Below are 288,358 nucleotides of genomic sequence, written 5' to 3' on the forward strand. Positions count from 1 at the left end.
CATCTCTATTAAAAATATCTTTAATTCCTACTGTAAAGGCCCATTTAGACACAATGATTATCACACAAAAGATGTCTTTTAAGCGACTTTTGAGCAATAATCGTTGTGTCATTTACAGCGCAAGATGATCGCTCAAGATGAGCAATTACCTTGCGCTGCGAGGGGAGGATGCAGAAGACAAGCAGGGTGGCCCCGCTTGTCTTCTGCATCCAGCTGTTCCCTGCTCCGAGTGCCCGTCTGTTATACAGCCGAGCGCTTGGAGCGGAGGATGCAGAAGACAAGTGGCGTATCCCCGCTTGTCTTCTGCATCCAGCTGTTCCTCGCCCTGAGCGCCGGCTATTATACAGCCAAAAGCTCAAAGCGGAGGATGCAGAAGACAAGCGGGGTGTCTCCTGCTGTTCCCCACTGCGAGCGCCCGGCTTTTATACAGCTAAGTACTCGAAGAGGAGGATGCAGAAGACAAACTGGGAGTCCCCGCTTGTCTTCTGCATCCAGCTGTTATCCACTTGGAGCGCCCGGCTGTTATATAGCTGAGTGCTCCGTGCGGGGTATGGAGAACAGAGCTGGACCGCATGCTGAAAGACAACAATGAACGACGGCTTAACGAAAATTGCACGATGTCAGTGCAGTTACACGCAACGATTATTGCTCAAAAGACAGCTTTTGAGTGAATTTTGAGCGATAATCGTTGCGTCTAAATGGTCCTTTAGTGGTTCATACCTTATAGGAATAAAGGAATTAGGAATAGGAGTAAACTAATGTGGCTCCATAAAGATGCAAAGGAGCAATGAACCGCAAAAAGAAAATGTTTAAACAATAAGGCAGTGAAGAAGCACTAAAAACTCATAAGGAAAAAAATAAATAATGTAAAAGGCAGATAAAAGGAGCAAAGATGGACTCAGAGAGACCTGTTACCAAAAATAGTGAAACTAAGCCTAAACTGTTCTTCAATTATATAAATGGTAAAAAGATTAAAACCAAAAGTGTTGGCCCTTTAATAAGTAATGCAGGAAAAAATGTAAAGAGTGATGAGGAGAAAAAAATCAATCAAATACTTTTTTTCTCCAGTATATTCAGAGAGGAAAATAAAATGTCAGATGAGATGCACAGTAATACAGGACTTCACCAGAGCAGCACCCATCCTCTGGAATGCTCTACCCCAAGGCATCCGGACAATTCCCCATGCACAAAATTTCAGACATGCCTTAAAAACGCACCTCTTCAGGGAGGCATACCAAATCCCCTGACCTAGTGCCACGCCCCTTCCTATGTCTCCCCACACCTTCCACCCTGCCTATCACATAGGATCTCTGCCCCTGCCCCTCCTTACCGCCCCACCCCGTTTGCTCTCTAATAACCGATTTCCACATGAAATCTTCTACTGCCTGTATTCCCCATGCCTCATCCCCCCCTCTTGTACCTCTTGTACCACCCCTACCCCATTTGTTTCAAACGAATTGTATCCCACATTGCAATAATTGTACTGTTTGCATTTCTCCCATGCTTGAAAGTGCTGCGGAATAGGTTGGTGCTATACAAATAAAGATTATTATTATAATAAAGTTAACTTTCCACTAAATGTCACCAGTTTAACCCAGAGAGAAGTGCAGAACCAGTTTAAAAAGATTAAAATAGATAAATCGCTAGGTCCCGATGGCATACAACCCCAGGGTCTAAGGGAATGAAGCAATGTGCTAAACAGACAATTGTTTCTTTTATTTAAGGACTCTACAGTTCAGGGTCTATTCCACTGTATTGGCGCATAAAAAATGTGGTGCCAATTTTCAAATAAGGGGTCAAAAAGTGAACCTGTAAACTGTAGGCTAGTAACTTACTTCAATTATGGGTAAAATATTTGAAGGGTTTCTAAGAGATGCTATCCTGGATTACCTCAAGGAAAATAGCTGTATAACTCCATATCAGCACAGGTTTATGAGGGTTACTCTTGTTAAACTAATCTGATCAGCTTCTTTGAAGCTATAAGTTCTAGACTTGATCGTGTGTATCTGGACTTTTCCAAAGTATTTTATACTATACCTCTAGAGATGAGCGAGCGTACTTGTTAAGGACAGATACTCGAGCGAGTATCGTCCTTTTCAGGTACCTGCCTGCTCGCCCGCAAGGATTAGGGTGCCGGCGGGGGTGAGCGCTGTGTTGCGGGAGTGAGCAGGGGGAAGCGGGCACCCGAATCTTTTCTCACGAGCGGGCAGGTACTCGAAAAGGACAATACTGGCTCGAGTATCTGTCCTTAACGAGTACGCTGGCTCAACTCTATATACCTCATAAAAGGTTAGTATATAAAATAAGTGTGCAAGTGGGTAAATAAGTTACTCAATTATAGTAAGCAAAGGACGGTTATTAATGGTACATACTCTGATTGGGTCAGCATTACTAGTGGGGTACCACAGGGGTCAGTATTGGGCCCTATTCTTTTTAATATATTTACTAATGACCTAGTAGAAGGATTGCACTGTAAAATATTTTTTTCAAATGATACAATACTATGTAAAGTAATTAACAAAAGAGGACATAATGCAGTTGTAAATGGATCTGGATAAGTTGGTGGAATGGGCAGAAGAGTGGCAAATGAGTTTATGACTAACCAATTTACATTTCTGTACATAGGCAGGAGAAATACATGTGACTATTACACACTAAATGGGAAACCACTGAGCAAAACTGACATGGAAAAGAACTTTAATACCCAGAGAGGTTATCAAAATTGTGGTTATTTACTTTAGAAAAAAGACGCCTGAGTGGTGACCTAATAAATATATATAGAAATATCAGGGGTTAATACAGAGCTTTCTTCCATGATCTATTTATACCCAGTACTGTGACTGTAACAAGGGGGCATCCTTTACATCTAGATGAAAGAAGGTTTCTTCACCAACATAGAAGGCTGTTCTTCCCTGTAAGAGCAGTGAGACTATGGAACTCTCTGTCTGAGGACGTGGGGATGACAAATTTGATAAGAATTTAAGAGGGGTCTGGACAGTCTTCTAGAGTGTTACAATAATACATGTTATACTCACTAATTACTTCAGAAGGGTTGTTGATCCAGGGATTATTCCGATTGCCAGGTTTGAAGTCAGAAAGGAATATTTTTCCCTTAAGTGAGGAAAATTGGCATTTACCTTATTGGGGTTTTTTGACTTCCTCTGGATCAACATTGGTGTGTGTGGTGAGGAAGGGGATTGGTTAAATTAAATGTACATATGTCTTTTTTTTAGCCTAACATACTATGTTTCTGAAGTTCAGCAATAATGAAATGAATGCATTAAACATACTGTATCTGGTCACTGGCATCAAAGACATTACCCAATTATAGGACAAAATAGTATTTAGGAATCATGTCAACAGCAGCAGGCAAAACTGGATTAAAATTTTGTGATGGAGGATAGGTCTGAAATCCAGACAGAAGTCATTAGGGAACACAGGGATGGGATTTAAATAATTAATAGGTTTCCTACTTTAAGGATGTAATGCTTGTGTGTAACACACCATGGAAATATATTCTACTCTAATAATCAAATAAACCACTGCATATTGAGGTTAAGGAGTACTACAGAAATTTGTTCTATGTGAAACTGCAGCTCCCAGTATGGCCTGAAGAATTGTAAGGATATACTAGTTATTTCACAAACTAGAAATGTGCCAGACATAATCTCGCTGCAGACCTTACATATGACTATAGGACTCATCAGATGCAGTCAAAGGCACAATAAACATTTACATTCAGCGACTCACAAGTAATGTCTTCTCTGATGGTTGGTCCAAACCAACATGATGACCTCTACGGTATGTCTCCATTCTGCAGAATTTGATACCCATACCTGGATGTTTCTGATTCCTGACTTTTGCAGAAGATCCTTACCATTTGAATACTACCACATACTGTACCCTCTGAATATAATACTGTAATGCACTGTACCTTGAAAAACAAAGGCTCCACATACTGTGCCCTCTGATTATAATATCACAAGCTGTGCTCACCTGAAAACAGCACTACTCACTTTGCCCCTAAACATGGTCCCACACACTGTGCCCTTAAAATGATTAATAATGTCCACTGTACTCCCATAAATAAATAAAATTGCCACTGTGCTCCCTGAAATAAACAATCATGGCCACTGTACCCACTGACGATACTTCTTGTCTCAGTTACCACAATGTCATCTCAGGATGGCAATACATTAAATCTAAGGGGAATGGAGTGGGGATACCTTATATCCCCAAGTCTTTGAATCAATTCTTAATTTAATGAATGCTTCTGGAGAACTATAGAGAACTTGTCAGATCCCAGCCCTAAGCAAACAAGGTTCCTGGAACAACACAGCAACATGATCATTAAAAACAAAAGCTAGGTTACAAATTAAAAGGTCAATGAGCTGTAGATGTAGATAAAAAACACAGAGGGACAGTAGAAATAAGGTCAATTCCCTACTGCTGAAACCAGACGAGTGTCGTAAAGTCATTTAACAAGGAAGTGGAATTTTTTGATAGGCTGTATTGCTTACTGAACATCCCCAAACCAATGTTCCTGACAGTCTCATGATAGAGAAGCAAAAAAACATTTTTAAATCTTTTAATATTTTTCCCCAATTTTTCACACTCATATCTTTTACATCAATCTGTGACAATCAGGGAAAACACTAGCACACACGGTTATTACAATACAATACAGTGAATCTGGCTGAAAAATGCGAGTATAGCAATGTCACCCTAATTTCATGTTATCATGGTTGTAACCCAACAGTCGCAAGAAATTCAGTAGTTAGTAGTTACAGCAACTTGTCAGTTGCAACATGATCACATTCGCATTAATTAAATATGATGTATGCAAGGCAACAGTATAATCTCTGACTGTATAACACATGTCAAAGCTACAGTCATCATGTAGCCCTAGTCTTAAATGCACGCATTGTCAACTTACTATGTAAAGTAGAAGGAACAGAGACTTATGCAGGGTTTTGTGATTGGGAACTTGAATATGCAGGAAATACTTGGATAATAATAAGCACTAAAAGCACTTTACTATATACATACTGTATGGTGCAATACATTTCCATATCATAATCTAAAAAGTACTAGCATGAAACACTTAAAACCAACATACATTTCCAAAATGATAGGGACAAACAGTAGTAAAAAAATACCACCACATGGAGCCCATTTGTAATGTCTTACTTATTTCTTAGCTTTATTCACACACGGCTCACACAGAGGACGAATGACATATATAACCATACACAGACACCCATGCAAGCACTAGCATGTACACAGACAGCAGACTCCTAAATCAGGTCACAGCTCAGATCAGATCTCAAAGCTATTTTCTGACTTCTAAGCAAATTCAAATCCCAGCCTAGACTCCAAAATGAATCCAGACCCCAGACTAGACCTGACCCCACAATAAATCCAGACCATAAACCATACACTTAAATAAACAACATTTTATATAAGATAGATAAATTATTCTAGACCCTAAATTAATCCAGACCTCAAATTAATCCAGTCCCCAGACCAGACCATTAAATGAATCAGAATCCAGACCAGACCCCTAAATTAATTCATACCTTTGACCAGGTCTTAAATAAATTCAGCCCCCTAAATTGAGATCTCCGACTTGGAGAAAATTATTCAGATACTAGATAAGATGCTTCCTTAAACTTACTGCTCCTTGATCACAGAATTGTAGTGACAATGAATTATAGTTCCACTGCCAAGTACATCCTGATGCTGGAGGGTATCAGGACACTAGCCACAATGCTCAGAACAGAAGAGGATTGCTTAGCAAAAAGCAGTGTGTTAAGTTGCTCAATAATCCTACTGTATTGATGAGGCAGTATTTACATGTAACCAACCTGGGAAGGAATACTGTATGCTTTCCATAGATGTAGTATTTTGAAACAATAATAAAATTGTAGTATTCAATTTAAAGTATAGTTTGTACTTAATAAAATATTGGCAAGGAGACTAGAGGTAATTCTATCTTTTCTGAAATATTTCTGGTTTTGACCATTTCAGCTGACCATTATTTGAAAATTATATTTTCATTCATGAAGGTCGACAGTAGACGATTGTCTGCCAAAAATTTTATCTGTCAGGTTTAATTTTTTTAGGCCATTTTCATGTCAAATTACACGTGTATCACATGAGTGGAAAATATTGTTGATAATTTGTTACTTTGTGCAAGTCCATTCATTTATCTTTTTTAAATTATTCTCCTTGATCAGCTAGTTTCGTCTGACATGTTGATGGTTAGATCATTCATATGAACAATCCAACCTAAAATTGATCATTTGCATTTTGGTTGTGAAAACTAATTTTATTAGTTTGATCAGCCTTAGTTTAAAAGAGGTACTGAAGATAGTAATCTATCAAATCCAGCTAATTATTTTTCATTATCTTAGTTTATCCTCCAGTATAATTTATAATAGAAATTAACTACTACAAATTTAATTGAAATATTAATGATTCCTTTCTATGATAAATTTAACATTTAGCCTGATAAAATATTTTAACCAGAAAGTAAAACTGATGGTAAAACTAGAGAGCTGGAAGAGACAAGATCTCACTTTGGAGCTACTGCAATTACTTTTATGGGATTGAAAAAAGCGTAGAGACTTCAACACCATGCATGTGCATTTAGATTTATTTTCTCAAAGGGATATTGTATGTGATGAAAGCATAATGTGTGAAGAAACACAAATCATTGCACTGCAGGAGACATTGAAGCTTTTATTCCTAATTTACAGAAAAAGCCCATGTGAACATATATCACTGTAGTTTCTGATACAATTGCTCATCCACCAATAGGTGTAGGAAACATGACAGATTAGAAAAACATCAGGCTGTTAAATATGTTAAATAAGAATATCCTTTGAATTTTATTCTTTCAGATATGTTCAATTTGGTGAAAATAATGGCTACAATATGATCCATTATTCTTTATAATCATATTTAATATTTGCACTGTGCAGGGTCACAGCTATTTATATTTTGAGCATTGTGGGACTATACGATTTCTATGCATTTAATGCATTTTTATGACATAAAGGGTACTAAGAAAATAATAGATGCTATAAAGTAAAAGCCAACAATTGTATATAATAAATACAATTTCAAATTGTGGCTGATATACAGTAACATGAAAGTTATAGTATTTGTATTTCACTCTTAGTATAAAGTGTGGGGAAAAGAGAACACGTAAGTACAAAGCAATTTTATACCTCAAAAGCACTCCATGTTCATAGTTGTCTTAGGTAATGTCCAGGTTTAACAGAGTGCACAAGGGTATTATATATACCATAATATGGTAATTTCTTGTTTTCTTTCTCTTCCAGAACATTTAGCTAAAAATGCATCACTAAGGGCTTAGTCACACAGGCATTTTTTCGCACAATTTGCAGGTGCGTTTGCGATCCGCATCTATATAGACCCAATGCTTTGCAATGGGAGTGGTCACATGTCTATTTTTCAACCGAAAGCGGCGAAAAATATAGGATACAATGATTCGCAGTAAGCATGTAACTGCGTTCTGTACAAATCGGTGTTCCTGTGTATGTGCTCTCAATTGAGCCGGCGGCAGCAGCGCAGACCCCATTGGGAACAAATACTAAAGATTGTTCTCCTCTGCCACAGCTGTAACACAGCTGTGGCAGAGGATATCGGGCAGCGTTCTTTTTGAGCATACAAACGCCGTGTGACTGAGCTCTTTGGGCAAATAAACGCTGCTAGTAGCCTTTTTTTCCGCCGTGACGCTGGCTTCAGTCACGCGATTTTTTGAGCGCATCAGTTATAAAATAGTCTATGGTGACACATACTCATTTTATTTAAATAATGACTCCCAGCAAATCCTATTTCCATACACTATATTCCTTGCATACCCTACTGTCCATTGAAACATTGTTTGTATAGAAATGTGTCTATCGAGTTATCCATTATAATCAAAGCAATACTTAATGTCTACTTTTTTTGTTTAGCCTATAAAATCATATAAGCAAAAAGGGATGACGTACTAAGTAAAAGCATTTAAAATATAAACTAGACAAATATCAGTAAGCACATAAGATTGTGTCTCTTTCCTGAATCTATAGCACTTTTAATGGAAGAAACTACGTTTCTGACATTACATGCTGTTATTTTGTCTATAATGTACAAGGACACCTCTTCATAACAGATGGAGTTTAAGTAAATGTGTACCTTTGGATATCAATTAAGTCACTGACTTGTAAAGTGAAACTGGCCTCATTGACCTCTCTATAGTAGTCAATCAATATCCAATCATTATTGGATATTTTTCAGGTTCCTTTGCAAGAGTTCTGTATAAAGGACGATAATAGCTTCCAATGGCAAAATAGGTTTAACACAATAACCAAATGTGAAATACAGTATTTGAATAGCCTACTTGTTAATGAACATGGGACAAATTTTGCAGGCCTATTCCTTGCAAAGTGAATTTTCATTATTTTTAAATATATTTTTATTTTATATACAAATTGAAAGATCCATTCTACAATTTTATACACTGTATTTGTCTAACACTGAATCATTTGCAAGGTAACCATTATAAATTCTCAGAATCTCTCAAAAATTCTTTGACATGGTAATGAACTCCTAATGCAATGATGTCTCAAAGACCAAGCAGAAAACAATTTAACTATCGAGCAGTTTTCTTGAAACTAGGGCTTATTTATTATGAGTACTCGAGTAACGAACCCCATTGACTACAATGGGAGACTTGAGCTTTGTTGTGTGTGGGACGCAGGGTGCCGAGCTTTTTCTTTTTTTTTCTAGGTTCGTCTCTCTCTCTCTCCCTCCGTTGTCTGCCAGACAAAAAATTTGCCACTGACGCGCACAACGTCGCGGCGGGGAGGGGCCAAAACAGGCATGTCACAGTGGGTAGGAGCCAAAAACTGGGCCGGGGTCGAATACGGCTTGATGTTCGTTCGAGTAACGAGCACCATCGAGTATGCTAATACTCGAACGAGCATCAAGCAGAGTATGTTCGCTCAACTCTAATGGTGATGTGTTACCTAATTTATATTAAAAATACATTGTTAGTTAAAGAATAATGCTCAATTAAAGAATATTGATTTAAAAAAAATAATTGATGCTTATGTTATAATACAGAAGCATTTAGTTTATTATTATTGGCTTAGCCTTAGGGCGCCCACCCACTGGCGTTTGCGATTTCCGTGCGTGAAAAACGCAGCGTTTTCGGCACGTTTTTGGCGCGTTTTCCACGCGTTTTTCGCGGCGTTTTTTGTGGCTTTTTCGCACCTTTTCCGTTCATTTCCATTGACATTTATGGGTGCATTAAGAGAAAAATAAGGACACATATGCAACTGACAGTTCCTATGTTAAAAATTGCAACGGACCGAAAAAAAAAACGCCAGTGGACAGGAACACATTCAAAACTAATTGCTCTTGAGAAAAAACGCAAAACGCAAAGGAAAAAAAATCGCCAGTGGGTGGGCGCCCTTAGACTGCGTTCAGACAAGTGGTGTTTGACTCCATGTTAGGAGATGAGCAAATAAACACTGGAAGCACCACATGCAACACATACTGGATAGTGTTGAGCGAATCAAAACAATTAAACTTTATTTCAGGTTGAACTTTACTTAAAGAAAAGAGGAGGAAGGATCACATGATCTTAGAGTTGCCCATAATGCCTTGTTTACAACTCTCTTAGCTTCACAGTCTCTGCCAGCGTGGCCACTATAACACATAGCTGCAGCAGCTATTAATTCAGTTTGGAGGACATAACATTTTTGCAACCAATATGCTGACATGACACACATCATCATCAGCAGCACAAGAACGTTTACCACCTCAACAGCCATCTGAACGCAGCCCTTTTTCCAGCAGATATTATGAGCCCAGACCCCATGCATTTCAGGGTGAGCAAATTGGAACATTGGCAAGAGCTTGCCCAGTTTGCCATGTGTATGCTATCTTGTCCACCCTCCATTGTAGCATCAAAGAGGGTATTCAGCGTGGCAGGTGGCATTGTCACCTCTAATCAAATAAACATTACATTTGTGAAAATGTATCAGGCATGGATCAGTGAGGATTTTAACTGTGACTGATGCCACTGATTGGATCTGCCATTGCTGCTATCAATTCACCAATAATACCGTCCACCACCACTGTGATTTTGTAGACCTGGTAGTATTCTGCAGCCATCCATTACAACCAGGTCTACAAAATCACAGATGCCATGTCCATTGCCTAGTACTGTGCCCCTGTTAATGCAGTCACTACTACCACCAACCCTGCCGCTCCTACTACCAGGCCTACACAACCACAGATTAACCAGATGATCCTAAAAAAAAAGATAATTGTTGTTGCCTTTTCAATAGTATGTCTTCTTCAGGATGCCAATCCTTTTGCTCGCCCCAAAATGGGATAATGTTTTTAACAGCCATTGTGTCATTATCACATTGCAAGTGCAATACATGTCACAACTCCAAAAAAGAGCTAATTTTTAGCTTGCTTAAAAAAGCCACTGCTTCTTCCATTACTACTGTGTATGTATAAACATCAACATACATCTGCCACAAAAAAATGTTAGTTTTTGGACCTTTTTTACTTTTACTTATGAGACAGGGAAAAGTGTGTAGTGATGGACAAATTAAGAGGTCTGGCAGATGATAAAAAGCTAAGGAATTTAGCTAAGCTACTTTCCACCCAAGACTATTTTGGCCTATGTGTTCAAGCCTGATTTTTCAAATCAGACAAGATTCTCTTTAAATGGTAATAATTTTGGAATGCTACTACTTATCCAAATATTAATTGACATTTCTTGCATTTATTTATAAAAAATATCCATAATTTGTAGAACATTTAGAAAAATTAGCATTTTTCAACATTTTAATTTTTTGCTTGCAAGACCGCTAGTCATATAGCACAAAACAGGTAATAATATCATATGTCCACATTACGTCAGCCCTATTTTTAACTGTCTTTTTATTTCTCCAGGATGTTACAAAACTTGGCAACAATTTTTCAAGTTTTGAAGAACATTCCAAACTCAATTATTTTTACGTACCAGTTTTTAGGTTCAGTTTTGAAGTGGTTTTGAGGGGCCTGTGTATAGAAGGGAAGTAAAAGGCCAGGCAAAAATGTTCAAATAATGAATACAATTGAAAACCTTGCTATTAGAAGTGGAAAGAAAGAACAAAAACAAAAAATTCATAAGGAAAGTAGAGGAGCAAGATAAACTGATAACAAACTAAAAAGTTTCTACACAAATGCACAGAGCATGGGAAAAAACATGGAGAATTGGAACTCCTAATGCAGGAAGATAAATATGATACCACATGCATCACTGAAACTTGGTGGGATGATGCACATGATTGAAATACAAGGCTTGAAGGATACAACTTGTTTATAAGAAATAGTCCTAATAAGAGAGGAGGAGGTGTTGAATTGTATATTGGGAAAGCAAATATCTGCAAAGATTCAAGCTATATAGCAACTGTTGATGAGGATTTTTAAGGATCCAAAAAGAGGGTAGGAAGGATCCAATGCTGGATGTTCTTGAGAATAGAAATGTCCAAGAAAGATGGGAAATTTTGAGAAATTTGATTCTTAAAGCACAATCATTAACAATCCTTAAAAGAAGAAAGAATGAAAAGACAAAGATAAATGAATACAGAACTTAATCACATGCTAAAAGGCAAAAATGAAATGTTGATGCAATCTGCAGAAACTGTAAGACAAGTGTCAGAAAAGTTAAAGCTAATAATGAATTGAGGCTTGCAAGAGAGGACAAAAGCAATAAAAAAGCATTTGAAGGGAAGGGGTGGAGATGGCAAAAGAAAAGTCAAAGATGCTTTATGATTTTTACAGGATGAAAATGGTGAATTGGTAAAAAATGATGTTGGGAAGGCCAAACTATTGAAGGAATACATTAATCCAGGCTATCTAGAAACAGAGAGATGGTGAGAAAACAGCTAATGTAAATGAATTCAAGTCTCTAGGTCCAGATAGATTGCATCGCAGGGTACTAAAGATGATAGCATGAGTAATTGCTGAACCACTAGCCTTAATCTTTGAAAATTCCTGGAGAACAGAAGTTTCAGATTATTGGAGAAGGGCAAATGTTGTCCCTATCTTCAAAAAAGAGAAGAAGGTGGACCTAGGAACCTACAGACCTGTGAGTCCAACTTCTATACTGGAAAAAACATTTTTGAAAAATTATTAAACAGCATGCATGCAAGTACTTGGATGAGAATGCAGTAATTAATCAAAACCAGCATGCCGGACTAATCTAATTTGACTTGATCAACTAAATGTGGTAGATATAGTGTATCTTGACTTCAGCAAAGCATTTGACAAAGAATCTCATATCTTCCTTATTGGAGAAATGACCATATATTGGATTGACAAGGCAACTGTTAATGCCTTAGTGATCATACTCAGGTTTATTATAAATGGCTACTCATCCAATTGGAAGAGCGTTCTTTCTTGGACCCAGTATTGTTCAAGATTTTTATACATGAGCTAGATAAGGGAATTGAAGGGAAACTGATGAAATTTGACAATGATACAAAGCTAGGAGAAAGGATTGAAAAAGATCTAGACAAGCTTGAACAGTAGGCTACAACTAACAGAATGGTATTTAACAGGACAAAATGCAAAGTTCTACACCTGGGCAATTAAAATTTAAAAAGCACATACAGAATGGGAGAAATTAGGCTAAGCAGCACATGTGAAAGAAAACTTCTGTATACTAATAGAACATAGACTGAGTCAACAGTGTGATGCAATATCAAAAAAGGCAAACACAATTCGAGGATGTATTAGGAGAAGCATGGGGTCTAGGTCACGGGAAGTAATTATTCGCCTATATTCTTCCTTGGTCATACCTCATCTGGAATACAGTATATGGGTGAATGGTCTCCAGGTAAAGTTCTGAGATCTCAGCTATCATTAGATGCTGAGATCACACTGTATGATCTCAGCATCTAAGCATCTCGAGATCTCAGCATCTTGGTAGGAGGGGCTCTAGAGGCGTTCTCGGCACGGACCTTCTAAAATGTCCCTGTAGAGATAAGAGAGAGCCACCTATAGGTTGTCCGTAAGTAATTAATCCCTATTGAGTGTTAAGAAAGTGAGAAGAGAAGCAGGATATAGCTGATAGACACTCTGGGATCATGAATAGCAGAGATACAGCATCTGCTGTATGTCAGACAGGTAAATTTGAGTGTCATCAACATAAAGATGGTACTGAAAGCCAGAACCCAATACTTTAGTCATATGAGGTAGGCAAAATAAATTTGTTTTATATTTAAAATGTTACATTTTAATTTTTCTTTTTACTAAATATCTAAAGTTCTGAAAATGCATGTAAAAGTCATATTGTATTTAATGAATCATGCTTGTAAAACATGACTGTCATCTGAATCTAAAGCTTTACAGTGACTTGTAATATTGGAACACAGAAGCATTGAATTATTGCACATCAAATCCATCTACTAGGTGGAACTATGAAATGTAATCTGACAAGGCAACAGACAGGATGCAGATATTGCATGCGGCAGATGTATTCTTCATCCCCGTGGAGGACACGGCAGCGGCAGAGAGGTAAGTTTATTTATTTATTTTTTACACTAAAATGATTGTTTTTCAGGGAAGGGCTTATGTTTAAAACTCTTCCATGAAAAACAATTCAAGGGTGCCGGCAGACCATTGTTTTCAACAGAGCCGCCGGCAGCAGCTGCAGCTTCATTGATATCATGTGGGGAGGAGAGGGTAACATTTTTTCGAGCACCTGAGCCGCTCGTGGTCCTCTGGTTGCGTAACGAGTACATCGAGCAGGCTAATGCTCAAATGAGCATGCTGGCTCATCTCTATCAGGAACTCTTCTTTGATTGTCCTGCTGCTGTTTACATCCAGGACCAGTGATGCTTCATATTTTTGCTGCCATATTTCTCTTCTCTCTTTATGGCCACAAAATACAAAACTTCACTGATACTGTATTTTATTCACTGTCCTTGAATGAATCATCACAGATCATGTGACCAGCGACTGTCACAGTCCTGAAGCTTGCATCCTTAGTAGAGATGAGCAAGCACCAAAATGCTCGAGTGCTCGTTACTCGAGACGAACTTTCAGTGATGCTCGAGCGTACGTTTCGAGTAACGAACCCCATTGAAGTCAGTGGGCGACTCAAGCATTTTTGTATATGACTGGTGCTCCGCTAAGGTTTTCATTTGTGAAAATCTTAGCAAATCACCAAAGTCATGTAAAAAAACACAGAAATGGATAGGGCAGGCGACGAGCAACATGCAGGGCTGCATTTCGGGCTCCGAGGTCTCACTATTAAGCCACAATAGTGGCAAGAGTGAGACCCCCCCCCCCCCCGCACTGTCAGCATAAAGATCGTTCTCCTCTGCCACAGCTGTAACAGCTGTGGCAGAGAAGAACGATGTTAGCCCATTGAATTCAATGGAGCCAGCCATACAGCCGGCTCCATTGAAAGCAATGGGCTGCCGGCGAGTGCGGGCTGAATTTTCGGAAAGGGCTTAAAAATATAAGCCCTTACCTGAAAATCATCCTAAAATGTGTAAAAAGAAAAAAAAAATGTATACTCACCTTTCCGCTGCAGCCGGAGTTCAGCCGCGTCTGGCCGGCAGTTCTCCTGAACTGCTTTCTGTAGTATTCAGCAGTTGGGGATTTAAAATCCCCGCCTGCTGAATAAGCTGCCTCTGATTGGTCACAGCCTCACCAATCAGAGGCAGCTCTCACTCACCCAATTAATCGTTAATCCTTAGGCAACTTATATAGCTGTTATATTCCCAAGGCCCTGTACTGCTCTAAAGTACCCATTGGGATGCCGCTGAAATGTTCACAGAAGATGCTCATTGTTCCCCCTGATGTCTGCACTGGGAGAGGAGTGCAGATCTTCTGTAAGTGCTGCAGCGGCATCCTGACGGGACCTACATTGAGTTATAGAGCTTGCTGTTGTGGTTGCTGCTTGGCTGGAGATGCTCACACCAGGTAATTATTTTTTACTAGCCCATAATAGGGCTGTAAAAAACTAAATATTGGCACCAACCTCTAAAGTTACAGGCCCTGAAGGTGGTTTGCTAGCCAGGTGGCAACTCTATCCTTCCTATAATCATTTATTTGTGCTGTTTCCCACGCCTAGAATATTTTTCTGGTCTTGGTTTACATGTTGCCCACTCCCAGGGGTTTTGTTCTGTGCTATGCACTTAGCTTGATCACCCCCTTCCTTTCCTGCAATATAGGTATACATAGCACAGATCAGTATGTTGCTGAGGCTTGTGATTTAATGTAGCAGAGCTCTTACTTGCTGATTCTGCACTGAATCGTGTGAATTTGCCACCTGTTAAAAAGCTCTTGGTCTCTGCAAATATACACTACAGTTGTTGCAGATTAACTATGAGAACAGGGTGTAGCAGGGAGTCATGGGAAATGTAGTTTCCCTGGTTCCTTAAGACCACACATCATCTGACAGCAGTGCATGTAAACAATGGCGCTGATGCTGACAATTAAAACACAGGTACAGAAGAAAAACTGCCAGAAAATCAAACAGGGTCTTTCAGTAAGTGAATTCATTGAATTTGCTGGCTTTAATTTCTTTACAAGTTGAATGACCCCTTTAAGTGGAGTTAATACTAAATCAATGTATCTTTAGGAGTACCAGTGGTAGAACCTGTGCTGTTCAATCACTAATGTCATATCCCAGTTGTATGCCTTCAACATTTATTATCAGTAAATCTCTTTAAGTGAGCACTGCACTTTGAACAAACTTTTGCTTATGTTAGAGCCAATGTGATAATTAGCGAAAGTGCAAATCACTGTCTTTATCTAATATGATATTTTAGTGCTGAAAGATCACTCTAAGGTGGGGTTCACTCCACACAGAGATTCCACAGCATTTACAGTAACAGCAATGTGGATTTTGAAACTCTCGCCCATAAGCTGTGGAAATAACCCGCACAAAACCTGTGTGGAAATTGACTTGCGATGCAGAATTCAAATCTGCAACATGTCAATTTTATCATCAGCAACTCCACTACGGAATTCAGTTCCCAAACTACACAAAGCTGGTAACCCAGGGAGGCCAATTATCTCTGATGTGGAAATCCTCACTGAAAAAGTCTTAGGATGGGTAGAAGGTGTCTGCAAACCACTGGTGAGTAATACAACCAGCTACTTGCAGGACAATAGGAACCTACTGAACAAACTGTCAACCGTAGGTCCTCTCCCTGATAGCACCATCCTGGCCACCATGGATGTGGAATCTTTATATTCCAACATCCCACGTAAAGATGGACTGACCGCCTGCCAGGTACACCTTGAGGCCAGTGGGTTTGGCTCTAAATCAGGGTTACAACTCACAAGATTCATCCACACACAATTATTTCTCCTTTAACAAAGAGATATACCTGCAAGTCTTCGGAACCGCCATGGGCAGTAAAATGGCACCACAATATGCAAAGCTTTTCATGGCAAAACTGGAGAGTGACTTTCTGGCATCCTGCTCTAGCAAACCATTGGCCTACTTCCGCCACATTGATGACATCATAATCATCTGGACCAACTTTAAACAAGAACTAATAAAATTCCATGAGAGATTCAATGCATTTCCCCAACCATAAACCTGACACTAAGCTACTCGTATACTCAAATCAACTTTTTGGACACCATCATAAAAATTTCAAACACCTCAATACAGACATCCCTGTACCAAAAACTTATTGATCTCAGATGGCACAGTTTCCATCCTAAACACGTCAAAAAGGCCATAGTCTACAGCCAGACCATCAGATACAACCGGATCTGCTCCAACTCAATAGGCAGAGATGAACATGTATACCATCTTAAAATGACATTTTTAAATCAGGGCTACCAACCCACCTTAATTGATGTACAAATCACCAGAGCCACCATTTTTGAGGAGGCTTGAAATATAAGCCCTATCCTGAAAATAAGCCCTAGCTGCATTACATTAAAAAAAGGAATACATTACCTATCAGGCTTGGTCCAGGTCCCTCCCGCTGCTCTCTGGAGTTCTGACGTGCTTCATTGAGTCCTCTTGCATTGATTGGTTTTTCGACTGCTGCTCAGCCAATCAATGCAGCACTCAATGAACCAATACGATGGCTGTGATTGGTTGATAAAGCACTGCATTGATTTTCCAATTCATAAATCCCGCCTCCACAATGCAATGGCTGTGATTGGTTCTTTGACTACTACTCAGCCAATCAATGCAGTGTTCAATGAACCAATCACAGCCATCGCATTGGTTAATCAAGCGCTGCATTGATTGGCTAAGCAATGCTTGAGAACCAATCTCTAAATCCTATAACCAGGAATTGATCTTCTCTGGGCAGGTGAGGACTACAAAAAGTGCATCGGAGCTCCGGAGAGCAGTAGGAGGGACCCGCACAGAGCCTACTAGGTAGATATAATAAGACAGCCCCCGAAAATAAGACCCAGTGCCTCTTTTGGGACAAAAAAATATATAAGACAGCCTTATTTTCGGGGAAACATGGTATCTACAAGATAACTTGTTTTTTTTTGCTGAGAACAATCACATTTTGCTCTACTGGCTAACACGGTACAAAGCACTTTTCTTTATTTTATCCAAATAAATCTATGGAGAGTGGGGGGAGAGCATGAATGAGCTGCTGGAGGGAGACAGAGTTAGAGAAACTCACATATGTGGGTACCACTTTTAGTGAGTGATTTACTCTCTCACAGCTACTAAAAACATATTTACACTGTTCAGTATTGTCATATAATGTCCCCTTCTAATGTTACCTATCAGAAGGCTGTGCTAGAAATATAGAGAAGATATCCTTCTGTCCTATATGTGCAGCATATGGAGCTACCAGCTCAGGAAAAACTGAGAATTAGAAATGGAGATTTCAGGGAGTAAACTGGTGCTAAACACAGGATACAAGTTATATAATAATCAGAAATTGTGTTGTTATTCCTTATGTACATACAGGACAACTTATCCTGAAAAGTCACCTGAAAATGTAGTTTTACTTTAAGGAAACACATTTTAATATGTAGTTTGACTTTGCAAATATAAATAACAATACATAAAAGCCTTCATATATGTTGCATCTATATTAATAATGTAATAACGGTAAAACTGAAGTAATGAAATACATGTCACTGTATCTCTGGATAGTACGAGGACAGAATCATTTGTGTCATAAAGTCTCAACATCTCATTCTTAAAATAGGGACACACATTTATGTAAGACGTATAATTCAGATTATGGGCTTTACATTCTTGTTGGTCAGCACCTACTCAATTGGCTGGACAAACTACATCACGGTACCAATGTTAAGATGTCATCTTCCGTGAGAGGAACTGCTGAGTAGGCTAATTTGTTAACTTGAAGTGACTAAAGGGATTCAGTGCACTGACTGCAAGCTTCAGGAAGCGAATGAGGGCTGTGGATGTTGCCATGGCTGGACTCTGTTTTTAACAAGGCATAGATGCCTTTTTGCAATTGCTAGGTTGTATTTTTCTACATCATTGCTCCCACTTAGGATATGTATATCACTGACATTATAAATAACATTCAAAAGGAAACAAGAAAGTCATATAAACTATGGATACAATACTTGTGGATTTTTATATTAATACATGTCATTTAAAATATGCGTAATAAAAATGTGGACCCTACTGAAGATCGTAATCTGATACTATTTCCATGCAAACAGTTTTGAATTCATATGTTACTTTTAATTTGATTGATCATTGTTCCTACATAGATCCAGTGCATATGGGCTACCATATTTTTTTCTATTGCCCCACCCCTTTCAAATAAAGGACAGCATTCAAACTGTGAAGGATATATTGTTAGGCACTCATAAATCTTATCAAAGAACATAAAGTCCAAAGCAATCAGTGGGATATTAGTTATGTATTCGAGAGTGATTAAATCAGATTTCTGACATATAGCGGTTTCATTTTTTAGATCCTGTGGTGAACTAGTTTTCCCAGTTGTAGATTAAAGCCCAGGTACATCAAATGATAGACATTGCATCTGGAGACAAACAAGTTTTAATGGAATTGTTAAAAAAAATTATCTGTAATATATGCATTTCTGAGCTGCAGAAAACAGCATACATGATTTTGTGCACCTTTCTATGACATTATATGTTATGTCAAAATGTGAAAGTAAAATATACAGTAATTATATAATTGTATTGTGATGGCTATGATTTTTTCCTATTTTTATCTACAAAAAAGCAGAAAAATTCCTTTAAACCAAGATTTAGAAGAGATATTCTGATAGTTCACAACATTTCTCTCTGGCAAAGGAAGTTTGAACTTCTGTAGTCAACTGTAACTCTCCCCTTATTCACGTTAAAGCTACTTGAAGGCAAGTGTATTTTTAGCCAGTGTATTCTTCATGTTTTGTAGACCATAACAGGCTAGCTTACATACAGACCCAGAGGCCTTGACCAGGCTTCTATTTGCCATGGCAACCTATTTACACCCCAAAATCATAAAGCAGGGTGCCAATGAGTGAGATGGGAAACCCTTCCTCTCTGTCAAACACTTATATATCCCAATGATTGTGTCATGTAAGGTGTTAAACAACTGGGATCATTGGTATCTCCTGTTCCAACCGATAGAGTAAGAGACCAGCTGAACACAGCCTTAGAATAGGTTACTGTCTTTTTTACGGTGGGCTAGGCTAAGGCTACTTACTGAGCACTTTGAAATATGTATCTTTGGTACTAAGGGGTTAAATACAAATCCTTTTTTAAAATGATTTGCTGTACTATACTTATAAGAATTTATTAACAGTAGATTAATGAACTTTTACTGTTAAACCCTTTTTAAGCACATGACTGATGTTAGACCCATGAGGAGGAGAAAGTCTGGTACAGAAAAGCTGTCCCTTCATAATAAACCAAAACGTGGACCAACTGAGTCACTTTTGAATTTGATTTAGTGCAAGACATACGTGCAGAGTCTAAAGGATTATTTGTAATTCAATGCTCACTCCCTTTTAAAGAGATGGATTTTAAAATAGGGAATCACTAGGCCACAGTTTCCTAAATATGGGGCTAGGGTAGGATATGGGGCTACAAGGGTGGTAACTAACATACTGTTGTCATGGTCCCTTCCAAAAAAGAACCTACTTTTACCTGTTACCTTTCCTCTGCTGCCCAGTGGTCATCTAGTACAACCTACAAAATTCCTTTTAGATTAAACTGACGAATTCTAGTAGGCAACAATGTGTTAAAATGACACAAATTTAGTTTATTTAGTGAATTCTGTAAGATGCAATGTGTGTTACAACTGCAGTGTCTAAGCAACTTCCTGTCGAGCTTGATGCTCGTTCGAGTATTAGCATATTCAATGGTGCTCGTTACTCGAACGAGTACCACGCCGTGTTCGACCCCTCCCCGCATTACCACTTCCTGTTGGGACGTGCCAGCGTCCGCACGTCCACAGCAGTATGTGGCTGGGGGGAAAGGAGAGAGAGAGAGAGAGTGAGAGAAAAAAAAAAAAAGCTCGGCACCTGGCGGGTCCAATACAAAAATGCTCGCGTCTCCCATTGACTTCAATGGGGTTCATTACTCAAATAGAGCTCCCGAATATTACGAAAAGCTTGACTCGAATAACAAGCACCCGAGCATTTTGGTACTCGCTCATCTCTAATAATAAAATATATTAGAGTAGCAATGAATTAAAAAGATTAGAGTCTCAAAGTAGTGTGAATGAGTGTAATATATTGGACAAAGCCAGTCTAAGTGAAACAATATCCTGCCTTGCTGATAATGCAAAAATATCAGGTTAATGACTAACACTTGCTGCAAATGGTGTGCTCTACCATGCAGCAGTACACTGCTATGTGCTAAAGATATGGAAAGTTATAAGATCCCTGCATGAACTGCCAGCATGTGTGATAAATGCTGCTAGATAAACTAAATCTGAGACGTGCTTTTGCAGGATAGACTACATGAGGCTCTGTGCTGAAAGACAAGCTCCGCCAACATGTTTCACCAGAACTCTGGCGGCATCAGGGTTATAGGAGCTATAGTTGAAGCCGGGCTCACTCACACTAGATTGAGACTTTGATCTTTTTAATTCATTGCTATTCTAATATATTTTAATACATATCAATAAAAGTTACTTTTTAAAAGGATGCAACTGAGGGTTTCAGCTTAGGGCGAAGGCTGTGGTGGGATTCACTACAGTTTACCCATAGTGGGCCCTTGAGCCCCCCAAAATTTTCGTTTGAAGTAACATAGTAACATAGTTCGTAAGGCTGAATGAAGACAATGTCCATCTAGTCCAGCCTGTCTATCCTGTGTTGTTGATCCAGAGGAAGGCAAAAAAAAATCAAGAGCAGAAGCCAATTAGCCCTTTTGGGGAAAAAATTTCTTCCCGACTCCCTAATGGCAATCAGACTGTTCCCTGGATCAACCCCTAATAGTTCCTACCTGCCTGTATACCCGGATTAACAAATAATCTTAGATTTATAGCCTATAATATCCTTCCTCTCCAGAAAGACATCAAGTCCCCTTTTAAACTCCTCTAAGGTTTTTGCCATCACTACATCCTCAGGCAGAGAGTTCCACAGTCTAGCTGCTCTAACAGTAAAGAATCTCCTTCTATGTTGGTGATGAAACCTGCTTTCCTCTAAACGTAGCGGATGCCCTCTTGTTACTGTTGCAGTCCTGGGTATAAACAGATCCTGGGAGATCCTTGTATTGTCCCCTCATGTACTTATACATAGTTATTTGGTCGCCTCTTAACCTTCTTTTTTCTAGAGTAAATAGTCCCAATTTGGATAGCCTGTTTGGAGGAACTGTTTGGTTGCCTAGCAACTAGATGAGGTCAGAAACCACATCACATGCTGCTGGAACTTGGCAAAGTCAATAGCAATGCAGCTGAAGCTGGACAATTCCTTTACAGTTTTTCCTTTTTCTACAATAACCAATTAAAATATATGCCAAACAGATTATCATTCATTAGCCACTGTATGTAGGGAAATAGTTCTATGCTGTAAAAACAGTTTAATAGCACCCCTGCTGTTCACCTAAAGAGTAAAATTAGATCAGAAATGGAGCATGGGAGATGCTGAATGGAGCTGAATGGGCCCTGATCATTTGACTATATATGGCCTAGATAATTCTGATGACAGCCCTGTTAGAATAGGGCAACGGCAATGCAGATGCATAGTACAAGATTGACAGGCAGGAGATCTGAGCAGTTAAAGATAAATACACAGGTAACTAAATTCAGGTTGAGGAAGGTGGAAAACCAAAATAATGTCAAGACAATTCAGGCCAATTGAGAGGATATGAAGTAAGCACACCTTTGCAGAAAACAGGGACTGAGAGAGCCTATCGCTTAGGCATCAGTTTCTTCGTATGTATTATAAGCTTTCTGTGTAATGTTCCTTTATGCTACATGCTTTCCCATAGAGAACCACAGGGCAGCAGTGAGCGACACCAGGAAGTGCTGAGCATACCTTGCAAAGGAGAAGACAAAGATGACTACAGTACTGAGGTAGGGGGAGCCAAAAACTAATGAGGAGGACAATTGGTTGTTACACTCTGATTATGTAACATCATAGCAGTTACATAAATGCACTTGCTACATATAGCCGTTTGTATAAAAATGTATGTAGTTCATCACTTTCTAATTTTTATTTTTATTTTTTGGTAATTGCCTTTCAAGAGTCAAAACTTGCATTGGCATAGCCATACAAAGGCTTGGTTTTGTGGGACGAGTGGTATGTTTCAATGGTACCATTTAATGTATCATAAAATGTATGGACAAAACTGGTAAAAAAAATTTCAATGAGAAATGAAAAAAAACTAATGCAATTTTGCCATTTTAGTTGGCTTTAGTGTTAACAGCATTCACAGTGCAATAAAAATTACATATACATTTTGTTCTATGGGTCAATATGAATAGGGCGATGCCAAATTTATATAGTTTTTTTATGTTTTAATATTTTTAAAAAGTAAATGAAATTTTTATGTTGCCTATCAAGCAGTGTCCTTCAGTAGGCTGCTACGCTAGCCCATCAGTGCCCACTGATCATGCCATGGTAGATGCCAATGGGTAATTGGATTTGACTGTTTAGACGCACGGTGAGCTTTGACTAAAAAGTTAACTGCCACGATGAGAGTCAACTCCATTGCAGCAGTTACCAGCAATTGTCAGCTATCAGTAACAGCAGATATAGGCAGGGTTTGGTGCAGACTTGACTTCCAAGCCCAGCCCATACACAGGTCAGGACTGTAGGATGTTTATATGTGTTTGGCAGTCCTGAAGGAAGACCCCTGAGAGGTTATAAAGCCCGCTATTATTACATCATGTATTTTTGTTAGCCATTAAAAAGTATCATATCTACAGGGTTACTTGGTCTCTCTTGCTGGGAACAATCACATAGTAACATTACTGTTATCTTGTGGTTAGTGGACAACTTAAACTGGGATTTATCACTACTTCATACAAGGACTGCATTGTTTGGCCTGATATAGAGCTGTCAGCAGAGAAGGAATACTTGTGTTTATTGTATCCATACATACATCTTAACAAGACAGGATGTTTAACACTTACTTTGCTTATCATTGTCTTGATTGCATGGCTACAGAAACACAAGTCTGCAATAAGGTGAAACTAGCAATAGTGAAGGCTGAAGGATTCTACTGGTTTCCAACATTTGTGCTGGAAGGAATTACATAATGGATCATGTTAGGACACACTCACACCTATGCCTGCGTTTCTAGTCTATTTCCATTGTTTGGCTCCATCTTGAAAGCCAAACAACAGAAACTGAAACCGACAGATCTGCCACATGTGGGACCTCAATGACACTGAACGGACCCAATTGACTATAAAGGGGTCTAGCTGGCTTCTGACAGTCATATTTACATTTTCCTTGATGAAATGGTAGTGCATGCTATGCTATTTCACCTAAAACTTTATTTCAGGCTCCGCACAGAATCTTTTGTGCAGATTTGAACCCTACCTTTTTTTCAGCACAAATTCTAGAAACATACAAAAACCTGCTCAAATGGAGACTTTATTGCTCTTTATGTAATTAAAACCTATGTCCTCATCTAGGTTTCCATCTGGATGCTATTTTGGATGATCCAGACAGAATCAAGCAGAGTAGTCTAAAACGATATGTGAACACAGCCCTAGAATTACTCTGTAATTTTATGTCTCAGGTACGATAAATGTATGGACATTGGATATTTATCTATACATCTCTACAGCAGGATCAATGAATGTGCTGCTATAGAAGCTTTCAGCGTTACATACCAGGGCCATTTATGCCGCAATATGGATGCGTGTGAGATGAATACCCGCTGCTCATACATTTGTAGTATTTGAGCTGTTTTTTTTAAAGCCCAACAGCTTAAAAAATTTATTTTTTCATCCAGGCCCATGAGCCTTTACATACACCACTAGCTATGTATCTGGAGCCTTAAGTACTCTGCTGGGACAGTCAGAGTACTTTGTGAACTTGTGTAAACATAATGAAACTCTTACTATGGATGAATTAAATCAAATGGCTTGATTTCCTCTTTTATGTGTACCATATTTTTTGCTTCATAAGACGCACTTTTCTTCCTTCCAAAGTGGGGGGAAAAAAATCTGTGCATCCTATAAAGCGAACATGATGAAATACAAGCTGGCCGTTGCGATCGGGCATTTGTTTGTGCGATCGCGAGTGTAAGGTGCGATCAGCAAGCTACATTGTGGTCACTCAAAACAAGCTCACGTCTCGCAAACAAATGTGCAATCAGTTAGGAGTTCTCTCTCCTCTGCACTGCTGCCCGTACATACTGCTGATTGGTGGTGAGCGCCGGCGAGAACTGCTTCTGCTCCCTCGCCTCCACCAATTGGCTTCTTCCCTTCCTGCCACCTTACAAAAGTGCCGCTGTTATGGAGCTTCTCTGCTTCAGTAAAGGCATAGAAATGGCCCTCTGTTGCCGGGTACTATCACCTGCACTGTCAACTAAAATCCCCAAGTGAGTTCAAAATATTTTTCCCTATTTTCCTCCGGGTGCGTCTTTTAAGCCGAAAAATAAAGTATGTCCCTAAGTAGCATCTCTCTTAATAACTTGTAACACAGATATCATAATAGTGTTCTTATTGAATAATAAGATCCTTAAATTATTCTATGTAACAGAAATTCAAATAACTTCTACTAAAGTAGATAAAGCCTTTGTAGTCATCAATAGTTTCACACTATAGTCAGCAATTCTTGTTTCTGCAAAGGAGAACATACAGTAAGTGACCTACAGTATGATACTTAACAATGCAATAGCCTTATTCAGCATATTCTAGGTTTATATCACCCTTGCCTCAGTCAAATGAGTTTAGTGAAATAATAACGCTTCAGCCCTGCAACAAAGAATATAAAAACAACAATCAAGGAAATCGACTCTATATGCACAGAAGTAAATATCCTGAAAACTTCTGTGACATAAACTATCAATTTTACTTTACAATTGTGGGATCAGATCAGTAGTACTCAGTATAAAATGATTTTAAACTTAAAAGGCCCCTAAGAAATTGGATATCCCACTGTAAAATTAATTAATCACTTTGAGGATTTAGTGGAAAGAAATGGCCGTAAACATCTTATTTGCCCAGCTGGTTGCAAAAAAAAGTAGGCAGAAGTAAAGCTTTGAGTGCAGGGATGAAAAGGGTAGACTGGGATTGAAAGTGAAAAGATATATTTGGGACAACTGGATATAGTTTAACATATTTATGCATGATTTATATACTGGAAGGTGAAACATTAATGTTTTTTTTTTATTTCTATCATCTATTTGAATTATTACCTATATGCATGATATTTCCTAAAAGAAAAACTGTGATTAATAAATAAGCAGCTCTAGAAATCTTCAATAGGGTGCTTTACCTTGCAGGGAATATTATCATTGGCTTTTGATACAATTTCTGCTGCAGGGAAAGATTTTCAAAGCTCAGAAAGCTGAAGTACTGCCAAGCGCTCAAAGACCCCCTACTGTGCGCGTCAAACTAAGAAATCTCTCTGAACTTGTCGAATTAAAAATCATCTCCCTCACTCGGCATCCCCCTGCATGAGCTGAGAAGGAAGCTCTGTCCTCATTTTTAAGGCCCTCTATGATAAACAAATGGAGCCTAGAGCGTCTTTATTCTTTGCTGCAGATAATTAAAAATCCTTAAAAAATGCAATTGTAGGCAATGGATTTCGAATCTTGCTCCTAGTTAACAATACAACTTAAACAGTTTGCACGGGCCAAATTACTTTACCATTCAATCGACTTTCAAAGGTAACAGAAAAAACAGCTTGCTAAGATCCTGGATAAGTGTCTTTTTATTTTTTGATTTTACATCAAGAGGATGCTCCAAACTGAAACATCTCAGCAGGATTTACACTTTCTTGAATGTCATAAGACTTAATTACTGAAACTACTCGGAAAATGTGTGAGGTAATAACAAAGCTAAAAGTCACTCAGTCACAACATCCTCATATTTATTTCTGTATCTAAAATGCAGATAAAAGCACTTGAAATTGAATTTGTGTTTTATTGACAAGGTACTAAGTTCTTTTCGTTTTGTGCATTTTCGTGGTAGTTTAGTTATTGGTGTCATTTTGCACAAAAGAAAAGAACTTGCTTTTTTATTAGAATGATTAAACAGCTTTATTGATATCATATATTTGGGGTTCCTTTCATATTTTTTGAGAATGTCTCAGCGTGATGCATTACATATTTTGCATTTCGGTATACTATACACAGCTGTATTAGAATTAACGTGAAATGGCACTGCTAAACAAAGTCATTAGAATTTTGCGCATGTAATTTTTTTCTGTGCTGCTATCAAAGTCCTTGAAGATTATTGTGACTATTAAAGAAGCTGCTCAAGGGTAAGGCCATATGCTGCAGATTTTCCTCAGCAGAAAACTAAAGCAAATCTATAGAAAATCTACAGTGGCAGAAACCACACCAAATAACTGATTTTGATGTGGAATTGTTTGCAGATTTTCTCTGCAGCGTGTAGATAAGTTTTTTAACAAATTTCAACCACATTGTTTGCACTGTAAAACACTGTAGAATTTCCAAGGCCCATTTCACAGCTGAATATCCACAATATTTACACCATGTGTGCAGATTTAGGCGCAATGTCCACGGGCAAATTTGAATTGAGGGGAACCCGCTAATAGGTAGACATGGGCATCCGCAGCTGAATTAAAGCATTCAGATTTGTTTTGCGGACCTTTTGGTCTGAAAAACAAATCGCAGCATGCTCCATTTTGTTGCACTTCCCGCTTGGACAGCCTCAATTGAAGTCAATGGAAGCCATCCAAACGGCGGCCCGTCCGCAACTGAATTGTGAATGGGCCGCGGATTCTACAGGAAAGCAGGGGATTTTATTTTTAAATTTCTACTACGCATGTGCGCCAGCACGCCGGCCTGCACTTCCGCACACATCCGCAGTGAAGACCTGGACAGGTAAGCACTATCCACGGCCGCAGGAAGAGTTGGATTCTGCTTCGTGCTCCCGCATGCAGAATCCGAGCTACCCATGGACATGAGGCCTTATAATCCACAGCATTTTTAAATACGCTCAGGATTTGTTGCAGAAATTTTCAACACCATGTGAAGAAGATTTTTAGAGATCTGAGATCTCTTCTACAAGGCTAGTAATGTAAATGTTGTGGAATTTCCACAGCAATTATGCTAGCAGATTTTCTGCAGCACTTACTGCAGAATTAGGGCGTAATTGCTGCAGGTTTTCTGTTGCAGAATGCCTGCAGCGTTTACTCTGTGTGTGAAGGCAGACTTTGTGTGATGAGTTGCTTGTGAAGAAACTGGCCTTATACCAAGTTTCTTTCTTGTTGTAGAGTCATACATAGTGAGCTTATAGAAGCTAGAGAAGTCTGCAATTCTTTGGTTGTTTTTCTTAGATGTTTTTAAGTTATAGTATACTTTTGGCAAGGCAGCTATACATGGGAAGATTCATTACTGTTTTAAGACTTCTGCATCAATAGTTTAGTGTGATGATTATCTGACAATTGAAAGATAGTTGTTATCCTTTGGATGATTTCATTCTTATAACAATGGGATATTAAACACATGCAAATATTTTTTGTTGACTAGTTTTCATTAAATATTACATTCCAAAAGCAAAAGAAGAGCAATATATGGTTCACATGAGTATAGAAATAGTTTGTAAAAAGCAGAATATGAGGCACACATGATTTGACAATAATATTCAAATTAGGGTTGACATGGATGACTAGAAGCACAGAACACCCCCCCCCCCCCCCCCCGTTAAAGTGGGCCAGTTATGGTCTAGGCTTTGCCACAATGAAAGACACCAAGCATAAGGCCTCCTGCACACGGATGGATTTGCATTGAGAAATCCGGAGCGGGATTCCGCCTCCGGATTGTGCAGCAGATCCATGCCCATAGGATGCAATGACAATCCGCGATTTTCCGCTCACGGGTGAGAGATCGCAGCATGCTGAGATTCTGTTTGGGCTACGCATGGCTGGCTTCTATTAAGGTCAATGGAAACCGTCCGTCCCGCGGCACTTCCGCAGTGAGCACTGAGGAAGTATTGCGGGGTCCGTGTCATCGCAGACTGCCAGCTGCTAGGTACACAGGGGTCACCGGCCGTGCACCGGGTCGAACTCCGCTGCGGGAATCCTGATTGCGGGTCTGACCTGCCCGTGTGCAGGAGGCCTAAACCTGCTTCATTTATTGCTAAAATTGAAGCCAGTTATTCTATTTATTATATAGATTCAGAAATAATCTATTTCTGGTACTATGCATGTGCAATTATAACAGAAGAGCAAATAGTACCACTGCTACAGTACAACTCACCTGCTTCCTCTAATTCATGATGCATCACAGTGCCTGCTGATGGGTACTTAGCATGGATAAGTAAAATGTTCTGGTCTAGGAATATGAGGCAATGAAAAAATTGTCACCTTTTATATATATTTAGTGAATTCTTAAATCTGACAAAGCTATTTTGAATTGTCACATTAATTATGCATGGTGATTATTCTCTTATATAGTCGATTCTATGCTATTTTAATTTTGTGATTAAAACTAATATAGAAAATATACAGCAAGCTATGTTTTTATCTTCTGCATATCTGAAGAATAGGTTGTGAGGACTGAATGTTTATCTGTGGAAAACTTTCACTGATTAAATGCCCATTTACACGGAGTGATGATCGCTCAAAAATTGCTAAAAAGCGATCGTTTGAGCGATCATCGTTGCATCTAAATGCGCGGTCATCGTGCACTTTACGTGCACTGCTAGCTGATCGTTAATTTCAGGCCAACCTAAAAATCGTCATTAAGCCTAATCAGCAGTTCTCTACAGGTAGTGCTGATAGCATTGTTTCCCGCTGGAGAACTAAGGAGCTGAATGCAGATAAGAGCCCTCGGCTATTAATTGCTTTCACACTTAATTGCTCTTAAGTAGCTGAGTAGCTACTTAATAGTTTATGCAAAATGTTCGCTCTAAGCTGTCACTCAAACTGTCATTTGAGCGATCATCGCTCCATGTAAATGGGCCTTAAATGTTGAACAAATTTAAAATGTTAATGATGGACTAACATGGTCGATATTGTACTGGTTTACTGATCTGAAACAAACTTTAAAACATATCAGAAGTTCAGGATTTTTAATATTTTCAGTATCCTAGTAGGGAAAAACATACTAATTTCAAAAGCAACACATTAGACTTTTTTGTGCTATCTTCAGTCATTCCATATCATCCATTTGTCAAATATATATTTTTCTAAATTTTGAACTTCTCTTTTTTATTATGGATTTTTCCGATTTATTATAAATGATTGTTTCTGCTGACATTCATCAAATGTGTCAACTCAAGATTTTTTAGTGTGGTGTGTCCGAATCTATCTAAATATAGCCAGTCCTCCGTGTGTAAAGAAGATTCAGTTGCTTTATGGAATGCATATTGAATTGCATTTTGTGAAATATGGGCTTCCCTTTTGGAGCTACTTTAATTTTGTCTTTTCCAACACATCTTTATGGAGGCAGGTGTATATTACAGCACGGTTTTTATTTCTTATAGCGCTCTTAGAAAATCAAAGTAGCACTGTGATAGGTTGCTAAGAACAACAATGACAGTTTCTCTTTTAAACAGTGTCATAAAAGTGCCCCAATGTAATTAGATTCTGTAATACTTGTGTGCATAAATATCGATTTAAATAAAGTAAATCTTAAAATAAACAAAAGAATTGTGAGAGGAGAGCGCCAAGCTGTATAGCGAACACAAACAGACAAACCAACGTGGTGAGAAGGATAATGTTACTCACCGGGTGCTCAGGTGAGACTAGGTGATCAACTTAGATCTCACCGGCACCGAAATCCTGGAAGGCATATAAAGCTTTTTCCTTTATCCGTAGAGAGCCGCACAGCATGGGTTACGGGTCATCGTAAAAATTATTCAGAGCCCGTTACGATTCGTTCAAGGGAGGAAAAAAGAAAAACAAGTCTTGCGCTCACGGGAAAAAGCAGGAACGAAAGTAAATTGATTATTTTAGCTTAATCAATTTTATTACAAAACAATCTGAGCTACGCGTTTCTGCGACTTATAAGTCGCCTTTTTCAAGCTCAATGATACAATAACACTCAGTCAATTTATATAAAAGTTTAAAGGGCTGGCTTACCAGAACCTGTGCAATTATCAGTGCATGCTGATCAATTACTAAAAGTGGGCGGGGTTACCGCTGCCTAGGGATAATTAGTTGGACGTGATTACGTCCTTTTTGACTCATTAGTATGCGTGTCAAGTTTTTTTTAATACAATAAACTTTATCAATGTATTTGTACTCTCCAGCATTCGTTCATTTATTTGGTCCATCTACTAAAGGGATAGTACTCCGTTTAGTAGTTTATAAATATCATATATAACTATAATTTAAATAACAACAACGATATAGAAAAGGAAACTTATTAGATATAAAATTCATGACATCTAATATATTATTTAGCATTTTATAAACACCTTAATATAAGAACAATCATTAATATAAATACTGGTACTGGAATAACCATACAATACCATAATAGGAAAATACATTGTATCCCGACAATTCTTTCATGAATACACCTAAAAAATTATTTTACTATTAAAAAGATTTTTTTGTTATTATAAAAAAAATTTTATATAAAAAAATTTTTTAAAAAAATTATTTTCAAATTTTTTCCAACATTTCATTGAGTCCTGCAGGAACTAGTGTGTTTAGTCTATAGATCCAATACATTTCTTTTTTCCTTAATGCTGAGATGGATTTTGAATCTATACTTTCTAGTGGGGTAACGAGCATTTTGGATGCATCTCCATCATGGAAGTCATGGAAATGTCGGGAAAGACTATGGTTCCGAAAATTTTTTAAAATATTTTGTCGATGATTCCCAACTCTCATTTTTAACTTGTTTATAGTTCTCCCTATATAACTTAACTTGCAGGGGCATTCTATGAGGTAGATTACTTTAGAACTATTACAATTTAATTTTTGGGAGATTTTAAAACTCACATTTTTACTGTTTAAAACCTCTTTTCTACTGTGTGAGATTAATGGACAACATTTACAATTTTTTTTTGAAAGCATTTAAAAACACCAGTTTTTAATGGATCATCACATCTATTTTTATTTTCCTTTTTATTTTTAATGGGATTGGAGGGGGCGATCATATTCTGTAGGGTCTTATTACGTTTAAAAATTAAAGTAGGTTTATTCTCTAGAAATTTAGACAAAAAGGGGTCACTCTGTAAAATTGGCTACTTATAAGTCGCAGAAACGCATAGCTCAGATTGTTTTGTAATAAAATTGATTAAGCTAAAATAATCAATTTACTTTCGTTCCTGCTTTTTCCCGTGAGCGCAAGACTTGTTTTTCTTTTTTCCTCCCTTGAATAAATCTTAAAATGTAGTGTTTAAATCACTTAAAAACTTTGATTAGAGAAAACATTTAATCAAAAATACAGATTTTGGGCCACTTTTGCACAGTAATTATTGTTTTTACTTTGGAAGTATCAAACAGCTAACCGATCATGTAGCTATATGATAAAGAAAACTGCATGGAAATCAGATTGTAGCTTCTCTAGTTATAAGCAAGAGCTCAGTCCTGCCTTTTAAGTCATGGTTATACGTCTGTTTACGCCAAATGTCTTAAACCAATTTATTGTTTGAATGAGCAAACTCTGACATAATTTGCTAATTCACTCCAGCAGCCTGTTTATACAGACATATACATTGTTGGCTCATTCAAACGAAAAATCGTTCACATTCACTGTACAAGTATTTAAATCGAGCAGTTAGTGGATGAAACAACAATGATTTTTATGCCTACATAAATTGAACAATGAACGAAAAGCAAACACTTTATCATTCATCGTTCCATCATTGGTTGTCTTCACACTGAACGAATCATTTATTACTGCTCATTTGAATGATTTTTTGAACGATAATCATTCTTTGTAAAAGGGCCCTAATGGTGACCATTGTTATGAAGCGTTATGTCTCTAGATTTCCCTATACTGATATCTTGTTTGATACAGGGCGTGACATAATTATGTTTGTATCCTGTCCTCTCCAAGCCAGGTTCATTAGTATTTAGTGGCTTCATGCTCACCTGAAGTAGCATTCCATCTTCCCTTTTGTTACTGGCCAAGAAATGCCATTAATGTTACTGTTGTCTTTGTTTCTCACAGGAGATGCTATTGAGTGAAATCCTCCTCATTATTTTCCCCATACCCGCAGATACACAGCAACCAGACTGAGTGTCTCTGAGAGGAAACACTGGCTTAGATCAAAGGAGGAATTCATAATGGAAATTATGGTTTATCTGAAGGGTTTAGCACAAAACTAATCATATCTCCAGAATGGGGAGATGACACTGAATTAAGTGCATTCACTCCTATCATTGTGTGATTCCAGGGACATGCCAGATCATGAATCTGATGAACTAACAATCTTCTGTATATTATGTTTGGTACTATGAGTAGATAAATTAATGTTATAAAATATAGCTACCATAGTTCTCTTCCTGGAGTGGTTCCTGGGAAAATACGGACAAAATATTGAATTGCATTTCTATCTTGGGGTTCTGCGTATGCACTCAGTTGGCCCCTCCATGATGTCACAGATGGGAGGGCAGAAGTGGCGCTTGGGGAACCTTTAAGAATCTAGGGGCCCAAGATGAAATCTTGTCAAATTCTAGAGGACAAGAAATGCAAGGAGCTATTCATCTCACAGCCTGTACTCTGACAAACCAGATCCATACAGATCTACTTCATAAGAACTGGTATTTCTATTTTAGTCCTTTTTTTGCTATAACTGTCTTTTATGTATATTGTAGGTACCTTTTCCTTTATATATTAACCTTTTCTATTAGCACTACTAACTTTTCGGAATAAAGTCTAATAAATGTATTAGTCCATCATTGAAGTTCTATAAACAACCTATAGACCCTGCTAAGAGTGGCAATTTGGGCTGCTGGAGAGCCAGAAGGGTCTGTATCCAGCCAGTGAGCAGAACCTAGGTGGCTGACCTGCCTTGCAGTAAAACAATTAGTGGTGGCAGTGAAGTGTTTTGGTCCATGCCAGACCTTGTCTGAATTTGACTTAGACTCCATCGTACAGTGAGTGGAGGATCTGAAGGGTTAAAAATAAACTCTGTGGTCTACCCTTGCATAACGTGCCATGAGCTTTGGGTCTCTGTCACAATCATGGCATCTAATATTTGACAAATGAAGGGAGTTACCTCCGTTAGCCCACTGATGCCCCACAATGGGACCATCAGACACAGATGGTTTACCTCAGCAACTAGGACCTAAAAAATGTTCCCAAGTCTGCAGTAGCCATGTCCCTATTAAACCATGCCATAAACACATATTCAATCAATTCTGCTATACAGACTGTCAGTCTGATTATACACAAGGAGCAAGTCTGATAATAAAATTTACACCAGGACCTTGGTGCCTGAGTGGACCCAGAGCCCTCTCTGCCATGAAAGAACACCACAGTAATATTATAAATTGCACATAGTAGGTAGGGGCCCTGTTAAATATTTTACATTGGGCTCAAGTGTTTCAAGTTACTTTGCATGGGTATACTAATATTTTAAACTTTAATGCTATGATAGAAAACATTAAAACTACCAGCACTGTCTAAACGGTAACGAGTCAGTTAATTGCAGTCTTTATTTTTACTTATTTTTTTAGGGACTAGAAAACTCATGGACAGATATAAAGATCTCAAAATCAAAAGCCAGTTGAACAGAAAATTAGACGTATACCTTTGCAAAGAGGTGCGCAGTTGTTCTTTTGACTGAAACATTTTAAACTGTTTCTCACATGGCTTGAAGACATAGATTGTCTTTACAAAACCTTTGAAGCTATTTTCTTTTACTGCTACAAAAATCTCTCCAGTGTAATAATAGATCAGCTAGAAAATGTGGTCTATGATAAAACTTCAAGAGTCATGGCAAGAACCTGAGAGGGTTTTGATCTAATCCCTGTGGGGGATACATATTTATGTCAGCGTTCAGAGCAGGTCTTTCATATAATTTTAATATCCTTTTTTATATCATTACTTTCGAAGGAAAATTAAACAGTAGACACAATGCAATAAATTTAAACATTGGTCTAACATGAACTTGGATTTTATACAGTGACAAAGTGATTTTCTAGCTAAAGATAATACATTTGTCATGCACTTTATAACCCAGATATATTTTATGAAGCATGGTGTTGCCTGTTTTAAAATAAAGAATGTCTCTGGGTGCATATACTGTATATTAAACAGTTTTCTATGAAAACAGAATGATTATTAATGGCAATAACAGTAAAAATTGCAAAAATGGCCAAATGTGAAGACTTTAAGGTCAAAATACCGCATCTCTAGCAAAACCCTACAGTTGTGGTCCCAGTGGTAATTGGTACATTGAGGAGACCTGCATAAAGACCTTGACTGGCACTTGAAAGCCGGCTGCACATGGGCATATTTGCATTGCGGAATCCGGAGCAGGCATCCAACTCCAAATTCTGCAGCAAATACTGCCCATAGCATGCTATGGTAAAATGCTTTTTCCTGCACAACGAGCAGAAATCAATTGCAATTTTCTGCTCGTGGAGGAAAAATTGCAACATGCTCTATTTTTAAGTGGATTCCACATGGTTTGCGTCCATTGAACTTAACGAAAGCCGTCCGACCCGCGGCGCTTCTGCAATGACATAGCGATGGTACGGGAAAAGCAGGGATTAAGAAAAAAAAAAGTGTACTGCACATGTCCGATGGCTCGACATGCAGACCATCTGCAGTACAGAAAAGTAGAAGAAAAGATAGGTACACGTGGATGGCGGCTGGGCACACAGTTGGATTCCGCTCTGGGCTCCTGCATGTGGAATCAGACCCGGTAGTGTGCAGCCAGCCAAAGCAACTCAATATTGACCAAACTAACATTTGTTAGTTACAAAAGGCTAATACATAATGTGTTAGGGCTTAGTCACTCGGGCACCGATGCGCCCGTGTGACTGAGCCCTTACTGCAGGAAGAAGACGGCAGTACTTCAAGACGGTCAACTCCCTGCAGCGCTGAAGAAAGAACACATGACCGGCAATGAAGCTGGTCACATGTTCTTTCTTCCGGCGCTGCAGAGAGATGTCCGTCCTGAAGTGCGTCCGTCTTCTACCTGCAGTAACACGGACGCCGATGCGCCCGTGTGACTAAGCCCTTACCAGGTTCCTGGGTGGATTCCAATGCAATATGATGACAAACTTCCAAGCTGTGATATTGTGCTTGTGTTGTACTGATTTTTGTGCATAATAGTAATACAATATTTTAAATATAATTCTTAACATGATTTTAAAAAACAAAACATTAAATAAGAGGTTTTGAATACAAATGATAATAGGTTGCTATAAGAATATTTACCTACAACCTTAAATCTGGAAATTCTAAGATCTACTTACTCTTTGTAATAAAAAAAGACTGTTTTAGCTATTAAAGAGGATGGCCATATGATACATTTACCAAGAAATACTTTTCAACTGGGAGTTTGATCTCTGTATTCGAATATCTCAGTCCCAAAGACAATGAATAGAGTGCTAGTGTGCATGCATGAAGACTGCTCCAATTCAAACAGCAGACTATTCATCCCCATTCTTATGATCAATAAGAGTCTTAGCAATCAAACCACCAGAAATGACATTTTTATCCCTGACCTGTGGATAGGTTCTAAATACTGTTCACTGACAAATCCCTTATAGGATCATAGGTCATTGTGTAGTTCTGCATGTCATTAACATAGGCTATAAAGACAGCAATTCAAGAAACATATTAATTTATCTAGAAACTGACAAAAAGTTTCTGTTAAAGGGGTTGTCCCGCGAAAGCAGGTGGGTCTATACACTTCTGTATGGCCATATTAATGCACTTTGTAATGTACATTGTGCATTAATTATGAGCCATACAGAAGTTATCAAAAGTTATTCACTTACCTGTTCCGTTGCTGGCGTCCTCGTCTCCATGGTTGCCGTCTAATTTTCGCCGTCTAATGGCCAAATTAGACGCGCTTGCACAGTCCGGGTCTTCTTATCTTCTCAATGGGGCTCCGTGTAGCTCCGTGCAGCTCCGCCCCGTCATGTGCCGATTCCAGCCAATCAGGAGGCTGGAATCGGCAATGGACCGCACAGAAGAGCTGCGGCCCATGGAGGGAGAAGATCCCAGCGGCCATCTTCAACCGGTAAGTAAGAAGTCACCGGAGCGCGGGGATTCAGTTAAGCGCTGTGCGGTGTTCTTTTTTAACCCCTGCATCGGGGTTGTCTCGCGCCAAACGGGGGGGGGGGGGGGGGTTGAAAAAAAAAAACAACCCGTTTCGGCGCGGGACAACCCCTTTAACTAATCCAAAATACTTATGAGGAATCACTTTTTTTTAAGAATAGAAATGTGTGAATAGTTTTTTCATGTTAGAGATTAACAAAATCACAACACTGACCATTTGTTTTTCTTTCTGGATGAGAGAAATTGCTTCACTACAAATCCATATCCTTTCAAGTTAGGAGAGTAACTCTACTTCTGGGGACATTTCTGAGAGTCACTAGGGTGATAAGAACTCTCCATAATTCTTTGAGAATGTAGGATGCACTCAAGTGCACCAATCTGTACAGAAATTAGTCCTGGAGGGCCAAATAACTTTTCTCATTTAACACATTATTTCCTTTGAGTTGTTTATATTACTGACCTTTTAATTTCAGGAAGGCAAATTAATTCTTTGTCATGGATTTGATTTGTCTATTCTAATATGTTATCCATTTAATATGTACAAAATATAGTTGATTAAAGCTCAGAATTAAAATTTGCAAATAGAATTAAAAGACTTGTCACATGTGATGTGTAGTCTCCCTAGAAAAACATCACTAGTAGTCTTAGGGAGCTCAATGACTTTAAACATGCTAATGAATGGTATACCAACTTTGCCACAAATTATTTTTTAGAATTTCTGATCTGCTAAATATGCCCTCATAAACTTTAGGTGGTATGATTGTTAAATTAGTTTTCTGAGGTTTTTTTTTGATAATTCCTACTTTCCTTTACTAAAAATAATGAGGGATCATATATGCACCTCTCCTGAGACCCCACAATTCCAACACTGGTCTCTCCTATGATGTTATGATTACATACTTCAGTCAGCCTATGTATGGCATGCCACAGGCTGCTGCAGCCAATCACAGACCTCAGCATGTAAGCACTGAGGTCTGTGACTGACGAAGAACTGAACCACGGTGATGGAGCTGTGGGGAGCTGGAAGAAATTAGTATATAATCTTTTATTATTTGTACATGCAAGAAGCAGTAATTTACAAAACATATTAATCCAGACAAGCTCTTTAAGTGCAAGTGCCTAGAAGTAACAACAGTTTAGCTATGAAGTGGTAGATTATGCAAACTCACAAACTAGAGCTGCCAAAGACTGAATTGTGTGGCATATCAAAATTGCCTATACTCTATTGCAATATTAACTATATTATAAAGTGCCAAATTGCTTTTGTAAGTATCAGCACAATAACTGTGCATCAGGAAATTATTGAAAGGGGTTTCCAGGGTCAAGCATCTGCACATAAGTCAAAGATCACTATCTGCAATACCAATATTGACTGAAAGTAAAAGCAATATATTTAGATCAATTTTTAAAGTCGAACATAATAAATAGAGTTGAGCGAGCACTAAAATGCTTGGGTGCTCGTTGCTCGAGTCAAACTTTTCATAATACTCAAGAGCTCATTTTGAGTGACAAACCCCATTGAAGTCAATGGGGGACTCGAGCATTTTTGCATGGGACCGATGCTCCGCATAGGTGATGACTTGTGAAACACCAGAAAACATCAGAAAGTCATAGAAACACCACAGAAACGGATAGGGAAGGGCAAGGACAGCATGCATGGCTGCATCTGAGGCTCCCAGGTCCCACTATTAAGCCAAAATGGGGGCAAGAGACTGGCGGTCACCCCTCTAACAATTTACTTGGGACAAACTCTCATGAGCAAGGCACACGCGCTGGCACATCTTAGCCAAGCACCACACTACCTGCAACCAAGGACAATCACTGCCTGCAGGTGACACCGCTGCCTCTTCTCCTGGGTTACATGCTGGCATTGCAGCCCAACCCCGCACATGAACCTGCATCCACAGCGCACACAAAAGTTTCCCTGTGCAGCGTTCAGCTGCCCTCATGCCACATGCTTACTTTATAGCCACACCACCCTCATGTCTATTTATAAGTGCGTACTGGATGAGGAGGAACTGGAGGCACACAATGCAGAGGGTTGGCAGGGCCAGGCAGCGACCTTCCTTGAAAGTGTGGGCAATAGCCCACAATGCTGTTGAGAATTGATGATAAATTGACGTACGATCATTCCAATCCCGTACTACCTCCGTCGCAAAATTGTGAGGAGCCGCAAACGTGGGCATAAAGGGGACTCAGGTGCCAACACTTCTACACATCTCCACAATGCAGCAATACTCTGTGTGGGAAGCACATGAGCGGGCCCAGGGTCAGGCTCGGGCCAAGCCTCCACCTTCCGTGACACAAGGTGCCACAAGTTACATAGCAATGGGAAATCCATGTGTCCCCACACAATTCATTCTGTGTAGGTGTCAGATAGCTCAACACCGCAATGGGAAGTCTTTGAGTTCCTTGGGCTCGCCTATGCTGTGGGTGCACAAAGATGGTATTACACAAAGAAATCAGAGCACCCACACATGGCAGCTTCACCCTGCAAAGGATCTCGGCCTCGGCTCACACCCTCATTAATTGTGGGCATAAAGCGGACTCGGATGCTAGTGCAGCTGTGAACATCTCATTAATGCGGTAACGCTCCTTTTGTTTGGCCCAAACCAGTGTCTCAGATAACTGTGGTAAAATGAGAGAAAATACATGTTGCCCTGCACTGATCCCCAGACCCCAAGGAGGATGAGGTGGCATAATAAGGCTGAGAAACCATGACCGAGGTAGGACCCGCAATACTCTGTGTGGGAAGTACTTGAGCGGGCCCTGTGTCAGACTCGGTCCCAGCCTCCACCTTGTGTGACCCAAGGTGCCGTGAGTTAAATAGCTATGGAAAATCCATGGGTCCTCACACACTTCATTCTGTGTAGGTGTCAGATGGCTCAACACCGCAATGGGAAGTCTTTGAGTTCCTTGGGCTTGCCTATGCTGTGGGTGCGCAAAGATGGTATTACGCAGGAAGAAATCAAAGTGCGCAAACACGGCAGTTTCACCACGCCAAGGACCTTGGCCTTGGCCCACACTTCTGCCCAAGTCAGTCAGTGTATTTGTGCCAGATAGGTAAAACACCGCAATGGGAAGTCTTTGTGCACCCACAGCATAGGAAGACCCCAGTAACATTTCTGTAGCAAGAGTATAGGCAGACCCCAGTAACATTTCTGTAGCAAAAGTATAGGCGAACCCCTCAAACCATTCAGTAGAAACTGCATAGGTGGACCCCAGTAACATTTCTGTAGCAAAAGTAGAGGGAGACCCCAATAACATTTCTGTAGCAAGAGTTAAGGTGAACCCCAGTAACATTTCTGTAGCAAAAGTATAGATTGAAAAATTGTAAAAAAAAACCCTTTTAAACAGAGCATTTCGGGCCGCAGAAAAATTGGTACTTTAGAATGATGACATGCTGTTTTAGGAGGAGGAGTAGGAGGAGTAATAATATCCGAGAGTGATTGACAAAGCTAATTCCCCCTTTTTTGATGGTGATAGAGGATGCATTTTTCTCCTTTTGCAGCAAAAAGTATCATTACGTTCCGCTGCTTTCCGCCGGTGGGGAAGAAAAGTCTGGAGAAATCCAGCCTTTGTTCATCTTGATGAGTGTAAGCATGTCGGCACTGGCAGTTGGCAGACGGGTGCGCTTATCCGTGATGATTCCCCCAGCTGCACTAAACACCCTCTATGACAAGACGCTAGCAGCAGGGCAGGCCAGCACCTCCAGGGCATACAGTGCAAGTTCCTGCCACGTGTCCAGCTTTGACACTCAATAGTTGTATGGAGCAGAGGCATCACGGAGGACAGTGGTACGATAGGCTACGTACTCCCTCACCATCTTTTTACAGTGCTCTCTCCGACTCAGCCTTGACTGGGGAATGGTGAAACAGTCTTGCTGGGGAGCCATAAAGCTGGCAAAGGCCTTGGAGAGTGTTCCCCTGCTTGCACTGGACATGCTGCCTGATCACCGCTCCTTCCCTGCTACGTGGCCCTCTGTACTGCGTCTTCTGTCACTTGCGCTGTCAGATGGGAACTTTAGCATCACTTTTTTCACCAGGTCCCTGTGGTATTGCATCACTCTCGTACCCCTTTCCTCTTTGGGAATGAGAGTGGAAAAGTTCTCCTCATACTGTGGTTTGAGAAGGGTGTACACCCAGTATCAATGTTGGCCAGAATGCGTCTAACGCGAGGGTCACGAGAAAGGCAGCCTAACATGAAGTCAGCCATGTGTGCCAGGGTCTCAGTACGCAACACATCGCTGTCCTCACTAGGAAGATGACTTTCAGGATCCTTCTTGTCCTCCTCCTCCAAAACGCGCTGAGATATAGACATGAGGGTGGTCTGGCTATTAAGAGATGTACTGTCATTCCCCGTCTCCTGTTCCAAGCACAAAGCGTCGGCCTTTATGCTTAGCAGTGAACTTCTCAGCAGGCAAAGCAGCGGGATGGTAATACTAATGATTGCCGCATCGCCGCTCACCATCTGGGTAGACTCCTCAAAGTTTCTGAGGACCTGGCAGATATCTGCCATCCATGCCCACTCCTCAGTAAAGAATTGCGGAGGCTGACTACCACTCCGCCGTCCACGTTGCAGCTGGTATTCCACTATTGCTCTACGCTACTCGTACAGCCTGGCCAACTTGTGCAGTGTAGAATTCCAGCATGTGGGCACGTCGCACAGCAGTCGGTGCTCTGGCAGCTGAAACTGACGTTGCAGGGCCCACGGGGTGGCAGCGTCCGTTGTGGACTTGCGGAAATGTGCGCAGATGCGGTGCAGCTTGCCGCGCAGGTTAGACAAGTGGGGGTAGGTTTTCAGAAACCGATGAACCCCCAGATTGAAGACATGGGCCAGGCATGGCACATGTGTGAGGCTGCTGAGCTGCAGAGCCGCCACCAGGTTATGGCCATTGTCACACACGACCATGCCCTGTTGGAGGCTCAGTGGCGAAAGCCAGAGGTCGGTCTGCTCTGTCAGACCCTGCAGTAGCTCGGGGGCCATGTGCCTCTTGTCACCTAAGCTGATTAGTTTCAGCACGGCTTGCTGATGCTTGGCCACCGCTGTACTGCAGCGCCGCACGATACCGACTGCTGGCGACGTGCTCACACTTCTTAATTGAGAGGTAGAGGTGGCAGAGGAGGAGGAGGGGGAGGGTTTGGAGGATGTGGCATAAAATGACGCAGATACCAGCACCGAGGTAGGACCCACTATTCTGGGTGTGGGTAGGATGTGAGTGGTCCCATGCTCTGACTCGGTCCCATTCTCCACCAAATTCACACAATGTGCCGTCAGGGAGATATAGTGGCCCTGCCCGCCAGTACTTGTCCACGTGTCTGTGGTTAAGTGGACCTTCCCAGTAACCGATTTATGTTGCGGGAGACGTGCTGGTGTAGGGCTGGGACTTCACGCTGGGAAAAAAAGTGGCGACTGGGGACCGAGTAGCGCAGGACTGCCGCCGCCATCATGTTTTTGAAAGCCTCCGCTTTCACAAGCCTGTATGGAAGCATCTCGAGGCTGATTAATTTGGCAATGTGCACGTTTAAAGCTTGTGCATGCGGGTGGTTGGCGGTGTATTTGCACTTTCGCTCCAACGTTTGTGTTAGCGACAGCTGAATGCTGCGCTGAGAGACATTGCTGGATGGAGTGGAGGATGGTGGAGGTGAGGGTGTGGGTGCAGGCCGGGAGGCACTCGTGCCTGTGTCCTGGGAGGGGGATTGGATCTGTGTGGCAGGTTGGGGCACAGGAGAAGAGGCAGTGGTGTGACCCGGAGGCAGTGAATGGCCTTTGTCCCACCTTGTGGGGTGCTTGACCATCATGTGCCTGTGCATGCTATTAGTGGGGGCTCCCCGGCTGATCTTGGTACGACACAGGTTGCACACCACTGTTCGTCGGTCGTCCGCACTCTCACTAAAAAACATCCACACCTTTGAACACCTAGCCCTCTGCACGGTGGCTTGCCACTAGGGGGTGCTTTGGGAAACATTTGGGGGTGTCCTAGCTCTGGCCCTGCCTCTAACCCTGGCCACTCCACTGCCTCTTCCAACCTGTCCTGCTGCTGCACTTGCCTTCCCCTCTGAAGACCTGTCCTCAGTTGGCTTAGCAAACCAGGTGGGGTCAGTCACCTCATCGTCCAGCTGCTCTTCCTCCGAATCCTCTGTGCGCTCCTCCCTCGGACTTACTGCCCTTACTACTACCTCACTGACTGACAACTGTATCTCATCATCCTCATCCACCAAAAGCTGTTGAGACAGTTGCTGGAAGTCCCCAGCCTCATCACTCGGACTGCGGGAACTTTCCAAAGGTTGGGCATCGGTCACGACAAACTCCTCAGGTGTGAAAGGAACCATTTTTTCCCACTCATGGCAGGGACCCGAGAACTGTTCCTGGGAGACTGCCTGCTCACAATATGTCATTTTCATGGAGTGAGGAGGCTGGGAGGAAGGAGGAAGGAGAAGCAGCCAGAGGATTCAGAGTTGCAGTCCCTTGGCCGGGCGTAGTGGATTGCATAGAAGACTGGGTGGTCAATACATTGCCGGACACCTTCTGCCATCCACAACAGGACCTGCTCGCACTGCTCTGTTTGTAATAATGGTCTACCACGCGTACCCGTAAATTGTGATATGAAGCGGGGGAGCCCAGAAACTTGCCTCTCTCCTAATCCCGTAGCAGCCGGCTGTGATTCACCACGCCCTGGAACTCGGCCTGTGCCCCCACCCGCATCCGCGTCTCCGACCCTTACCCCTACTCCTCATCATGGCGGATTAAGAATAGAGCAGGGCCCAAATTAATTACCCCACTGCACTGACAACTGTGGCTTAATTCACTGCTCACAGAGACTTGTAGATAGTGAAGGCTCTATGCTGGGACTTGAAATAATTAACCCACTGTCTTGCGCTGATACCAGGGGTAATTTACCGCTTGCAGAGACTTGTTGATAAGATAGGCTGTATGGAGTGGGAGAAGACTCTAAAGCCTGTGAATAATGCTGGTAACTGCGGCTATCTCAACCCCATCAAGGAAAGGGTATTGTGAGATGCTCTGCACAGCAGCAGAGATGAAATACTTTGCAGTGGCCAAGGAAATATAACAGTACTGTTTAGCGGTGAGATCTCTGTCTAATGCACTGCAGGCACAGAACTGTATAACTGAAGTTGTTTGCAGTAGGCTAGGAAATGTTAGAGTGCAGTTTCACAGTGAGAGCTGGTTTACGGCACTGCAGGCTGAGAACGCTATTACTGAAAGGCTGGGAACAGGCCTAGATGCACAATACAAAAATTGATGCGCTACTGATCCCAGCCAGCCACAATTGTTAAGCACACGGTCAGATGTAGCCCTAAGAAGGACCGTTGGGGTTCTTGCACAGAGGATCAGGACTGTATAACTTTCCCTATAGAAGCAGCTTTGTCCCTTAACTCTGTGTTATGCACTGCAGACTGAGAATGCTATAGTTAAAATGGCCTGCACAGCCCGAGATGCTTAAAAAAATGGTGCACTACTGCTCCCAGCCAGCCACAATAGTAATGCACACTATGAAGAGTAGCCCTAAGAAGGACCGTTGGGGTTCTTGACAACAGGATCCTACTCTAACACTGTTCCTATATCAGCAGCAGCACTATCCCTAACCTCTGCCAGCATGCATCTGAGGCGAGCCGCAGGCGGGACCACTTTAAGTACTCGGCGGTCACCGGATCGGCCCAGCCACTCACTACTGTGGGGGGGGGGGGGTGGAGAGCGCTGGCACATCACAGCAGGAAGTGGTAATGCCTTCCCTGCTTGTCTATTGGCTAGAAAATGGTGCTAAACACGCGGGGAAGGAAATGCAGTTGACTCGAGTACCGCGTGGTGTTCGACTCGAGTTACGAGCATCTCGAGTACCCTAATACTCGAACGAGCATCATGCTCGGACGAGTGTGCTCGCTCATCTCTAATAATAACCGTTGGATCGTTCATCAGGCAGGGTGATATTCCATGGTGGAGTTACATACAGATGTAGCAAACATAAACTTGGCATTTAATGCACTATCATAACTGAACTACTACAATTTTCTACAATGATGTATATTGAGTTAGCATCATGCACCTGTCATTTTAATGATCGCTACATCTGTACTCTTTGGAAGCAGAAGGATCAGAATAATTACTCAGATTGTAGTCATTAATAAAAAGCTTTTGAATGTTTTTTCTAGTTGTATTTGCATCAGCATTTGTACAACTGTGAGAGTTCAGAGCACTGTTCCAATCCATTGACCCATAAAGAACTGGGATTCAAGTTTTGGGCTTCTACATGGGCCAAGATACAACTTCTTTGGCAGAAACTTTGGAAGTGTGGCATTTTCACATAAAAAGTGAGTTTAAGTGCCAAGAGAAGACTGTTGGTGTGATATTGTTTACAGGCCAACAACCACACTTCTAGATATATATGGTAAGTAGAGATGATCGAACGTGTCCGTTACGGACACTTACGCACCCGGACACCGGCTTTCCCGAACACTTCAGTGTTCGGGCGTAAATGTTCGGGGGCCGCCGGGGGGCGGGGGTCGCCGTGGCAGCGCGGGCGGCAGCAGCGGGGAACAGGGGGGAGCCCTCTCTCTCTCCCTCTCCCCCCCACTCCCCGCCGCACCCCCCCCGCGCTGCCACGGCGACCGCCGAACATTTTTCGCCCGAACACGGAAGTACTCGCAAAGTTCGGTGTTCGGGCGAAAAGGGGCGGGGCCGAACATGTTCGATCATCTCTAATGGTAAGTAAGTTGGAAGGAGAAATGAGAATATTGCTCTTTTAACTGTAACTATGATTTATCAATGTAGCTAAATTCTTTAGTGCCCTGTAATAGTACTACCAGTTATTGCTCCAACTGTAGTGGCAGCATCACTAGCATGCAAAGATTAAGTGTTATTGCACAATAACTCAAAATCATCAACTCTTAAGGCTCGGTCAGACAAGCTCTTTTTGAACGCATCTAGAGTGAAAAAAAAAACGCAAAATGCATGCGGCAAAAATTTGTGTGACTAAAGCATCCAGCGTATTTTAAATTCGCACTTGTTGTGTAGTCACACAATGACAAAATTCACATAAAGTGCGGTGCCATCGCTGTCCCCTGCTGCGGCTGTGACAGCTGCAGCAGGGAATTTCTTGGATGGGAAACCCCTGGATGCTGTCACATCCAGGGGTTTCACCTTGTGGTCAATGGGACCGATGGCAGAGAAGATCGCAAACCTCTGCCATAGTTGAGACAGCTGTGGCCGAGGATTTCTTCATCTCCGCGGGGAGTCACCTCATCACTGAACACTGTGACAGCACTGTCACAGTGTTCAGTGACATGGAGGACTCCCTGCGGGGATAAAGAATTCCCCTGCCACAGCTGTCACATCTGTGGCACAGGAGCGCAGGGTGCTTCTGCTGCCCCATTGAAAGCAATGGGATGGTGGCAAGCCATGCAGGGATTTTCAGAGAAGGCCTTCAAATATAAACACTTTCCTGAAAATCATCCTTAGCTGTAGAAAAATTTTAAAAAAGCTTACTCACCTTGAAGCGCTGTCTGGCTCTTCTCTCCTTTTCCGGCAGTGTTCTTCTGTCTTCTGGTGGCTGGGGACTGAAAATCCCCACCTCCAGAAAGTGCTGCCTCTGATTGGCTGAGTGCAGGGACCAATCACAGGCAGCGTTTAGCTGTCATTCAATGGCATCAACATTTTTGTCAATCCTTAATGTCTATCCTCAATTACAATATTATAGAATATGCTATAGTTTAATAGGAAGGCCATAATCTAAAATGATTGTGGTGTAAACTTTAGAACAAACCTATCGTTGCTACTTGGAAAAAAGATGTTTTTAATAAATCTGTTTATCTAATTTGTTGTCTCTATTTTTTTTTAAATTTGTAATCACAATGTGAGGTGTTATTAATATGGATTATATTTTTATTAGATTATTAATTCCTTAAATTTGTTATATAAGATGAGAAATAAATTATTTTTTCTTTCTCTGGAAAGAGTACAACTCTTGTCACTGGGCAGTGAGTGGCATTGCAAGTCAATCTCTTTCATTTGGATGGAGTTGTGCTTCAATACTAGACACAACCTACTTGCACTTTTTTTTATCTCATACAACGTTTTAACACATCTTGCAGCCATGCTCAATAATATGTGAGTACCCAAACCCTTTTAAAACTAAGCTGATTGGCACTGGCTTACCTTTCTAACCCTGGCACCTAGCTGTAATGCCTGGCGAATTAGGGGGAAGCCACATTTGATAACTTTATTTCCCCGCACCAGAAATGTAGCATTACACGCTTCCATTCAACACCTGATTGTGATGGCTGATTGTATAATATAAGCGAGGCACAGCTCTCTGACTCACAGACTGAGGGACACTCTTTGATGTCTATAAGTCTCACCAGGGCAGATAGAGAAGTTGCCCTTGTAAGACAACCTTTCTAAACATTGATAGGTGGAGCTCTAACTGTTGGGAGCCTCCCCAATCCTAGCAACTAGCTGAGTTTGCTCAAGGCCACACATACACGTTTGCCCTCCAATGTAACGAATGTAATAATATAAATTAATGTGCTCTCCCCTTTAATGATTTCAACCATATGGTTTGCCGATATGGACTTTTAAATGAAATTAAAGGCAGTAATCCTATTTGTAGAGAGTATAAAATCTATGTATACCTGAATTTGCTGATATTGTTTAAACTGCAAAATATGATTTTTTTACACTACACTGAATAAGGCCTCATGTCCACAAGCCACACAGAGTGTGGAATCCCACAGCAGATTCCTGCCGTGCCCGCAGACATGTGGCATAAAATACATTTTCTCACCTGTCCGGATGCAGGTCTCCTCCGTCCTTTTTTCTGCACGGTGGATGCGTTTGGCACGCTGGCTGGCATGCCGTGCGCATGCACAGTGTCTTTTTTCTGTTGTTAAATCTCCCGCTTTCCTGTGGATCCACAGCACATCCACAGTGTCAGCTGCGGGTGTGCCACGGACTGGATGGCTTCCATTGACTTCAGTGTAAGCCGTCCCTGTGGGATCTGCAGAAAAATTAAGAACGCTGCGTTTTTTCCCACGTGCGAACCGCATGCAGGGAAAAAAAATCACATCCACAGATATTTCAATACCTGCGGATGCCCAATGATAGTCTATGGGCAAATTGAACTGCAGATCATCTGCGCGGGTGACCCACGTGGATTCCACAATTTAAATTATGCCGGTGAACATGGGGTCTAAGGGCTCAGTCACACGGGCGCATTGGCGCCCGTGTTACTGCGCAAAGAGGACGGCCGCACTGCAGATGTGGATGACTCTCCGCACCGGCAATGGAGCCGGTCATGTCTACACCTGCAGTGCGGCTGTCTTATCGTGCAGGAACACTGTATTTTGTATTTAATAGAAAATGCAACACCCCATTTTCAATGTTTTGTGGAACTTTCTCAGAAGTTTTCCAGTGAGATTCTCATTGCATGACCATGATGTGCTTTTTTTAAAATGTCTGTTCTTGTCCTTTAGATGTTGTTCTGCATCATGATCACAATAGTATCCTAAATTTTACTATAATGAGAACATTAATAATATTGATTACAAACAGTCTAAATAAAAGAATAATAGAAAAGATAAAATATCTAAAAGTTTTGTTTTAGTATTTAAAACTCTGGAAACTTGAAAGTGATATTTTATGGTCAAATACTGCAGAACTTTCATTTGAATACTTTTTTTTTCAGGAAACACATTTAAATTAGATTATTTTGGGCTTAAAAAGTTATCAGTTTTATATCGAGGAGATGGTATGATAGTGACCTTAGGCACTTTTGTAGTTGAAGCAGATTATAAATATTTTAGAACTCATATGGAGAGTTTTATATTATCATCAGTATTCAGTGCCATCAAGCAAAGCAATGATGTTTTGTCACTAATAACAGCTTATCTCAAGCAGTGCTGACTCATTACAAAAGAGACTGCTTTTCCAACAAGTGCTGTAATGATGCTATAAAAATACACAAGATAAATCATTCTTGGTTATTGAACAGGAGACAGTCAGCAACACACATTGCCCATGAATTTTCATGAAAAAGAGTCTGACACATATTAAAAGGGATTAGTGTTTTGCAACTTTTAAGGGAAATCTTTTCTTGTAGTAAATTGAACATGTCTACTGTTTTATACTGGAAGGTCAAATACTAGAACTGGAAAGTATAGAATACGACAACAATATTTAGCCCTGTATTTATTCTTTATATCCATAAATATTTTTGTAGAAATAAATCTCTTCTTTATTTACTATTGTTAGGCCTGTTTCTCATGAGCAATGCATTTTCATTAAGGTCACATTGCATAAATAAAAATTGTGGCAACGCTGCATAGCCAAAATCTAATTCCAAAAGGAATTAGCGTTTTCTCGTTCTTTCACATTGCCGCATTGCGTGAAAAAAACCCAGCTGCAGTGGCAGTTGACAGAATAGCTCTATTTATCTTAATTAAGTAAGTAGAGCCATTCTTCTTAAATAGCTAAATAGAGCTGCCTTCTTCAACGAGGACCGGACCCAGGTAAACTCCCTCCCCCTCCCTTTTTTTCAGCTCTCATAGGAATCTATGAGAGCTCCCTGAGATCTTAGTCAAAAGATAGAAAATAGGTCATGCCGAGGAAAGATCGTGGCTGAAAATCATCGGCAATTTGGCGATTTTCGGTTGTAATTTTTTCTCACAACTAAAATCACCAGTGTAAATAAATGCATTGCAATCCAATACTTTACATGGTTGCGATTTTTCAGTGATGTTTTCTCGTGGCTAATAGCTGCGAGAAAACGCTTGTCTGAATGAGGCCTTAAAGAGGACCTGTCAGTGTTTTGGCCTGTCTATTTTGTAAATACTTGTATTGCCTATTCTGAGTAACAATTATTCTAAAGATCCTTTAAACAGCAATTAAAGGGTGGCCAAAAAACTCAACTTTCAACTAAAAGCAAGACACCCTCTATTTTATTTCCTTTTAACAAACCTTTATTTGGGGCAGAGGTTTAGGTTCTTATGTCTATGACAAATTTGTGCTCGAAGACCATGAATTTTCAGACTTTTTTACTAATGACGAAGAAGAAAAACAACTGTTGCTTCAAGTCATGGAAGCAAATCGCAAGGCTGTTCCAACACAGATTACCAAAAAGTCTGTTGTCCAGTCCTTAAGCGTTGACTGACAAGTATTTGTGTCGTAATTTTGACTATTTTCATATATTTGGAAGTATTTTTATAGGAATAGTACAATGTGTAGATTATCAGGACAAATGCTATTGTCAATACTTAATGTTTTAAAGTATGGCGGTTCTCTCACAAAAGCAAATTGTTAATAATGCTGTAGCTTCTGTAATTGGAAATCTTGTGCATAAGCGCCATTTCTCATAATATGCATCCGTTTTGAGTACTATCTTTCAGTTGGAATTTAAAGTTAAAAATTTACTCTAACATTACCATTAGCAGATGTAACAAATTGGGAAGGTGTCTTGTTGTACAGCTGGCATTTATTTTTCCCATATGTCCATGGGCCACCCTAAGCAATTCTGGAGAACCTTTGATTAGAACTCTTGTTGCAGTGTCCCTCTGTTGTTCCTTCTAAAAATGTATTAATAAATTGCTAACTGAGTGTTGACATTCCTCTTGTCAATATGACATGTCCCTGCATACTTTAATGCTGTTCAATTAATGCTGACTGTGTAATGATACACTCCACTGACCGTGGAAATAGTAAGGCTCATGAGTTTATTTATTCATAATTAAATTAAGGTATTTGCTAAAACAGACATATCAGGAGAGCTGAAGAGAAGATTGATTGGAATCGCAGTAGTACATGCATGGTGCCCCTACATTCATGTTCAAAGGGACAACAGGAAATAGGCAATCCAGTCATTCAGTTTTAGGGCTCAGTCAGACAAGCTTTTTTTGCGCGCACCTATGTGCGCAAAAAAACTGTGTAACTGTGTCTATTAGAACAATTTGTTCTCTATGGCATCGGTCAGATGTCCGTCTTTTATAGGTGCAAAATATGCGCAACTGCAAAAGATAAGACATCCGTGCCCCTCATGCGCCACACGGACCTAGCCGGCGTGCACAAATTATCCCCACAGGGAGTCCCCTCATCACTGAACACTGACAGCACTGTGAAGCCAGCACAGTACTAAAGCATTTTCTTCTGGCAGGGGATTTAAAAATCCCCGCCAGAAGAAAACTCTGTCTCTGATTGGTTGAGCGCTGTGACCAATTAGAGGCAGCATTCAGCTGTCATTCAATGGCTGTGTGTAATGAACTGCATTATCAGGAAGAGATAGGGGCCTTTTTCTAGAAGTTTTTTTAACAACCCACTGTCGTAATAAACACTGCTCTTGTGCATTTATAAAAGATCTCACAGATGTACATTGATTGAAAGCTGAATAATGGATTCCATCACCCAAGGGTGCTAAGGGAACTAAGTGACGTGATGAATAGACCACTATTTCTTATACTTAGGGACCCTAACAATACGAGGGTTGTACCATTGGATTGGTGAATTCATGTGGTTCCAATATACAAAAAGGGGTCAAGAAAAGAGCCTGGTAACTACAGGCCAGTATGTCTCACTTCAATAATTGAAAAAATATTCAAGGGTATTCTGAGGGATACCATCATGGATAACCTATAGGAAAACAATGGTATAACTCCTCTTCAGCATGGGTTCATGAGGGGATGATCATGTCAAACCAACTTGACTAGCGTCTACAACAAAGTAAGTTCTAGGCTGGATTTAGGAGAGGCTATTGATCTAGATTTTTCTAAAGCATTTGATACCTTGTTGCATAATGGGTAAATATATTAAATGAGACAGCTCGGTCTAAGCGAGAACATGTGAAGCTCGGTAAAAAACTGTCTCAGAGAAAGAAAAAAGAGGGTGGCACTTAATGGTCCGTACTCTGATTGGACTACCATTGCTAGTGGAGTGCAACAGGGTTCAATGTTAGGCCCCAGGCTCAATACATACACACACACACACACACACACACACACACACACATATATATATATATATATATATAAAATCTATATCTCAATGACCTAAAAGAAAGTCTGCATGGTAAAATATCGATATTTGGTGATGATACAAAATTATACAAGATAATTAATACAAAGGAGGACAATTCACAGCTGCAAATAGACCTAGACAAGCTGGGGGCTTGGGTAGAAAAATAGCAAATGAAGTTCAATATTGATAAATGTAAGGTTATACACATGGTCAGGAGAAACAGATGTCACCAATATACACTAAATGGGGTACTGCTGGTGAAAAGTAATATGGAAAAAGACCTGGGGGTACTAGTTGACTGTAGACTTGGCATTTTTGTGACCTGTATATGGAGGAATAAAAGTTATTTTTATCCTTGACTTGCTGCTGGACATCTTCTACTTTTGGGACTTTTGTGGTGCAGATTTTGCATCCATCTGCCAGTCCAGCGTGCAGTTTTATTAGCTCCAGCTATTTGAATTTGGCTTTCATTTGAGTGCTGCTGACACCCTCTTCTTGACTGTCTATAGGAACCAATGGTTTCCTATAGAAGTGTTCACATGAAAGAATGTTAAACGCGCTAAATTTGCGCACCTAATAAAGATGGGACATGCAACTGCAAGGTCCCATCTGAGCTACCTGGTGCACGCAAAGATAGGACCTGACCTATCTTTGGTGAGTGATTCCCATAGACTCCTATAGGAGCTGGAAAGCACACAACACACATCTCGGATCATGTGAATGGGGTAATTCAAGTAGCTGGAATTAACCCTTTGATATGATATTTTGTGCAGTATAGCCGCAATCTTTGCACACGGCTATACTGCACACCCACAATGCTCATGTGAACAAGCCCTGAGGATGTGGTGATGGCAAAATCAATAGAGGAGTTTAAGAGGGGAATAGATGTCTTCTTAGAGCACTATGACATTACAAGATATCAACATTAAATAGTAAGAATGGGTTATTGATAATGGGATCTTTTGACTGCTGGACTTAGGTCTGGAGGGAACCTTCTCTGAAGAGTGTTGATTCAGGGATTATTCTGACTGCCATTATGGAGTTGGGAAGGAATATTTTCCCCCAGGGTGGGGTTTGCCTTCCTCTGGATCAACATGGGGAGGTGGAAACAGGCTGAACTGGATGGATATTTGTCTTTTTTCAGCCTAGCATACTATGTTACTATGTATGCCTGAATATTCATGTATATGTGCCATAACATAAGACTATCTGATACGTTCTGTCTCTATTTTATAGACTAGATAGAACCGCAGCCAGTCTAATAACATAGAGGGACCCCATCTACATACCATATCTCTGCCATGCCAACGTGCTTTAATAATAATAGGTCCTGTTTAAACATTATGAGATGTAGATGCGAAAACGTGATAGATATATTGTTGAAAATTGGACTTGATAACAATTTGCAGATGAAATATTATGTATTAAGTGTCATTATAAGAATGAGATCTGCAATATACTCATGCCACCTATCAAGGACAGACAAGTATAGTGAATATATTACGTTATGTTAATACTGGGTGCATAGCGGCTCCAATCCACAGTATTTATGAAATTTTACAGAAGATATCGGAACCTACATCAAAAGTGCTCCCCTCATATGCTGCACAATATAGACAGTCAATGTTGACTGAGGGCTTGCCATCAGACATGCCCAATCTCCAAATTTGGAATATTTATAATCACGTCAGAGATAGTAATGACATATAAAGTCCCCTAAGAAGAATGTATTTGTTCACGTAATCGGGCATTCCATTATGCTTATAGTACTTGGTAGTATATAAGGTTTCCTAGAAATGCTCTGAATAAGAATCCTTCATTAAGAGCAAATGGTACCGTATTTTAAGGTGAAAAATCCATCTGGCCTCCTCCTGAAGCAATTTAACATCCAGATTACCCTTCCTGGGTCAGAAACTAACCTGGCAGATGCTATAGAACTTCAATTCCTCAATTCTACCCCCATGGATGTCATTTATATGTCTTGACATGGGTGTGTCTGTCGTAGCCCTGCTATAGCTTTGGTGTTTGGAGATTCTCTGTCTAAACTCCTGAGTACTTTTACCTACATAAAGTTTTGGACATGGACAGCCAGCTATGTAGACTATTGCTCTACTTCTGCAGTTAATAAAATTCCTAATTGTATAAATTTTGCCATCTTTTGAATTTTTTTAGGTTTTTGTATACAATATAACTGAACATAAGGAACATTTGCCACATTTATGGCAGCCCATCATTTGTCTACTCCCAGAAACATTCAGTGTTTGAGGAGAGGCTGAGAAGTGGCTATGTACCAACATATCCCTAAGGTTCCATTCTCTACAGAATATGATGCTTGGATGGGTTCCAAAAGCATCAGCGAGATCGGGGTCTGCTGAAAGTATTAGTCAGTGTTTATGGAAGATTTTATAAATTTCATCTGTATAGCCATCGAATGTCCAGATACATCTGATATTACTTTTATTGTTTTTATTTATTTTGTTAATATCAGGATTTAGAACACTCGCACAATCTTGTGTTGTAGCCCATTTGTGGGCCTTCTGTAGACACGACAAGGGGTAACCTCTATTTCTAAATTTCATGTACAGTGTGTCACATTCTGTTCTAAATGATGAATTGTCTGAGCAATTCCTCCTGCCTCTTAGGTACTGGACTGTAGGAATGTCCTTTTTCAATGTAGGTGGATGCCAACTTTGCTAATGTAGCAGGTTGTTAGTAGCTGTTTCCTTACAAAATATCTTAATTTGTATTTTGCCCTATGATCAAGCCAAATTATGAGATCCAAAAAAGGAGTTCTAACAATGGCTTGCAAATTGCATACCAATATTGTTATTGTTTAGAGGGTCACAAAATTTTCAAAGGATTCACTGTTGCCATCCCAAAGGATGACTATTAGAGATGAGCGAACGTACTCGTCCGAGCTTGATACTCGTTCAAGTATTAGCGTGTTCGAGATGCTCGTTACTCGTAACGAGTACCACGCGTTGTTCGGGTTACTTTCACTTTCATCTCTGAGACGTTAGCGCGCTTTTCTGGCCAATAGAAAGACAGGGAAGGCATTACAACTTCCCCCTGCGACGTTCAAGCCCTATACCACCCCCCTGCAGTGAGTGGCTGGCGAGATCAGGTGTCAGCCGTGTATAAAAATCGGCCCCTCCCGCGGCTCGCCACAGATGCGTTCTGACATAGAGGAGGGAAAGTGGTATCTTGGTGGAGCTGCTATAGGGAGAGTGTTAGGAGTATTTTAGGCTTCAAGAACCCCAACGGTCCTTCTTAGGGCCACATCTAACCGTGTGCAGTACTGTGGAGGCTGCTTTTTGCAGTGTTGCACATTTTTTTTTTTGGTATATCGGCCGTGCAGAGCATTGCGCCCTGCAGTAATACTCCAGGGCCAGAAGCGCTTAGGCAGGGACAGAAGACATATTGATTGAATATAGGCAGTGGGCCTTTGCAAAAAAATTTGGGGAAAAAAATCTATTTGGGCTGCCTGTGACTGTCCTCAGTGTTCTGGGTCTGTGCTGGGTGTAGTAGTTCTCCAAATTCATACGCAGCCAGCTAAGTGTTACAGCAGGCTTGCACAAAATTATTTCCTGGCTCTGTCTGGGCTGTGAAATCACCACTGTATTGCAGTTCACAGTGCAACACTCTGCAGTTCTTTGACATACTCCAGGGCCAGAAGTGCTTAGGCAGGGACAGAAGACATATTGATTGAATATAGGCAGTGGGCCTTTGCAAAAAAATTTGGGGAAAAAAATCTATTTGGGCTGCCTGTCACTGTCCTCAGTGTTCTGGGTCTCTGCTGGGTGTAGTAGTTCTCCAAATTCATACGCAGCCAGCTAAGTGTTACAGCAGGCTTGCGCAAAATTATTTCCTGGCGTTCCGTAAGCGAAGTGAGCCTCCAACCACAGGCCAATAAGCGGCACATTTAATTACAGTGTTCTGTTTCTGCATTACTGGTAATACAGCATGCTAAGGGGTAGGGGTAGGCCTAGAGGACGTGGACGCGGCCGAGGACGCGGAGGCCCAAGTCAGGGTGTGGGCACAGGCCGAGCTCCTGATCCAGGTGTATCGCAGCCGACTGCTGCGAGATTAGGAGAGAGGCACGTTTCTGGCGTCCCCACATTCATCGCACAATTAATGGGTCCACGCGGTAGACCTTTATTAGAAAATGAACAGTGTGAGCAGGTCCTGTCGTGGATGACAGAAAGTACATCCAGCAATCTATCGTCCACCCACAGTTCTGCGCCGTCCACTGCTGCAACTCAGAATCCTCTGGCTGCTGCTCCTCCTTCCTCCCAGCCTCCTCACTCCATTACAATAAAACATTCTGAAGAGCGGGCAGACTCCCAGGAACTGTTCTCGGGCCCCTGCTCAGATTGGGCAGCAGTGGTTCCTCTCCCACCAGAGGAGTTTATCGTGACTGATGCCCAACCATTGGAAAGTTCCCGGGATCCGGGGGATGAGGCTGGGGACTTCCGGCAACTGTCTCAAGACCTTTCTGTGGGTGAGGAGGATGATGACGTTGAGACACAGTTGTCTATCAGTGAGGTAGTAGTAAGGGCAGTAAGTCCGAGGGAGGAGCGCACAGAGGATTCGGAGGAAGAGCAGCAGGACAATGAGGTGACTGACCCCACCTGGTTTGCTACACCTACTGAGGACAGGTCTTCAGAGGGGGAGGCAAGGGCAGCAGCAGGGCAGGTTGCAAGTGGCAGTGCAGTGTCCAGGGGTAGAGGCAGGGCCAGACCGAATAATCCACCAACTGTTTCCCAAAGCGCCCCCTCGCGCCATGCCACCCTGCAGAGGCCGAGGTGCTCAAAGGTCTGGCAGTTTTTCACTGAGAGTGCAGACGACCGACGAACAGTGGTGTGCAACCTTTGTCGCGCCAAGATCAGCCGGGGAGCCACCACCACCAGCCTCACCACCACCAGCATGCGCAGACATATGATGGCCAAGCACCCCACAAGGTGGGACGAAGGCCGTTCACCGCCTCCGGTTTGCACCGCTGCCTCTCCCCCTGTGCCCCAACCTGCCACTGAGATCCAACCCCCCTCTCAGGGCACAGGCACTACCGTCTCCTGGCCTGCACCCACACCCTCACCTCCGCTGTCCTCGGCCCCATCCAGCAATGTCTCCCAGCGCACCGTCCAGCCGTCGCTAGCGCAAGTGTTTGAGCGCAAGCGCAAGTACGCCGCCACGCATCCGCACGCTCAAGCGTTAAACGTGCACATAGCCAAATTTATCAGCCCAGAGATGCTGCCGTATAGGGTTGTGGAAACGGAGTCCTTCAAAAGTATGATGGCGGCGGCGGCCCCGCGCTACTCAGTTCCCAGTCGCCACTACTTTTCCCGATGTGCTGTCCCAGCCCTGCACGACCACGTCTCCCGCAACATTGTACGCGCCCTCACCAACGCGGTTACTGCCAAGGTCCACTTAACAACGGACAAGTGGACAAGCACAGGCGGGCAGGGCCACTATATCTCCCTGACGGCACATTGGGTGAATTTAGTGGAGGCTGGGATCGAGTCAGAGCCTGGGACCGCTCACGTCCTACCCACCTCCAGAATTGCGGGCCCCAGTTCGGTGGTGGTATCTGCGGCGGTGTATGCTTCCTCCACTAAAGCACCCTCCTCCTCCTCCTCCTCCTCCAACGCAACCTCTGTCTCGCAATCAAGATGTGTCAGCAGCAGCACGTCGCCAGCAGTCGGTGTCGCGCGGCGTGGCAGCACAGCGGTGGGCAAGCGTCAGCAGGCCGTGCTGAAACTATTCAGCTTAGGAGATAAGAGGCACACGGCCCACGAACTGCTGCAGGGTCTGACAGAGCAGACCAACCGCTTACTTGCGCCGCTGTGCCTCCAACCGGGCATGGTCGTGTGTGACAACGGCCGTAACCTGGTGGCGGCTCTGCAGCTTGGCAGCCTCACGCACGTGCCATGCCTGGCCCACGTCTTTAATTTGGTGGTTCAGCGCTTTCTGAAAAGCTACCCACGCTTGTCAGACCTGCTCGGAAAGGTGCGCCGGCTCTGCGCACATTTCCGCAAGTCCCACACGGACGCTGCCACCCTACGCACCCTGCAACATCGGTTTAATCTGCCAGTGCACCGACTGCTGTGCGACGTGCCCACACGGTGGAACTCTACGCTCCACATGTTGGCCAGGCTCTATGAGCAGCGTAGAGCTATAGTGGAATACCAACTCCAACATGGGCGGCGCAGTGGGAGTCAGCCTCCTCAATTCTTTTCAGAAGAGTGAGCCTGGTTGGCAGACATCTGCCAGGTCCTTGGAAAGTTTGAGGAGTCTACCCAGGTGGTGAGCGGCGATGCTGCAATCATTAGCGTCACCATTCCTCTGCTATGCCTCTTGAGAAGTTCCCTGCAAAGCATAAAGGCAGACGCTTTGCGCTCGGAAACAGAGCCGGGGGAAGACAGTATGTCGCCGGAAAGTCAGAGCACCCTCCTGTCTATATCTCAGCGCGTTGAGGAGGAGGAGGAGCATGAGGAGGATGAGGAGGAGGGGGAAGAGACAGCTTGGCCCACTGCTGAGGGTACACATGCTGCTTGCCTGTCATCCTTTCAGCGTGTATGGCCTGAGGAGGAGGAGGAGGATCCTGAAAGTGATCTTCCTAGTGAGGACAGCCATGTGTTGCGTACAGGTACCCTGACACACATGGCTGACTTCATGTTAGGATGCCTTTCTCGTGACCCTCGCGTTACACGCATTCTGGCCACTACGGATTACTGGGTGTACACACTGCTCGACCCACGGTATAAGGAGAACCTTTCCACTCTCATACCCGAAGAGGAAAGGGGTTCGAGAGTGATGCTATACCACAGGACCCTGGCGGACAAACTGATGGTAAAATTCCCATCCGACAGCGCTAGTGGCCGAAGGCGCAGTTCCGAGGGCCAGGTAGCAGGGGAGGCGCAGAGATCAGGCAGCATGTACAGCACAGGCAGGGGAACACTCTCTAAGGCCCTTGACAGCTTTATGGCTCCCCAGCAAGACTGTGTCACCGCTCCCCAGTCAAGGCTGAGTCGGCGGGAGCACTGTAAAAGGATGGTGAGGGAGTATGTAGCCGATCGCACGACCGTCCTTGGTGACGCCTCTGCCCCCTACAACTACTGGGTGTCGAAGCTGGACACGTGGCCTGAACTCGCTCTGCATGCCCTGGAGGTGCTTGTTTGTCCTGCGGCTAGCGTCTTGTCAGAGAGGGTGTTTAGTGCGGCTGGGGGAATCATCACAGATAAGCGTACCCGCCTGTCAACCGACAGTGCCGACAGGCTTACACTCATCAAGATGAACAAAGCCTGGATTTCCCCAGACTTCTCTTCTCCACCAGCGGACAGCAGCGATACCTAAACAATATGTACGCTGCACCCGCGGATGGAAGCATTGTTCTCTATCACCATCAAAAACGTGGACCTTTTAGCTTCATCAATCTGTGTATAATATTATCCTCCTCCTCCTGCTCCTCCTCCTGAAACCTCACGTAATCACGCCGAACGGGCAATTTTTCTTAGGCCCACAAGGCTCAGTCATATAATTTTTGTAAATAATTTTTATACGTTTCAATGCTCATTAAAGCGTTATAACTTTCACCTCAACCAATTTTTATTTTAACTGGGCTGCCTCCAGGCCTAGTTACCAATTAAGCCACATTAACCAAAGCGATTAATGAATTTCACCTGCCCTCTTGGTTGGGCATGGGCAATTTTTCTCAGGTACATTAGAACTGTTGGTACACCAATTTTTGGGGGCCCTCGCCTACAGTGTAATCAAATTAATTTTTAGCCCACCTGCATTACAGCTGACGTTACATCAGCTGTGTTGGGCACTGCAATGGGATATATTTATGTACCGCCGGTGGGTTCCAGGGAGCCACCCATGCTGTGGGTCCACAGGGAGTTGTAACTGCATGTGTCCACTTCTAAAGAACCCCAGTCTGACTGGGGCATGCAGTGTTTGCCGAAGCCCACCTGCATTAAACATGACATTACCTCAGCTGTGATGGGCAATGCAATGGGATATATTTATGTACCGCCGGTGGCTTCCTGGCACCCACCCATGCGGTGGGTCCACAGGGAGTTGTAACTGCATGTGTCCACTTCTAAAGATCCCCAGTCTGACTGGGGCATGCAGTGTGGGCCGAAGCCCACCTGCATTAAACATGACATTACCTCAGCTGTGATGGGCAATGCAATGGGATATATTTATGTACCGCCGGTGGCTTCCTGGCACCTACCCATGCTGTGGGTCCACAGGGAGTTGTAACTGCATGTGTCCACTTCTAAAGAACCCCAGTCTGACTGGGGCATGCAGTGTGGGCCGAAGCCCACCTGCATTAAAGGGGTTGTCTCGCGAAAGCAAGTGGGTCTATACACTTCTGTATGGCCCTATTAATGCACTTTGTAATATACATCGTGCATTAAATATGAGCCATACAGAAGTTATTCACTTACCTGCTCCGTTGCTAGCGTCCCCGTTGCCATGGTTCCGTCTAACTTCGGTGTCTTCTTGCTTTTTTAGACGCGCTTGCGCAGATGGATCTTCTCCCTTCGGCTGGTCTTGGAAGCATCGGCGTTTTGGCTACGCCCCCTTGTACGCGTCATCGCGTAGCTCCGCCCCCATCACGTGCCGATTCCAGCCAATCAGGAGGCTGGAACCGGCACACGTCATGGGGCGGAGCTACGCGATGATGCGTACAAGGGGGCGGAGCCAAAACGCCGATGCTTCCAAGACCAGCCGAAGGGAGAAGATGCATCTGCGCAAGCGCGTCTAAAAAAGCAAGAAGACACCGAAGTTAGACGGCACCATGGCAACGGGGACGCTAGCAACGGAGCAGGTAAGTGAATAACTTCTGTATGGCTCATAATTAATGCACGATGTATATTACAAAGTGCATTAATATGGCCATACAGAAGTGCTGAACCCCACTTGCTTTCGCGAGACAACCCCTTTAAGCATGACATTACCTCAGCTGTGATGGGCAATGCAATGGGATATATTTATGTACCGCCGGTGGGTTCCAGGGAGCCACCCATGCTGTGGGTCTACAGGGAGTTGTAACTGCATGTGTCCACTTCTAAAGAACCCCAGTCTGACTGGGGCATGCAGTGTTTGCCGAAGCCCACCTGCATTAAACATGACATTACCTCAGCTGTGATGGGCAATGCAATGGGATATATTTATGTACCGCCGGTGGCTTCCTGGCACCCACCCATGCTGTCGGTCCACAGGGACTTCACAATAGGGAGTTATACCTGCCTGTGTCTATGAATTAAAAACCCCAGTCAGGTTGGGGCATGCAGTGTGGGCCGAAGCCCACCTGCATTTAATCTGACGTTAGCTCTGCTGTCCAGGGCACTGCAATGGGATACATTTATGTACAGCCGGTGGGTTCCAGGGAGCCACCCATGCTGTGGGTGCACACGGAATTCCCATTGCGGAGTTGTACCTGCCTGTGACTATTTATAAAAAAACGAGGTCTGACTGGGGCATGCAGATACCTTGACAGAATGAATAGTGTGTGGCACATAGGTTCCCCATTGCTATGCCCACGTGTGCAGCTCCAGATGGAGGTGGCACAGGATTGGATTTCTCATTGCTTCTGTACAGCATTGTGGACTATCGCCCCGCCCCTTTTAAAGAGGATCGCTGCCTAGCCGTGCCAACCCTCTGCAGTGTGTGCCTGCTTTTCCTCTGGCAGACGCGCTTATAAATAGACATGAGGGTGGCGTGGCATGAGGGCAGCTGAAGGCTGGGCAGGGACAGTTTGGTGTGCGCTGTGGACACTGGGTCGTGGGGGGGGGTTGGGCAGCATGTAACCCAGGAGAAGTGGCAGCGGAGTGTCATGCAGGCAGTGATTGTGCTTTGTTTGAGGTAGTGTGGTGCTTAGCTAAGGTATGCATTGCTAATGAGGGCTTTTCAGAAGTAAAAGTTGTGGCTTAATAGTGGGACCTGGGAACTTGAGATGCAACTCAACATGTAGCCCCTCGCCTGCCCTATCTGTTGCTGTGTCGTTCCCATCACTTTCTTGAATTGCCCAGATTTTCACAAACGAAAACCTTAGCGAGCATCGGCGATATACAAAAATGCTCGGGTCGCCCATTGACTTCAATGGGGTTCGTTACTCGAAACGAACCCTCGAGCATCGCGAAAAGTTCATCTCGAGTAACGAGCACCCGAGCATTTTGGTGCTCGCTCATCTCTAATGACTATCATATATATATATATATATATATATATATACACATATATTTATATATAGATATCATGCCAACAATAGGACACAACTGAAGGGACTTCTATGGTTATTGGAGAATATGACCTACATTTAACCCCTTAACGACGGCCCCATCGGGAAACTACGTCCTGGCCGACTGGGCTTTATTCCTAGAGGACATAGTTTTATGCATCCTCTAGGAATGGCAGCCCTGCAGGCTCAGGACGTGATAGCTCCATGCTGCCGGTTACCGGAGCTGTCATCCCGGGCCGCGGGACCCCACCCCCGGTAACGCGATCGCCGGTATCGACCGGATACCGGCGATCGCGTTAAAGTCAATGCACAGTTAAAAACAATTAAAGTTTCATTTCCCCTTTCGATTGTAAAAAATAATCGATTGTCTTAATGCCAAGATCATGGCTTATGTTATTATAAAGTGCTCTCTACATCAATAGGGGCTAGCATAGTTCCCTTTGTAGCAACCATATCTTGAGCTCTGCTAATTGTATCCCTTGTATCCTGCAAGTATGTTGGTAATGTTGTGACAAATAGTTGCAGGACTGCGTCAATATACATGCTTTTATTAGTAGTTAGGTTGTTATTGCCTGAGATCATTAGTTGGCGTAGAATTGGGGTCACTTTTTATGTATCTTTGGCAGAGCATAGAATGTTGCGATTGTTGGCATTAAAAATAAATTTAAATTCATCCGATTGACAATATCTCATTCTCCCTAGCTTCCATTAGTAGGTCCAATAGCTTATTCACAAAGTCAGTCCAATGGATAGCGCCAATTACAATAAAGTCATTAAATTTTTTTTTAAAAGTTAAAGATTCAGCTGCCCTGATGGATCGGAACCCTCAGGGCAGCTGCGATTACTCACCCAGGTCCTCTGTTATGTCCCGCAGTGAACTGGTCCTCCAGGCCCTGACACATCTCTTCTGTGCATGCGTGCCAGACGTATGATGCCACACACAGAAGGCCGGGAGCCTGGCAAATTTGAAATCTCCTGGTTCCCGGCTCCTGAAGGTAGCCGGGAGGCAGGAGATGTCACCGGGGACCACAGTGAGAGATCCCCGGGCCTGTGATCACCGGTATCCAATGGATACCGGCAATCACGGAAAAGTGAAAAAAAAATGTAAAAAAGTTAAAGTTTCAGATGCCCCCATGGATCAAATCCATAGGAGCAGCTGAAAATACTGACCCCGGTCCTCCATGATGTCCCACGGTGATCAGGACCTGCCGTGGGCTTCTGCACATGCGCCAATGCGCAGAAAGCCAGTGGGCCTGGCAAATTTAAAATCTGCCTGCACCCTGTTGTCAAAGATAGCCGAGTGCAGGAAAATGTATCTGGGACCGCTATATGCGGTTCCCAGTCATATGATCACCGTTATCCATCAGAGGCCTCCATATTTAAACCCTGACACAATCCTACTCAATGGACCTTCCTGGCTTCTGTGCATGCGACTGCTGGCAAAATGCCAGACACATTTGCAGGAGCCGGGGAGGGCCCGGGAAATTTAAAATGTCCTTGCTCCCAATGACCAACGGTGCCCAAGAGCCTGGAGCAGTGACCGGTGGCCTGGTTGAGCGATCCCTGTCACATGATAAAAAGGTAGCCATTTACAATTCAGCCAGTCTGTTACAACCGGATAGGAATTACGAATTCTGCATGTGTCTGATCCACGGTAATATCAATTACGCTCACATTAGCGGGTTGGAATTATGTAATCCACTAGCAGGAAACTGAACGCAGTAGGTTCTATTTTATCGTGGATATCTGCAATATAGAGCCCATTGTGCTTCATGGTCATGGATATAACCAGCCCATACGCAACTACATTGTGTACAGGCTGTGGGTACCTGCTTCTTTGCTAAGCGACGGCATTGGAAATCCAAACAAAAACTGTGTACTGTGCATGACCACCTGTGTAAGTACGCAGTTATGCGCAGTACATTACGCGGCCATATGCAGCGCCATGGCCGGGTTCACAACTGGGATCCGCTGCAGGCCTCCACAAGCAAATTCCACATATGGCCATGTGAGCCCGGAATTATTCAGATTGCTACCTGTAATATGTAATTTACAAGAAGCCGCGGGAATGCTCACATTCCTGCTGGTCGAAAAGCTTCTGTGTGAGACCACCACACCTCAGCAAGATTACGAAGCCTCACAGAGCACCACTTTTTGCATCCCATTCCAGCCGCTGATGTCACAAAATACCCCCCAAAAAAGCATAGGTGGAGGAGAATTTGTAGCTTTAATTGCCCCATGTGCCCATCCCAACCAGGCCCCCGTAATTATCCCTGTCTTTGGACATGCCACACAGTTTACATTATTACTTTTATCTAAGATTAAGAGAACGCCAAAAAGGGTTTGGAAGAGGGGCGGGGGGATTATTTTTAGGGAGTCATTTTTTTCCCACACAAGTGAGTGATGGGGCCTGGAATTTATTCGGTTGTGCCTGAAATCCAATGGGTTTTCTCTCCATTATAGGCCTAGCCATGTGTCCTGTAAGTAGATTAGGGCCAAAATGTGTATGTTTCTGAACACAGGACAAACAGGGGGATCCATTTTGGGGTAAGAGTCTTCATTTCTATGTATGCTGTACAAAAAAAACGTTTTTAAATTGACACAATTGCCAAAAAAATGAAAATCGTAATTTTTTCTTTCTGCTTTGCTTAGATTAATTCAAATACTGTGGGGTCAAAATATGCAGTGCATCCCTAGATTAATTCCTTAAGGGATCTAGTTTTCAAATTGGGGTCATTTGTGGGGGTTCTTAATCATTTTGGTCGCTCAAGGACTCTACAAGTGTGCAATGGGGCTTAAAACATCTCCAAGCAAAATGTTTGTTCTGAAAGCCACTGGCTGCTCCTTTCGGTTTGGGCCCCCTTGTGCATACAGACATAATATTAGGGCCACAAGGGGTATGTTTCTGAACACAGAACAAACAGGGGTATCCATTTTGGGGCTCCAGTCTTCATTCATATATGTGCTGTACGAAAAAAAACCTGTTTTTGAAAATGACACAATTTGCAAAAAAATGAAAATCGTAATTTTTTCCTTCTATTTTGCTTAGATTCATTCAAAAACTGTGGTGTAAAAATATGCAGTACACCCCTAGATGAATTGCTAAGGGGTGTAGTTTTCAAAATGGGGTCAATTGTGGGGGTTCTTTATTGTTTTAACCGCTCAAGGGCTCTACTAGTGGGCAATGGGGCCTAAAATGTCTTCAAGCAAAATTTCTGTTCTGAAAGCCACTAGCTACTCCTTTCATTTTGGGCCCTGTCGTGCATAAAGACATAATATTAGGACCACAATGGGTATGTTTCTGAACACAAGACAAACAGGGGTATCCATTTTGGGGTGTCAATCCTCATTTCATGTGCACTATAGAAAAAAAAAACTCTTTAAAATGACGTATTTGCAAAAATATCAAATTGTATTTTTTCTCCTCTAAATTGCATAACATCCTGAAAAAAAAACGGTTTTTTTTTAATGTAAATATATTAAAGGGTGACGTTTTTAAAATGGAGTCATTTGTAGGGGAATCTATCATTCTGACACCTTTGAGCCTTTGCAATATTGGCTTGGTTCAGGAAAACAAAGTGTTCCTCAAAATCTTAATAATCAATGTTAAATTTGTACATCTTCTAAATTGTTAAAAAAATTGAACATTTTTCAAATGTGTGTCCAGAATAAAGTAAACAGATGGAAATATGTATCTTATCAAAATTTTGTACATTATATTAGCACTAGAGATGAGCGAACGTACTCGGATAAGCACTACTCGTCCGAGTAATGTGCTTTATCCGAGTACCTCCCCGCTCGTGCTGAAAGATTCGGGGCGCTCCGCTGCTGACAGGTGAGTTGCGGCGGGGAGCGGGGCAGAGCGGGCGGGAGAGAAGGAGAGAAAGATCTCCCCTCCGTTCCTTCCCGCTCTCCCCTGCAGCTCCCCGCTCCGCAGCGCGTCCCGAATCTTTCAGCACGAGCGGGGAGGTACTCGGATAAAGCACATTACTCGGACGAGTAGTGCTTATCCGAGTACGTTCGCTCATCTCTAATTAGCACATATTTGAGATATTGCAATTCAAAATGTGAAAAAATTATATTTTTTTCAAAATTTACCAAATTTTGGCGGTTTTAATAAATACGCCTTAATTCTGTCAGTCTATTTTTATCACTTAAATGAAGTACAATATGTGTCGAGAAATCAATGTCAGAATCACTTGGATATGCAAAACCTTTACGGACGTATTGTATGTCAAAGTGACATGTCAGATTTCCAAAATGTGTCTCCGTCACTAAGGCGCAAACAGGCTTCGTCACTAAGGGGTAATTTGTGTAATGTAATTCATTATCATCTTTGGGAATGCTTTAACGCTACTGAACTGAAATAGACTTGGTGTAATCTTGGATTTGGGTTTCAATTCTGTAAATGGTGTTTTCATATTAGGCATGCCAGTTTCATTCTCATTCAAGAGACCTATCAGTATTTCAAGAGCCTCATGGTCTAATGCAGATTCAGAATCAATACATGTAGTCCTGTTTTTCACTTTGTCAAGTTTGTGAAGAGTTAATTTTCTAAAAAATAGGTGTAAATCCTTAACCCACTCAAAATGGGAAAAAGGTGGTGTAGGGGTGAAAGAAAGTACTTTTTGAAGGACAGTTTTTTGTGCGTCTCTTAGGGTCACAAGGATAGGTTGAAAATCTGTACGCTACCCTCTAGCAATTAAAAGATGCGTAAAGAAATGACAAACCCAGAAAGATAAAGCTTAAACTGTTGGACTAACTGGAAAAATAAGACCAGTCCCTTTACATGACAAGGCCACTGCACCATGACCCAGTCACAGTCCAAGGAACGGGACAATGTCTTTCTATAGACTTTACTATGTGGTCAACACAGCTAGTGACATTTAGCTTAGACTAACTACCGTGTTTTCCCGATAATGAGACCTAACCCGATAATAAGCCCTACCCAGATTTCCAGGGTGAGGGGGGTGGGACTTGAAATATAAGCCATCCCCTGTAAATAATCCCTAACTACACTACATGTCAAAAAAAAAAAAACAATACTCACCTAGCAGCCGGTGTTCAGGTTCCTCTCGCTGGGCTACAGCGCTGCTGCAGGCTTCCATGACCTCCTGCGCACCAACAGAGCAGTTCTTCCTGGTAGAAGGGCTTGAATACCTCACTTCCTGTAAGCTTCATTGAATGGCTGTGATTGGTTAATTAAGTGCCGGCTTTCATTGGCTGGCGCAACGCTCGATTAACCAATCAAAGCATTAGCTTGCTGGAGGTGGGGTATTCAAGCCCCGCTACCAGGAAGAACTGCTCTATCGGCATGCAGGAGGACACAAAAGCCCACAGCAGCAACAGAGACCAGCGTGAGAGACCTGAGCGCTGGCTGCTAATTGAGAATTATAAGACACCCCCCCAAAATGAGGTAACAATAAATATAAGACAGTGTCTTATTTTTGGAGAAACATGGTATAGAATATATGATGGTAGTGATTTTATAAAGCATTTCAAAACAGCATGTTGCATAAACTAACAGAAGAAAAAACTGAAGAAATACATTTGAAGTCAGATCGTTACAACTTCATGTACCCATGAAAGCACATGCCTCTAATGCAATGTCAGCATATTTTGATAGAAAGGGGCTGGCATTTTATTGGAGCTATGTGCTATTATATTTTCTTGTATTGAATTTGATAACAACTACTGTTGCTTGTTGTGATTGGCCAGGCGATAAAGTCAAGTAGTTTTTGCATTACTGGATCGGGGCATCCTGTCCCAATTTTTAGCAAAAATAAACAGAATATTTTTTTACAAGCATGTGTGTGTCCCTTTCTTTAAATGTGAGAAAAACACAGCATGGAACAACCTCTATTGACACTGTGGAGAGTGGAATAAGTCTTCCATGTACAGGCAGGATAAGGTGCTGTCTGTCCACCAATTGCCAACTGTGTAAAACGAGGCATGATAATTAAGCTGGAGGAAAATATTGAAAATCGTTGACTTAGAGACACAACTACTATAATCAATACAGGATGTTGCAATGAATGATTAACCCGGTTCTTCTTTATTAAATGCTTAATTAAAAACAGCCAATATGAACGTGTTTCAGTAATGCAGCCCTTTTTTAAGAAATGGCTGTGAAAAGTGCAACATATAATAATTGAAATAAAAAGAAAATAGGTCAGATGTGCTTAAATAGTAAGGGGAGATGGGAGAGAAACATGCATAAAAAGCAAGTAACAGTAGACATAAAAACTAAAAAACACATATATACAGCATGGCATATATGCAAATAACATTGCAAGATGCAAAGATGTGTACATATATCTCCTTGAAAGAAAAATGGTTTTCTTTGGACTTTTGCACACAAAATATAGAAGTCACTGTGCTTGACCCTGGTGTACATAGTAAATCTGCATTAAGTTCAAGAATATTACCATATAAAATACATTAGCTAATCATCTCGAGGAAATATGCAAACCGTCAATCAGCAACTTATGAAGATAATTAAAGGGGTTGTCCCGCAGAAGCAAGTGCAGTTATGCACTTCTGTATGGCCATAATAATGCACTTTGTAATATACATCGTGCATTAAATATTGGCCATACAGAAGTTATATACTTACCCCCTCCCGGTGCTGGCGTCCCCGTGTCCATGGTGACGACCAAACTTCTCCTCTGGTCGCCGCAACAGTTGCGCTTTCGCAAAGAGGAATCCTCTTCTGGATGGTCCGGGCTCACGAGCTGCGTCCTGGCTTCTCCCCCTTCTCAGCATCATCATGTAGCTCCACCCCCGTCACATGGTGCCGATCAGCCAATGAGGTGGCTGGAATCGGCAGTGAAGCGCAGACAGCAGAAGAACATCCACGGTGCACCATGGGAGAAGACCCGCAGTGCAACGTGGGAGAAGACCAGCGGCAGCCATCTTGGAAAGAAGATTTTTTAAAGTTGCTGAACGGGGTAAGGGAATTTTTTTTTTTAATAACACCTGGCAGCAGTATTCCTTTACAGGTACTGGGGGACTGGGAAAAAAAAAAATTTCTCTTTAGGCGCGGGACAACCCCTTTAAGTGCTTTATATTGTGACCAGAATAAAACAATTAGCAAGCATCTAAAGTAAAACTTATAGAGCATGTGTATTTTTTAAATTCTGATGGAGAATAACATTCATATAAATACATATAATACATCTAAAATATAAATACATGAATAAATAATTAACATAAAGAACCAGCATAAACTATTTTGGATGCATACAAAAATAATCAATGGTGTGTTTTGAAAATATAAAATATGTGAAATGCCTCAAGGGAACATCTATAAGAGCAATTTGTAGTGCATAATTGGGTATAATCTATATATATTATATATTATATATAAACTTTGCAGAGTTTTAGAGGTGATTGTTTTCCTACTGCACTACAAAGAAGATCAGTGGGTGCTAGCAGGGGGATTCAGGTGGGAATATAATACCAGCAGTAGCTGTGGGAGTTTTGGGGGAAATGACTGCACATGCGCATGTGAATATATGTGAAATTAAATGTAATTGCAGGTTGAATGGTTTGTAGATAGATATGGTTGGCAGATGGAGATGGAGAATACAATAAAATAACTGAAATGTATATTTTTATTAGTCACTTTAGATAATTCAAAGGTTCAATTAATTTATAATAAATTATTTTAAATAATGCCCAAAGTGTGTATTAACAAAAAAGAAAAAAACAAAACAAACAAAAATGTTTACTTATATTCGTCACGTTAAATTATTTAATGGGTTAGAAAAGGTTAAAAAGTTTGCAAAGGTTAAATTAATTTGCAATGAATGACTTTAAGCGAATAAATACGATGTCTAAGTAAATAATAAAAAAACTATTAAAAATATGATTTATTTCTTGGTTAAATATTAATGAAAATTATTTTCCAGACCTTTATTTAAACCTAATGGAATTAGGGTATTTAATCCATAAATTCAACACATTTCATGCTTCTTTAAGATATCAAACCTATTTTCGATATCTGATAATAGGTGCTCTACCTCTGTAATGGAAAAGGTAGAGATGAGCGAACGTGCTCGGCCACGCCCCTTTTTCGCCCGAATACCGCGAATTCCGAGTACTTCCGTACTCGGGCGAAAAAATTCGGGGGCCGCCGTGGCGGCACGGGGGGTAGCAGTGGGGAGTGGGGGGGAGAGGGAGAGAGAGAGGGCTCCCCCCTGTTCCCCGCTGCTCCCCCCCGCACCGCCACGCCTCTCCCCGCCCCCTGGCGCCCCCCGAATCTTTTCACCCGAGTACTGAAGTACTCGAAAATGGCGGTACTCGGGTGCGTAAGTACTCGAAACGAGTACGTTCGCTCATCTCTAGAAAAAGGTGTTAAAATCACACTTGTGCACTAACGAGTCACACCTGATTTTGACCACTCCTTTACCTCCCCATATCCAATCTCTGTCCGAAACATGCCACTTGCACCTCAGGAATAATGCTAAAATCTGGCACAGAATGTTAAAGACACTTGTAGCCCTCATTCATTCCTAAGTCGACTACTGCAACTTGCTGCTCATTAGCCTTTCCCGCACCAGATTCTCCCCTCTCCAATCCACACTAATGTGGCAGCTAGACTCATCTTCCTATTCAGCCATTTCTCAAGTGCCTCTGCACTATGCCAGTTGCTGCATTGACTGCCGATACACTACAGAACTCAATTCAAACTCATCACCCTCACCCACAATGCTCTCCACGGTGCTGCGCCAACGTATTTCGCTTCCATCCTGTCCATACATCACCCATCCCGCACGCCCCACTCTGCTAACACACTCAGACTAAACACCCCTCTAATGAGAACCCCATATGCTATCCTCTAGGACTTCTCTAGAGTATCACCGATCCTCTGGAATGCTCTACCCCAAAACATCCAGACAATCCCCAGTGCATGGAACTTCAAAGAAGCATACCAAACCCACTGATATAGTCCCCCACCTACACAATATGTCCACTGCCCCCTTCTATGGCTTTCCACTTTTGCCTATCATGTACACTTCCTGCCACATACCTCCTGTATTACCCTCACCCAATTTGTGTCCTCTATATCACATTATCATCGTATTGCCATTTCCACCACCTACCCCTTTTGTTTCCAAGTAATTGAATACCTCGTGCAACTTTTGCAATTTCTGTAATTTTCCTATTGTTTGTGTTCCCCATGTGTCTCAAAAATGCTGCGGAATAAGTTGGCATTGTAGAAATATTATTAGATTATTACTATATGTGGCACTTCATCAGATTTGAACTTATGACCCCAGCACTGCAAAACAGCAGTGTTAACAACTGAGCCACCACACTTTTCTGTTCTGGTCAACAGAAAAATAAGCACAAACAGAACATAAAAACACCATCCAAATATTGCCATTGGAAAGCTTTCAACTTTGAAGGATCAAATCTTTAACTTTAGTAAGGCAAAAATGCTAATGACTGAGCCACCATGGTTTTGATTTTCTTCTTCTTGTTTTCCCTTCTTCCTATTTTTTCTTCCTTCTACTCCAGTGGACAAGGAGAGTAAAAAGAAAGTGAAGGAGAAATATGAGATAGAATATAAAGAAAAGTAGAAGTATAAGGCCTTAGTCAGACGGGCGTTTTTTTTCGCGCGATTTGCGGATCGCATGACGGATGCGCATCCGCAAATCGCATGTCCGGTGCCCGAAAATCGCCCGAAAATCTGCTCCTAGCCGCGTTTCATTAGAAACGGCCCGGAGCTGTCCAGCGCATTATTTAAGCCCTTCCCGACAATTCATCCCGCGCTCGCCGGCAGCCCATTGCTTTCAATGGAGCTGGCTGTATTGCCGGCTCCATTGAATTCAATGGGCAAACATCGTTCTTCTCTGCCACAGCTGTTACAGCTTTGGCAGAGAAGAATGATTTGTCTTCTATATGTTCTCAATGGGGTCGGCGCTGCTGCCGTCGGCCCCATTGAGCGCATAGAGAGAAGAGAACAGGAATCGCAGATCGCAGATAGGTGCGATCTGCGATTTCTGTTCTATAATTTATCGGACCAGCGCATAAAAAGCGCTCATGTGTCCGATACCATTGCAAAGCAATGGTTTTAAAAAATCGACGGACGCATGCGCATTCGCAAATCGCGCGAAAAAACGCCCGTCTGACTAAGGCCTAAGAATGAGAAGAAAGAAAAAAAAGGAAGAAAAATCAGGGAAAATAACTTCTCCTGCTCTTTCTTCTTCGCCTCTGTAGAAGTGAAAGCTGTGGAAGGTGGCTTCATAGACTGCTTGCCCGATTGCAGTATGATGTAATGCTATGGCATTACATCATACTGCAGGAGTGATTACAGTTGTCCCTTTACTACTTATTTAAAAAAGTAATAAAAGTTAAAAAAACACTCTTTTTGCCATATTTGTAATAAAATAATCTAAATAATAAAACATAAATAGATATTTGGTATCGCTGCATCAATAAAAGTCTGATCTATCAAAGTAATGCATTATTTACCTCACATGGTGAATGTTTTCAGAAAAAAAAAAAAAAAAATTGGCTTTTTTGGTCACCCTGTCTCCAAGAAAAAATGCAATGAAAAGCAATCAAAAAGTTGAATGTATTCCAACATGGTACCAACGCAAACTACAGGATATCTCACAAAAAATAAGCCCTCGCACAACTAAGTTGGTGGAAAAAAAAAAAGTTATCGCAATCGAAGTTGGTGGCAGAAAATAATTTTAAAAAATGTAATATCTTTGAAAAAAATTCAAGTAGTACAGCAAAAAAAAAATAACTATATAAGTTTGATCAAAGTATAGATTTGATCATAGAAAGTCCTGACCCTCAGGCTTAATGGATAGAGGCCAGCTGCCATAGAACTGCTCCCTGAGGAGTCAGGAAATAGTCTGCAAACTGGTCTCTACCCCGAAGCCCAGAAGATGCAGGCCTTATCCCTTGGTTCTGATCACCACCGTCAACTGTTGAAGTTGTATCATAGTAATCATACTGACCCATAGAATAAAGTTATCATGTCATTTGTGTTGCAGTTTGTGTGCCGTAGAAACAAGATGCACCAAAAGATGGCGGAATTTCATTTTTTTCCATTTCTCTCCACTTAGAATTTGTTTTAAGTTTTTCAGTGCACTATATGGTACAGTAAATAGTACCATTAAAAAATACAACTCATCCCTCAAAAAACAAGCCTTCATACAGTGACATCAATGGATAAATAAAGGAGTTGCAATTTTTTTTTAAAGGGGGGAAGCAAAAACGAAAGTGGAAAAATGGAAAAAAGCTTGGTCACTAGGGGGTTAAAATCAGAAGCAGAATTTCAGGTGTTAACAAATTTCCTTTATAATTTTTAGTATAGATATCACCATGGAATTTGGCCTGGAAAAATATTCAAGTGTTGCATAGAAAAAGGGAAAAATGATGAAAATTGATGGAATTGAAGTACGCTATGGTCAAATCATAAGATGTCAGCAACCTGAGTCCTACAACTACCTTGGTATTTTGCAGTTAGATAACATTAAGCATGGGCATATGAAAAATGTGATCAGTAAGGAATATACATGAAGCTGAATCGCAGAAATACCATCAAAGCCATAACATCTGAGCTATACCCATCATTAGATATGCTGCTGCTATCATTTATTGGACTGAAGTTTAGCTGGATGCTTTGGGTTGAAAAACAAGAAAACTGATAACTGTTCACTATAGTTTACATCTGTGTAGTGATGTTGATAGATTTTATCTGCCCAGGAAGATCGGGCCAGAAGACTATTGAAGCAAATAGTAGAAAGGGAGAGACGGGCTCTGACAGATTATACCAAAGAATGTAAAGAATGGGTACGAATTAAAGTAGACAAGTAGAATCTGCTTATAGTGCAGCAAACAAAACAAGAATATCAAAATTAAACTATGAAAACTCGGATTGGTAACTGGTAGAGCAAAGCATTACATAGCCAGTTTCTGGAAAATATCAGAGGTAGAGGGAAAAAGTAAAGACCTGGCTATGGTTTATTTCCGGAACTCTGAAAAAAGAAACAGGACTGTCTTGGGAATTTTGGAACTCAAAGTGACCCTGGAAAAAAATGACAAAGTGGCCTAATGCCATAGGTGGGCCCAAACCAGCTGCAAGAGGGGCAAATACAAGTAAGCAAGGGGCGGCAAATCGCCAGCCACAGGCATGAAGGTGATAAGTTTATGAGGTGTGCAGGGTTCGCCACCACAATTTTTTTACGAAGCACAGAACATTCTACCAGAGGGAGGTGGAAATAGGAGAAAATCTATAATGTGAGGGTTTTTAGATGATCACTTTACAAACTAGATGTCCAGTAGGTTTGAATCAAAGTTATGAATTCTGATATCAGTATTAATCTGATGGCTTGACTCTCTTGAATAACTATTGGTTTTAAATGTCTTGCTGTTCACAGGTGTAGCATAATGAATGTCATTCCCTTATTGACTGTGATTTTTATTCTCTCATTGGTTCTTTTTTTGTATCTAAAGGTCATTCTGTAAAAATATGCTATAGATAAGAACTTTGTTCAAAATATATCAGCAACATAGTCAGCAGAACTGTTATAATCATTCCCATCACTATCATGAGATAAAATGGCAAAATCATCCCAGTTATTCACCCCGTGCTCCAATATTTCTTCCTGTTAAATGTTATGCATTGCTCCCTGCTATTAACCATCTCAAAATGAGGAGAAGATAACTGTAGTGGGGTAACAAACAAAATCATATTTCCATATATATGTGTGACTGATAATACAGGGTGGCCATGGAAAAGTAGGCACCACACTCATGAAAGCTGTGTAAAAGAAAATCTGTCTTTGTTTCGCATAGCAACCAATCACAGCACAGCTTTCACTTTACCTCAACAGTATAGCATCCAATCATAGCACAACTTTCACTTTACCTTAGCAGCATAAGAAATAAAAGCTGCACTGTGATTGGTTGCTATGGGCACCACACCCTTATGAAAGCTGTCTAAAAAAATCAGTTTTTGCTGCCCATAGTAACCAATCACAGTACAGCTTTCATTTTAACTCAGCAGCATAAGAAATAAAAGCTGCACTGTGATTAGTTGTTATGGCCACCACACCCTTATGAAAGCTGTCTAAAAGAAAATCTGTCTTTGCTGCCCATAGTACCAATCACAGCTTTCATTTTACCTCAGTAGTATAGCAACCAATCACAGCACAGCCTTCATTTCTAATACTGCTGAGGTAAAATGAAAGCTATGCTGTGATTAGTTGCTATGGGCAACAAAGACAGATTTTTTTTAGACAGCTTTCATATATTTCATTTACAATGGTTGTTGAAGTATTAACATAAACAGCACAATGGTGGCTCAAATCATTGTAGCTATTATTGGTGATGGTGCTTGCCTGTTGAGAGTAACATCCTATACTTTGCACGATACTCAAGTCATGGCCAGAGAGGTGCGTTAGGAGATATCGGAGCACGTGGTGAATCGCTGGGATGATTTTGCCATTTTATCTCAGGATAGTGATGGGAATAATTCTAACTGTTCTACTGACTATTTTGCTGATATGTCGTGATCACACACTTGGACAGATAAAATAGTGGTTTGTGTAAATTATTAGCAGCCGGGAATATTTAGGTAAGTGTTTTTGACAATTGGTAAAATACATGTTTAATATTTGTTCAATAGATTTTTTTGCCAAGCTTCAAGTTCATAGGTGCATTAGATATTGTTCTCCCATGCAAACTTTGAACATCCCCCTTTTAACCCCCTTTGGTGTTGAATTTCAAAAAATCTTTTCTTAGTGGATCTCTATGTTATAATAAGAAGCTACTGTCCAAATTTCATGTTTCTAACCGCAGTAGTTTTGGTTTTGCATTGATGAATCAGTCAGTCAGAATATTTCATAGCTGGAATAGACTTGAGAGAGGACTGTTTTTCACATGGTCAGTTCTACATGCCCTGTTCGAGAGTGAGTTCCACTAGCAGTCTGGTGATCCTTGCACCTGATGGTAACACTATGAATATAGGTTACAAAGAGGTCCTTCACTAATCAGGATTAGTGAAGGACCTCTCATAATACAGGTATTATGAGAATGGTTTATATAACAAAGAAACACCAAAGATATATGATAAATAAAGATAAAGGTTTATAACTAGAGATGAGCGAACGTATTTGTCCGAGCTTGATATTCGTGCGAATATTAGGGTGTTCGGGATGTTCGTTATTCGTAACGAACACCATGCGGTGTTCTGGTTACTTTCACTTCCTTCCCTGAGACGTTTGCGCGCTTTTCTGGCCAATTGAAAGACAGGGAAGGCATTACAACTTCCCCCTGTGACGTTCAAGCCCTATACCACCCCCCTGCTGTGAGTGGCTGGGAAGATCAGATGTCACCCGAATATAAAAGTCGGCCCCTCCCGCGGCTCGCCTCAGATGCCTTGTGAGTTAGATGAGGGACAGTGCTGCTGGTACCGGAGCTGCTGTAGGGAGAGAAATAGCAGTTAGTGTAGGCTTCAAGAACCCCAAAGGTCCTTATTAGGGCCAGTAATACCTGTGTGTTGGCTGCTGTTAGCAGTGCCTTTTTTTTTTTCTCTCAAAATCGCCTCTGCAGAGCGTTGCACCCGGCATTAGGGACAGAAGTGTTGGATAGGCAGGGAGAGTGTTAGGAGTGAGTGTAGCCTTCAAGAACCTCAACGGTCCTTTCTAGGGCCATATTTAACCGTGTGCAGTACTGTGTTGGCTGCTGTTAGCAGTGCCTTTTTTTTTTTTTCTCAAAATCGCCTCTGCAGAGCGTTGCACCCGGCATTAGGGACAGAAGTGTTGGATAGGCAGGGATAGTGTTAGGAGTGAGTGTAGCCTTCAAGAACCTCAACGGTCCTTTCTAGGGCCATATTTAACCGTGTGCAGTACTGTGCTGGCTGCTGTTAGCTGTGCTGCATTTTTTTTTTTTCTCAAAATCGCCTCTGCAGAGCATTGCACCCTCCATTGATACTACAGGGAAAGAATTGTGTAGGCAGGGCCACAACACAGTTATTATTCATTGAATATACGCAGTGGGTCCTTTTGGTGTAAAAAAAGGGAAACGAAATCTATTTGTCCTGCCTCTGTCCGTCCTAAGGGCTGTGGACACGTGTGAGCTGCGTGTACAACGTTAAAAAATCAGACGCACCCAGCTACGGTTTACTGCTGGCTTCGCCATTTGCTTTCCTTAATTGGGAAAAAAATACCTGCTCTGCCAGAGTTAATAACTCTGCTACCCTCAAGTTCTGTGACACATTAGCAGGGACACAGCACAGTTATTAAACTTCTCATGTTCATTGAATATACGCAGTGGGTCCTTTTGGTGTAAAAAAAGGGAAACGAAATCTATTTGTCCTGCCTCTGTCCGTCCTAAGGGCTGTGGACACGTGTGAGCTGCGTGTACAACGTTAAAAAATCAGACGCACCCAGCTACGGTTTACTGCTGGCTTCGCCATTTGCTTTCCTTAATTGGGAAAAAAATACCTGCTCTGCCAGAGTTAATAACTCTGCTACCCTCAAGTTCTGTGACACATTAGCAGGGACACAGCACAGTTATTAAACTTAGATTATTCATTCACTAGAGGCAGTGGCGCCTTTCGTTTTCAAAAAAGGGAAAAAATTATATTTGGCCTGCAGTCTTGCGCCAATTTATTTCCTGCCTGTGAAATCAAATCACTGGTAATACAGCATGCTGAGGGGTAGGGGTAGGCCTAGAGGACGTGGACGCGGCCGAGGACGCGGAGGGCCAAGTCAGGGTGTGGGCACAGGCCAAGCTCCTGATCCAGGTGTGTCGCAGCCGACTGCTGCGCGATTAGGAGAGAGGCACGTTTCTGGCGTCCCCACATTCATCGCCCAATTAATGGGTCCACGCGGGAGACGGTTATTAGAAAATGAGCAGTGTGAGCAGGTCCTGTCCTGGATGGCAGAAAGTGCTTCGAGCAACCTATCGTCCACCCGCAGTTCTGCGCCGTCCACTGCTGCAAATCAGAATCCTCTGTCTGCTGCTCCTCCTTCCTCCCAGCCTCCTCACTCCACTCCAATGACACCTGCTCAGCTGCGTGAAGACTCCCAGGAACTGTTCTCTGGCCCCTGCTCAGATTGGGCAGCAGTGGTTCCTCTCCCACCAGAGGAGTTTATCGTCACTGATGCCCAACCATTGCAAAGTTCCCGGGGTCCGGGGGATGAGGCTGGGGAATTCCGCAAACTGTCTCAAGAACTTTCTGTGGGTGAGGAGGACGATGACGATGAGACACAGTTGTCTTGCAGTCAGGTAGTAGTGAGGGCAGTAAGTGCGAGGGAGGAGCGCACAGAGGATTCTGAGGAAGAGCAGCAGGACGATGAGGTGACTGACCCCACCTGGTTTGCAACGCCTACTCAGGACAGTTCTTCAGAGGGGGAGGCAGGGGCAGCAGCAGGGCAGGTTGCAAGAGGCAGTGCGGTGTCCAGGGGTAGAGGCAGGGCCAGACCGAATAATCCACCAACTGTTTCCCAAAGCGCACCCTCGCGCCATGCCACCCTGCAGAGGCCGAGGTGCTCTAAGGTCTGGCAGTTTTTCACAGAGACGCCTGACGACCGACGAACAGTGGTGTGCAACCTTTGTCGCGCAAAGCTCAGCCGGGGAGCCAACACCAACAGCCTCACCACCACCACAATGCGCAGACATATGATGGCCAAGCACCCCACAAGGTGGGACGAAGGCCGTTCACCGCCTCCGGTTTGCACCCCTGCCTCTCCCCCTGTGCCCCAACCTGCCACTGAGATGCAACCCCCCTCTCAGGACACGGGCACTACCGCCTCATGGCCTGCACCCACACCCTCACCTCCGCTGTCCTCGGCCCCATCCACCAGTGTAGTTCAGCGCACCGTCCAGTCGTCGCTTGCGCAACTGTTGGAGCGCAAGCGCAAGTACGCCGCCACGCACCCGCACGCTCAAACGTTAACCGTCCGCATAGCAAAATTCATCACCCTTGAGATGCTGCCGTATAGGGTTGTGGAAACGGAGTCCTTCAAAAGTATCATGGAGGCGGCGGCCCCGCGCTACTCAGTTCCCAGTCGCCACTACTTTTCCCGATGTGCCGTCCCAGCCCTGCACGACCACGTCTCCCGCAACATTGTACGCGCCCTCACCAACGCGGTTACTGCCACGGTCCACTTAACAACGGACACGTGGACAAGCACAGGCGGGCAGGGCCACTACATCTCCCTGACGGCACATTGGGTGAATTTAGTGGAGGCTGGGACAGAGTCAGAGCCTGGGACCGCTCACGTCCTACCCACCCCCAGAATTGCGGGCCCCAGCTCGGTGGTGGTATCTGCGGAGGTGTATGCTTCCTCCACTAAAGCACCCTCCTCCTCCTCCTCCTCCGCAACCTCTGTCTCGCAATCAAGATGTGTTAGCAGCAGCACGTCGCCAGCAGTCGGTGTCGCGCGGTGTGGCAGCACAGCGGTGGGCAAGCGTCAGCAGGCCGTGCTGAAACTACTCAGCTTAGGAGATAAGAGGCACATGGCCCACGAACTGCTGCAGGGTCTGACACAGCAGACCGACCGCTGGCTTGCGCCGCTGAGCCTCCAACCGAGCATGGTCGTGTGTGACAACGGCCGTAACCTGGTGGCGGCTCTGCAGCTCGGCAGCCTCACGCACGTGCCATGCCTGGCCCACGTCTTTAATTTGGTGGTTCAGCGCTTTCTGAAAAGCTACCCACGCTTGTCAGACCTGCTCGTAAAGGCGCGCCGGCTCTGCGCACATTTCCGCAAGTCCCACACGGATGCTGCCACCCTGCGCACCCTGCAACATCGCTTTAAGCTGCCAGTGCACCGACTGCTGTGCGACGTGCCCACACGGTGGAACTCTACGCTCCACATGTTGGCCAGGCTCTATGAACAGCGTAGAGCTATAGTCGGATTCCAACTCCAACATGGGCGGCGCAGTGGGAGTCAGCCTCCTCAATTCTTTTCAGAAGAGTGGGCCTGGTTGGCAGACATCTGCCATGTCCTTGGTAATTTTGAGGAGTCTACCCAGGTGGTGAGCGGCGATGCTGCAATCATTAGCGTCACCATTCCTCTGCTATGCATCTTGAGAAATTCCCTGCAAAGCATAAAGGCAGCTGCTTTGCGCTCGGAAACGGGGGCGGTGGAAGACAGTATGTCGCTGGATAGTCAGAGCACCCTCCTGTCTATTTCTCAGCGCGTACAGGAGGAGGAGGAGGAGCATGAGGAGGATGAGGAGGAGGGGGAAGAGACAGCTTGGCCCGCTGCTGACGGTACACCGGCTGATTGCCTGTCATCCTTTCAGCGTGTATGGCCTGAGGAGGAGGAGGAGGAGGAGGAGGAGGAGGAGGAGGATCCTGAAAGTGATCTTCCTAGTGAAGACAGCCATGTGTTGCGTACAGGTACCCTGGCACACATGGCTGACTTCATGTTAGGATGCCTTTCTCGTGACCCTCGCGTTGCACGCATTCTAGCCACAACGGATTACTGGGTGTACACACTGCTCGACCCACGCTATAAGGAGAACCTGCCCACTCTCATTCCCGAAGAGGAAAGGGGTTCGAGAGTGTTGCTATACCACAGGACCCTTGCGGACAAGCTGATGGTAAAATTCCCAGCCGACAGCGCTAGTGGCAGAAGGCGCAGTACCGAGGGCAAGGTAGCAGGGGAGGTGCGGAGATCGAGCAGCATGTACATCCCAGGCAGTGCAACAGTCTTTAAGGGCCTGGACAGCTTTATGGCTCCCCACCAAGACTGTGTCACCGCTCCCCAGTCAAGGCTGAGTCGGCGGGAGCACTGTAAAAGGATGGTGAGGGAGTACGTAGCCGATCGCACGACCGTCCTCCGTGACGCCTCTGCCACCTACAACTACTGGGTGTCGAAGCTGGACACGTGGCCTGAACTAGCGCTGTATGCCCTGGAGGTGCTTGCTTGTCCTGCGGCTAGCGTCTTGTCGGAGAGGGTGTTTAGTGCGGCTGGGGGAATCATCACAGATAAGCGTACCCGCTTGTCAACCGACAGTGCCGACAGGCTAACACTCATCAAGATGAACAAAGCCTGGATTTCGCCAGACTTCTCTTCTCCACCAGCGGACAGCAAGGATACGTAAGCAATACGTAGGCTGCACACGCGGATGGAAGCTACGTTCTCTCTCACCATCCAAAACGGGGACATTTCTGCTTCATCAATCTGTGTCTAATATTCCTCCTCCTCCGTCTCCTCCTCCTGAAACCTCACGTAATCACGCTGAACGGGCAATTTTTCTTAGGGCCACAAGGCTCACTCAAATAATTTTTCTGAACAATTTTTAAAAGTTTCAATGCGCTTAAAAGCGTTGGAACTTTAACTTGAACCAATTTTTAGTTAAACTGGGCTGCCTCCAGGCCTAGCTACCACTTAAGCCACATTAACCAAAGCGATTAATGGGTTTCACCTGCCCTCTTGGCTGGCCATGGCCAATTTTTTGGATGTACATTAGTACTATTGATACAGCAATTTTTGTGGGCCCTCGCCTACAGTGTAATCAAATTAATTTTTAGCCCACCTGCATTACAGCTGACGTTACCTCAGCTGTGTTGGGCAATGCAATGGGATATTTCTATGTACCGCCGGTGGCTTCCTGGCACCCACCCATGCTGTGGGTCCACAGGGAATTATAAATGCATCTGTTTCCACTTGTAAAGAACCCCAGTCTGACTGGGGCATGCAGTGTGGGCCGAAGCCCACCTGCATTAAGCACGACATTACTACCTCAGCTGTGTTGGGCAATGCAATGGGATATTTTTGTGTACCGCCGGTGGGTTCCAGGGAGCCACCCATGCTGTAGGTGCACACGGAGTTTTTACTACATCTGTACACTTGAAAAGAACCCCAGTCTGACTGGGGCATGCAGTGTGGGCCGAAGCCCACCTGTATTACGCACGACATTACTACCTCAGCTGTGTTGGGCAATGCAATGGGATATTTCTATGTACCGCCGGTGGCTTCCTGGCACCCACCCATGCTGTAGGTGCACACGGAGTTTTTACTACATTTGTACACTTGAAAAGAACCCCAGTCAGACTGGGGCATGCAGTGTGGGCCGAAGCCCACCTGCATTAAGCACGACATTACTACCTCAGCTGTGTTGGGCAATGCAATGGGATATTTCTGTGTACCGCCGGTGGCTTCCTGGCACCCACCCATGCTGTGGGTCCACAGGGAATTATAAATGCATCTGTTTCCACTTGTAAAGAACCCCAGTCTGACTGGGGCATGCAGTGTGGGCCGAAGCCCACCTGTATTACGCACGACATTACTACCTCAGCTGTGTTGGGCAATGCAATGGGATATTTTTGTGTACCGCCGGTGGGTTCCAGGGAGCCACCCATGCTGTGGGTCCACAGGGACTTCACAATAGGGAGTTGTACCTGCCTGTGTCTATGAATTAAAAACCGCGGTCTGACTGGGGCATGCAGACACCTTGACAGAATGAATAGTGTGTGGCACATAGGTTCCCCATTGCTATGCCCACGTGTGCAGCTCCTGATGGCGGTGGCACAGGATTCTATTTCTCATTGCTTCTGTACAGCATTGTGGGCTATCGCCCCGCCACTTTTAAAGAGGGTCGCTGCCTAGCCGTGCCAACCTCTGCAGTGTGTGCCTGCGGTCCCTCGTCATGGCAGACGCACTTCTAAATAGACATGAGGGTGGTGTGGCATGAGGGCAGCTGAAGGCTGCGCAGGGACAGTTTGGTGTGCGCTGTGGGGGGGAGGGGGTGCGGTTGGGCAGCATGTAACCCAGGAGAAGTGTCAGTGGAGTGTCATGCAGGCAGTGATTGTGCTTTGTTGGAGGTAGTGTGGTGCTTAGCAAAGGTATGCCATGCTAATGAGGGCTTTTCAGAAGTAAAAGTTGTTGGGAGGGGGGGGGGCCCACTCTTGCCGGTATTGTGGCTTAATAGTGGGACCTGTGAACTTGAGATGCAGCCCAACATGTAGCCCCTCGCCTGCCCTATCCGTTGCTGTGTCGTTCCCATCACTTTCTTGAATTGCCCAGATTTTCACACATGAAAACCTTAGCGAGCATCGGCGAAATACAAAAATGCTCCGGTCGCCCATTGACTTCAATGGGGTTCGTTATTCGAAACGAACCCTCGAACATCGCGGGAAGTTCGTTTCGAATAACGAGCACCAGAGCATTTTGGTGTTCGCTCATCTCTATTTATAACTAGAGATGAGCGAGCGTACTCGGAAAAGCACTACTCGCTCGAGTAATTTGCTTTATCCGAGTATCGCTGTGCTCGTCCCTGAAGATTCGGGTGCCGGCATGGAGCGGGGAGCTTCCGGGGAGAGCGGGGAGGAACGGAGGGGAGATCTTTCTCTCCCTCTCTCCCGCCCGCTCTCCCCTGCTCCCCGCTGCGACTCACCTGTCAGCCGCAGCGGCACCCGAATCTTCAGGGACGAGCACAGCGATACTCGGATAAAGCAAATTACTCGAGCAACTAGTGCTTTTCCGAGTACACTCGCTCATCTCTATTTATAACATAAGTTAATTAGCTATAGGTTAGCAACATAATAATTATGAATATATTTATGATTTGTATCATCTAGAAAGTGTAAAAATAATTTCAAGTATACAAAGTTGCGGGCAAAAGCTAGTAACACTATAAAATTCAATTAATACTGTCACTAAATGATCACATATTACCATCAAATAGAAAATAATACCTTCATACTATTACTAATTAAAGACCATTACAAAGACCAATATTACTAATAATAACAGCATATAAGGGCCAAAAATACCCCCAGACTTTGATCAACATAGTATTACGATGCTGTTAAAAAAGCCACTATTAAATGACAGTAACCATACAGCAGTACATACCAGCTCTACACAGGCACTCAGCAGACTGTATAAGTGATTATAGTACCATTATATCCAGTAATCACAGGTGACTTTCCCGCTGGCTTAAGTCTTTCATATTCCCTTTTCATCTACTTCTGGCCAAAATCACTATAACGACTTCTGGCCAAAACTTTCTTCTGCAGAATTTGACACAAACATGTTTGGCTCCTTGCTTTTTCAGCACCCTTTGTATGTTATCCACACCTCTACACAGTAACAATACTCTCCTTTTGACCAAGTCACAATAATGCAATAGGTCAGCATTGAGGCCCCATCACGAATGTGGCACCTTTTTTCCCAGTCACAAGAGAGGCCCTCTTATGTAAGAAGATAAAAAAAATAGTACATACTTACCTCCCCTGTCACTCGTAAGTCACTGCAATTGGCTTCACTGTCCCCCGCTGACATCTAAATCATGCGATCATATGACACACACAATTGCTGTGGACACTACCTGGCCTCACTAACTCTTAGGTCGTAAATTTGCTCTAGTGATCATGAGTGATTATGTGATATTCTTTTATTTTATGAAATATGCTTAAAGCAGCCGGGTGCCGGGCCCCTTGCAACTATCCCCAGAACCAAACCGTCCCACTAGTCCCACTAGGATTTTTCCTGGTAGCATCAATGGTAATCTGTCACTGGGACTCATTTTAGCTGCACAAGGACAGATGATCAGGACTAATATGATAAAATCATGGGTGGGAAAATCTTTTATAGATGCAATTGTTGACTCTACAAAGAAACTGTTGAAATACTCAACAATATACTCAGCTGTTGCAAAAAAAATTGCACGGATTGAGTCCAAATAAAAACGCAATTCAGTAGCAAAGATGATTCATTGTAACCTCTGAAAAAAACTACTCTGCCCTCAATGAAGAACTGGTGGGATGATAAGCAAAAAAAAAGTGGTTGAAAATGAAGTAGTAAAATACTGTGGGTTTTCTGACAACGTTTTCAGACAACGTTTTGGGCCAAAACGCACCTGATTTTGCCATTATTAAAAATAAAAGGGTGTGGTAAATTGGTGATGGCTGGGTCTTTGAGAAACAACAATAGAAAATTACCAAATATGAAGATTTCAGGATTAAAATACAGCATCTCTGGCACAAGCCAACAGTTGCAGTCCCAGTGGTAATCAGCACACTGGGTACTGTATTTAAAGACCTTGACCGACATGTGAAACAACTCCAATTGACATCTATCAGTTACGAAAGGTCACACTGCTGGGCTGAGCACGCATCTTGTGCTGATACATAATGGCATCATAGGTCCTTCGGTGGATTCTGATGTATTATTAAGATGAACTACTAAGCTATGATTTTGTATTTCCACCCAAAATATGAAGTTGGCCATATGCTTGTGTTAATTAAAGGTTCCTGTAATTGCCAAAATGTAGCAATTATAGTGTATTAGTATGTTTAAAAAAACCTTTGAGTTTCAGCATGAGAAGTTTATTGAAAGGTGACAACCAATACTGTATATATTTTGGAAGTCATGTACAACAATAATAACAAATCTTGCATTTTAAGTATTTTATTTTGCAATAAAACCTTATTTTAATAATATTGATCAAAGTCAACATAAATCATTTATCCTTTTTTTGGTCATTTAATTCAGTTTTTTTCTTACACATAGTAATGCAGTACATACATAATAAAATTATGTTTGCATGACTGACTTCAACAAATTATATGGAAAGCATTTTTGTGTTATCCATAAAAAGATATGTCAAGATATTTGATGTCAAAAGAGTTAATTACATATCCCAGTGAGACTGTGTAAAATGATATGGAAAAGGAACCCATGATAATGCCTTAGGGTACAACAGCAGGTAGTCTCTAGATTTCTGAAAGTATATGAGCAAGAAGTGGTTGCACAACTACAAGGAAAACTAGGATAGAATTTTGTTATGAATGTTGAAAAGCTGAGGGATGAAAAAAAATAAACTAAGGGTCAATAGAAAAAAAGACTGCAATGTAGTTGAAAAGGGTGAATAAATATTACATATACAGTACTGTATGAAGAATATATTTTTCAATATGTATGTAGATCACAAAGTACTAAAGATTAGAATACCCATTTTTTTCTAGAAGCGATATCAAAAAAGACAACATAAATAAATATTAAAACAGTAGCATGAATGGTTGTTCTTTTTTAACCAGTATCACTTTTAAAATTCATACAAAGTGTGAAGTTTCAAGTAGGTGAAAAAGGTTAATTTCATGCTTGGCTTGCCAAGTGTGCAAGATATTTTTTATGCCATTTCTGAAAAAGTAGCAGGATCATATACCATTGAACAAATACAAGATATATAGATACAATCGTATGCTGACAGAGGTCATAAACTTGTAATTTCAAATAGAAGAATACCTAAGAATTTTTATTTAATTGATTTTCTAATGGACTAGCTGTACAGTTTTCATTATTAGATTACTGGGTACCCATACATTTATAAAATGACAGGATCAAGTTTATTGAGGCCGTCTGAGCTGTTAAATTGGTTGGGGGGTACTTTTCCAAATAATAGTGTCATGTAAGTGTGGATTCCTCTACTGTTTCCATAAGTTGATTACTACATGTAACCGTGGTTTTGTTCCTGTTCCCCCTGTCTTGTAAGAGCTGCAGAATATGTTGGCGCTATATAAATAAAGATTAATATTGTTTTTACTACTATTATTATTATTATTATTATTATTAAACATTAGATAGTTGTTGGCAAAATACACTGCTGTTAACAAAACCTTAAGGCCTCCTTCCCACGAGCGTGACGGGCTCCGCCGCGTAATATTACGCTGCGAAGCCCGTCACGGCGCCCCCCAGAGCCCCTATACTTACCTGCGGGAGATGGCGTGAAATCGCTTCCCCGCCCACCGCTGCCGCGTCACCGCCCGTCACCGCCCACCGCCACCGCGTCACCAGCCGTGTCACGTGCACGGCCGGCCGTGTCACGTGATGCGGCCGGCCGCGTCATATGACGTCATATGACGCGCGGCGGTGGGCGGGAAAGCGTTTTTTCACGCTATCTCCCGCTGGTTACAGCGGGAGATAGCGTGAACGGACGGCTTCCATTGACTGCAATGGAAGCCGTCAGTGCGTACAGCCCGTCCTCACCCGCAGAAAATAGAGCATGCTGCGGGTGAGGACGGGAGAAATCGCGGTGCGTAATTCCGCGGTGGAATTACGCATCGTGAGCATGGAGCTATTAGGTTCAATAGAACCTAATAGCTGCGGGCAACGCAGCGGATTTTCGCCGCGAATTACGCGGCGGAAATCCGTTCGTGGGAAGGAGGCCTAAGGCTGAGTTCCCACGGAAAGGAAATCCTGTAGAAATCTCATAGAATGTCCGCAGCAGGACCGCACAGAATTTCTGCAAGATTTCCACAGCGGAAAGGCTGCTTCAAAATCTGCGCCATTTGGTACCAGTTTAAAGCGGCTTGTCCGTCTGTATTAAGCTGTGGAAATCCCTCCCCATAGTGAGAAGAGAACCCACAGCGGAAATGTTGATACAATTGGCATGTCAAGGATTTGAATTCTGCGCCGCATGTCAGTTTCCGCACGGCTTGTCTGCAGCATGTGGATGAGATTTTTGCAAATCATGTCTGCTTTGCTGCTTAGTCTCTGGCTTTAGAATGCATGCAGAATTTCCGTTCAGAAAGTCTGCACAGAAATTCCAAGGCAATTCCGTCCTGTGGGAACCCTGCTAAAGGCTAGGGCAGAGACTTTAGTTGCAACAGAGGTCACACGGCCAAAGCTTGCTGCGTAGCTCTGTGACTTTTTGCTTTTATTGAAATTATTGGGGTTGCGGTTCAACTGGACATCTGCCTTGCCTGTGATTTTCTCTCATTCTACAGTACTAGTTTGCACCCACTCACCAAACTTTGATCTGCTTTGTACATATTCTTTCCCCTTACCTGATGCTATTTCTAACACTGAAAGCAGACCAATCACACAAGTCAGATCTATATGACGAAGGTACACATACTGCCACAGCAAAATGTTGGGGAATGTGTAATGCAGGTTATTTTGAAATTTGCTTAATTTTTAATTTAGTAAGCAAATTCCGTAACCTGCTGCTGTGGGTATCTAAGAAGGACTGTTGTAAACCTATTAATGAAGTTAATGGGACATGTGTTGCAATGTTGCACACCTTTTACTGGAGACAGAATTCCAGGATCCTCTTATTGAGGGTACTATGTTTGACAAATACCTGCTATCTACTTTTTCCACTTATGGTTGGTAATAAATCTTTCCTTGCTGTAAAAATCAGCACTCAGTGCTCTGAATTGGTTTCACAGTAGTGGGCTTGCACTAGTATGCAGCAAATCTGATAACTAACAGAGCTACAATGAAAAGCATGGGGAAAGGAAAGCAGTAGCTTGTTCTTATGAGTGCAGAGGTGAATTTTTAGAGTAAATTTGTTTTAGAAAATGCAGCCAAATTGCAGCCACTAGTTTTAATAGAATTGTCTCAAGTCAAGAACCCCTGTTTATATCGCCAATTCAGGAATACAAACTTCTCAGAGGGGAAAGGGTCACCATTCAGGACCCCATTCTATGTGCCAGAACAGGAAGACACTCTGTAAGAACAGCTCCCAGTCTAGCGGACCCATCAGGTCTATGCATTATGGAATGACCAAAATATAATACTACTATACATCTCTTCTCCAGATGTAAAACATTTTGTAAACTATAGTATAAGGACTACTATAATATCATGTAATTTATTTTTGTTTTAATTATAGAAGAAACAATGTGTTTAGACTTGTCAATACCCTAGGAAGTAGAGCTTCTTTATTAGAGAAAGGGGGTAATAACTCCGAGCTATATAATTAGAAAATGGGTGAAGGCTGCTGCTTTAACATTAATTTAATAGATATAGGAAGATTTTTTTTCCCTCTGTTTTCTTCTTTCTTCTAAATTGAGCACAGAAGGGCAGAGGTGGTCCTGCCAGCAAGACAGATACATTGTAAACTGCTGTAATGGTAAGTCTATTCAGGATAGTATCAATTGAAAACACATTTGTTTCTCAAATTTCCTAACTTACTTTTAATTATCACACTTTATAATATTACATCTTGTAAAATGTCTGCCTATTAAATCAGAATTTCTCTGTGTAATTTTCACTACAGGTTCAATAAAAATGTCCAATTTATTCTATAAAGCCATAATAAGGCAGATAATGAGAAACATACAGTACAGCATAATGCATATTGCATAAAAGGAATCATTTTAAGCATTTTAAAGGCAGATTTCTAAAAAGTGGAACAATCAGAAAAATAGGGACTAGGCAAAAGAATTGGTCAAGAGCAATTTCCAATTTGGTCCCTTGAGTATAAGGTATATCGATGGATTGGCTCACTTTGTGGTGGTTTTATAGGAGCCACACTGCTTTCCTCTGAAAAAAAATCAGGATACCTCCCTGAGGGCTTGGCACAGGGGATTTATGATCATTTCACCTGTATTAGGGCTCAGTCACATGGCGTTTTAATGTCCGATTATTCGCGTGTTAAAAAAGATTGCACTATATAGAACCAATGCTTTCCAATGGCAGCCGTTACATGTGTGAATTTTACATGCACATAAAATTCGAATGGACAAAACATAGAACATATGGGTGGCAATGGACGTGGTCACGCATTTTTTTTCACGCACTGCAAATTTTTTAAAGTGCGAATAAACACACTTAAAAACACCCGTGTGACTGAGCCCTTACAAGAAAGCATGGGTTCTTTGGTGGACATGATATAGCTACTTTAAAACAACCCACCGTCCCTGGACAAACAAAGATGGCTGCACTACTTCCGTGACTACCTGATCTGCACTGTGCAACAATATGCGTTATTATGCTAAGATACTACATGTTGCTCTGACTGGCCAGCACTGCTCATGTAGTTTTCATTATCCAATCAAAGCAGCACGTAGTGTCTTAGATTAATGATGCAAACTAATACACAGTGTGAATCAGGTAGTCAGAGAAATAGTATCGTCATCTTTGTTTGTCCAGGATAGGAGAATTGTCTTAACTAGTTCAGTTATCATAAAGTAAAAAGAAAAATGTTTAGTAATGTGTTATCCAGTAGAACAAAATGTAATTGTTCACAGTAAGAGAAATAAAATAATCTTGCGGATATGATGCCTTTTTTCAAACATAATTTTTTTAGAAGATTGAAGAGTATAAAACATTATAACTAACATAATACAGCCATATGTTGAAAAAATAGACATATGGAAATATAACTTTAGAGTAAAATCACTTCTACATTTGTGCATACTCGGTTTGAAAAAAAAGAAACAAAACAAAACAAAAAATTAGAAATAGGAAACATAACATTCAGGTGAAAAGATGTATAAAAGGAAAACCTTCCTATAAGGGTGCGAAGCCCTTCCCTGAAAAGCCATTGACGGCTGCCGGGGCTCAGCGGCGACTTCTGCTGTTGTCCCCGGCTCTGCACTGCTGTTTTGAGCTATCAGCAGCCAGGGATTTAAAATCCCCCCCTGCTAGTAGCTCTGATTGTGATTGGCTGAAGTGCTTCAGCCAATCACAATCAGAGTTACCAGCAGGCGGGGATTTTAAATCCCCGGCTGCTGATAGCTCATAACTACAGAGCCGGGGACAGCGCCAGAAGTCATGGCTGAGACCCGGTAGCTGAAGGGAGGTGAGTATTTTTTTTTTTTAATACACTTTTTAAATGGCTTATCAGGGAAGGGCTTACGAAGCCCTTCCCTGAAAAGCCATTGACGGGATGCCAGCAGCAGGATTCTCTACCGCAGCTGTCATGTGTGACAGCCGCGGTTGAGAATTGAAGATTTCCCTTTGCTGCAGCAGCCGCGGCTCCGTTGACAACCAGCACGTGGCTGTGTTCACTCATGTTTTTGCTCGTACCTAGGTGCGCACGTATGTACGCACCTAATTACGCACCTAAGTACGCACAAAAACACACTTGTGTGGACGCGCCCCAATATATAATTTTGTGTAAGATATAATAATATCTTCTGGTATTCTGGAAATGAATAATTTTCTTATAAAGAGACTTCAACCAGGCATTCCACTGAGTATAAAATTGAGAAATTTTGTCCAGACAGGAAGCTATAATCTTTTCTGATAAACAACTATTATTAATGTTGCCAATAATGTCTGCTATAGAGGGGGGCTTAGGATCTTTCCAATTAATGTTCTAGTAGCTTTTAATGTCTAACAAAAAGAATTGATGTTAAGGTAAGCTTTTGAGGCTACTTAGGCTTGATGAAGAGGCCTAAGTAGCCTTGAAAGCTTGCTGTAACATCATTTTTTGTTAGCCATTAAAAGATATCATATCTACAATATTTTTTTGTTTCTCTTACTGAGAGTAAATACATAGTCATGGTACTATATATTTTCAATGTAATCCTTGCATTCCATGCAAATATACTGTAGGTGTCAATTTTGGTACCCTGCATTCTTCCATAGAGTACTGTTAGGGAGTGTTCATCACACATAGTTGTTGTGCCCACAATCAGTAATATTGCCCCTTACTCTCATAGTCAGTATTTTCCCCTATGCCCATAATCAGTCATTATGTGATAATCAATAATTATCTTACACCTCCACTCAGTAATAATGCCCCCACTGAGTAATATTCCCCCTTTTATGCAGCAAAATAAAAAAAACAGACTATGGTTACCCCTTTTGCTTCCCCTGTCCCTTTTAGTCCTCCACTCACTTCCAGATAGCATGGTCGTGTCAAGCAACATCACCCATTAGTGTGAATTCATATGAAGCAGATTTGTTATATGGAACTCATTTTCAGTTGCTGAAAGTTTTATATCTCAGTGGGGTTATTTCAGCAGCAAGCATATGAAGTTCTACAAGCTCTATTTAGATGAATGGGACAGGTATAGAAATTTCTGCAATGTACAGTATCTGTTGTGTGTGAGTTTAACCATAAACCACCATGTGTGAAAAAATGCTAAAAAGTGTTTGGTCAAAAAGGGAAAAAAAACATTCTGTCCATTAAAGGGTTAAAGTATATATATAAAAGTCTATTAATGTCTATAGAGAAAAAAAAACAACTTGAAAGACGGCATGCCTATAGCTTTTGACATTAAAAAAATGCCATTGGTCACAAAAATACGAAGAAATTCATAGATTGTGCTCCTATGAACTATCAAGAAACATCTGAATGCAGTATTTACACATTTTGTGAATCCAGTATTAGGCCTCGGTCACACGGGCGATTTTTCACGTGATTTGCGCATGCGCATGCGATCTGCGATCTTTTAGAACCATTGCTTTGCAATGGTATCGGACACATGGGCGCTTTTTATGCGCTTGTCCGATAAATTATAGGACACAAGAAATCGCAGATCGCGCCTATCTGCGATCTGCGATTCCTTGTGTTCTATTATATGCGCTCGATGTGGCCGGCGGCAGCAGCGCCGACCCCATTGAGAACATATACTACAGAAATCATTCTCCTCTGCCACAGCTGTAACAGCTGTGGCAGAGAAGAATGATGTTCGCCCATTGAATTCAATGGAGCCGGCAATACAGCCGCGGCTGAACTCCGGCTGCACGGACAAGGTGAGTATATATATATTTTTTATTTTTACACATTTCAGGATGATTTTCAGGGAAGGGCTTATATTTTTAAGCCCTTCCCGAAAATTCATCCCGCGCTCACCGCCAGCCCATTGCTTTCAATGGAGCCGCCTGTATTGCCGGCTCCATTGAATTGCAATGGGTTGGACAGTGCTCCTGTGATCGGGGCCTTTTTCCCAAAAACACTGCTAGCAGCAGATTTTTCGGGCGATTTTTCGGCCCTGATCACGCGATTTGCGGATGCGCATCCGACGTGCGATCCGCAAATCGCGGCAAAAAACGGTCGTCTGACCGAGGCCTTAGACCTCCTTCAGACAAGGCTACTTTAAATCCATTATTTCATTCATATTTTGTGGACTGTAATATGGAGCTAATGAAATAAAATTTTCTATTTGCATGGGTGTATACAATAAGCATTTATTTGAAAAATGCAAAAAGCACTAGTTTCATCAGATTTCCAGATGAACTACCACTATCAGGGCTTAGTCACATGGGCGCATCCAGGCACTGGTGCGCCCGTCTTCCTGAATGAAGAAGGTGAATGCAGGTGCGGTCGACTCTCCGCAGCGCCGGAAGAAAAAATACATGACCGGCAATGGAGTTGGTCATGTGTTCATTCTCCACACCTACAGTGCCGTCGTATCCTGCAGGAAGACAGGCACATCGGAGCCCGTGTGACTTAACCCTCAAAGTCTATAGAAAGTGATTAAAACACATATGTATCTGTATTGCATCCATATTTGAATTCCTTGGTAATATTTTCTGTTGAGCCAAAAATTGATCTGTATTTGTCCAGTAGCAAATAAAACCAAGTAAAACAAATACAGATGAATTACTAAAGAAATACTGCATAATGCATTTTCATCTCTAATATGTCCACATTTTGGATCGTATACATATTATGGACGTATACAAATACGCTCTTCTGAAAAAGGCCTTAAAGATTACATCTTTTATTTTTATCAATTAAAGAAAAGTTTAATTTATGTCAAGCAGTTGAAGGAAGTTAAACCTTATTTTTTTTATCACTGAAAAAATTACTATTACAGCTACCAAATATCCATGCTGTTTGGGGCTCTCAGCTGCCTTTGGTGTTCAATGCCACACTTCAAAGCTACAGTATATTCTGACACATTTCATCTTAAAGTGTCTCATTTTAGCCTCTAGGTGCAGGTAAAATTCCAACTACAGTAAGTCTAAAATAAAACTGCCTTAAAGATAAAGAAAATCAACTAACTGTTTTTTGTTTTTTTTTGGTATTATCTGTTTAGTAAATTTTAGAGGTAAAACACATGAGCTCAAGATTTGATAGATACATGTAAAACAGATAGAAAATATTTTATTATGTTGTGTTCCAATCATTAAAGGCCATCTAGTTCATTAGTATAAGCTATTTATTTCATTTTCTTGAAAATAGATACTATAAAGTGACCACTAGTGTGCCTATTGACTGCATACCAATATTGTCTGAAACCTGTCATTAATCACATGAGGTTTTTTTTTTGTTCTGCACAGACGTATTGCAAACCATAGCTGTGACTTATTCTTTAACCCAATTTTTATAGCAATTAGAGATGCACTTTTTCTAGCCCTAACTCATTTAGCTGGGAAGGCACAAGAGGTATTCAATATTATAATGCTGAAAAACCCTAAAAGGGTTTTCTTTTTCTTCTGTTAACAAGCCTCACAAAAATTGTTGGAGTTATTGTTTTTAATAGTTTTGGATCCCCATGTTCAAAACTATATAAAATCAATAAACTTATCATGGCGCCTGTATGCCAATTTGGTGCTTCGGTGCGACAGCATTCAACAGGTGATAATACCAGGCCAAAAGACCCAGTAACATCCCATTAACCTGTCATGTGAGCTTCCATTAGCTTTACGGGATGTTATTGATGACATTTCTGTCAGCTTTCTATTGGCTGCAGCAGGCACGTGCAGAGACTACCCACAAGACCGCTTGCCACCAAAGTAAACTGAAGACCAGAGTGATGGCAAGTGGAGGCATAGCAGCTGCTCGACAGTGTGAGGGTAGTGCTGTGTTTTATTTCTATATCATATAATGAATACCCCACTGCCACCAATGTAATGCACTTGGTAAACCCCTTAAACTACTATAAAAATAACAAATTTTGCAATTATGTAAAGGGCTGTCCATATGTACAGTACATTTAAAATGCATGCCAGGAAAACTCTTGATGCACACTGTACATGTTTCATAGACTTACTGAAGAAAACATCAATTCTGATAAAAACACATGGAAGGTCCTTGAAGCATAAAAAATACTGCATGTGTTTGAGGTATTATGCAACTATCAAGGTTAATAAGTAGAAATAAATGTACATGGCATATCTTACTATTAATCATGGACTGTTTAATAACAACACTTTGCATTGATTACATGGAAATTGCCCATGGGATCAATTTAACAACATTAAAAAGAACAGAAAAGTAAAGTATTTAAAATATATGCAATAAATTATTGAGTGTTAACCTGAAGCTCATTTACTCCTTAACAGTAAGCATTAAAGCAATATATACCCATTCCCACTATTCAACTAAAAGAAAATAAGGGTACAGAAAATAAGGGTACATGATACATGTCAAAGTAAAATGAATGCAGTATGTTTTTTTCTTCTATTTTTGATAAAAAGAGGCCATATGTTCTATTGTATTAATACACAGTGCCGGTCACCTCTAATGTAACAGTGACCTTTATGGATATCACAATATTTTAAAATGACAGGAATTGAGGAAGAGAGAAACAAAACAAAGCAGAAGTGTGCAATAACCATAAGGGCTTATAATTCTAAGATGGAAATACATTAGGGATTCCAGATGCCCATTTTCTGAATGAATCGTTGATCATGATTGGTCTGTGACTAGAGATGAGCGAGCACCAAAATGCTCGGGTGCTCGTTACTCGGAACGAACTTTTCGCGATGCTCGAGGGTTCGTTTCGAATAACGAACCCCATTGAAGTCAATGGGCGACCCGAGCATTTTTGTATTTCGCCGATGCTCGCTAAGGTTTTCATGTGTGAAAATCTGGGCAATTCAAGAAAGTGATGGGAACGACACAGCAACGGATAGGGCAGGCGAGGGGCTACGTGTTGGGCTGCATCTCAAGTTCACAGGTCCCACTATTAAGCCACAATAGCGGCAAGAGTGCCCCCCCCCCCCTTCCCAACAACTTTTACTTCTGAAAAGCCCTCATTAGCAATGCATACCTTAGCTAAGCACCACACTACCTCCAACAAAGCACAATCACTGCCTGCATGACACTCCACTGCCACTTCTCCTGGGTTACATGCTGACTAACCGCCCCCCCTCCCCCCCACAGCGCACACCAAAGTGTCCCTGCGCAGTCTTCAGCTGCCCTCATGCCACACCACCCTCATGTCTATTTAGAAGTGCGTCTGCCATGACGAGGAACCGCAGGCACACACTGCAGAGGGGTTGGCACGGCTAGGCAGCGACCCTCTTTAAAAGTGGTGGGGTGATAGCCCACAATGCTGTACAGAAGCAATGAGAAATATAATCCTGTGCCACCGCCATAAGGAGCTGCACACGTGGGCATAGCAATGGGGAACCTATGTGCCACACACTATTCATTCTGTCAAGGTGTCTCTGCATGCCCCAGTCAGACTGGTAATATGTACCTTAACAGTAACCGCGTTGGTGGTAATGTGGTGGTGACTGCGGACCTAGTAGCGCGGTTTTATTTTGTTGGTTTTCGGAATGTGGCCAGGATTAAGCCCCAGTAACAATTCCGAAGCAGCAGTATAGCGGGAGCGCAGTCTTCGTTCCATGTCAGCAATAGTAGCACTCAAGACAAGCCCCAGTAACAATTCCGAAGCAGCAGTATAGCGGGAGCGCAGTCTTCGTTTCATGTCAGCAATAGTAGCACTCAAGACAGGCCCCAGTAACAATTCCGAAGCAGCAGTATAGTGGGAGCGCAGTCTTAGTTCCATTTCAGTAGCTGCAGTATAGCCAAGGCCCAAGTTACATTTATGTAGCTAAAGTGTAGGCCAACCCCACACACACTTCTGTACCATGAGTGCAGGCGAAGAACATACAAATTGCTATGATTACACTGTAGGTGAGGGCCCCCAAAAATTGGTGTACCAACAGTACTAATGTACCTCAGTAAAAATTGGCCATGCCCAACCAAGATGGCAGGTGAAACCCATTAATCGCTTTGGTTAATGTAGCTTAAGTGGTAACTAGGCCTGGAGGCAGCCCAGTTTAACGAAAAATTGGTTCAAGTTAAAGTTTCAACGCTTTTAAGAGCATTGAAACATATAAAAATTGTTTAGAAAAATTGAGTGAGCCTTGTGGCCCTAAGAAAAATTGCCCGTTCAGCGTGATTACGTGAGGTTTCAGGAGGAGGAGCAGGAGGAGGAGGAGGAATATTAGACACAGATTGATGAAGCAGAAATGTCCCCGTTTTGGATGGTGAGAGAGAACGTAGCTTCCATCCGCGGGTGCAGCCTACGTATTGCTTACGTATCGCTGCTGTCCGCTGGTGGAGAAGAGAAGTCTGGGGAAATCCAGGCTTTGTTCATCTTGATGAGTGTTAGCCTGTCGGCACTGTCGGTTGACAGGCGGGTACGCTTATCTGTGATGATTCCCCCAGCCGCACTAAACACCCTCTCCGACAAGACGCTAGCCGCAGGACAAGCAAGCACCTCCAGGGCATACAGCGCTAGTTCAGGCCACGTGTCCAGCTTCGACACCCAGTAGTTGTAGGGGGCAGAGGCGTCACCGAGGATGGTCGTGCGATCCGCTACGTACTCCCTCACCATCCTTTTACAGTGCTCCCGCCGACTCAGCCTTGACTGGGGAGCGGTGACACAGTCTTGCTGGGGAGCCATAAAGCTGGCCAGGCCCTTAAAGACTGTTGCACTGTCTGGGCTGTACATGCTGCTCGATCTACGCACCTCCCCTGCTACCTGGCCCTCGGAACTGCGCCTTCTGCCACTAGCGCTGTCGGATGGGAATTTTGCCATCAGCTTGTCCGCCAGGGTCCTGTGGTATAGCAACACTCTCGAACCCCTTTCCTCTTCGGGAATGAGACTGGGAAGGTTCTCCTTATAGCGTGGGTCGAGCAGTGTGTACACCCAGTAATCCGTAGTGGCCAGAATGCGTTGAATGCGAGGGTCACGAGAAAGGCATCCTAACAAGAAGTCAGCCATGTGTGCCAGGGTACCTGTACGCAACACATGGCTGTCTGCACTAGGAAGATCACTTTCAGGATCCTCCTCCTCCTCCTCCTCAGGCCATACACGCTGAAATGATGACAGGCAAGCAGCATGGGTACCGTCAGCAGTGGGCCAAGCTGTCTCTTCCCCCTCCTCCTCATCCTCCTCATCCTCCTCCTCCTCCTGAACGCGCTGAGATATAGACAGGAGGGTGCTCTGACTATCCAGCGACATACTGTCTTCCCCCGGCTCTGTTTCCGAGCGCAAAGCGGCTGCCTTTATGGTTTGCAGGGAAGTTCTCAAGATGCATAGCAGAGGAATGGTGACGCTAATGATTGCAGCATCGCCGCTCACCACCTGGGTAGACTGATCAAAGTTTCGAAGGACCTGGCAGATGTCTGCCAACCAGGCCCACTCTTCTGAAAAGAATTGAGGAGGCTGACTCCCACTGCGCCGCCCATGTTGGAGTTGGTATTCCACTATAGCTCTACGCTGCTCATAGAGCCTAGCCAACATGTGGAGCGTAGAGTTCCACCGTGTGGGCACGTCGCACAGCAGTCGGTGCACTGGCAGATTAAAGCGATGTTGCAGGGTGCGCAGTGTGGCAGCGTCCGTGTGGGACTTGCGGAAATGTGCGCAGAGCCGGCGCACCTTTACGAGCAGGTCTGACAAGCGTGGGTAGCTTTTCAGAAAGCGCTGAACCACCAAATTAAAGACGTGGGCCAGGCATGGCACGTGCGTGAGGCTGCCGAGCTGCAGAGCCGCCACCAGGTTACGGCCGTTGTCACACACGACCATGCCCGGTTGGAGGCTCAGCGGCGCAAGCCAACGGTCGGTCTGCTCTGTCAGACCCTGCAGCAGTTCGTGGGCCGTGTGCCTCCTATCTCCTAAGCTGAGTAGTTTCAGCACGGCCTGCTGACGCTTGCCCACCGCTGTGCTGCCACGCCGCGTGACACCGACTGCTGGCGACGTCCTGCTGCTGCTGACACATCTAGATTGCGAGACAGAGGTTGAGGAGGAGGAGGAGGAGGGTGCTTTAGTGGAGGAAGCATACACCGCCGAACATACCACCACCGAGCTGGGGCCCGCAATTCTGGGGGTGGGTAGGACGTGAGCGGTCCCAGGCTCTGACTCTGTCCCAGCCTCCACTAAATTCACCCAATGTGCCGTCAGGGAGATGTAGTGGCCCTGCCCGCCTGTGCTTGTCCACGTGTCCGTAGTTAAGTGGACCTTGCCACTAACCGCATTGGTGAGGGCGCGTACAATGTTGCGGGAGACGTGGTCGTGCAGGGCTGGGACGGCACATCGGGAAAAGTAGTGGCGACTGGGAACTGAGTAGCGCGGGGCCGCCGCCGCCATCATAGCTTTGAAGGACTCCGTTTCCACAACCCTATACGGCAGCATCTCAAGGCTGATAAATTTGGCTATGTGGACGGTTAACGATTGAGCGTGCAGGTGCGTGGCAGCGTACTTGCGCTTGCGCTCCAACACTTGCACTAGCGACGGCTGGACTGTGCGGTGCGAGACATTGGTGTATGGGGCCGAGGACAGCGGAGGTGAGGGTGTGGGTGCAGGCCATGAGACGGTTATGCCTGTGTCCTGAGAGGGGGGTTGTATCTCAGTGGCAGGTTGGGGCACAGGGGGAGAGGCAGCGGTGCAAACCGGAGGCGGTGAACGGCCTTCGTCCCACCTTGTGGGGTGCTTGGCCATCATATGTCTGCGCATGCTGGTGGTGGTGAGGCTGTTGGTGGTGGCTCCCCGGCTGATCTTGGTGCGACAAAGGTTGCACACCACTGTTCGTCGGTCGTCAGGCGTCTCGGTGAAAAACTGCCAGACCTTAGAGCACCTCGGCCTCTGCAGGGTGGCATGGCGCGAGGGGGCGCTTTGGGGAACACTTGGTGGATTATTCGGTCTGGCCCTGCCTCTACCCCTGGCCACCGCACTGCCTCTTGCAACCTGCCCTGCTGCTGCCCGTGCCTCCCCCTCTGAAGACCTGTCCTGTGTAGGCGTTGCACACCAGGTGGGGTCAGTCACCTCATCGTCCTGCTGCTCTTCCTCCGAATCCTCTGTGCGCTGCTCCCTCGGACTTACTGCCCTTACTACTACCTCACTGCAAGACAGCTGTGTCTCATCGTCATCGTCCTCCTCACCCACAGAAAGTTCTTGAGACAGTTGGCGGAAGTCCCCAGCCTCTTCCCCCGGACCCCGGGAACTTTCGAATGGTTGGGCATCAGTGACGATAAACTCCTCTGGTGGGAGAGGAACCACTGCTGCCCAATCTGAGCAGGGGCCCGAGAACAGTTCCTGGGAGTGTTCCCGCTCCTGAGCATGTGTCATTGTAGTGGAGTGAGGAGGCTGGGAGGAAGGAGGAGCAGCAGACAGAGGATTCGGATTTGCAGCAGTGGTCGGCGCAGAACTGTGGCTGGACGATAGGTTGCTCGAAGCACTTTCTGCCATCCAGGACAGGACCTGCTCACACTGCTCATTTTCTAATAAAGGTCTCCCGCGTGGACCCATTAATTGGGCGATGAATGTGGGGACGCCAGAAACGTGCCTCTCTCCTAATCGCGCAGCAGTCGGCTGCGACACACCTGGATCAGGAGCTCGGCCTGTGCCCACACCCTCACTTGGGCCTACGCGTCCTCGGCCACGTCCACGTCCTCTAGGCTTACCCCTACCCCTCAGCATGCTGTATTACCAGTGATTTGATTTCCCAGGCAGGAAATAAATTGGCGCAAGCCTGCAGGCCAAATATAATGTTTTCGCTTTTTTGCAAAGGGAAGGACCCACTGCGTATATTCAATGAACAATAACTTTTAGAACTGTAGTGTGGCCCTGAAAAAGTCACACACAACTTTAGTGTAGCAGAGTTATTAACTCTAGCAGAGCAGGTATTTGCCAGTCAGGAAAGACAATGGCGCAAGCCTGCAGTAAACCGTAGCTGGTTGCGTCTGATTTTTGTACGTTGTCCACGCAGCACACACGTACACGGAGACCTTAGGACTGACACAGGCAGGCCAAATATAATTTCTTTTCCTTTTTTGCAAAGGGAAGGACCCACTGCGTATATTCAATGAACAATAACTTTTAGAACTGTAGTGTGGCCCTGAAAAAGTCACACACAACTTTAGTGTAGCAGAGTTATTAACTCTGGCAGAGCAGGTATTTGCCAGTCAGGAAAGACAATGGCGCAAGCCTGCAGTAAACCGTAGCTGGTTGCGTCTGATTTTTGTACGTTGTCCACGCAGCACACACGTACACGGAGACCTTAGGACTGACACAGGCAGGCCAAATATAATTTCTTTTCCTTTTTTGCAAAGGGAAGGACCCACTGCGTATATTCAATGAACAATAACTGTGTTGTGGCCCTGCCTACACAATTCTGTCCCTGTAGTATCAATGGAGGGTGCAATGCTCTGCACAGACGATTTTTGGGAAAAAAAAAAAATGCAACACTGCTAACAGCAGCCAGCACAGTACTGCACACGCTTAAATTTGGCCCTAGAAAGGACCGTTGAGGTTCTTGAAGGCTACACTCACTCCTAACACTCTCCCTGCTTATGCACCACTTCTGTCCCTAATGCCGGGTGCAATGCTCTGCACTGCCGATTTTGAGAAAAAAAAAAAAAAAACACTGCTAGCAGCAGCCTGCACACAGGTAGATGTGGCCCTAAGAAGGACCTTTGGGGTTCTTGAAGCCTACACTGACTCCTAACGCTCTCCCTACATCAGCACCAGCACGATAGTACTTTCCCTCAGCTAACTCACAAGGCATGTGTGGCGAGCCGCGGGAGGGGCCGACTTTTATACTCGGGTGACATCTGATCGCCCCAGCCACTCACAGCAGGGGGGTGGTATAGGGCTTGAATGTCACAGGGGGAAGTTGTAATGCCTTCCCTGTCTTTCAATTGGCCAGAAAAGCGCGCTAACGTCTCAGAGAGGAAACTGAAAGTAACCGGAACACCGCGTGGTACTCGTTACGAGTAACGAGCATCCCGAACACCCTAATATTCGCACGAATATCAAGCTCGGACGAGTACGTTCGCTCATCTCTATCTGTGACCAATTCAGACAAAATGAATGATCAAATTCTACCATGATCTAGCCTGGGCTTGCATTGATGGGTTGCAACTCTATCAATTGACATGAATAATCTATATATATATATATAAATGAATGTATGTCCGTCTGTTTGTCCTTTATGCATTACTACACCATTCATCCGATCGCCATGAGACTTTGGGAAGTTGCTGAGTACACTCCTGGGAAGATTATAGGCATAGTACAACTATCCTACGATAGGTGGCGCGCGTGTGAGCATCGTCGACAGTTATGCCCCCCAGACGTAGATAGTTCGATTTCCATCTCAAGCACGAAAGAAAAAGGCATTACAAGCAACGGGATGAGTGTTCAACCACAAAATGATGCATCCGCCGAATGTTTCGCAAGACAATTGCTGGATATTGAGAATGCTGAGGTAACATGAAAGCTGTGCTGTGATTGGTTGCTATATATTACACTGCTGAGGCAACATGAAAGCTGTGCTGTGATTGGTTGCTATATATTACACTGCTGAGGCAACATGAAAGCTGTGCTGTGATTGGTTGCTATTTCGTATACTGCTGAGGTAACATGAAAGCTGTGCTGTGATTGGTTGTTATTCCTTATACTGCTGAGGTAACATGAAAGCTGCGCTGTGATTGGTTGTTATATATTATACTGCTGAGGTAACATGAAAGCTGCCCTGTGATTGGGTGTTATATATTATACTGCTGAAGCAACATAAAAGCTGCGCTGTGATTGGGTGTTATATATTATAAAGCTGAGGTAACATGAAAGCTCCGATGTGATTGGCTGCTATTATCTATATATATAAAAACAAATGTATGCATGTCTGCCTGTCTTCACAGCAACACGCGACAGGTAAGCTAGTTGTCTATAAAATCTTCAGTGATAATCAAGTATATGGATAAAAACAAACTGCATATTCTGTTTCATGGCAGTTTCCAAGAATGTTTAGTTAGCGTGATAGTTAGCTTTTGTGTCTTTTCTTTATTTTTGGGAAACTTTTAACCCTGTTTTAGCTTTACTATGAACAGTTGCTGTCTGTATACATGTTACATCTGTCCTTAGGTTTGTTTCCTTTCTCATACGAAATGGGTCACTTTTGCAGGTGCTGGCTGCAATCAGGATGTGAAGCTAAGATAACATCACAACATTGGCCCTGGTCTATGTGTACATGCTTTTGGTGTGGAGTATCAATGAGTACTTTCTTACTGTCGCTGCAGAGGGCCTCTAGGGTATCATTTGTTGGAAATCCCTCAGAGGGTTCAGTGTATAATGTTTCCTTCTTTACAAGTTTGCTTCAACATCTCCTATGGTGTATGGATTGATTGGCCAACAGGGAGGTGTTTCTCCTAGCCAGCCAATCAGCCATAATAGAAATGTGGTTATTTCAGGCTTGCTTCTACATGGCTGCTGGTTATTGTCCTGCCTGAGGTATTAGTTGAGGCAGCGGATTCCTGTCAGCTAAGTACCTGTGGCTATTTATTCTGTGTGGAGCTTATTCCCTTCTATCAAATATTGTGTTGTATACTTTTCTCTTTGCATCTGCATTTAACATCTTCCTTATCTTCCAACTAGGAACAGACTAGGTTCCTTATGTTCCTGATGTGGAGTCACCCCTATTGCGGCAATAGCCCTGATTTTTGGCAGAGTCTGTAACACAAACATTGGTTAGGGATAGTGTTCCCATCCCCTTTTTTCTGTTAGCTTTATTTGACACGTTTTGTGTTCCTCACATTTTGGTGACTTAATACATGCTGATATTGGTTCATTGTGAACATTATTGGTCCATTGTGAACATATCTTGGTCTGGTATGTTGGTGACAATCATGAGGGGCAACGTATTTGTATCCTGCACGAATTTAACAATTACACATTAGTTGGGGGCCTTTATATTGGAGAAACAGGACAAAAACTTAAAGCAAGGGTTGGGTGTCACCGCCACACAATTAAAGAGAGAAAGATAGACTTACTTGTGGCTGAATATGTCTCTAGTCAGGGACACAACATAGAACATATGCAAGTTACCATATTAAAAGGCAATTTCAAATCTCTACCTCACAGGAGAATTTGGGAGTACAAATGTATTACTACCTTTGAAACGCTCCAGAACAGAATGAATATCAGAGGGGGATCTCTATACGAGTGGAGAATCTAAAAAATCTGTAGCACAAATTTAGAGACCGTAAAACTTTCACATCCCTTATCAGAGGATTATTTAACTATTTACTCTTACCATCTTGTACTGGTATGTTAAGTGCAAATTAATCACTCCCTGTATGTGCTTCTTTATCCTGTCATGGCATTGATTTAGGTGCAAATTAATCACACCAGATCTGTGCCTGTTCATATGTATCTATGTATGTTTCTTCTAGATGTAAGATCTACTCCTTAAGCCTGAGGAAGATTCCTGCATAGGTTCGAAAGATTGCTATAACTTCATGTATTTTTGTTAGCCAATAAAAGGTATTATATCTACAAGATTACTTAGTTTCTCTTACTGAGAACAATCATATTACGAAAGGGAAAAAACATACATATTTTAAAATGATGGTGCATTATATTATCAAATATAGACTTCAAACATTATAGCTGCAAGAATAAAACCCCAAATAACCTTCCATTCTCCTCTGTTAATTTGATTCCTCTTAGGCTCTGCTCATGGGTGCATTGCTTATGGAGCTTGTCCTTGTTAGACCCTTGACAATATGCTAATCACAAATTATCTTCCTGCTGGGACCTCCAACAATCAGCTATAATCTGTAGGGGAACCTAATAGTAAGTGTTAAATTTCTCCAGATCACCACCAGAGAGGAATTTAAGCATTACACAATGCCATTGAAATCAAGGATAGGACAAGTCATGTATAGCAAAACACTCTTTATAAATACTTTCAACTCTGTCTGAGGATCCATTCATACCACGTTTACGTCTACATTCTGGAATACCTTGCTGGGGTTCCATCTGAATCCCCAAAAAGAATTCAGATGGACCCCACAATGGAACCATAGACTTTCATTATTCAAATGGAGGCCCAAAGGTCTCTCTTTGATTATTTTTTTTATGTATCTGTCCAGCATTTGTGCTAGACAGAATACTGTAGTTGACTGCACTATTCTGTTTCGCATACATACTGGAAACTAAGGAATTTTAATCTACAGTAGTTAAAAATTATTTTAATGGTCTCTGTTTGATTAATTCAAGTCTATAGTTTCATTTGGAATTCTGTCTGAATTCCATTTTTGGGGACTTAGATGGAACCTTGAGACAGAATGTCAGGATGCAGACTGAAACGCAGTGTGATTGGACCCTGAGAAATAAAGACTCTAACCCTATAATTTTCCTGACCAGGCTACCCCTTTACCCACTTTGACATAGAGATATATTTGGTTCTTGCATGGTTGCGCAGAAATTATTATTGACTGTGGACAGATATTCTCTTTAGGGTGCGGGCAGACGAGCGCATAAACGGCGCGTTTTTGCGACCAAACGTATATACGTGACCATCTGAGGCAATGGTTTCGAATGTATTCGTTCACATGGGCGATTTTACGGCGCGTAAAAACGGCAATTCGAAAAAAAACGGAACATATGCGACCGAAATACGCGCCAACGCATATTCGATCGCCGAAAAGACCGTTTGCAAAGTAGGAACAAACGAAAATACGCTTTCTAGCTCTGGTCGTGATCGGTGAAAAACGATCGCTCGGGCGATTATACGTTGCGCTCGTGCGAACGTAAATACGCCTACGCTCGTCTGCCCGCACCCTTAGGCTTGCATGAGCATGGAGGCTGTATACGGCAGACCGAGCCCTTGCAACTACTCTGTGCATAACAAATATGTAGGTATACTATGTGCTGGTATATATATATATATATACATATATATATATATATATAGATAGATGTCCATATGATATCATATTACACAATTATTCTTTTTAAGAATCAATACCTCCATAATCCAGCATCCGATAGAGCATGCCATAATTTATTCTGATAAATTTATATGGGTTCCAACAAACAATAAAAAAAATCTCTGTAAAAAGGGTGGAGTTACACGAGCGTGTTTTCGCGTGTACATACCGTGTTTCCCCGAAAATAAGACAGTGTCTTATATTAATTTTTGTTCAAAAAGGTTTAACTTTTTTACATGTATAGCTGTCTGGACTCTATTTAAATTGACTTTTTTAATTAACTGTTAGCAGGGCTTAATTTTGGAGTAGGGCTTATATTTCAAGCATCCTCAAAAAGCCTGAAAAATCATTTTGCATCCTCTGGAATTCTGGAAAATCATGCTATGTCTTATTTTCAGGGGATGTCTTATTTTCAGTGAAACAGGGTAGGTGCGCACCTATGTACGAGCAAAAACACGTGTGAATGCAATTGCGTGCTTGTTGCAAATGGAGCCCAGGCTGCTGCCGGCGGCTCCATTGAAAACAATGCTCTGCCTGCCCCTGCATTCTTTTTCAGGGAAGGGCTTTATATATAAGCCCTTCCCTAAAAAAGAAACATCTTAGGGCGCCCACCCACTGGCGTTTGCGATTTCCGTGCGTGAAAAACGCAGCATTTTCTGCGCGTTTTTGGCGCGTTTTCCGCGCGTTTTTCGCGGCTTTTCGCGGCTTTTCCGTTAATTTCCATTGACATTCATGGGTGCATTAAGACAAAAATAAGGACAGATATGCAACTGACAGTTCCTATGTTAAAAATCGCAACGGACCAAAAAAAAAAACGCCAGTGGACAGGAACACATGTTATCTCTATGCCTGTGCAGGAAAAATGCAAAACGCAAAACGCAAACGCAGGTAAAAAAAACGCCAGTGGGTGGGCGCCCTCAGTGTAAAAAAAAAGAAAAACCTTACCTCTCCGCCGCTGCAGTGACCCCCGCGGGCATGAAGAACACATTTGCCGCATGTGGCAGTTGTTTCCTTTACCCCGCTAGTTAAAAGAATTCCCTGCTGCTACTGTGGCAGATGCAGCAGAGGAATACTTCAATTCTCAACCGCAGCTGTCACACATGACAGCTGCGGTAGACAATCCTGCTGCCGGTAACCCCGTCAATGGCTTTTCAGGAAAGGGTTTCATAAGCCCTTCTCTGAAAAGCCATTTAAAAAAGTGTATTAAAAAAAAAAAAAATACTCACCTCCCTTCAGCTGCCGGGGCTCAGCCGCGACATCTGACTCTGTCCCTGGCTCTGTAGTTCTGAGCTGTCAGCAGCCGGGGATTTAAAATCCCCACCTGTCACAATCAGAGCTACCAGCAAGTGGGGATTTTAAATCCCCGGCTGCTGATAGTTCAGAACTACAGAGCCGGGGACAGCTGCAGAAGTTGCTGCTGAGCCCTGGCAGGCAAGTATTATTATTTTTTTTCCCACTATTTTAACAGGCTTTTCAGGGAAGGGCTTATGAAGCCCTTCCCTGAAAAGCCATTGATGGCTGCCAGGGCTCAGCGGCGACTTCTGCCGCTGTCCCCGACTCTGCACTGCTGTTTTGAGCTGTCAGCAGCCGGGGATTTAAATTGTGATTGCCTGAAATGCTCAGAACTACAGAGCCGGGGACAGTGCCAGAAGTCGCAGCTGAGCCCCGGCAGCTGAAGAAAGGTGAGTACTGATTTCTTTTTTTAATACACTTTTTTAAATGGCTTTTCAGGGAAGGGCTTTTTAAACTTTTTCCTGAAAAGCCATTGATTGGGATGACGGCAACAGGATTCTCTAGCACGGCTGTCATATGTGACAGCTGCGGTTGAAAATTGAAGAATTCCTCTGCTGCATCTGCCACAGATGTGGCGGATGTAGCAGCAGGGAATACTTTTAACTAGCAGGGGTGAAGGAAACATCTGTCGCATGCGGCAGATGTGTTCTTCATGCCTGCGGGGGTTACGGCAGCGGCAGAGAGGTAAGTTTGTTTTTTTTACACTAAAATCTTTCTTTTTCAGGGAAGGGCTTATATGTAAAACCCTTCCCTGAAAAAGAATGCACGGGTACCGGCAAGTCATTGTTTTCAATGGAGCCGCCGGCAGCAGCCACGTCTTCATTGAAAACAATGCGTGCATTTCCAATGGTGCACGCATATCCTATCTTTGCAGGCATGCACCTGCAAAGTATGGCCATGTGAACACACCATAGGGAATGCATTGTTGTAAATACAAGCGCGCACAAAAACATGCTCGTATGAACCCACCCTAAGAAATTGAATCTATATGGAGCTACAACAGGCCCGATAGACCCCTATGGGTGCTATATTATATAGGTTTATGTAACATGCAAAAAAAGGTTTCAAATATTGTTTAGCTTTACCACATTTCAGCATTGTGTGGTATCCTACTATACAGTATTCATTTTTGCTTTGTTTTCACCAACAAAGAATGAAGCATAGGTTTTAAAATATATTAAGTACTGCCATAAAAACCCCAAGTTTAGATGCACTATTAAAGCAATTTCACAAATGAGAAAGATCTATTTTATCTATAGTTTTTGTTTAACGTGGCAAATTATCTGTATAAATACTTTATAAGCATTATCACAGCTGCTTACACTTGTGTAAAACATAATTGACACTGAAGAAATATTGGTACATTTCTGCAGTTTATTTCTCAATTCACCACAGTTTAATGATCATTGGCAACAGATTACAACAAGTAGTAAATTGTTAATAATTCCTTTGGTATTTCTAGTGATCACATTAATCATAGTGAACTTGTTTTGTTTTAATGGAATTATAATTAAGCATACCAGATGGTTCCAGGGCCATGAGGGATATGAGAATAAGCCTGGATTCCTTTTTTGACTCAGCTGATAGATCAGATTACCTTGTTACACAACACTTCTGCAGCCTAACAGAGTTTCTCTTAAAGAGCAATAAATTGTCTTTACAAGATTGTTACGACAGAAAGCAATATACTGCTTCTTATCATCCTCAAAGGCAGCATGTTTCAAAGTGAAACAAAGAACAATAGTTCCAAATGTACTCGTTAGTTTGTTTTGCAGCTTTTGTGGGCATCTCATGTAATCTATGATCAATTTTTTTCTACACATTACAGAACTTCATGTTTTTAGTTTTTTTTTCTTTTTTTTTAAAGGTTACCTTACAGCATTGAATATAAGATTGTTTTCTCTAATTAAAAATAAAGGCTGAGGCACACAAATAGAAACAAACAGAATAATTGGAGCCTGAGCAGCCCAACTCAAGGGGTTAGATATGTCGAGTAGTGGAAGTACAGGTCTCTTGACATGTAGACATCACACGTATGCTCAGCTTATCTCGATAAAAAAGCCAGTGATTTACTAATATAAAGTACTTGGTCACTCCTAGTAAGCCTAAATTCTTATATACCAGGACAACTCTCAGTGATAGAATGGGGAGGCAAGAAGCTTTCATGGAGGATTTAACTGATTGTGCTTGGTTAAATAAGTGTCCAGTTTATGTACTAAATTTGCTACCAGGTTCTGACAGGAGGGTGGGCACGAATAATTTTGTAGCCACACTCTATGATGTAAGGACTGAAATTCAGATGAAAGAGCACCCACTATATACACAAGATGTTTGGTTCAGTAAGGTGTTCAATTAATGCACTTGGTTAAGTTTTAGATTCTCAAATTATAGAGTACGTACTTAGGTTCAATAAGTGCTTTTCTTTTGTTACTGAGTTCACTTGGTTCAGTGAGCGCTCAGTTTCAGTTTACATTGATTTTCGTTGATCCAATAACACTTGCGTATGTTCAGTGCGTACAATATGCACGTAAAAAAGAACATAGCATGTTCTATTGTACTGCGTATTACGCCCTATTGTTTTCAAAGGATGTGTATGAAAATGCTGTCCATACACAATTACATTGCGTATGTGCCATGTTTTCTACACATGTTGCTAGAAAACAAAACAAAAGAAAGTAAAAAATAAGAAAAAACGAGGAAGCCAGTGCATGACAGGAAGTACGAGATATGCTGTCATGCACAGGCATGCATGATCGCAACCCCGGTGATTGCAGCTCAACACGCCAGTAAAATGCTGCATTTCATACGCAGCTTCCTACCATATGCTCATGTGAGCCCGGCCTTACTTAATTGGTGTGACAAAGTGTAACCAATGAAACACCAAAAAATTACACAATCCTCCATAATTTTAAAAGTGAGGAATTTCTTTCAACAACTCAATAAATAATAATTTGATCCCTTTACATATACTAATTTCGATTTCTAAATATGCTGTTAGGTCACGTTCACACAGCAATATTTTGATAAGTATTATGTATCAGTATTTGTAAGTTAAAACTAGGAGTTAGACTATAAAGAGAAATAGTCTAAAAGAAGGAATGGCATAGTTTCTTTTTTTTAATAGTTCCACTTCTGGTTTTGGCTGAAAAAATACTGACCAAAATACTGTCCACTGAAAGTAGACATACAGGAGGTTTCAATGCAGAGTTGCTAACTGCTTCTTAAAGCGAATGTCCAGTTGCGACAGAATAATAATTCTGTACTTTTAGGCAATGCTTATTTGCTGCAATTTGTTTTCTATACTGCTTACTGCCAGAGGGCTCAGTCACACGGGTGCATCTGGGCGCCGATGCGCTCGTCTTCCTGCAGGATACGATGGCCGCACTGCAGGTACGGACGATTCTCCACACCGCTGGCAGAAAGAACACATGACCGGCTCCATTGCCAGTCATGTGTTCTTTCTTTCGGCGCTGTGGAGAGTTGTCCGCACTGCAGGTGCGGTCGTCTTCTTTGTGCAGGAAGACGGGCGTATCGGTGCCCAGATGCACCCATGTGACTGAGCCGTAAGGCCTTGGTCAGATGAATGTTTTATTTTCCACATGAATAGCCACGCAAAATCGCTGCTTGCATTTGTAAAAATTGCGAGAACAGGCAGATGCTCCAGGAGAGAGAGAAGAAGTCCTGCAGTGCTTAGGGCTTTCCCTGTAGCAGTGAGAGAGAGCTGTGCTACAGGGGATTAACCCATAGCCTGCTCTGTCTATCCCTGCTGTGGCTTAATACCCCATAGCCCCGCTCTGTCTCCCTGCTATGGGGATCCCCGAGGAACATCCCCATAGCGCAGAGAGAGGGGTGGGGCTAGAGAGGGTGCGGCGCTACATAGTATCTCACAGGGATTCCCTATAGGAAAAATAGAGGGGCAGAGCTGGAGGGGCAGGCTATGGGTGGATACCTTTAGCCCCACCCCTCCACTCATGCTCTCAGGGAAGCCCTCGGGAAAGCCCTGTAACCCTGCCCCCCTCTCTCTCCACGCCATAGCAAAATCCCTTGGAGAGAGAGGTGGAGGGAGTCCCCTACTGCCCCCGCTGCTGGGGAATAGCCCAGCAGCAGGGCTACAGGAATACCCCACTGCTTATAGCAGAGCATTTAAAACCTGCTGCCCAGAAGCACAATTCAAATGTTCTGTTGTAAATTCCTGTTAGTCCCGCAGAGATTAAGGAAGCCCCCAGGGAGTCCCCTCATTCCCCGGGGACTAACAGGAGTTTACAGTGGGACATTTAAAATGTGCTGCTGGGCAGCATGTCTTAAAAGCCCTGCTCTAAGCAGTGGGGAATTTTTTTCCTGTGCAGGAGTTTTTATAGGAGTCAATAGAAACTCCTGTGCAGCTTGCACCAAGGATAGGACAGGTCCTATCTTTTATGAGCACCACAGAGCTACATGTGACCTGCAGGATGCCTATCTTTGTTAGGTGTGCGCTGTTTTGCATTCTCATGTGAGAGCTTTTATAGCAGCCTATCAGTTCCAATTAGAAGTGCGTTCTGTGCTAGCAGCGTGAACAAAAAAACATCTGACCAAGGCCTTAAGGCTGGTTTCTCATGACCGGATTTCAATTGCAGAATCCACAAAAGTCACCCACACGGACGATACTATTGCTTCAGCTGGTATCCCGCTCGGAGAACACTGCAAAAGTATGCAGAAGACAGCTCTCCAGCTGTCTTCTATATACCCTGCTCAGAGCACTCAGCTGTACACCAGCTGAGTGCTCTGTGAACACAGCAAGAGTATGCAGAAACACCACTCCAGCTGTGTTCTGTATACCCTGCTCAGAGCGCTCAGCTGTATATCAGCTGAGCACTCCGAGCAGACTACAGCTGTATGCAGAAGATAGCGGTCCCGCTGTCTTCTGTATACCCCGCTCAGAGTGCTCATCTATATACCAGCTGAGTGCTCCTTGAACCCAGCAGGAGTATGCAGAAAACAGCACTCCACCTGTTTTCTGCATACCCCACTCAGAGCGCTTAGCTGTATACCAGTTGAGTGCTCTGAGAACACAACAGCTGTATTCAGAAGATAGTGGTTCCGCTTGTCTTCTGCATACATCGTAAGCCTTCATTTACACACTTATGCAAAGTGAATGCTCAAAACTGTCACTCAACCTACTGTTTGAGCGAATTTTGAGCGATCATCTTGCCATGTAAATGCACTCAACGATTATCGCTCAAAAGATGTCTTTTGAGCGAATAATGAGCAATAATCGTTGTGTCTAAATGGACCTTTAAAAAGTATTTCAATTAATACTACCATGTTAGTGGCTAGAAAGAAACTTTTTTGGCCTCTCCTAAGTGAATGTGGCTATGTTTGGTGAATGCAGCTCGAGCTCTGCTGATGCATACACCAAGCATATTTGCATAATGAACAGTCTGTGTATTTAAAAATAGGACACCGCGCTCCTAAGAACATCCACGTCCCGGACAGCCGTTAGTGGTAGGAACTAAGCCAAGGTCTCTGCCAGACACCGGGTAAGTGTGTTTTTATATTTAACACACATGTATATTTATATCACTCTGCCCATTAATTCAGGAGCGCTAACCTGGTTATTTCTACTGCATAATGAACAGGGTAGTTAAAATCAAACAGATCACAGAATAGTGGAAAAAATACAAAAAGGTTGAAAGTTTAGGTATACAATGTCTAATAGCACATTTCTCAAAACTGTGGCTGAGTATAATATGACAGGTGCTTAGCTGGATTATAATATGAGCTATTACTCAATAAGGCCTGTGTCACATGTGTGTATTTCTGCAGCGTTTTGCAATATGCAGTGAATAGAACCCATTCCTTTCAATGGGTTAATACACAAACACGTATTTTGAAAATACAATTCCATCACACACAAAAATAAGCAGCATGTTCTATTTTCCTGCTCATTTGTGCAAGGAAATACAACATGTGAAATTAATTAGGTTAATTAGCCATTTCAATGTATGGCTGTGACAGTAGTTTGTTCTTGCAAATGTGCACAATTTGTGCATGCAAAAAGTACAGTATAAAAGCAGTTGTTATGCTTGCAAATATGCAATGCAAGTTGCGCAAAAATACAGTGCAAAGGCAAGTGCAAATGTGCTTACGCCCATGTGACATAGACAAAAAGTATGTGTAGTCCTAGCCTAATTGACAACAGAGTTGTTCTATTCTCTTTGTCAATAGAATGTGCCCATGCACTTAAGAAAATAATCATGCAGGCACCACAAAGTAATTTGTAAGATAATAGGTTACAAAAGCCACAATACATATACCAAAAAATAAAAAAGGAAAGCAGACTGCATCTTTAATTAGTGCAATACTTTCATTCAAATATAAAGTAATACAGTACAAAAACAGACAGTAATTTAAAAACAATTAAAAAGGTACAGGCATGTTCAGGAACAACACACAGCATGTATTGAACATCAGCCTCTTTATAGAGATCAACATAATTTGCTACATAGGGTGGCTTCACACAAGCGTGTTTCGCACAAAAACATGCTTCTATTATACATTAATGCATTCCCTATGGCGTGTTCACATGTCTGTGCTTTACAGGCCTGTGCCTGCAAAGATAGGAAATATGTGCACCATAGGAAATGCACGCAGTGTCTTCAATGGAGCTGCGACTGCTGTCGGTGTCTCTATTAAAGACAATGGTCTGCCGACACCCCGTAATTGTTTTTCAGGAAAGAGCTTTAAATATAAGTTCTTCCCTGAAAAACAAGAATTTTAGTGTAAAAAAAAATACTTACCTGTCCGCTGCTGCCATGTTCCTGTGGGGATGAAGAACACATCTGCCGCATGGGGCAGATGTTTCCTTCGTCCCCCCAAGGAAAAAGAAGTCCCTGCTGCACGTGCCACATCTGTGACAGATGCAGTAAAGGAATTCTTCATCCCTGCGGGGAATAAAGAATTCCCTACCACAGCTGTCACAGATGACAGCTGTGGTAGGGAATCCAGCTACCGGCATCCTGCAATTGTTTTTAAAGGAAGGGATTTAAATATACGCCCTTCCCTTAAAAACAAGGAAAAGTGGTGTAAAAAATGATAAACACCACATACTCCTTCAGCTGCCGGGGCTCAGCCGCATCCTCTCTGCACTGTCCCCGGCTCTTCAATGCAGTTCTTTCAGCAGGCAGGGATTTAAAATCCCTGTATGCTGAAAGAGCTGCTTCTGATTGGTTGAGGTGCACAGCCAATCACAGGAAGCTCTTGCCTGTCATTCATTCAGTGAGAGCTGCCTGTAATTGACTGAGATGCTCAGCCAATCAGAAGCAGCTGTCTGTGATTGGCTGAGCACTTCAATTGAAAGAAAGTGAGTATGTGGTGTTTATTATTTTTTACATCACTTTTCCTTGTTTTTTAGGGAAAGGCTTATATTTAAAGCCCTCCCCTAAAAAACAATTGCAGGATGCCAGCAGCTGGATCCACTACCGCAGAGAATTCTTTATTCCCCGGAGGAATGAAGAATTCCTTTGCTGCAGCTGTCACAGATGTGGCAGGTGCAGCAGGGAATTCTTTTTCCTTGCGGGGATGAAGGAAACATCTGCCACATGCGGCAGATATGTTCTTCATCCCGGCGGGGACACGACAGAGGCGGACAGGTAAGTATTTTTTTTACGCTAAAATTCTTGTTTTTTAGGGAAGAGCTTATATTTAAAGCTCTTCCCTGAAAAATAATTATGGAGCGCAGCAGACCATCGCCTTTAATGGAGCCGCCGGCAGCAGCCGTGGCTCCATTGAAGGCAATGCACGGACCTTCATACAGGCGTTTTTTTGTATGTGCAAGGTTGCGCACCTATCTACCCATCTATGTACGCACACGCTAGTGTGAAGCCACCCTTAGAAACTGAACGGACTGTTAGGACTACTTGGGTCACTAGTTTTTAATGACCCCAGTGACCTAAAGACAATTTTAGCTAGATCTGCAGGATCTACATTATTAGCAAATGTACTTTTTGTAAGTTTTGAGGTTTTTGATAATGCTGTGTGAACTGTGCTTCAGCTTGAATTTGAAAGTAGAAGAGTGATTTGTGCTGTTCATGTACTTAGCTCACAAAACATTGGCATTATTGATACGTTGGAAGAAAGCTGTGTGAGTAGGACTAGGTCAGAATGGGTTTCAACCTCTGAATTTAAATCACTGACAGCATACCTGGAATTTAAACATTATAACAAAGTGAAAATGTAAAACTGTGCAGCTTTTTATTACATTATAATTGGACTTTATTTATAGTAGACTTGATAACCTTTAAGTTATTAATTATAAATAGATAGCTTTGAACTTAAATTCAAAATATACTTTATTTAATCAAGCAAATGTTTTTTTTCCATTGCACATCTGCATTTTCAGTGTTCTGTATTATTGCTCTTCTAATCTTGTGTTAAAAAGTAGTTTACCACTTCCACAATTACAATTTCCTTTTTAATTATACAGATGTATGTTTCATTAAGCTTTGTTTCCTCAGTAAGTGCTCTTTAAAAAAATAAGTCTTTTTGTGTTTTTAACTCTTTTTTTCTTTTACAAAAAAATCAAATACAACATGTTTGCCCTACATTATTTAAACACATGGCCAAGTTTACTAAATGGTAAAAGTTTTGCATCTACAGTATGTACTGTAGTTTACTTAAATTACATATGTAGAGTTGAATATGCTTTTTGTATGTAATGCCTCGGTCAGACAAACGTGTTATTTTATGCATCTATTTGCGCGAAAAAAATGCAAAATGCACATTTTTTACATATGCGCAACATAGTTTGTTCACACAATGTAGTTATGCGGAGCTCGTATCTATACAGAGTGCGATTCTATCTTTAACGCGCAGCACTGACCTTATAGGCGCGCATTCTAGGCATGCATGTCCTATCTTTTGCAGGTGCGAGTATTTTGTGCCTCTAAAAAATGGACATGTGAAAACTTCATAGGAAACCAATGGTTCTAATAGATGCAAATTTTTTGCGCTCACATAGGCGCACAAAATAACACGCTAATCTGGCTAAGGCCTAAAGAAGCAGCTCTTTGGAAGAGTGTGACTTCATCTGCCTTTCCCAAAATCTCAACTAATTTTAAATTGTACTGCAAAGCTGCAATATGTAAGTGTAAACTATGCACAAATATATGAGAAAGATAAAGAGTAAATACAAGTATTAACATTTTCAGACTTAATATATATTAATGGTAAGTACTGACAAGCCCACACCAAGGACACACACTAAAAAAACTAGAAGGAAGACACTGTAGTATTCTAATGATTGACATGTTCCCTTCACCTATTTTGGAATTTATAACTTCAAGTAAAGCTAATGGCTCCAATTGAAGCCAGTGATACCCTAATGCCCTCTTATCTTCACGTAAGGGAATCTCAGAGTGAAAGCTGAAAAGGAACTCAGTTTTGGAATTCTTAGATCACAGATTCCACTGGTAAAATCTTCTAATATGTCTCAATGGAATGTTTAAAGATGTTTACAGTTGTACATGCCTTTATCTTTCTCTTTGTGATTAAATGCATGTTTTCTCAATGCATAGCAATATTAAATTGAAAAAAATATCATATATTTAAAATAAAATAAAAACTCTACAGGGATGGACAATGGACAATTCAGGAATTGGGGCAGTGCCTGAGAACTCATGACCAGAGGGTCCCGACAACCCTTTAATCAGTTGCACTAGCTGTAAATGCCACTTACTAGTTGGTAAGGAGCTCTTAACCTTTAACCCTTTCCAGTCCAATGTCGGGCCTGCCCCGACATCATCATTTTCCTCCACAGCTCCGATGTCGGGGCAGGCCCGACACTGCAGTGCAGGAGTGGATCTGCACCCGATCGTCAGGCACATCGGGTGCAGATGCACTCCTTTACTGGTCGTCATCGAGGACCCCCGAGGAGTCCCCCACTTCTTTATACATTACATAGCGCTCAATTAGCGCTATGCAATGCATAGATTCCGGCCGGCAATCATGTGACCGCCGGTGTTACCTGACCCCCGGCGGTCACATGAACGCCGAGCCGGGAGCCTGCACCGTGCAAGGATCTGCTTACCTGACCAGCGTCTTCCGCATTCTCCTTCTGTCTCCCGGCCCGGCGATCACGTGGCCGCCAGGTGTCACCTGACCCCAGCGGTCACATGATCGCCGAGCCGGGAGGCAGAAGGAGAATGCACAAGACGCCGGTCAGGTAAGCAGGTCCCTCCCTGCACCCTCCTGAACTCTGTCAGTTCAGGAGGGTGCAGGGGAAATGTATTTTTTCTCACCCATTCTCCCAGCTCCAATTTATTTGGGGCTGGGGAGAATGGGTGAGAAAAAATAAATGGATTGGAAAGGGTTAATGCCTGAGCACCCAGATGACTCTTAGTATTCCGCTAACCCCAGATATTTTTATTTTGTGTAATTAGGCAAGTAATATGCCTCTATTTAAATGGCCAGTAAATTTTCAAACAACCTATGCTCAACTAACAGCCTATGTATGTATTATCAAATTTGTAGTATTTCTGAATTTTTTAATGCCACCACTGAAAATCAAGTTTGCAGATCCTGCCGCTAGGGATCTCCCTTTCAGCAGCTTTGCAATCCACTTCTTTCCAATGGGCATTTTGCTTTTCAAGAAACAAGGACATGTGGATACTGCTAGTTACTACATGTAACGGGGGTTAGCCATTCAGATGTTGACTTGCAACTGATTGGAGCAGGGCTATGCAAGGCAATATGGGAAGTGTGTTAGTCTAACACTGTTAGAAGAGGTCCAAACCAGTATTTTTAATAATTGCTATTTTAGCTGTATTCTAGTACAATTCATCTTATGCATGTGTGCTGGAAATGGCAATATTCATATATAAATGCTAACAATGTTCTTTTGAATATTTTTCTGGAAGAAATAAATACCTAATTGTTATCAAAGCTTTACAGAGTTTCTCTTAGGAGAACAATACATAGAGTAACAAACAATAAACACAGTTTTAATACCTGTGAGATGTACAGTAGGTCAATTATATCTTGAACTTCTCATCTAACCTAGCAGCTCAAATATGGATCTAATTATGTATTTGTACATTAAAAACAAGAAACCGGTTGACCTTTTTGAGCTTTGAATTTGTTAAATTACTTCATAAGCACTTCATGCTAAATGAAAAGTATCATGTTTGTAAATTATATTTACATACATTTTCAAAACCTATTTGTTTATTTTTATGCTTGGAGTTTTAAAGAAACTCTGTCACCTACTTTTAGCCCTATAAGCTCAGCTTTTAGGCTGAAAGTAAGTGACTCGTGGATGTAAGTGTTAAATTTACCTCCCACATTGTTCCCCCAGTGCAAATGTTGAAAGCCACCACTGCAGTGCTTTGAGCATCACTGCTAAGTAGTCCACCTATTATGAAATTAAAATGGGCGGACCACTTAATGCGTTGCTCAATGCAATGAGCAGCAGCTTTCAGCACTATTCCTGGGGGAAAACAACAGGGCTGCAAGTATAAAATGTATATCTCTGGACTTCTCAGGTAACTTTTTTTTACGAGTCACCTATTTTCCACAGGTCACCTACTTTCAGCCCATAAGCTTAGCTTATAAGGCTAAAAGTAGGTGACGGATTCTCTTTAAGTATCATATCTCAATTATTTTGGACAGTTAACTCTTTTCATAAAAAGGCATTTATTTTATACAAATGTAGAGTTGGACAATTATAATGTCAACAAAATATATATCTCCAGCAAGTATCTGCTATGGGCGGGTAAAACTTATATACATTAACTGGTGTTGTGTACCAGAGATAAATGGTTTTGTATGAGTTTTCTTGAATTGTTATACATTATGAATGTCGATGTGAGTTCTTGTAAAGCTTTTAAATGTCATCTTCTGATAAAAGTGAGTTCTAGGTTCCTATCCTATAACTGAATACAGCCTTTGTTCCTGCAGGTCAGAACAGCCTTTGTTCCTACAGGTCAGTTTTTGATATGTGCTAAAAAAGACTTAAATAAGTATTTGCCTAGTCAATGGACCCTTGATGATGTAAAATGCCTTTTAAGAGTTGTAGAGTGAAGGAAGTGATGTTTGCACGAATGGGCCATTTACACTTTACGATTATTGCTCAAAATTCGTTCAAACAAACAAATTTGAGCGATGATCGTGCAGTATAAATGCAAAAAAAATCACTCAATATTCCTTCACTTGTTATTGCTGACTTCCAGTCAGCATAAAAAATGTTGCTTCTCACTCTGTGTAAATGCTGACCAATCACCGCTTCACATAGAAGGTGAAGCACTGAGCGAGAAGTCAGCGAAAGGCCCATGATCCAGTGATAAGTCTTTCTGTCCAAATGCTATCTATGAGCGCTGATGACCTTAGCAGTGACGTTGCTCATGCAGTTGTTTAGACAACTGTTGTCCCATGTAATAGGAGCATAAGGACTCTCACACACTTGCATTTCTTCAATGTTGCGTTAACGCTACATATTTTTAACATGAATGTCAATGGGACTTTCTAATGTTAAAAACGCATCGCAAGTTTGTGCTTTGCGATTTTTGTGCAATGCATTTTTAACAACAAAAAGTCCCATTGATATTTGAGTTAAAAAAAAACGCAACGTTAACGCAGCGTTAAAAATATGCAAGTGTGTGGGAGCCCTCAGTCAAGTTTTTCTGGCATTCTTGAAAAGGTAATCACTTGGCATCTGATAAGAATAAATCTAGTCAGGAGCGGGTTCTGGTTGAGATGTTGCTGGGTTGGTCGATTATACTTTTTGTTAGAAGCCTATAAGCTTTAAGTAGTAGGAGAAGAGACAAGTGTGTTTGAGTAGATAGATGAGGCTTTAAGTGTTATTCTTGTTAGTTTTTTTTCCAGCAGAAAACTTGTCATGCAGTCTAGCTTTTGGGGATTTTTAGGGTTAACTGCTGTTCAGTTACCGCCCAATCTTTTTTTTTTTGCTGAGTTTGTGGTTCTTGTGATGGTGGCTGCATGGTAATATCTGAAAAGATGGGGGACACCAAGATTGCCTAGTGACTTAGGATTGACTGTGTGGTTGTGCTAATTTTTGCGTGTTTATATTTCCAAATATAGGTCAAAGAGCTGATTCTTGTAAAACTCTGAGAAAGTCATTAATGATTAACATCTTAAAACTGTAGCAATGCCCCATTTAGATGAGATAAGCTGTCAGCCGATGTCCAACCGCACGTCCCAGTGATGCTCATTGCAGTGCTGTTACACATGAGTGAGTATCCTTAGCATCGCTAAAAGAGCTGTGGGCATGGAGGTGGTGCAGCCAGGGAGTCCTCTCCCCCTCCAGCTTGCCTCCATTTCCTGTAAGTAGACAGTCATTCAGAAGTTAACGACTGTTGTTTACACTGAACGGGGGAAGATTTTAGCTTTTTTCTTTGCTGATACACTGAACAGCTAGTCGTTCCATTTTCTGTATGCATAAACTGAATGACTGAACAACTCTTGTTCAGTCGTTACATGCATTTACACAAGATGAGTATTGTTAAAATTCCTATGGAAGTGTGGGAATTTGAACAATTCTAAATAATAATTGGGCAGTATAAATGGTTCTTTAGATGTTGACAGGGTTAAGCCCTTTATGAGATTTTTCCTTCCTATCCATGAGCTTAATTACATTGACCAGGAGTTTATTACTTTCATAGTATTTTGGACAAGTCAGGAGCAATTAAGAGAGAAATGTTCAGACCGATTTCTACATAAAGTAATTCCTGAGTAAGTGATGTTTTCTTTTCTTTTTTTTTTTTGCTTAAGGGTGTTTGAAGGGGTTTTGAAGGGTTATGGAACTTTGAGATAGTAGGAGATAACTTTTTTAATGTAGGAAAGAGTTTCAGTCTGGGAGGTGAGAGTGATAATTATCTTTTACTCAATTTAAATATAATAGGATCTCTAAGTGTAGCCAGAAAGCACTGAACCAGAGGCTCCTGGGTCCCAATAAAGAATCTGTAGTAGGGCCTCTACATTTCACACAGCATTAAAAATACTTGTGCCCTCTTTTGGAGGAACATTTGGTCCCAATCAGGTACCAGGTGTAAGGTGTGACTACTACCTCTGTGTTGACCCAGCAGACTTTCATTTTTATATTGTCAGAGAAATCCTCAAGGACTTCTAACATTCTTATAATATCCAATAGAAAGTATCCATACAACAATCTATAGCTATTGTATGTGTGTATGTAAGTGTGTGCCAATTGAATTGTATGTCACCTGTATCTCTTAGGTATTATAAACATCCCTTTATTTCGCAGCCTAGATTGCATGGCTGCATGGTGTATTTCTTTGTTATTGTAGCCTTCTACTAATAGAAAGACTGTAGAGGGAAGAAAGCAATTAAATATACAGTAAATCACAGAATTAAACAGCTTTGCAACCATTAACGCACAAACAGAAACACTTGCACATATGTTCTACCTAAGGGTGCTCTTCAACTTTACAGAAATGGACTAAGTACTGCATTTAATTGTGTTGCCGTATATTATTCTCATTCGAAAAACAATTGAAGTTAATTTAAAGTTATGCTGGAACATATAGTACAATGTACTGGACTACAGCATGCATCAGGCATTTACATTTTTTCCTAAATGTAAAGATATGAATTGATATTATGGAAGCTATTGAAAGACTTGGTATTTGACATTAGCCAGTGAATAGAAAACCTAAGCTCAATGCTTGATATAGTAGCACTCAGTGTGCCTAAAGGGGTTTGTAAAATCCCTGAGGCATTGCAAACCAGTATTTATTGAGTAAACTTATTGAACTAGACATATGCAGTTACAAGACAGTCACTGTGCCACTGAATTGCTCAGGAACATGTTTCCTGATATACTGTGTCTAACAGGATTATGCTGTACATTTATTTAGATTAATATGTTCACTAGAATGCTGTATCAACACCTATTTCAGATACTTTCTAGGATATCCATGCTTGTTCAAAGCTTTAAATAGTCAGAAACAGCGCCATGCGAAAGTATTTGTCTCCTTTATCATGTCTTCTATTTTGCGCATTTGTTACACTTGTTTCCGATTTTCAAATATAATTTAATGATTGATTTCTCTCTTAAACTTAAAGGGTGCATCCAACTCCTTAAAAAGAGTTGCAGCCAATACTCCAAAATAACTGAAAAAAGGGAAAATGGTACTCACCTGCTCAATCCTCTGCTGACTCAGTATAGATGCTCTAGCAGTTCCCTTCTAGTCCTTCTTTACTTGCTGAGAGCAGTAAAACTAAGATTATAGCTAGGGATGAGCGAGTATACTCGCTAAGTCCGAGTAATGTGCCTTAGACGAGTATCTCCCTGCTCGTCCTTAAAGATTCGGGGGCCGCCGCAGCTGACAGGTGAGTTGCGGCGGGGAGCGGGGCAGAGTGGGCGGGAGAGAGGGAGAGAGAGATCTCCCCTCCATTCCTCCCCGCTCTCCCGCAGCTCCCCGCCCTGCGGCGGCACCCAAATCTTTCGGGACAAGCGGGGAGATACTCAGCTAAGGCACATTACTCGAGCGAGTAGTGCCTTAGCGAGTATACTCGCTCATCCCTATTTATAGCACATGGCTGCTGAGGCCACTGAAGCAGAGGTTTTTGTTTTGTTTTTTTTTCTGCTATTTTAGAGCATTTATTGCTCTATTTTCAAGGAGGTAGACAACATTGCAATATAAATTGTTCTTAGGTAAAACTGTGAGTGAGCCCACTCCCTTGGATGAAAAGCAACCCCATACATGATTGGTCTTAGGATGCTTTACTGTTGGCATGACACAGGACTCATGGCAGCACTCACCTTTTCCTCTCTTGCCAATCATTCTTTCAGATGTCCCAAACAGTCTGAAGAGGCTTCATCAGAGAACATAACTTTAACCTAGCCCTCTGCAGTCCAAACCCTGTACTTTCTACAGGATGTCAGTCTGTCCATGTTTTTTTGAGGGAAGTGACTTCTTTGCTGTCATTCTTGACTTCAGGCAAGCCTCCAAAAGTCTTCACTTCACTATGCCTGCAGATGCACTGACACCTGCCTGCTGCCACCCCTGAGCAAACTCTTCACTGGTGTTGAACTAATCATGTAGCTGAATCCTCTTTAGGAGATGACTAGTTATTAGTATTATTTATAGTACCAGTGTTTCTGGTTGTGCAATGCACCACTTACTAATATAATAACATATAGTGAAAGAGATTGTTTCAACACTAGACAGCGGTTCATGATTCGATGATGGCTGGACTGGTGTTGGTGGCATTAGCACTTGAGATGACATGATATGACATTCAGGAGATGTGAAGATAGTGGTGAAGGACCAACGTTGTTGGTCAATATGCACTGCCAGCTATGCATGTGGAAATTTGTGAGGTGTCATTTATTGGAGTCTCCACAAAGGTGTCCAGCTGTCTCACAACCACGTAAAAAAACTTCCAGGCCGAGTACTGCTGTATCCATAGCAACGGAAGCCCCTTGGGTTTGTGGGGGATGTAGTCCGCCCATAAGACCTCATTCAGCTCAGAGACCATGTGGCTGATCACATGACGGAGACATCATCACAGGTCCTGTCAGCACACGAACTATGTATGTGTAAATTTGGGAGGTGTCATTTATTGGACTCTCCACACAGGTGTGCAGCAGTCTCACAACCACTTAAAACTTCCAGACTGGGTACTGATGTATCCATAGCAACTGAGGCCGCAGGGGTTTGTGGGGGATGTAGTCCACCCATAATCCTTCATTCAGTGCACAAGGATAAAGGACCTGTGATGACATCACCGTCATATGATCAGGGTGCAGAGCTAAGAGCCGGTAACAGATTACATGATGGTGACATCATCACAGGTGCTGTCAACACACTGCTGCTGTCAGGCTCTGCATGTAACTCACACAGCACATACAGATTCACGGACAAGTGGTCGTTAGCACTTTGATGGTCTTGGCACTTGCTGAACATTCTTGGGTGCCCAGAAGTGTACTTTACAGCAATAGTAGAAATGAAGTTTCTGAGATTAAGTTAATTTTTATGGCAAAGAATGACTTTACAATTTATTGCAATTCATCTGATCACACTTCTTAACAATCTAGAGTTAATGCAAACTATAACTAACAAAACTGAAGCAGCAAACTTTGTACAAACCAAAATTTGTGTTAGTCTCAAAGTTTTGGCCACGACTATGTAGAAAATAGCATTTTATACATGATTTTATGTTTTTATAGCATGAAGAGTTAATTCAGGCAAATACAAGTATGAATAATTTGTTCTAAATCAGGGCTTAGTCAGACGGGCGTTTTTTGCCGCGATTTGCGGATCGCATGACGGATGCGCATCCGCAAATCGCGTGACCGGTGCGCGCAAGTCGCCCGCAAATCGCCCGAAAATCTGCTCCTAGCCGCGTTTCATTAGAAACGGGCCGGAGCTGTCCAGCGCATTGCATTCAATGGAGACGGCAATACAGCCGTCTCCATTGAAAGCAATGCGCTGCGGGCGAGCCCGGGATGAATTGTCGGTAAGGGCTTAAATATATAAGCCCTTACCTGCAATTCATCCTAAAATGTGTTAAAATAAAAAAAAATTGCATACTCACCTTCTGCCGGCAGCTCCGAGCGGCCGTCCTGCAGTGGGTGTGAAGGGGGTGTGAGTCAGACCTGCCCCCTGATTGGCTCAGCGCTGAGCCAATCAGAGGCATGCCTCACTCACACCCATTCATGAATTCATGAATGGATGTGAGTCAGACCTGCCCCTGATTGGCTCAGCGCTGAGAGGCAGCAGTCACTCACCCATTCATGAATTCATGAATGGGTGTGTGAGTGAAACCGGCCTCTGATTGGTCAGGCTGTGACCAATCAGAGGCAGATCATTCAGCAGGCGGGGATTTTAAAGCCCCGCCGGCTGAATAGTGCCGAGAAGCAGTTCAGGAGAACTGACAGCGGCCGCGGCTGGACTCCGGCTGCAGCGGAAAGGTGAGTATACAATTTTTTTTTATTTTAACACATTTTAGGATGAATTGCAGGGAAGGGTTTATATATTTAACCCCTTCCCGACAATTCACCCCGCGCACGCCGGCAGCCCATTGCTTTCAATGGAGCGGCTGTATTGCCGCTCCATTGAATTCAATGGGCAAACATCGTTCTTCTCTGCCACAGCTGTTACAGCTGTGGCAGAGAAGAATGATTTGTCTTCTATATGTTCTCAATGGGGTCGGCGCTGCTGCCGCCGGCCCCATTGAGCGCATATACAGAAGCGAACAGGAATCGCAGATCGCAGATAGGTGCGATCTGCGATTTTTTGTTCTATAATTTATCGGACGAGCGCATAAAAAGCGCTCATGTGTCCGATACCATTGCAAAGCAATGGTTTTAAAAAATCGCCGGACGCATGCGCATGCGCAAATCGCGGCTAAAAACGCCCGTCTGACTAAGCCCTCAGAGTGAAATTATGCTGACATTGTATTGTACTGTTTGAACCATCTTCAGATTCAATTATAAATGCTTATATCTACAGTGTTTACAGGTCTTGCAGAAAGGCAAGACTATCTACTCATATAATACCTTTTTCAGTCTCTTAAGCCTCTAATTCACGCCACTGACCAGTTAATGTATATTCCTTGGATTCTGTGCACCATAATTTTGTCCTGAACGAGATGTGCCTCAGCTCATAGACTCTCATAGTAGTCACTGTGATTATGCATATTAATGCATGTATTGTAGAGTCCCATTTCACAATAAAGGATCTAATCTTTCAGTGCAGACGTTTGTTGTAATTGCCACTGCTGGAGGGATTTGTGCTATCAGTATTTTGGAAACTATCGTTGTTCACGTTACAACTGTCATTTTGCTAGAAGGAATTGAGACAAATTACATATTGATTGTGTCAACAGTTCTTCCAAATTGTATTGGTGTCCTTGATTTCTGTTTATCAGGTCGCATTTTGTGTAAATGTTTTTTTCAGAACTATTTATAATGATGAAATGTAATTTCTTTGCAAAGTTGATAGGGTGTTGTTATTTTCAATTACTTTTTTTATATAGAATGCTTGAAAATCAAATGTTAGCCAAAGCTTGAGTGCATCGGGTTACACCCAAATACTTTCTGTGGGATAATATTTTCAGTATATCAAATAGTCTTTTTTTGTTGTTGTGGTAATACAGCCATGCATATTCCTTGAATAATAGCTTTAATAAAACAAATGTTAAGCTTATATTAATGAAATTGTGTACAATAATATAGAAAGTGAGTGAATTGCATAACTAAAGCACCCTGTGCATTAGTAACTAATTTTTTTCTCCATTGAGAACATTCAAAATATACCAGAATCATTACCATTTCTTGTTTTACATCGTCATTAATGGAGCATGAAGGCTTATGTGATGCACAAAAGATATCAAACATACCTTTTCTAGCACTAAAATATCCAATGGTGTTGTAATGCTAATATTACGCCAGAATTTAAACCTCAAGACACATGTGGCCAAATCTGTAACTGATCTACTGCATTTGGTTGGAGAGTGCCTAGCTAAACCATTGACATAGTCCCTTTGGAGTCTTTGCTTTGTTTTGCCTTGATTCTCTGATAGGCTTAATCTCTACACTCCCTTTAAAAAGGTAGCCCTTCCACTGCCTCTGTGCAAGAATATTGTCTTTTGCGTTAGTCTAGTGCACTGTTACCGCTGCTATGTTCTTCCTAGACAAAGCTCGTACTGCTGATTTCCATATAATGACCTCTGACTAACTATAAGAACGTACTTTGTCTAAACCCCTTACTGCTGGTACATGTGCTACGGACCTCCGGCTTGTTTCTGAGCTGTCACGGCACTTGGACTCATAACCTTGCCTGCAGACCGTAAAATGCAAACCTGCCCTATCCCAGTTTAATTTTAAATTAGTTTAGTGATAATATTTTTTTTAAAGGGGCCTCTTTGTTCTGCTCATTAGTAGGGGTCATAGAAGTCAGTCCTTCAACAACACACATTGATGGCTTATCAGAAGCATTATCTTTGTGTTTTCCTAAAAAAACCTCTTACAATAATCTATATAAACATTATCCAATGTAAGCAAATATCATATAAAAGAAATAATTACATAGTTTAATGTTACCAGTCATAAATGCTAAATCCAAAAAGTGCTGCCCTTATCATTAGCCATAAAATTGAGGACCATTGATTCTCGGTTATAAGAAGCGTTACTCGCCTTGATCGGCTGGGCGATAAAAAGGCCTGATATTCATCAAATTGAATTGGGTAAGTCCAACCTAATTTTTGTCGAAAAACAATTTTCACAATATGCCTGCTATAGGGGTCAGGGTTCAGCCAATCAAAAGCCAGGACACGCAACAGTTTAAATGAACACTTGCATCACATGACCAAGCCGTATATAACACAGGTACAGTGTAACCAGCGTCCATTTTACAGATGAGCACAGGACATAAAAGCTTGTATACTGGGGTTATGTTGGAGGAAGAAGGGAAAGAAGCTGCTTCACATTTATATGCCTATATAACACATTGTCTGTTGTTAATCAGGACAGATATTCTATAGAGGATATATTCCTGCTGGGTATGAAAGCTTGTATATGAGTAGAGAACTTCAGAAAGATTCTATTGGAGGGGCCAAAGAAAGAAGCTCTATTATGTTTATTTTTCCTATACAAAATGTGGTCTGTATATTGAGAGATGGTATATTTCTGCTGCTGTCACCATATAAAGCAGCAAAGGAGTCAGACAAACTATACTTTGATATAAGTAATATTGCAGTTCCCTACACCAGTTCCCTACTGTTTGTGGCCTTGGCTCATTACTAATTGCCAGTTCAGCCACTACAAATTAGTTGCTGGCCTTACACAGCTAGCAGTAGTGTGAGGAGAATTCAATTACCCTGCGCCAAACAGGGACAGTTAACAAATACATTAGCTATACTGTGTGGCCTTCTGTTCTCACATATTGTTCCTACCAAGGATTTCTGCTTCTTTAGTTTCCAGTGTTTTAATGTTAATATAAAACAAAAAGAAACCCAAAAGGAAAACAGCAGATACACACAGTGCATGTCAGTGGCCTCATACATTGTTCAAAGTCGACAGTCTGGCCACTGTGAATTATTTTATGCCCTTATGCAGCTAGCAGTGGGGTTTGGGGAATTCAATTACAAAGCGTCAAACAGGAATAGTGCACAAATATACAAGCTGTAATGTGGGGCCTTCTGTACTCACATATTATATGAGAACTCCTATGGGGATGAAATAATTCTGTCACACCTGTGACAGCTGTGGCAGGGGATTTTTTACTCCCTACAGGGATTCCCCTTGTTACTGAACACTGTGACAGGGATGATTTTCAGGGAAGGGCTTATATTTCAAGCCCTTCCCCAAAAGTTACTGCAGTGGTTGTGTTAAGATATGGCTTTTGAAACGTAAAGATGAAAATCCCCCCCAAATTGTTGCGTCCTTATGCCCAAAATAGGCCATGTCCTTAAGGAGTTAAAAACTCCTGCACCATTCGTATTAAGTGAAGGACCACTGACATCACTGTGTCTACCACTATACTATGCTGCCCGCAGCTAGGACAGCATTAGGGATCTGATGAGTTCATTAAAAAAAAAAAACACAAAATAAGATTAGAAGTACTTTAATTAAGAAAATAATCGTTATATCTTTTTTACAGAATAAGGGTGGCTTCAGACAAGCATGTTTTTGTGCGTGCATACGTCTATTGCAAGCAGAGAATTCAGGAATGGGTAAGTGCTGCCTCTGATTGGCTGAGCAAAGGGATCAATCAGAGGCAGCTCTCAGCTGTCATTCAATAGCTGAGAGCTGCATCTGATTGGTCACAGTGCTCAGCTTTAAATCCCCGCCTGCTAAATACTCCTCAGAGCAGTGCAGGAGAAGAGCTGGCTGGACGTAGCTGAGCCCCAGCAGCTGAAGAAAGGTGAGTTTTTTATTTTTTTTATTTTTATCAAAATTCTTTTTGTTTTCCAGAGAAGGGCTTATATGTAAAACCGTTCCCTGAAAAACAATTACAGGATGCTTGCAGCTGGATCCCCTGCTGCAGCTGTCATCTCTGACAGCTGTGGTAGGGAATTCTTTATTCCCGCAGAGATGAAGAATTCCTTTGCTGCATCTGTCACAGATGTGGCAGGTGCAGCAGGGAATTCTTTTTCCACACAGGGATAAAGGAAGCATCTGCCACATGCAGCAGATGTGTTCTTCATCCCTGCGGGGACGTGGCAGACAGGTAAGTATTTTTCTTTCTATTTTTTTTTCTTGTTTTTCAGGAAAGGGCTTATATGTAAAGCCCTTCCCTGAAAAACACTTCAGGGGTGCCGGCAGACCATTGCCTTCAATGAAGCTGCCGGCAGCAGCTGCGGCTCCATTGAAGGTAATGCGCGGACCTTCATACACGCGTGTTTTTGCGCGTACATAGGTGCGCACTTATGTATGCACAAAAATACTCATGTGAAGCCACCCTAAGGTCATATAAGACTATTCATATAACTAATTTTCTTCTGCAGTATTATTTTTTTAATCAATCATTGAAAGTCTTTTTTACTTTTTATCTTTGCAGTAATTTTACCAACTGATTTCTATAATTTTTAGAAGCCAAGTCAGCTTATAAAATACGTTTTGTTTTATTGCCTAAATGTATCTAAACGAAAACAAGGAAGAAATGTTTTCAATTCAATTTTCTAATAATCTATAAATACCACACACGTGAGTGCTTAAAGTCTTTAAGACAGCAGGTGGACTCACTTTTGTGCAAAACACACATATTAGGTTTATCTTTTATCTTTTAGGGAGCAATAAACAAATCTGGAGGTGTATTGAAAGTAATAAGCAGCAGAGTATATATGGCTGTTTTTGGATGGGTCTTTAGGAGACGATTGTTTCGGTTATTGCAGCTGATTTCATATATATACCCCTCACTTCACTTAGTATACCCTTTTGGTGCTTTTAAATGTTTTTAATTATATTTTAATCTTGCTAGTAATCATAGATAATAAAGCTTGTTGATAGTCTGTTACAAATATTCATTCATATTATGTGTCTCCTTGTCTTGCTGTATATTTGTTGTTTTTTTTCATGTCAGTATATTCTATGTGCAACAAGTTGAGCTCTCATTATTATCAGCTGTTTTTTAGTAATTTCCCAATTCCTTTTTAAGCAACTATCAAAATCAATCATCCAGTTCATCTTGAGATATAAATCTCCCAAATTGGTGCACAGTGCATAAATGCCACGCAAATGTATTGGAGACTCAGGGTGCGGGCAGACGAGCGTAGGCGTATTTACGTTCGCACGAGCGCAACGTATAATCGCCCGAGAGAACGTTTTTCACCGATCACGACCAGAGCTAGAAAGCGTATTTTCGTTTGTTCCTACTTTGCAAACTATCTTTTCGGCCATCGAATATGCGTTGGCGCGTATTTCGGTCGCATATGTTCCGTTTTTTTTTCGGGTTGCCGTTTTTACGCGCCGTAAAATCGCCCATGTGAACTAATACATTCGAAACCATTGCCTCAGATGGTCACGTATATACGTTTGGTCGCAAAAACGCGCCGTTTATGCGCTCGTCTGCTCGCACCCTTATACTGCTCAAATGTCCAGTCTAATCACAGACCAATTCTGATGAACAGATAGTTAGATCTGGGCAATACAACCCATACAACTCTATGCATGTGGGTGGAGCTCTGTCTACTATTCCTTGAAATGTACTATGTTTAATGAACTTAGAGATGAGCAAGCACCAAAATGCTTGGGTGCTCGTTACTCGGGCCAAACTTTTTCTAATGTTCGAGAGCTTGTTTCGAGTAACGAACCCCATTGAAGTCAATGGGAGACTCGAGCATTTTTCAAGGTGCCCGATGCTCTGCATTGTTTTTAATGGAGCCATGGCTGCTGCCGGCAGCTCCATTGAAAACGATTGTCTGCTGGCACCCCTGAATTGTATTTCATGGAAGGGCTTTACATATAAGCCCTTCTCTGGAAAACAATAATTTCGGTGTACAAAAAAAAAAAAACATAGCTGTATGCGGCAGATGTGTTCTTCATCCCCGTGGAGGACACGGCAGCAGTGGAGGGTAAGTTTTTATTTCTTTTCTTTTTCTAAAAATATTGCTTTTCATGGAAGGGCTTATATGTAAAGCTATTCCAAGAAAAACAATTAGGGGTGCCAGCAGACCATTGTTTTCAATGAAGCTGCCGGCAACAGCTGCGGTTCCATTGAAAACAGATGGGGAGGGGCTCGGCTTGAGAAACAAGTACCTTGAGTATGCTAATGCTCGCTCGCTCATCTCTAGTCTCGAACCATCACCTAAAAAATATTTATAAGCACAATTTGTTAAAATTCCTTCAAAAGCACAGTTGAAATCCATCTTGAAACATCACAGGCTTAATTTTATTCATTTCAACCACCCAACAAAATTGTGTTGCTCTTTTCTTTCCAAACACCAACCAAAACTTAAACAAAATCTCACTTTTTTGAAACATAGAGCTTTCCCAAAATGCTATCCATACTATTCAATAATCTGCTTATATGTTTGTAAATAATAAAACTCTCATGCATGTTGTCCTGAAAAAAACATCTGCCCATTATATTCTCCTAAAAAGTACTTGGGCAACTTGCAAATGAATTTGCATGGAAATCTTCACTATGAACGATATCTCAAACAACCAATGAACAAGCATTACTCTGTGTAACCGCTAACAAATGACTGTTGTTCACATGCTTCAATGACTATTCTGAGTGATTATCTAAATGATAGTTGCTCTGTCTAAAGGTATCTTTACGCTTCCTGATCTGAGATGGCACCTAGGCACACATCTATTTCCAACTACCCCTCTTTGAGACCATTCATGATACATAAGATGCTGTATCATCCCCTAGTAGTAATTCCATTTGGAAGAACCATATGGAGGTACACAGAACACTGAGGATTCCTTGTGCCATATACGAGCTTCACACATGAGGCCTTTATCAGACTAAACATACATCTTCCATCACTCAGATTTGAGAAGTTGTAATTATGAAGAAAGCTTGATAGAATTAGACACATAAACGGCTTACTGGACTGTGAACAAAAAAGAAACGTTACATAATTATTAGAACAATTCATGCACTAGTTTATAATATATGGTACATAATATTTTGAAAGTTTTAAGATTGGAATATTGAGGAAAGTTGTATTTTAAATGTTAAACTTTTATTCTGTTGAAAGCTGCTAATTAAGAAATCCTCCCTCTTGTCTTAAAGGAAGTCTATCACTTCTGATTTTTTTTTTCTTTTAACTTTATAATTGGCTTTTTAAACACAGTTATAGTTGTGGTGACAAGATATTCAAAATGTAAAGTAGATACAATACAGTAGTATAGAATCACCAGCACAAATGATATGCATTTATTGGGTTGCAATTTAAAACTAGGAACTTAAAGGGGTTGTCCGGCCAGAAACATTGCATGTCATTACTTCTGTTTGCCCATTTCCATGCACTTAGTAATATACATTGTGCATGGAAAATGAAGCAAACAGAAGTTTTGGACTTACCTGAACGGGTGCCCCCCCCCCCCCCCGTGTTGCTCCCCCGTCATCCCTGGTTATGACAAGAATCTTCTATTCTTCTTGTCGGGCCACAGCAGCTCTTGTCGGCGCGGGAACGAGCCTCTTCTCATCCGAGCATGCGCAGTTCTTCTCTCTGCAGCCGGGACCGATATACGATCTCCTTGTGTGCAGGGGGGAGGATGGAAGAGCGAGGAGCAGGAACTGAGCTCCCGCCCCCTCTCTGCCTCCTCTCCGCCCCTCTGCACTATTTTCAATGAGGAGAGGCGGGACAGGGGCGGGGCTAATGCGTGCGCCTTACATGCGTGCGCCTTCTCCTCCTGACATGTTTACACTAGCCATAAGGAAAACAATGAAATGTGTTGGCAGCTGTTTACAAAGCTAGGTGTATGTTTAAACACATGCTTGGCTCTGCAAACAACTCATGAAGGTCCTTTTATATGCAAATGAAGATGATAAAGTGCTAATGGCCATTAACATTTTATGCAAATGGATTGCTAAATCTTTCAATCTTTCAGTCATTTGAAAGATTATCTTCACGTATAAATGGACCTTAAGACTCCATTACCATAGTGAATAACAATGGAGGTAATGGACAGCCTATCTAGTTCAATTTATTTGAAAAGGTATAGATAACATTTAATTTGCCATAACTCTAGTTGAAGGCAGAACATAAAGGGCCTGAGTTGTTTGAAAAACATTCCCTTTAAAGTCATAATGTCTCTAACGTGGCAAAGGCAAAGCCCCAAGAAATTCTATCAAATGTCTTCATCCAATGTGAGAAGCAGAGAAGGTGCCCAATCATTCTTTACCCATGCCATCAAGTTAAGCATTCATCTTTTACCATCAGATTCCTGTGTACCCTAGGTAAAACCAACCATTGTAATGTATTAAGGATGGTAGAACATTGCGCAAACATTGTGCAATAAGTTTGGCATATGTATTTTTGTGTCACAATTCAAGAGTGAAATGGGCTGAACATTTGTGGGGAGTCAGAATCCTTTCCCGGTTTTAGAATTATAATAATTATAGTTGCCTTCAACGTCTCTGAGGGCAATTTGCACCAAACTAATAGCTTAATTGAATACATTTGTTAAACATGAGGTTACAAAAGAGTGAAATAATTAACTGTATTCATTAAATTATCCATTAGGGTCTGGAGATTTCCCTGATTTAGTTGAACTGATTATTTTGCCTATTTCTGAACTAGATACGGGAGCGTTGAAGACGTTTAGATCGTAATCATTTAAGGCAGGTAGATTGGATTTAGCTGAGAAAAATATTTTTGCTGTCTTGCGACGGTTAGATAGTGAATGCGTCATCCTTAAGATTATACATTTTATAATATATTCTATAATAGAAAAGGTTAATAGCACTAGCAATATTTTGTGGATGGGATAGTTTGTGATTGTTGTCATTTGATCATACAGATCGAATTTTGGATTTATGATGATGTTGTTTGACTTATTGTAAGATGTGTTGTATAACATATGGAGGGACAATACTTTATCATATTCTGCTATAAGGACCGACCTTTATTTCTGATGCAGATGAGTGAGTATATGATGAAGTTTGTCTGAGGGAGCCTGTTGTATTTGGGCTTCTATCACTTTAATTTGCTGTAAAAGGTTAGACATTTCTTTTTGTTTTGAAAACTAAAATGAATTATGATTAGAGATGAGTGGGCACCCAAATGCTTGGGTGCTCGTTGCTCGAGTCGAGCTTTCCGCAATGCTCGAAGGTTCGTTTCGAGTAACGAACCCCATTGAAATCAATGGGCGACTCGAGCATTTTTGTATATCGCCGATGCTCGCTAAGGTTTTCATTTGTGCAAATCTTCAAAACCTACGAAAGTGATGGAAACGACACAGATACGGATAGGGCAGGCGAGGGGCAACATGCTGGGCTGCATCTCAGGCTCCCAGGTCCCACTATTAAGCCACAATAGTGGCAAGAGTGAGCCCCCCCCCAACAATTTTTACTTCGGACAAACCCTCATTAGCAAGGCACACCTTAGCTAAGCACCACACTACCTCCAACCAAGCACAAGCACTGCCTGCGGGACACAGCGCTGCCTCTTCTCCTGGGTTACATGCTGCCCAACCCCCCCGCATGACCCTGCGTCCGCAGCGCACACAAAAGTGTCCCTGTGCAGCCTTCAGCTGCCCTCATGCCACACGCTGACTGCATAGCCACACCACCCTCATGTCTATTTATAAGTGCGTCTGCCATGAGGAGGAACCGGAGGCACACACTGCAGAGGGTTGGCAGGGCCAGGTAGCGACCCTCTTTAAAAGGGGCAGGGCGATAGCCCACAATGCTGTAGAGAATCGATGAGAAATTGATGTTCGATCTTCATTCCAATCCTGTGCCACCTCCATCAGGAGCTGTAAACGTGGGCATGAGTTACATAGCTACGGGAAATCCATGTGCCCACACAATATTCATTCTGTCTAGGTGTCGCATAGCTCAATCGACACCGCAAGAGGAAAGCCATATGCACTCTGCCACCTACCCAAGTCAGTCAATGACTTTGTGCCACACAGGTCAAACACCGCGATGGGAACTAAATGTGCACCAACAGCATAGGTGGGTCCTAGGCAACCCAAGACATGAACAATAAATAAATTAGAGCGGCCAAACATGGCAGACTTGCACTGCGCCGACGACATAGGCCTCGGCCCACAGCTTCAGCAATCGTAGGCATGAAGCGGACTCTGATGCTAGTTCATCTGCGATGGGCTCATTAAATCAGTTAGCTTTCCTTTCACCGCTCCAATGACTGGATTAGCCAGGAAAAGGCTCCACAGCCCCAACCTGGCGTACTTGCACTTCCCCTGGGACATAGGCCTCAGCCCACACCCTCAGCAAACGCGGGCATGAAGCGGACTTTGATGCTAGTTCATCTGTGACGGGCTCAGTAAATCAGTTACCTTTCCTTTCACTGCTCCAATGACTATATTAGCCAGGAAAAAGTTCCACAGCCCCAACCTGGCGTAGTTGCAGTTCCCCTGGGACATAGGCCTCGGCCAACAGATTCAGCAATCGTAGGAAGCGGATGTTCACTGCACCCAGGACATAGGCCTCTGCACAAACCCTCAGCAATCATGGGGCTACAGTGGACTGAATGCTGGCGTAGCTGTGAACGTCTCAGCGCTGTATCGCTCCTCTTGTTTGTCCTTTAGCAGTGCCCCAGATAGCTGCGGTAACGTCAGATAAAATACAGGTTGGCTTCGGCCCACACTGCATGCCTGAGTCAGACTGGGTTTTTTTTATTAATAGTCACAGGCAGGTACAACTCCGCTCTGGGAAGTCTGTGTGCACCCACAGCATGGGTGGCTCCCTGGAACCCACCGACGTTACGTAAATAAATCCCATGGCAGTGCCCCGGACAGCTGAGCTAACGTCAGCTAAAATACAGGTGCGCTTCGGCCAACACTGCACGCCCTAGTCAGACTGTTTTTTTTTTAATAATAGTCACAGGCAGGTACAACTCCGCTCTGGGAAGTCTGTGTGCACCCACAGCATGGGTGGCTCCCTGGAACCCACCGACGTTACGTAAATAAATCCCATGGCAGTGCCCCGGACAGCTGAGCTAACGTCAGCTAAAATACAGGTGCGCTTCGGCCAACACTGCACGCCCTAGTCAGACTGTTTTTTTTTAAATAATAGTCACAGGCAGGTACTACTCTGCTATGGAAAGTCTGTGTGGACCAACAGCCACCGACGGTACATTATGAAATCCTATTGCAGTGCCCCGGACAGCTGAGCTAACGTGAGATAAAATACAGGTTGGCTTCGGCCCATACTGCATGCCCGAGTCAGACTGGCCTTTTTTCATAGTCACTGGCAGGTACTACTCCGCTATGGGAAGTCTGTGTGGACCCACAGCATGGGTGGGTCCCAGGAACCCACCGACGTTACGTAAATAAATCCCATGGCAGTGCCCCGGACAGTTGAGCTAACGTCAGCTAAAATACAGGTGGGCTTCGGCCAACACTGCATGCCCTAGTCAGACTGCGGTTTTTTTATTAAAAGTCAGAGGCAGGTACTACTCCGCAATGGAAAGTCTGTGTGGACCTACAGCATGGGTGGGTTCCAGGAAGCCACCGACGGTACATTAATAAATCCTATTGCAGTGCCCTGGACAGCTGAGCTAACGTGAGATAAAATACAGGTTGGCTTCGGCCCATACTGCATGCCCGAGTCAGACTGGGTTTTTTTAACAGTCACAGGCAGGTACAACTCCGCAATGGGAAGTCTGTGTGCACCCACAGCATAGGTGGCTCCCTGGAACCCACCGACGGTACATAAATTAATCCCATTGCAGTGCCCCAAATAGCTGAGCTAAGGTTAGATAAAGTACAGGTTGGCTTCGGTCCACACTGCATGTCCTAGTCAGTCTGGCCTTTTTTCATAGTCACAGGCAGGTACAATTCCGTAATGGTAAGTCTGTGTGCATCCACAGCATGGGTGGCTCCCTGGAACCCACCGATGGTACATAAATTAATCCCATTGCAGTGCCCTGGACAGCTGAGCTAACATGAGATAAAGTACAGGTTGGCTTCGGCCCACACTGCATGCCTGAGTCAGACTGGGTTTTTTCATTAAAATTCACCGGCAGGTACAGCTCCGCTCTAGGAAGTCTGTGTGGACCCATAGCATGGGTGGGTCCCAGGAAGCCACCAACAGTACATAAATAAATGCCATTGCAGTGCCCCCGATAGCTGAGCTAACGTGAGATCAAATGCAGGTTGGCTTCGGCCCACACTGCATGCCCCAGTCAAACTGGGTTTTTATAATAGTCACAGACAGGTACAACTCCACAATGGGAAGCCTGTGTGCACCCACAGCATGGGTGGCTCCCTGGAACCCACCGACGGTACATAAATAAATCCCATTGCAGTGCCCCCGATAGCTGAGCTAACGTGACATCAAATATAGGTTGGCTTCGGACCACACTCCATGCCCTAGTCAGTCTAGGGTTTTTTTTAAGGGCCAGATACATAGAACACCGCGATGGGAAAACTTAGTGCACCCATACTATGCACAGACCTCTGTAATATTCCTGTAGCAAAGGTATAAGCTGACCCCACTAACAGTTATGTTACAGAAGTCTAGGGAGACACCAGTAACATTTCTGTAGTTACAGTATAGACAGACCCCAGTAACATTTCCGTAGCAGCAGTATAGGCAGAGCCCAGTAATAGTAACATTTCAGTGGTAACAGTAAAGACAATTTACTCAGTGGACATTTGCTTAATAATTGTATTTAAAAAGCGAATTTGCAATGAGTTAGAATTTAGATAGTCGCGATTTTAAGCGGTCTAGTCTATCCTAAAAATTAGAATGGGATATATCCGTTTAGAATCTATATCTTTCCAGATTATTATTTATTAATTTTAATAGCAATTAACACCCCAGCTACTTTTTAAATCATGGTTAGCCATAAAAATGTAGGTAAAAGTGTTATGACGAAGCTTGGGCAGATTAGAAGCAAAATGCATTTCCCGGAGCATCTTAACACAAGGACCAGTGACCATGGCAGCCAATTACTGCCTATAATGGGTCACTGCTTCAATCAGTTATTGGCTATAGTTGGCACATGTCCCTGTGTTAGGACTTCTTCACTGCAACAAGAACTAAAAAGTGGTGGTCAGGCAGTGTCAGTACAGGAGCAGTGAGGCGTCATTGAGGTGAGTATATTTTTAACATAATTTTTTCTATCTCATTTGACAAACTATTTTTTTTAATCAATTTTTATTCAAGTTTTGACATTACAATACAATCAATCTGCAGTGTGATCAGAAATCATTGTAGAACATCAAAGATATATGAAAATCAGAGTGAATCAAGCTTAACATAAGCTTAGACAAGTATACAATACCCCTGCTAAGAACCCAAACGACTGTGTAGCTCATTAAGGGCTCCGTATACTATATCAACTCAGACTAAAATAACAGAGAAACAAAAGCAGACACCAAGGGAGGAGGTGTGGGAGGAAGGAGAGGAAGGGGGGGGGGATAGGGGGAGGGGAACAGGGAAGGGTGAGAATAGGCGAGTTATGCAATACCTGCTCAGGTTCATGGATATTCCATCTCAGTGCATTGAAACGTCCAGAGACCTCACACTCAACCAAGGACTTCAGGTCAGTAGGAACTTATGTGAATTCGTGCTCCAACTGACTAATTCCTCCAGGTTATAAATCAAATCTACCCTTTCCCTCCATAGGGACAGAGAGGGCGGAGTATTCTGTTGCCATAGTAAAGGGATTAATGCCATAGCCGCATCCAGGAGAAAGGCGATCAGCTAATTCTTGAGCGGATGGAACATCGCCGACAGCTTCCAAAGAAAAATCATCTCGGGTGAGAGAGAAATTTGGCGAAATCTTCCCTAGCACCCCCTCCACTCCCCTCCAAAAAGGTGACAAACTCAGACATTTCCACCTTATGTGGAGATAGGAGCTTTCCTCTCCATCGCATCTCCAACATCTTCCATGAGGAGCTAACTTGTATGCGTGGAGCCATTGTGGAGTTTTGTACCATCTCACCAGGATTTTATAATGGGACTCCTACGATAGGATGCACGGGGAGAGACCAAGAGATGTACGAAGAATTAATTTTGTATCACTCTGTGAAAGAGAGATGCCCAGTTCCTTCTCCCAAGAAATAATGAAGGTAGGTTTAAATGTCTTAGGGGAGATAAATTGCTTTCGCAGAGAAGAAATTTTCCTGAAGGTAGGGTTGCTTTCCTTCAATAATTTTTCAAATGGCGTCAGCGGTCTCGTTGATTTGTACGTCTTGAGGAAGTCCCGGAACACCCCACGCACAAGAGCATCGTGCAAGAAGGAAAGGCTCAGGGTGGGAAGCATTGAATGCAGGATCTCTGGTGATGACGAGTGTGCCAAATCCTGCAGGTTACTTGCATGAAAATTTCTGAATTTCCTCCCGACTGAGGTGGACCCCGGATCAGGATGAGGTCTAAGCAACCTATGGAAGCTACTTAACGGTAACATCGGCAAGGGCAATGGTGCTAAACCAGCCCTTAAACTGCCCCATACCTCGCAGGGTCCCCTTAGTAGTGGGTTAAAACCCTTTGATCTATATAGGGACCTGTTAGGGAGCCAGAGATCCTCCATGTGGGTGTAACTGCTATATACCATAACAAGGGAGGAGAGTAATTTATCCTTTATCGGTTGGACCAAGTCCATCCAGTAGCCCAGCTGAGAGGCTCGGTAGAAGTCGGATACATTTGGGAGATCAGTGCCGCCCTCTAATCTCCTCCTAATCATCAGGCTATGACCAGTGTAGGTCTCCTCTGCCTCCACACAAAACCCAAAAAAGCGGATCGTAGGGTCTTATAAAAGCTCACCGGCAGCTAAATTGTAAATTATAATCGGAAGAACATATGATTTCAAAATGTTTTTCCTGCCGAACCATGAAATGAATGGCATATCGTATGATCTCAACAGATTCTGATCTTGACCAAGCAAGGGTGCAAAGTTAGCTGCATATAGACCCTCTGCCCTCTTAGTTAGCTTAACTCCTTGATAGTCCAGCGAAGTCTCCGACCACATTAGGGGTGATGAGGCTTTAAGGGCGTTGCATGTATTAATGGGAATGGAAATGTTTAAAACCGTCGCTGTTGACAGATTAATTTTAAAATTGGAGATTAATCCAAAATCATCCTGTAGCTTGATGAGTCTAGGTAGCCCCCTTTTAGGGTCTGTTATCAAGAATACTATGTCATCAGCAAAGGCTGCCGAAGATAGTGAGTCATTATAGAAATTTAGACCGTTGATCGTTGGGTCCTGTCTGACCCTTGAAAGAGGAGGTTCCAACACCAGGATGAAAAGAAAGGGGGAGAGAGGGCAGCCCTGATGGGTGCCATTCCTAATATAAAAGAGCGGGGACAAAATCTCGTTGGTTTTCAATCTCGCATATGGACAGGCGTAAAGCGAGAATATGGTCGTGACAAATCCCACCAGTAAATTGTAATGGAGTAATATTTTTTCCATGTAGCGCCAATCAACTGTCAAACGCTTTTTCAGCGTCAGTACCCACAAAGGCTAATGGTATATTATGTTGCGCATAACGTGCAGCATGTAGTAATCTACGACAATTGTCCCTGCCCTCTCTCCCCTTAACAAAGCCAGCCCGTTCCCCATTGATCAAAGAAGAAACAAAATACTCAAGTCTCTTAGCCAGGAGTTTAGCCCAGAGTTTGGTATCGAGGTTAATTAGGGAGATTGGCCTGTATCTACCACATAGTTCAGCATCCTTATTTTCTTTGTGAATAAGAGTAATGTGGGCCTTCTGTGCCTGTTTAGGCAAAGTGGCACCCGACAAAAGAGCATTAAAAACTAAAATTGGACTAAAGGATTTATAATAACGTAAAGTTAGGCCATCCTGGCCAGGGCTTTTGTTAGGCGAACAGGATGCCAGCAAATTTTCGATCTCACTCTGTAAGACCGGTGACATTAAAGAGGATGCTTCAAAATCACTCAGTTTGGGTAGATGGGACTGGTACAGAAAAGCGTTCTATCTGCTGATCCACTTTTGACATGTCCCCAGACGTTAATTGATCTTTGAGGTTATATAAGTTGGAGTAGAACTGTTGAAATTCATGAGCTATGTCTTTGAAGGCAGTGACCCTAGTGCCGGAATGGGATTTAATAGAATTAATTGTGTTTTTCGACGGTGCTTTTTTAATTAGCAAGGACATAAATTTGCTACCCTTATTACCCTGCGCATAGACTACGTGCTTCAAATGTAAGTGCTTCTTATTGAACCTAGATTCAAGATAACACCTCAAGTATCTCCTCACCTCTGCCAATACGTCCATGTTTGCTTTTATTTGAGAAAGTTTAACAGCTTGCTCTAGTTTAGCTATCTGACAAAGTTTCTCATGGATCTCTTTTTGTATTCGCTTTTTAACCCTAGAGCCTAGGGCAATGAGTAACCCTCTAAAGACGGATTTATGAGCCACGCAGTCACAGAGTCTCCACCCCATTTAAGCTGGAAATATTCCTCGATAGATTTGGATAGAGAGTCTCTCTCATCTTTGGAGTCTAAAAGGGAGGCATTAAGTCTGCATCTCCATTCTCTTGGGGTCGACAGAAGAGGGTGGAGGGTGACGTGGACTGGGGCATGGTCAAAGACAGTCGCTGGGTCAATCCAGGCTTAATCTAGCTGTGGATGGAGAGAACGCCAAGCGTTAATTACCCCCAACTCCTGCAAGCAGCAACTAAGTTTCCTCAACCTTACTTGAGAAATCTTGGTGCATCCTATAGAGGAGTCAAGCAAAGGTTTGAGGGTGACATTGAGATCTCCCCCAAGAATAATCTGTCCTACAGCAAAATGTTTCAGGACCTCTAATTGAGTATCCATGGGACCTGATCTACATTTGGGGCATATAAATTAGCTATGGTCATTTTTGTATTGTTCAGTACCTCTTTAAGGAAAAGCACCCTTCCCTTCTCATCTCTATATTGGGCCTCACAGATAAAGTCGACAGTTTTATGGAAGAAAATTGACACCCCCTTGGAGGCCGAGACGGAGTGGGCACTGTGGAAGCCTAGCGGAAAGCATTTCCCTGGCAACGAACAGCATCTGTCCCTTTTAAAATGTGTTTCCTGCAGGAGAAGAATTTTGGTCTCATACCTTTTCAGGAGCAGGGATATATTATGTCGTTTATAGGGATGAGCGAGTATACTCGCTAAAGCACTACTCGTTCGAGTAATGTGCTTTGGACGAGTATCTCCCTGCTCGTCCCTGGAGATTCGGGGCCCGCGCGGAGCGGGGAGCAGCGGGGGAGAGCGGGGAGGAACGGAGGGGAGATCTCTCTCTCCCTCTCTCCCGCCGCTCTCCCCTGCTCCCCGACGCAACTCACCTGTCAGCTGCGGCGGCTCCCGAATCTTCAGGGACGAGCAGGGAGATACTCATCTAAAGTACATTACTCGAGCGAGTAGTGCTTTAGCGAGTATACTCGCTCATCCCTAGTCGTTTTAAAGGTGAGCTGAGGCCTCTGGCGTTGAAGGACGTGAGATTCAAGAACCCCATATGTTACAAAAGAAAATTCGATATATTAACAGAAAAGAGAGAACAGTGCACTAAGATAATTCAGAAACAAATTCCTGCACACCCTACCTGGGACAGAGAGGGAAAGATTGGGAAGGGAAAGATAACAGGGGGATAAAACCAAATTAAAAAAAAAAAAAAGATAGGCTGTAGTAAACGCTGGAGTAAACCAGAGAAACTTGATTAGCACACAAAAAATTGAATTCAAATCTGCCTAAACCGGGGATCCTTTCCAAAAGAGGTGAGCGTGCCACAACGAAATACTGCAATGGCATTATGATGAAAAAACAGTAATGAAAATTTAACTCAGCCTGACCTGGCAGGCACGATCTAAGACCCTATCTTTATAAGAGAGAAAGCATACAAACGTAATATCTACTATAAAATATCTATTATCTTTAAGGAAGAGCAGTCCTTTCTAAGTGTACTAGACTGACTGGAAAGCAATCATAACCATAATATTATTATTATTATTATTATGGGGGGGACCCAAGGAATCTAAGGTCGAGGAGCGGGGCACCACCCGACGTGCCGTTCCCCCTCGTAAGGAGAGTAGGGCTCCGGATGGCAGATAGATGCCCCCCCCCCCCCCCCCCGACACCATCCCCCACCGAAAAAGAAAAGACCACAGTGTATGTCCCTTATAGAACCTCAAATTAGAAAAATACTGCCTCCAAGAAATGTCCAGAGTCAAGTAGCAGGATCCACTGATTCTTCTCTAGCCTTCTTCTTCTTGTTTTTTGGTGACTTGGCGGAGACTGCTCTCTGCCAGTCGTCTGGAGTTTTAAGCCTTGCAAACCTTGGTAGATCTGGAAGAGGAAGCCAGCTTAGTAAATCGATTGGAACAATGTCCAGAAACTGCCAGCATTTATGGAGATCCTCAGGGAAGCGTATATTGATCCTTCGACCTCTTTGGTTAATTTATAGGTCAAATGGAAACAGCTAAGCATACTTTATGTCCTTGTCCCTTAGGGCCTCCAAGAGAGGACGTAGCATGCGGCATTTCGCCAACATGGACGGAGCAAGGTCTTGAAATATTTGTATGGGTGCATCCATATAGCGGATATCTTTGTAGTTTTTTGCTGCTCTCAGAATAGCCACTGCATCCGGAAAGAGCAGTAGTTTGCACACCACATCCCTAGTGGGTTCAGATGCCGCTGGAAGGGGTCTGAGGGCTCTATGTATGCGTTCAATAACAATGGCCACCTCAGAACCCAGTAGTAGTGCGAAAATTTCTTTGGCAATTTTAGCTAGGCAGTCCCCTGCCCATGACACCGGGAGCCCCTTAATGCGCTCATTACTGTGTCTGTTCCTATTTTCTAAGTCCTCTTGCATAATAAGGGTTTTTTTTAATCTGAGAATGCTGCTCTTTAAGAACCTGCTCCAGTTCAATGGAGTGGGCAGTAATATTAGTGGAGGTGGCCTCCACGTCTTCCACCCTGCGGCCCAGGTGTTTAATTTCCTCCTTTATCTCAGCCAAGTCAGACCTTACCGAGTGCAGAGCTTGTGAGATCAGGTCTCTCATAAAGGTTCTGGAGATGTATCCTCCGTCCTTTCCAGCAGTGGAAGCCTCCTCCTCCCCCTCCTTACTTTGTGAAGCAGCCATCATCTGAGCTGGCGCCATCTTAAAGGAGCGCGTGGGGACCAAGTGCTCCGATCTTTAAGGTACCGCTGCATATCTGTCCGTCCCCTACTCAATCGAGGAGTGCCCTGGAGTTCTCGCCCTCTCTGCTTGCTGATCTTTCCCGTGCTTTCCTTTATCTAGCCACTGTATAAGGTCCTGGAAGGTGCTGCTGAGAAGGAGCTTCGCTCTCAGACCTCCATCTCGCTCAGCGGTCAGGCTACACCCTCCTTGTCAAACTATTTAAATTCAATAATGAATGTCAAGACAACCAGACATGATTGTTGGGCTAATACTTCACAGATTTTGTTAACCATGAACAATTTTCAAGTCACTAGAATTTACACCAAAAATCCATAACATTAAAACTATCTCCTAAGTGATTTGTTTCAAAGTTTTTTCTTCCAAAAGTAGTGCAAAGTAATTGCAAAACTGCACAGAGCATGGCAACTGAAAGTGTACAAGTGTCTTTAAAAAAATAAAGCCTTCAAAAATACTATTTTTTTCAAAATAATGTATCATCTGCCATTGGTGATATTGACTTGCTACTACTACTACCACCACTCCTGCTTTAGACTAACTATTTCCACCAGTATACTACACCTCCAGCCTCCCACTGCTAAAAGGGTCACACAACCACAGATATACTGTCCTGTCCATTGTTTAATACTGTGCCAGGGCTGATGCAGCTACTTCTGCCACCACCCCTGCTGCTGCTGCTACTACCAGGTCCACACAAGCATAGATCAACAAGATGATCCCAGATCATCTGTGCTGTTGTTAATTTAATAATGTGCATCTATGGATACCACTACTTCTACCATCCACCACCCCTGCTGCTACTACCAGGCCTACACAACCACAGATAAACCAGAAGTGATCCCAAAAAAGCAATCCAAAGATCCTAACTTTACATGCCCTGTGAAAATTAAATAAAAGTGTAGGAAATGTAATAAAGTTTTTTTTAACAGTAAAAAATATTTAAAATATTAAAAAGAAAAAGAAAACCTTTTCTAATTTTTTCTCAAAAAATCTAAACAATTTAAAAAATACATTTTTGGTACTGCAGTGTACGAAATAGTCTGTACCATTACAAGATCACAATATTTATCACATGTGTTGAAGGCTATTAAAAAAAATATGGAATGCCAATATGGCAGTTTCTTTTGTCATCCCAGCACCCAAGAATTTGAATAAAAGTGATCAAGAAGATGTATGTTTAACAAAGAGGCAAAAATAAATGCTACAGCTCACCCCACAAAAAACTAAGCACTCATGCAGCCCAATTTGCAAAAAAAAAGTTACATACCTCAGAATATAGTGCCACAAAGCTATTTTTGTCTAAGAATATATTTTTCTACTTTTTAAAATATAGAAAATCATTAATCAAACTAAATTACGGAACAGAGTTTACATGTCAATTTCACTGTACTGTGAATGCTGTAAAACTAACCCGGCCTTATTCAAAAAAAATATGCAATTGCATTTTTATAAAATTTCTACCCACTTAAAAATGTTTACAATTTTTTGTGTACGTTATATGGCACATTATATAGTCCCATTAAAAACTACAACTCATACAACAACAACAAAAAGTCGTCAGATTTCTTTGTCAATGGAACAATACAAGCGTTATGGCTCTTAGATTGCAGTGATAAAAAAATACTCTAGTCCTGAAGAGTTTAAGACCACTCTCAAAGCTGTTATCATGTTGACTATATTCCATTATACTTCTAGAAAATGATACAAGTATCCTTCAGTACCATAACTTGAGGCTTTATTGTACTATTAGAGTTTTGTTTTAAAGGAATGCACAGTTCTAGTCATGCCCTAGTAAAGTCATGTCTCTTTGATTGAAAAGTGACCTGTCTTAATTGACTTCATTGCAAACACAAAGGTGAAGTGAGGAAGCTAGACAGTTATTTGGCAAGACAGTAGAAGGCTATCAATGTTGTTTGAAGAAGCACTTTCAGCAAAGTGTATGCTTTTGACGTTGCCACTTTGTATTATAATCTGACTCTGTGTATTACTGGTGGTATAGTCACCTTAGGATAATGAACAACAAATATACAGTTTAAAACGGAGGCTCTGTAGAGTGCTGTTTTTTTGAAAACTTACAATGTATTTCAGTAATCTGTTCAATGCCCACACGTCCTTCTGTACATTAGCAATAACATAGATAATAAAAAGAATAACAAAAACAAGCTTTAAGAAGGATTATGAGAACCCAATGTTAGAATGAACAAAAGAAAACTAGTATTATGCTATATAAATCATAGATTTTCTTTTTGCTTGGACCAGTAAAATATGTTTTCTGTCACATAATAAATGTATTACCCTTTGCTGACCTCATTTTTCCCATCCAAAATTTTTTGATATACGTAACATCAAACACAGCGGCATCTGTCTAACAACACTATTCTTACATTTTATTCAGTTAGGCAATATCTTTAAGCTCCAGAAAAATCCAAAGTTACAACATCAGCACCATCTGGTGGATTTGTGAAAAATGATGCAAGGAACTGAGAATGTACCATAATAATGTGGGATTTCAAAATCTGTCTTGGTACTTTTAACTTTTCATCAGCTATTCACATAATTCTTTAAAATATGAAAAGCATAATTATGGTTTATAAATAATGAGGGAGAGGATGTAATAGAGATTGATTTGTTACTTGACCCTTTCTTATGTGTGCAGAGTTAAAATTACTTTTATCAACTTTTTAATGAAAAACTACAGATGCAACAAATGTTAACTTGACATTAAATGATTTAACATTTAACTATTGTTACATTTGTACTACAGCATGATACAACTTTGTAAGTTTTGACAAATAATATACAGTACTCTGCTTTGTTACATAAACAGGTTACATAATTACATAGGTTAATAAAAACATATGTTGATTAAGCTCCAAACTAAGATCTTAGCATGTTCATTTCTGGCACACTTGTATGAAGATTTAAAGGACATTTGTCTAAGGCCACTCTCACACACGTGTTCAAATAAGCGTTGCTCAAAACCGCAGTATTTTACCACAATTTCAAGCTGCATTTTTGAACCCATGGTACAGCGTTTCACAGTACTTTTTAATGCACTCCACCATTGTGATGGGTGATAAGTTGTGTTGCAAAATGTAGAAACGCAAAAAAATAGAGCAGACAGCGCTCAAAAATCGTGGCGTTTCTGATGAGCACAGGTCTATGAGGCCCCATTGAAATCAATGGGAGCGTTGTACTGTGATTAGTGCAGTACTCAAGATGCTGTGCTAATTGCGATAGAAAGCGGACAGTGTGAGAGTGGCCTTAAGGTGGTTTCATATGTCTTAGTGGCAATGTTTGAGCAGTTCTTTGGGGCAAAGTCAGCAATGGATTCAAAAGATATGGGAAATATAAAGTAAGGTCTTATACTTATCCTTCTTGCTGGATCCACTTCTAGGCTAGTTAGATAAAGGGTTTATCCACTTCTTCACTACTGATGACCTATCCTCTGGATAGGTCATTAATAGTTCATTGAAAGGGTCTGCACTTGGGACCCAGGTGTCTAACAGTGTGTATGGAGCAGGAAACAAGCAGCTCTGTACACATTGCAAATACCCAGGTGGGTGATGCAGGCACTGCTCCCATTGAACTCAATTCCCAAGAATAGATCATCAATAGTTAAGAGGCAGACAACCCCTTTAAAATCTGTATTACTAAAAATAATAGCAATTTGAAAGAGGATTAATGGTCATATAAAAAAAAGAATCCTACACAGCGTGGTTTTACAGATGGCAGATTATGTTAAGATGATGCCATAGTTATCACCTATCTGGATTTCAGTAAAGCCTTTAATACAGTTGCACATAAATCGCTCAAACTGTAAATTTGTGAAAATCAGACTTAAGGCCCTTTTACACGGGCCAACAGTCTGTGAGGCGCCTGCACAAGTGCTGACATCACCACTTAGGCCTTAGTCAGACGGGCGTTTTTTCGCGCGATTTGCGGATCGCATGACGGATGCGCATCCGCAAATCGCGTGACCGCTGCCCGAAAATCGCCCGAAAATCTGCTCCTAGCCGCGTTTCATTAGAGTGTGGGATGAATTGTCGGGAAGGGCTTAAATATATAAGCCCTTCCCTGCAATTCATCCAGAAAAGTGTTAAAATAAAAAATATATATATACTCACCTGCTCCCGGCAGCCGGAGTTCCGCGCGGCCGGCCTGCAGTGGGTGTGAAGGGGGTGTGAGTCAGACCTGCCCCCTGATTGGCTCAGCGCTGAGCCAATCAGAGGCAGGTCTGACTCACACCCATTCATGAATGGGTGTGAGTCAGACCTGCCTCTGATTGGCTCAGGCTGAACCAATCAGGGGCAGCTTTGACTCACACCCCCTTCACACCCACTGCAGGCCGACCGCGCTGGACTCCGTCTGCCGGGAGCAGGTGAGTATATATATTTTTTATATTTTAACACATTTCTGGATGAATTGCAGGGAAGGGCTTATATATTTAAGCCCTTCCCGACAATTCATCCAGCGCTGTCCGGCAGCCCATTGCTTTCAATGGAGCCGGCTGTATTGCCGGCTCCATTGAATTCAATGGGCAAACATCGTTCTTCTCTGCCACAGCTGTTACAGCTGTGGCAGAGGAGAATGATTTGTCTTCTATATGTTCTCAATGGGGTCGGCGCTGCTGCCGCCGGCCCCATTGAGCGCATATATATAGAAGAGAACAGGAATCGCAGATCGCAGATAGGTGCGATCTGCGATTTCTGTTCTATAATTTATCGGACAAGCGCATAAAAAGCGCTCATGTGTCCGATACCATTGCAAAGCAATGGTTTTAAAAAATCGCAGGACGCATGCGCATTCGCAGATCGCGCGAAAAAACGCCCATCTGACTAAGGCCTTAGGTTGATAGCGCTCGTGCAGTGCATTTAAACTGATAGTCCTGTCGGCTGCTCGCTGGCTTCTCATCAGCTTCTCGCTCCGTGCTCAGCACTTGCTATGGGAAGCACTGCACGGGGAGTTGTCATACAGCACAAGAAGCCAGGGAGTGCTAATGAGGTAATTTAAACTGACAAAAAAATCAGCCTAAACAACCGCTAATGACAAATGAGTAGAGATGAGCGAACGTACTCGGATAAGCACTACTCGTCCGAGTAATGTGCTTTATCCGAGTACCTCCCCGCAGCGCGTCCCGAATCTTTCAGGACGAGCGGGGAGGTACTCGGATAAAGCACATTACTCGGACGAGTAGTGCTTATCTGAGTACGTTCGCTCATCTCTACAAATGAGCGATAATTTGGATGAATTTTAAGTGATAATGGTTGCGTGTAAATGGGCCTTTAATCCCTGGATAGTCCAGTGGATTTGCAATTTGCTAAAGGATAGACATTAGACTGTTGTTATTAAGGCCTCAGTCACACGGGCGCATCGGCGCCCGTGTTACTGCAGGGAGGGGACAGACGTACCTGAAGACAGCCGTCTCTGCAGCTCCGGGGGAAAGAACATGTGACCGGCTTCATTGCTGGTCACATGTTCTTTCATCAGCCCTGGATAGAGACGGCCATCTTCAGGTACAGCCGTCTTCTAACTGTCAGTTACATGGGCGCATCGGCGCCGGTGTACGGATGCCGATGCGCCCGTGTGACTGAGCCCTAATGGTGAGAATCCTGAAAAATTCAGATTAGTTGCAAGTGGTATCCATAGGGTTTTGACCTGGATCCTATTCTTTTCAGTATGGTTGTAAGTCGTATAGGTAGTGTTTCGCTAGACAAAAGACATTGGCGCAAAAACACATTAATAAAATAGAATAGATGGAATGCCAAGTACTGTAGGATACTCGGCTGCATAGCTAGAGATATAATCAGTAAAAAAAAGAAAAGATTTTCTCAAGATGGGATGTGTAGATTGTTTATAATGTACTTTACTAATAATTTAATTAAAACCAAATACACATACACTGCATGAAAGAAGGATCACATAAAGAGAATTGTGTATCTAGTAACAGAGGTAGTGACAATACATTCCATGTATAGTAATAAAGTATAGAGACATCATGGACTTATAAAAATAGATTTCTAATTAATGAGGTGTAAGTAAATATACCTATTAGTAACAAGCCCATGATTCAACCATCAGATATTAAATTGTTACATAGCCATATCAGACAATACACATCACCCCAACTTCCATTTCGCGTTGCTTCCTTCGATAGTTAATAAAGTACATGTGACGTTTTGGATGGTATTATGCTCCTATTTTGTGGTTTTTCAGGACAAAGATGTCACAGTAAAGGCAGACGACACTGGAATCAAGGTACCATGCAGACACCAGGCTTACAAAAAAAAAAATATATATATATATATATATATTTAACAAATGAATGTGGTTATTCAGAAATGTTAGACAATGTAACTGACTCTGACTAAGAATATGCTTAACTCCAATGTGAGTTGGGTATGGTAACAATCTTTTATAAATTACAAAGATCAGCAGGAAACTTCAACAGTAAAACACACGGTAGGATCACTGAATGTTTCAACCCAGCAATGGTGGTCACCCAAATGTAATGCAAGTGTTGACCAATAACCTGTCTGCAACTGGAAGATGAATAGGTGTTCCTCTGGTGTTGAGTCAAGCTAGCCTATTTTAGCTGACAGGCCTGCTTTTAAGTCACTATCCAAGTGCACACATGGGCCCTTTTCTCGAGGGCCCCCCTCACTTACATATCTACAGTGTGTTCAGTACTCTAATGTAAGTGAGATGTCTTTGAACATCTGTTGGGGTTACTCCAATTTGCAGAGCTGCAGGACAATGTAGTCTCTGCATCTTTGTTCTCTCAACGACGTTGGATCTGGTGCGTTATGGATCTGTATTACTTAATTACTAGCTACCTCCTTTCTTGGACAACTGTACCTTAAACAAGCACAGATTTTCGAGGACACATTTCACTTGGCTCTCTATGTTGACGCCTCACTCCTTCGGCAGCTCTATCTCCCAGTAATGCAGACTCTCTTAAGGCTCAGTACCACTGATATTGCTTTCCAGCTTGCAGCTCTCTGATGTCAAATCCTGCAGATCTCCAACCTGACCACTGCAGCCAATGGGAAGTCGCATATAACACTCCATAGAGAAATTCACAAATGGTATGGACAGTAAGATGGCCCTTATACCATCCAGATTACATAACTTTAGGAACCATAAAAGAGCACATTATAGCACTAACCTGGACCTGGATTACATTCTTACAAAGATTCAGTTTGGCATCTCTACTGCCTTAGCTGAAGCTTAGCTCAGTTTGTTGCGCCTTCCCCTCCCACAAAGCAAAAAATGCAAAATACAATCTTTGTGTAGTATGCACTAGCATATGTTGTGATGTATAGATATGTGTGTATGGGTGTAATGTTTGAAAAGCTGCTCATCTCATGCAACACATCACCAGATATTTGGAGTCAAAAGAAAGGTTAGCAAGCTTCTTGTGTGGCTCAGACTGCATGAAGCCATGGACTCCAGTTGTCACCAAGGCACTGTGCAGGCTGGTGGTGGTTTCATACTGTTGTTGGATTCATTTGCATGGCATTGGTTTGGTCCAATGGTACACGTAAACACATTATTAACTGGTGCCATTACATTTCACTGTTTCGTGACCATTTTTCAGCTCTTCCTAGACTTATGTACCCCACAATTATGGGATATTCAACAGAATAATTCACCATGCCATCAGACCAAAGATGTCCAGGACTGGTTTGAGAAGCATTGTGGAGAGTTTCTACAAATGGTGTGGTCTGCATGTTTGCCTAACATAATCCCAGTTGAACATTTATGGGATGTGGTGGAGAGGTCCTTTTACATCTGAAATCCAGCATATACAAATAACATATAGCTGTGAGTGGCTATTCAGATTGCATAGCTGAACATTCCTCCAGATGTCTTCCATCCACTTTTGGAATTAATGTCATGTCAAATTGTTGTAATTTGCCAGGTTAAAGGAGGTCCTACATGATATTAGCTGCTGTCGCATGACTTTTGGCATGTCAATGTAGAATTATTTGCTAAATTGATAAACTTTCTGTTGTTTGCAGAAAAAAAGAATAATTTAAATAACTCAACACAACCAATTAAACAAATGGTTTACCAAATTCAGGAAAAAAATGCCACTTTAATGACTTACACAGTCTGGGACTTATTCAACCCCTTTATGAAAAGCATCTTTAATACTAAGCACCCTTTTCTTATTATAACCTGCTGAATACCAAATTTCCTCGAAAGGCCTCTCGGTCTATTGGCACTCTCCAAAAGGAGAAACAGTAAGCCTCATAAAAAATCAATGCATGCGGTATTCTGCCGGTATTTTTCTCTAGAAACTTTGCTTCTGTGGGAGAATAAAATGGTATCATAGAGTTGCACTGCACATACTGTAGATAGCACACAGAGCAGTAGTGAATCATAGGGACATTGTATGCCCCCATGCAGGATTTTTGTTCCCAGCTTTGCTATTTACACAAGGCCTTGCTCCTCTGTAAGTAATTTCACATGTAAGCATTTTAAAGTGCTTCCTTTTGTTCTAAAGAAAGATGACTTGGACCCATTCACTTAGGACATTAGTGAGGACCCAGCAACTGAACCCTACAGCACACTATGACTTTCTTACATGTATGAATACATTTAGTTTAATCATTGAAGCCACTGACTATTCTAAATACATTAATGATCCTTCATTTTAACGGAGAATAGAGGAAATATATGTGTTTAAATAAAGTTTTTATCCATTTTATTACCATATTTATTAGAATATGCAAAACCACGTTCTTTTCATTCTTTCCACATGAATGACTATTTAGTTCTGGATGGCTAACGAAACATAAAAAAGACTTCTTTCATTGTACTCAGGTTCTGAGCAGCTGTTCAGTTTAAAATCATATATTGGAATTTTTAAGCTTCTGCATATATGGCAGAATTAAAACTTCCCCTTTGCAAATGGCGACTAAAAACAAACAAAGCACACAATTAAAGATTACGAAAAATATTGTATTCATTTTATTCTGCAGATTAATAGCTTTAATTTTCTATTCATGTGACATAGACCGAAAATCAGCATACTGTGTCATAAGGGCAAAAGACATTTCAGCAGTCAATAGAAGTCTTCCCCAGAAACATAACCACCATGAAGATGATTCACAGACATTGTAGTCAGGTTCTAAAAAACCACAGCTGTTTTGAATAAAGCTGCCAATAATCCACAGATTATCTTCAGAATATATGCCAGTTTGCATCTGTGGAAATATATTCTTTCTTATTCTGCTCTGATACAAAATAAACATAATAGTTAATAAAGTTCGTAGCTGCTTTAATTTCCCATCAGTTGTTACTAGAGATGAGCGAGCACCAAAATGCTCGGGTGCTCGTTACTCGGGACGAAATTATCGCGATGCTCGAGGGTTCGTTTCGAGTAACGAACCCCATTGAAGTCAATGGGCGACCCGAGCATTTTTGTATATCGCCGATGCTCGCTAAGGTTTTCATTTGTGAAAATCTGGGCAATTCAAGAAAGTGATGGGAACGACACAGCAACGGATAGGGCAGGCGAGGGGCTACATGTTAGGCTGCATCTCAAGTTCTCAGGTCCCACTATTAAGCCACAATAGCGGCAAGAGAGCCCCCCCCCCCCCTCCCAACAACTTTTACTTCTGAAAAACCCTCATTAGCAATGCATACCTTAGCTAAGCACCACACTACCTCCAACAAAGCACAATCACTGCCTGCATGACACTCCGCTGCCACTTCTCCTGGGTTACATGCTTATAGCCGGTTCCACTGAAAGCAATGGGCTGCCGGCGTGCGCGGGATGAATTGTCGGGAAGGGCTTAAATATAGAAGCCCTTCCCTGCAATGCATCCAGAAATGTGTTAAAATAAAAAATATATATATACTTACCTTGTCCCGGCAGATGGAGTTCAGCGCAGCCTACAGTGGGTGTGAAGCGGGTGTGAGTCAGACCTGCCCCCTGATTGGCTCAGCCTGAGCCAATCAGAGGCAGGTCTGACTCACGCCCCCTTCACACCCACTGCCGGCCGCGCTGAACTCCGTCTGCCGGGACAAGGTAAGTATATATATATTTTTTATTTTAACACATTTCTGGATGAATTGCAGGGAAGGGCTTCTATATTTAAGCCCTTCCCGACAATTCATCCCGCGCACGCCGGCAGTCCATTGCTTTCAGTGGAACCTGCTGTATTGCCAGCTACATTGAATTCAATGGGCAAACATCGTTCTTCTCTCCCACAGCTGTTACAGCTGTGGCAGAGAAGAATGATTTGTCTTCTATATGTTCTCAATGGGGTCGGCGCTGCTGCCGCCGGCCCCATTGAGCGCATATAGAGAAGAGAACAGGAATCGCAGATCGCAGATAGGTGCGATCTGCGATTTCTGACTATGGCCTAAGAAGGACTGTTGGGGTTCTTGAAGCCTAAAATAACTCCTAACGCTCTCCCTATAGCAGCTCCGGCATCAGCAGCACTGTCCCTGATCTCTGTCAGAATGCATCTGTGGCGAGCCGCGGGCGGGCAGATTTTAATACTCGGGTGACACCTGATCTCGCCAGCCACTCACTGCAGGGGGATGGTATAGGGCTGGAACATCACAGGAGGAAGTTGTAATGCCTTCCCTGTCTTTCTATTGTCCAGAAAAGCGCGCAAATTTCTCAGGGAAGAAAATGAAAGTGACTCGAACACCGCGTGGTACTTGTCTCGAGTAACGAGCATCTCGAACACCCTAATACTCGAACGAGTATCAAGCTCGGACGAGTACGCTCGCTCATCTCTGGTTGTTACTGTTCCATTTTTATCTAGCAATAATAATCCTAGCCTAAGAAACAATGGATGGATGCATGGACAGGTGGAAATGCAGATAGATACTTTGCAATCGTATAATTTTAGACTGTAGAAGTTGATATTAATTAAAAGTTTTTGCCAAAACGTACAAGCCTTTTGAGAATGCAAAGCTTGTGCAATCAGCTAATTGCTTCTAGTCCTGTTCTCAGCACCCCTGACAAACAGCTAATTTTGCCAGAGGAACCCATGGCTAGCCTGACATTTCTGGTAGTTATCTTGTATAGTTTAGATGACCAGTCATGTGAATAACCATCCTGTAATGGCAGGATGGCGGAAGGTCTATCAGGATGGGAGCTATTCTTAGTGAATGGCTCTCTGTCTGGGATATGCAAGCGGGATTCCAAGGCAAGAGAGCCCCCTGTATGACATTTATATGCAGTAACAGGGATTATAAATAGAGGATGCCATCTTGGCACAACCCCTTTAATGGATTCTTGTTAAGAATAGCAAAAGGTTAGCCATATGAAAATTGTTGGCTTAAAGGGAATATGTTACCAGGTCAGACCATTATAGCTTAGGTTAGTGATGAGCGATTATTGGAATAATTGAGTTGAGAGTGATCATACCAATTTTTCCAAAATTATTGGGAATTGGGACAATCCAATCCTGATTCCCAATAAAGTCCAAAGGAATAAAAATCGGGACTACAGCCAACCATTGTCATTGTGGTGGTAGTGCATCTTCAATGAAAGTGGCTCAGTGGTTAGCACTGTACCTTGCAGAGCTGGGGTCCTAGATTCAAATCACATTAAAGACAACATCTGTGTGGACTTTGAAAGACTCCATACAGATGTTGCACTTAATCAGATGTGAACTTAAAACTCCAGCACTGCAAACAGCTAAACTGCCACACTTGTTCCTGCTTCTCCAGAGTAGGAGAAGGAGAAGAATAAACACAAAAAGAACATCCAGATGTTGTCCTTGGAATATTTGTACCTAGAAGTCCAGCACTGCAGGAGAGCAGGGTTAATAACTGAGCCACTGCACTTTTTCTTCCTTCTCACTTCTCCAGAGAAGGAGAACAAAATTAAAAATAAACACAGAAAAGACATACAAACTTGATGCAGATGTTGTCCATACTAAGACATGAACCTAGAACCTCTGCAAAACAAGAGAACAGTGCTAGCCACTAAGTCATTAATGTTCTTCTTTCTTCCTCCTTCTGCTTATTCCTTCTCCAGAGGAGAAAGAGAAGGAGAATAATGATAAGGAGATCTTACTATTCTCATTCTCTTTCTTCTCTTCCTTCTTCTTCTCATTCACATTTTTCTTTCTTTTCACACTTCTGCTCTGAATGAAAAGAAGGAATAAGAAGAAAGAGAAAGAACAAGGAGAAAGAAGACGGAAGAACAAGCATGGTGGCTCAATCATTAGTACTGTTGCCTTGCAGTGCTGAGTTACTTGGTTGACATTTGACCAAAGATGACATTTTCATGGACTTTGTATGTCCTCTTTGTGTTTCTTTTTTTCGTCTCCTCCTCCAGAGAAAAAAGAACCATGGTGGGTTAGTCATCAGCAATGGTGCTTTGCAGAGCTATATTTCTAGGTTAAAATTTTACCAAAAGCAGCATCTGTATTGACTTTTTATGTTCTCTTTGTGCTTATTCTTCTCCTCATCTGCAGAAGAAAGAACAAGTGTGGTGGCTCAGTTTTTAACACTGCTGTCTTGCATTGATGGAGTTCTAGGTTCAAGTCTAACCAAGGACAACATCTGTATGCAGTTTTCCAAAATCTATGAAAATGTTTTCCTTGGTGAGATTTGAACTAACAAGGCAACAGTGCTAACCACTGAGCCACATTTATTGAAAAGCACCACCATTGTAGTCTTCATTCAGCATGCATTACAGGAAAGCCAATTTTCCAGTGATTTTCACTAAAAATTTGGTCAGGCTGACCCAATCCAAGTCTTCAAAAATCAGTCTGATTTTAGCCACCAGACGATCACAACCGTCTGAGCAACCTTTCTTAGGATATTAAAGTTGGTGAAGGAGTATGCATTGGCATGCATAGTCAGGGAAATTGTCAGATGGCTACAGTGACATATAAAGAAGGGAGATCTCTGATAGCAATAATTAAAATCAGAACTACATTATGAAGTCAGGTTTTGCTACCTAGAATGCAAGTACATTTTGTTTACTTTCAACTCTGCACATCTTCTGTAACCCTTTGGCCCATTCCCCATCCTATTACTTGCTATAAATGTATGTTCTCAGGAGTTCTGGATTGCAGCCTATGTTCTCATTACTAAATAGTAAAATCTGTGAACCAGCCAAGACTGAGCCCAGCATTGTTTGCCACCATGTATGTCCAAGGAACATACATAGTTCACTGAACGTACATTGAACATTTTTCATCCATAATGCTCTAAGATAAAGAGATCTGTTCCAGGAAGAAAGTGGATATATTTTTGTAATTGTAATGTTCAACAACCTGAAAGTTTTGTATGCATTTACTATTAATTGATTCTAAACGTTAGACTACGCGAAGGCTGTGCAGTAAATTCTAATGACCCTTTCTAGAGACTTTAGGGCAGATTTATAAAACTACCAAAAACAACCCTTGCCTTTCTTGCCATTAACAATTCTATTCTTCAAAAAATAGAAGGCCTGTGCTGAGATTGGTTGCTGTGTGCAACAAAAACAGTTTTTCTTTTAGATTCCTTCATAGCATTATCCCAATGTAAAAAGAAAATCAAAAATAGGATAGATAGGCAGAAGTTTTTTCATGGATAGACAAGCACCTCATTAAAGCTGCTCTCACAAAGGCATCTGTAAAAAAATGCCGCAGTTTTCGAACAGTGTGTTTTCAAACATGTTTTTAACACACTCCATTATTGCAATAGGTGATGAGGTGCATTTAAAATAGCTGAAACACAATAAAATAGAGCAGACAGCATTAGAAAATCACTAGCATTATCAATACCACACTCAAATGTTTGTCTCAGAATATAAATCAATGGAGGCGTTTTACAGCGTTTAACATGGCGTTTGAAACAGAGAAGTGTAGTTAAGTATTAAGAACTCAAGAACCGAGCCTTTTTTGATGTGAAGGATCACATGAATGTTTTCGATTTCATGTTGCCACATTTAGAGACCCGTAACTTGTTTACTTTTCTGTTTGGACTGAATCAAGTATCAAGAAATCCTAGGAGAGGGGGAATGAAGCCTGGCCGAGCTCACACATGGCTGTGCTTCACTGAGCTCCGGGGATTTATCTCTGTAAGCAGTGACCAGCAATTCCTTCAGTGCTCCCAAAACAGCCTGAAACACCCTTACAGCTCTTACAGTATGCACAGGAAGAAGACAGAGAACCAGAAGCCCCACACGCTCACAGAATTCTTCTCAATCGGTGAGCTCCCCAGAGGTTCCAACAAAGATGGTGCTGACCACATGTCTCCTGAGACTCTCTCCAGAAGTAAAGGCTGCTCTCCACAGACACATGGAGGAGAGCCCTCTCCACAGGGAATAACAACAAACATGAAGGAACACTCTCCAGCCACGAAACAACATGCGACTATGGCTGATAATTACATGCAATCTCCCTTATGCAGCCGAGCTAAACATAGAGCCAGAGGGGAAGATAACATCACAGCAGGGTTAACCCTTTCCGTGCCTGCTGGGACTCCCCAACTTTTATCGGAAACAGCAGGTAAATACATGCAATCTACTTCAGGCAGTCCAGCTAAAGAAAGACCAAGAAGGGCTTAAACAGCCAAATGATTAACCCCTTAATGACGCGGCCCCTTTTTCTTTTTCCATTTTCGGTTTTTTCCTCCCCCCCCTTCAGAAAAATCGTAACTCCTTTATTTATCCATCGACGTCGAGTTGTATTTTTAATGGTGCTATTTAAAGTACCATATAATGTACTGAAAAAATAAAAAAAAATTCTAAGTGGAGTAAAATGAAAAAAAAAACAACATTTCGCCATTTTTCAGTGCGTCTTGTTTCTACGACACACAAACTGCAACAAAAGCGACATGATAACTTTATTCTATGGGTCGGTATGATTACTACGATACCAAACTTGTATAGTTTTTTTTTACTGTGCGAACTCTTTTTTTTTTTTAAAGACATTTAATTTTTTTCAATTATTTTCTGCGGTCATTTTGTGCGTGCAATAACTTTTTTATTTTTCCGTCAACGTAGTTGAACAAGGGCTCATTTTTTGTGGGATGTCCTATAATTTCTGATAGTATCAATTTGGAATACATATGACTTTTTGATTACTTTTTATTGCGTTTTTTCTGGGAGACAGGGTAACTAAAAGTGCATTTCTGGCGTTCTTTATTTTTTTTTCCGACGACGTTCACCATGTGGAAAAAATAATGCACTACTTTGATAGATCAGACATTTACGGATGCGGCGATACCAAATACATATTTTTATCTTATGATTTAGATTTTTTAATAATCGATATGGCAAGAAGGGGTGATTTTAACTTTTATAACTTTTTTTTTTACAATTAAAAAAACTTTATTGATTTTTTTTTAAACTTTACTTTAAAGTCCCCCCGGGGGACAACCAGCAATGCTTTTATTGCTATAGCATTACGTCATACTGCCATTTAACAGGCAGTCTATCAAGCCACCTCACGGGGATGGCTTGATAGGCAGTCCAGTAAGGCAGCCCTGGGGCCTTTCAGAAGGCCCCCGGCTGCCATGACACCTGCACGGCACCCCCGATCTCACTTTCAACTGATAACTCAGACCTTCAACAATTGAAAGTTGATTGTTATGTTACTGTAGCCTTGTTAATTTAAAACTGTAATAAAATTTATTGACATAAAAGAAATCCTAGGAGAAAATATGATGCCTTCTGTGAGGAAGCTGAAGCTTGAGTGCCATTGGACTTTCCAAGAGGACAGTTATTCAAACATATAACTCACAGTCCACCAAGGCTTGATCTTAGAAGTAGTGCTGGATGTTTCTGGAGTGGCCATGAATAAAAACACACTCTTCATTAAAATAAATCAAGCCGCTAGAGAAAATTGTTGTTTTCCTATAAAACATGGCATGTAATTACATCTCACTTAGATTTGCAAATGATTACAGTTGTGTATTAAGATGGGGCCCTAAGAATGGTTCACACTTGACCTATAAAAATGCTCTCACAGGCTACTTGTGTGTAGTAGACCTTTTTTTTGCTCATGTAGAGCTTGTTGAATACTAGACACGCCTCTACAATGCAATCAAAGAGATTTTGCCCAGTTAACAGAGTTTGAGAGGGTGCAGATAATTGGAATGTGAGAAGCCAGATGGTTGTATCAACAAATTGCCTGCCACTTGGGTTGCACTTACCAGACTGTTAGAAAGTGTTGGGACCAGTGGATACATGAGAATATGAACACAAAGCAACTGGACTCTCAAAGTCCTCGACAAACCACCAGTAGAGAGGATGATCTGACAAGCATAAACAGGTGTAACTGTTTCATTGTCAGTCATTCAGAGACAGGTGTCACCATTGTTACAGGCCCCTGTATCTGTTGCAACCATTTCCAGGCACTTGGTTGAAGGACATTTGGTCTTGCGGTGCCCATTATGTGTACAGCTTTTGATACCCAACTATAGTTGCCTTTGTTTGAAGTGATGCGGCGAATGACGAAACTGGACTACTATGGAGTGGAACTGGATTGTCTGTCTCCACTTTTGATATGATAGTCAGGGGGGTTATTGCATATAACAGTCATTCCAAGTAGTGGTATGAAGGACAATGGCTGCTCAGCAGTATGTTCATGACATTCTGCAGCCACATGTGTTGTCTCTCATGGCAGGGCGTCTGAGAGGCATTTTATAGCAGGATAATGCTTGGCCACACACAGTATGAGTGTCACAGGAATGCTTTCACAACATTGCCACACTTTCATGGCCTGCACTGTCTTCAGATTTATCGCCAATGGATCATGTATGGGACCATCTGCAACATCAACTTTGACAGCCTATGGGTTAAAGTTTCAATATCAGAGGCTTCTCTGTATGCCAAATGAGGAGTCCAAAGCAGTGTGAGCCTAGCCTCTACAAGTAAAATAATTTATTTTGTGGAATTGCACCATTTATCTATTGAAAATATTAGTATTGTCATTTTTTTTGCATTTGATTCACAACATTATTCTACTAATGAATAAACTTTCAGAAACGTCTCTGGCTAGAAACTGATAATTTAATTTGCCAGGTGAATATAATCAATTAAAAGATAAGCAATAACTTCTACTGGAATAGATTTGCAACAAAAACACATTATTCTCACTTACTGTAATAGTAATGAAAAGTATCAGTCCCCATTAAGAAAAGGCTTTTAAGAAAAGCTAAATAGATCAATAGTTTAAAACATTGTAGTGAAAAATCATGTCTCATATAGGGAAGGAAACAGAGGATGGTACAATGGCTGGCTGCCTGGATAAAATCTACTGTACACTGATGAAACAGATTAACTGTAGTGTACATGGTTATGTTTTCATTTTGGAGAATACTCTGGCTTTGGCTCATATTCACAGTCACTTTGCAGTACCTGTTAAAAGGTCAGAGACTGATTAGTACAAAAACTACCTTCTAGCAGGTGACACAGTAGAGTCGATAGATAGATAGATAGATAGATAGATAGATAGATAGATAGATAGAACTATCTACATCATATTAATCTCATATCTATCATATATCTATCTGTATAATCTCATATCTATCTATCTATCTATCTATCTATCTGCATAACTTGAAGCTTCTAGGCATAATCTGTAACAGGACCCCGAACTATAATGCTTTATTCACACTACTAGGCTTACTATATGGAAAAGATGGACCTTATGGGCCCCCTAGGGGTCCTGGGCCCAGGAGCAACCGCTTACCCAATAGTTATGCGCCCATACGTATGTAGCTATCTATCTCATATCTCTCTCTCATAGTAACATAGTTCGTAAGGCTGAAGGAAGACAATGTCCATCTAGTCCAGCCTGTTTATCCTCCTGTTTTGTTGATCCAGAGGAAGGCAAAAAACCCCAAGAGCAGAAGCCAATTAGCCTTTTTGGGGAAAAAATTCCTTCCCGACTCCCTAATGGCAATCAGACTGTTCCCTTGATCAACCCCTAATAGTTCCTACCTGCCTGTATACCCGGATTAACAATTAACCTTAGATTTATATCCTGTAATATCCTTCCGCTCTAGAAAGACATCAAGTCCCCTTTTAAACTCCTCTATGGATTTTGCCATCCCTACGTCCTCAGGCAGAGAGTTCCACAGTCTAACTGCTCTAACAGTAAAGAACCCTTTTCTATGTTGGTGATGAAACCTGCATTCTTCTAATCGTAGTGGATGCCCTCTTGTTACCGTCTGTCTGTCTTAATACACATACACACACAAATTGAGTGCTTACTTAATTAGAGACCCTCGTAAAGGACCTAGTTTGGCATTTAGAGCAATTCATCTGATGTTATATCCCATCTGTGTTAAAGGATGATTTGTACTTTCATGTATGCTGTTTGAAGCACCATCATTGTATTTGGCTGCAATTTGGTTGACTGTACACCTTGTTTGTCAGAACAATCCTTGACACCCCCTTTGACCCATTTTGTCAACGTGTTGTTTAGCCATAGGATCCCCTTTTGCTGGATGTTTTTATTTCTTGATCACACCATTGACAGTATACTCTAGACTCTAATGCACAAAAAATACCTACAAGGCTAGCAGTATTTGAAATACTAGCTCCACCTAATTTAATACAGATGACCATGCCTCATTTGAAAACACTCAGATTGCATGATTTTCTTATTCTAACATGAATTCACTCTGAAACCAATTCACAGAAAACGTTCTCACTTGGCCATTCAATTTATATAGTGAGACCAGTCGGTTTTCCACAATTGTTTAATTTACAGCTTTATTCTATAATTTTCAGCTTTTCTCTCATCAATCTCAATATTAGACCAATAATGATAAAGTAAAAACAGTTATGCTAATTTATTTCAGAAAAACTTAAATCCCACTTGCATAGGTTTTCAAACCTATTACTATGACTCTCCAAGTTTGGCTCTCAGATATTATTTTCCCATTATGGTACATTCACATGGCCGACATCAAGTCAAGTTTGACATTCGGGTGCGACTGGTATCTAGAAAGGGTCGTATTTATGTGTGAGTTTTGTGTGTCTCACAGCGCACAAAACACGCACGATTTTCTCAACCTGAGGCTAGTTTCACTTGGGCAAGAGCAATAACGGGCCGTGAAACATGGCCTGATATCACCTTTGCAATCCATAGGGAACCCGTGGATGTGAATCGTTTTCATGTGAAAACAGCCTCACATCCCTGCGGGGCTGAAGGAATCCCCTGCTGCGGCTGTCACAGTTGTGGCAGAGGATCACAGAGTTCTCCCACTGTTTTTAATGGTGTCGGCGCTGCTGCCACCAGCCCCATTGAATACAATTGGTGATATTGCCTAAAGGTAGAACATACTGCGATTTTTTTCCTGTATAGCATCGCAGCACGGTGCCATGCAGGAAAAAATTGCTCATGTGTATGACCTCATTCAAATCTCACACAGGGTTTTCTCGGTCATGTGAAACCGGCCTTAATCACACTTGAGATGTTTCTATAACTGTATGGCAATCCACCTGTAGTAAATTCAATTAATTGGACATGATCTGGAAACACCTGTCTATATATAGTATGATCACACAGTTAACAGTGCATGTTAGAACAAACATAAAGCTATGAAGTGGGAGGAATTGTCTGTAGACAGGGTTGTACCATGGTATTATTCTAGAGAAGGATAGAAAGTTGTTGCTGCAGGTCCCCACAATCAATAATAGAAGAACCACTTTGACTATAAAGAGGTAGGGAGGTCATCAAGTACCTGATAATCAATCTAAATTCTACATTTCAGGTTCGCAGATGTGGGAACCTCCTAAAAGGAAATCAATTAATGCAGCACTCTAGTATGTACCTGTCCTCTGCCAGGGGGATCCAAAGCTGTTGCCCTGTCGATCTCCCAGTGATTGTTATTGCAGATGATGTCAGCTGAAGTTACCTGACTACCAAGGCCAATCAGAGGCCCATCACGGCCCATTTTCCTAGCATTAACGATGAAATCCTACACCACGATGCCAGAATTTCAGAATGGAAAGGCTGTATTCTATGATTGACTAACCCCTGAAATGAAGTTAACTTCTGATGGTCAGAACAATTATGATAATACCAAATTTATGTAGTTTTTCGTTGTACTAGTTTAGAAAAAAAATCCATTTTATATAAAAACCTTTCTGTTACCATTATCAGACCACCATAACTTCTTTATTTTTCTATTGATGGAGCTGTGTGAGGGGTTGTTTTACACAGGATAATTATTTCTCTTGGTACCATTTTGGGGTACATATTACCTTTTTCACCATTTTTTTTCTTGGAGATGGGTATGACCAAAAGTCACAGTTCTGGAATTGTGTATTTTATTTGTAGAGTAAATAAGTAATTATTTTAATGAATTGTGTTAAGGTTGTGTGTCTGTGGTTCTACAGGTTTCCTTGTGCACACGTTCACAGGTAGGGGTTAATTCAGCTTGCTGGGTGGGGTATTCTCCACCAGCCAATCCCCTTCGTCTGCGGCAGATAAAAATCAGCAAACTGTTGGGAGGGATTGCTGGTCATTTTAGTGCTTTAGTCTGTATTAACCCACTCAGAGCTGGTGTTTGCATGTTTACGTCCATACGGCACGCTAAAGCACCGTACCTCTGAATAGATGTTAGCTTGTCTATTTAAACCCAAAAATACACTTATATATTATTTGACCTACAAACTACACCTCTCCAGGCAAGATGGGAGGACCCTTGTCCCTTGCTAATCAGGGAAAGTGGGGAACCCCTGCCTAAAATCAGGGTAATTGTCCTGATAAGGTCAGCCCCACTGTCTACATCTGGGATCTAGCTATCCCTGATTAGGAGCCTGGAGAAGTGCACAAAACACTGTTCACACACACTGAACACAGAATAGGACTGTACATAAAGCACATGTCTGGCCACCTGCAGAGACATACAAAACACGTTGTTGTTCACACCAACACACAATGTTAGGCAAACCACATAGAACAGGACTGCACATAGGTCACATGCCTGGCCACGTGCACAGACACACCACACACCTCACTGTTCACACCAACATACCAGGTTGTGTATACAACATAAAACAAGAACCCCACCCAGAGCCCCCATGCATACAGATGGTAAATCATAGCCAGTCCAAATGTACTCACACTAGGTGAATAGAAAGTCAGTCACCATGCTGACATAGGGAACAGTGTCAGGCATCACCCATCTGACACACACATAGGACATCAGATGTCTAGAGGCCGCACCTGCCCAGGGGTTGGGAGAAACCTGCAGATGTGTGCACCTGTGCAGTCATCATACCACACACTACTCAATGCACGCACCCCATAACACAAGGAGGGAAGGGACAGCAGGTGTCAAAACCGTCTTTAGGGAAGAAGAGAGACACTTCAGACAAAGCATGCAAAAACCAGCTTTGAGTAGGAATAATCCTTCATTCCTACAAGCGCATATATGGTGCTTTCACACGCCCGGGCGCATATACGGTACCCATGTGAAGCATTGGTTTCCAATGCAGCTGTTCACATGGGCAAATATACGGTGCGTAAATACGCCGGCAGCACAAAAAAAAAAACATATATGCGGTTGGCGCATATACGCTCAGCCAAAACATAGCTCTGGAACTATGTTTTGGCTAATATACGCCAGCAGGTCCTATAGACTCCTGTGGGAGCATGGAAAGAGAAGGGAGGGGGAGGCATTTTTGCAGCGTCTAATGCTGTGAAAAGCTTGCAGATGCCTCTATACAGACTGGAAGGCAACCCAAGGATTTTGGCGGCGCGAAAAATGACGCTCGCGGTCTTGTGAATGGATGAGAAAACGCTGGCCATGATCGCGGAAAAACGCTCATTCAAGTGCTTATACGAAGCAGGCGTGAAAACGTAAAAACGCCTTCACCATATATGCACTCATGGGAAAAAGCACTAAAATGACCAGCAATCTCTCACAAGAGTTTGCTGGTATTTATCTGCTGCAGATGAGTGGAATTGGCCGGTGAAGAATACCTGTGAAGGTTGCACAAGTAAACCTGTAGAACCACAGGTCCCAGACACACAAACTTAACAAATCGGACTCTGATGGATGTGGGGATGTCATTTTTTCGCTTCTATTTTTTTAATATGAAAAATGGAAAAAAATGTTTTTTTCTCAAACTCTTTTTTTAGTAGTAATTAAAAAATCTAACTTAGTTTAACTTTTTGTTGTTGCTGTAGGGGACTTGAAGTTGTACAATCTACTGCAATACTTCAGTATTATCAAATATTACATTTTTATAGGCATCCTTAATAGCCAAAATTTCATGGCAGCCCTTCGGCCTCATGTCCACGGGCAAAATAATAATTAAAATCCGCAGCGGATCACCCACACGTGGATCCGCATCCCATAGGGATGCATTGACCACCCGCGGGTAGATAAATACCCACGGATGGTCAATAAAAGTGAATTAGAAAAAATATGGAGCATGAAAAAAAATGGACATGCTCCATTTTCGTGCAGGTCTCCCGCGCGGACGGCTCCCGCAGGCTTCTATTGAAGCCTATGGAAGCCGTCCGGATCTGTGGGAGACCTAAAATCAGAATATACTCACCTGCTCCGGATCTTCCCTTCTTCGCAGCTTGATCTTCTCTCCATCTCTTTTCTTCTGGCCGGCGCATGCGCGCGGCACGCAGCCGGCGTGCTGTGCACATCCGCTGGGCCGAAGAAAGAAGATCCGGCCGCGACGGAGAGAAGATCAAGCCACGAAGAAGGGAAGATCCAGAGCGTGCGGAGAGGTGAGTAATTGTTATTTTATGCCTCATGTCCGCGGGGCAGGAGGGACCCGGTACGGATTCTCCATGGATTTTACCTGTGGACATGAGGCCTTAGGGCCTTCACAAGGCCTTAATCTGCCATGGCAAATGAATTGTCCCTCGTAATCTTATCACATGGAGCCATTTAGTAGACAAAGGTAGCCCCCTCCTTATGTCATGCCATTTAAATGTGACAGTCAGTACTGATAGCGGAATCGAAATGGTTAGCAGCTGGGTTCGAAGATATCCTGAGCCCGCTCCATACAAACCCCATGCTCATCCAATGTACATGTACATCAGATTGCATTAAAGGGTTAAAGAGGATGAGTAGTATACATCAAATATGATTACAATGAAAATCAGTCACAGAAAGTCTGTTCTGGAAGTAGAAAGGGAGGTTTCACAGTGCAAAACGTGACAGTATACAGTAACTGTGTTTTGCTGTAGACAATGTTTTAAGCATAGTGGTATTTTACTATTATTACCACAGCTATTTTGCCATATGAGGAAATTTAACAAGTCAAAAATGATGCAGTTTAATAATTATTCATGTCTATTTTGTAAGACTGCCAAAGTATGCATAATATAAAACAAGCTAATCAGATATTTGAAGTGTCAAACATGAAATAAAAAGCTATGAGATAAAACAGAATCAAAATACCTTGATTTACATTATGCAAAACATGCAGCAATATAAATAGAAGAAACATTGAAACTATTTTAATACACACAGCGGTAAAGTGAATATAAAATCAAGCTATGATACAAGTATTCATCATCTGATATGTATGTCTTTCCGTAAAATAATATGCAGTTCTTTTTTATTATGCTTGATTAAGCATTAGTCACAATTAAGGCAAGGAGACTTTCATAAATGATGGTGCTATGACATAGTTAATTATGGCAGAAGATATTATCTTGAAATATTTGAATCTCTTTTGATGTCATTGAATAAGCAGATGCTTTATGTATGTGTGCCATGTTCCCTTTCAGTATTTTCCAATGTTTTCAGCTTAATTATGTTGATTAGTGCAAGTGGTTACATCTGAAGAATTGATTGAGTTTTAATTGACTGTAGTTTTATATAACCTGCGACACATGAGGTATTGTCTGTTTGGCACTTATATTTAATCAGAGATGTCGCTACGTATTGCTTTTTCTATTCTCTAGCAAGAAAATGTTCTACTAATTTGAATGGCATGCTCTTATCATTCAGGTTGAATGTGCTTTTATTTTATTTTTGACTTCAGCAAAGATCTATCTTTCAATAACAATTCACAACATTCACAGCACTCTGCTAAAAAACTAAATATGGGTGGTGTCACGTCTGTCTCCTGGGATCTGGGGTAATACAAGTGCTCCGGAGCTTTCCTGCTCAGGTGTGGAGGATTGTGCTGGCTGGGCATGTGTGTGTCTCCAACCAGCCAATCATCCTAGGTCTGTACTCATAAAAGCTGTCTTCCCAGGTGTGGGTGTGGTCAGCTTTCTCTGTTCTCATTCTCTCTGTGTGGTGTTAGCAGGTTCTGTGTTTGGTTGCTGCAAGAAAGGTTTGTGTTTGTTTGGTTGTGTCGTGCTGGTCTCCTGGTTAGTGTAGGGAAGAGCCGTATAGCCAGGAGAGGTGACGTGGCCCGCTAGCTTCCATATTTTCATCAAAATTTCAACTAATACCTGGCATTTGTAGCATTTACATCTGTTACTAATGGTTGTGTGTTTGTTGCTGTATGGTGTGATGATGGCTCTGTGTGTTTTCTTACACTGTCCAGTTGCCCCTGTTGGTGGTGACATGTGTATGTGTCCTATCCAGGGTTTGTGGCTCCCTAGGAGTAGCTAGGGCTCAGATGCGAAGACCACTGGGCCACCCTTTATTTAGGCGATGTCCCCACTCAGGCAGGTCAGTTTCACTTACACTAGTTGAAGATAGGGAGAGGTATTACTCTGTGGTAGTTTCAGCTGGTGTTCCCTATCTTTCTGGGTCACGTTCGTGTGGGCCCAGTGCTCACTTGTCCACGCGAGCGTAACAGGTGATTTCACTTCTGCACTGGGAAGCAGGAAAAGGGTAAGCCCATGGCTGAACAGTTTCTTCTCTGGGCAAAATCCAACAATATTGGGCAGACCCCATTGACTATAATGGAGTCTGCTCGCTTTCAGCCCAGCTGGTCAGCTTTTGGATGGAAGAAAAAGCGCTGCATCAACTTAATCGAACAGAGGAAAAACTGGAAGTACTGGATCTGGCATATGCCAGACCTGAATGACTCCAGACAGACCCCTTTCATTATAATGGGGGTCTGTCTGACTTCCAGCGTGTCCTCCAGCATTTTCCTGGACAAAATATAGCAACATATCATGCTTTTTTATCCAAAATGTCATGCCAGATGTGGCTCCCAGTATTCTCAGTCATGCTCCATGCATCCTCAGTGCAGCTTCCATAATCCTCATTGTTGCATACAGCATTGAAACTGCAGGATCGCATTGTGCCTATTAGAGTGCTGATTAGGATAGTTCTAATACTGCAGTCATCATCACTGTCAATACAGATGATTATGAAGTCTATTGTGTTAGTACTGTAGTCTGCACTGTTTTAGGAAAAGCCTTAAAATATCTCTGGTCTCTATTTCGAGAAAACAATTTTTTTGGTCGTCTATTACAGTATTTGAAAATTATTATGCATTTCTTATGTTTTTGACAACTGCGATGTTCTGCAATTATTAGCACAGAGTGGTTGCTCTACTTTTACCATAAACATACCTGTAGGTTGTTCTCTGTATAATTATTATGACTAAATATTGCTTGCACAAATAATATATAATTAATTTATAAAATTGATTAATCATTTTCAAATATGTAATTAGTACCTCATCAATAATGCTTTAATAATAGTGAAATAGTATTGGCTATTGCTAGTGTTGATTGAACCAAAAGGGTCGAACCCTGTTTCCTGGTCAGACTTTGCTAAAAGTTCCGTTCAGTGTGAACTCGAACCTCGGATAGTTAGTTTCAGCCATAATCACTAAAATGGTGTCTGCTACATTGCAGAAAGGAGAGGAAGGAAGGATCACATGACAAGGCAGACTCCCAACATGATGACAGTGATTATGATAATGATGACCATGATTATGAACAACCATGGCACTGTGAACTGGAGTTGGAACCAACCAGACACATGGAAACACTGGTAAGAATGTTGTGCTGTATACTCCATTGCTTGTGCACTGGCAGCTATGTTGATAGCATGAAGCAAAGAGATGGCTATTGTATAGACACACTTTTAGACCCATAGTATAAAAACAATTTTTCCGCCTTCTGAGACAGAGGCAAAATTGGCTCATTTTCTAGAAAAGTTATGCAAACAGCCAGCCACATTTTTGAAATGGCAGACACCTGCTGCAAACATGCCTAACTATGTGACCACTCTTTACTCCCCACTGAGTCAATGCTCCACCACCTCTGCCAGCGCTACCATTCTAACATGTATCAGTGGCAGCCAAGTCAGTTTGGAGAACATGATGACAAAGTTTTTATGTGCAATATGACCGGACACAGAAAGGTAGTGTTAAACATCCCTTTAGCTGAACAACCAGGTTCAGTCTTACCTGGACTGTGCTCATCCTCTAGCAGATACCCAGAGCCCAGACCCCAGACCCCATGGACTTATGGGTCAGCAGATTGGAACATTTGTAATAAGTAGTCCAGTTTGCCATGAGTATGTTATCTTGTCAACCCTCTAGTATTGCATCAGAGAGGGTATTCAGCATGGCAGATCCCGTCATTACTCCATAGCTAACAAGATTGCCTACTAACAGCTTGGAAAAAAAATTACATTTGTGAAAAAAATTAATCAGGCATGCATTGCTTAGGATTTTAAAACCCCTGTGTCTGATGCCACCGATTATTTCTGCCATTACTACTATCGACTTGCTACTGCCACCATCACTCCTGCTGTTGATTTGCTACTGTCAACAGTCCACCACACCTGCAGGCAGTCTACAAAACCTCAAATTTCCTCCCTTGTCCATTGCGAAATACTGTGCCACTGCTGATGCAGCTAATTATATCATCACCCATGTTGCTTCTACTACCAGTGCTACAGAATCTATGGAAATACAGATAAACTAGATGACTTAAAATTGGGATAAATTTCCTCAGCTTTTCATTAGTCAAAAAGCTTTTTCTTATTCAGTTTCCAGGATGTCAATCATTTTGCTACTCTTCAAAATTGAATTGTTTGACAGTTAGTAAAAAGCCATTGCTTCATCTTCACTTTCTAGGCAAAACATTCTGCTATTCCCAAAGAGATCATTTTTCGTCTGCTTGAAAAAAAGCCATTGCTTTTTCCGCTTCTACTGGCAAGCATATGCCTTCAAAGGTTTCATTTGTGGACCTTTTTCACCTTTGAAGAGCATACAAAATCTATTGTAGTGTGTTTTAAACAAGCTGTTAGTTACCACTGGGTAGCATCTGTTTACCCATAGATATACATGTTGCTGTAACTTTGACATTACCTTTGCCTTAAAAACAGTTCAAAAGTACGTGGACACACTCCTGGGTGACCTAAGAATGCTATACAAGGCTTTTATGGCTATTGGAAAGTGTTATACACCAATTTTATGGTATTGGTGGAGTTGGGTTTGGTTCAAACTAATTTGGGCAGAACTAAAACTTTTGCCCAAATTAACTGAACTGTCCGAAATCAACTTTTGAAAAGTTTGCTCATCACTTTATCTTACTAAATATTATGACTGGCGATTGGGTACAATGTTTCTCCTCTATGCATTTTCAATTGGATTAAATGTTTAAAAATGTTTCATGCAAAGAATAAAACTTCAGATCATAAACTAATCCTCCTCAAAGTGAAACTTTAATAAAAAATAAATAAAGTGGTACCGTAGGTTGAGAAATATTTTATTCTTAGTTGATCACTGACCTTGGAAATATTATACTGGAAATCTTAATATCTTTGGGAAACTAATAATTGGTTCAGATGTCAACTCTTAATAGTTAAATGCATATTAAAGAAGATTGATGATCAGGTAACTCATACAAACAAAGTATATATTTTCAAATGAAAGTTAGAAAGAACTACTGGAAGCTGGTGAACTACTTTGTGTGTTAAGGACAGAAGTATCTTTAGATCCCTGCATAGTACTTAAAATGGAACTACCAAGCATAGGTAGAGTGCAATGCTGAATATGTAACCTGGATATAGAGCAGAACAACACATATAGTACAGGAAAAAAAACTAGTTCAGCACATGTAACACTGGTAGAAAACAAAATAATCCACACAGTACAGATAGCAGTTTAGCATGCACAACACTGCAGTCCAGAGAAGTGTCACTAGCTAGCTAATTAGTTTTGGCACGTCATTAGTACATTGCATGCGGATTGCTCCTTTACTTGTCCATAATGTGATGATGAAGTTCACAGGAGTTTTACCAGTGAAATGTAGCCACTGATTAGCTTGATCATTAGCTAATTACATATACTGCATATCAGCAGAATCTGTTTCATTGTAGTTCAATATGGCCCAGTAAACACTATTTCAAATAAAAATATTGTAACCTACAACTATTGTAACTTGGTTATCTCCCCTGACCGCCTTAATTCTGGTCGCCTTCGGGTTGCTAGGGGCACGGCAGGTGCCGTCCCACACCGCGTCACCGCTGCCATGACTACCGGGCACGCGTCCTCGGTCTCTGTGATTGGGCTGCTGTCAGGCTCCCCGCCCCAATCAGCTGCTGGGGCGGGAGTCCTGACAGCATTTAAACGTGTTTGTTTCCGCGTTTTCAGATTGATCTCCTTGCTTTTGAGCCTCCTGCTTCGGACTTGACCTGAATCTGCCTGATTCTTTTGTATCGCATTCCCTCCAGTTGCCGACCCAGGTTGTCTGACCTGATTTCTGTGTTCGTTTGTCTTGGTATTTGTCTTTGTGTTAGGTCCTGCTCCGCTTCCCTAGCTAGGCTAGGGACTGGCATCCAGTTGTCACCCTAGTTCCCTGACAGTAATGCAGGCTGATTCTCATAAACGTGAATGGGATCCGGCATTCAGTAGCACTCTGAGCTGCGGCACAAGATACCGAGCTGTGTGCTTTCAGCAATACAGCAGCACCATACACTAGAACAGCAGCCGAGGCAATCTGCTGACTGGTAAGGGAATCCAGGTGTCGGACACTCGCCAATATGCTATTGACGACCTATCCTGAGGATAGGTCATCAATAGTTAAACATGTGAAAACCTAAATAAGCAGACGTAAACAAAAGTAATGTTTAGACAGGTTGCATAAAACAGTTTGTGGTTCACAAGGCAGAACAAGGTGTATTTTTGTTTTTTTATTTTATTTTAAGTGCAGCGTAAAATAGATAGAAACTGAAAGCTGAAATTAATCGCAAAACACAAAAAGAAAGACAAATCACATGCTGTAAAGTTCTTTGTTTTATTGATGATATCTTCTGGGCTTAGTAAAAGCAAGGAATAACGCAAAAAGCAACTTCAATAGCATGAAAAAGTAGAATCTATAGCTTAGTGTACAAGGCCTTGAAAAGCAGAGTGTATTGAGAATGTTTGGAGCTTTCAGTGTATGAACACCATACATTTGTTAAATACTTAAAGATTATTTGTCACATTTCGTCTTTCAGACTTATGAAGCTATCTAAAATCAATCTTTCTAACATGGGAGTTTTCTTTGCAACAATTGTTTGAAGCTTATAAACTGCATTAAAAATGTATTGGAATAATTTAAAATGCTTCCATTTACTACACCATGAATGTGATTTTCTTCTTTCTGAAGACCTTTGTTCTTTTTTATTTTAATATTTGCCTTGTGTTTTAATATTGCAACATGGAAAACTGCAGCATCCACATTATAATACTAATTTGTGCTGGTTTATGATGAACCTTTTTATTATGGTCTTATAACATGAACTTGCTCTTCTTGCAAAAAACACTTGTATGTACCCACATTTTATTGGCAGGCTATTTTGCATAGAAAGTCTTGGCAATTTTTTAATTAAACAAAATGAACAGACTAACATTAGTTTTATATTGCTGCGCACCAGATTTCTCCGCTTAAGCAATTTTGTTACTGTTATTCTTCCAATGCACCTTAATATTTTAAATTCTACATACTAGTTAGAGTTAGATAGCATACTAGAAAAGCAACTTTAACAGCATAGGCATGGTTTTATATTGTACAATTAGAGTCCGTTCACATGGGAGTTTCAATCGCATAGGTTTTGTGTGTTGCGACGTACAAAACTCACACAAAAATAAAACCCATTACACAGGTCTGCGATGAAAAAATTGTAGCATATTTAATTAGTGGGTTTAACAGTATTTTTTGTGCTGATTACGGTAAAAATAGTGACAAAATTCCATCACCCCTAGATAAGTCACAAATTTCACCTGAAATTTTCTTATTTTCAGGGTTTTTCAGGTTCGGTACGCGTACGACAACGAATCTAAACTGCCTGCTAGGCGTGACCTTGACTGCAGTCAGTGACTCAGTGTGGAGCCAGCCACTGTGGTGTATGCATCAAACAGTTTTGTGATACGGTATTTAGAAGAAATGGCTACTAGAAGATGTGTCAACTCTCCTAACTGTTTCTGTTATATTTGTGGGTCTTATACCATCAAGAAGCAACAAAGGAACATTTCTAATTTTGTTCAGAAGGTGTATTTTGCATACTTTGGTATGAAATTAGGGGACTAAGATAAATCTTGGGCTCCCCATATAGTGTGTTCTGTGTGTGTTGAAGAACTGAGACAATGGTTTCAAGGTAAGAAGAAATCATTTCGTTTTGGAGTACCCATGGTTTGGAGAGAGCCTAAAAATCACAGTGATGACTGTTATTTTTGTTCTTGTTCAGTGCAAGGTTTCAATTTAAAAAACAGGAAGGACATTTCATACCCAACCAACATACGTTCGGCTATTCGCCCTGTTCCTCATGGACCTGACTTGCCTATTCCTTCACCTCCGGATACCCTGGACAATATTTTAGACGATTTAGACCAAATGTCACATAGTAGCTGTGATAATGATGACAGCTATGACCCAGGTACCAATGACCCTGAACTTTTCTCTCAATCAGACTTGAACCATTTAGTACGAGATCTGGGCCTACCAAAGGATTCAGCGGAAGTGTTAGGGTCTAGACTTAAAGAAAGACATATGTTAGCCTCCGGTGTTTCATTTTCATGGTACCCACTTAGAGAAAAGGAATTTGTCCCTTTTTTTTACACAAGAGGGTGAACTAGTTTTCTGCAACAATGTACCTGGCATCATGGAAATGTTCAACATAACGTATGACCCAGAGGAATAGAGACTTTTCATAGATTCGTCAAAAAGGAGTTTGAAAGCCGTACTTCTTCCCAATGGTAACCAATATGCTTCTGTGCCTGTTGGACACTCAGTCCATTTGAAAGAATGCTACGAAAATCTTGGGTTTGTTCTTAATAAGCTCAGCTACTCTGACCATAAATGGACCATTTGTGGAGACTTGAAAGTTATTTCCATGTTACTAGGTCAACAAAGTGGTTACACAAAGTTTCCATGTTTCCTCTGTGAATGGGATAGCTGTGACAGGAAACAACACTATGTCAAGCAGACCTGGCCAATCAGAAAGACTCTTATTCCTGGAGTTAAAAATGTTGAAAGACAAAGTTTAGTGGATCCTAAAAAGATCTTACTTCCACCACTTCATATCAAATTGGGACTAATGAAACAGTTTGTGAGAGCATTACACAAAGAAGGAGAGTGTTTCAAGTATCTTTGTGAACAGTTTCCTGGTCTATCAGATGCTAAGCTGAAAGAGGGAGTCTTTGTTGGGCCTGACATAAGAAAACTTTTAAAAGATGAAATCTTTGTCACCAAAATGGAAATGGAAGAAAAAAATGTCTGGAATTCATTTAAACTTGTTGTAACAGGCTTTCTTGGAAATAAAAAAGACCCAAACTACAAAACTTTGGTTGCTGAATAGTTACAAAACTACAAAATCTTGGGCTGCAACATGAGTGTCAAAGTCCATTTCCTTCACTCACATCTGGACTACTTTCCCGATAATCTTGGGGCTGTAAGTGAGGAACAAGGAGAACGTTTCCATCAAGATCTAAAAGAAATGGAGCGCAGATACCAACGTCGATGGAATGTCAACATGATGGCAGACTACTGTTGGATGTTAAAAAGGGAAAATCCACAAGAACACAGCCGAAAAAGTACCAAAAGAAGCTTTGATGGAAAAAGAAAATGTTTTTACAAAGACTTATAATAACTTTGCAACACATGTGTATCCCTATTAGGGCTCAGTCAGACGGGTGTTTTTTCGCGCGATTTGCGCATGCGCATGCGTCCGGCGATTTTATAAAACCATTGCTTTGCAATGCTGTGGCAGAGAAGAATGATGTTTGCCCATTGAATTCAATGGAGCCAGCAATACAGCCGGCTCCATTGAAAGCAATGGGCTGCTGGCGAGCGCGGATGAATTTTCGGGAAGGGCTTAAAAATATAAGCCCTTCCCTGCAATTCATCCAGAAATGTGTAAAAACAAAAAAAAATATATATATATACTCACCTGGTCCCGGCAGACGGAGTTCAGCCGCGGCCGGCGGCAGTTCTCCTGAACTGCTCTCTGTAGTATTCAGCAGCCGGGGATTTAAAATCCCCGCCTGCTGAATGAGCTGCCTCTGATTGGTCACAGCCTGACCAATCAGAGGAAGCTCTCACTCACACCCATTCATGAATTCATGAATGACAGCTGAGAGCTGCCCCTGATTGGCTCAGCGCAGGGACCAATCAGAGGCAGCACTCACTCACCCATTCATGAATTCATGAATGGGTGTGAGTGAGAGCTGCCTCTGATTGGTCAGGCTGTGACCAATCAGAGGCAGCTCATTCAGCAGGCGGGGATTTTAAATCCCCGGCTGCTGAATACTACTCAGAGCAGTTCAGGAGAACTGCCGCCGGTCGCGGCTGAACTCCGGCTGCCGGGACCAGGTGAGTATATATATATTTTTTATTTTTACACATTTCTGGAGGAATTGCAGGGAAGGGCTTATATATTTAAGCCCTTCCCGAAAATGCATCGTGAGATCGCCCACAGCGCATTGCTTTCAATGGAGCCGGCTGTATTGCCAGCTCCATTGAATTCAATGCGCTGGACAGCGCTGCACTGCTCCGGCCCGTTTCTATTGAAACGCGGCTAGGAGCAGTTTTTTCGGGCGATTTTTCGGCCCCGGTCACGCGATTTGGGGATGCGCATCCGTCATGCGATCCGCAAATCGCGGCAAAAAACGTCCGTGTGACTAAGGCCTTATGCTTATTTTAGCTAGGTATTGGTTTTTTTTTTTGCTTTTACTTCATGTTAAAATAAAAACAAATAAAACATTTTCCGTTTTTTGTATTTTTTCCAAATACTTCAACTTTATTTTGTAGGCAAGCCTTACGTGATAGAAAAAAACCCATATCATTTTTTAAATTTGTGCAAAAAACTAAATAAAGATGATTTAACAAAATCAAAACAATTTTTAAAAAAGTTTTTTTTGCAGAATAATTATTTATAATGGATCTTATTACATGAGCAAGTTTTTTGTAGTAGTGTGTAGCATGTGATATTTTTTGGGCTATTTTGCCCTTGTTATCTAGGGGAGAAACAAAAAATCGCATTGTACTCGCATCCGGATGTGATTTTCATGCAAGTGCAATGCATTCTCACGAGAATAGAAAAACTCAAGAATACAAGCATGATATTGGTCTTAGAATCTCAGACCGATATCTTGCTTGCCCGTGTGAATTTATCCTAGTACAAGTAAAAATGCAAAAGTAGTGTAAGTAAGGAAAACCTTTTATTTTTTGGTATTAGCAGCGATTAATGTATTATGTAGTATATACTTATAATGAAAAATGCACCAAAAGTTTTTTGCAAACTGCATTAATTTTGTTAAAAAACCCAACTTCTCATGATGCAAATTCAATTCATTATTACTGCATACTAGCAAAACCCCCAACAGGCTGAAACCTACATCACAACCACTGGATGGCCACACAAACAAGCACACATATACGTCTTCCTACAGAGCTGGTAAAGTCGCACCACTCATCTCAGAATATGTTTAGCCAATAGGAAAGTTAAGAAAGAACACAACAGTATGGCTTAAGGACTTTTTTACTTGTTTGCAACACCAGTTTGATGCTATGGCTGGCAGACCTCCACATTGTGTGCAATGGAGAAATCTAGTTAATAAGGGTTTTCCAATTAAATAAGTATTGGCATATTGCTAGGATGTGTCATAACATACTGACCATTAAGAGTCCAACTCTCAGGAACTCTACCAATGCTAGTTAAATTCTGCAGCTCCCTCACTGGCTTTTCCTAAACCCTGGCACTCCTGGCACCGGCTAAGCCAAAAATTGCACCTAAAAGGTTCTGTGTTGTAGTTCCATCCACTTTGGGTGGCCTGGAGTGCTGCTATGCAGGAGAAATGAGTACCGGATCTCCATCCCTTTGTCCTCATGATCTGCGAGGGTCACAGAGGTCAGGCCCCAACTGATAGCAATGTCAAGTCAACTTCATGACTATGCCATAATATTTAGCAGTGGGAATAACCTTTTAACTCAACTTTAATTTCTAAACATATTGTATTTACAACCCTTGGTGTTCTTGCCCTCTCACTTGATATAGTCCTTTTCCTTTTTAGATCAGTTTTGATTATTCTCATGTCCAGAATATTATAATGTGTCATTTATACTAGTTATTTCTTTGGATGTTGTACCATTCATATTGATGCTGAGTTACTGCATGTATTCTAAACTATATTCACCCTTACTATTAGCCCTATCCTGTCTTTATGCTCTTTGGTTGAACATTAACGGATGACATTTTGTGTTGTACTCTTGTTTATTTTGATATGCTCTATTGTCTGCCATAAAATTTACACTTAAATATGCTTTATCCATTAGATGTCATTAGATAGTGAAATATGTATAAGACGCCTTACCATATTTCTGCTTTCAAGTTCTTGTAAATCTATAAGACATGTTTGTTTTACATAATCAACAACATTTTGAATTAAACATTCATCAAGATGTTACTGTATCTCCTGCATTACTAATATTATATTCTGCAGCCAATGAAGGAAAAATTCTTATGTCATATAGGTAGCAACTGTTCCTGGAAAAACCTGAATGCTGTGTGCAAATGTAGGTTCTTACTGCCCCAGGATCTCATGTATTCACACAAATTTTCAAAAATCAAGCCACCACAGGCTTCCAGATTTTGGATGCACGTAATTTTTAAAAAATTTAAATCCACAATAAAAATGTTCAATTTATTCATTCAGATGCATAATTTCTCTGACAAAGTATAGCAATGTTTTGGACAGCAGCATCCTTTATTGAGCAATTTACAGGTAGATCTGCATAGCAGGGACCCTATTAAAAACCTGGACAAGCAATGGCAGAAAAAAAGGGGCATAAATGCAAACCCTTAGAATTCTAATACTGGGCAGCCTGTGCGGAAACAGGAATTTTTTTACATGCATGCTAATCCCAGAAGTCTGTGGTGCAATTGATTTTTGAAAAATTGTGTGAATGAAGAAAAAACTAGCTCAGTTATCATTTGGACTTCTCATATCTCTTGTGCACAGATCCCACTCAGACAGCTGAATATAACAAGTAGAAAATCATGTTAGTCCAGTGCTTGGTTTGAGAAGCTACCATATTGAAAACTGTATTCCACTAGAATGAGTATACGCTTCAAACACTCAGTGAATTCTTAATCATAGAAATAAAAAATGATCAAATGCATGAGCATTCAGGTTCCTTAGTATTATGTTTTTCAATGAATTTTAATTCTTTATGAAATGAAGTTTGGGATATTTTCTCATGGATCACCTTGATGTTATACATATTATATTCTGTACACTGATTGTATTTTAATATAACTGAATTTAACAATTCATAATGTTTTTATAATATTTGAAATATTTCAAATCACTTTACATGCATATTCTAATTGTGGAACAACCTATCTATTTGCTTTGGTTGATTTTAAGAGTGGGTGTGATGTGTTACATAGTAACAAAGTATGTTAGGCTGAAAAAAGACATATGTCCATCTAGTTCAGCCTTTTGCCCCCCAATGTTAATCTTGAGGAAGCTAAAAACAAACAGTGATTTAGCAGGCAATCTTCTTCATTTAAGAGGAAAACATCCCTTCTGACTCAAAATCCGGCAATCAGAATAACTCCCTGGATGAACAATCCTTCTGAAGTAATCAGTGACTATAATATTTAATATTGTCACGCTCAAGAAAAGTGTCCCAGCCCCTCTTAAACTCTTATAGGGAGTTTGCCATCACCATGTTCTCAGGCAGAGAGTTCCATAGTCTCACTGCTCTTACAGTAAAGAACCCCTTTTTATATTGGTGTAGAGACCTTCTTTTCACCAGATGTAGAAGATGCCCCCTTGTTACAGTCAAAGTCCTGGATATAAGTTGAATATGGGAGAGATCTCTGTCCCCTTAAATGTTTATACACAGTTATTAGGTCGCTCCCCAGCCATTTTTTTTCTAAACTGCTTCTTTCAGTTGGTTGATATCCATTCCAATATCAGCTTTGACAGCTTGATACGGTCAAAGCTGATACTGACATGGACATCAACCAACTAAAAGAAGCAGTGCAAAACTGAAAAACATATAGGGAACTCACCTTTAGGGTGGCTTCACACGAGTGTGTTTTTGTGCATGCATACGCACGCACAAAAACATGCTTCTATTAGAACCACTGCATTCCCTATGGTGTGTTCACATGTCTGTGCTTTACAAAGATAGGACATGCGTGCACCACAGGGAATGCACACATTGTCTTCAATGAAGCCGTGGCTGCTGCCGGCGTCTCCATTGAAGAGGATGGTCTGCCGACACCCCTGAATTGTTTTTTAGGGAAGAGCTTTACATATAAGCCCTTCCCTGAAAAACAAGAACTTTAGTGTAAAAAAATATAATAATAATGCACGCATTGTCTTCAATGTAGCCATGGCTGCTGCCAATGGCTCCATTGAAGACAATGTCTGCCAGCACCCCTTTAGATATAAGCTCTTCCCTGAAAAACAAAAATTTCAGTGTAAAAAGTAAATAAATAAAAATACTTACCTGTTTGCCGCTGTTGTGTCCCCGTGGGGATGAAGAACACATCTACCGCATGCGGCAGACGTTTCCTTCATCCCTACAAGGAAAAAAAATTGCCTGCTGCACCTGCCACATCTGTGACAGATGCAGCAAAACAATTCTTCACACCTGCGGGGAATAAAGAATTCCCTACCACAGCTGCCACACTTGACAGCTACGGTAGGGGATCTAGCTGCCGGCATCCTGTAATTGTTTTTAAGGGAAGGGCTTTAAATATAAAACCTTGCCTGAAAAACAAGGAAAAGTGGTGTTAAAAATAAAGCAAAAATCATACTCACCTTCCTTGAGCTGCCGGGGCTCAGCCGCGTCCTCTCTGCGCATGTGGCAGATGTGTTCTTCATCCCCGCGGGGACATGGCAGCAGCGGACAGGTACGTTTTGGGTTTTTTTGCACTAAAATTCTTGTTTTTCAGGGAAGGGCTTATATGTAAAGCCCTTCCCTGAAAAACAATTCAGGGGTGCTGGCAGACCATTGTCTTCAATGCAGCCGCTGGCAGCAGGCACAGCGCCATTGAAGGCAATGTACGGACCTTTATATGCGCGTGTTTTTGCATGCACATAGGTGCGCACCTATGTATGAACCTATGTACGCACAAAAACATGTTCAAGTGAAGCCACCCTTATGGTCACCGAGGGCCGTGAACGACTAAACGGCTAACAACAGCCATAGAGATAATTTAAAAAGTATGTGTTTTTGACCCCATAGTTTGTGTATTGCGTACTATTTATGGGTTTGGTGGGTATACTCTTTTGGGACTTCAGAGAGCTCTGTATCAAGCAAGGAAATGGATTACTATACATTGGATGTAACTCTTCTTCCCCGACAGTTGGAGATTTTTTCACAAGGATAAAAGAGGTTGCATCTTTGGAGAGGGGGTATATCAATAAAGAAATTGTCTGTTTAAGTTTGAGGCAATTTGGGAATGATGGTCTTATACATGTACAGATAATTATTGAATGTTGATTGCAGTAAACTAGTGAAAAAATGTTGCTGGGATGTAGAGGAAGTAGGGGGGAGAGATGAGAAGATGGACACGCATTAGTCTTTCATGGGTTTTTTGTATATGTCTCAAGGCGTTTGTTTGGGTTTGGGAGGATATGATTTATCTATGCATAATTATGTTTGAATATATTATTTGAGTCCGGAAACCATACAATTTATGTATTTTATGTTTATGTATGTATAAATATACAATAATTAAAGGGTAATTGTATTCAAATTATAATTTCAATAAAAATGATCTGATAGAACATTACCAAGGACATTTTCTGGATGTTTGTTTTACATACTCAACATTATTCTTCATTACTTATATCATATTCTGTACTCTGATTGCATTTTTATAATTCTGTATAGTCATTTGAATGAGCTGAACTGCAGTACCAATACAGACACAAGTGTATGGGCATCACTGTGTTGAGTACATCAATGAAAGTGTTTCTTCGATCAATAGACTAATTGGGTCAATGGGGTCAGACCCCCAGTGATCATACACTGATAGCATATTCTATGTCCTAGAGAATCCCTTTAAACACAAGTGTTATCTGAAACATAGAGGTTAAAGAATGCAGACATTGATAGTTTAAAATCCAATACAGAAGTACTTTTTAAACCTCACAGATCCTGAATTATTTTACTTTTTAAGGGCTTTTTTACACAAGTGATATTCTCGCATGAGTTTTGTGTGATGTGCGCAAAAGTCGCATGAACATGAAATCCATTCTATTGAATGTATTCATTCACACTAGCGATTTTTTGCTCGCAGTTTTGCTGTGAGGAAAAGAAGTTGCAGCATGTGCTATCTTTGGACATTCCCTCAAAATGCCTGCCCATTGTTTTTAATGGGCTCTCAAAGGCAATTGGATTGCCCTCCCATGCCATGCAATGTGCATGCAAGTGCAATGTGATGTTTCCCATTGAATTGAGGATTGAAATTGCACAGAAGTGATGCAATGAGTTTTTTAATCAAAAACGCTTTGCATCACTGTGAAAAAAAATACATTGGCAAGCACAATATTTGGCTCAAATATTGTGCTCGCCCATGTGTATGTAGTCTCACCTTATCATTTTCACTAAACCGATTATGCTGCTTGCACTAAATGCATGCAACATATGACACTGCTGATACATTCCTCCAATTGTTTTCTATTTGTAGCAACTAGAGATAAGCGAGCACGCTGGGATAAAGCAGTTACTCGAGCGAGCATCGCTCTTCTCGAGTAACTGCTTACTGGTCTGAGCCGGCTCGGGGGGGGGGGGGGGGGCGACGGGGGTGAGCAGGGGGCTGTGGGGGTTAGTGGGGGAGAGAGAGAGATCTCTCTCACTTTTTCCCCCGCTACCCCCTGCCGCCCCCCGCTCACACAAACAGCTCCCCTGCTTGGACCAGTAAGCAGTTACTCGAGAAGAGAGATGCTCGCTCGAGTAACTGCTTTATCTGAGCGTGCTCGCTCATCTCTAGTTGCAACTCCAATGGATTAACAAAATCTAAATAATGAATGATACTGTAAACTTCTTATCTCATTTTTATCCTTTTTGCTCTTGTTTTCATAAAAGATGTGAAGTTGCACAATTTTCATACACACTAAATTGCACCGTAGTGTTTCTTTGCACAGCATTTTGCAAGAGAAGAAATTCTGAAGAATTTCTAATTCAATATTTATAGTTTGTTATAAAAATGGAAAGAGGATTTTTAAACAAATTTTTAGTTATTTTCCTACCTCCAATGTTTATTTAACAGATTTGCATTTGCTGAACTCATATGCTTGTATCCCTCAGTCACAGAAGATTACCTATTCATTTTCAGCTAGTAGACTCACTGCTGTTTCTAATATTGAATATATAAACAATGGCTCTGATTGGAATGGAGTGCAGTAATAATATTTCATAAGGAGATCACTTACACCAGATGTTTTATCATCCTTTTTAGTTTTTACTGTCTTCAAATGTAATCTAGTTTTAGTAACTCAAATCATGTAATTCATGATGCCTGATGGAAAATTGAGCTAGGGGACATAAAATGAAATGAACATGCACATTCACAAGAAGGATCATGTAAACGTGATGCACAACACCCATTCTATTACTAGTTATGTTTCTTAATCTTCACTTATCATCTACTGTTAAAGACTTTAGGTTCAAGTAAAACAATGACATTGGCATATCCGCCTGTTATATTACTTTATCTAGTGTTACCCACTTGTAAATTCATAAGTCTCTGCTCACATCAAAGTTGTTATGTGTAATTTGCATACCATATATGCTGGAAATACTGCACTTCCCTATGTATATATTGACTTGTCCACAGGCTTTGATAGCCACGTGTAAACCAAAAGAGTCTTTTTAAGGCTGGTTTCAGGCAAGTGTATTATAACAAGTCTGTAATACAGATCTGTAATATATACAGATTACAGATGACATTATAACCATATGTCATCAGTATGTCATTAGTATTTTATCTGTATTTGCCTCTGTAGTTGCTGTCATTAGTGTTATTTTCTAATGGGCAAATAATGATTCATATTAGCCCAGTAGAAAATATTAGCAATACGAAGACAAAAATCGCTAAAAATATGCCATGCTGCATTTTAAAAAAACAGCCACAAAATATTTGACTATATACATTGATTTAAATTAGCTTCATATTTTAGTCCACAAAACATGGGCCAAATATGTCAAAATATGATTGTCAGAAAACTACTTTAAAAGGGTATTCCCATCTCGGCTGAGCACTTCAGCCAAGCACGGTTTCTATAACTCTTATTGAAATGAATTGGAGCTACAGAAGCAGCATAGCACAGAGGAGTTACAGAAACAGAGTAGTGCAAGGTGATATGCTGTTTCCATAGCTCCTATTCACTTCAATGAGAGCTACAAAAACAGTGCTGAGCTAAGTGCTTGGTTCTTTCCATAGACTCAAACCATGTGGCCGGAAACCATGGAAGAGTTTCCACCTCCTGGCCTATCTGCTTTGACGTCTGCATAACTGGGTTTTCCTGCAGAAGTGAGCCTACGGCTTGGGTAAATGCCCATTTAAGAAATATTTGGTAATAGGTGTACCATCTAAAACAGTATTTTTTTTTGCTACCAAAGACACATAGATCTGAGTATTTGTAAATCTCCTGGAAGTGTTTAGTTATAATAATTCAGATGGGATGAAACTTTTAGCTGACTTACTCCCCCCTCCCATCCAATAACATACCCCTACTTAAAGATTGCATAATACATTTTGCTCTTCCAGTAGAACAGCACACATATATTTAAAAAGCTGTCATAGATAGTCTTTTTCAGGAAATGGATAAATTAGAATAGTGTATTTTACATATTATTAAACATGTGTTTTAAGATTCATTAATTGTATAATCTAATAAGAGGTTAGACACATCAAGCTGTAAATCAACTGTAATAGTTCTAACAGAGAGCATGAAGATTTCTATTCTGCAAACTATGGGCTGACAGCTGCTCACAGAGCCTTTACAACAATGCACGGAAGCTGTATAGTTCCATAATAAGGCGTTTTGTATGTACTATGCTTTGTGTTGAGAGAACGTCCATTTATACAGAGTCCATTGTAGCATGCCAAAACTTTTTATACAAATCTTAAAGAAAAGAAACCAGAGGCATATGAAAGTACAATAAAAGTTTCATGCACCTCTGTGAAAATTCTAGTATAGTTCTGTGAAAAGCAGAGACATAATATATACTTTTGCATGAACCCTTAACCGAGTCTTTTTTTACTCTTCCTCTCTTATGACCATTCAATAGGAATTTAAAGTACAAACGTACTTTACAAACGTTTAAAGTTAGTGAGTAAATGCATAGAGAGTAGAGATGAGCGAACGCGTTCGTCCGAGCTTGATATTCGTGCGAATATTAGGGTGTTCGGGATGTTCGTTATTCGTGACGAACACCATGCGGTGTTCTGGTTACTTTCACTTCCTTCCCTGAGACGTTAGCGCGCTTTTCTGGCCAATTGAAAGACAGGGAAGGCATTACAACTTCCCCCTGCAACGTTTAAGCCCTATACCACCCCCCTGCTGTGAGTGGCTGGCGAGATCAGGTGTTCGCCTAATATAAAAGTCGGCCCCTCCCGCGGCTCGCCTCAGATGCGGTGTGAGTTAGATGAGGGACAGTGCTGTTTATACCGGAGCTGCTGTAGGGAAAGAATTGGTAGTTAGTGTAGGCTTCAAGACCCCCCAAAGGTCCTTATTAGGGCCACTGATAGCTGTGTGTTGGCTGCTGTTAGCAGTGGGATTTTTTTTTTCTCAAAATCGCCTCTGCAGACCGTTGCACCTGGCATTAGGGACAGAAGTGCTGCATAGGCAGGGAGAGTGTTAGGAGTGAGTGTAGCCTTCAAGAACCTCAACGGTCCTTTCTAGGGCCATATTTATCCGTGTGCAGTACTGTCCAGGCTGCTGTTGGCTGTGCTGCATTTTTTTTGGGCTTCTCAAAATCGCCTCTGCAGAGCATTCCACCCTCCATTGATACTGCAGGGAAAGAATTGTATAGGCAGGGCCACAACACAGTTATTATTCATAGAATATACGCAGTGCTGCCTGTTGGTGGGAAAAAACTGAAAAGAAATCTATTTGTCCAGCCTGTGTCCGTCCTTACGGGCGGTGGAGACGTGTGAGCTGCGTGAAAAACATTGCTAAATCATACGCACCCAGCTACGCTTTACTGCTGGCTTCGCCATTTGCTTTCCTTAATTGGGAAAAAAAATACCTGCTCTGCCACAGTTAATAACTCTGCTACCCTCACGTTCTGTGACACATAAGCAGGGACACAGCGCAGTTATTAAACTTCTCAGGTTCATTGAATATACGCAGTGCTGCCTGTTGGTGGGAAAAAACTGAAAAGAAATCTATTTGTCCAGCCTGTGTCCGTCCTTACGCCTGTGGAGACATGTGAGCTGCGTGAAAAACATTGCTAAATCATACGCAGCCAGCTACGCTTTACTGCTGGGTTCGCCATTTGCTTTCCTTAATTGGGAAAAAAAATACCTGCTCTCCAAGAGTTATAATAACTCTGCTACCCTCACGTTCTGTGACACATAAGCAGGGACACAGCGCAGTTATTAAACTTCGCAGGTTCATTGAATATACGCAGTGCTGCCTGTTGGTGGGAAAAAACTGAAAAGAAATCTATTTGTCCAGCCTGTGTCCGTCCTTACGCCTGTGGAGACGTGTGAGCTGCGTGAAAAACATTGCTAAATCATACGCAGCCAGCTACGCTTTACTGCTGGGTTCGCCATTTGCTTTCCTTAATTGGGAAAAAAAATACCTGCTCTGCCACAGTTAATAACTCTGCTACCCTCACGTTCTGTGACACATAAGCAGGGACACAGCGCAGTTATTAAACTTCTCAGGTTCATTGAATATACGCAGTGCTGCCTGTTGGTGGGAAAAAACTGAAAAGAAATCTATTTGTCCAGCCTGTGTCCGTCCTTACGCCTGTGGAGACGTGTGAGCTGCGTGAAAAACATTGCTAAATCATACGCAGCCAGCTACGCTTTACTGCTGGGTTCGCCATTTGCTTTCCTTAATTGGGAAAAAAAATACCTGCTCTCCAAGAGTTATAATAACTCTGCTACCCTCACGTTCTGTGACACATAAGCAGGGACACAGCGCAGTTATTAAACTTCGCAGGTTCATTGAATATACGCAGTGCTGCCTGTTGGTGGGAAAAAACTGAAAAGAAATCTATTTGTCCAGCCTGTGTCCGTCCTTACGCCTGTGGAGACGTGTGAGCTGCGTGAAAAACATTGCTAAATCATACGCAGCCAGCTACGCTTTACTGCTGGGTTCGCCATTTGCTTTCCTTAATTGGGAAAAAAAATACCTGCTCTCCAAGAGTTATAATAACTCTGCTACCCTCACGTTCTGTGACACATAAGCAGGGACACAGCGCAGTTATTAAACTTCGCAGGTTCATTGAATATACGCAGTGCTGCCTGTTGGTGGGAAAAAACTGAAAAGAAATCTATTTGTCCAGCCTGTGTCCGTCCTTACGCCTGTGGAGACGTGTGAGCTGCGTGAAAAACATTGCTAAATCATACGCAGCCAGCTACGCTTTACTGCTGGGTTCGCCATTTGCTTTCCTTAATTGGGAAAAAAAATACCTGCTCTCCAAGAGTTATAATAACTCTGCTACCCTCACGTTCTGTGACACATAAGCAGGGACACAGCGCAGTTATTAAACTTCGCAGGTTCATTGAATATACGCAGTGCTGCCTGTTGGTGGGAAAAAACTGAAAAGAAATCTATTTGTCCAGCCTGTGTCCGTCCTTACGCCTGTGGAGACGTGTGAGCTGCGTGAAAAACATTGCTAAATCATACGCAGCCAGCTACGCTTTACTGCTGGGTTCGCCATTTGCTTTCCTTAATTGGGAAAAAAAATACCTGCTCTGCCACAGTTAATAACTCTGCTACCCTCACGTTCTGTGACACATAAGCAGGGACACAGCGCAGTTATTAAACTTCTCAGGTTCATTGAATATACGCAGTGCTGCCTGTTGGTGGGAAAAAACTGAAAAGAAATCTATTTGTCCAGCCTGTGTCCGTCCTTACGCCTGTGGAGACGTGTGAGCTGCGTGAAAAACATTGCTAAATCATACGCAGCCAGCTACGCTTTACTGCTGGGTTCGCCATTTGCTTTCCTTAATTGGGAAAAAAAATACCTGCTCTCCAAGAGTTATAATAACTCTGCTACCCTCACGTTCTGTGACACATAAGCAGGGACACAGCGCAGTTATTAAACTTCGCAGGTTCATTGAATATACGCAGTGCTGCCTGTTGGTGGGAAAAAACTGAAAAGAAATCTATTTGTCCAGCCTGTGTCCGTCCTTACGCCTGTGGAGACGTGTGAGCTGCGTGAAAAACATTGCTAAATCATACGCACCCAGCTACGCTTTACTGCTGGCTTCGCCATTTGCTTTCCTTAATTGGGAAAAAAAAATACCTGCTCTGCCACAGTTAATAACTCTGCTACCCTCACGTTCTGTGACACATAAGCAGGGACACAGCACAGTTATTAAACTTCTCAGGTTCATTGAATATACGCAGTGCTGCCTGTTGGTGGGAAAAAACTGAAAAGAAATCTATTTGTCCAGCCTGTGTCCGTCCTTACGCCTGTGGAGACGTGTGAGCTGCGTGAAAAACATTGCTAAATCATACGCACCCAGCTACGCTTTACTGCTGGCTTCGCCATTTGCTTTCCTTAATTGGGAAAAAAAAATACCTGCTCTGCCACAGTTAATAACTCTGCTACCCTCACGTTCTGTGACACATAAGCAGGGACACAGCACAGTTATTAAACTTCTCAGGTTCATTGAATATACGCAGTGCTGCCTGTTGGTGGGAAAAAACTGAAAAGAAATCTATTTGTCCAGCCTGTGTCCGTCCTTACGCCTGTGGAGACGTGTGAGCTGCGTGAAAAACATTGCTAAATCATACGCACCCAGCTACGCTTTACTGCTGGCTTCGCCATTTGCTTTCCTTAATTGGGAAAAAAAAATACCTGCTCTGCCACAGTTAATAACTCTGCTACCCTCACGTTCTGTGACACATAAGCAGGGACACAGCACAGTTATTAAACTTAGATAATTCATTCACTAGAGGCAGTGGGGCCTTTCGTTTTCCAAAAAGGGCAAAAATTATATTTGGCCTGCAGTCTTGCGCCAATTTATTTCCTGCCTGGGAAATCTAATCACTGGTAATACAGCATGCTGAGGGGTAGGGGTAAGCCTAGAGGACGTGGACGTGGACGTGGCCGAGGACGCGGAGGGCCAAGTGAGGGTGTGGGCACAGGCCAAGCTCCTGATCCAGGTGTGTCGCAGCTGTCTGCTGCGCGATTAGGAGAGAGGCACGTTTCTGGCGTCCCCACATTCATCGCCCAATTAATGGGTCCACGCGGGAGACGGTTATTAGAAAATGAGCAGTGTGAGCAGGTCCTGTCCTGGATGGCAGAAAGTGCTTCGAGCAACCTATCGTCTACCCGCAGTTCTGCGCCGTCCACTGCTGCCAATCCGAATCCTCTGTCTGCTGCTCCTCCTTCCTCCCAGCCTCCTCACTCCACTACAATGACACCTGCTCAGGAGCGGGAACACTCCCAGGAACTGTTCTCGGGCCCCTGCTTAGATTGGGCAGCAGCGGTTCCTCTCCCACCAGAGGAGTTTATCGTCACTGATGCCCAACCATTCGAAAGTTCCCGGGGTCCGGGGGAAGAGGCTGGGGACTTCCGCCAACTGTCTCAACAACTTTCTGTGGGTGAGGAGGACGATGACGATCAGACACAGTTGTCTTGCAGTGAGGTAGTAGTAAGGGCAGTACGTCCCAGGGAGCAGCGCACAGAGGATTCGGAGGAAGAGCAGCAGGACGATGAGGTGACTGACCCCACCTGGTGTGCAACGCTTACTCAGGAGGACAGGTCTTCAGAGGGGGAGTCAAGGGCATCAGCAGGGCAGGTTGCAAGAGGCAGTGCGGTGGCCAGGGCCAGGGGTAGAGGCAGGGCCAGACCGAATAATCCACCAAGTGTTTCCCAAAGCGCCCCCTCGCGCCATGCCACCCTGCGGAGGCCGAGGTGCTCTAAGGTCTGGCAGTTTTTCACAGAGACGCCTGACGACCGACGAACAGTGGTGTGCAACCTTTGTCGCGCAATGCTCAGCCGGGGAGCCAACACCAACAGCCTCACCACCACCACCATGCACAGACATATGATGGCCAAGCACCCCGCAAGGTGGGACAAAGGCCGTTCACCGCCTCCGGTTTGCACCCCTGCCTCTCCCCCTGTGCCCCAACCTGCCACTGAGATGCAACCCCCCTCTCAGGACACAGGCACTACCGCCTCATGGCCTGCACCCACACCCTCATCTCCGCTGTCCTCGGCCCCATCCAGCAGTGTAGTTCAGCGCACCGTTCAGCCGTCGCTTGCGCAAGTGTTCGAGCGCAAGCGCAAGTACGCCGCCACGCACCCGCACGCTCAAACGTTAACCGTCCGCATCGCAAAATTCATCAGCCTTGAGATGCTGCCGTATAGGGTTGTGGAAACGGAGTCCTTCAAAAGTATCATGGAGGCGGCGGCCCCGCGCTACTCAGTTCCCAGTCGCCACTACTTTTCCCGATGTGCCGTCCCAGCCCTGCACGACCACGTCTCCCGCAACATTGTGCGCGCCCTCACCAACGCGGTTACTGCCACGGTCCACTTAACTACAGACACGTGGACAAGCACAGGCGGGCAGGGCCACTACATCTCCCTGACGGCACATTGGGTGAATTTAGTGGAGGCTGGGACAGAGTCAGAGCCTGGGACCGCTCACGTCCTACCCACCCCCAGAATTGCGGGCCCCAGCTCGGTGCTGGTATCTGCGGAGGTGTATGCTTCCTCCACTAAAGCACCCTCCTCCTCCTCCTCCTCCTCTGTCTCACAATCAAGATGTGTTAGCAGCAGCATGTCGCCAGCAGTCGGTGTCGCGCGGTGTGGCAGCACAGCGGTGGGCAAGCGTCAGCAGGCCGTGCTGAAACTACTCAGCTTAGGCGATAAGAGGCACACGGCCCACGAACTGCTGCAGGGTCTGACACAGCAGACCGACCGCTGGCTTGCGCCGCTGAGCCTCCAACCGGGCATGGTCGTGTGTGACAACGGCCGTAACCTGGTGGCGGCTCTGCAGCTCGGCAGCCTCACGCACGTGCCATGCCTGGCCCACGTCTTTAATTTGGTGGTTCAGCGGTTTCTGAAAAGCTACCCACGCTTGTCAGACCTGCTCGTAAAGGCGCGCCGGCTCTGCGCACATTTCCGCAAGTCCCACACGGACGCTGCCACCCTGCGCACCCTGCAACATCACTTTAAGCTGCCAGTGCACCGACTGCTGTGCGACGTGCCCACACAGTGGAACTCTACGCTCCACATGTTGGCCAGGCTCTATGAACAGCGTAGAGCTATAGTCGAATACCAACTCCAACATGGGCGGCGCAGTGGGAGTCAGCCTCCTCAATTCCTTTCAGAAGAGTGGGCCTGGTTGGCAGACATCTGCCATGTCCTTGGTAATTTTGAGGAGTCTACCCAGGTGGTGAGCGGCGATGCTACAATCATTAGCGTCACCATTCCTCTGCTATGCATCTTGAGAAATTCCCTGCAAACCATAAAGGCAGCTGCTTTGCGCTCGGAAACGGGGGCGGGGGAAGACAGTATGCCGCTGGATAGTCAGGGCACCCTCCTGTCTATTTCTCAGCGCGTACAGGAGGAGGAGGAGGAGCATGAGGAGGATGAGGAGGAGGGGGAAGAGACAGCTTGGCCCGCTGCTGACGGTACACCGGCTGATTGCCTGTCATCCTTTCAGCGTGTATGGCCTGAGGAGGAGGAGGAGGAGGAGGATCCTGAAAGTGATCTTCCTAGTGAAGACAGCCATGTGTTGCGTACAGGTACCCTGGCACACATGGCTGACTTCATGTTAGGATGCCTTTCTCGTGACCCTCGCGTTGCACGCATTCTGGCCACTACGGATTACTGGGTGTACACACTGCTCGATCCACGGTATAAGGAGAACCTGCCCACTCTGATTCCCGAAGAGGAAAGGGGTTCGAGAGTGTTGCTATACCACAGGACCCTTGCGGACAAGCTGATGGTAAAATTCCCAGCCGACAGCGCTAGTGGCAGAAGGCGCAGTTCCGAGGGCCATGTTGCAGGGGATGTGCGTAGATCGAGCAGCATGTACATCCCAGGCAGTGCAACAGTCTTTAAGGGCCTGGCCAGCTTTATGGCTCCCCACCAAGACTGTGTCACCGCTCCCCAGTCACGGCTGAGTCGGCGGGAGCACTGCAAAAGGATGGTGAGGGAGTACGTAGCGGATCGCACGACCATCCTTGGTGACGCCTCTGCCCCCTACAACTACTGGGTGTCGAAGCTGGACACGTGGCCTGAACTAGCCCTGTATGCCCTTGAGGTGCTTGCTTGTCCTGCGGCTAGCGTGTTGTCGGAGAGGGTGTTTAGTGCGGCTGGGGGAATCATCACCGATAAGCGTAGCCGCTTGTCAACCGACAGTGCCGACAGGCTAACACTCATCAAGATGAACAAAGGCTGGATTTCGCCAGACTTCTGTTCTCCACCAGCGGACAGCAGCGATACGTAAGCAATACGTAGGCTGCACCCGCGGATGGAAGCTACGTTCTCTCTCACCATCCAAAACGGGGACATTTGTGCTTCATCAATCTGTGTCTAATATTCCTCCTCCTCCTCCTCCTGCTCCTCCTCCTGAAACCTCACGTAATCACGCTGAACGGGCAATTTTTCTTAGGGCCACAAGGCTCACTCAAATAATTTTTCAGAACAATTTTTATAAGTTTCAATTAGCTTAAAAGCGTTGGAACTTTAACTTGAACCAATTTTTCGTTACACTGGGCTGCCTCCAGGCCTAGTTACCACTTAAGCCACATTAACCAAAGCGATTCACCTGCCATCTTGGTTGGGCATGGCCAATTTTTACTGAGGTACATTAGTACTGTTGGTACACCAATTTTTTGGGGCCCTCACCTACAGTGTAATCATAGTAATTTCTATGTTCTTCGCCTGCACTCATGGTACAGAAAGGTGTGTGGGGTTGGCCTACAGTTTAGCTACATAAATGTCACTTGTGCCTTGGCTATACTAAGGCTACTGAAATGGAACGAAGACTGCGCTCCCGCTATACTGCTGCTTCAGAATTGTTACTGGGGCCTGTCTTGAGTGCTACTATTGCTTACATGGAACGGACACGTGGAGAGGACACGTAGTGCCTCAAAAACATCCCCCTCCTCCTCCAACAGGGAAAACATTGTTGGCAAATGCCTTTGCATTGGTTCGTCTGGCGGCAGTCCAAGAATTTCACCTTTACCGACACTACAAGAGAGCCCCCCCACCATCCCCCCGCCACGGCCCACTTAATCCTGGCCACATTCCGAAAACCAACAAAATACAACCGTGGTACTAGGTCCGCAGTCACCACCACATTACCACCAACGCGGTTACTGTTAAGGTGCATATAACCACGGACACGTGGAGAGGACACGTAGTGCCTCAAAAACATCCCCCTCCTCCTCCAACAGGGAAAACATTGTTGGCAAATGCCTTTGCATTGGTTCGTCTGGCGGCAGTCCAAGAATTTCACCTTTACCGACACTACAAGAGAGCCCCCCCACCATCCCCCCGCCACGGCCCACTTAATCCTGGCCACATTCCGAAAACCAACAAAATACAACCGTGGTACTAGGTCCGCAGTCACCACCACATTACCACCAACGCGGTTACTGTTAAGGTGCATATAACCACGGACACGTGGAGAGGACACGTAGTGCCTCAAAAACATCCCCCTCCTCCTCCAACAGGGAAAACATTGTTGGCAAATGCCTTTGCATTGGTTCGTCTGGCGGCAGTCCAAGAATTTCACCTTTACCGACACTACAAGAGAGCCCCCCCACCATCCCCCCGCCACGGCCCACTTAATCCTGGCCACATTCCGAAAACCAACAAAATACAACCGTGGTACTAGGTCCGCAGTCACCACCACATTACCACCAACGCGGTTACTGTTAAGGTGCATATAACCAGTCTGACTGGGGCATGCAGACACCTTGACAGAATGAATAGTGTGTGGCACATAGGTTCCCCATTGCTATGCCCACGTGTGCAGCTCCTGATGGCGGTGGCACAGGATTGTATTTCTCATTGCTTCTGTACAGCATTGTGGGCTATCGCCCCGCCCCTATTAAAGAGGGTCGCTACCTAGCCGTGCCAACCCTGTGCAGTGTGTGCCTGCGGTCCCTCGTCGTGGCAGACGCACTTCTAAATAGACATGAGGGTGGTGTGGCATGAGGGCAGCTGAAGGCTGCGCAGGGACAGTTTGCTGTGCGCTGTGGGGGGGAGGGGGTGCGGTTGGGCAGCATGTAACTCAGGAGAAGTGGCAGTGGAGTGTCATGCAGGCAGTGATTGTGCTTTGTTGGAGGTAGTGTGGTGCTTAGCAAAGGTATGCCATGCTAATGAGCGCTTTTCAGAAGTAAAAGTTGTTGGGAGGGGGGGGGGGGGCCCACTCTTGCCGGTATTGTGGCTTAATAGTGGGACCTGTGAACTTAGGATGCAGCCCAACATGTAGCCCCTCGCCTGCCCTATCCGTCACTGTGTCATTCCCATCACTTTCCTGAATTGCCCAGATTTTCACACATGAAAACCTTAGCGAGCATCGGCGAAATACAAAAATGTTCTGGTCGCCCATTGACTTCAATGGGGTTCGTTGTTCGAAACGAACCCTCGAGCATCACGGGAAGTTCGTTACGAATAACGAACACCCGAACATTTTGGTGTTCGCTCATCTCTAATAGAGAGCATAACTTTTATTACTGTAAATTGTGTGTAACTGCGGTATGATTACACCTATTTTCATATTGTCACATAAATGCTTGATAATATATTGGCAAAATATTGTGGGGTAAATAATCATTCTACTACCAAGGAAACATGGTATCAGTAAATGGACAACCAAAAACAATCATGTAACAACTAAAGCCCTTTGCATAACGCTTATTGATTCAAAATGAGCTGGGCAGGGCAGAGTTTGGCCATCATAATGTTGCCTAGGGAGGGTAGAACCAAATGTGTTAGCCATGTCTTGTGACATTCCTTCAGAGTTTGGATGGGAGATGCGGAGAAAATGTAATAGTAGTATATTGAAGATAAGGTAACAATGATTAAAGAACATAAGGGGTGAAAATGGTTATTTTTTTCATGGTAGAATATTTTTTATATATCAGTGCCAGACCAACAGCAGAGGAATAACTTGAATCACAATATGTAAAAAGGCTACCAATTCATGTATGAATAATACTGGTGTCCTCTTACTTATTCGAAGGGGCACAGAACACGTCAGACACAAGAGCCCAAGTGCAACTGTTTCTTCTGCACCCCATATAGTCATGTCTCTGTGCAGCGGTACAATAAATGATCCTACATTTCTACTGTATTGCTTGCATACTATTGCTTGGATTTCTGACTGTATAATCAATAGGCTGCCTTAATAGAGACTTATATTTATTTCCTATGTATTGGAGTTTTAAATGGTGGATTATGTCTTCATAAATATAGTTTAGGTTACCATTTAGCTGGATTCCCTGTGAAATCATGAGCACCCTCTCAACATTGTCTTCATTAGTTAGTGGTGGTTATTAGTTATCAGGGATATTAAACGGTCCAACACATTAGTTATTATTTTCCTCCCAAAATTCATTTTCACTATACAATGTCTTAGGAGACTGGCTGGTTAACTTTTTTCTCTTTTAAGCTGTACATATTGTTGAAAATGAAGCAGCTCCAGGGGATGATAATGTGCTCATAATTCATTATAATAGGCAAAATGTAGTTGGTGCAGCTCTCCAGGAAACAAGAGTAATTAGACAGATCATGACTAAAGACAATCAAGCTTCTAAATGACTCATTTTACATTTACATTGTTCATCTTTGAGATCTAACACAAAGTGACTGTTCTATCAAGAGCAGACAACTTACAAGAACATTTTGCCAGAAGCTTTGAATTTCTTAATCCATATGCCTGGAAATGACAGTACCCTTAAAAATTACACTAATGTTTTTCACCAGAAGGGAAACAAGTTAATATCTCTTTTCAGCTGTTTGTCGATCAACAGATTAGAGAACATCTAAGTTCCAACAGTGAAAACATTACAAATGTTACTGCAGCTCTATAAGAAAAAAAAAAAACAGTTATGTGCTGTGCTATATAGACTGAAAGGTTATGATAATTATATACTACTGCATTTTAAATACTTTATACTTTGCTCTCTCTTCCTTTTCTAACAGCTATTTACTAGCACTACTTTTTAAGAGTACCTCCACTCAATACTACATTTACTGTCTCTCCATTTACTTTTTGCTAATGGAAGATAGCTTGGTGGTGGAACAGATAAAGTATAATTGATTACAGCACAGTATCGCTAGATCAAATGATAAGCTGGTGGGAGATGAACTGGGCTATAAATAGGGCCCAAAGGCCCATTTAGACACACCGATTATCACTCAAAATTCGCTCAAAAGCCATCTTTTGTGGGATAATCATTGTGTGTAACTGCACTGACATTGTGCAGTTTTCGTTAAACCTTCGATCTTCATTGTCTTTTAGCATGCTGAAAGACAATGATAAGCCTTATCAGGGATTCACAGCGGGATACAGCTGATACTATTGTTTCAGCTGTATCCCACTCCCTGATGACAGGCGGGGTATGAAGAACAGAGCAGTCCAGCTGTGTTCTTCATACCCCGCTCAGAACGCTCAGCTGTATAACAGCCTGGCGCTCCGAGCAGAGAACAGCTGGATGCAGAAGACAAGCAGGGACACCCTGCTTGTCTTCTGCATCTTCCGCTCAAAGCATCTGGCTGTATAACAGCCGGACACTCTGAGCACAAAACAGCTGGATGCAGAAGACAATTGGGGACACCCCGCTTGTCTTCTGCATCCTCTGCTCAGACTGCCTGGCTGTATAACAGCTGGGCGCTCTGATTAGAGAACAGCTGGATGCAGAAGAGAAGCGGGGCCACCCCACTTGTTTTCTGCATCCTCCGCTCGGAGCGCAAGGTGATCACTCAACGTTTGAGCAATCATCTTAATGCTGTAAATGACACAACAATTATCCCTCAAAAGTCGCTCAAAATACATCTTTTGAGCGTTAATCGTTGTGTCTAAATGGGCCTTAAGGCTTTTCTCACACATGCGCTCCAAAAATGCTACATCCAAAACTGCAGCGTTATACAATGATTTTGTGTGGCATTTTTTAGCGTATGTTACAGCATTTTGCAATGTTTTTTTATGCACCTCATCATTGCGATGGGTGATACGGTGCATTACAAAGAGCTAAAATGCACAAAATAGAGCAGGTAGTGCTTGAAAATTGCAACATTAGAAATGCCATGCTCAAGCGCTGGTCTGTGAAGCCCCACTGTAATCAATAGAAGCATTATACTGCCATACTGTGTAAAATCAGCCTTAGGGTCTCGTGTGACTGAGCCCTTACTGCAGGAAGAAGACGGCCGTACTTCAAGACAGACGACTCCCCACAGCGCTGAAGAAAGAACACATGACCAGCAATGAAGCCGGTCAGATGTTCTTTCTCCCGGCCTTGCAGAGAGACGTCCGTCTTGAAGTACGGCTGTCTTCTTCCTGCAGTAACACGGGCGCGTCTGCGCCCGTGGGACTAAGCCCTTATTGTACTATGATCTGGATGGATAGCAGAACGTAACAAAACAGTACTAGAAGGTGTAATATCCCAGGATATTGGGGGTGATGAGATGATCAGCATCTCCGCACATCTCAAAACACTGCCACACATCCCTCTGTAATAAGATTTCTCCCTCCAAAGATATCACACGTTTTTCATCCTCTTTTGCTACTTATAACTTAGAGGGATTGTAATAAACAATGGTAGGCGGCTTTCCATACATTGCACTTTCCTATGTGGAAGATTCACATGAACTTACAAATGATTATTGTGCTGATTTCTTCCTTTCACTGCAGAAAGTCCCTGAGTGGTCATGTCTCACAAATACATTTGGGTGCATTTAGACTGAAAGATGATCACAAAAAAATCACTCAAACTTCAGGTTTGAGTAACAATTTGAGCGATCGTCTTTGCATAACTCTTAAGTTGCTAATTAGCTACTTTAAGAGTTAAATGCAGGTGTAGCAGGTTACCGCTGTGAAGTCGGAGAATAAAGTAGCTGTTTTGTATATGCAAACAGCTGCTTTGTGCTCACGGTGTCCCGCTGAGCTGCTAGCTCCAAGAAAATGCAGGAGCACTGACAGCTCCTTTGTACTTGGAGTTTTCAGCTGGTATCCAGCAGGGAACAGTGCACAATGGCAGCGCAGTTAGACAGAACGATTATCGCTCAAAAAATGGCTTTTGAGTGAATCTTGAGCGATAATTGTTGTGTCTAAATTGGCCTTTATTATGTAATAGTCCCCATTTCACAGCTGACCCTTCACAGACAAGAGAACAGGCTACGGGAGGTTCTGAGAAGTCAGTCATCCAAAACAAGCGTATTAACTAGAGATGAGCGAACGTACTCGGATAAGCACTACTCGTCCGAGTAATGTGCCTTATCCGAGTACCGCTGTACTCGTCCTGAAAGATTCGGGGCGCTCCGCTGCGGACAGGTGAGTCGCAGCGGGGAGCGGGGCAGAGCAGGCGGGAGAGAAGGAGAGAAAGATCTCCCCTCCGTTCCTCCCGGCTCTCCCCTGCAGCTCCCCGCTCCGCAGCGCGTCCCGAATCTTTCAGGACGAGTACAGCGGTACTCGGAAAAAGCACATTACTCGGACGAGTAGTGCTTATCCGAGTACGTTCGCTCATCTCTAGTATTAACCAAATAATAAGATTTTTTTTCTGAAAACCAATTACAAAAGGTCTTCATTTCCAAAGGCACACTGATTAAAGAAAAAAAGGAGTGCAAAGGTGTACATAGTTTTTAAAGGATGGTGCACTACATTTCTAGCATAGACCACCAGCCACTGCTATACATCCCTCCATTGGATGTAGTCCTGCGTGGGGGAGTTATTACATTTTTTAAATTCTAAAAGAAAATATTACAATTATTTAGTGCTGCCTTCCCCAAAGAGACACTCTAGGCATTGGCTCTCCAGTACTTAGTAGCAAATTCGGCCCTAGCTATACCTGCAATCCTACAGAAAAGGGAAAATAACACATCAAGGTTTGATCAGTCATTCCAAATAAAAAACTCAGTTCGCTTTATAAATGATAAGCTTCTTAATAATAACTACAATAGAATGTACATATTGGAAAAATGATTTCCCTCCTTCCTGAAGTTACATATTTATAACACTGACTATGGAAACTTCAGGAAATATTACTGCTCACTTTAATTGAATAACTGATTGTGCAAACTTTAGCATGAATAACTGCAGCCAATAATCATATATGGATTTAAAAAAAAAACTATTAAGACAAAAATTAATGGACTGTGGTGCTTAGCAGCCTTCTACGGGCCTCGTCTATGTTTTTCCAAACACAGAGATGCAGCTGCACATGTGGCTGAGGCCAGTACTGCAGCTTAGAACTTGAGAAAAACTGTAAGTAAGGCACAACATGTACAGAACTGCCACTACGTCTACTGGTGCACTGTGGTGATACAGGGCAATCCACTGTTTTGCCACTATTGGTTGTAATTCTGTATAGTGTGGCACACTTATCTATAGCTGGCATCTTTGGTATCGGTTCACATGTGCAGACTATTTTATCTGCAGTTGCCCCTCTCCCAATTTGGTTTGAGGTGTGTGGCTGCATTTTAGACTGAACTGAACAATTGCTCCCTCATATTGCAATCTGGTTCTCTGCATTCTATCAGAGAATGCATACTTGGCTTCTTTTTCTGTAAGTTAAGTCTACAAAAAGACTGCAGGGGCAGTGACAGTCACTAAGCAATACAACTTCTTAAATCTGCCGATTGATGTAGTCTCAATGATTACACTCCTATTGATCATGCATTGATGGCCTATCCTAAGAATTGGTTACAGGTATGTTTTGTATTTAGAGTCCTTTCATAGAATCATAGAATGGTAGAGTTGGAAGAGACCCCCTGCTCAGTGCAGGATTCACTAAATCATCCCAGACAGATATTTGTCCAGCTTTTGTTTGAACACTTCCATTGAAGGAGAACTCACCACCAAGGGTTTTTCTAATATCTCATTTGTGTCTCCTCCGTTTCAGTTTCATCCCATTGCTTCTAGTCTTTCCTTGTGCAAATCAGAATAGGGCTGATCCTTCTGCACTGTGACATCCCTTCAGATATTAGTAGACAGCTTTCAATTAATCACATCAAAAATGATCAGGTTTTCATGTCTGTCAGCTTTTATAAATTAACATTAATTTCTGTCTTAATATGGCGGAAAAAATGTGAAACAAACCCGAGTTGGTGCCTAGATATTCAAGATTTGAAAAGTGGCCCAATGACCATCAGCTGCGAGAAGATGTGGAGCTGGACGGGAGGTGCTGTCAACCTGGTGGATGCCTCAACCCAAAAGGGTGGACATAAGATGCTGCGAAGAACAATTGTAAAAAGCGTGGTACATGGTACAACCCTCCAATGAAGAAACTCTTGATCAATAACTAAAGGTTAATGATTTTATTGTATAAAGCACGAGGAAAAAAATGCTTTTTGAGTCCGAAGGCCTCTTCCTTACGAGAGCTGGGATACAGACAGTGTGGACTATATTTAACACATGGTTCATTGATATTGAAGATAGTGGGTTAGGCACCAATAGAATGTGATTGTTCCCAGCAAGAGAAACCAAGTCATGTTGTAGATATGATACCTTTTAATGGCTAACAAAAATACATGATGTAATAATAGCGAGCTTCCGAACCAACGCAGGGTTCTTCTTCAGGCTTATGGATTGGATCTGAAGAGGCATGGATATTTATACACACTTATAACATACATACTTATGACCAAGCACAGATATGGATGTGATTGGTTCGCACTTAAAAGGAATTCTGAAACAGCAAACAAACTTTATTTGTCTAGGCACTGATAGCGAAGTGAAAGTTTTATGGTCCCTAAATTACTGTTGGGGGGGGAAAGGTCAGGCAGGCTAGAAATGCTACAAGAGATGCACAAACATTTTTAGCTAAATACTGATAAGGGAGTGAAAGTTTATGGTCCCTGAATTACTGTTGATGGGGGTCTGCCGGGACAAGGTGAGTATATATATTTTTTTACTTTTTACACAATTTCGGATGATTTTCAGGGAAGGGCTTATATTTTTAAGCCCTTCCCGAAAATTCATCCTGAGATCGCCCGCAGCCCATTGTTTTCAATGGAGCTGGCTGTATTGCCGGCTCCATTGAATTCAATGCGCTGGACAGCGCTGCACTGCTCCAGCCCGTTTGTAATGAAACGCGGCTAGGAGCAGATTTTTTGGGCGATTTTTTGGCCCCGGTCACGCAATTTGCGGATGCGCATCCGTCATGCGATCTGTAAATCACGGGAAAAAACGCCCGCGTGACCGAGGCCTAAGAGTTTTTTATTGGAGACTTTCGCCATATACCATACTATTTTTTCTGTGGATAAAAAGATGCTAAAATCTAGATGTCCAGTATAGCACCATCTGTTCCAAACCACGAAACCTATATCATCATGTCATGGCACAGCAATTTACTCTTTTTTGTATAATGTTTACTTTACATATTTTATGCTTGCAGAATGAAAAGTTTGTTCAGTTGCAATTGATTTTATTTTCTATTACATTTAACATTTAGGATCCCTTGAAATATTAAAATGGTTTACATGTGTAATTTAATTGAGAAAAAAAGTGCTAGTCCTGCTTTAAAGTAGGACTTTAGTTATCATTTTCACTTTTTCATGTGTTGTGTCAATATTTCTCTACAGGCAGCACTTCTCATGGTTCTTTAATGAAAGATGTGGTTACTGAAGCAAAGTTTATCATGGTCATCAATCACTCTTTCAGCAAGATAGAAGTGCTGTGACCCAGTGTTGGCCTTATGGACTTTGCTTGTTAAACATTATCTAAGGACCTTAAAGATTGTCAGTTTGGAACATAAACTGACTCCAAATATTAAATACTGTATATAAACTGCAAGGGATATATTAACCAATAAGTGAACTACATGTTTCATAAATTCTATGCTGTTCTATTCATTATCTGTGTTAATCAAATTTGTTTTAGAGATTGAGTAGATAAAGAGTTCTAAAGTGTAAAGTAGTCAAAATGCAACACATCTGCTTTTTTTTCTTAGCATTAGAGACAATCTGTTATATATAGAGCAAGCCATATGTGTTATGACACTTTGCTTTTCCTCACATATAGTTAGGATTAATCTTAAAAGTTTTAGTGTAAAGAACTGTTTTTTGCTTGTGGTACCATGTTATTATGAGGAAACACTAGCTTATTTTGCTTTCATATTACTGGCATAAATATAAGTAACCTTCAATATTTAGTTTTACAGATTAAAGTACATTTCAAGCTGATATTTGTATAATATACTTTAAATGTTAAATTATTACTGGTTTTATTAATAGTAATAATAATCGTTATTTGTATAGCGCCAACTTATTCCACAGCATTAACAAAGCACATTGGTTAACACAAATAATACAGAAATTACAAACATGGAGTATTCAATTATTTAGAAACAGAGGGGGAGGGGGTGATAACAGGAGGTACAGGGGCAGGCGGCGGAGCAAGGGGGGGCACAGCAATGCAACAATAATATCTGTTATACAGTTTTTAGGATACATACAGGAGGTATGGGGCAGGAAGGGTACATGATAGGCAAAAGTGGAAAGCCATAGGGAGGGGCAGGGGGTGTATTTTGGGATTGGGGGACTAGATCAGGAGCTTTGGTATGCTTCTTTAAAGAGGTGCACCTTTAAGGCGTGTCTGAAGTTCCATGCATCAGGGATTCTCCAGATGTTTTTTGGGGGGGGAGCATTCCAGAGGATTGGTGATGCTCTAAAGAAGTCCTGGAGGTGAGCATGTGAGGTTCGTATTAGAAGGGTGTTTAGTCTAAGTGTGTTAGCAGAGCGAAGTGCACAGGTGGGTGATGCATGGACAGGAGGGAAGCGATATGCATTGGTGTGGTGCTGTAAAGAGCATTGTGGGTGAGGGTGATGAGTTTGAATTGAGTACTGCAGTGTATGGGCAGCCAGTGCAGCATCTGGCATAGTGCAGAGGCATCTGAGAAATGGCTGAATAGTAAAAGGAGTACAGCTGATGCACTTAGTATGGATTAGAGAGGGGAGAGTCTGGTGCGGGGAAGGCCAATGAGCAACGAGTTGCAGTCGTCAAGTCGGGAATAGATGAGGGTGATAACGAGTGCCTATAGCATATCTGTGGTGAAAAACAGATGGATTTTATCAATATTCCTGAGGTGCAGGTAGCATGTTCGGGACAGAGATTGGATATGGGGTAAAGGAGAGGTCAGAATCCAGTGTGACCCCCCCAAGACAGCGGGCATACTGTCTGGGATACATGATGGTGCCATATACTCATATGAAGATGTTGGGAGGAGGTCAGCTGGTTGAGGGCGGAAAGACAAGAAGGTCAGTTTTTGAGAGTTAAGTTTAAGAAAAAAGGGAAGACATTGTGTTAGAGACAGCAGACAGACGGTCGGTGATGTTTTGGAGGTAGGGTGCAGAGTTGTCATGGAAAGAGATGTCTAACTGGGTGTTGTCAGTGTAAAGATGGTTTGTCCAATTGGGGCTGTGTTGATAGATAAGAGAAGGGGGTCAAGGACTGAACCCTGGGGGACCCCAACAGCAAGGGGGAGTGGAGAGGAGAGAGAGCCAGCAAAGGAGATGCTGGAAGAGCAGTCAGAGAGGTAGGAGGAAAACCAGGAGAGAGCAGGTAGGCCAATGGAGCAATGATTGTCCTGTGTAATTGCAATAAAAAAAATAATTACTATTCGTTCACTTCTTAATATCTCTGACTTTCAGTTGGAAAAAAAACATAGTTGTAATTGCTTCCCACTTTGAATGTGAAGCTCTAAGCAAGAAGCCATCGAGAAGCTTGCGATCCAGCCGTGAACTCTGCCTGTATAAATGCTATGCATGAGAGCTATCAACCTCAACAGTGACGTCAGCACTTGTGCAGTCATTTAGATGAGTATTGTCCCATCTAAATGGGACATAAACCATTAATCGCGCCTAACTGGTGGATTTTTTATTTAGACTTAATCTACAGGTTCCATTTACAGTGATATGTAGAATCTGCAGAAGACAAACAATGAAAACTTTTTAAATTAAATCCTATTGCAAAAAATGTATGTTAACTTAAAAAACATGAATTTACAGGAAAAAGTGTATTTTAAAGATTTCCTTTAACTTTTATAAAAACTGCGTATTCTGCTCCATTATTATAACATACCTACAATATTTGTATAGCATGGCCATCAAACACTTTATATTAGATGGCCAACTTATACAAATAGCACACAGATACGTGGCACACAGTTAATAGCATTATGTGCCATATACTTCCTTAAAAACTTGTTACAACTGTAAGTTATAGAGTTCTTAAACCATTAATGAAACAACACATCATATTACTAAACTGGAAAATAATGCAAAGACTTTAAAGAGCCAGTTAAATAAGCGGGGCATAAAAATACCTTTGCTGAATGTAACAATATTTGGATCAAAACCAATATATGCAGTTTATTTCTTTATTACTGTACAGTAACATAATCCAGTTTCTAAAAGCAATAATAACTTGTTATTTTAAGCTTTCGACATTTATGATTAAACTGTTAAAGGTGTATGTATTAAATAATGCTCTAAGTGCAAAACAAATATTTTTCTTTGCAATTACTGAACTAAATAAAACATTAAAATGACAACATAATGGATAAAATAACAAGAAACAATGTTAAAAGGAATTGCAATATTTGGAAAGACAATATTTTTCTCAAAAAACATGTAATAGTATTCAAAGAGTATCTGCATAATAATTTGTTACCTACATCTTTTGAGTTATTTTACATATTTTCCTATGAAGCTATTTAAGAAGAAATATACTTATATAAAGTTAGTGATAAAAACATTCCTATTACAAATGAAAGTCGTATGAAAATAAAACTGCCAGTATAAAAAGGATGAAGGAACTCTTAGGGCTCTTTCACACAAGCGCTGACTGTGCACATAACAGATGCGCACAGAACACCTTTCTATAGGAACCAATGGGTTCCTATAGAAGCGTTCACATGGACGATTGTTAGACATGCAAACTCGTATGTCGGCTCCAAGGTGCACACAAAGATAGGACCTGTCCTATCTTTGCTGTGTGCTTTCCATAGACTCCTGTGGGAGCTGAAAAACATGCACCATACACCTCTGATCGTGTGAACAGGGTGTTTATCAGGGCTGGAAGTAGCCTCTTCATGCGATCTGTAGATCAGTGTAGCCATGAGCTATGCTCGTGTGAATGAGCCCTTAGGCCTTAGTCAGACGGGTGTTTTTTCGCGCGATCTGCGCTTGCGTCCGGCGATTTTATAAAACCATTGCTTTGCAATGGTATCGGACAAATGAGGGCTTTTTATGCGCTTGTCCGATAAATTATAGAACAGAAATCACAGATCGCACTTATCTGCGATCTGCGATTCCTGTTCTCTTCTCTATATGTGCTCAATGGGGCCGGCGGCAGCAGCGCCGACCCCATTGAGAGCATATACTAGACAAATCATTCTTCTCTGCCACAGCTGTAATAGCTCTCTGTAGTATTCAGCAGCCGGGCAATTAAAATCCCCGCCTGCTGAATGAGCTGCCTCTGATTGGTCACAGCCTGACCAATCAGAGGCAGCTCTCACTCACACCCATTCATGAATTCATGAATGGGTGTGAGTGAGAGCTGCCTCTGATTGGCTCAGCGCAGGGACCAATCAGGGGCAGCTCTCACTCACACCCATTCATGAATTCATGAATGGGTGTGAGTGAGAGCTGCCTCTGATTGGTCAGGCTGTGACCAATCAGAGGCAGCTCATTCAGCAGGCGGGGATTTTAATTCCCCGGCTGCTGAATACTACAGAGAGCAGTTCAGAGAACTGCCGGCCGCGCTGAACTCCGTCTGCCGGGACAAGGTGAGTATATTTTTATTTTTTATTTTTACACATTTCTGGATGAATTGCAGGGAAGGGCTTATATATTTAACCCCTTCCCGACAATTAATCCGGCGATCGCCCGCAGCGCATTGCTTTCAATGGAGCCGGCTGTATTGCCGGCTCCATTGAATTCAATGCGCTGGACAGCTCTGGCCCGTTTCTATTGAAACGCGGCTAGGAGCAGTTTTTTCGGGCCATTTTTCGGCCCTGGTCACGCGATTTGCGGATGCGCATCCGTCATGCGATCCGCAAATCGCGGCAAAAAACGCCCGTGTGACTAAGGCCTTAGGCCTTAGTCACACGGGCGTAAATACGCGCGTAAAAAAAACGTGTGCCCATGTCCATTGCCACCAATATGTTCTATCTTTTGTAGGTGCGTTTTTACGCGCGTATATACGTGCGTAAAAATGCCCGTGGGTTTTTATGCGCGTATATACGCGCGTATTTACACCCGTGTGACTAAGGCCTTAGAGTGATGAAATTAATAAAATAAATTGAAAAGTTCATTTTATGTTCGGTTGTCTAAAGTTGACCTCATTCTCATGTCTCTTCTCATTTATCAAGCTTACAGGACATTGCATGTCCTCCTTAAATTACTCCTCTCAGTATCAATAGATAAATAGTACATGTTAAGGAATCTAACACTATTAATATTATTTTGTATGTACAATTTGATAATGTTTAATGCTGCTATTGTCACCAAGCAATGAATCACAACCTATATATACTTATACTGCATAACCACAATAAAGCTTATAAATCGGTCAACAACAGAATATTGAAGGATTGTAATATATTGCATTTACGTAGATTATCTTTGCTACTTTAAATCAGCTATGGAAACATATTTTTTCTAATTTGTGTTTGTTCTCTGATTTTAGATATTTTTAATTTTTTTCTGTGTATGATCATAGATTGGTCATCTCACCTGAACTTCTGCTCTGCTCTGTTAACATCAGTTAAGATATACACTTTGCTGCAGCCACATGGGCAACAACTGACACACTAACAACATTGACCCTTGTATGAGATATATTAAAGCTAGAGATGAGCGAGCGTACTCGCTAAGGCAAACTACTCGAGCGAGTAGTGCCTTATGCGAGTACCTACCCACTCGTCTCTAAAGATTCGGGTGCCTTTTTTTCTTTTTTCTCCCTTTCTCTCTTCCCTCTCTTTTAACACTATCCCGTTCTCCCCTAGTGGGGCTACCCAACTTCTTCTTTCCTTTGAATTTTTTTATTTTTTATTTATTTTTTTTTTCTCTCCTCTATTATCTATGAAAGAGATGTCATAGCATAAAATAACATTGTCTTCGTGTCCCCCAATGCTCAGGGATTGAACATTCCTGAAAAGAGATTCTCTGTCCTTCATCCCTTATGGCAGAAAAGGGCACAGGTCGCCTTTATACGAGAGATGCATTTCTGGCTGGACTCCATACCTAGGCTCACTGGCGCCCGTTTCCCGGGTAGCTACCACAGCACATGCCCGGACTCCAAAATAAAAAAGGGGTTTCCATCCTGATCGCTAACTCAATTACCTGGGAAATTAATGGGTTCTATTCACTGCCTATTGCACACACATAATACACAGCTCCAATGTGTTTGTGTGAATAAGCCCTGATTCATACTATGCACAGTGTGCATCAGGTAGTCAAAGAAGCCAGTACAGCCATCTTTGTTTGTCAAGGCCAACGTGGTTGCTTTAAATGAAAGCACAATGGATTGTATATATAACAATTATTAAACTCATTTACATATTATCATCCATACCAGTCAAAAACATTAGTAACATAAGTTACATAATTCTTCATTTTTTTACAGTAAGTCAATGGAAGGTCAATAAACAATGGGAGACGCAAAGTTTGCAATGAATAAAATTATATCTAGTAGAAAAACGATTTAATTTGTACATAGCTGTTGGGCTTACTAATTATGGGCTGCATTATATAAGCTGATGATTATCATTTTCAAAGATACTTCTTTTGTGTACATCCTAAGAAAAAGATAACATAGCCTTGAAGTGAATATTGTCAAACTGTAAATGTCTGTACAGAGAAGAACAGGGAGACTTACAGTATCCAATCACACTTTGAGTATAGAACTTGTTGATTGAAGAATAAATTTTAATACATTTCTGTCTGCTCCAAAAATTGAACATTTGATTCATCAGATTGTAATACTTTGGCTTTAATGGCTTTTAATGACATAGTGTACAGATGTATCCACCCTTATCTTATCTTTACTTAAATGTTTCATTAAGAATTCCATTTTCCTGTGATCCAAAAATGATACATTTCCGCATCATGCAGTAAACAAACAAACTTCAGACCGACTTCACACGGGCGAGTGCGATATCGGGCGGGTAATCACGGACCAATATCATGCTCGCCAACATGTGATTTCCCCGTGGAGGCAAGGCATTTTTATATAAAAACCGCCTTGCATCACTTTGGAGAAGCAATGATCCTCGCAAAATTTCTCCCATTGTTTTCAATGGGGAAACCTTGGATCACACCGGGGTGTAGAAAACTAGAGTCACTCCGGGTTGTGCATTTTAAAGACAGAGTGTTAATATTTCTACAGATGAAATTGGATGAAGAGGTATACCATATCACACAATACAGAACCATTCAATATATTATTATGTTGTACTGTAGCTTTGATCAGTAATAGTCTAATGAATTGTTTAAAACTACTACATTATCACTGTATGAATTAGTACATGTAGCACTCTAATATGTAATGTGTAGTCAGCTAGTAACAGCAAAGTTTTGATTTATTTGCCCTCCAATATTCTTACATGAAAAAAATATAAAATCAATATTTTCATTTAGCACTTTTCATGCTCTTAAATCCACAAAGCACAAATGTCATCTGTTAACTTGTTGGATATTTCACAGTACGTAAGCATTGCAAAATCTCATGTGTGACATTACATCGCCATGATGTTAGAAAACAAGAAATACGAAAATATTATGTGTATTTCCAAGAAATCACAATATGAAGCCAGAGACTAAATAAACTGATATTTTAAAGGAATATTTTTAAGAAACCTAGAAATTAAGTCAAGTCAATAATGTTGATGGTATCTACATACTAAATTACAGAGAACCAATACATGGATTAATGCAATGTTAATTTTTAAAAGAAAGTTCTTTCATTGTTTTTTTTTTTAAATGCCATAAATATGTACTTGTATAAATATTGCATATTGCAATGTCAATGTGATGCATCCAATATTTTAGCTAAAACCTGCTACAATGTAGTGTTGCTCATTTTCATAGTCCAGGCAATAAAATCATCCCAAATTTGATTTTCACAACATCAAATGGGGTAAGTCTGAACTGATGTTTGAAGAAAATTGCTGGAAAATCAAATTTCCCATAATGTCTGCTTTAGAGATCAGCCTGCAGCCAATCAGCAACCAGGGTGCCTTGCTGATGTCACCAATCTTGCATATGGGCAGAAATTTCATTGGACACCTGCATCACATGACCTAGGCATTTTTAATACAAAGCCATTTATAAGGAAGTGTAACCAGTGGCCATTTTACAGTTGAGCATAGAACAGAAATATGCCTACACAAATGAGGTCTGTTAGGGACAGATACTCTGCAGAGGATTGTTTTTTATTAATATAAAACAAAACCAAATCCAAACAGGGAAACAGCAAATGCATACAGTGCACAGAGCTGGTTACTTACCCACTTACAGGGTTTGAGGAATTCAATTATGCTGTGCCAAACAGGGACAGCTCAATAAGATGCAAGCTTAACTATGTGGCCTTCTGTTCTCATATATCATGTCACCCAGGGATTATGGCTGCCTGTCCATGGGCGATAGTTCATTGTGTTACCTGCGGCAATAATCTGGCCGCGGTTAACGCAGTGAACCGCGTTGCTAGGGAAAGCGCAGCTCCCTGTCCACGAGCGGAGAATCATAGCGATTCTCCGCTTGCGGGATTCAAATCGCAGCATGCCGCGATTCTCCACGGTGAGCCTATCTGTCAGATAGGCTCACTGCAGAGAGCTGGCAGTTCTCCCCCTGCTCCCCCACGGTAGAATATCGCTAGCGATATTCCTTCACGGCCGTGAACAGGCGGCCTTAGTTGGCAGTGTTTTTTTGTTATTACAAAACAAAAACAAACAGGGAAAGAGCAAATACACATAGCACATGGAGCTAGTTACTTACCCACAGAACAGAAAAGCTTTATCATGTTAATATGCCTAAATAAAATGTGGTCTGTTGTTAGGGACAAATATTCTACAGTGGATGTATTGCTGCTGGTCTGAAAGCTTTTATAACTGGGATTATATTGGGGAGAACAGAGAAAGAAGCTGCGTCATGTGTATATGCCTATAGAACACGTGGTCTATTGTTAATATGGGTAGATATTCTACAGAGCATATCTATTTTTGCTGCTGTGAAACCTTGTATGCCAGCAGAGAACTTAACCAGGATTCTATTGGATAAAGCAGAAAAAGAAGCTGCAGTACATACCTTTGCGAAACGTGGTCTGTACATTGGGAGAGGGTATACTTTTGCTGTTGTCAATGTATATAGCAGCAAAGCAGACCAACAGACTATGCTTTGGCAATGGAAATATTGCAGTTCACTGTTTGCAATCCCAGAAGTTGTTCGGAGTGACCAGCCCAACTACTGCAAATTATCTGCAGACCTTATGCAGCTAGCGGTGGGGTTTGAAGAATTCAATTGTGCTGTGTCAAACAGGGACAGCTCAGAAAGATACAAGCTTAACTCTGTGGCCTTCTGTTCTCACGTATTGTGCCACACAGGGATTATGGATGATTTAGTTGGCAATAATTTTTGTTAATATAAAGCAAAACCAAACAGGGAAACAGCAAATACACACAGTGTACTGAGTTAGTTACTTACCCACTTACACACATTCTTACCCAGGCCATTTCCACATTACTTCAGTACTGCAGTGAGCTGTATTTTTAATATTCCCTTATTAGTAAGTTACCTACATTGAGGCCCTGAGAGCTTACCCTAGGCAACCAGGGCTACCATTGTTACTCCACAATTATATCATAGGGGACCGATGGTTAGTCAGATGGAGGACCCTGCTTCAGTTGACGTCTTACATGCTGCTTATAAGCTGTTAAACAGTCGCAAATGGCTAGCTCTGATTGCAGATGTTTGTGATAGATGTCAGATGTTTCAAATAGCCAGTACCAGCTAGATATCCTGCAGGCTTGGCTCTTGAGCTAGCTTTATACTTAACCTGCACCTCTGTGACATGTACATCACACAGAACAAAGAATCAAATTACCATCTTTTTTCTCTTTATGCTCCATTTTTCTATTATAGCAATCATTTTATGTCACTTGATAAGCTTACCCCAGTCAACAAAAGAACTACTTTATATTGCCTATATAAGTAAATACCGTACATTCTGAATATTGTGTTCCTAAGCAAACCTGGATAGCTGTAGTGAATAAAGACTAGTCTATTGTGCTGATAAAGTATACCTAATTAAGACTATTTTGGATAGTTTCACAGATCTTTTAATGCATATTTAATATTGTTTGTGGGTTTCAAGTGCACTTAGTATCAAGCGATAATATAAGAGAAGCTAACTGGTATATGAATCTAGCCCTGGCATTTAAAAGGCATGAATAAGTAATGCTCTGAGGAAATACAAGGTCACAGTATAATCTGAAGTACATGTTGCTTAATTCAGCAGGTTAAAATACTATAAAGATGGGAAACATAATATGCTAATAAATCTAGAAGATCAAATAAGTAGATGCTTACATTTTTTAAAATGCATTATGTGTTGCAGTTTGGTGTGGATTATCTGTGTTTTACTTTCTAAGGGTATATTCACATACAGTAGATTAGTTGCAGAAATGTATGCAACAGTTCCATCAATTTAAATGTCCATGTTTTTGCCACCAAAACAACTGATTGAGATGAATGAAATTGATCCTCAGTCATTGAAATTTCTTTTTAATCCTCCAGGAAACCAATGGGTTTTTATTGTTATTCATTTTTTGTCATGCTCTGGTATATGTTTTAAATTAAGTTTTTTTTCATCAGCATTGTACAGGCTGCTATTATCACTTTATTCAAATCAGGAGATGACAACCCTCTGGGAATTTTCAAATATTAAAATAAAAAGTAAATTCCAAATCAATTGTAGCTGCAATGAATAGAGTGTATTAACTAGTTAAAGAGATTTTCCAGGCATTTAATCCCTTTCAGTACTGATGACCTATCCTCAGGATTGTTAATCAATAGTTGATAGGCTGTGGTCCACTGCTCCGACCCTTGTGTAGTGGCCAGTATTTGCAGGCACAGCTCTTATTGATTTTATGGGAGCTGTGTCTGTAATCGCCAGCACCAGTCAGACCACAGAGATCAGACCTTATTGCTTACCCTTTATACCCCTGTGTGTTGTGGAGCTGACAGCGGGCACCCGAACAGCTATTTAGATGGTATCCCAAGTGGTTGACCCCAGGCGATCAACTATTGATGACTTATTCTGATGATGGGTTATTAATAGCATTTACCTAGAAACCCCTTTTAATGACCAAAGCAATTAGGTCATATATAACCAGACACATTTTATTATTTAGTGAATAAAAAGCTATGGCCTGCTAGAAATATCACAGTCGTCTGTTGCAAGATCAAAAAACTGTTTCTTCTCAGAGTGGCACAATAATCGTTATGGTTGTAGTCACTTAAAGTGGTACAATATACTTAGTTTGTCACTAAGTGTGCCACACCATAAATTCTCCAAGATCAGGTTGCTCCTAAGATGATTGATGTCTCTTGCCTGACTGTTACATGCCTCTATTGGTCTAAGGAGGAAACACCCTTTACCATAGCATGTCCCACCTAGGCTTTATTTGTAGGGTTGCACCTGCCTCAGAGGGTCCTTGAGATTGCTAGACTACTACCTTTCTCAGAAATCACTGCAGACTATCCCAACTGCTTTCATATAGTGTCACGCTATCCACAGTTGCAACATAATTCTGAGACCATGACTACGGACTGCTGTTTGTTTACCTACTAGCCACAAACACATGTGCCATCCTGCGGCTTAACCCCTCCCTCTCACATCAGCAGGCCCCCGCCCTGTCCACAACATTGCAAGGGGGTGGTTTTCCTTTTTTTTTTTAATTATGGATGGTCACTAGAGATGAGCGAACACCAAAATGTTCGGGTGTTCGTTATTCGGAACAAACTTCCCGCGATGTTCGAGGGTTCGTTTCGAACAACGAACCCCATTGAAGTCAATGGGCGACCAGAGCATTTTTGTATTTCGCCGATGCTCGCTAAGGTTTTCATGTGTGAAAATCTGGGCAATTCAAGAAAGTGATGGGAATGACACAGAAACGGATAGGGCAGGCGAGGGGCTACATGTTGGGCTGCATCTCAAGTTCACAGGTCCCACTATTAAGCCACAATACCGGCAAGAGTGCCCCCCCCCCCCAACAACTTTTACTTCTGAAAAGCCCTCATTAGCATGGCATACCTTTGCTAAGCACCACACTAGCTACAACAAAGCACAATCACTGCCTGGATGACACTCCGCTGCCACTTCTCCTGGGTTACATGCTGACCAACCGCCCCCCCTCCCCCCCACAGCGCACACCAAAGTGTCCCTGCGCAGCCTTCAGCTGCCCTCATGCCACGCCACACTCATGTCTATTTAGAAGTGCGTCTGCCATGAGGAGGAACCGCAGGCACACACTGCAGAGGGTTGGCATGGCTAGGAAGCGGCCCTCTTTAAAAGGGGCGGGGCGATAGCCCACAATGCTGTACAGAAGCAATGAGAAATAGAATCCTGTGCCACCGCCATCAGGAGCTGCACACGTAGGCATAGCAATGGGGAACCTATGTGCCACACACTATTCATTCTGTCAAGGTGTCTGCATGCCCCAGTTAGACCGGGCTTTTTAATTCATAGACACAGGCAGGTACAACTCCCTATTGTGAAGTCCCTGTCGACCCACAGCATGGGTGGGTGCCAGGAAGCCACCGGCGGTACATAGAAATATCCCATTGCATTGCCCAACACAGCTGAGGTAGTAATGTCGTGCGTAATACAGGTGGGCTTCGGCCCACACTGCATGCCCCAGTCTGACCGGGGTTCTTTACAAGTGGACACATGTAGGTTACACTCCGTGTGCACCTACAGCATGGGTGGCTCCCTGGAACCCACCGGCGGTACATAAAAATATCCCATTGCATTGCCCAACACAGCTGAGGTAGTAATGTCGTGCTTAATGCAGGTGGGCTTCGGCCCACACTGCATGCCCCAGTCAGACTGGGGTTCTTTAGAAGTGGACACATGTATTAAAAACTCCGTGTGCACCTACAGCATGGGTGGCTCCCTGGAACCCACCGGCGGTACATAAAAATATCCCATTGCATTGCCCAACACAGCTGAGGTAACGTCAGCTGTAATGCAGGTGGGCTAAAAATTAATTTGATTACACTGTAGGCGAGGGCCCACAAAAATTGCTGTATCAACAGTACTAATGTACATCCCAAAAATTGGCCATGGCCAGCCAAGAGGGCAGGTGAAACCCATTAATCGCTTTGGTTAATGTGGCTTAAGTGGTAACTAGGCCTGGAGGCAGCCCAGTGTAACGAAAAATTGGTTCAAGTTAAAGTTCCAACGCTTTTAAGCGCATTGAAACTTATAAAAATTGTTCAGAAAAATTATTTGAGTGAGCCTTGTGGCCCTAAGAAAAATTGCCCGTTCAGCGTGATTACGTGAGGTTTCAGGAGGAGGAGCAGGAGGAGGAGGAGGAATATTAGACACAGATTGATGAAGCAGAAATGTCCCCGTTTTGGATGGTGAGAGAGAACGTAGCTTCCATCCGCGGGTGCAGCCTACGTATTGCTTACGTATCGCTGCTGTCCGCTGGTGGAGAACAGAAGTCTGGGGAAATCCAGCCTTTGTTCATCTTGATGAGTGTTAGCCTGTCGGCACTGTCGGTTGACAAGCGGCTACGCTTATCTGTGATGATTCCCCCAGCCGCACTAAACACCCTCTCCGACAAGACGCTAGCCGCAGGACAAGCAAGCACCTCCAGGGCATACAGCGCTAGTTCAGGCCACGTGTCCAGCTTCGACACCCAGTAGTTGTAGGGGGCAGAGGCGTCACCAAGGATGGTCGTGCGATCCGCTACGTACTCCCTCACCATCCTTTTACAGTGCTCCCGCCGACTCAGCAGTGACTGGGGAGCGGTGACACAGTCTTGGTGGGGAGCCATAAAGCTGGCCAGGCCCTTAAAGACTGTTGCACTGCCTGGGATGTACATGCTGCTCGATCTCCGCACATCCCCTGCTACCTTGCCCTCGGTACTGCGCCTTCTGCCACTAGCGCTGTCGGCTGGGAATTTTACCATCAGCTTGTCCGCAAGGGTCCTGTGGTATAGCAACACTCTCGAACCCCTTTCCTCTTCGGGAATCAGAGTGGGCAGGTTCTCCTTATACCGTGGATCGAGCAGTGTGTACACCCAGTAATCCGTCGTGGCCAGAATGCGTGCAACGCGAGGGTCACGAGAAAGGCATCCTAACATGAAGTCAGCCATGTGTGCCAGGGTACCTGTACGCAACACATGGCTGTCTTCACTAGGAAGATCACTTTCAGGATCCTCCTCCTCCTCCTCCTCCTCAGGCCATACACGCTGAAAGGATGACAGGCAATCAGCCGGTGTACCGTCAGCAGCGGCCCAAGCTGTCTCTTCCCCCTCCTCCTCATCCTCCTCATGCTCCTCCTCCTCCTCCTGTACGCGCTGAGAAATAGACAGGAGGGTGCCCTGACTATCCAGCGGCATACTGTCTTCCCCCGCCCCCGTTTCCGAGCGCAAAGCAGCTGCCTTTATGGTTTGCAGGGAATTTCTCAAGATGCATAGCAGAGGAATGGTGACGCTAATGATTGTAGCATCGCCGCTCACCACCTGGGTAGACTCCTCAAAATTACCAAGGACATGGCAGATGTCTGCCAACCAGGCCCACTCTTCTGAAAGGAATTGAGGAGGCTGACTCCCACTGCGCCGCCCATGTTGGAGTTGGTATTCGACTATAGCTCTCCGTTGTTCATAGAGCCTGGCCAACATGTGGAGCGTAGAGTTCCACCGTGTGGGCACGTCGCACAGCAGTCGGTGCACTGGCAGCTTAAAGTGATGTTGCAGGGTGCGCAGGGTGGCAGCGTCCGTGTGGGACTTGCGAAAATGTGCGCAGAGCCGGCGCGCCTTTACGAGCAGGTCTGACAAGCGTGGGTAGCTTTTCAGAAAGCGCTGAACCACCAAATTAAAGACGTGGGCCAGGCATGGCACGTGCGTGAGGCTGCCGAGCTGCAGAGCCGCCACCAGGTTACGGCCGTTGTCACACACGACCATGCCCGGTTGGAGGCTCAGCGGCGCAAGCCAGCGGTCGGTCTGCTGTGTCAGACCCTGCAGCAGTTCGTGGGCCGTGTGCCTCTTATCGCCTAAGCTGAGTAGTTTCAGCACGGCCTGCTGACGCTTGCCCACCGCTGTGCTGCCACACCGCGCGACACCGACTGCTGGCGACATGCTGCTGCTAACACATCTTGATTGCGAGACAGAGGAGGAGGAGGAGGAGGGTGCTTTAGTGGAAGAAGCATACACCGCCGCAGATACCACCACCGAGCTGTGGCCCACAATTCTGGGGGTGGGTAGGACGTGAGCGGTCCCAGGCTCTGACTCTGTCCCAGCCTCCACTAAATTCACCCAATGTGCCGTCAGGGAGATGTAGTGGCCCTGCCCGCCTGTGCTTGTCCACGTGTCCGTAGTTAAGTGGACCGTGGCAGTAACCGCGTTGGTGAGGGCGCGTACAATGTTGCGGGAGACGTGGTCGTGCAGGGCTGGGACGGCACATCGGGAAAAGTAGTGGCGACTGGGAACTGAGTAGCGCGGGGCCGCCGCCTCCATGATACTTTTGAAGGACTCCGTTTCCACAACCCTATACGGCAGCATCTCAAGGCTGATGAATTTTGCTATGCGGACGGTTAACGTTTGAGCATGCGGGTGCGTGGCGGCGTACTTGCGCTTGCGCTCCCACAGTTGCGCAAGCGACGGCTGGACGGTGCGCTGAACTACACTGCTGGATGGGGCCGAGGACAGCGGAGGTGAGGGTGTGGGTGCAGGCCAGGAGACGGTAGTGCCTGTGTCCTGAGAGGGGGGTTGCATCTCAGTGGCAGGTTGGGGCACAGGGGGAGAGGCAGGGGTGCAAACCGGAGGCGCTGAACGGCCTTCGTCCCACCTTGCGGGGTGCTTGGCCATCATATGTCTGCGCATGGTGGTGGTGGTGAGGCTGTTGGTGTTGGCTCCCCGGCTGAGCTTTGCGCGACAAAGGTTGCACACCACTGTTCGTCGGTCGTCAGGCGTCTCTGTGAAAAACTGCCAGACCTTAGAGCACCTCGGCCTCTGCAGGGTGGCATGGCGCGAGGGGGCGCTTTGGGAAACACTTGGTGGATTATTCGGTCTGGCCCTGCCTCTACCCCTGGCCACCGCACTGCCTCTTGCAACCTGCCCTGCTGATGCCCTTGACTCCCCCTCTGAAGACCTGTCCTCCTGAGTAAGTGTTGCACACCAGGTGGGGTCAGTCACCTCATCGTCCTGCTGCTCTTCCTCCGAATCCTCTGTGCGCTGCTCCCTCGGACTTACTGCCCTTACTACTACCTCACTGCAAGACAACTGTGTCTGATCGTCATCGTCCTCCTGACCCACAGAAAGTTGTTGAGACAGTTGGCGGAAGTCCCCAGCCTCTTCCCCCGGACCCCGGGAACTTTCGAATGGTTGGGCATCAGTGACGATAAACTCCTCTGGTGGGAGAGGAACCGCTGCTGCCCAATCTAAGCAGGGGCCCGAGAACAGTTCCTGGGAGTGTTCCCGCTCCTGAGCAGGTGTCATTGTAGTGGAGTGAGGAGGCTGGGAGGAAGGAGGAGCAGCAGACAGAGGATTCGGATTTGCAGCAGTGGACGGCGCAGAACTGCGGGTAGACGATAGGTTGCTCGAAGCACTTTCTGCCATCCAGGACAGGACCTGCTCACACTGCTCATTTTCTAATAACCGTCTCCCGCGTGGACCCATTAATTGGGCGATGAATGTGGGGACACCAGAAACGTGCCTCTCTCCTAATCGCGCAGCAGTCGGCTGCGACACACCTGGATCAGGAGCTCGGCCTGTGCCCACACCCTGACTTGGCCCTCCGCGTCCTCGGCCGCGTCCACGTCCTCTAGGCCTACCCCTACCCCTCAGCATGCTGTATTACCAGTGATTTGATTTCACAGGCAGCTAATAAATTGGAGCAAGACTGCAGGCCAAATATAATTTTTTCCCTTTTTTGAAAACGAAAGGCCCCACTGCCTCTAGTGAATGTATAATCTAAGTTTAATAACTGTGCTGTTTTCCTGCTAATGTGTCACAGAACGTGAGGGTAGCAGAGTTATTAACTGTGGCAGAGCAGGTATTTTTTTTCCCAATTAAGGAAAGCAAATGGCGAAGCCAGGAGTAAAACGTAGCTGGGTGCGTCTGATTTTTACAGGTTGCACACGCAGCCGACATGTGTCCACCGCCCTTAGGATGGACAGAGGCAGGACAAATAGAATTATTTTCCGTTTTTTTGCACCAAAAGGCAGCACTGCGTATATTCTATGAACATGAGAAGTTTAATAACTGTGCTGTTTTCCTGCTAATGTGTCACAGAACGTGAGGGTAGCAGAGTTATTAACTGTGGCAGAGCAGGTATTTTTTTTCCCAATTAAGGAAAGCAAATGGCGAAGCCAGGAGTAAAACGTAGCTGGGTGCGTCTGATTTTTACAGGTTGCACACGCAGCCGACACGTGTCCACCGCCCTTAGGACGGACAGAGGCAGGACAAATAGAATTATTTTCCGTTTTTTTGCACCAAAAGGCAGCACTGCGTATATTCTATGAACATGAGAAGTTTAATAACTGTGCTGTTTTCCTGCTAATGTGTCACAGAACGTGAGGGTAGCAGAGTTATTAACTGTGGCAGAGCAGGTATTTTTTTTCCCAATTAAGGAAAGCAAATGGCGAAGCCAGGAGTAAAACGTAGCTGGGTGCGTCTGATTTTTACAGGTTGCACACGCAGCCGACACGTGTCCACCACCCTTAGGACGGACAGAGGCAGGACAAATAGAATTATTTTCCGTTTTTTTGCACCAAAAGGCAGCACTGCGTATATTCTATGAACATGAGAAGTTTAATAACTGTGCTGTTTTCCTGCTAATGTGTCACAGAACGTGAGGGTAGCAGAGTTATTAACTGTGGCAGAGCAGGTATTTTTTTTCCCAATTAAGGAAAGCAAATGGCGAAGCCAGGAGTAAAACGTAGCTGGGTGCGTCTGATTTTTACAGGTTGCACACGCAGCCGACACGTGTCCACCGCCCTTAGGACGGACAGAGGCAGGACAAATAGAATTATTTTCCGTTTTTTTGCACCAAAAGGCAGCACTGCGTATATTCTATGAACATGAGAAGTTTAATAACTGTGCTGTTTTCCTGCTAATGTGTCACAGAACGTGAGGGTAGCAGAGTTATTAACTGTGGCAGAGCAGGTATTTTTTTTCCCAATTAAGGAAAGCAAATGGCGAAGCCAGGAGTAAAACGTAGCTGGGTGCGTCTGATTTTTACAGGTTGCACACGCAGCCGACACGTGTCCACCACCCTTAGGACGGACAGAGGCAGGACAAATAGAATTATTTTCAGTTTTTTTGCACCAAAAGGCAGCACTGCGTATATTCTATGAACATGAGAAGTTTAATAACTGTGCTGTTTTCCTGCTAATGTGTCACAGAACGTGAGGGTAGCAGAGTTATTAACTGTGGCAGAGCAGGTATTTTTTTTCCCAATTAAGGAAAGCAAATGGCGAAGCCAGGAGTAAAACGTAGCTGGGTGCGTATGATTTTTACAGGTTGCACACGCAGCCGACACGTGTCCACCGCCCTTAGGACGGACAGAGGCAGGACAAATAGAATTATTTTCACTTGTTTTACAAGCAAAAGGCAGCACTGCGTATATTCAATGAATAATAACTGTGTTGTGGCCCTGCCTATACAATTCTTTCCCTGCAGTATCAATGGAGGGTGCAATGCTCTGCAGAGGCGATTTTGAGAAGCAAAAAAAAATGCAGCACAGCTAACAGCAGCCTGGACAGTACTGCACACGGTTAAATATGGCCCTAGAAAGGACCGTTGAGGTTCTTGAAGGCTACACTCACTCCTAACACTCTCCCTGCCTATGCAGCACTTCTGTCCCTAATGCCAGGTGCAACGCTCTGCAGAGCCGATTTTGAGAAAAAAAAAAATTGCCACTGCTAACAGCAGCCAACACACAGCTATCAGTGGCCCTAATAAGGACCTTTGGGGGGTCTTGAAGCCTACACTAACTACCAATTCTTTCCCTACAGCAGCTCCGGTACAAACAGCACTGTCCCTCATCTAACTCACACGGCATCTGAGGCGAACCGCGGGAGGGGCCGACTTTTATGTTCGGGTGACACCTGATCTTCCCAGCCACTCACAGCAGGGGGGTGGTATAGGGCTTGAATGTCACAGGGGGAAGTTGTAATGCCTTCCCTGTCTTTCAATTGGCCAGAAAAGCGCGCTAACGTCTCAGGGAAGGAAGTGAAAGTAACCAGAACACCGCATGGTGTTCGTTACGAATAACGAACATCCCGAACACCCTAATATTCGCACGAATATCAAGCTCGGAAGAACACGTTCGCTCATCTCTAATGGTCACTCATTGGCTTACAGGGACGTGCCCCCAAGTGGGGCGTTAGCCTCCTTTCCTCATTTAAGACACACAACTCCTGTGCAGTCATCATTTCCCTCCTGTCTACCATCAAGACAGGAGCTGCTGTTCTCACTCTTTTCTTCCAACTTTTTGCTCTGTCTCCTACCGGATTAGGGTTTACCTTTGTGTTAGAAGCTTTCTCCACATATCGTGGGGTTGCTGGTTTTCTGTGGATATTGTTCCCAGTTTGTCATTTCTATCCCAAAACTCCCCTTTTTTAGGGGTTTAATCAATTTTTGGGTTATGTGGGACGCGTTATCTTCTATTTTAGTGTCCCGTTTTAATCTGGTTAGGTTTATCTAGAGGAGCGAATTCCTCCTTTTTGTCATCTAGGAGGACTTAATTACTTAGGGAAGTTCAGGGTAGCATATTCATTGCCTGATAACAGCATTATTTTCAGTGTATGGCACCTTTGTATCATAGATTAGAGAAACGTTATAACTACCAAGGACAATTTCGTGTTTGATGACACCATCATAGATTACTGTTCCTGATGAGTCTGTGTATGACAGAAACGCGTTGAACCAGTACGAACCATTTCTGCATTAATAATTCTCTCAGAAGGTTTTTCTGAATCTCGTCCTGAATGGTTATTGAAGCTATATTCTGCATGAGAACGCATCAGTACCTTAATGGTGGTTCTCTGGCTATTTCTAGCAGAATTTGATTCTTCATTGATTGATAACCTGTGGTTGATAATCTATCAGCCACTTGTGTATTTTTTCTCGGGGGGCATCAGCAGAAGCTTTGCTTGTGGTTTGTCCATTCTAAACGAAACTATATACAGTTCTTTTTTTCATCACGGACAAGGACCTATCATAGGCTGCTGCTGGTGTCCTACTGTTTCAGCATCTTTAGCCCGGTGCTATTATCCAGATAGGGCAGTTACCTGGTCAAGAACCAGATTTTATCTCTTATTTAAGAGGGTTTGTGTACTAAGAAGACATAGGCCTGGTGGCCTCTTGTCATTTCACCTCTAATAATTCTGATCCTTGTTGATGAGACACAATAGGAGCCCGAATGTACGTCACCATTGCAGGTGTTCCGTAAACCACTAACCTTGATGGAACGATCATCCTCCTTTCATCTTTTTGTGAAGGACGCATCCTAATATGGTCCTCTAATCTTTATTGGGTGACATCCATCCCCAATGGTGACTGAAAAAGAGTGCATTAGAGTGTCTCACGTTGCAGGATACTTCTGCATTGTAATAGAGGTGTCAATTGCATGTATTTTCTCTGGTCCTTTTCCAGGGTTTAAAATTCTTGCTCTGTGTTTGTTAGTTCCAGTTTGTCTGTTTTTTGTGAGGCCCAATCATTTTATATTTATTGATTAATAAAAGTTATATTTTAAGGGATATACCCAGTGAATATTTTGAGAAAGCCTTTCTTCTATATTCCTCTGCCTCTGTGAATTATAATTCTGAGAGCAGTCTTGGATCCCTCCATGGTCAATACAGTCTCAGGCCGCAGACTGTTATGAGATGTTCCACTTGTTGCAGAATACCACCACAACTTTAACTTGTCCAATAATTTCAGATGTTGCTGTAACAGAATTTTTCCCAACACTACTCAATTGGTTTCTTCCCATTTGGTTCTCACTGCACAGTTATAATTGCAGAAGGAGGATTTCTACAGACTTTGGTTGTGGTTCAGTATGTGACACCTGTAGATATGTTCCTATCTTCCTTTTATTTCAGCATATTATCCCCTACTGTCTGGTTCTCAATATAACTTTTGCCCTTATTAAGTTGTTGCTTAAAAACTGTAAAAAGCACCAGGCGCGAACACTGACAACCTGAGGCACAAACTGAGTAAAATGCAGATATGATTGAACATAAGAGCCTACTAATAATGTGCTTTTGGGGTAGTTCCCTTTTTGCAGATTGACAAGACATACATATGGTAAACTTTATATAACTTATATAGGCATAAAAAATGGAAGTACAAAAAAGAAAAGAATGCTAAATATTAAAATGAAGATAATTCCAAGGAAGAAAATAAATAGACACCATGCAGACATAAAAATTGTAAAAAAAAATCCATAAGAAAAAGTATGACTGCGTGGGGCAGAATTATTCACTTAATAAAGATAGCCATTTTAAAGGTTCCATAGACAGTCGAGTTTTATTAGGTTTAAAGGCAGGAAACCAAAGTAATAAATAGAATGGGTGAATTGCTTTACTAAAACAATTAACTAAATTTAAATCCTTAGGCAGGCTGCACACGATCGGGTCGGATTCCACATGTGGGAGCCTGCAGTGGAATCCAACCCTGTGCCTGGCTGGCATCCGCGCGTATCTCTCATTCGGCCACCTCTTCTGTACTACAAATGGTCCGCATGGCTGTGCAAGAAGAAACTCTTTTCCATAGCATTCTATGGACAGTATTTGTTGAGGAACTCGGAGGCTAATGTCTGCTCCAGATTCCACAATGCAAATACAGTCATGTGTAGCCTGGCCTTAAGTAAATTCAAACTCAAGAAAAGACCCCAAATAAATTCTGATCCCAAACCCCTTAATTAATTCAGAACCCAGACGCATAAAGAGAATGAGATGCATTATCTCTGAGCTTCACTTCTCCTGCAGTAAGCCTTCAAATGGTGCATGTTATTCTTCTTATGCATCCCTGGGACTATGAAGCTCAAAGAAATAGTACAGTGGACTCCTAAGTGCTTCCATTTGCAGGCCTACTGTGGGGGAATAAGTTCAAAGATAAAAATGACATCTTTGAAATGTCTGTCTCTTTAGCATTCCATACATTATAGTAGTTGAGGGTTTAAGTGCATGGTCACATATTGCCTTTAAAGAAATTCAGCACTTACACTAGATACTATAATAAAATTTCAGACATCTAAATAAATTCAGACCTAAAAGCCCTAAATACATTTAGACCACAGAGCAGACTTCAAAAAAAATTCTGACCATAGTTCCCTAAAGAAATTCAAACTGTAGACCAGACTCCCAAATTACTCTAGACCTTTGATCAAACATTACAGTTAATTCATACCCCAAACAAGACCTCAAAATTAATTCAAATCCCAGATCCTTAAATAAACTCATACCATGACAATTCCAACATGATAATTCGACTATTCATTTGCTGAAGCAGAAGAAAGTGAAGGATAATGAGTTGTCACCATATTCTCCTGAGTTCTGACCTCACTATAACTGAGCCACTTTTTGAAGAAAAACATGTTATTCAAGCTAGACAGCCAACTATTTACAGGATCTGGGGGCTTTTTTTGCGAAAATGAATGGGCAGCTTGACTATATAAGCAAATAAAGACTCTAATTCACTATTACAAAGATCAAAGGTCATTGATTAAAAAGGATTGCACAATATTTCAACAGCAAGCAAACTTTTGGGTTGGAACATTTTTTTTGTTACTGCAATTGTTTCAAAGGGGTTTTCAGGATGAAAAGTTATCTCCTATTCACAGGATGGCAGGTAACTTTGATCTGACCATTGAACTACTACTGATCTTGAGAATGGATTCCCAAGTGTCCCTGCATATAGTCACGGTCCAGCAGGCATATTGCTGCTACATTCATTAAGATGAGACTGCTGAAGATAGCTCAGATCAAGCCCTCAACTATCTCTGACAGTCCTAATGAAATTAATGGAGTGGCAGTGCGCATGTTTACTCATCTCTCTATTAATGCGAGGGCTTTCTGGATCCCTATTCTCCGGATCAGTGGGGAAACTCACCAAATAGAAAATTAGCCCCCATCCAGTGGATAAGAATTAACTTTTAATCCTGGCAAACCCCTTTAATAATTGTACTATTCTGTGATTCATAATATTTTAATGTGAAACATTAAAAATAGCAGACATTCCTTGTCGGATTAATCATATTTTCCTTAAAATAGTAATGGTATTTATATATAGGTGGTTAGACAGACATGCAACACCTTGGCAAATTAATGTTGCTTGGTGCAACATTGAACCTCCAACCACTTGTTACTGCATATTGAGCCTACGGCTCAGTCACACGGGCGCATCGGCGCCCGTGTGACTGCAGCCAGCAGACGGACGTACCTGAAGACGTCCGTCTCTCTGCAGCGCCGGGAGGAAGAACATGTGACCAGCTCCATTGCCGGTCATGTGTTCTATGATCAGCGCTGGAAAAAGACGGCCGTCTTCAGAATTGAGAATAGCTCAATGAAATCTTATTATTGCTATACCAAAGTTCTATACAAATTAATGTTTGCATTCAATGACCATCACATTTTCCAAAAATGGTATTATATGTTTTAAAATACTTTCCAATTTGCATCATTGCCACATTCCTAGATTTCCGAATGCCAAAAAGTAAAGTATACAGAAATTAACAGTTATTGAATTCATAGGATTTTCTAAAATATATGGGGATTCTTCTTCTGAGCTATGGATGTTGTTAGTAAGCAATTAAATAGGTCTACATACTAAATCCATTTGCAGACAAAACATCATTCATAATGGCTAATGGGGGAATCATCTCTCTCTATTAGTGATGAAAGGAAAACTGCCAAAGCTAATATGGTAAATTCTAATCACCTGTTACATTTATAAATGAGAAATAGTAAACTGCTGGGAAACATTTACCTATTTACTTTGTCGCCTCTGGACGCCTCTTGCATATTTTAATTAGACTGTATGAAATTTAAACAATAAGTCAGATTCATGGTCACTGGAGGTATTAATGAATTTGAAAATATCACTTTTTTGCCATCTAAAATGCATCACTGAATACCAAATCCTTTGTTAACCCCTTAATGCTCCATGTTGTACAGTTACAGTACATCATGGAGGTTCGGTGTTTGTATGGAGGGGGATTGAGGGTTAATCATGCTCTATACAATGCGAGTGCTAGCTGTTTCTTACAGCTGACACCCTCCTGCAGCAGCTCCAATCAGCCCAGTCCTTAATCGAAGCTGTTAATTCATTAAATGCCATCATCAATTCTGACAGTGGCATTTAAATGACCCGATCAACATTCGGGGGTCCCGAACAGCCTGGCTTGATAAATTGCCTGTCAGAGCATGGTATAATGTAATTCTATAGTATTACATCATACTACAATAGCAATTATACCATTGCAAGTTCTTGTCTTCTATGGATACTTCAAAAAACAACTTTTACCATATTTATAATAAAAGAATCTAAATAAAGAACCCAAACACATATTTAGTATCCCTGCATTCATAAAAGTACAATCTATAAAAGTAATACATTATTTATCCTGCATGGTGAGCGTCGTCAGAAAAAAAACAAAAACGCCTCAATTGTGCTTTTTCGATCACCCCATCTCTAAGAAAAAATATAATAAAAAATGACCGAAAAGTCATATGCATCCTAAAATGGTACCAATAGAAACAGGATGTCCCGCAAAAAATGATTCCTCGCACAACTAAGGGGTTAAAATAGGATTTTTGGTAATAAATGTGCATGTGTTTTTGAACCTGAACCATTAAAGGATTTGATATTTTTTGGGCAATGCCTTAACAAAATTAGTACCAGCTGGAGTTCAGTTAATTTTCTAGCCCAACTGCCATTATTGCTATAGGAAGCTGCAGAGGTGGTGTTTGATAGTTTGAATAAATGAGATAAAAGCAGTGGTGTTTGCTTACACAGGGTCCCCATCTATGTCATCCATATATACAAGTTGGGCATATGGTTAGGTATTGATCTACAGGAGCAAGCGCTTTGCATGATACAGTGATGTTATTAGGTCATGTGACTAACTGTTAGGCATGATGACTACAGATTTTATCTAACTGGGGAAATTTTTTTAATGCTTTTATAACTAGCTTTTTATTTAAAAAGGCAGTAGACAATAAATTAGAAAAAAACCCCGTGCTCCAGTAACCGGATAGGTGAAATGAGAAGGCAGAAGGAACTTACTTAGCAGGGGTGTCAGTGCAAATGACACCCCTGAAAATCCAGGTCAGCTCGTAGAGATAAGGCTTGTCCAGGTTATGACTTTTATAAAGGTTCTTTATTCACAGGGTGCAATGCGTTTCGGCTGAAACATCAGCCTTTATCAAGCATGATTTTTTTCTAATTTATTGTCTACTGCCTTTGCTGCCTCTGGTATACATTCTACCTAGAGTCACCCTGCGATGCTCTCCCCCATTGGGATGTCATTTAGACCAGCGATCAGGACCCCTTGATGACATCATAGCTCTGACCGTGGATATTACTGCCTGCCAGGATCATTAGACGCACCGTGACCTTACACAGGGTCCGGTACGTCTGGGGTGAGTCCAATTGGATTTCCGTTTATTTTTCTTTACCCTGCCATTTTCTCCACCTCACATTGGAGCGCTAATCTCCTTCTTCTACTTTTTATTTAAAAAAGGATAGGTCATTGGGTCTAATTTAGTGGACAGTCAACAGATATCAATCAAAAGTTGGTTGAGATAGAACAATCTATTTCCATTCTATAACTTTTTGGGACATGGAGTTTTAAAAAATCCCTGATGACATTTGCAGGCAAAAAGATCTTTGGGTAAATCCGCACAATACAAGACAATATATCATTGTTTTAATAAAAATGTAAAAAGTAAAAAAAAAAAACTGTTTTTGTTCAACTCAAGTATTCCCATCACAGTATGGCAACTGTTATCACACATTACGCTGAGGTCAGATGAGTGTTTTCTTTTGCGCACCTACAAGCGTGCAAAAAAAGCATAACTCGCATGTTCGCAAATCGTGTGAATGGGCAACTTTACTAAGGGCAGAAGATCCGAGCTTCATGCGCCTGAAAATTGCCCATTCCTTGGAGCAGCTGCACTTGGAGAAGCACAGCTGCTCCAGGAGGAGAGAGAGAAGAACCCCCACAGGGAGAGAGAGTGGACCTATACAGGATTTTCCCATAGCAGGAACAGATGGAGTGGTGCTATGGGTTAATCCCCCATTGCTTCGCTCTCTTTTTCTTGCCATGAGGAAATCCCTTATAGGTCTGCTCTATCTCCCTGTTCGATGGAAATCCAAAGGGATATCCTCATAGCACATAGAGAGTGGGAAAGGCTTGAAACAGTGCACAGGGCTATATAGGTTCTTACAGAGATTCCTTATAGCAACCTGTAGAGGAGGCTTAGCTAGAGGGGTGGTGCTATGGGGTAGACTCCTCTATCCCTGCACCCTCCTAGCATGCTCTAGGGGTAAGCCCTGTAACTCTGCTCCCTCTCTCTCCCCGCTGTAGGGAATTCCTTTGGGGTGATAGGGGGAAGGAGTCCCTTACTGCCCCTGCTGCTGGGTAATTGCCCAGCAGCAGGGCAGGAGAAATACCTTGTTGCTTACAGCAGGGCATTTAAAAGATGCTGTGCAGAAGCACTTTTTAAAGTTTCCATTGTAAATTCCTGTTAGTCACTGCGGGGATCAACGGAACCCTTGGATAGTCCCTCATCCCGGAGAGGACTAACTCGAGTTTACAGCGGGACATTTGAAATCTGTGGCAGCACATTTTAAATGTCCTGCTGTAAGCTGTGTAGAATCTATTCTGCACGCAGGAGTTTCCATTAACTCCTGCTCCCATAGGAGTCAATAGAAACTCCTGCACAGCGTGCAGCATGGACCTGCGTTTTGGCATTGTAGCCACGCATGTCCAATCTTTGGTAGGTGTGCTCAGTTTAGCGCACCTACATTCTCTCATGTGAGAGGGAAATATATATATGTTTATAGGTAGAAAATATGAATATATATATATATATATATATATATATAGCAATGTGTCTTTCTTTTTATATGTATACTAATTCTATTTTTCTATACATACTAATTCTATGCTATAGTACAAAAACTTAATATGTAGCCTTAAAAATCATATCAGATATGCCATGGCTTTGCAAGGTGAAGAAAAATGTATCTTGAAAACCGCAAGGAGGAACAAGATGCAAAAGCTACGTGCTTGGCTGTTTTCCCAGAAGTGCCTCATCTAAGATAACGACTGCTTATGTGACTAACACTGCCTCAGGCGTAACTGCGGACATTACATATATGGCTATGCGATGGATTTGCGCCAATGAGACTATTACACATTCCTAGTGACGTGACCAAGGGTATAAGACCCCATGTAATCTGTAATAAAGTGCGCAGTCACTCCCCGTGTGAGGAACTATACCAGACCTCCGTGTGTGGTGTTTTTTCTTTACCACCGGCAACGGGGCATTGGGGTGGGCCTGATTGATGCCGCATGCAGAATGCTTCTATAGGAACCCATTGCTTCTTTTAGAAGTGCTCTTTTTGCATACCCCAAAACAACGCTCTTCTTACTGAGCCTTTATTAGGATTATTATAACTGAATAAAAGCAAAATTTGTATACATAATACACCAAATCATTGAAAATTTAAAATAGAAATCATCAATGACAGACAAGGCACTTTATAAACCAATAATAATATCGTCACACAATATTTCCATAATACTATCCTAATACACAATTTCACTATATTTTACATAACATCCTAACTTTTATGAAATTGGGTTTGTAGTGTGAAATACTTTGATATTGAAACTTTAAGATCTCGAATTTGGTTGACCACATAAAAGTCTGTGATACGGGTACATCATACTAAATCTATTCACAATTGCCGTTACACATTTTGTCTCAAGAAGCATCCCATAAATTAGTCAAAGTAAACATAGAATATTGTCATGTCGAGAAAACATAGTATAGAGGTGGTATAAAACTAATTGAGCTTCATAATAGAATAAAACTTCAATACATCAAAAAGGGACAAGATTCTACAATGGACCTTGCAATACCTTTTCTGTACATTTCAAGCTGTAACTATAATAAATACATTAAAGGGGTTTTCCAGGAACAAATACTATTGATGACCTATCCTCAGGGTAGTTCATCAATAGTTGATTGGCCTGGGTCTGCCACTCGAGAACCCAGATGATCAGCTGAACATGCTGTCAGTGCCACTACGCATTGGGATTAGAGTGGAAGCCCTGTGTAGTAGCCTATGCTTGTAACTGCAGGCGCAACTCTCATTTAAATCAATGACAGCTGCATTTGGAATTACAAGTACCAACTACAGTACATGGTTTAGAGCAGATGTTCCCGCTGTGACCCTTTGTGCATATGTCCGCACAGCTGATCAACCAGGTTCCTGAGTGCCACTGCCCGGTCAATCAGTTTTTGAACCATCCTGAGGATAGGTCACCAATAGTATCTGTGCCTGAAAAACCCTTTAATATATATTTTCTATATTTACAAAATTTATACTCATAATCTTCATTACCAAAATACAATCCATGGCCCAAAATGGCATTCTATATAGATAAAGACTGTTTTGTCTAATCTTATGGCAGGTTGGTAAATTAAAACATTTGTATTTACAAATATGTCCACCCTACCTTAGCTTGAATTTCATTAAAGACTGCAATTTCTTATTAAACCAATTCAATATAATATAGCAAAACCCTTAAAAGGCTGTAATCTGCAATACAATTACTGGAAGGCCAAACATACTAGATAAATATCTCATGACAAAGCATCCCAAAATCTTTTATTTTTAGTTTAAAGATGGTCATCTTACACCACACATCTCAGGATATATGGGGTCAAAGACCAACATAAGTGCACATATGTACTGTATCTTCTGCATACCTTAATTTAATATCTGAACATGCATAACATTTCTGAAAGCACTCAAATTATAATATTTCATTAGAAAAAAAATATATAAATACTCACGATTTTGTGTCTCAGAAATAACGTTATCTGTAACAAAAAGTAATAAGTAAAGTTAATAAGTTGGCAACGGGAGTAAATAATAGTATGATAATAACCTAAAAGTTAATTTAAAAAAAACACATACATATTGATTTTGTATAGTACAATTAGAAATAAATGATAGTAGATTGGGTGATAGCAGACTTTAACTCCGTAAGGACATGGGCTCTTCTCCATTTGGATATGATGACTTTTTGCGGGATTTTCATCTGCACTCTTCAAAAGCCATAACTTTTTTATTTTTCTTTTGACATGGCTATGTGAGAGTTTGTTTTTGCATGTGGAACAGTAGTTTTATTGGTATCACTTTTAGGTACATATAATGCATTGTAAAACATTTCTTATTTTTTGGGGATGGCAGGGAGAGAAAATGCATCAAATTCTATCATTGTTTTATTTTATTTTACTTTATTACAGCATTAGTAATGCAGCATAAATGACATGATAAATCTTTTCCTGCAGGATGCTATAATTACAGCAATATCATATTGTTTTAGGTTTTTCCACTTTTGCGCAATAAAAATCCTTTTCATTTTAATTATTGTTTTGTTTTGTTTTACATGTATTAACTTTTTTATTTTTACATGGACTCAGCTCTGTGAGGGCATATTTTTTTGCATGACGAGTTGTAGTTTTTATTGGTACCACTTTGGGGTACATATAGCTTTTTTGAGCCTGTAATGGAGGAAAGACCCTTTGGCTTTCAGGCAATAACTAAATAAATTCCAGGCCTGATTTCACATTTGTAGAGCCATCAAGCTGCTAAAATGATAGAACGCCCCCCCCCCCCCCACACACACACAAATGACCCCATTTTGAAATCTAGACCACTTAGCCCATTTATCTAGGTGTTTAGTGAACATTCTGACCCAACAGTTTTTTGCAAAAATAATTCTAAAGCAGCTAAAAATAAATATAATGTTTTTTTTTCCCAAATACATTACTTTCATAACAGTTTTCTTTGTTTCAAGCAGGAAAGACTAGGGAGGTGCAACCTAAATTTGAAAACACTAGTTTTGTGTTCAGCAATACCCCCATTGTAGCCCCAGGACACATGACTAGGCTTATAATGGAGGGAATACCCATTGGCTTTCAAGGCACAACTGAATAAATTCCAGGTCCCATTAAACACTTGTGCAGAAAAAAAATAAAAAATGGACTCCCTAAAAATAATCCCCACCCCCTCCCTTTTTGGCATTCTCTAGATCTTAAATAAAATTAATAATGCAAAGCTGTATGACATGTCTCAAAACAGTGGTAATTACAGAGGCCTGCTGTGATGGGCACATTGGGCAAAAAAACAGATATTTCTCCTCCTATGCTTGCAGTAAGCAGACAGGTTTTCTTTTGTCTGTGGCAGCCCCTCTTTCCTTTACTGGTTCTGAGGTGTCAGTCCAGTGCATGGAGATATGCTTTTTTGTCATGCCACTTGACTGCGAGCAGTGGGTCACTTGCAAATGCATGGAATAAATGTAGGAAAAAAGTGGTTGTAGGCACAATCCCTTTTCTTAAAGAGGCACGAGACGTGTTTTTAAGTTAGACTCCTATGTTTTTATTAAGAATCAATCCAGCATATAATTAAATTAAACCACTTTTTGCCTACATTTATTTCATGTACTTGCACGTCCTCCTTAGAAGGTGTGACATTTCGTGGACTGGCTGCCCCCTTTCAGACTCATAAAGAATTGATCAATCCCACTCCCATATATAAAATTAAAGAGGAGAAAAACAAAACAAAATTCCCAAACCAAAACTTCGGTTTATAGATACACTCCGCTCCCTCTTTTTTCCCCTCATCTTTCACTTGCAAATGCATATGACTCCCCCTTTCAATGTGCCTGGACTGTATCACCTAGGCTACTATTTTCCATTTAGTTTTTACAGTATGCTCCTTTCATTTTGTATGCTTCTGTCAGTGTCTATGTTTTGTACTTTTCCTTTAACAAGTTTTGCAGTAATGTACTAAAGAATAAGAAAGACCTCAGTGGTTAGAACATTCCAACTTCCAAGACTGAGAAAACAGACTAGGCCTCATGTCCACGGGGAAAATCAAATCTGCTCCGGATTTGTAACGCGGATTTGGGCCGCGGATGCAGTGCGGATGAGCTTAAAATAGTATTTTATTGCATGCGGATGACACGCGGATGCGTTTTTTTTCACGCGTGTATGCACGCGGATGGCATTTTTGCATCTGCGCGTGAAAAAAAATGCAAGGCCACTGAAAATGAAGCCAAACTTGTAATCCGCATGCAGATTTCACGCACCCAAATAAATGGCATTTAACACCCGCAGCGGATTTCCCGCACCCCATAGAGATCAATGGGGCCATCCGGAGCGTGATCCGCACCTAAATGGAGCATGTCCATTTTTTTTCATGCTCCATGATTTTTCTAATTCACATTTATTGACCATCCGCGGGTATTTAGCTACCCGCGGGTGGTCAATGCATTCCTATGGGGCGCGGATCCGCGCGCGGGTGATCCGCTGTGGATTTTAATTATTATTTTCCCCGTCCTGGTATCATTTGTACCTATACAATTTATTGTTTACCATTGCCTGTACGCATGTTCCGAGAATGAAATCACATATGAACCAGTTGCATCAGTGCCAGTGTGTTTGTTTGGCATTTTAGATGTTAAATTCTTTTTCTTGCATATTCATGTTTTATGTTTTAGTTTATGAACCAATGGTAGTAATTTATTTATAATGAATATAAATTACTATAATTGAGGCATGTGCCTCCATAAAAGCTACTGCCTGTCAATAAAATATAGATAACTTTTGATCACATCCAGTTATGTTTGTGGCTTATCACTTATTTCCGAGTTCAACCTGTGTGAGCTAACTAATCTGATACCCAAAGACATACTTTGGAAAGCAATCATTAAGCTTTCACTAACATTTTAGCGCCCAACTGTGGCACGACTAAATCTACTCCAGACCCCAGTGAAGAATGCATTGATTTTCTACTTTCCAGAAAAACAGCCTAGCGTGCTATATGAAAGTTTTTATGAAGTTTTATTCTTTACAAATCTGTTTTCCCTTGAGGCTGAGATTATCCCCTGTTGCAGGGGATGGAGGGGCATCTGTCATGCTTTAATCTATGTCTAAGAACTCAGCAGTTCAGTATGTTTTTGAGCGATCCTGGAATCTGTGCGTGAATCCTGTCCGGACATTTGTGGGGTGACTGCTGTGAAGTGCATTATTACTCTCGGATAAGATTGAGTGAATAAATACAAAAGTTGGACTGGATTGAAAGAAAAGGAGTTAAGGCCCATTTACACTAAAAGATGATCGGTCAAAATTTGCTCAGACGGCAGTTTGTGACAGTTTTGAGTGATCACTTGGCATAAACTCTCAAATCCCCAAAACAAGCATATTAAGCCATTTAGGTACAGTTTAGAGATTTCCATGACTGTGGTTAGTTTCATTAGCGATGAATATGTATTCAGCTTACTTTAGGACTTATGGGCCATTTACACAGGACTAATATTGCTAAAAATTCATTCAAACGAACAAATTTGAGTGATAATCGTGCACTTTTTTTTAAGCTGACTTTTCATGGGAAGCCTATAATTCAGCAGTGAAGTGTTTCTGTGTAAATTCTGCATGAGTGCAGATGGCCTTATCGGTGCACTCATGCAGTCATTTACCAGACTGTCGGCCTGTGTAAAAGGGCCATTAGTTACTTCTAGCTATCCCATTGATCAATTCCATTGGCAAGTAAGTTTACTAAAACATGCTGAGAAGGTTCTTACACAGAGGAGAATAATGAAGTGAGGTCAAGCAGTTCAGAAGTTGGCAACGGGAGTCCGGCAAAAATAGATACAATTTAAATGTAGGATATAGTAGCAAATGAGTGGCAAGTGGCTAATTCATAAAAATTGCAGAAAGGGAAATATCAAACTGATAAACAAATTATAGAAAGCAGCCATACTCACTGATATACTGATACAAGAGGGCATGCATATACACCACATCCCTCAGCATGCAGACAGCCAGTATGCACATGTGTTACCTGCTCCTCCATATAGCATTCTGGCTATCTGCATGCTGAGGTTCTCCAGACAACCAATGACCAATGGTCTATGCACATAAATAGCAGCCACTCTTATTAGAGGGTGCTGGTCATTAATCTTTTATCCCTTTCTCACTCAGTACTTTGGTGCTATTCATGCTGCTAGTTCGAGTTGCTTTCCCCACCGTCCCTGAAGATTGTCTAGACACCTGCTATCCCTGTCTGTATGTTCTGCAAGCAATGTCTTCCTTCCCTTTTATTAGGTGCAGTCTCCAGGCACCTGGTGTCCTGTATGTTGTCAAGTGGGTGATATCTGACACTTTTTATGTCAGCTTGGTGTCATGCTTTTTCCCATTTCTGGTGTGTGAACACTTGAACTAGCTTCTATTTTATCTATGGATGCATGAGCACCTGAGTGGGGTTTCTCTCTGTCTGCATGGAGCAGACGTTTGGTGTGAACAAGGTCCTGTTTAGTATATGTCTAAGGCCTCGGTCACACGGGCGTTTTTCCTGCGATTTGCAGATCACATAACGGATGCGCATCCGCAAATCGCGTGACCGGGGCCGACAATTCACTGAAAAAGCTGCACCTAGCAGCGTTTTCAGTGAAACTGCCCACACTGCCCGCTATCCTCTGCCATAGCTGTGCCACAGCTGTGGCACAGCTGTGGCAGAGGAGAACGATGTTCGCCCATTGAATTCTATGGAGCCGGCAATACAGCTGGCTCCATTGAAAGCAATGGGCTGCCGGCGAGCGCGGGATGAATTTTCGGGAAGGGCTTAAAAATATAAACCCTTCCCTGAAAATCATTTTTCACAGAGACAGAATAAATCCCAAAAATTAATTCGTAATGCCCTTCACAGTTAGGATTATTAAAACATTATTAGAAAAAATATATATAAAATCAAGACACTAATTGGGCAACAAGCAGGACCTCATTTCCGATATCTTGCTGGATCGAGAAATCAGTCCAGATATAAAAATCACACAGGACACCGCTAGTGTGTTGGAAACAAGAAAGATTGACGTCACAATCACCGTCTGTCAATCTAGAGATTGGTCATGTAGTTGTGTTCATGTCCACACAGCGACGTAGAGTTACTGTTGGAGCTATGTTTCTACATTGAACTCCATAATAGGCATAATAGCCTGCACTGATGCATTTATGCTGGTAATATCTTATAGAGTTATATTGTGGTCATGAAACTCTATAGATGAAAATAATGCATTCACTCTTACAATTTGGACTGAGGTAGAGATAGAGTTGTATTGGTGAAAAGGTTCTTCCTCAGAGAGAAGCCTTATCGTTAAAGTTCCCTCTCAGTTAGCCCGAAGGTTTATTCATTTAGCATTATATTTTATTAATCGTTGATATTATACTTTTTTTGCTCAACGCCTTTCTCCGCTAGATGGTGGTGGTTCGTCAGGAGTATGTGATGCCTAACCTTCAATGAAATTGTTAAATTAAGTTGTTGTACACTAGGAGATTGATATTTTCATCATTGGCCCATGTTTGCACTAGTGATCACTATTATCTAAAAAGGCGGTGGGTTAATACCCTGTAGTCATATATCCAGTCGGTTTAGATACAGTGTTGTTGGATATGTAGGACCAAATTTATAAAGAAAAACTCGTGCCTAAAAGAATGTTAGTTACGAGGTTGTGGGAGTTGCTGAGATAAAGGGCAACTATCCTGTTTGGTTTAACAGAACAAATGTTGATCCTTAAAGTATATATATAATTGCATAATAAATCAGGTCTGACTTCCTAAGGCAAGTGGAGAAAGACCTGTATGCAAATCTACCCAGATGCTATATACTCCAAGATATGGTATGGAGGTGCAGCTGGTATAGTTTTCTGCTTAGGCACTTGTTAGCCCTTAAGTGATCAAAGTAACCTCAATTAGAGCAAACAATGAGATCCAATTTCTAATAGCTCTACTCTTCTTGCATTAGCCCAGAACCCAAGATGTTTGGTCTGAGATAGCTGATGGAGCAGGTATTAAAGCGCCAGAAACATAGTTCAAGGTATAGAGCCTCTGGCCTGGATGGTAGGATGGGGTATAATGCTGTCATTCAATAGCTGAGAGCTGCCTCTGATTGGTCCCTGCGCTCAGCCAATCAGAGGCAGCACTCACTCACCCATTCATGAATTCATGAATGGGTGAGTGAGAGCTGCCTCTGATTGGTGAGGGCTGTGACCAATCAGAGGCAGCTCATTCAGCAGGCGGGGATTTTAAATCCCCGGCTGCTGAATACTACACTGAGCAGTTCAGGAGAACTGCCGGCCGGACGCGGCTGAACTCCGGCTGCTGGGAAAAGGTGAGTATACATTTTTTTTTTATTTTAACACATTTTAGGATGATTTTCAGGGAAGGGCTTATATTTTTAAGCCCTTCCCGAAAATTCATCCTGCGCTCGCCAGCAGCCCATTGCTTTCAATGGAGCCGGCTGTATTGCCGGCTCCATTGAATTCAATGGGCGAACATCATTCTTCTCTTCCACAGCTGTTACAGCTGTAGCAGAGGAGAACGATCTTTAGTATATGTTCTCAATGGGGTCGGCGCTGCTGCCGCTGGCCCCATTGAGCGCATATATAGAACACAGCGATTCGCAGAACGCACATAGGCGCGTTCTGCGAATCGTTGTGTCCTATAATTGATCGCACATCCGCATAAAAAGCGGACATGTGACTGATCCCATTGGGATGCATTTGGTTTATAGATCTGCAGATCGCAAACGCGTCTGCAGATCGGACCAAAAAACGGTCGTGTGACCGAGGCCTTAAGGTGTGAACTACAATAGGTGTGAACAATGTAATGCTCCATGTGGTGCTCTTTTTATGTTGCAGTTAGGTTGTGTGAACAGGGTTGTGTTCTGTGTATGCCTGTAGGTGTTGACTACACTAGGTGTGAACTGTCCTGTTCAGTGTGTGTTTTGTTGTATTTCCCATGTCTGGTGTTCCTGCCTGTTATCCTCTAGGGTGAGCCAGGCCCCAAGGTTCCAGTGTAGGACTATACCTATTGGGATGATCGCCAGGCTTGTAGGCAGGGTTCCCTTTTTGTGGTTTGTGGCCTTGTTAGTGTAGGGACTTACAAGACAACAGTAAACCTTGACATGGGCTTGTGATCTTATGTATTATAACCAAAATACAAATCAATACCTTGTACATATTTATTCATATTTCCATCTGTTTGAGTTGTAGTACATTTGGTAAGTATTTTGGTGTCTATTGTCTTCGTGGTTGTTTGTATGCACGTTTGTTTTTTGTAGGTTGCTAGTGTCCGTTTGAGTGCATATTTTTTCACTCCAACCCTTATTTTACTTTGAACCTTTGCATCCAAAAAGGTCATTGTTTTCATAGCCTGCATGGATGTAACACTATGCACATCTATGATATATCAGAAGATCACTTTGTCTGCATTGTCCCTCATTTCTCCAGAATAATTAGAGGTAGATGGTTAATTGTAAGCTAAACTTGCTTGAACCCAATTTCACTCTGGATTGATAAAATAACAAAACAAATTTGGATAAACTATAAAAAATACAAAAGTATATATCTTGGTGAATTAATGTAAACAGCATGGACTTAGCATCTGGGTTAATCAAGCAAAGTGAAAATAGAGCAAAAATAAAGAAATAAGTCAAGAAAGTCAGTTACAATAATCAGTTGTGTTTAGGGATGAGGGAACGTACTCGGTAAGGCCGATTTCGCAATCGAGCACTGCGATTTTCGAGTACTTCACTACTCGAAAAGATTCAGGGGTCGCCGAGGGGCGTGGCGTGGCGTGGTGGAGCGGGGGGTAGCAGCGCGGAATAGGGGGGAGCTCTCTCTCTCTCCCTCTCCCCCCCCACTCCCCTCTGCAACCCCCCGCTCAACCACGGCGCCCCCCGAATCTTTTCACCCGAGTAGTGAAGTACTCGAAAATCGCGGTGCTCGATTGCGAAATCGGCCTTACTGAGCACATTCGCTCATCTCTAGTTGTGTTTAAATACTGCACTATAGCATAACAATGAATAATAAAAGCTATGTAAAAAAAATAAAAATGTGCATTGGGTTTTATAAGTGAGAGGAACCTGCTATTCAAGAAAATGTCAAAAAACACAAAGAATTGAGCCCGATTACGTATTTATTTCCATCTTGTATAGCACTGGCATATTCTGTAGTACTGTACAATGGGTGCCATCTCTCATTTAACTTTCCTTTTGAGTGTATGTAAGTACATGTGGGGTTGGAAGGTAGGGGGATTATCCAGAACTGAGCCTGTATGAACATGAGGACAACATACAACTCTATGCAGATGTTGTGCTTGGTTGAATTGCAACCTAGAATCCCAGTGAAATAAGGCAACAGTTCAATTACGGAGATGCATTTCTAGTACTATACACACACACCAATCAACACATTGGATCTGAATATAGATTAATTGTGAGGAGCAATGTAATCACAGAACTAGCTAGCATCTTACTTTCTTGGTATTGCTTTTTTGTCTACGGGAGATCTAATTGAGGTTGCTAGAGGAAACCTCAAAAACAATCCTTATCATTATTGTTTGTGGACAAACTGGCTGTCATGATTTAGAGGCTTAAACATATCTATGAAAAAAATGTAAATAATTTAAAATATATTGCATATATGAATCCATATGGTTCATGCTAATAATAGATTATTACAAATACAACTAACTGTAATCATTATTGAACAAAGAATGATTATGTATGCTTTTATTTTCAATATAATTATTACTAGAGATTATAACCGGCGGTGTACTGTATTTAAATCTTACATTTTCTATATTTCATTGCATAATAATTCTATTTTAATTTCAAGATAACTATAATTTCAATGTAATTATTAAAGTAATTCCACCCCTTTCTAGACCTTAAGAAACATGAGTAGTTAATTGCTTATTTCCTTTAATTGTGTACATTACTTGGCAATTATAAAGCCAAGTTTCCTTAATCTATGAACATTTTCCTCTAATTGGTAAGTTAAACTTCTGCAAGCTAATTAATTGCTTACACATAAATTAACTAGCAATTAGCAATTACATAAGTAAAAGCTACCTGATGTTCAGGAAATAGTTTTTCCATTTCATTAATAGGGATACATCTCACCATCTGGAAAGACTATTTTCAGGCAGGTGTTACCTTCTGTTTAAATACTCTAAGACTAAATGCTTTAGAGAAGGTGAACTAAATCTTTAATCTTAATTGTATATGACTATTATAAAATATGTTACTTGATGCATTTGCCAAATTTACATGTACCTTCCCAAAGGAAGAATATAGCTCATATTAAACAAATTGTAACAATTGTGTTTTTAAGTTACCTGTGTCATTTATTTGGTTATCCGATTTTAAGAGATCCAAAATGTCAAATGCAATTTTCTTGTTGATATTAATTTTGTCCTTCATTGCACTATGAAAATGTTATTATTTAAGGCAACCAAGGAAAAAGTATTTCACTAACATGGGCAAGCTACTAATCAGTTGTGATTTTTTAAATATAGTACAGTATGTGACAAAGAAGGCTCACTCGTTAGCTTGTGTGCATAAATTTATATTGCATTCTCACAAAGCATATCTCTGAATATTTTTGCCTCTGAAAGTTTTACATGATTGTCAATGGGACTTTCTAATTTTAAAAACACATTGCAAGTTGGTGCTTTGCAATTTTTATGCGATGCAATTTTAACATTAGAAAGACCCATTGACAATCGCATTAAAAAACGCAGCAATATCGCAGTATTAGGCCTTAGTCACACGGGCGTTTTTTCCCGCGATCAGCTGTCATTCAGCTGAGAGCTGCCCCTGATTGGTCCCTGCGCTGAGCCAATCAGAGGCAGCACTCACTCACCCATTCATGAATGGGTGAGTGAGAGCTGCCTCTGATTGGTCAGGGCTGTGACCAATCAGAGGCAGCTCATTCAGCAGGCGGGGATTTTAAATCCCCGGCTGCTGAATATTACTCAGAGCAGTTCAGGAGAACTGCCGGCCGCGGCTGAACTCCATCTGCCGGGACCAGGTGAGTATATATATTTTTTTGTTTTTACACATTTCTGGATGAATTTCAGGGAAGGGCTTATATATTTTTAAGCCCTTCCCGAAAACTCATTGTGCGATCGCTGGCAGCCCATTGCTTTCAATGGAGCCGGCTGTATTGCCGGCTCCATTGAATTCAATGGGCAAACATCATTCTTCTCTGCCACAGCTGTTACAGCTGTGGCAGAGGTGAATGATTTGTCTACTATATGTTCCCAATGGGGTCGGCGCTGCTGCTGCCGGCCCCATTGAGCGCATATAGAGAAAAGAACAGGAATCGCAGATCGCAGATAGGTGCGATCTGCGATTTCTGTTCTATAATTTATTGGACGAGCGCATAAAAAGCGCTCATGTGTCCGATACCATTGCAAAGAAATGGTTTTATAAAATCGACGGACGCATGCGCATGCGCAAATCGTGCGAAAAAACGCCCGTCTGACCGAGGCCTTAAAAAGACGCAAATGGGTGTTCCCCCTTAGGCTTCCTTCACACAGTTTTTGTGGAGTTTTTACTAGTTTGTAAAAAAAAGACAATGGATTTCATTAGCTTTCACAAGTTCTTTTTTTCTCAACAGATAAGAGTTCCTTAAGTATTTTTCTCCTAGAGAATGCTACAGTAAAACACCTAGGGAAAAAATGCTGCATCTTGAAAAACAACTGCCATGGACACACAAAAAAGCACCAAAGTGAGGAAAAATGGCAGAAAAAATGAGCACACTGTTTTAGTACATTTCAAAGCTCCATACTGTTCTGCAGCTAACATCTGGATGTGACTTTTTTAAGATAAAAAAACTACAAAAAAAACAAAAAACAGCAGAAAAAGTGCAGCAATAAAATATTTTTTCTATAAACACTAGTCTTAGGGCTCTTTCACACAACCATATGCGTTTTTATGCCTGCATGTGCTGTAAAATCTCATGAATGAAGAATTGCAGCGATCGAGTCCTGATCTTTAGCCGCAAATTTTCTGCCATTCACATGGGCGGCTACTGCATATCGGCCAAAAAATATGCTGCAGTACAAAAAACCATCGATCGGCAGAAATCCTTGAAATGACTACTAATACTTAAATAGAGCAAGCTGTCTTTTTCTGAATCTGTTCCTTCACGGATGCACCGTCGCATACAAATAGTAAAGGCATAAGACTACATGTGCTTTGTTGACATGTCTGCAGGAATCCTAAAGAAAGTCTTAGGCCTCATGTCCACGGGGAAAATCAGGCCCGCTCCGAATTCTCCATGGAGAATCCGTAGCGGGTCCCTGCTGCCCTGCGGACATGAGCGCTGAAAATGAGAATAAATAAGAATAAACTCTCCTCTCGCCCGCTCCGGATCTTCTTTTCGCCGCGGCATCATCTTCTCTGCGTCGCGGCCGGATCTTCTTTCTTCAGCCCGGCGGATGCGCAGGGTGACGTCGGTGACGTGCCCCGCGCATGGGCCGGCCCGAAGAAAAAAGATCCGGCCGCGACGGAGAGAAGATGGCGCCGCAGCGAAGGGAAGAACCGGAGTGGGTGAGTAAATTCCGATTTTTGTCTCCCGCGGATCCGGACGGCTTCCATAGGCTTCAATAGGAGCCCGCGGGGGCCGTCCCCGCGGGAGACCCGCACGAAAATGGAGCATGGTCCAGATTTTTTCATGCTCCATTTTTAAAAAAATCATTTTTATTGACCATCCGCGGGTATTTATCTACCCGCGGGTGATCAATGCATCCCTATGGGATGCGGATCCGCGGGCGGGAGAAGAGTTAAAATCCGCTGCGGATTTTAATTCTTCTTTTGCCCGTGGACATGAGGCCTTAGGCCTCTCTCACACAGGGCATTTGCAAAAACGCTGCGTTTTTCAACGCTGTGTTTACAGCGTTTTCAGCTGAAAGCACTGCCCATTCATTTCAATGGGAGACACACAGCTGAAAACGCCCAAGAATAGAACATGCAACGCTTTCAAAATGCAGTGTTTTTCAACGCAGCTTTTCAGCCTTGTGTGAGCAGCCCGTTTGAAATGAATGGGAGCCTTGTACAGCGCTTAGCACAGCGCTGAAAACACATCGTTAAACGCTGTACAAAAACACCTGTGTGAGAGAGGCCTTAGGGCGAGCACCCACTGGCGTTTGCGTTTTCCGCGGGAAAAAAAACGCAGCGTTTTCACCGCGTTCCCCGCGTTTTTTCCGCCCGTTTTCCGCGGCGTTTTTCGCTGCGTTTTCGCGGCGTTTTCGCGGCTTTTCCATTAATTTCCATGGAGAAAAATAAGGACACATATGCAACTGACAGCTCCTATGTTAAAAACGCAAACGCAATGCAAAAAAAACGCCAGTGGACAGGAACACATGTTATCTCTATGCCTGTGCAGGAAAAACGCAAAACGCAAAACGCAAAACGCAGGTAAAAAAACGCCAGTGGGTGCTCGCCCTTATACTATATTTTTGATAGCATTTTTTTTATTGTTGTTTATCGAAGACACCTTGGGGCACACCATGCTTTGCTTCACTAGGAATTGAGATATGGTGTGAACAGCTAACTGAAGTTATAAGTTAAAGGCACTTAGAAGATTTCTTCAGTCCTTTTGTTTTGTACCAGAGCTTTTTAATTTTCGCATTTGATGGCATTCTCAATAGTCAGATCTAACAGATTACATTTATGTATATTGTGACAAATCTTTAATTTTAGTGTAACTATTATATACTAATCAAAGCAGAATAAATTCTTCCAAATGTAAAAGGGATAGGGGTCACCCGGTTCATCTTTTGTTGCACTGTCCAAAACCCGTGAGATACTAGAATATTTTGACATGTTTGGAAAAGATTTTTGGCATCTCTTTAAAAAAGTCAACCAAGCATGTGTGTAATTGATGATAAATCAATTCTGCTTCCAGAGGAGAAAAAATTGTATCTAAATCTCTTTTTGTTGCATGAAATCTAATTTTGAGAAAATAGACAACAGATAAAGACCCACACCTGGTAAGTTAACCAGAAGCATGAATCGGGTCAACCTTTTGGAATATTTTACATTTCATAGCAAGAATAACCTATATTAATTATTGCATATGGTTTTGGCATATTGGACTAAAACTTTGAAAATTACAAGTATGCTTTAAAATAGTGAAGAGCATGGAGTTGGAGAAGAGGGGAGTTTGGAGTGTTTTTCTTTCTTTTTTTCCCTTTTGTTTTAATGTTAACTTATTATATTCTAGTTTGCATGTTGGATGATATCAAGGATTTGTAAATCAGTTTTCTTCATAAAGAAAAATATATTAAACAATTATATTGAGCACAAAAAAGCTGGATAAATTCACTTTACATGCACTTACAGTACTAGTAGTATAACCTGATAATATACTATGATGATAGTAAGCTTCACTTCAGAATGTTTGCTTAGTCATAAGACATGGTTTTAAAATATCAAACTAGATCATCTTCCTATTACATCTGTTTTGTACATGAAACTGATTCTCTTCTTTGCACAGTAAATAGTCAAACAATCACATCTCTTCCAGTTCTCTTGAAGTACCTTTCTTCTCATAGCATTGCTCATGAGGTGAGTCTTTTACAACAGCTTTCTATATAGTGTGTAGCCTAATAAATATTTAATACAGCATTCAGACAAATAGTAGATAAAGCCAATAAATAGTACATCAAACATCTAGATTAATAATGCATACACAGTCTCGATTAACAGGTACTACATATAAGTACAAAATGTATATCCATAAAAAATAAAATGTCTCAATATATCATTAGTATCTAGAGCTACGTAGTGCTAACCACTATTCAAGTAAATAATTCCAAGCAATGCCCAGGTAAATGTTACCAAGTAAAAAGTGCCATAAAGTTCTCAAGTAACTGGTATCATATGCTCTCTAATAAATGTAATAAAATTATGGCAAGCGCCTACTTTTATCATATTAGTTTATTCAGCATCTAGGTAAACTCTTATTTTTTGTTCAGTATTAGGGTTTTTTACTGCTGTTTGCAATGCTGCAGCTTCCTCTGGTGGCTGGTGCATGGTACTATAAACTAAAGCTTCCTCTAGTGGTTGGTGCTACATGCAGGTGTTGAAACTTTAAAAAACCTTTTTTGAGGGCCAACATGTCACTGAGTATTACGTCATATCCTTGACTCCAGCACTCTAGTAGTTCTTCCTGCTGTCTATTCATGTATTTGATCTAGTCTTATAACTGTAATAATGCTGGCTGAACACAAGACGGAAACAGAAATAAAAACCTAACAATACTTAACCTTTACCATCTCTCTCCTGATACCTTTCCTTAAGCTATCCATGACCCTAACACCAGACACCACTGTCCACAAGTAAACCTGAGACATGCTTAATGAAAATCCTATCAGAAACACTGTCCCTTCGGATCACAATCAGTGGAACACATGAAAAAAATCCTGGGTAATTGCTGTCCATTTAGCTTTAAGAAGCAAAAAAATCATTCTTGTTTCCACAAAGGCTATATTATATTCCCCTGCCCTTCTGTTATTGACTTTACTATGAGTAGTGGAAGGGTATTCTAATGTTGATAAGGGAACCAAATTTCCTCAACAAGTAAAGTTAGAGCATTTCAAAATGGGAAGTACAGTAAAACCTCTTTAAGATGACCACTCAAGATTGGATTGAAAAATGGTCTTTGTCTCCTCTTGGGGCCCACTTGGCATTGAGTTCTCCTGCTTGATTTACTTAACAAGATATGTTACATAGATATTTTTAGATTTCTCGTATGATCTTCATACCTTTAAGTGACTTCATTGATACAACTGTAGCTACTGTAAAACAAACTGTGAAACAAATAAAAGCAGATAATAAAAAAGAAAAGAAAAGTGGCCTTCTATAAGGGTAGTTCTCTTTAGATGTCCCAGTACACACAGTATATGATGGAACTAAATTCTGACACAGGAAATCTTTTTCTAATTAAAGGGAAGTCTTCTCAAAGAACTTATTCTTCTGAACAGCTTTACCTTTTTAATCTTACACCATTCTCTTTTTTAACAGATGCATACAATTTGAGGCTATGAGCTTTTTTCCTCTAAATCCATGTCATTTCACATAAAAATTATATTTTTAATTGACTATTAAAAATTTTCAACCATTTATTCTCTAGGTTTGCCCTGTACCAAATTATAGTGATAGCTGCAGGACTGAGATTTGTGCATAATTCCATTAGTCAGGCAGACTGATGAGACTGTGAAACTTATTAAAGTCCACTTACATGCAAAGATAATCTTTCAAAGGATTGAAAAATTGAAAGTTTTAGTGATCTTTTTGCATTAAATGTTAATGGATACTAATTGCCATTAATACTTTATCATCTTCATTTGCATGTAAAAGGTCTCCCAGGAGCTGTTTGCAGAGCCCAGCATGTGATTAGACACACACCCAGCTGTGCACACATATGCATTGTTCTCCTCAGGGCTGCCAGCAGAATACAATGTAATCTCCAGACTCCCTTGGAGAGCACAGCATGTGGTCTGCTAAGAGATATTTTATTTTTCTGTAGCTCACCTTAAAATCATTGTTCAGATGAAAAGTGCACAATTGCAGTGTTGATATATAATGATTATCTGTCATTTTCAGTAATTGGAACAAATTTTGAGCGATAATCGTTGTGCATAATTGGGCCTTAGGGCTCAGTCACACGGGCGCCGATCCGATAAAATGGCCGCACTGCAGGTGCGGACGAATCTCCGCACCGGCCGGAAAAAAGAACATATGGCTGGCAATGGTGCTGGTCATGCGGAGATTCGTCCGCACACGGTGCAGCCATTTTATCGTCCAGAGACACTGGCGGATCGGCGCCCGTGTGACTGAGCCCTAAGGTTCAATTATGTGACTGAGCCCTTAATGACAGGAGGAGGAGAAATCAACTTATGCAGTAGTCAGCAGGTGGGAGAAATGTGTTATCTGCTACACATGGGGAGGGTGGTAGAAGGAGACTTATTGGACAATTTCTAATTCATGCTTTTATGACCCTAGCTAACCTCATTTAAACACATGTTGGACGTGAAAGGTGGATAAAGCAGAGAGGTGTGAGTAAGGAGGGTGGGCAAAGCATTGATCTGTGGTATATACAGTACATGAGTATGTTAGAAGAGTCATTTTTAATATAGTTTTGTAAAATTGTATATCTTTATTGTCAATGAGCCCTTTCAATATAATATCACCCTACTGAGTGACAAGAGCTTTTATTCATATCTAGCCTTGAACAATATTTACTGGAGTGTATACAATGACTAATGTATCATTTTATCTCTGCATATCAAGATGAAGTAGCTCTATAATTATGTGTGCAAAAGTTTTAAAGGCAGCATTTGATTTATTTTCATCATAATGATGTGACATATTTCAAAGCATCCACCATCATTGCTAATAAAACCTGGTGACTGCAAAGAACTTAATGCTGCTTTTCTGACTATCATCAGGTAGCAAAGTAATTTACTAGATGACAGCAGACAGAAGGATAACAAAAGTGGGAGATAAATTAAAGGTTAGTTGTGTGGATGTGCAAAGAAGAAATAGATCAGCAAATTGTAAAATATTTTGAAAAAATAATAGCTATCAAAATAGGTTTGATGCATTTTACTCAACTTATAAATGTACTGACTTTCTGTATGTCTTTTACACACCTTTTATCTTGCTACAGGCTCTTCACCTTCTAGCCTTAGCAGAACTATTGCTTCAATAACCAATACGCTTTATACTAAAAGCTAATATTGTATTCTTGTTGGAGCTCAATAATGTTGAGCGATTATTAAAATAATGAGGTCAAGAGTGCCAATCCCTTATTAGAAGTATAGGAAGCTGTACATTTTGACCAGAAAAATTGTAAGAAAAAAAATCAACAACTGTGAAGACAGGATTTTACAGCTGGCGGATTCACTGAGTTGTAACCATTAGGCTAAATGACTCATTGGACATGGCAATGGGATACTAGAGTATATAAGATGTGTTAACTGCATGTACAATAGCATATATAGAGTGCATATGATAGGATCACACACTGGTCAGCACCCATAAGCAGCCACAAGATTCCATTCAGAATAATCACAATTCAGAAGAGAATTGTGATTTTATGCCAGCCGAATTGTGTCCGAAAATCGCATCAACTAAGCATAGCCGCGTTTGAGTCCCAAGATTAATTAGCATTGTCTCACAAGGGTGTATCGCGTGAAAAATATGCTGCAGCGTGGAATTCCGTCAGTCGGCAGAAATTCTCGGAATGACTTCTAATGCTCAAATAGAGCCAGCTGTTTTTGTTTCTGGGCACAGGTAAACTCCCTCCTCCTCCCTTTATTTTCAACTCCTATAGGAGTCTATGGGAGCCTCCAGTGATTTCCATCAAAAGATAGGTCAAGACCTATCTTTGAAGTGCCATGTAAAATCATTGACCGAAAAGGTGCGCAATTTGACATTTTAACGCTGCAATTTTTTCACGCACCCAAAAATCATCCATGTGAATGAATGCATTGGAATCCAATGTTTCACATGGTCGCAATGTTCGGCAGATGTTTTATTGCAGCTAAATAGCAGCGTAAATTAGCCCGCGTGAATAAGACCTTAACATGACTACTGGGAACAGGGGAACATTTCTGCTGAAAACACTGGGAAAAGGGGAAAGAAGCCCAGTTGTGACCCGTGAGGAAAGGAAGAGAACCATGTTTTGATTATTAAGGCCGCCTGCAGACGAGCGGGTCAGATCCGGCAGCGAGAATTCTCGCTGCGCGATCCGACCCGAGCGCCTGCAGGGACGAGCGCGTACTCACCCGCGCCTGGCGGCCCCGGCTCTTTCATGTGCGGGCTGCCGCGCAGCCGGCGCATGCGCAGACCGGAGCCGGCGGCCGGGTGAGTGCGTGCCCTGCAGAAAATTAGAACATGCCGCGGTTTGTTTGCCGCGCGAGATTTCGCGCGGCCAAACCGCGGCCGTCTGCATAGGAGTGCGTATTGTAATGCACTCCTATGCAAACTTTCAGCTGCGGAAATCCCGCGGGAAATCCCGCGGCGGGATTTCCGCTCGTCTGCAGGCGGCCTAAAGGGAGGAAAAGGAAAGCAAAATCTATGACAAAATCATGGAAAATGTTGCAGACGTCAACACAGCCTCTGAGCATTTAAAAAAATAAATAAATCAGTGTATTTACATAATATATCATTTATTGCTTTAAGGCACTAACTAAATATCAAGAAAGATAAATAATCAACTAGTGTAAAAAAGATTAGTGTTTGGATTATACACAGGGCATATGTTAAGCACATATGCACTGTTGTTAATGACTGCATTGCTGATAAATGAAAGAAAAAAAACATTTTGAAATCAATTGCTAATGAAATACATTAAAACAAACTTGTACTACTTAAATATTTTGAATGCTCAATAAATGAATGTTATTTTTAACCTTGTTTAAGAACACTTTTATAAACATTTATAATAGAGAATAGCAGTTTTCAATGGCTTAGAGCTGGATTCGCATAAGAGTATTTTGACCGCGTATAATTTGCACTCACAATATGCAGAAAGTAGAACCCCAATTATTTTAATGGGTTCATTAACATGTGACATTGTTTCCCTATTTCCATTTTTCCAGTTCCTCAACCTCTCCACACATGCCTGGAACACTTTGTGAGGAGCCCACACTTTGTTCTAATCTGCTAGTTTAATCCTGAAGTATTGAAAATAAGGATGTTTCATGAAAGGTGTAATATTTTGCCCTACTTTTCGTATAACAGCCACATTTGTACCAAAATATGTCTGGATAATTGACACAACCACATGAAGCCATTGTACAAGTCACTGACAAACAACAGAACAGTCACTTAAAAGAAAGAAGGGAGAGGTGGCGTGAGGTATGAGTCATACTGGCGTGCCATGATTACTTTCTCTTATGTTTAGGCTTTGTGATTGCGGCAAATCTTGACGCCATACAGATAAATCACATTACAAACGTTGCGATATATCAAAGTCATTAAAAAATTACGCTTTGTTTTTTTTTTTATTTTTCACATTTTCGTGATTTGTGAAAAAACCTGACGTGAATTTTGAAAGTCATTTTCGGAATCTGCGGAAAAATCCATTCTGATACACCTCTTCATTTAAAAACAGACAAAAGTTGCAAAATTACACATCAGTGTTATCATTTAGATTCCAATGATCCAGCGAGAATCTGAATGTTTATCATTCAGTGCAAATGCATGCAGCGACTGAACAACGAAAGAGAACTCATTCGCTTCTTGCTCGTCGTTTAGTTTCTGCATACAGAAATCTGAATAATGGATCATTCCATGTAAACAGGCATTCGTTCACTTATGAATTCCTGCGAATGGAGGTGGGTTGGCTGGAATGATCCCCAGTCCGCTCCGCCTCCTATCAGTCAGCGATGCTGGTTCCTGTGTAAGTGCATCCTAACATGACTTTTAACTTGCTGCCATAACTTTCTCTGCCAAAATTTGTTTACTCTTTCTGTACTTTCCAAAGGCTCTGCTTGTCTGTCTGTCACTCTGTTTGTAGCTTTGTCTGTCTACCCTATCTTTCTGATTGAAGAGAACAGTGTGCAAACATATATGCTTATTCTATATTTATTCAAATATACTGAACTTATCTATAAACTGATTGAGGGCTTAGTCACACGGGCGTTTATTGCCGCGATTTGCGCATGCGCATGCGTCCGGCGACTTTTTAAAACCATTGCTTTGCAATGGTATCGGACACATGAGCGCTTTTTATGCGCTCGTCCGATAAATTAGAGAACAGAAATCGCAGATCGCACCTATCTGCGATCTGCGATTCCTGTTCTCTTCTCTATATGCGCTCAACGGGGCCGGCGGCAGCAGCGCCGACCCCATTGAGAACATATAGAAGACAAATCATTCTTCTCTGCCACAGCTGGAACAGCTGTGGCAGAGAAGAACGATGTTTGCCCATTGAATTCAATGGAGCGGCAATACAGCCGCTCCATTGAAAGCAATGGGCTGCCGGCGTGCGCGGGGTTAATTGTCGGGAAGGGGTTAAATATATAACCCCTTACCTGCAATGCATCCTTAAATGTGAAAAAATAAAAAAAAAGGATGTTCTCACCTGCTCCCGGCAGCTGGAGATCCCGGCGGTCGGCCTGCAGTGGGTGTGAAGGAGGTGTGACTCAGGCTTGCCCCTGATTGGCTCAGCCTGAGCCAATCAGAGGCTGAGCTCAGTCACACCCATTCATGAATTCATGAATGGGTGTGACTGAGACTTGCTTCTGATTGGCTCAGCGCTGAGCCAATCAGGGGCAAGCCTGAGTCACACCTCCTTCACACCCACTGCAGGCCGACCGCCGGGATCTCCAGCTGCCGGGAGCAGGTGAGAACATCCTTTTTTTTTATTTTTTCACATTTAAGGATGCATTGCAGGTAAGGGGTTATATATTTAACCCCTTCCCGACAATTAACCCCGCGCACGCCCGCAGCGCTTGCATTCAATGGAGCCGCTGTATTGCCGGCTCCATTGAATGCAATGCGCTGGACAGCTCCGGCCCGTTTCTAATGAAACGCGGCTAGGAGCAGATTTTCGGGCGATTTTTGGGCCGATTTTTCGGCGCCGGTCACGCGATTTGCGCATGCGCATCCGTCATGCGATGCGCAAATCGCGTGAAAAAACGCCCGTGTGACTAAGGCCTTAAGTTTAAATTAAAATTTCAAATACATTTCCTGCAGTTTGCGACTTACCATCTGTGGATACTGAGCATATTAACCTATGATCAAATATCATTGGCTGTTAGCCAGATCATTTTGTTAAACAAATGTATTGGTGTTTTTTTTTCTGATGTCTAAATGTAACAATGAAAACTAGAAAATTGATTTTGTGTGTAGCATTATTTACTGTTTGAACTCTCTAATTACATGTACAAATTGAAAAACAAACTAAACATGTTTTTTTAATCTGGAATTTGGTAATATGCTTAGTATCTATATTTAAAAATACCTACTAGCACACATTATTATTCATAGTATATTCAAGTGTAAAATGCTACCTGTAACCATATAAGATATCTTTCCATATTGTTTTTAAATTATTTCTTAATATGCTACTCTGTTATAACAGTCTAGTCATTTCTCTCTATCACCAATCACCATTTGATAATATGAACAATTGAATTTGTTTTCCAATTTACATTAACTGGAAGCTATGTAGTGTTAGGCCTTAGTCAGACGGGCGTTTTTTCGCGCGATTTGCGCATGCGTCCGGCGATTTTTTAAAACCATTGCTTTGCAATGGTATCGGACACATGAGCGCTTTTTATGCACTCGTCCGATAAATTATATAACAGAAATCGCAGATCGCACCTATCTGCGATCTGCGATTCCTGTTCTCTTCTCTATATGCGCTCAATGGGGCCGGCGGCAGCAGCGCCGACCCCATTGAGAACATATAGAAGACAAATCATTCTTCTCTGCCACAGCTATAACAGCTGTGGCAGAGAAGAACGATGTTTGCCCATTGAATTCAATGGAGCCGGCAATACAGCCAGCTCCATTGAAAGCAATGGGCTGCCGGCGAGCGCGGGATGAATTGCCGGCAAGGGCTTAAATATATAAGCCCTTCCCTGCAATTCATCCAGAAAAGTGTTAAAATAACAAATATATATATACTCACCTGCTCCCGGCAGCCGGAGTTCCGCACGGCCGGCCTGCAGTGGGTGTGAAGGGGGTGTGAGTCAGACCTGCCCCCTGATTGGCTCAGCCTGAGCCAGGAGCAGGTGAGTATATATATATTTGTTATTTTAACACTTTTCTGGATGAATTGCAGGGAAGGGCTTATATATTTAAGCCCTTCCTGACAATTCATCCCACACTCGCCCGCAGCGCATTGCTTTCAATGCAGCCGGCTGTATTGCCGGCTCCATTGAATGCAATGCACTGGACAGCTCCGGCCCGTTTCTAATGAAACGCGGCTAGGAGCAGATTTTCGGGCGATTTTCGGGCACCGGTCACGCGATTTGTGGATGCGCATCCGTCATGCGATCCGCAAATCGCGCGAAAAAACGCCCGTCTGACTAAGGCCTTAGGGTGTGTCCACACGAGCGTGTGCGTGTGCATTAATACGTGCGCACGTATGTGCAAAAATGCGATTGAACGAAGGTCCGTGCTTGTTATATGCATGTAAGAACTGTGAATGTTGGCGGCGTGGAGCGCACATAGATGCGTTCCATACCTTGCACTCTATCAGCATACCAGGAAATATGCACGGCGCCAATAGTTAGGCATTGATAGTTCTGAGCGTCAGGATTTTATTGGCGCCACAGCGATTCTTTTATTACTAACTTTTTCCTTTACCCACAACCATTAACGATTTTTAAAAAATTATTATTCTATTCTTCACCTCAACTGGCTATGTGAATGTATGTTGCAGCCTGCATGTATTTTGCTTTTCTTACGGGGTTTTTTGTTTGTTTTATGTTCCTTTTGTTTTTGTGTCACCCCTAATTTTTATATTTTTTTGTCATCTATGGTTTCTTGTAATTCATTTCCCACTACAGAGCCTATTGGCAATTGTGAACGCATGCACACGGTTTTCCCTTTTTTGTGGTTTTTATTTTTATCTGTTTAATTATAACGCACCGTTTGACCCTATTGTATCAGCCTGAGCCAATCAGAGGCAGGTCTGAGTCACACCCTCTTCACACCCACTGCAGGCCGGCCGCGCTGAACTCCGTCTGCCAGGACAAGGTAAGTATATATATTTTTTTTATTTTAACACATTTCTGGATGAATTGCAGGGAAGGGCTTATATATTTAAGCCCTTCCCGACAATTCATCCCGCGCTCGCCCGCAGCGCATTGCTTTCGATGGAGCCGGCTGTATTGCCGACTCCATTGAATGCAATGCGCTGGACAGCTCCGGCTTGTTTCTAATGAAACGCGGCTAGGAGCAGATTTTCGGGCGATTTTTGGGCATCGGTCACGCGATTTGCGGATGCGCATCCATCATGCGATCCGCAAATCGCGCAAAAAAACGCCCGTGTGACTAAGGCCTTACACTGACAGACATAATACACTGCAAGACAAATGTACTGTATGGCATTACTGAAGGGATCGCATAGTCACGGCCCCTAGCGGGACTAAAAATTAATAAATGAATAAAACTTTTGAATTCAAAAATATAAAAAATACAAAGAAAAGAATAACTTTTCCCCCTAAAAATAGCACACATAATTGGTATTCATCCTGAGCAGTGTTGGAATATTTTTGATCCACAGAATAAATTCAACATGTGAATCTTAATTGTAACACAATCAATGCCGTAAAAACGGCCACCTTACCCCCAGAAAATGTAACATTGCTTAGACCTTTTGACTACCTTTTGTGCAAAAATAATATAATAGGCCTTACAAAATATTGTTTTCTTTTTTTTTTCTTTTCATTTTTCACAAAAACAGTAAAATGCAAAATGCAGAACGGTTTGCAGAATAATAACCCTACCAGGACAAGTGATGTGGACCCCCTCTTTTGCATGTTCCCCACATTTTTTTAACCATTCTGTAGCGTCTTGTTTTCTTGTCCTTTTTTTACATTTTTGTTCCTATGCATCATATATGCAACCTGTGTTGCACATCCTTCTTTAATCTATATTAAAATCTATATTTTCATGGCCGGCTGATATACGCTATCTATCTGATGCATTGGTTTCCAATGAATCAGTTCAGATGGGCGTATTCCTGATGCATAAAAATGACCGGCTGGCCAAGATCGCGCATATGGTGTGCATTCCGGCCATTAATTTTAACTCTGTCTGGAAAAGATAGTTCAGGATCTATCTTTTCTGCCTGGAATACGGCCGACCGGTTCCATAGACTCCTATGGGAGCCTATGAAAGCTGCTGGAAAGAGGAGGTGGGAGGGAGTTTAGCAGCCTCTCTAAACTCCCTCCCCCTTCCCTCCCCTCTCGGCCTCTTGACGGTTGTCCGCAAATGGAGGGGTTGGGAGATTAGCACACTAGCTCCTGCCCTTCCCTTCATTCATGTGATTTTTGATCGAGCTGTGGCCATGATAGGGCCAGCCGAAAATTGCAGCAACCGTGTAAAAGAGCCCTAACTTTAATGAAAACCCATTCAGTAGTCTATACAGCTCAGATTGTTGTTCCACACAAATTTGGAATCTGCATACAGAAAACAAAATGTAACATTTCTCTTTTTGATGTGCAATCTGCATCAGGTTTTCTACATGCAGATTAACCCAACTGAATGGAGCTGCAGTAACTTTCAGTGCAAATTCACACAGAAATCTTAATGGCAGCTTCAGATGAACGCATGTATTTGCACAGTGAACAAAATAGACTTTTACGCGTGTCTGCGCATAGAACTGTACTTTTTTGCGCACAAAGGGCACGTTCATATGCGCACAAAACACACCCATGTCCTGATTTATAAGGCTTCTCTGGAAACATTTGTGCGCAAAAACTGAGGAAAATAGAGCAGGTCCTACTTTTTTGCGTGTGAGAGAAATGTGCGCCCCCCCAAAAAAAAAAATAAATGAGAGCAAACCTATTGAAATAAATAGATTGCATTTTTGTGTCTTGCGCACTTATTGCGTGCACAAAAATGCTCACAAATACATCAGCCCGAAACTGTCCTAAGTGCAGATTTTTGCTGCAGTTTTCCTTTGAAATCCGCATTCGATTTTTTTAACACATTTAACACAATGAAATCCTCTGCACGTCTTCTTTAACTTAGTATAAATGAAACATAATTACAGAGCAATTCCAATAAAAAGGTTTTTCCTGACTTGAAAGATAGTAATTGAAGTGAAGTTAACAGATTCAGACCATCGCCAAAATCCACATTCATAGATTTTTGTTACTGGACCACATATTCTAAGCAAAGGTCATCAACTTAATGCTCCATTTGATTAAGTTAATGGGAAAGTGATTTATCGACAGTAACAACAGTTAAAACAATCTAGCAAACACATAATGATGGAATAAAGTTGAACTAGTTTGGTTAGTAGTGGCAAATAAGTTTTTGAATTAATAAATAGTATACTTCAAAACTTCTATATACTTCAATACACAAATTCTAAGTGCCTGGAAAAAATGTGTTGCCTAGTAGTGTCAATTATAGTTACTTATAGAGTTGTTGGAGGTCAATTCCCTGAATAGGTTTTTTTATTCAATGTTAAATGAGCTTTACACTTTATTCTTATATTGAAACAAGTGCTACAAGGCTTCTAATTAATTCATAATTTAGCTATGTCAAAAACAATGTATGGATTAAATATACATTATTTGATGTGCTTGGCTCACGTGTTTGGCAAATAACACAAATTCATTGCACATTTCTGCTAACTTTTGTTCAAGATTAAGACCACAGACTAGCCATTGTAAAAATAAGCAGTTACAGGGTTACAGTAATTAATAGTATAACAAATAAACACTACCAAATTAGGTGGTATTTGTTTATTTGAAGCCAATTTTACAATTCAGTTCATTTCTAAATAATGTAAGATTCTAATAAATCATCTATGCATTCCTATTTATATATTTGCAGGCTTTTTTTCAATTTTTTCGGTCATACCATTTAATTTTGCATTTCAATTGTCTATAAACTACATGCTACCATGGAACATATATGAGGTGCATGTATCCTTCAGTTCAGCATATGAACCATTGGGGCCACCATCAGGGTAGGAGTTACTGCCATCAATAAGGGACCTGCCTGGCAGCTCCTCCTTTGGAAAAAACAGCCATATATCCAGTGTAAATCATAAAATTCTGCCTGTCACTTGGGGTAGCTCACTAGAATATATATTTATACAGTATCTTTTTAAGGCCATCAACCATTAAACTGCACGGGACAATGAAAAGGTCTAATAGCAGCATGATGTAAGCTGAGAATCTTTCTGTTTTGGTTCTCTGTGTTCTGGCACTTTGGCGTTATATAGCAAAGAATGAAAACATGGCCCTCTGAAATTCCTGGAGTTCTTAGAATAAGTTGCCAACCCAGACCCATAGTTTTTCAAGCAAAACTTTTTCTTTTTATTCACAAGACATTTAGACAATCCAAAGTAGATGAATGTTTTCATAAGAACCTTCTCAGACTTTCAAGTTTGTGTACTGTAGTATGTCACACCATAGACAAAGTCTTGTCTGGCGTTAGTTAGAAAGCACCCTATCCATCCCACACATAGATGACATGTTTTCCAACTTTTGACCAGCAGAACCTTGTCTATGGTGTGACAAACTATACAAACTGGAGGCAGATCTTACGGCTGAAAACCTCCACCTGATTGTAGATTATTCAAGTGTCTTGTGAATAAAAATAAAAGTCTTGCATGAAAAAGGAAAGTGAAGAGCTCTTTAGATGTATAAAATAGAATGGGCACAGCCAGCCCGTTTAGGGGCTGTAATGTAAATGTTGGTATCAATTGCCTTTAATATCAAGGCATATACATTGCAGTGCACAGATTGTTTGAGGACCCAAAAGCCAGAAGAACATTAACAGTATAATTCTTTTTTTTTTTTTTAAAACCTGATACACCCTATATATAACTCTAGTTACTGTAACACTAAACTAGTTGTAAAACCAAAGCTAGCTAACAGAATCAAGAGTAAGTCACATGCTCAAAACGATGAATGCTAACCTTAAAGGGGTTGTCCCGCGCCGAAACGTTTTTTTTTTTTTTCAATAGGCCCCCCGTTCGGCGCGAGACAAACCCAATGCATGTGTTAAAAAAAAAAAAAAACGTTTAGTACTTACCCGAATCCACACGCTGCAGCGACTTCTTTACGTTACTAAGATGGCCGCCGGGATCCTCACCCATGATGCACTGCGGGTCTTCTCCCATGGTGCACCGTGGGCTCTGTGCGGTCCATTGCCAATTCCAGCCTCCTGATTGACTGGAATCGGCACACGTGATGGGGCGGAGCTACGAGGACCAGCTCTCCGGCACGAGCGGCCCCATTCACCAGGGAGAAGACCGGACTGCGCAAGCGCGTCTAATCTAGCGATTAGACGCTAAAATTAGACGGGACCATGGCGACGGGGACGCTAGCAACGGAACAGGTAAGTGAATAACTTCTGTATGGCTCATAATTAATGCACGATGTACATTACAAAGTGCATTAATATGGCCATACAGGAGTGTATACCCCCACTTGCTTTTGCGGGACAACCCCTTTAAGGTATTTCTACATGGGCATACTAGCAAACAATTGATTTTGACAGATAGTTGTCTGATGTAAAAGCAGTACCTGACAGGGGACTGAACGAGAAATAGTTCAGCAGTCACTTCGTTTCAGCTCAGTGAAATCATCATTCAGTGTAAACAGGTAGTTCTTTATTTATGAACGACTGCCTGTCCACTGTGAATGGAGGTGAGTGGCTAGGAAAGATCTGTAGCACACTCTGCCTCCATTCACCCAACAAATATAGCTCACTAGCCTGGGTATCCAATACAGAACGCGTGCAATACAAAACGTGACATTTTAAGTAAGAAAGATGATATCAGAACGTACGCATAAATACGTCAAAGGACACCTATGCTGATTAATGCTATGTTAATGTATTAACGTAAAATAGACAAATTCAATGATCTTTGCATTTTACATTTTTATTATATAACTTTTACTGCAAGGCCTTTTGATACACAATGTTTCTGGTTTTTCCATCAGGAGTAGAGATGAGCGAGCACCAAAATGCTCGGGTGCTCGTTACTCGAGACGAATTTTTTGCGATGCTCGAGGGTTCGTTTCGAGTAACGAACCCCATTGAAGTCAATGGGCGACTCGAGCACTTTTGTATATCGCCGATGCTCGCTAAGGTTTTCATTTGTGAAAATCGGGGCAATTCAAGAAAGTGATGGGAACGACACAGAAATGGATAGGGCAGGTGAGGGGCTACATGTTGGGCTGCATCTCAAGTTCCCAGGTCCCACTATTAAGCCACAATAGCAGCAAGAGTGGGCCCCCCCACAACAACTTTTACATCTGAAAAGCCCTCATTAGCAAGGCATACCTTAGCTAAGCACCACACTACCTCCAACAAAGCACAATCACTGCCTGCATGACACTCCGCTGCCACTTCTCCTGGGTTACATGCTGCCAAATCCCCCCCCCCCACGACCCAGTGTCCACAGCGCACACCAAACTGTCCCTGCCCAGCCTTCAGCTGCCCTCATGCCACGCCACCCTCATGTCTATTTATAAGTGCGTCTGCCACAGGAAAAGCAGGCACACACTGCAGAGGGTTGGCATGGCTAGGCAGCGACCCCCCCATAAAAGGGGCGGGCCGATAGTCCACAATGCTGTACAGAAGCAATGAGAAATCCAATCCTGTGCCACCTCCATCAGGAGCTGCACACATGGGCATAGCAATGGGGAACCTATGTGCCACATACTATTCATTCTGTCAAGGTGTCTGCATGCCCCAGTCAGACCGTGTTTTTTTATATATAGTCACAGGCAGGTACAACTCCGCAATGGGAATTCCGTGTGCACCCACAGCATGGGTGGCTCCCTGGAACCCAACGGCGGTACATAAAAATATCCCATTGCATTGCCCATCACAGCTGAGGTAGTATTGTCATGTTTAATGCAGGTGGGCTTCGGCCCACACTGCATGCCCCAGTCAGACTGGGGTTCTTTAGAAGTGGAAACAGATGCATTTACAACTCCCTGTGGACCCACAGCATGGGTGGGTGCCAGGAAGCCACCGGCGGTACATAAATATATCCCATTGCATTGCCCAACACAGCTGAGGTAGTAATGTCATGTTTAATGCAGGTGGGTTTCGGCCCACACTGTATGCCCCAGTCAGACTGGGGTTCTTTAGAAGTGGAAACAGATGCATTTACAACTCCCTGTGGACCGACAGCATGGGTGGCTCCCTGGAACCCACCGGCGGTACATAAATATATCCCATTGCATTGCCCATCACAGCTGATGTTATGTCAGCTGTAATGCAGGTGGGCCAAAAATGTATTGGATTACACTGTAGGCGAGGGCCCACAAAAATTGGTGTACCAACAGTACTAATGTACCTCAGAAAAATTGCCCATGCCCAACCGAGAGGGCAGGTGAAACCCATTAATGGCTTTGGTTAATGTGGCTTAATTGGTAACTAGGCCTGGAGGCAGCCCAGTTAAAATAAAAATTGGTTGAGGTGAAAGTTTCAACGCTTTAATGAGCATTGAAACGTATAAAAATTGTTTAGAAAAATTATATGACTGAGCCTTGTGGGCCTAAGAAAAATTGCACGTTCGGCGTGATTACGTGAGGTTTCAGGAGGAGGAGCAGGAGGAGGAGGATGAATATTATACACAGATTGATGAAGCAAAAAGGTCCCCGTTTTGGATGGTGATAGAGAACGATGCTTCCATCCGCGGGTGCAGCCTACGTATTGCTTAGGTATAGCTGCTGTCCGCTGGTGGAGAAGAGAAGTCTGGTGAAATCCAGGCTTTGTTCATCTTGATGAGTGTAAGCCTGTTGGCACTGTCGGTTGACAGGTGGGTACGCTTATCCGTGATGATTCCCCCAGCCACACTAAACACACTCTCTGACAAGACGCTAGCCGCAGGACAAGCAAGCACCTCCAGGGCATACAGCGCGAGTTCAGGCCACGTGTCCAGCTTCAACACCCAGTAGTTGTAGGGGGCAGAGGCGTCACCGAGGACGGTGCTGCAATCGGCTACGTACTCCCTCACCATCCTTTTACAGTGCTCCCGCCAACTCAGCCTTGACTGGGGACCGGTTACACAGTCTTGCTGGGGAGCCATAAAGCTGTCAAAGGCCTTAGAGAGTGTTCCCCTGCCTGCGCTGTACATGCTGCCTGATCTCTGCGCCTCCCTGCTACCTGGGCCGCGGAAATGCGCCTTCGGCCACTAGCGCTGTCGGATGGGAAGTTTACCATCAGTTTGTTCACCAGCGCCCTGTGGTATAGCATCATTCTCGAACCCCTTTCCTCTTCGGGAATGAGAGTGCAAAGGCTCTCCTTATACCGTGGATCGAGCAGTGTGTACACCCAGTAATCCGTAGTGGCCAGAATGCGTGTAACGCGAGGGTCACGAGAAAGGCATCCTAACATGAAGTCAGCCATGTGTGCCAGGGTACCTGTACGCAACACATGGCTGTCCTCACTCGGAAGATCACTTTCAGGATCCTCCTCCTCCTCCTCCTCTGGCCATACACGCTGAAAGGATGACAGGCAAGCTGCATCTGTACCCTCAGCAGTGGGCCAAGCTGTCTCTTCCCCCTCCTCCTCATGCTCCTCCCCCTCCTCCTCCTCCTCCTCTGGCCATACACGCTGAAAGGATGACAGGCAAGCAGCATCTGTCCCCTCAGCAGTGGGCCAAGCTGTCTCTTCCCCCTCCTCCTCATGCTCCTCCCCCTCCTCCTCAACGCGCTGAGATATAGACATGAGGTTGCTCTGACTATCCAGCGACATACTGTCTTCCCCCGCCTCCGTTTCTGATTCCAAAGCGTCTGCCTTTATGCTTTGCAGGGAACTTCTCAAGAGGCATAGCAGAGGAATGGTGACGCTAATGATTGCAGCATCCCCGCTCACCATCTGGGTAGACTCCTCAAAGTTTCCAAGGACCTGGCAGATGGCTGCCAACCAGGCCCACTCCTGTAAATAATTGAGGAGGCTGACTCCCACTGCGCCGCGCAAGTTGGAGTTGGTATTCCACTATAGCTCTACGCTGCTCATAGAGTCTGGCCAACATGTGGAGCGTAGAGTTCCACTGTGTGGGCACGTCGCACAGCAGTCGGTGCACTGGCAGATTAAACCGATGTTGCAGGGTCCGCAGGGTGGCAGCATTCGTGTGGGATTTGCGGAAATGTGCGCAGAGCTGGCGCACCTTTCCGAGCAGGTATGACAAGTGGGGGTAGCTTTTCAGAAAGCGCTGAACCACCAAATTAAAGACATGGGCCAGGCATGGCACGTGCGTGAGGCTGCCGAGCTGCAGAGCCGCCACCAGGTTACGGCCGTTGTCACACACGACCATGCCCGGTTGGAGGCTCAGCGGCGCAAGCCAGCGGTCGGTCTGCTCTGTCAGACCCTGCAGCAGTTCGTGGGCCGTGTGGCTCTTCTCTCCTAAGCTGAGTAGTTTCAGCACGGCCTGCTATCGCTTGCCCACCGCTGTGCTGCCACGCCGCGTGACACCGACTGCTGGCGACGTGCTGCTGCTGCTGACACATCTTGATTGCGAGACAGAGGTTGCGTAGGAGGAGGAGGAGGGTGGTTTAGTGGAGGAAGCATACACCCCCGCAGATACCACCACCGACCTGGGGCACGCAATTCGGGGGGTGGGTAGGACGTGAGCGGTCTCAGGCTCTAACTCTGTCCCAGCCTCCACTAAATTCACCCAATGTGCCGTCAGGGAGATATAGTGGCCCTGCCCGCCTGTGCTTGTCCACGTGTCTGTTGTTAAGTGGACCTTGGCAGTAACCGCGTTGGTGAGGGCGCGTACAATGTTGCGGGAGACGTGGTCGTGCAGGGCTGGGACGGCACATCGGGAAAAGTAGTGGCGACTGGGAACCGAGTAGCGCGGGGCCGCCGCCGCCATCATGCTTTTGAAAGCCTCCGTTTCCACAAGCCTATACGGCAGCATCTCTAGGCTGATCAATTTTGCAATGTGCACGTTTAACGCTTGAGCGTGCGGGTGCGTGGCGTCGTACTTGCGCTTGCGCTCAAACAGTGGCGCTAGCGACGTCTGGACGCTACGCTGAGAGACATTGCTGGATGGGGCCGAGGACAGCGGAGGTGAGGGTGTGGGTGCAGGCCAGGAGTCGGTACTGACTGTGTCCTCAGAGGGGGGTTGGATCTCAGTGGCAGGTTGGGGCACAGGGGGAGAGGCAGTGGTGCAAACCGGAGGCGGTGAACGGGCATCGTCCCACCGTGTGGGGTGCTTGGCCATCATATGCCTGCGCATGCTGGTGGTGGTGCCTCCCCAGCTGATCTTGGCGCGACAAAGGTTGCACACCACTGTTCGTCGGTCGTCAGGCGTCTCTGTGAAAAACTGCCACACCGTAGAGCACCTTGACCTGTGCAGGGTGGCATGGCGCGAGGGGGCGCTTTGGGAACCAGTTGGTGGATTATTCGGTCTGGCCCTGCCTCTACCCCTGTCCACCGCACTGGCTCAGCCTGTGCCGACACCCTGACTTGGGCCTCCGCGTCCTCGCCCGCGTCCACGTCCTATAGGCCTACCCCTACCCCTCAGCATGGTGTATTAGCAGTAGTGCAGAAACAGAACGCTGTAATTAAATGTGCCGCTTATTGGCCTGTGGTTGGAGGCTGACTTCGTTTACGGAACCCCAGGAAATAATTTGGCGCACGCCTGCTGTAACACTTAGCTGCCTGCGTATTTATTTGGAGAACTACTACCCCCAGCAGACACGGATCCAGAACACTGAGCACAGTGACAGGCAGGCCAAATGGATTTTTTTCCAATATTTTTTTGAAAAGGACCACTGCGTATATTCAATCTATAATATATGTCTTCTGTCCCTGCCTACACAATTCTGTCCCTGGACTGTGTCACGGAACTGCAGTGTTGCACTGTTATTAACTGCAACAGACTGGTGATTTCAGAGCCAGGAAATAATTTGGCGCAAGCCTGCTGTAACACTTAGCTGGCTGCGTATTTATTTGGAGAACTACTACCCCCAGCAGACACGGAGCCAGAACACTGAGCACAGTGACAGGCAGGCCAAATAGATTTTTTTCCAATATTTTTTTGAAAAGGACCACTGCGTATATTCAATCTATAATATATGTCTTCTGGCCCTGCCTACACAATTCTATCCCTGGAGTATTACTGCAGGGCGCAATGCTCTGCACGGCCGATATACCAAAAAAAAAAAATGTGCAACACTGCTAAAAGCAGCCTCCACAGTACTGCACACGGTTAGATGTGGCCCTAAGAAGGACCGTTGGGGTTCTTGAAGCCTACACTAACTCCTAACACTCTCCCTACAGCAGCTCCAACACGATACCACTGTCCCTCAGCTATCTCACAACGCATCTGAGGCTAGCCGCGGGAGGGGCCGATTTTTATACTCGGGTGACACCTGATCTCCCCAGCCACTCACTGCAGGGGGGTGGTATAGGGCTTGAACGTCGCAGGGGGAAGTTGTAATGCCTTCCCTGTCTTTCAATTGGCCAGAAAAGCGCGCTAACGTCTCAGAGATGAAAGTGAAAGTAACCCGAACATCGCGTGGTATTCGTTACGAGTAACGAGCATCCCGAACACGCTAATACTCGAACGAGTATCAAGCTCGGACGAGTACGTTCGCTCATCTCTAATCAGGAGCGAAAACAAAACGATTTTTTTCATTCCTAACTCTTGAAAACGGCTTGTACAACTGACCGTGGGAAAAACAGGATTCCTCACGGTTAATTCACGCCACCTTCAAGCTTTGTCCCTGTGCTTCGTTGACAGATATGCAAAATGCCAAGTAAACAGGGAGCTGAAGACACTTGAAATCGAATGGCATATCTCACGGAATCATTGGCATTCTGGGAATGAATACATCCTCCCCTTTTGTGCATCCAGTTAAAATGGTGGCTTCTATCACATGAAGCAGCTTGCTTTTAACACACAACTTTGTCCCATTACAAAGTCTTGGGGCATCCAAATTCCTTAGAAGTATGATTGGAAACCCAACTTTCAGCGCCAAGTTGTGTAGTGGCATTCCAGGCAGTTCCTAAGGATTAAAAAAGTCTGCTGGTATTGAACAGCTTTGTTACAGTCCACAACTGTATCTACCGACTTTTATTCCTTTTCTTCTCCTGGCAGCTACTTGAATCTGCAGGTTGAGGGCATTGATGGTTTTGTCTTTGGGAGCTAGAATTGCACATTCACATAACCAATGGTGTTCCTTGAAGTTAGTCTCAGGAAACACGGTGCTTTTAAGATTGCTAGTTGTGTCTACCACATTGCAAAAATTGTCTGGAATCCTAATTGGCCCAGTTATTGCCTCAAGTGGGATTTTTCCATCCCCCGATACTAAGAAGTTGATCAGCAAATTGAGCAGCACGTGCATCAGCTTCTAAATAAACTTGCATGTTTATAGAAAGTCATAGTTGTTCTACATATTTCCAGAGGGAAGAAGATTTTAAGCAAGCATTAAGCTCATCCGCCACTGTACTCCTTGGAATCACAGAGAGCGTTTGATGAAAGTCCCGTGCAAGTAGTAGTACTAGTCCACCCATATGTCTTCAAATGCCATGGAGATCTTGCATAGTGCGGTTCATGGCTTCCAACATTTGCTTATGTGACATAGTGCATTCATCCCATACAATTAACTTGCATTCTTGTTAAACCCTGGCTTCTCCAGTTGCGTTGCTGATATTGTACAATGGAACTTCGCAATGTGCAAGATTCAGAGGCACTTTGGGGAGTTGAGTGAAAAGTGTGATCACCTTCCAATTCCAGATAATGCTACTGCAATTGCAATCTTTGATTGCTGTCGAATTGTGACAAGTAGTAGCTTGATGACAAATGTCTTCCTGTTGCACCTGGTGTATCAAGGAAGATAATGCCTCCAGCACCTCCTTCAACTCGGTCCAAGATGCTATTGTACATGGTTCTTTGCTCTGGCATCAGTACAATTTGTGCGTGATGCTTGAACAAACAGACATTGACAAGTATATATAAGACTAGCTAATATACCTGGCTTTGCCCAAGTCAATTTGATACAGGTGTTTACATGTTCACACAGAAAATGTTATCGAGTCATGGTTACTTCAGTGGAACAGAGGAATAAAGTATGTATTCACATAGAGGAGCATTAGATTCTTCTCAGGCTGCATGTACCGATGTCCCTCTGAAGAATGTGCCACCCCTCCCACTCTCCTCACTTGGGACCTAAATAATGCTTGTGCCAAATTTCACGCTTGTACGACACCGGGAAGTTACATTACATAAGGGTGCACTTACTTTTGCAATTAGCATTGAATAATCGAGTTGTGACCCTTATACTTTTCCTATTCAGGATCTAAAGAATGCTCATGCCAAATTTCACACTTGTGCAACACCAGGAAGTTACATTACATAGGGGTGCACTTACTTTTGCACTTAGCATTGAATAATCGAGTTGTGGCCCCTTTATTTTTCTTATTTAGGACCTAAAGAATGGTTGTGCCAAATTTTATTTTTGTACGACACCGGGAAGCTACATTACATAGGGGTGCCAATTCTTTTGCACTTAGCATTAAATAATCGAGTTGTGACCCCTTTACTTTTCCTATGTAGGACTTAAAGAATGTCTGTGCCGAATTTCATGTTTGTACGGCATCAGGAAGTTAGACAATTAGATTAGGTACATTATGTGAAGTGTGGAATAAATTGAAGGAGACACTGACACCAGAGCCCTCCCCGGTGGCTCCACTAAATTTAATACACAATTACCTGAAGTTACCAGAGGATCCCGCCACCACCTCGGTCTAGAAAAAATTTAACCACCTTACGGTAGGGGACCTTCAGGCGCTGGCTCACCTGCCGGCCGTAGATATTCTACAAACATTTCAGTCGGATTGGTCCCCCTCCTTTTTGGTGAAAGCCATGGTAACAAAGGTTATGGAGGACTTTCTTGAGACCTATACATCTACCAGGCCCAAAACCCCATTTGAACGCGCCTTAATTGATCCCAACCCCAGGGCAAGAAGAATCTCGCAGCTCCGCTGCCATTTTATCGTCCCGCACGCTATAATCAAACTAGCATCTCTTACTTCATGGGAAAGGGAACTGGGCATTTCGTTGTCGCCATCAGACATCAAACTAATTTTGTCCACCTCCTGCGGCCTTTCTCCTTGTATCCTTGCCCAAGAATCCCATTATAAATTACTCGTACGCTGGTACAAAACACCACAGTGGTTGGCTGCATACAAGTTGGCGCCACATAGCAGATGTTGGAGGTGTGACGCCGAAGTGGGGTCCTACCTGCATATATGGTGGTCCTGCAAGGACTTGAGACCTTCTGGAGGGGAGTGAGCGAGGTGTTGTGCGAAATTAAACAAAACTTTGTCCTAACGCCGGAGATGGTCTTCTTGTGGAGACCCTCCCAGGCGTTTCATCCGCGGAGAGACAGATTGGTGGCCCATCTGATAGATGCGGCCAAAGCCTTGATCCCGCTGTCTTGGAAGGCTGAAGCATCCCCCCTACTTTCACACTGGAAAGAGAAGGTAGATTGGATCTACAATCTTGAAGAACTGGCGAGCTGGCAGAACAACACACATGACAAATTCATTATAACGTGGCATCCCTGGCGTGAGTTGAGGCTCCTAGACGTTTTCTCCCAATAGTAGGTGCAGTTACCACAAACCCCCCCCACCCTCTTCTCCCCTTCCCCGCCTTCCCGCTCCCTTTTCCCGCTAAGTGTTATAAAACAGGTTCATGTTGTACAACATGGGGGCCCATATGGACCACTCGGGCAGTGGGCGCGCATTGTTCTCCAGTTCCCTGACCTCTCGTTATTGTCTGTATTTAACGCTGTCATTTCAGAGCCAGGGTTACTGGGGTAAAAAGACTGCTGTATTATCTTCATCCCATCTGTGTTGATGCATTGCCATACCTTGTATGTTTAAAAAATCTAATAAAAAATTGATTTAACAAAAAAATTAGATTAGGTACATTACAAGGGGTGGCAATACTTTTGCAATTAGCATTGAATTTTCCAGTCGTGACCTGTTTACTTTTCCTATTTAGAACCTAAAGAATGCTCTTCCCGAATTTCATGTTTGTATGACAGGGAAGTTAGAGAATTAGATTTGGTACATTACACAAGGGTGCAAACACTTACCATTGAATACTTGAGTTGTGAGTCACAAGTGACCCCTTTACCATTCCTACTTAGGATGTAAAGAATGCTCGTGCCAAATTTCACGTTTGTATAACACAGGAAGTTACATTACATAGGGGTGCACTTACTTTGGCAATTAGCATTGAATAATCGAGTTATGACCCCTTTACTTTTCCTGCAGAGAGGCTCTCCCCTTTGTTCATTATGGCTCCCTGTATACTGCTGGGATGTGACAGCTCTGCAGGAGAGGTAAGTATGTGTGATGTGCTAATTATATGTGTGTGTAGTAAGTAATTTATATGAATATACGTGTATGGTTTGTGTACTGTCAGTGTATATGTTTAAGGGTGGCTTCACACGAGCATGTTTGTGCGTGCATTGCACAGAGAATAGAGCATGCTGTTTTCAATAGGTTCATTCCCACTTTCGATTTTCTTGCACCCATAACCCCCTCCCCCCCCCGACATGCTCTATTTTTGTGCGTATTTGCATACTTAAGGCACCATAGAAGTCTATGGGGCTGCGCAAATGCACACCATATGCCACCCCTCCCACCCCCCAAAATTATGCAATGAACTGCACAATTTCATAGGGATATTAATAACAACAGGGACTAATTCGTCTGCACAGCCTTTTAAATCATAGTGCAAGTGTGTCCTGTGCTGATGTAAGCGGTCCCAGGCAGCGCAAATAGTACCGTAAAGTGCGTTAGAATGCATGCAATAGCATGTCCTTGCATTTTTGTGCATATGTCTGTGTGAAGCTGCCCCAAGGACAGACTCACACAGATATATTTGTGCATGCAAAGTGCAAATAATAGAACCCATTGTTTTCAATGGGTTCTCCAACAATGAGTTTTTGCTCATGCAACCAACATACTGGGGATTATTTAGACTGCACAGCCCTTTTAATCACAACATGGGTGTGTCCAATGCCAATGTGAAAGATCCCTGTCTGCACAAAAAGTACAATAAAACGCACGCAAAAAAGACTCCTTCACGGCACAAAAATGTTGTGCAACCACATGCCTTAACGTATATGTTGGTATGTAACATGCATGTATGTGTGCAATGTATAAGTGCATATATGAGTTTGTACTTTCTATACATTGTATGTTTGTATGCGTTTTTACTGTTCACGAATGAACATGAATGTATTTGTACATTCTGTATACATGTGTTTGCAATATGCAGACAGTACACATGTGTGATATGTAAGTGTGTACTTTGTGTATATATGTGTTTGAAATGTGTTAGTAATGTTTGTAAGGCTGTATCACACAAAATAACTTTATACATGTGCAGTATATTGGTGCTATGGTTGAGTATGGTATGGTTGTATATAATTATATCTATTTTACTGTACTTTATGTGGTGTATATATGTGGGTGTGGGGAGAGGTATGGAGAGGAACCACCCTGAATCTTAAAGAGTTGCATTCACGATTATGTTGGCTTTAGGTCTAAAATTGCCTACTATTTTTTGCTGACTAAATGCCTATTTAGAAATAAAATTGGTGAGAAGTACTACTTTTTTTTTAAATTTATTTTCTTTATTAAGGAGAAACTGCACAGTACACAGTAAAATTATGTAAAAGTATAGACTCAATGTTGCATAGAGTACATGTTGTGCTACAGTTTGCTTAGACATAATAACATAACATTTTCCTTGTATATTTTTTCTGTAGATAACAATAAACTTTTAACCAATAAACTCGATCCGCCCATGCCGATTGGTTGGATTCTTTGTGAGATAAAGCTCTGCTCTCGTTATTTGTTAGGTAAATAGGGGCATAGGAGTGTATGTGGGGAGAGGGAGGGAGGGGGGGAGAGAGAAGGGATACGAGTCTGGGAGTTCAGTCCGCGGATAAGGTAGCGTTGGTATCCAACCAGATGTCCCATATTTTGTGGAATTTGTTTGGGCATCCTCTATTTTGATAGATAATTTTCTCGTAGGAGATTACTGTATTCACCGACCGAACCCAGCGTGTGATCGTGGGAGTTTCCGCCGCCATCCAGTAGGTGGCTATCGTTTTGCGTGCCAAAAATAATATCTTCTGTAGAAAGATGCGAATGTGGTACGGCCACTCCTCCTCCTCCAGTAGGCCAAATAGGATCATCTTAGGATCCATCCCAATGTTAAGGGGAGATGGTAATAATGAATTTGTGAAGGATACGATCTCAGACCAGAATCCATTTACCAGGGGGCAGTCCCAAATCAGATGCCAAAAATCAGCCTCTGGCCGGCGGCATCTGTGACAGGAGTTTGAGGAAGAACTGCCCATTTTATATAGTCGGTTGGGTGTGAGGTATGCTTGGTGAATAATATATAGTTGGATTAATTTGTTATTGACTGCAGGGGAGACCAAGAGATGGGATTCAGAGATGTCTGTCCAGTCTTCCGGTGATAAGGACGGGATGGCAGTCTTCCATTTATAGTAAGCTGGGGGTTGACCATGGTCGGTTTTTGCTGAAAGGAGGTGCGTGTAGAGCACTGAGATTAGGCCCCTGGGTCCTTGAGATCTGAGAATACCGATTGTGGGGAATTTGGATATGCTTGTGGAGATGGGTGGGAATTGGGAGTTCAGGGCGTGCCTCAGCTGAAAGTATCTAAACAGTTGAAGTTGTGGGGACTGTATTTTTTCCCGTAATTGGTTGAATGTAAGGAGGTTCCCGTCCGTATAGACGTCTCCCACCGACACCACCCCTATAGATCTCCAATATTGGGGGTCTGGGACCAACTGCAGGGCCTTAAGGCCAGGGTTATTCCATAAGGGAATTTCGCACATTATTCCTTTGTACCGTTGGATGGCCTTAGTCTCCCTCCACACCTTTAAGGCAAGTTTGTGAAGTGGCAATGTGTCGGAGGGATTGGTATGTTCTGGGAATTCCAGGAAGCTTAAAAGGTTGTTACCCTTCACTTGTTTAGCCAGGTATTGGTCCGCGATGGGCATTTCCCGTTCTAGGAACCAGCTCCGGACGTTACGCAGCTGTCCGGCTAGGTAATATGCATGTAGGTCTGGAAGCGCCATTCCAGCCTGCTCCTTCGGTCTCTGGAGGGTCGAGAGACTAAGCTTTGATCGTGTGGAGTTCCAAATGAAAGATATAATGAGGGAGTTGAGGGCTTGGAAGATGCGCCTGGGTACAATTATTGGCATGTGCTGTAGTATGTACAGGCACTTAGGTTGAATGGCCATTTTTACCAGGTTTATGCGGCCGGCCACCGAAAGCGGTAATTTAGACCATCGCTCGAGTTTGTTTTTGACATTTCCCAGCAGTGGGTTAATATTATCTTTTATAGCGTTATTTGAATTTCGGAACATATACATTCCTAAATATTTGAATGTGGAGACCACGGCTAGGTTATATCTGGCGACACACGGGTCTGTTATTGGGTTGAGATTTGTATATAGAATTGTGGACTTGGGCCAGTTGACATGTAAACCAGATAGATGGGAAAATTTGTCTATTTGGGACATAGCGTGGGAAAAAGAATTTATAGGATCTGACAAAAATAGGATTGTGTCATCCGCGTATAAGCCCACTTTACTTTCAAGGTCCGCCCATTTAATGCCGGTTACTTCAGGGGTGCTTCTCAACCGAATTGCCATGGCTTCGATGGCTATAGCAAATAGAGCCGGGGACAGCGGGCATCCTTGACGGGTGCCTCTTGCGAGGCGGAACTCTGTGGATGGGATGCCATTTACTATTACATTAGCGCTTGGCGATTTGTATATGGTCTTGACCCACTGTAGGAACTGGGGGCCAAACCCGAAACGAATCAGGCTGGCCTCAAGGAAAGTCCACTCCAGCGAATCAAAGGCCTTCATTATGTCCAGAGAGACCAGTGCCCAGGGCATGTTAAACTGTTTGCCCAGTTGAATCACTGTTTGTACTCTCCGTATGTTAATTGTTGTGGACTTTCCTGGCATGAAGCCAGTCTGGTCAGGGTGTATGATGGATAGGATTACTTGATTTAGTCTTGTGGCTAGGAGTTTTGTTAGGATTTTATAATCAACATTTACCAGGGATATGGGTCGGTAAGAGCTACAGTCTGTAGGGTCTTTGTCTGGTTTCAAGATAACTATAATAGATGCTCCATAGAACGAGGGTGGAAGGGATTGGTCTATTTGGGCCTGTTGTAGAGTTTCTAATAGCAGTGGGGCCAATTGCTCGTCATATTTCTGGTATACCTCAATCGGGAAGCCGTCGGGGCCCGGGGCTTTATTGGGTGCCATGTCCCGGATTGTCTGCCGGATTTCATCTAGGGTGATTGGGGCCTCCAGGAATTCCACCTGTTCTTCTGACAGTGTTGGAAAAGTCAGGTCGTTCAGGTAATCTAGGATATCTGCTTTAGTAAAAGTTGTGGATGAGCTATACAGGTTAGCGTAAAATTCTTTAAAGCGATTTGTGATGGCTGGGGCATCAGTCAGCTCCACACCATATTGATCTTTTATTTAAGGATCGTGTTCGAGTATTTCTCGTGTTTAATCAGATTAGCTAACAAATGGCTGGACTGGTTACCCAGTTCAAAGTAGTATTGCTTCACAAAGAACAATTTACGCTTGGCCTTGACGTGAATTTGGTGTTTGTAGAGGCGGGAGCAACTAAGCCATGCTTCTTTGTTAGAGTCTGTGGGATTGTCAATATAAGTCTTTTCTGCCTCAAGTGTCTTGGCTTCTATCTCTCTGTCCGCCTGGGCTGTCGTTTGTTTGATATATGTAATGGCTGATTTGAGAAACCCCCGAAGGTATGCTTTAAGGGTATCCCATCTCAAGGCCGGGTGGGTGTTGTTGTTATGGGCATCTAGAAAAAGGGATATATGGAACGGGGTTTGGTCGTCTGGGCCTAGAAGTTTGAGCCAAAACGGGTGTAGTTTCCAGGTGGGGAGAATTTTGAGTTGGGGAAATTTCAGTGTTAGTAGTATCGGGCTGTGGTCCGAAATGCCCCGCGGGCCGTGTGTTATATCTGCGAGGTACACCGCCACTTCCCTGGAGCTGAATATGTAGTCGATTCTTGAAAAGGAGTTATGACCCAGGGAGTGGCAGGTGTATTCCAGGGTGGCAGGATGGTGTAACCGCCAGAGGTCAACCCAGCCCACGCTCTCGGTCGTCTGCCGGAGGGAGGAGCTAGTATTGGTGGTTGCGTTGGCCAGGGCATGGAATTTGTCCCTGGTCGGGTCCACTACCTGGTTAAAATCACCCATACAGAGTACTCCTATTGAGGGGTATTGGTGTGCGAAGGTCACGGCCGCCTGAAGGAGGGAGAGATTATTATGTGGTGGATTATAGATGCATAAGATTACATAAGGCTTGGAGTCTATTTCTGCATATACGAATATTGATCTGCCTTCCGGGTCTTTGCGGACTTTAATAGGATTCCATCTTATGGAGCTATGTATAAGCAATGAAACACCTCTGGAGGAGGAGGTGTGAAAGGAGTGGGCCGCCCCCAGGTGGGTCTCCTGCAGGCACACGATATGGGGGTTGTTTTGTTTAATAAAGGAGAAAACTTTCCTGCGCTTGAGGGCTGTGCCAAGACCCCGTACGTTCCAACTAAGATATTTTAAAGACATTGGTGTCGGTGTAAATATAAATCTCGATTGATGTCCGTACAGTCGGGGGGAGGGAAGGGAGAGGACCTTGCGAGAACAGAGCAGTGGGGATCATCGGCATAGACAGATCAGAACAAATAACAACATTTATCAAAAAAAAAAGTTTAAACCTTTAGCTATTGGCATCCTGTCTGAATATGAACGTAGGAATCCTAAGTTAGGTTTCCGGTAAATCTAAAGACAGGAGACAATGAAAACCTTAAGCTACAAACTATCAGTAGGTAGCTGATGTTGCTGGGGGGGAAAGGATCCCAATGGCCTATGGGTGGCTGGCTTTGTCTGGTGGACTTAAATTATTAGGTTGGAGTAGCGTTGAGGCCTGGGGGGTTCCCGGGCAGTAAGTTCGCGGCGTGGACGGCCGGCACACCACCAGTAGGTCAGGGGGATAATAGAGCTTCCCAGCCACATTTCAAGTTAGTATACATATTTATGCATGTTATGGGTTAGTGCATCATGGTGACACCGGGTGCATTCTGAGCCATTCCAGAGCTTCAGTAGGAGAATGCAGGAAGATTGCTTTACCCTCTGCGACAATGCGCAGACGGGCTGGATATGCCATAGAATAGGGAATGTTTCTATCTTTAAATTTCTTTTTGACTTCCATGAAGGTAGCTCTTTGTTTTTGCAAGTCCGCAGAAAAGTCAGGAAAGATAGATATCACTGAGTTGTTATGTTTAAGTGGGCCCTTTAGTCTGGCTTGACGCAGGGCGGCGTCGCGATCCCTGCAATTAAGAATTCTTGCTAGGAACGGGCGTGGAGGTGGGCCCAGCTGTGGTGGTTTCGCCGGGACGCGGTGAGCTCTCTCCACGGTAAAGTGAGTAGAGAAGGTGTCTTCGCCCAGCAATGATTTTAGCCAGTTCTCCGCAAACAGTTCTGGTTGAGAGCCTTCTGTCTTTTCAGGTAGGCCGATTATGCGTAAATTATTGCGGCGCGCACGATTTTCCAGATCATCGGTTTTAGCTTGGCAGTATTCCGCTGTTCTCATGGCTTTTTTTACCGCTGCGGGGATTGGGCGCAGGGAGTCCTCAACATTCGAGATGCAGTCCTCCATTTCCCGCACCCTGCCGCGCATATTTTGTAGATCTTGTCTCAGGAGGACTACGTCTGATTTGACCTCTTCTATCTTGTCTGTGAGGGCGGACTTGCAGGAGTTAATTGCCTCCAGGAGCTGGCGCATTGTTGGCTCCGGTGGCTTCCCAGATGTGTCGTCGGTTTCTTTTGTTTGGATGGGTCGCATCGCTCGAGGAGTGTGGTCTGGGGTTTCGGTGCGTGAGAATTCTTTTAATCTTTCCGTCGCAGAGCCGCTTTTTGCGCGTGTGCTCATGTTCACGGGCAGTTGTTTAACGGGTTTAACTGGAAGCGTAAGCGTTTTTTTGGTGGTATAAGCGTATGAGTGTTTCTGAGAAAGATAACTTGATTGTAGGGCTGGTTAGCCTATCAAATATTTTGTGGGGGTTCTGGTAAGGTATGTAAATTGCTGATATCTCCGGGTGCCTTACTTTCTCGGAACCCCCACCGTTTTTTGGAGTTTGATGCACCGGTAAAATGTACCTCCAATGTGGGTAGATGTTGTCTATGACTCAGGTCAGTTCGGGTGGTTCGGCCGGGAGGCCGTCGAGTCTTGTCTGTCTCCCCTATAGCGAATGGGGATCACTGCAGGGTCGCGGGGGGGGGGGGGGGGGAGGGTCTTAAGATGGCGGGGGACTGTTATATGTTGTCCCTCTCCGGGCACCTGGCGTCCAATACGGCGGCGTGCCATTGCTAGGTGTTGTCCCCCGACCCTTGTCCCCACTTACAGTTTTGTCGCCGGCTCCGCTGGGCCGGTTTACGGTCGGTGGGTCTCCCCGCTCCTGGCGCCCGGCCGGGTGTAGTAGGCCGCGCCCGCCGCAGCGGTAGGGATGCCCGGTGGTTGGTTGAACCGCGGTTCCCGGCGGCTCCGTGGCAGGGGAGCAGGTGTTGGCGCCCCTCTTTTTGGCTGCGGCCGGGTCGCTCAGCAGTTCCGCCTCTCCACTGCAGCAGGGGGTCTTGGTTTTGCCGAGTTGCCGGGGGTAATGTAGCTCAAGGCGCCGTTAAATCCAGCTGTAGGCGCCGGGGTTCGGTTTGTTGTGTCCTCTCTACAGCAGGTGGAGGGCGCCAGCCGGGCCGTTCGGACCACCAAATAGCGGTCCTCCGCAGGTTATATGGCCGCCGGATCGCTTCAGGAGGAGGGTAGGTGGCTCAGCCGGGCACGGGAGGCCGCGGTCCCACAGCAGGTAATCAGCCCCATCCTCCGGGTAGTCCAGGAGCGCGGGGGTTAATGAATGTTCAGCCGCCGGCGGCACTCGCAGCACACATCAGAGGGCAGAGCGGCCGCCCGCGCTCCCTCCACGTGGAGGCACGGGCAGTCCAGCAGTGTCTCCCACAGCAGCGGCAGGAAGGCAGGCTCAGGGAGAAGGTAAGGGGAGACTTAGCGGTGGTGTGTAGGAGCGTGCGCCCCTCCGCAGCTCTCGGTCGGGATGGTGAGCGCTTACCCTGCATCCGCGGGGGAGGAGGGGGGGGGTCTCGAGCGGCCGGTCGGATAGTCCGGACCGACGGGCCGGGTCCACAGGCGCTGTCTCGTGCTCGGAGGGCAAGGGGGAAGGGCTGCTTCACCGCCCAGCTTGGTCCGCAGGTCAGGATTGGTCTCCGGAGCCGCCGCTCCGGGTGTCGGCAATGGCGGGAAGGGAGCAGGGATTTGGCGCGGTCTCACCTCCGGGCCAGTCCACTCCGCTTTGCAGCACGTTTAAGGGGTTTAATCTGCCCCAGCTCCGTCCCGGTCTCCTATGGTAGGTTTCAGGGGTCTTGGATTTCCAAATGGGTCACCCTAAGGCCAGGATTTTAACAGGATTGATATATGGGGAGCTCCTTTCACGTGCGACTCTCCATGTTGGTCGCTGGCCACGCCCCCGAGAAGTACTACTTTTGGCTAGGCAATGTAGCATAATCTGAAGTAGGAAACATAACTGCTCCCTGAATCATAAAAGCTTGGTTAGGCTTTTTGGCAATTTTTTAGCGATAATCATAAATGTGACTATGCATTATGAATAGAACAGACTGTAATTCTATAGTAAATATACAAAAGTATTGGGACACCCACCAATGCTGTGCTGTCAGGTGTAGGAAATCTGCAAATTGGATGTGTGAGCATTAGGTATAAAGGATAGTATCACACAGGCATATCCTAGTATATAAACTATCAGAATCCCACTAGATGTAGAGTTGACAAGCACACCAATGGGGTTTGACAGTGGGATGCCACCCAAGCAACCAATCAGACATCACAGCGCTTTTGGACCTTCCAAAGTGCACTGTTGGCAATCATATTTTGAAATGGAAAACATCTGATGTGTGTGCAGTGTAGCCATGTTCAGAGTGTTCTCGTAAGCTAAAAGTATGTTGTTAAGGAAATAAAATATATTCCAGAAGATTTCCCTGGTTTGCTCCAGATTGGTTATAATGAGAAGCTTCATGCATGAATATATGTATTTGAACTCATGGATACTCTCCGTCAGCCTTCCTACCCTTTTGGTTAATTAAAAGGAAGTACAATACAGTTATACTGAATATGACGCACCAATTACATGCACACCCCTCCCAACATCATAACAATTCATGATGACGCTAATGATTAACTTATGTTTATGTCCCAGGTGTATGTCGCTATGTGAACATGTAATTCCTATATACCCAAGTAGCATAGACTTTATTAATATTCCAATCTGGACCAAGGAATCCAAGGGAGGAGATAAGGCACCGCTCCCCTCTTATGCGTGGTGGGCATCCCAGGTCTTTCTCATAAGAAACACATCTTAGGACTTAACGCTGTCTAAAGAACTGTGTGTAGGAGTGTTGGAGATACCGCAGAAGAATGCAACACACACACAGTGTACAGTATTGAACCAGTTAACCATTTCCCTGCTAGCTATTTTCTATGAAGGTAGACATATGAATATATGTATGTTTGCTTAGGCTGATTTAAGAAACACATTTATATTATTATTACTACAACAACAATGTGGACAATGAAGCCTTGCATGAGCTACAAAGGCATCACACACATCATCTGCCGAAACACTCACACAGGAGATTTCACAAGCCATTGGAACATCTATTAGCACCAAAACTATTTGTAGGGAACTGCTTGCAAAGGGTTACCATCTATAAGTGGCTGTACACAAGCTCAACATCACAGCAGTAAATGCACAGAGGCACTTCTGATGGTGCTTGGAGCATCATTCTTCGACTGTAAACAAGTGTAAGCAAATGTTGTGGGCAGCTGAATCACAGTACACCACCTTCCAATCAGATGGCCACAGTGTGGCAGTTGCCTGGAGAGCAGTTTTTCCATGACTATTTAATCACAACAGTGAACTTTGGAGGTGGTTATTTTACGGTTTTCTGCTAATAAAAAGTAGGAACCATTGGTTATAGTGTAGTTAACCTTTAATGCCAATGGGTACAGGGACATTCTGGATAATGTGACATTACCTACTCTTTGGTAATACTTTGGTGCAGTTTTGTGTCTCAAACAATATGACTAAATACCATGTCAAACAGCACACAGTGTTGAGGTTTTGTTTGAGCAGCAGAAGGTCTGCAAACTTCATTGGCCAGCCCGAAGTCCAGAACTCAATGCCATTGAGCATCTTTGGGACAAATTAGAGCACCATATCCGTGCATGCTCAACACGCCTATCATCTCCTGCATCACTATCTAAAGCTCTCCTCAAAGGATGAAGGCAAATTCCTCCACATATCTATCGGAATTTGTTGAAAAGCATGCCCAGTAGGGTTACTGAATATCATTGATGACAAAGGTAGCCCAACACCATATTTAAAAAATGTGAATAAAATCGAATTTCATCACCTTCTTTGTGTGCCCTAAAACTTTTATCAACATAGTGTATACAGTTGCAAGAAAAAGTAAGTGAAGTTTTAGAAATTATCTAGATTTCTGCATTGATTACTGATAAAATGTTATGTAAATCACAACTATAGACAAACAATCTAAACTAATAACACACAAACAGTTGCACATTTTTAAGGTGCACATTGAGCAAACATCCACAGCGCAAAGAAAAAATGAGTAAACTTTTCAGTTTAATAACCTGTAGGCCTCCTGCACATGGGCAGAATTCTGCAGCGGGATTTGCATTAGACAATGCAATCCTATGCAGACAGACGCGATTTGACTGCGTGAAAACTTGCGCAGTAAACAAATTGTGGCATGTCCTATTTCTGTGCAAGCATCGCTCTGGTGGCGCGCTAGCCATGCTCTGTGCTTGTGCCGGCTGGGCAGCAGGAGGAGACGGCGGAGCAGGAGAGCCGCAGTGGTCACTGCAGGAGCACAGCTCGCATCCCACTGCGAGAATTCTCACAGCAGGATCCAACCCGGCTGTCTGCAGGAGGCCTTAGATCAACTTTAGCAGAAAATTCTTACATCAAATGTTTCCTGTAGCTGTAAATAAGCTTTGTACAATGTTAAAGAGGAATTTTGAACAATTCCTTCTTTCAAATGTGTTTCAGTTCATCAATATTGTGTGCATGAAATGCTGGCTGCATTCATTCAACTGTTACTATCATTGGTCATTGATTGTAGTATGCATGTCATCAATAATGATATTAGATGCATGATCATATCTGAAATGGGTTCCTTTTAAAGCAGTAAACAAAAATCAAATTATTTTAAATGCAGAACTTTTGGAGAGAATTAAGAGAAATATATGTGAAAGTATTTTTCATCATGAACTACAATGGAAAAACGATGACATAAAGGTAACTAAAAAGCAAAGGGACTTTAAAACTTTTTTGGGGCAGAGGGTGGAATGTATAAATAGATTATAAACACATCCGGCAATTTTGAAACTCTATAATCTAATTAGACTTGTGGAATAAAGAAGCAGTGAGATACTAAAAGCAGCTGCTATCTTATTATTCATTGAGGCAACTGATTTTATTATACACTATTAGGCTATAGAACAAAAAATGGGTTTCCACAGGATTTAGAAAGAATATGCTAATGAGGGTTTTGACAAGGTCAGAAACACATGATTGCATAAAGTAATATTTTTATTTCTTTCTACATGTGAAAATACAATGAATAGCTGTGGATTTAAGAATAACAGGCGCATGAACTTCTACACAGCGAAAATAATCAGAGAGAAAGTGAACAGCTCTGATGGACAACTCTTAATAAATAGACTGCAACATCAATCAGATTTTCTATTTTTACGCAAAAAGTCATGGTATAGTAGGCACTGCATATAAATTAGGCAAAACAGCTTACCAAACTATTTTAGAATTCAAATAGAAAAGCCCATTAAACATTAATAAAAACTTGTCCTTTTGGTCCTCTTCTCTTGTTCACAATGTCATGTCAGTTATAATCTTTTGAAAATATTGTAAAAAAAAATTCTATTTCACAAAATAAAGTGTAAGATGTCACTATATAGCCAGATTGAATAGCTTACGAACAAGCACTCTACATGTTATAAAAATGAGCAATGCTAGAAGAATATTCAAATCCCTTAGTGACTGCATAAAAAAAACACTTAATGATAGGCAACGATGCATGACAAAGCATTTAGCTGTTTACTATATTACCATTATGGTTTAATTACTAAGCATTGTTTTTGAGTGCTTTTCTCTACAGATCAGTTGCTTATAGTTTATAACAGAGGTCTTCAGCCTGTGATTTTTCAGATTTTGCAAGAATAGAACTGCCATTCTGAGAGCTTTAGTTTTCCAGTAGCAGAAGAAACATATGTAGACAATTATTGCATACCTATATATTACTATTATGTTCCCGCAGGGTGCAAGGATGATGCCCTCCACGAACATTACCAGCATGTCAAGCCATGATGTATAATGTTCAAAATGGGCCAACATACACATATATACCACAATAACGAATACACCAAAAGACAGAATGGGAGTCATTTCCCTAACCAAGATTTGATTGGAAGACCTAAAAGCAGGGTGATGGCCTTAAATTTGGTACCTATAAAAACTAGCCTGTACTGAGATAGAGGATGGGAAAGTATGTACAGCTCAGGGAAATTCTTACAGGGCTAGGCACTGTGGTCATTCTGACTCCAAGAAGAAATTGAATAAAAAGAGATAAAAAAAATCATATGTACCCCAAAAGGGTATCAATAAAAACTACAAGCCCATGTGCAAAAAACAAGCCCACACACAACCCATCAATAAAAAGATAAAAGTTATGTAGGTCTAAGGATGGCAACTGAAAGCAATATCTTTAATCTCTCCCCGCCTCCAGGACATAAATGTATGTCCTCGCTGGCCAAGCAATTACCATGAATAGACGTGTACCTAGTGTGGCAATGGTCCTGCTGCAACAGCGGGGATGGGTGAGAACATCAGTTCCTGCTGGTAACCTTTTTCAAGCCATGATTGATACTGATCACAGCATGTAAAGGGTTTACAGAGGAAGGGCTTTCTGTCTGTGACATCATCATTCCTCAGCCATGTAATTGCAGAGGGCCATTGGGTTGCCAATAATTACTAAAAGTTATGAAATTCAATATATGTAGCAAAAAATTATACCAATAAACACTACAGCTCACCACACAAAAAGAACAATTGCTCATATGGCCATATAGACAGAAACATTTTAAAGTTATGGCTTCTAAAAAGTGGAGATGAAAATCCCCCATTTGTTGCATCCTTAGGTCCATGTCACATTAAAAAAACTATATACATTTGGTATAGCTGAAATCATGTTGAATAACAGAAGACAGAGAATTTCAATTTTACTGCACCATGAAAATTATAAAAGCAAACCCCCCAAAAATAATGTAACTGTGTTTTTTTTTCCATTTCTCCCCACTTTTTTTTTTTACTTTTCCAACACATTATATTGTACGTTAATTGGTAGCACTGAAAAATACCATTTGTTCTGCAAACAGCAAGTCCTCCTGTAGTTGTATCAATGGAAAAATAAAAAAGCTATCTTTCTGGAATGTTCAGGGGAAGAAAGAAATGGAGAAAAGTAAAAAGGGCTGCAGCAGGAAGGTCGTTGAACATTTTAAATTCATAGAAAAATACAGCAGGGAGAAAATGAATAAGAGCTGTAAGGGTGACTTCACACGAGCATGTTTTTGTGCGTACATAGGTGCATACATAGGTGCACACCAATGTACGTGCAAAAACACGTGTGTATGAAGGTCCATGTATTGCCCTCAATAGAGCCGCGGCTGCTGCCGGCAGCTCCATTGAAGGCAATGGTCTGCCGGAACCCCTGAATTGTTTTTCAAGAAAGGGCTTTACATATAAGCCCTTCCCTGAAAAACAAGAATTTTAGTGTAAAAAAAAACACATCTGCCGCATGTGGCAGATGTTTCCTTCATCCCCGCAAGGAAAAAAAATTCCCTGCTGCACCTGCCGCATCTGTGACAGATGCAGCAAAGGAATTCTTCATCCCTGTGGGAAATAAAGAATTCCCTACCACAGCTGTCACAATGGTGGGGGAGGAAAAAGAGGGGTGGAGCAAAACCCATACAGTTGTGTTTGTTGGGAAAAATGATACTGTAAAAGTGGTGAAGAGAGTGAAGTGGTAACTTCAATAGTGGAGGTGCTGCCTAACCAGAGGACGCACCACCTGGGTGGGCGTGATAGAGTAAGAGAATAGAACTAAAAAACGGGCAGTGAAGAAGGCACAACAATCCAGGTTAATGCAAATAGGAAGTGACCAAAGGCTTGGGAAACTTCTCCTTTTATTTTATAAAGTATGTGATCAGCTTATGAAAACGCGTATCGGGGATAACCCCTTCGTCAGTTCAGCTGGTGTTTAAAACATACAAGCAATTAGTGGGTCCCAAAAGGGTTAATGATTAGATTTGTTTGCCTGTGGAGTGTGGGTCAGCCAGGGCAGGAGGAGGAGGAAATTTAGCTGCATCCAACACTCAGTAAGGAAGATAGGTTCCTGTATTTTAGACATTAGAGTCATTAGGAGGATTTCTACCGACCAAGGGAATTTTGAACAGCAGCAAATTTTACAGCAACACGCTGTTCCAGATTGTGTGAAAGGGCGATTTGCCATGTGGGCCACATCCCAAGTCCACTACATGGTATTTCTAAAGCTTTGTTCACATCTGTGTTGTTGGCTTTATTTGCAGCCTCCTTTCCTAATCCTGCCAAGATCCCATGCTGTGCTATTTTGTTTGGGGAAATGCAAGCAGGGCAGAATCCTGCAGAATTCGCTGCTGCCAAACCGCGAGATTTCCACCGGGATAGTGCAGCTTTAAAACCCGCAGCACTTAGCTGCGGGTTTTTAAGCGGCTTAGCCACATACTTTTCCATTGCGGCCAACGCTCCTATAGAGGAGAGCGCGGCTGCAACGGAAAAGAAAATGGACATGCTGCGTCCCAGAAATCTCGTCCACGTGGCTGGCTAATTTCGGGATTAGCGGCTGCAGGTGGATTTGCCAGAGCAAAATTCCAACGCAATTTCCACCGCAAATCCACCCTGTGTGAACCAAGCCCAAGTCAAAAAATTAGATACGATGTGAAAAGCTTTACCTACAGCCTCCAAATGTTTGTGATACATATATTGTCATATTGTAGTAGCATCTCCTAATACTAAACAAAGAATGATAAATGAAATAACATGCTGAAATTGTTGAAGTTGATCTAAATTGTGAATATTTGATTTCTACAGTATATTAGAAGCATAAATTACTATTTCACATTTGTTCTATCTGCAATGACAACAATTCTATCATGTCTTGAACACGATCATCAGCAAAGGCATAGAGTTATTTTTCCCTTGGGGATTTGTGTCATACAAATTTGATCTTTTGACAAAGTTTTTCTTATTTTATTTTATTTTGTACTTTTGCATAGCACATAATATATAAATGTTATATATCAATAGAGAAATTAAAAACATAAAAATGTTAAAAAGCAACAGATGCTTTCCTCCAAAAAATAAAGCAAGCCCCAGGATATATTTGGTCTATGGTGGTGTCAAATTTCATGGATAATTTAATAACTAATAATTTTAATTCATGAAAACCAAGACATGATGCATAATAATAGCTTTCAAGCAGGAAAATTAACCCTGTAGGCTAATGACATTTTTCAAAACCCATTAAATGAATTTATTTGATTTAATGTATTTAGCTGTTATAATACAAGTGATATTTTTCACACTGACAGAAAAGTAGCAAATATTAATATACAAATACACAAAAGAAAATGTATACCACATTAGAATATGAACTTACTGTTTAATAATCATGACATAACTGTAGTTTTTTTTTCCGAAGAGAAAATAATAACATATTGTGTGATTATTTTGCTAATATTTCATCCATTAAACATTTCATAGTATTGCAAGCTAGGAAATGTTTTCTCATAAAGAAAAAAAATTGGCTAATTTTCTTCCATAATTCTTTGAATTATTTAAATAATTACACATAAAAATAAAAACACAAAAATAGTCTGATTTCTTTTGTTTTATGTCTGCATAAAAATGTCACCATTTATTTTGCTTTGCACACTTAAGATACTGTGAATAGAATTAAAAGGTTGAATACTGTAATGATAGAACAAACCTGTGAGTTAATTGTAATTAGAAAGAATTTTACTTAGCTTAAAATTAACAAAAATAACCTAAAGTGATGGATTCATTAATGTGTGTAAATTTTCAGAAAATTTCTTACTGTTTCATGGCTAGTTCTAGTAACTATTCTAAGCTGCATCTTGCATGAACCCATTGGAATATGGTGAAGAGTACTGCAAATATTGAGTGGCATTCATTTACTATTATAGAGTTGTGGTCAACATTATTGGCACCCTTAGGCCTTAGTCAGACGGGCGTTTTTTCGCGCGATTTGCGGATTGCATGACGGATGCGCATCCGCAAATCGCATGACCGGGGCCCGAAAATCTGCTCCTAGCCGCGTTTCATTAGAAACGGGCCGGAGCTGTCCAGCGCATTGCATTCAATGGAGCCGGCAATACAGCCGGCTCCATTGAAAGCAATGCGCTGCGGGCGAGTGTGGGATGAATTGTCGGGAAGGGCTTAAATATATAAGCCCCTCCCTGCAATTCATCCAGAAATGTGTTAAAATAAAAAATATATATATACTCACCTTGTCCCGGCAGACGGAGTTCAGAGCGGCCGGCCTGCAGTGGGTGTGAAGGGGGTGTGAGTCAGACTTGCCTCTGGCTCAGCGCTGAGCCAATCAGAGGCAAGTCTGACTCACACCCCCTTCACACCCACTGCAGGCCGGCCGCGCTGAGCTCCGGCTGCCGGGAAAAGGTGAGTATATATATTTTTTTTATTTTAACACATTTCTGGATGAATTGCAGGGAAGGGCTTATATATTTAAGCCCTTCCTGACAATTCATCCCGCGCACGCCGGCAGCCCATTGCTTTCAATGGACAAACATCGTTCTTCTCTGCCACAGCTGTTACAGCTGTGGCAGAGAAGAATAATTTGTCTTCTATATGTTCTCAATGGGGTCAGCGCTGCTGCCGCCGGCCCCATTGAGCGCATATAGAGAAGAGAACAGGAATCGCAGATCGCAGATAGGTGCGATCTGTGATTTCTGTTCTATAATTTATCGGACGAGCGCATAAAAAGCGCTCATGTGTCCGATACCATTGCAAAGCAATGGTTTTAAAAAATCGCTGGACGCATGCGCAAATTGCGCGAAAAAACGCCCGTCTGACTAAGGCCTTAAATTGTATAGTATTAAAAAGCCAATATGTTCAGAAATAAATTAATATTTACTAACTTTGTATCATTACAATATTGCAATAGTATGTGCAAATGCATTCAGCAAACCTGTCACCGTACATGCAGTAATTTCTTTAAAAAAAAACAAAAAACATTATATGGCATTCATGATTAGGGATGAGCGAGTATACTCGCTAAGGCACTACTTGCTCGAGTAATGTGCCTTAGCCGAGTATCTCCATGCTTGTCCCTAAAGATTCAGGGGCCGCCGCAGCTGACAGGTGAGTTGCGGCGGGGAGCAGGGGAGAGCGGGCGGGAGAGAGGGAGAGAGAGATCTCCCCTCCGTTCCTCCCCGCTCTCCCCCGCAGCTGCCCGCCCCACGCCGGCCCCCGAATCTTTCGGGTCGAGCGGGGAGATACTCGGCTAAGGCACATTACTCGAGCGAGTAGTGCCTTAGCGAGTATACTCGCTCATCCCTATTTATGATGCAAAAATGATTACAGTCACCATTCGCTAATACTTGATTGCAAAACTTTTGGCTACAATTACAGCATAAAAAACATTTTTGTAAACATCTGTGATCTACTTGCATCTGTCTGCTGGTAGTTTCTTCATGTCTTCTACTGAAATTCTTTTCAGCTCTTGAATGTTTGCAGAGTTTCTTTTCCCAATTGGAGATTTCATCTCTCTAAAAGGGTGCCTTCACACTGGCAATGGAAGAGCTGCGAGAGCAGTGCCAGCCCCAGTCAAATCAATGGGAGATAATTGCAATCCTATGCCACTGCTGTGACAACAGTGGCAGGTGACTCCCTGCGATGAGGATTTTCAGGAGGGGCTTGGAATATAAACCCTACCTATCAAGGTTACCTTATGTGCATTCACTTAACCCTTTCCAATCCACTGTCTGATGTCTGAAGACATTCTGATTGAAGACTGTACAGCTCCGATATCGGAAGACGTCTGGCAGGGTATTCTTACTGTATATTACTGGCTGCTCTGTTGTCGGGGGGGGCCTCTCCAGCATGTCCCATACTGCAGTACTAGCTCTAACCAACAGATGGCACCATTGTATAATGGCAGAAAGAGAAACCCCCCAAGAAAACCCTGAATCCAAAATTGGATTGCAAAGGGTTAATGCATTTTTAAAATTATATTTTGGATTTCATGCGCTTGGATAGGGAGCCTGTGGTGCGGACCATCCACTACATCCTGGATTTGAAAGTCTAGCAGTGAACTTTATTATTGCATAATATAGTATATTTGGATGTGTTTGATATATGTTATCTACATTCTGGAGTAAATAATAAATATTGAATGTGTTACAGCATACATCTAGTGTTGGTCGATAGTGACATATGATCTTCTCCACATATTTATTGTTTGATGGCCACAGATGAGACTTTTATAGTTTCTGCATTGGATGAGTAGAGATGTGAGAGGACGTGGATGACTTTGGATTCATGTGCTCTCGTATGACTAGTTATTCTTCCCCCTCTGAATATACTTATATATTAATGGGCACAATAATGATGCTATGTGATGATGTAATTTCCTCTCTCATGTTACACGGGATTGATGGTCGCCCGTTGTTAATTATCCATATATGATCTAGATTATTAGTCTATTATGCTACTATATCCTCCTGCACGCTGTGCTAGTAGTGGGAAGAATGCATTTAATAATATCTGAGGTAAGACACTTATTTGAGAGATGTGATGGGACATTAAGTGGCTGAGCAAGCACAGTGTGTTCTTTGATGAGTTATAGGCACTGGCACCGCTATGATTGGCTGTGGCCCATGCATGCGCTTTCTATGTCTTTGGGATCAGACGGGTCTGCATGAACTCTCGCAAGACTTTGAAATCCCACGCATGCGCATTGTCTTTTGTGTTGCTAGTACTGTTACTGGCGTCACCTTGGATGGCCCGGATTGACGCATGCGCGTGAGAAGGATTGAAATGCTGAATTATGGCGCTGCATTATGTGGATGGTTCTATTGCACACCTGAAAATTATTATATCCGGATGGTGGGGGCCCGGTCTTCAGGCTCCGTGTCCAATGGCATGTTTGGTAGGTGGAGGTGTGTCTTTGTATGTATCTTCTATTGGTGTATGTTTTTTATATATATATACAAGATATGTTAACTTGTGCTGCATGCTTGAAAAAGACCCAATGAGAAGGGTCGAAACGTCACAGCTTTTCATGTGCTGAGGAATAAAGGATTTATTGCACTTTAAAGTAACCTCTGAGTGCTGGTCTATCTACTGGATTACTTCAAGTCACGTTTAGGAGGTCTTCAATCCGGACACACTTGGAACCATGCACCCACTCCTGTTTTTTGCTCCCACTTCTGTGGAAAAACTGGTTGTGCTGCTATCCTTACATTTACTATGAAAAATACAACTTGTCTCGCAAAAAACAGGCCCTCATACAGTTAGATTAATGGATAACTAAAGGAATTATGATTTTTGAAAAGGGGGAGGAAAAGTGAAAATAGAAAGAAAACAAAAGAGCTTGGTCACTAAGGGGTAAAAGGGTTTTCCAGGCACATATACTATTGATGACCTATCCTCAGAATAGGTTATCAATAGTTGATCGTCTGGCGCCCGACGCTCAGCAGCCTAGCTGATGAGCTAAGCAGGCTCATGCTGATTTCAATGACAGCTGTGCCACTACACTTGGGTTTGGAGCAGCTGCTTCCACTACGACCCCTGAGTAGTGGCACTGATAGCTGATTGGCCAGATTCCTAAGAAGCAGACACGGCCAATCAACTTTTGATGACCTATGTGGTACTGATTCTAATTTTGTGGGAGGCCCACAAAGCTTTTATCAGAGGAGAACTAATATCTTTGGGTACTAGGTC

This window comes from Eleutherodactylus coqui, chromosome 7 (assembly GCF_035609145.1).
Source record: "Eleutherodactylus coqui strain aEleCoq1 chromosome 7, aEleCoq1.hap1, whole genome shotgun sequence".
NCBI classification, from domain to species: domain Eukaryota; kingdom Metazoa; phylum Chordata; class Amphibia; order Anura; family Eleutherodactylidae; genus Eleutherodactylus; species Eleutherodactylus coqui.